The sequence below is a fragment of the Brassica napus genome, chromosome A7 (genome assembly GCF_020379485.1).
Source record: "Brassica napus cultivar Da-Ae chromosome A7, Da-Ae, whole genome shotgun sequence".
Lineage (NCBI taxonomy): Eukaryota > Viridiplantae > Streptophyta > Magnoliopsida > Brassicales > Brassicaceae > Brassica > Brassica napus.
Genome location: NC_063440.1, coordinates 10,085,809 through 10,294,824, shown reverse-complemented (window position 1 = coordinate 10,294,824; position 209,016 = coordinate 10,085,809). Strand labels below are relative to the sequence as shown.

Genomic DNA, 209,016 nt, shown 5'->3' with positions numbered 1-209,016 from the left:
AGAAAAAGAAAATTAGTTGTGTAGAGAGGGTAGAAAGAGATAGAAAGAGAAAAAAACTAAAAGAGGCGATAGATACTTAACAAATTTGATTTTTTTTGTAGTTATTGAGTGCAATTTCTGTAAAAATATATGTTTGCATGTTTTTATATATGTTAATGATTCAAATTCCATATTGTGGTTAAGAGGTTGATTGGTTAGTGTTGTAGCTTTAAGTTTTTTTTTTTGTTTTAAAAATTAGGTTGTAGATATTTTAACTGTGACTTTAATTATTTTAAATTGCTTTATTTTATTTCAAAGGTATACAAAGTATTAAATAAAAGTTTTAGAAAAACTGATTTCAAGAGTTAGTATATTTCCTTTTTAAAAACTTTTTGGTTCTAGATTTATTTTTTCAAACTAAAACATAATTGTTTCTTCAAAGAGCTTTAGAAACAAAAATGGATACAAAGTTTCTACAGTCCTTTCCAATCACATCTCTAAATTGTCACATACAAATTAAGTATAAAAAATGATCCTTTAGCCACTTAAATCTTTGATGTCTTATGTGTAAAACTTCAAGCTTATTAGTATCAATATAATCTATCTTATATATTAAAACAGAAGTCACAACCTTGATTCATGTGTGATTTTTTTAAAAATGGACCTAATGGACCTATTCATAGAAATTCATACTACATTTTAATTCAGACTAATAATAAATAGAATTTTTTAAATATTTTAATCATAATATCTTTTGATATCTTTTCATTTTAAATATAAATATATTTATTTTAAAAATCTAACAAATCTGTTTGAAAAGGTTTTTACAAGATCTTCATTTTCGAAATTATATTTAAATATTTTCACTAATTTCGAAATTAGTTTAAAATATTATTATATATTAATATATTCAGTTATATAAAAAGAAAAATAAAAAAATCTATAATATTTTATTTATTATATAATCATAATCAATCATATTAAAATAAAATTATTATATTGAGCTAAATAAAATTATTATATTGAGCTAAATATAATAAAATTGTATTAAATTTATATATTTATATATTTTATTTTCGTAATTATAAAATATTTATGTTCAAAAATAAAATCTAATATGTTGGTAAGATGGGTTAACATTATCAAACTATATAATACATGTATAAAAATTAACATGTATTTCTATAAAGTTAATAATATAAAATCTTTGTAACTACTTTAATCATAATATATTTTCATTTTAAATATAATATATATTTATATACTATATTTTAAAAATTCTAATAAATATGTGTAAAAATATTTAAACAATAACTTAATGTATTTTAAGTTATCGTTTAGAAATGAAAATAAATAAATTATATCATATTTTATCTATTTTTATAGTCATGATCATGTTAAAATATAATTATTATACTAAAATAAATATGATAAATTATATTCAATTGATAAATTTATAAATTTTATTTTCATAAATATAAACTATTTATTTAAAATATAATATGATGATAGAACGACTTAAAATTAACAAACTATATAATACATGTCTAAAAATTAACATATTTTACACTTTTATATATACAAAATAAGCATAAAAATATTGGTAAAAAGAAATCCAGTTTTGAAATACGGGTCAGAATTTATCCTAAATTAAATACAAAATATTTTTTAAATATATTTTCTCATGAATATATTAATTTGCTTAATAACTAAATGCAAATATAATAAGATAAATATATAATAAGAAGTGGCAAATACATAAGGTTTAAACAATTAATTAATTATAACATGTAAATTATAAAATTATTGATTAACATTTAAGTATATGATTAACATTAAAAATATATACCATTTATATTCTAAAACAATAATTTATTTATAAAAAAGTGAAAACAAACACCCGTGCGGTTGCACGGGTCAAAATCTAGTGAGATGATTAAAAAGCCGCTTTAGTTTGTTTGTTTATCCCGCAAAAGGTTAGTGCTATAATGATTAAAACTCACCTTAATTTGAAAAGAAATAACTGTGAAACAGCTCACCGTTACGTTACGTCTTTAAGCGTCATTGTTAAACATATTTAAGGGATTTAGTTAATTCTAACTCTCAAATTGCAAACTTTATAATTCGATTCTAGTTATGTTTAAGCAATAGTATTACATGTTGTTTGGTTTTATTTGAAAGTGGGTTTATGAAAAACGAAGTACTGCGATGAATGAATCGACGACATCTAATGCTAATAAATACACTATTTTAATCAAAGGCAAGCAAAGCATCTTTCACGCTTGTGAAAACAATAAGACCCCGTCCCTTAAAACTAGTAGTTCATGACGATTTTACATATACCACACCATTAAAACCAAACAAATTAGAGTGTATATTGTATGCATAATGCACATATATGTGAGAATAAGAGCTCATACATCAGAGGTTTAACTGAGACATAAGTAATATATAAAAGGATGATCAATTTAGTTATTTCAATTGCTTTTAAGTTAAAAGTTCATCATAAATCAGAATTTAACATGATATCAGAAGAAAAATTTCCATATTTTTTTATGGTTTAAGAGCGAAAAGAATTTTGATATGAACATATCATATGACAGGTACATTGAGCTCTTAGTGATGTCCATAGAAGTCTCAACATGCTTGGTTGAGTTATCTGATGGAAAAAGTGTGGTTGCTGATCGTGAAGGTAGTGTTATTTTGAACCTTTGACAACAAAAAAATTGATTTTGACATGAATATTTTTTGTTGAAGATTTGAGATGTTATCTTATCTCAGTGTCACAGTTGATTGATGAACAAAGCTGCATTGTATTGTTCACGAAGACATCATGTCTTCTACATGATCTTAGTGTGCAGATGGTGATTGGAACATGTGAAAGAAAAGAAAGACTATACTTTCTTCAAGGTATTAGATATATTCGAAGTGTTAGAAAAGAGGGTAAAGTATAATTACTTGAAGTGGCATAAGAGGATGGATCAAGCCTCCGCAAAGGTAATAAGAAAATTGCATGGTGTTGATAGTGGAATTATTGGTGTATCTGCGTGTGACATATGCTTCTTGGAAGCGAAGCAATGTAGAAGTGAGTTTTCGTTGAGTACAAATAAAAGTAAAGAGTACTTTGAGATGATAAATTGTGATTTATGGAGACCGTATCAAACGCCTAGTTTAAATAGTTTTTCTTATTTTATTACGATTGTGAATGATTATTCTAGAGCTGTTTCGGTGTTTTTCTTTGTGGAGAAAACTCGAATTAAAAGTCTTATAGTAGATTTTTTTTTGCTTTAGTTCAGAGACAATTTAATAAATAAGTGAAGATAGTACGGAGTGATAATGGTAGCAAGTTCCTAAGAATGAGAAAAACTATTACACTACTTAGAATTCCTTCAAACTGAACATGATATCAGAATCCAAACACACTCTCTGCCTAACTGAACTGAAATTGATTCGGCCGATCAAAAGAGGCTCGATCGATCCTAAACCAACTTTGACCTGAATGGTCTGGCGTCTGACTAATTTGAATCCTGGACTGGGATATTGTCGAGATTAATGGTTATAAAAACTATTATTTCGAGGGAGAATATAAGAATATGAGCTCCCAAATCTGAAGTTTAACTGTGACATAAATAATATATAAAAGGTTATTACCAATCCAGTTATCACCAATTTGGTTTAAACCGGAAGTCTACGATAAATCCTAATTTAATAATATACTAGATTTTAACCCGCACGTTCGTGTGAGTATTTTTTCATTTTATAAATATGTTTGATATTATTACAAATATTTTAAATATATAATTTACATTTTAATATTATATTTCTTATTCAGCATTATTAATATACATATAGTGATTTGTTTGATACATTTTACCTTGTTATTAATTTTTATTACTTACTAATATATTTTCGAGTTAGGTATAATAAAATAATAATATGAAATAATCAAATGGATAACCTCTTTCAAAATGTGTTTTTCTTTAATTTATACATTTTGCTATAATACATTTTTAAAATTTATTTATTTATATTATAGAAAATAAATATGTTAAAGATAATTTATATTTACATATTGTGTTTAAGAAAATATACTTTAACATATACTATTTTAATATTTTATGGGATTTATAAGCAAAATACTGTTTTGTTTAAATAATATATCCCGATTATTTTAGTAAGTTTTATACATAGTAGCATCTTCATATTATTTTAGTAAATTTTATTGATATAGGATATTTTTGGATGTTATGATATTAAGTTGTTTTTTATTTTAAATTAAGATTTAAAAATATTAGATTGCCTTAATTTTATAACATATATTGTTTGTTTTTTCGTGTGCATTTCAAAAAGTTATTCTTTATTATGTATGATTTTATCTTTTGTAAAATTTGAAATATTATCATTTTGAGTTTGAATATTTATTTTCAAAATTTATATTTTGTCAAGAAATTTTTGAAAAATTACACTACTATATTTGAGTTTGTAATATTACATGAATTTTGAATTTGTTTTTGTTACTACATTAGTACATTATTTTATGAAAAAATATTTGAATTTTTTTAAATATTTTCTAAAAATCATTCAATAGATTTTCTTATAATTTTTTAAAAATAATAATTAAAAGTTGATTTGTCATTAATATATTAAATGAATTACTAAAATTTCATAGTTTTCTAATAGACACATTTTAAATAGTATATGAACTAAATGTTATTATATACTGTTATTTTTTTGTATATAAACATTTTAAACAATATATTGTTGAGAATTTCAAAATAAAAAAGTATAATATATAGCTGTAGATATAAAGTTAACATATGTTAATAAATTTATTTTTGTATAAAATTATTATATATATTTTACGAATTTTTAACCTATTTTAATGATGAGTAATAATTTATTTAAATAAAATAATTTTAAAAAATAATTGTTTTAATCTATACCATATAGCACTTCTATTTTAATATAATACAGAATATAATTATAAAATTTATAAAATAGTATATAATTTTTATTTTCTTGTTTTATAATAAAATTTTAGTTAAAATTGATTTATAACAATATATTATTAATTACAAAATTAGTTAATATGTTATTTTATAATAATATTTAAATTTTGAAGTAATATTTTGTTAGATTCTTTCTCAACAGATTTGTTATAATTAAAAATATAATTTCAAATTTATAGTTAGTTTATTATTAATGTAAATAATCAAATATGTTATATTAACCAATTCTTTAAGTGGTCCTTCTATGACTTGTTAATAGTTGATAAAAATATGATCATAAATTAATAGTTTAGATTAGGAGTTAAAAGAATCCTTCTTGGTCTTTTCTTCTTTTATTATCGACAGACAAGAGGAATTTTATGCAATTAGATTTAGAGTGTGACCTATTATTTCCTTGTCTGGTTTATAACTAGTAGTACCAAACAGGCACGGGTGGTAGGAAAATAATTGACCGTCAGAAAAAGTTGCCTAATCTAAGTAAGACACGCGGATGTTAGATTTGAATTTTATAGTCTGTTAAAGTATAAAACATGTTTATATAAATCGCAACCCAAATGTGAAAAACAAGCTTGAAAGTTAAATATAATAATGTTGTACATTAAAGAATGTAGTCAGTAAACAAAAGAGTAATGGATAAGAACTTGGCTAGATGCATGTGCCGTCGGGTTATAATCATGTCAACTTAAGTACATCCACGAGACCCTCAAATTCCAAACGGATGGCTACTGAATTTTTTTGATTATGCCAAGATCTTCATCATTAATCTCCATATGCTTTTAATAAATATAATACCGTTTGCATAATTTATTTCTATCACATTTTATATTTGGGCTAAGAAAAAGAATATTCGGTATTATTCTTTTTACTTTTCGTACTGTCAAGTCTTTATTTTACTATCGGATCTCCGTATCGGTTTTATGATCCTGACTCTCCAGCTAGTTCAAACTTCTAAAAATATAAGAGAATTAGTCTGATATAAGTAGATATAATTAGGTATCTTACTTGACCATGTCATCTTATTTATGTTAAACTTCGATCATCTTATACTAAAAAAAAACTTTTGACCATCACATTTTGCTTACAAACACGTTTATAAGTGTGTTTAGTACTTTAGTTTGTCTTGTTATTTTTCTTCACAAACAAATGCTAAAACGTTTTAATGTTATTGGAAAGTGGAAACTGTTAAATAAAATACTACAAAAATGCATTAATGCATTTACGTTTAGAAACAAAATAATGCACTTGGCTGTTATAATACGATAAAAATAATGCATTTGTTCGCGTTGATGTCACCGAAGAAATGTGACCTCTCTCTCTCAATCAATTAGGACCGAACAGCTGGTTCTGTTCGTCTTTTGTCCTAACCTTCATTGTAATATACATACATATTTTGCAGAGATCTTCATAATACCTTTATAAATTTTATTTATTATAAATCCAATCCAATTTCATCAGCCTAAACGAATAGTTGATGAACTCTCAAATTGCAAACTTTGCAAAGAACAAGTTTAATCAACATAATCATAAGTAACCTGAAACTGATCCCAAAAAGATTCTGGAAATTTATTTTTCTGTTCTTTTTTTTTCGTACTACAACAATCAACTTAAGAATTTAAATGAATAAACAAGGAAATAAACGTTCTTTTTTTACATTTTCCTTTTGACTTTCAATAAAGTCGTTAAACTAACAAGACTCGAAAATTTGATAAATCCGGTTAACGAATTTAAGCTTCCAAAAACCCGGTTAATCTGAGGACCGAATTACGAACCCGGCTCAGGTCCCGTCCTTTGAGAGTCCTTCCGTTACCTGTACAAACGGAAAACGCCATTTGACAACCTTCCATCCTCCGTCCAACTATCAGATGCGGCGGAACCATGTTCCTTCCTCCCTCATCGGAATATTCCTCATCATCCGTGTACCGTCGCATCACATTACCCGGTATATTCACCGGTAGCGAAGTCGAGAATGCCTCTGGTAAAGGTAACGGCGCCGTTTTTCTCCGCCTCGGTTTGTTTTTGGAGCTTTCTCGGAAACCAACCGGAAGGTTTTCTTTCTCGTTCATGTCGTCACGCCGGCGAGTCGGGAAGAAACTGTCGGAGAAAATGATATCAGATTCGTCGAATTCTTCTGACATTCCAAGAACGACAAGAACCTTTAGGTTGTGTAATAAGAAACTTTAGTTTTGTTTGGAAAGCTTAGATGAGATTAGATTAGAGAACAGTAAGAATAAGAAAAGAGAGAAGAAGGGTTTATATAGAAGAAAGAAGAAGAGAGGATTAAGCAAAAAAAAAAAAAAGAAGAGAGGAGACGTAGTGATTACTCAAGTTTGATTGTGTCTTGATGTGATGATGTCATCATAACGGCATTGAGTGCGGACCCCGCTTCAATTTCTATATATCTATATATACTACTGTATATGTTTTTCACTTCGATAGAAAATATATTTTCTTTTGTTTTAATTTTCATTCGATTGATCCTCCTTCTTCTTATTTTTTCTAGAGTATTACATTTTACAAATCTTATCCAATGTTGATTTGAGAGCCTTGTGGTCGGTCATTGGATACTTGGTTTGTTAATCATGTGATCAAATATGTTTTATTTTATTTATTCTCATTAGACAAACGATACGTTTCTCTCTCAGGATTTTCAATATTTTGTTTAAACATTATATAGGGTTTTAACAGCTTTTCTTTAAAAAAAAATTCTTTGAGAGAAAAAGAAGTAAAAGCTTATTTTGTAATGAATAGAAAGAGTACCTTTTTTATTTTCATGAGGGTACGTAGGTTCATTGGTTCAAGTCTTTTGAAAGATGTCTATTAATTAGTTTGGGATTTTACCAATATAATTGTTGACAAAAAAGAATCAATAACGTCGCAACCTCAGTGTGATTCCCCGATGTCTCAGTCGCATTTTAACGTCGCGTGGCCGGTTGGGGAGCCAAATTTACCGCCTGCACTTGACAGGTCTGTTCTTCATGTTAGGCAGAGTATTGTTGGGTCCACTATGGGGTTTTGTTGCCAAGAAAGCTTTGGGTTTGGTTCTGCTCAACATCCTCCTCCTTTGGTGTCCTGGAGCCGTTGCCAGTCGCCTCCGTTGAAGCCGCTAGGAGCCACCCTCGGGTGAGTGTTCGGGTGTTCTTCTCTTTGCTTTGCTAATGTTCTTCATGGTTCTGCCATGATACAAGTAGCGTTCTTTGAGTTAAGAGTTTATTTGTTGTCGGTTTGTTCTAATCTCTATTAGCTCCATGAACACCACTTATGGTTGATCTGGTTCTAATTTATGTGTTTTTTAGAGGTTTTTTTAAATTTTTTGCAGTCTCTAAGAAACAGAATTGCTGTCTTCAGGTTCAGCTATGTTGTAACCAAACTTTCATTCTTGAATGATATTTACCATTTAGCAAAAAAAAAAGGAAAAATCAATATAATTAACTTCTGTGAAAGACAGGTAGTACATAATAATTTAGTTGATAAATTTTCATTTTGCACATAAGACTGGATGCTTGCAGGTTCCAGAGGCGGACCTATGTGTACAGTAGGGGTCTCACTTGCACCATATTAAATTATAAAAATTAGATTTTGACCTTAAGAAAATAAATATTTTGGTTAAAGTATTGTTGGCTGACACCCTTAACTTGAGTTCAAACCCATACAAATCATATCTTTTTAAGTGATTTTAACTCTAATAATATTATGACACAGGTTAAAATGCATGCTGGGTCCGCCACTGGCAAGTCCATCCATAGCCCAAACGTTCGAGTCAAAGTGAAATATTTCTCTTACTTTTTCAGTATTTCATTAAATTACTAGATCATATCATCTTCCTCAAAATTTCTTGTTGAATGAATCAAGATATCGACGAAACACACGAACACAAAAAGGTTTACATAACGCTGTGTTAATACAAAAAATGAAAAAAAAAACACTACTTTAATTTCAAACGAACTATAGTAGAGGCCAATAATAAATGACAAAAATAAAAATAAATAAAAGGATATAATAGTATCAATATAAATGACATGGAATTATACTTTTGAAGTGTTTAACTGGAAAAGGAAGCCAGGTGTCTGCGTGTCCAGACAAATCAGTCTCCGTTTCTTGTGCCCTACGCATTGTTTCACATTATTGTATTTCGCTTTCTTTTCTTGTCACTTAAATACTTCAAATTAAGAAAGGCTTAGGAAAAAGCCCAGCCCAAATAGGTTCATTACAATAAAGAATTTCTGAGGATGGATATTTTTTTTTTCGCTAACATTTGGACTGAGGATGGAATTTGCTGACGCATCCGCTTCCTCGTTGAACTTCCTAACCATATGAAAAAAAAGAGATTGAAACAAATGCAGATGCTAGAAGGTGGATATCCTTAACGATTCCCAGTATTTTTTTCTTCAGCGTCTTGTTGTTGATTGCTCCAATGATCGTTAGGTTGTCAGAGTAGATCCTGAGATTCAATATCTCTTGAATCCCTGCCATGCGAAGTCACTCTCTTACCGCTAGAGCTTCAGCTGTCAACGGCGAGGCAACATGATCTTGTATCGACGATCCTTGCTTGATTTTTATTCCCGCTCCATCCAATAGGGTCCAAGCTAGGCCGGCTCTGCGACGATTTGAATCCCACGCTGCATCTGTCTTAAGTATGGGAACTTGAGGATTAGATCGATCTGGTTCACCGGTGTTGACGTTCTTTGAGCTCAGGTTAGCTTGTTGACTTTTCGATTCTTTTGGTTGTGCACTTCCCTATTCTCTTGCTAGACCTACGTTTTTTGTTGATGTGTTCCCAGATAGTGAAGATTTTCCTTCACATACAAGTAGATTGCGGTCCTTCCATAAATACCAACAGATCTAAAGAAAAACGGTGGTTGCTACTCCTGTGGAGAGAAGGCAGATTGATGATCGGAATCGTATCACAACTGTAGCGAAACTATCTGTTGCAGCTGTGTGAATTGCTTCTTTTAGAGGTGTTTTTTACCATACTTTTTTAGAGCACCCGCAATGGGAGTTTTTAAGGAAGAGTCCGTAGAAAAAAAATAATTAAATAATTAGCAGATCCCACCAAAACTTAAGGATTCAATCCTTAAAATCCTTAAATAAGAACTCTTTTTTAGTGACTCCTTGCACTATTTGCGGGTCTCCACGACATGTGGTGACCCGCGATTGGTTTATATATATATTTTTTTTTGAAAAAGAAAAAAAAATAAAACAATACTTAAAAAATCAAAATACACTTTTTTAAGGACTCCTCTATGGGTAACACCATTGCGGATGCTCTTAGCATTTGTATTTCACTATTTCATTATATTTGATATTTCATTATATTGCAATATATTACCCAACATAAATAATAACTGTTTATTATTGTTTTTTTAATGTTTATTAAATTACATAGCGAGCATTCGGACCTCTCCTGACCTTTTGAGCAGTGTCCAGTTTATGTTAATCAAAATACGAAATCACAAAGCTTTTATTTTTTTGGAACATGAAATGACAAAGCTTAATCATCGTTTTGTATCCTTTAGTCCACAGTTTAGTTTATTGAAAAAATATCGGTAATTTTATAATCCATCAGTAAATCCAACTAAGAAGTTATATATTGTAAGTATTAAAAAAAGTTATATATTGTAGCTTTATTTTTTGTTAGAAGTGAATGTTTTTATTATTTGCTACTTTTTTTGTTCCTATTCTACGTGTATCTTTAGTTAATTCCACTTTCCATTTTCCTTTATTGTAACAAAATTAAATTAATTTATAATTTGCACCAAAAAAACAAAACAAATGAACTTAAAGCTTTTTCTCTTAGACACGTTTAGTATAATGTTTAACCAAATGCTATGAGCTCTGTCACTAACTTCACACTACTGATCTTCGGCTTTACAGAACGTTACATGTTCATTTTGTGGAAATATCGAGTTCAAAAGTTTTTTTTTGACTAAATAAAGTATTTTTTTTTTCAAAACTTAAATAAGTTCATAGTTGTTGTCTAAATAAGAACTCAATATATTAGTTGACAAAATACAAATTTCTAGTATTATCTAAGAAATACCTTTTTTTTATCTATTAGACCTCCTGCTTGGCCCTCCTTCAAATTCTATTCCAAGCTCATCTTAATTTTTTTTTGGTCAAAAGATTCCTCATGCAGACTCGAGCATGCTCCTAGATCTTCTAACTTAAGAGCTCATCTCATTGCTAAAAATGTGACTAGAGAGGATAGATGAAAATTACATATTGCATCAAGCTTCTCTTATTGGCTTAAAGATCACTTTCAATGAATGTGGCTATACCACTTGTAAATTTTTGGTGGTTTCATGTATGATTTCTGTTGGTCATTTTCTCTTTGTATCTTTGAACCTTTGTGGTTGCTCAAATTAATATATACTAGATTTGAACCCACACATCCGTGCGGATATATTTTTATTTTTAAAATAATATTTAAAATATAAAATAAGTTATAAAGATATATATTTAATATCAATTTTTATGTATATAAGATTATTTTGAAAATTTTATATTTGTTGAAATTTGTTTTTGATAAAATTGTACAAATCATATATTAACCTAGTATTTTTATTTTTTATTTATAAATACAACATTATATTAATAATTTAGTTTTAAATATTAGTTTTATATGAATTAATACAAAATTTATTAATTTTTTTGGTTTAGAGATTTTATTCTCGAAATGTATGTGTTTGACTAAATTAAATTATTTAATATTATATTTTAAAATATTATTTTATTTAATATATTATATTTAAGTTTGGTGCTTTTATTTATACTACGGAAATCAAACATAAAATGTTACAGCCAATAAAATATTATTTATTGTGTTTATATAAAAATTTAATATGATAATTTAAAAAGAATTGGGCTATACCATTTAATTTCAAAATTAATTAGTGAAATATATATAAAATATGGTCTAGATTAAACATGATAAACAATCAAACGATAATTGCCCAATGGACTCTCTTGTCTTAGAAATATTATTGTTTAGATGTATATTATTTTTATTAAGAAAATATCATATATAAGTAATTGTTTTAGGAAAATATCATATTTCAGTAAATTTAAGCCGTTTAGTTAATTTTCTAATGAAATGTCTAACATAGATTTTTATATTGTAAATAAAAATAGGACCTTAAATTAATAGATTATATATGGTCTAGATTAAACATGATAAACAATTAAACGATGATTGCCTAATGAAAATATATATGTTTTGTCTTAGAAATATTATTGTTTAGATCTATATTGTTTTTGTTAAGAAAATATCATATATGAGTAAATTTAGGATGCTTAGTTAAGTTTCTTATGAATAGTCTAACATAGACTTTTGTACGGTAAATAAAAATAGGACACTAAATTAATAAATTAGATTCTTCGAATGAAAAAGGATTTATTAGGACTGGGGTCTTCAAATTGTTTTTTCAACAATTAAGGGCCTGACTGGTTCAAACGCAGCAGTTGCGGTTGCGGTTGCGGGAGTTTTTGGATGCGGGCGGTTGCAATTTCTAGCGATTTTAAGAGATTTTTACGACTGGTACTGCGGTTAAATATTGTTGTGTTTGCGGGTGACTTATGACTGGTTAACTACCAAATGCGGTAACAGTCAAATAATAAATTAACAATATTTATATTTAATATAATTATAAAAATATCAAAAATCATAAAATTATAATAAATATAAAATTTATATTTAGAAAGTTATAATTTTAATTTTTGAAAATTTATTGAAATTGTTTTTATTATAAAATTTTATAATATTAATTAAAATATAATAGATGTATTTTAATATTTTCATAATTTTAATTTTAAATTTTTTATTAAATATTTTTACTTTTGTATATATATTGTTTAAAAAAAAAAAAAAAAATTTTATTCTGCCGCAACCACCCGCAACCGCAAACGCTAGCTGAAGCCAGAATTTATGAGATTCAGAGCGGTTTGAAACGGTTTAGAGCGATTTGAGTGATTGTTGCAAACCGCCGACAACCGCTACGAACCGCAAAAGCTGCGTTTGCGAGTGGTAGCGGGAAAACCAGTCGCCCCCTAAATGATTTGCGTTGTCTATGTTATGTCGATATCCAGTTTTGTTGGAACAATTTCTAACATATTTTATTTCACTAAATGAATAATAATGTTATGTCCAGTGTTGGTTCCGAGACATTTAAAGTCCAATACTCCCTCCGTTTTTTTATATAAGTCGTTTTGCAGCTATGCACGTAGATTAAGAAAACCATTAATTTCTTATATTTTCTAAACAAAAACATCATTAATTATTTACCTAACCACAATTCAACCAATAGAAAAATAAAAGATATATTACCATTGGTCATACAACATTAATTACTAATAAATTTTACATAGAAAACCGAAAACGACCTATAATTTGGAACAAAAAAATTTCTCTACAACGACTTATATTATAAAACGGAGGGAGTACAAAACTAAAATTTGAGATATCGAATAAGTTACTTCTCTTCAAATGATGCTGCCTCTTGAGAAGTTGTCTAACTAAAAATTTAACATCTAAACATAAGCTAATAAAAATAATTAATTAATCCATATATTTCATCCTCTTAATTTTCAAACCAAATTTATGCATAACAAACTTAATACCCATGAAACATTAAACAACACATAATCTAATCTAAAATATACACTTTTGACATAAAAAAAAGATTATAAGAATAAAAAGAGAAAAATATTTATGATATTCTTTCTCTTTTTTTCACATTTTACTAACCCAAAACACCGAAAAAATGAATATCACAGATTTATTTTTAATTTTTGTTTACGAAACTCAAGCTCAAAAAAGTAACAAAAAATATTGGAAAATCATAACCAAATAATAATATTTAATATATTTTTTAAACAAAAATCAGCTTGGAGGTAAAATGTAACACATAGTACAATAAAAATTTAGTGAAATATATAATTTAATTTGTTTGATGAAAATTTAGTTAGTGAATAATAATTTTGTTAAAATAGATGATATGATCTAGTAATACATAATTTTAAGAATAAATAAAAAAGTTTTTCAAAAGAATAAAAATAATAAACCTCTATTTAAGAAATTACTTTTTCAGAAATTCAGGCTAACAAAAATATAATAAATAAAGTGAAATTTCAAGTGAAACTTTTTCTTCATTTGGTCAACAAACTTAAACTTAAAAAAATTGAATTTTTTTGATGAAAAAACTGAAACAAATAATTAATACAGAATAAAAATAAATATATTTTTAAAAAAGTTAGTAAAACAAAAATACAATGTAAACCAAATAAAACAATCAAAATTATGAAAAAGCATAATATAACCCATCAATACATAATATAGAAATACTAAAATTTAAACAACATATAGGAAATTTTTTATAAAAATAAAATATATGATAATCCGTTCAATTTATTTTTATTTTTCACGTTTCATCAAACCAAGATCAACAAAAAATAAAAATTAGTGAATTTAGCGGATTTCCCCTTTTAATCACTAAACTACATACTTAATTAAGATAAATTTTCCGGTTAAAGCGCAAACTGCTCCTAGTAATAAATAACTTGAAAATAAATTCCAAAATTTTCAGGTTCAACTTTTCTTCAATATTTTTGATCTACTAACTTTTTGTGAAGGTGTATTTCTACAAATAGACCTAATCTAAAAAGTATTTACTGTTTAATTGGTTTATCATTATCATCTTTCTATACATTTTATTAAAAATAATGTAAAAGGAATGTTTGAGATTTATGTTATGTGATTGAGATAGACCCTACTATCTGTTTAACTACATTCCTTATTTTTTTTAAACATTAACAACAATAAAAATAAAAAAAACTTCAAAATTATAAAATATAAGCCCTAAAATGTCAGTCAAAATTGTAGGGCATATTCTATAATAACAATATAGAATAGGGCCTACAATTTGTTTGTAACAATAATTCTTTTGTGAAATTTAATAAATGTGTTTTGAATAAATAAATAAATAAATAAGATTTTTTTTGCGTTCTCAGCCGGTTATTGCTATATGGTTTGAAATTAACCAAAATTTGAAAAAAATAGTTATGATAATGCTCACTAAAAACATCTTCCACTCATTTCTATATTTTATTTTATATTATTTTTTGAAAGAGAAAAACTTTATTATAAAAGCAGTTTGTCTCCAATATATGTCTCTGTAATATTTTTTTATAATTTTAAGAGTAAATATATAGAATTTTTTACCTTTAAATATAGAAGCATAAATAAAATTTTCTATATTTTCTCTTAAATATAGAAGATTTCTGTTATATTAAAAATAGAATGAAATAAAATTCATATCACTAGTAAAATTATTCTATTTAGAAGAAAATATAAAAGTGAGTTGAAGATGATCTAAAATGTTTATAAGCGTCACGGCAAAACTAATAGAGATTTAATTATTAATATTTATTTATTTTGTCGGCTACACATTTCTTTAGACCAAGTTGTAGTCAGACGAGTCGTTCCTCCGTAGAGCACGTCCAGTGGCGGCCTTATTAGGAAGCGGAGGAAGCATACGCTTCCGGCCGTCAGATATTTATCAACAATTTCGGCCATCTTTGTTGCCAAAGTTCACTTTAGGTCTGTTGGAAACATCTCTTCCTTGTTTGCTTAAAGGTGATTAGTTCAATCTTTTAGAGGTGTAGTTTTTACTAGTCTTAGTTTTTTATTTAATTTATACATACCGGCCCAATATTGTTGTTTTACTTCCGGTCCATTACAAACCAGGACCGGTACAGAGCACGTCTATCTGACCGTGTCTGATTTCTATGGATTTAATTAATTATATATCTAAAATTTCAGAATTTATGTCTAAGTAATCTACTCAAGTTTGTTGGTTCTATCTGACAAAGCAATTGTGAAAGATAAGCTTAAAAGTTCAAATATAATAATCTTGTACATGTAACAATGTAGTTATTAAAAAAAAATTTGGGCGCAAATATCTGTTGTGAATAAGAGCATCTCCAAAAAGAAACTTTATTTTGAAGTTTCCAAAACTCTATATTTGAAGTTTAAAGGTGTTCTTCTCCAAAAGCAAAACTTCAAACTCAACTTCAAAACTATTTGTATTTTATAATATGGTCCTTATATTGTAAATAATTAGCAGATATATAAACATATTACAACAATATTAATTAATAAAATATTTTATTAAAATATAAAAATTTAAATAAAAATAAGTTAATTAATATTGAACTTCAAACAAATACCATATTATTCTATAAAATGATTTTCGTAATGCATATATGATCTATTAGTGCATATCAAAGTAAAAATGGCTCTCCTCATTTTTACTTTGTAGATTACAAGCTAAAATTTGTTGAAATCGGGTAATATTGATACTTGTAAATACATTAGATCAGAACAAGAAATTAAAAAAGAAACATAAAATATTGCTAAGAGATTAATTTCTTTTCGATGATATTAATACTCGTGAATATATTCGATATGAACAAGAAAAAATTGTACGAAAAATACATCAAAAACAACAACAACAACCATCTTAAGTTACACAAAAAAAATTTGGACAATATTTGAAAATTTTGAAGTTTCCGGATCAAACTTACCTGACTATTAGTGTTGTTGTAATATTTAAATTTGTGTAATAGTTATGTCTTCATGTAACTTTTTAAAAAAAATTGTTAATTTCGTTTGGATATTATTGTTGTCTAAATCAGTTTAAAATATTTTAAATCTTATTTTAAAGTTTTATTTAATTTTATGTGTAAAATTTAAAATCTGTAAAAAAACTAAAATATTTATGAGATATATATTTTTAAAAGATTAAAACAATAAAGGAGGAAATATTCATGAATCATAAAAGTGGTGTGTGATTGTAGGGACTAAAATGCAAATAAAATATGAAACTTCAAATTTGAAGTTTTGAGTAGTGAAACTTCAAATATAGAGTTTCACTCTTCAAAACTTTAAATTTGAAGTTTTGAAGTTCCTTTTTGGAGAACAAAAAACTTCATATTTGAAGTTATAGAGTGTAGAGATGCTCTAAGTCAGTAAAATAGTGCGTGGATGAAGAACCGGATGCATGTGCCGTCGGCTTATAGTCTACTGAAAATTTTGATTATGCCAAGAACTTAATTATTAATCTCCATATGCTTTTTTCAGTAAGAACTTAATTATGACATAACACTATGGTCTGTAATTGTATTTTTTTTTCTATTAGAAGTAGTCAGTTTTCGAATGATAGATGATGAGTCTCAGCGATTTATTACAAAACCAACATTTTCTTGGATCAATAATGTCACTCTCGAATCGGTTCGATCGACCTTGTCTTTAAAGTGAAGGTAAAGTAAGCAAATTCTATTATAGTTTGCTTAACTTCTTCTCAAGTTTTGATGGTATAGAACAATATAACATGAGCTAAATTACTTAAAAGTGCTACGCAATTTCTTACAATATTTGTATAATTAACCAAAATAATTTGTCATTAACCTAATGATCTCTGTCGTATAACTGCCATACGATTGATGATTTTTTTTTCTCAAGACAAAAGATATTAATATACATAAATTCATCAAATATAACAAACTATTAACTAGCGAAGTAAAACAAATATATATTTGCAGATAAACATGGACCGTCAACGTCTTGATAGATTTTAAAGCAGGAGCACGTTCCTCACTAACCCAGTTTTTACTTTTTTTTTTTTGGGTGGGTGTGGGGGGGAGGGGAGGGGGCTACAACTATATAAACTCCCAACTAACTTTCATTTATTGCAGTTGCAAACTTGCAACTGATTAAACAAAATAATGGCATTAAGAACCAATTAATCTCAACCATTGATTCCTTATAGTAAGACCAATTGGGTGCTTGCACATCGTGAAATCGACAGTGAACGCCAATTGTAAGTAAATGTAAATAGGGATAGCAGTAACTAATTATGAATCAATTACTATAGTTTTATTGGCAAACAAAATAATATTTGAGTAGTAGAACTGGCTAATCAAAGTTAAATCTGGGAGTCTGTGATGACTAGGTTTTCATATAGGATAGATGAGATGTAGAACTAAAATCTCTTACAGTATCGTTTTGACATGAAAATCATGCATTCATGTACACATGGCCGGGTCTAGGTAAAGCTGCATGAAAACATTAGCTCTAGCCCCAAAAATTTTGAAATTTTTTAGATAGAAATAAACTCCCAAATTACGAGAGAGAAAAAATTTCAATTAAAGTTCTTAAAATGTTTATAACTCCTGAAATTTCAGATCTGGCCATGTACAACATTTATTTTTTGAAACTAGCTTCATCTTGGCCACAAAAGATGTTTGTTCTTGTTTTAACGATCTCATCATGCTGTTATATTGAATTTGCTTGGTTCAAAACTCGGTAACATAGCACTTGCATGATATTCAATTTCGTAGCTCTGTGAACCATTTCATCAATGCCAAGTCGAAAAGTGAGCGCTATATAGACGGCTAAATAATTGTGTTCATAGCCCGTAGAGACACCAAAACCATTTTGATTAGTTAACTTTTGTGGATATACATTGCTGTCAGCTTGCAGAAGAGGGAAGTAATTAATCGATCCACAGATCAGACCAAAATTGATTGGACTAAAGTTAAAAAAAAAAACTGATTGGACTCTTTATTGCACTATAATAAGAATGGTCACGTTAATAAATCTTATTACAGTGCGAATGACGTTAACGTATAATTGGTATGGTCACGTTAATAAATATTAGTATTACAATGCGACTGACGTTAACGTATGATGTTTTTTTTTTTTTTTTTGAAAAAAGGGCTATAAGAATTATAATCAGTAATATCTACGTAGAAACAACTAGATGGTGTATTAACGTTAACGTATGATGTTACTGATAACTAAAAAAAGTTTCAAAAATGAATTAACAAAAAGGGTTCAATTCCAGCCCATTCTACATCTTTCGATTATTGGTGGGTTCACAAAAAGTTTGGATTGGTCAAGCATACTTCAGCAATCACCACTCTCCACTGTTATGTCGGCTTTGTGAGCTGTGTCCGCACACCGTAAGTAATATAGTTTTCTTGGGTGGAAAGAGAGGGGAAGATAAGAGCATCTTCAACTCAGTTGCATAATTTACTGTAAAATAAAGTATATTATGCATATTTGGAATGATGAATTTTTTTGTTTGTTCATAACTACATAATTTACTCTATTTTATAGTAAATTATGCAGTTGGGTTAGAAATGATCTAAACTACGCATAATACAGTGATAACTCCTTTTCTTACATTACTATAATTATTTATCTATAGTACATTTTCATATATTGTGACAACATACATAACGCCTTAGAATATATAGATTCGCTGAATAAAATATGAATAAGAATGAAGGATCTAATATCAGTATAAAGAAATCAAAAATTTATTACTTCAAGCTTATAAGTTTACATAGCAAACTGAAATTGATTTAAAATAAATTCATATAAATTAAAAGTATATTTCTCTTATTTCTAAGAGTATACGATCCTGCATGCTAATTATATAGGATGGTCGGGATAAGTCGTATCTACCTATTTGTTGATGTTTTACATTTTCAAAGGCCCAGCTGAACTGCATTTTGAACACAGTTTCGTACACTACTAAGTTTTTGTTACTCGCCTGTCAATTTTCTTCTTATACTGATTTTTATTTATGAAAAATTTCCATGTAGATATCACATGCAAATTTTATGTTCTATTTCTATTACAAAAATCATAAAAATCGACGTAGATAATATATTTTAATACATTTATACATATAAAGTTCTTATTTCTCAAAGCTAGCACACACAAGTATAAACCTATACCTAGTTCTGTACTGTGAGATTTTAGCACTTATGCGTGTGAAACGCCTCTGCCTCTACTGAAGCGGTCAGTCTATTTCCTTGGAAACTCTAGTCGCGCCTGCAGGGCCGTCTAACAGCACGCGCAAGTGGAGCGGTCGAACAGGGCCCCGAAATATAAAAATAAAAAATTTAATGATTTTTCAAAATATATAGATAAATTATGGTAAGAAACTTTAAAATTTTAGATATAATGCTAAATTTAGAATTTATAATTTAAAAAAATCAAACAAAGTTATTAAATTTTAAAATTACGTGATAAAATGTACGATTAATATTTTTTTTGAACAGGGCCTAAAATTAATTCGAGACGGCCCTGGCGCCTGGTTCCGCTACTTTAAAACAATCGCGCGATCAAAATACATTAGGCACCATGTTCTAAACTAAAATTTGAACCAGCGAGTTCAAATATGCATCATATGATCGATTTATGATTGTATATATACTCAGAGGCGTGCCTACAGTGTATTAAAAAAGACATTTGCCTCAGGCCCCCGATTAATATGACTGTTTTTAGGGTTCCAAAAATTTAAAATAATTTCTAGTATAGTGGTTTAGACTTGTTTAAAAAAAAATATTTCTACGAAAATTAATTAATTCATTTTATAAATTTATGTATTTTTTTCTATATGACATAATATAACATATTTACTTTATAAACTTATTCTTTTACAGTATTAGACTTGTGTACTTGGTGAAAATAATATATCATATTAGAAAATTATTTTCATTACGGTTGTAAATAAATTTATTTTTAAAACTAGCTTTAGGCCCCTAAAACTCTTCGCACGGCACTGTATATACTATATATATTACTTATGGCGTACTTCTAAGCACCGGTCCGTTTTGATATACATGTCGAAAAAGTTTTCACAAAGAGTCCACGTGAAATTAATGCCCAAACCTAACTCTACTTACTTACTTTTTCTTCCATTTCTAAAATCGAAATCTAAAAAATAACAGAAATATGATTTATACGTACAGCTACAGACAGTGTTCCAAAAAAAAAAAACGTAAATCTACAGACTCCACCATTTACGCGATTATTATTACAATTTTCTTACAACCGCGTATTTTACCGAAGCTGATCTTCAATAGAATCTGGGCAAGTGCCACATACACAATTTTAATTTTCATTAATTTTTATTAAGACCTGGAATTTCAAATGGTTAATCTTCAATACCACAAGCACTTTTAGTTGAAAACTTTGTTACTTAATATGATGTGTTCCATGTTGTGATATATTGGCTAGTTCCGCCCCTGGCACCATTCATTTGAGTTCTATAACATAAGTAGCAGGTTTAGTGTAGGTAAGAAACTGTTACCCCACGTCGAATTAAACCCAAGCGGGACGTGAAATTTCACATTATGATTTCAATTTCAGTTTGAAAAAATATTCTAATATTAAAACCACCAGACAATAAACATTTTGAATTCAGTTTCAAAACGTTTTGAACTTTTTATAATAATATTATGATAGTCTTTTCAAACACAGTGCGTTAGATCAGAGTTCTCTTGGTAATGTTAGCACATTTTATTTAGTTCATGAAAACCAAGTCCAAGACAAAATTCTACATAATTAAAATTTCAAAGCACAGTTTTCAGAATTAAGCGTTGCAGACAATTTTAAGTGTTTACTTCAAAATCTATTAACCAGACGATAGGATCGATCGTGAAATGAAAATGCATTTCACAGAGTTTCTTTTTTTTGTTTAACCCCATAAAGATGTTTTTAACTATAGTATTATTATTAGACCAAAAACTATAGTATTATTATTATCGTTCCAAAAAAAAACTATAGTATTATTATAAAACCAGTTAAAAAAACTATAATATCATTATATTTGATCCACCGATCTTAAAATAAAGTAACTACAAAATTAATTAACAACAGCTAAGAAAGAAAAATAAATAATATAGCTCTACCCTTCTCGGACTCCATATATAGACTCAAAACTTCTCTGGATTCTCCACATTTCACAACCACCACCACTCCTGGACTTCCCATTTTAGAGAATACACATACTTCACCAATACATTGTGTTATACAATACATAAAAAATCAATTCCCAAGTTTTTTTGTTTGTTTTGGTTGTGATCGATGGAGAGTTACTTGAAGAAATGGTGCTTAGTTTCTATGTTTGTTTTGTATTTGGGTTTAAGGTTTAAGGTAAAAGCAGAGCCTCAAGTTCCATGTTACTTCATCTTTGGTGATTCTTTGGTTGATAATGGAAACAACAATCGTCTTGCCTCTATTGCCCGAGCTGATTATTACCCTTACGGCATTGATTTGGGTCGCCCAACCGGCCGCTTTTCCAACGGAAAAACTACCGTTGACGAGATAGGTATACACCCTTCTTCTTTACAAACTAATAGCTTTTGGTACCAGAAGCTAACATGTTTTTTTTTTTTTGACATTTCCTGTAATATAATGTAGCTGAACTACTTGGATTTGATAACTACATTCCCGCGTATAGTGATGTTAGTGGCGAGCAGATACTTCAAGGAGTCAACTACGCATCTGCAGCTGCTGGAATCAGAGAAGAAACCGGTCAACAGTTGGTAACTGACCAGAACCACATTTTGATAAATCTCTCTGTGTTTCCATTTAGGACAAACGTAATTTTTTTTTGTTTTGTTTTGATTTTGGAATGAAGGGACAAAGGATAACTTTTAGTGGACAAGTTCAAAATTATCTGAACACAGTGTCACAAGTGGTACAGATTCTTGGAGATGAGAATAGTGCAGCTGATTACCTTAGGCAATGCATTTACTCTGTTGGTTTGGGAAGCAATGATTATCTTAATAACTATTTCATGCCTCAATTCTACTCCACTAGCAGACAGTTCACACCAGAACAATATGCTGATGATCTTATCAATCGTTACAGAGACCAGCTCAATGTAAGATTTTTCAATTTTAGTGATTTCCAGTTAGATGAGACTGCGGGATGCAATAAGTCATCTGCTTCTTCTTTTTTTGTCCTTTATCCTCGTCATGGGAGGACCCATTTAATGATCTGATCGTCATAAATGGATGTTTATGAACTTGGTCCAAATCAATATAAAGTTTCAAGTTTTAGCAAAAGATAGACATTAGCTCAAAAAAAAAATTTGAAATAAATTTATGCTATATGAACTTCATTTTTGGTTATAAAGTTTCATATTTAGCTCTTTAAAAGAGATCCATCTAGTTCAGTTCTGACTCCAGATCCACAATATTTCTTTGTGTTTATGAAGGCACTATACAACTATGGAGCTAGAAAGTTTGCACTGGTAGGAGTGGGAGCCATCGGGTGTAGCCCGAACGCCCTTGCAACGGGCAGCCCCGATGGAACAACTTGCGTGGAAAGTATCAACTCGGCCAACAGAATCTTCAACAGCAGGCTTAAGTCTATGGTCCAACAGCTCAACAACGACCACTCTGATGCTAGGTTTACATACATTAATGCTTATGGCGTTTTCCAGGACATAATCGCCAATCCCTCTGCTTATGGTACACATAACTTTTCATGAATATAAATATGATCGTACAATCTATATTTTCTTGTAGTTTATACTCTTAATATAGGTTCGGTCTGTGGATGAATGTTTTCAGGGTTTAGGGTAACGAACGCTGCGTGTTGCGGAGTTGGAAGAAATGGAGGCCAGCTTACATGTCTACCAGGACAAGGCCCGTGTCCGAACCGAGATGAGTACGTGTTTTGGGATGCATTTCATCCAACGGATCATGCGAACACGATCATAGCACAACGATCTTACAATGCGCAATCGTCTGATGACGTTTATCCAATTGATATTTCAGCGTTAGCACGGCTTTAAAAGAAAAGAGAATAGGAGACTTCTCAACCAAGTGTATGTTTTCATGTTTTAAATTCAGTTGTCTGGAAAAAGATTGTGAAGTTATGTGTGTTCCCAAATAATGACAAATATAAGGGGGGATATTGACACAGCTACAATGAAATTGAATCTAGTATGCTTGGAAATATATATAATATCAAATGTTAAGTTTGATCATTTAAGTTTTTAAAACGTCATTGGTTTGAACACCTTACAAGAAAAAGACAATGAAGCAACTACGATCGAGTCCAAATCGGTTGAAAGAACTTAGCAACATTCAGTTATCTGGCATAAACGCACCTCTTTAATTACTTTTGTTTTGGACGGCTTTCATAATACCTTTCAAAGTTTAGTGCTTTAATTATCTTCTCGTAGCAGAATTTTTTTCTTTCAAAATCCAAATTTGTTTATTTTCTTCTATGAGCATGCTTAAATCTCATGATTCCAGCAGCAGGTTTTCGATTTGATCCAATCTCATGTCTTTTTTTTATATTTTGATAAACTGAGATCAAATAGGTTTAACCATTGTAGTTTTGTTTCCTGTTTGAATATCATATGATTCAACAATAGAATATGCATTTTTCAAATCATTTGCTAATTTTTTTATTGTTAAAAGCCCATGATTCTAAAATAGTATCAAAGTCTAGCAAGCCCTAACAGGTATAGGCCATTTCAATCGAGCCGCAATCATCCAACAATGTAAGAAAATGAAATGATCCAACAAAGGTAATAGTGCAAGTACAACGAAAGCGCTACGTAATATATGTTATACCTAACCGGTGCGGTTAAAACAACGAAAGCGTTATATTCTCAACTGAACCCAAAAAATGAAACACATATTCCTCTAAAGAATCCGGTGTTCCAAGCAAAACCGAACATAACAAAATTACCGTATAAATCAGAGCATACGTACAAACGTAGATATTCAGGATCCGATCTAGATTTATTTTACTTTTTAATTAAGTTTTATTTTTACTTTTGTTACTTTTTCTAAATCAAACCAAACTCAAACAAAAGTAAATTTAGCCACAACTTGGTGATCAAATCATGAAATAAAAATGCAAAGTAAAGAACCAAACAAAAACGAATAGTCCAAATGTCCATCCCATTAGAGGTATTGCATTTCACTTCATATAAAATCATGGAAAGTATGTTTATGTAATTCTTCTCATCATATGTAATCTAGTGTGCTGTATTGTACAAAATCAAGCCCGATTAGTTATCAGTCAATGCTTGATTGTGATATCAATCTTAAAACATGAAATTATTTATATATTTTGTTTTTCGTTCATTAATAGACAATGTGTATATGATTAAGACTGATTAAGCTTGAAAGGTTGAATGATTTAAGTCTTCTAGATATATATTAGCTCGGTTTTTTGAATCTATACTATTAAAAGGGAAGAAGTCCTAAAAAATCTACTTATAAAAGGTTGTTGCACCTACTTATTAATATTTTTTTGGTCTTACCCTTATTTTCTCTAACTATACCATATCTATTGAGATAATTTGCTAATGTTGTTTCATTTAATTTTCTAGCGTAACATGTGAAATATTTGGTTTCTTTAAATACAAGTCCTCGTTTATTTTCTAGCATATACAAAATATTATAAATTTAATTTTTTAGAAATATGAATATAAAAGTCTGCAACTTAAAAAATACTAACAAACTTTTTCAAACCTTTAGAATATGAATATACACCTCAAAATATATTGCCAAAAAATTATTATTTCTAATTTTAATAAAATGATTTCTTGAATATAAAAATTAGATGCTGTTTATTTTTCAGATTTGTATTTTAATAAAATATTACAAATATAAAAACGCAAGGAACAAATATCATTATTTTTGTTAAAGTAAAATTTTGTCAAAACATATTTCCGCGCTTTAAAATCGCGGATCAAATAGTTGATTTAGTTTTATATACTATTATAATGTATATCGGAAATTTAATAAAAATTTTAAAAATATTATAAGATTGTTTTGGATCTTTGTCAGGTCAACCGGTGTCGGTTCACGGGTTAATGAGAAGTTTTTGGATTTTGTCAAACTTTGAATATATAAATAGGTTTTCATTAATCCAGTATTTTACTATTTTTAAGTATATTATTTGAATTTTTAAAATTCAGGTATCCGTTTGGTTCTCGGTTATGTTTATTTTTTTTATTCCAGAGATATATGATTTGTTAGGTTATTTATGAAATTCAATTTAATTAATTTTGTTGTTTTTAGTTTGGTATGGTTCGATACGCAGTTCCGGATAAATATGCCCAAACTATATATTATCTATAAAAAATGAATTCAAAAGAATTTATTTGATTTCGAAAACAAACCCGCACTTTTTAAGCGCGGGTCAAAATCTAGTTTAGATTTAATCCAAGACCTATTTAGTTTACCTATTTGTGTTTTGAAAATATCATTTCTGTTATGTTTAAAACCTTGTGACGAAAGCATTCAACGACTAATGATTTAGTATCTAAGTGGCTAGATTTCGTTTCAAGGGGAAAATGGCCATCAGTTATATACTTATATATATTCGTCGCGATTAGTTTCTTGAGTATATCTTTGTAAATGGTCTCTTTCTTATACAGGAGACTAGAAGTCTAGAAGAGTATATAAAAATAGCATTATAAACTCGCAATGTGAACATCTATTACAAAGATTATATAAAAATGTCATTTTAAACTCGCAATGTGAACATCTATTACAAACATTGATGTCCTCGGTCCTCATCCATATCCCTTGATTCATGTCTTCTTTTTCTAGGTATCAACATAGGTCATATAAATATGTTTGGAAACCTCATATTTGATCAAAATAGAACAAATGATATATTGTAGAACAAAGAAAACGCCAATCCGTTTAGAATCGGATCCTAAACGACGTTAACTATCCAATATGAAATTTCCCGACATCTATACCTGAAAATCACCGTATATAGATGAAATAAACGTGTCATTATCTAAAGCGAAGAGGTTCACTACGATCTTAAATGGAAAGGGTTTGAGGGCACATGAAAGCGGCACCGGCCTTGGTCATTTATGTTATACAAAGTCATTGATTTATACACAAATCCACTTTTCATTTATTGCCTAAACCTAATTCTTCACCTGTTTTCTTTTCACCAAATTTCCTCCTTTCTTAATAATTAAAATCTTTATATTTATATTTACTTATATCTATATATATACACTAATACACAGCAAGTGACATCGAAAATACACATTTTATCATGATTTTTTTCTCCTTTGTATTTATATAAAAAATGATTTTAGTTGACGCAATTTGATATCAAATTATGACAGGTTTTGGACTTTGTACGCGGAAATAACTCTACTTCGGAAGCACAAGTGGCTTTGTCAAACCTACGACTTTTTTGTCCTCTCGAATTATGCTGCAAAATATCTTTTAACTTTTATCAGTTCTAAATTGGATAGTCCTACCGGTGTTAAGTTTTCGTTTAATTTATATATTAATGTAATTTTTATGTTTGATCTCTAAAAGTTCCTTGTATTTTGACGATTTATGTATTCCATCCATCCGTGTATTTTCATCTTCAAATTTTATCCTGATTAATAATGTTTTAGGTGACAAATTTCTGAAAGTTTTAAAACGATAACTTTAAACGAAAACCGATATTAGTATAATGGCAAATAGATAGTATTATTAGAGGAAGGAAAGCTGCCATATTGGTATAATAAAATGCTTGATTTCGATATTATAGGAAAAAAAATTCGGTTTTTGTTTCTTCATAGTTTCACACATTTCATAAGAAGTTTCTCACATCTTCTTAAACTCCTTAAATAATGAGGATCATTAATTAGTGTCGTTGCGGTTGTCGGCACATACACAGTTTTCTTTGGTCTTCACTCTTGAAGTATCAAGTAATTAAGATTAAAAACCCTTCATAAGTCCTTAATTTTGAGTAATGAGTGAGAAGAAAAACACAACTTTTTGGACCCACCAATCTTAAAGTGAGTAGCCCTACAAAGTTAAAGCTACCAGAATCAAAATATCAAACATCTATATATATCCACACTACTTCTCTGGACTTCTTCACATCACTACACTTTTCACTTCCAGTATCTTTTTTATACTCAATACACTTTGGTTTTGAAATGGAGAGTTACTCAAGGAAATGGTGTGTAGTGTTTGTGTTGTTGGCTTTAGCGTCCAGTGTAGCAAAAGCACAACAAGTTCCATGTTACTTCATTTTCGGTGATTCTTTGGTTGACAATGGAAACAACAACGGTCTTGTTTCTTTTGCAAGAGCCAATTACTTTCCTTACGGCATCGATTTCGGCGGCCCCACTGGCCGGTTCTCCAACGGAAAAACCACCGTTGACGAGATTGGTACGAGTCCTCTTTTAGAATCTATATATCTTCTCTACATAACACTAAGTAACCAAAGGTTTTGCTAGTTAAATAGTCTACTGTGACTAAATTTTTAATAGTCCTAGTCTAACATGGTTTTAATATTTCTTTGTGATGTAATGAAGCTGAGCTACTTGGATTTAAAGACTACATTCCTGCGTACAATACTGTGAGTGGTCGGCAAATACTCACCGGAGTTAACTACGCATCTGCAGCTGCCGGAATCCGAGAAGAAACCGGTCGACAATTGGTAACTTAACATAAAAAAATACTCTCAACACTTTTCATTCCTAAAACATTAAAACATTTCCAACTATTTTTTTTTGTTTTACTGGAAATGAAGGGACAAAGAATAAGCTTTAGCGGGCAAGTTAGGAACTACCAGACAACGGTACAGCAGGTGGTGAGCGTACTAGGAGGCGAGGCTCAAGCAGCTGATTACCTCAAGAAATGCATTTACTCTGTTGGCATAGGAAGCAACGACTATCTCAACAACTACTTCATGCCTACGTTCTACTCTTCAAGCAGACAATTCACACCAGAACAATTCGCTGATGATCTCATCAGTCGTTACACTACTCAGCTTAATGTACATCTTACTAATATGGCTACGCTATCTATCTCTGCTTTTGTGTCATTAGATACAAGCTTTTTGGCTCTTCTGGATACTTCCTTGTTTCACAAGTTTCCTTTTGGGGTTTGTGTAGGCACTATACAACTATGGGGCTAGAAAGTTTGCATTGATCGGAGTTGGCGCTATCGGTTGTAGTCCGAACGCCCTCTCTCGCAGTCGGGACAGTAAGACTTGCGATGACCGAATCAACTCAGCGAACCAAATCTTTAACAACAAGCTAAGATCTATGGTTGATCAGCTTAACAACAATCATCCTGATGCACGGTTCACTTACATCAATGCCTACGGCATTTTCCAGGACATGATCACAAACCCCTCTAGATTTGGTATATACTTATCACACACAAGAGAGGTTTTTCTTTTCAATGTACTGAACCTGATATCAGTTTTGTTGGGAATGTTTGTTTGTTCCAGGGTTCACAACGACAAACGCAGGATGTTGTGGTATCGGAAGAAATGCTGGTCAGATCACATGTTTACCGGGACAAAGACCATGTGGAAACCGAAATGCGTACGTGTTCTGGGATGCTTTTCACCCGACCGAAGCCGCAAACGTCGTTATCGCAAGGAGATCGTACACCGCACAATCACCTTCAGATGCTTACCCTATTGATATCTCAAGCCTAGCACGGCTTTGAAAGAACATAAGAGAGAATTAGAACTAAAAGAAGTTCCACAAACTAATATGTGATCTTCTCATGTACCATCTTTTCATATAAAAGCAAGCATAACATTATTATATATAACCAGATTTCTATATAAACCGGTTCATAACACATTGTTCAAGGGAACTGCTCGTTACGGTTCATTTCAACAGTCATTATATCAAGTGCGAAACACTTGTCATCTTGTTTCCAGTAATCTGCGCTCTCTTGTGCTTCAGTTCATCGGTCCAAATGTTATACTTGTCATCTCTGAACTTAACCAACTCCGGCCTTAATACTCCTTGCTCCACCCCCTGTGGTGACATCATCAGTTCGGGTGCACCCTTTGGTAACCTGTCACCTACGGAAACACACACAAGAACCAATGATTGTTTAAACCAAACTAAACCGGACAAATTGGAACATAAACCAGCACTCTAAATTTACTGATTCTTATTAATGCTTTGATCGCTTTAAATGATTAATCGTTAACCAGATAACTAATTGTTAACCATACGGTTAATTAGTATACTTCTAACTAATGAAAACGGTTCATCAAAATGTCCGGTCAACCTCAGGCTATCGTGGATAACAAACCGGAGACTTAACCTCATAAGTGAGTGCCAAAGCTTTTGCTCAAGAGCAGATTTTCAAATAACCGGTTTGATATATTATATTAAATTCCTGTAAAATAACAAACTTAATATGTGTTACAAAAAAAAAAAAACAAACTTAATATAAGCTGTTAAAAAGGGTCAAGATCATGTTTTGGAGCTGTTTTTAGTGGTAAAATTTAGAGGTCTAAGAGATGGTTCATCTCGGGTCATGAGATGTTCTCGTCTTCAAAGTAGTGAAATATGTAATGTCGATTTGGATTGGGTAGCAAATCTTTCTAAGTGTTCTTAGGTGATGCTAGATCACATATTGTATGTAGGGTTCAATCTTGTGAGGCTGTAATCTCGTTTGTATGAATTGGTAAATGAAAGTTGATCTTTGAGCAAAAAAAAAGGGCATTCGATGTTGAGTAAAAAAAACAAGTGCCAATGAGAGGTGCATTAGAACGATTAGAATCGTAAACTGCACACTGGAGGAACTCGTTGACTCGGTGGAGGTGGACGTAGTGGTGAGTGATCTCTATGTGCCATGACATGTCGCCACGGTAAATCGCAAGTGTTTTGTTTTACTGGTAACCTCCTCTGCATGATTGTCGCTCCAGCATCAATCAAACATTTCGAAACTGCCACCTGATTTTTGCCACAGCTCGAAACCCTTCTTTATTTTCTTCCATTTTTTTTTTTGTATTTGACTTTGATGGTTATATCATATAAGCCAATTTTAAAAGATTTTTTATTATAAAAATAACAAAAATGATCAAAATAACATTTATTTAAAGATTAAAAAGATCAAGTTACCTTTTTAAAATAGTACATTTAATATAAATAAATATTTACTAAAATTATTATTATTTCAGATTTTAGACCAAAATCTTAATCCGCAAAACTTAAACCCCAACTTCCAAAAAAAATAACTAAACCCTAATTCTTAATTAATTAACCATAAGAATATATGTGTGAAAACTTTAATGGAATTTATTTTGTTTAATTTTCTCTTAGTGTGATATTTTTATGATAATTGTTTTGTGTTATTTTAGGGCATTTCTCTAGGTAATTATTATTTTATGATAATTAATTGATTACTAGACCTTCACCCACCCGACCGGGCGGGTATTTATTTTATTTTTTTAGTTTTGTTAAGTTTATATTAAATGATGTATTTGTAGTATTTAAACATAAATTTATATTGAAATTTAATCTTTGCAGTTATAATAAAAATTAAAATTAAAAATTTAACAAAATATTCTCATATAAATTTTATCCTAATTAAAATAATATAGAGGTGGGTCATAATATTTTTCCATTTTAAAAATCTTAGCATCCCTTAAAAACAAAGAAAATAAATTTATAAATACATAAAATATATAAACATCTTTGGAACTATAATATCTATTAAAATAAATTTGTTAAAAAAAAATAATCTTGCGCTGTTGTTGTTTATTTCTAGAGCTTGACCCGTGACCGTATAAATATTTGCTTTCACTTTAAATTTTTTTTTTGTGCTAATGGTATATATATATTTGTAAATTAAAATGTAATAAATAATTGTTAATATAACATTTTAAAACATAACAATTTTATTTATTACTTTGAATAATTATATTTTGTGATTTTAATTGTTTATTATATCACAATGTGTCATATAAAAAATCCAATATTTATAACTAATTGGACTTATATTATGAAAGCATTATACTAATAATATATGAATAAAGTATTTTATATTTTATTTATATGTTATATAAATTGATTATGATTTGTTATTTTTCATTTTATTATTTATTACTAACAAATATTTAAAATATTTAATATGTTAATATAAAATATATTAGGAAATCTATTTTGGTTAAGATTTGATTAAGGAAAGTTATTATTTAAATTTTTAAAAAGACATTAAATGCTTAAATTTATTATTTAAATTAGGGAAATACAAGCATACTTAAATATATGTTCAATAAATATCTCAACTGCATGCTAATGTAAATAAATGGTAAAATTAAGGGGTATTTTTATTTTGTACTTCTATTTTAATAATATAAATTAAGAATATAAAACTTTTGTTACACGTTCTATACCGATAATACATGCTTATGAAAAGTAAATTTATCATTCTTTGTATTTTGAATAATATATATAGTTAGTTGAGATAATATAATTAGATTTTTTTGTTAAAAAATAGCATGCAATAATCAGATATGATTACTTAATCGAATAGTAGTTAAAGAATATGAAATATACTAAAGGAATATGGAGATTGTAGTAAGTATGATATTATCTTTGGTTAATAGAATTTAACAAAAAAAAAAAATCTTTGGTTAATAGAAATTGAATTTTGACTGTCCTTGATTGTTACGTAAATCTGTTTAGTACAACATTCAAATTTGTATTTTAGCAACATTTTGTTAAGATTATGAAAATAATATTTGTGAGATCACTTTGGTTAATTTTATTCTGTTTTTTTTTTCAGAAAACATGATTCCTATTCCACATAAATGTAATTCATCAAAATCACATGTAAGATTTTGGCAAATTCGAGGACTGTTTAACACAAGTAGAAAGAATGATTCAAATCGATTTGTGATGAATGTGAGGTGTCTTGGTTAATAATTATTATATGGTATAGGTTTAACATCTTATTTTTGTTTGGCCAATTTATTTAAATTGACAATTGATGGAGTTTGTTAAAGTTGTTAAAGCCGGTGGTTTATTTAAGCTGGTATAGACGTAATGTTTGGTAAACAATCTAAATTAATTAAGTGGTTTGATTTAAGTGATAAACATGGTTTATGTCAGTGGCATAAAGAGGTAAATACTGAGAAAAACTCAGGACTAAGTATAAAATGTACTTTCCTTTTAATAGATTAGATGGTAGATGTCATGCATTTACGAAAACTTCATTGAAACACGTCATGAAACATAACAAAATTGTTCGTTACCTCCGGTTGTTGACAAGGAAAAGCGGTTAGTAATGTTTTCTATTCAAAATAACATGGGCACATGTTACTATTATGCTCTTGTTATGATTAGAGGATCCACTTCCACTTGAATTAGTATTGCTGCCATAAATTATATGTGAACAAGAAAACAAATAATCATTTTCTAGAAATCAAAATGGCTTGAATAAAAAAATATTTAAAATGAAAAACTTTGAATAAAAAAATATATTTAAAATTAAGAACATGAATATGCACACAAGATATGCTAACATTTACACATATATTTGCTATTGATTTTCTACCAAAGCCATAATCGAATCAAGTCATTTCCCATGGAATCCCTTATATATTAATTGAAAAATATTACAACATTGTTTTGTAGTCACGTGTCAACATGAGAATGAAATTCAAAATTCTTGGAAAAATAGGTTGGTCCATCTTAACTTATATTATACTTTTTATTAAACTAACTATTAAATTGATAAAGAGTATACAAAATTAATATTTTTCGCACTTTCCTTATATAAAAACTATGTAATTGCCTAATATGATTAACGTATATATGACAATTAATGATGATGAATAATAAATATTTGATAACAATATTTGTATCTTAACTCTTTTTTTGATTAATTTTATAGTATTAAAAGATATTAAACAACCATATTAACCATATAATAAAAAAATTCAATTTTTTTCTTATATGTTATATTTTTAATTTTTAAAACGACTATAAATTACTAAAGCGTTAAATGTCTCACACTAAAATTGTATGATCAATGGTTTAACTTTTTGGTAATAACAAGATACAAATGATTATAAATCGTATAAATATGAAGACTCATTTACTAGACATTCATATTATATATTAATATAGTTTAAAATTAAACTATTTAACATAGAAAAATACTTAAATATGATCATTTCTAAATTTGTATTGAAAAAGTATTGTAACCTTAATATTTTAATATTGAAATTTTGCATTAAAAAATCACAAGAAATTTTATGTTTATCATATGAGTATGAATTCCCGATAATAGATATCTATTCTATTAAAACAGCAGTGTGACCCATTGATAAAATGTTATGTCCAATCTAAAAATATAACTGCATCTAAAATATAAATGTATAACATATAATATAAACATAACCACCTTCCTGTTAAATAAAAAACATAACCACCTTCCATATATGGCAACAAACAACAAATATCGAACTCTGGTATCTAATTATATGGCCAATATACTAACGCAATACTATAACTTATTTAACGAGCGACACATTATGATTATCCTTGAAAGGCTATACTATATAGTTCGTATATATGCATGCAAAAAATATATATGTTAAAAATGAAAAATTTGAAAAGCACGCACAATCTATGAAAACTGTAACAAATAACAAAGTATAAGTTTGGAAGTAAATTTAAGATCACTATTTAAGTTGATATTATTATGGAAGTAATATTTTTAAAACTATATACTTATGAAGAGACCAATTAAAGGAAAAGATTTTACGACAGTCAATACGGGACCTCGCCATCCATCCATGGATGGTGTTCTTCGCTTAATTATTACTCTAGACGGTGAGGATAACCATTTTAGTTTAACGGGTTTAAAGTAGGTTATTCGATTAAAAAATATTTAGTAAATGTGATTTTACTTACACTTAGCGAAAAACATATTAACCCATTTATATATATAACACAATATATTAAAAAATATTTTTTTCAAATATTTTTCAAAACATTTCTTTGGTTTACGGTGCTGGTTGGATTTGATATTGGTTATGGGATTTAAACTTTAAGAACCGTTCGAGTGTATATGTCAGATCTAATAGAGTATGAGACTTTTATTTTCGAGTCGATTCCGAATCAGATGTTTTAGATACAGAATATTCTTGATTAATAATATTAGGTAACTAATAAGAAATATAATATGTTACAAACTTTAGGAATAAAGTGAAAATAATTTATGATATGCATATGGCACAAGTGTATAGTTATGCAACTTGACATATTTAATATAGTTACCGAAATGATATTAAATTAATATTAAACACAAATATGATTACAAAAAATAGCATAAAAATAAATATTAAATTTCTCAAAAGAAAAAACAAACAAAAAATAAACACAAATATGATCACATATGTTGTGTCAAAACCCTAATACATCTTTATTTTTGGGTCTACAATTTGTATCCGGACCTAACGTTTGAATTCAGACTTTTAATTTATTTATAATACTAGGTGTTTTGCCCGCACATGCGGGCATAATTTTCTTACGAATACTTATTAATTTATGTTTAATTAAATTAAAATTATTATTTATGTTTTAAAAAAGTTTAAATCAAACATCAAATTATATATATATGACAAATTTTTTCATTAAAATATACATACTTATTATTCTGTTGAAATTTCAAAAATATTCACATATTTCCTAAACTATTTTGCTTTATTACTATTTAATTATAAATTATTTTATATCTTAGTCTTTTAAAATTTTATTATAAAAAATATTATTTCAATATAACAACACAATATATAATAGTTCTCCTATTTCTTAAAATTCTAATATTATTAATGTAAAATTAAATTATATATAAAAATATATTAAAGGTATGAACGAATGCGAAAAATCATTCATTTTAACTTTGAATTTATGATTAAATAATTTTATAGATAACACCATATAAACTATTTTTATATAATGATAATTATCAACTCAATTATATTCTTTTTAATTTATAAGTAATTATATTAACAAATTTAGTTATTTATTAATGTTAAATAATATTTGATATACTATAATTTATTATTATCTGATAAAAGATAACTACGAAACACATGTCAAAAGACTCAAAACCAACCAAATCTCGGCCAATTGTTTATCATGTTAACTATAATTAAATATATAATGGTTCTTTTTCTTGATCAGCATCATGATTACAATAGAATTCAACATCTTTCTTTCCTTGTTCTTTATTTTTCCTTTTTGTGCTATGAAGATGTAACCAAAAATAGAAAACATAAAACAGTTCATGCTACTAACAAACATAACTTAAGAAGTAGAGGACACAAAGTTGATCAAACTTTTTACCAAAAAAAACGTTGATTAAACGATTAGATAACCTTCATCTTATTGGTTGTATCCTTCTCCTTTTTAACAGAATGCATGAACTATACCTACTGACAAACATAACTTAAGAAAGAGATGACACAAAGTTGATCAAAGTCAAACGATGCTCTTTCAGAAAAAAAAAGTTGATCAAGCGATTAGATGATCACCTATTTAACTTCATCTCTTTGGTCGTATCTTTTTTCTTTCTATTGTCTTCTAATACCTCTTCTTCCTCCATCCTACTTATTATCCAAAATTACAGTCATAAATAAAATTTTAAGTAACCGAAAATAATAAAACCTATAGAAACGCTAAGCGAGATTATTGTCAATATAAAAAAAACCAAAATTAATATATACTAATATAGATATCTATGTTATTATATTATTTTAAAATAATTATATTGAATAAATTTAATCTAAATATTCATTAAGGGTAGAATAGATATTAACCGCTCTAACTTTTAACTTGAGAGTTCGATTCCAAAAATTTACTTCGCAAATAATAGTATAGATTAGCCTCAAATTATTATTTATACACAAATCATAAATCAAAATATTAACCGAGAACAAAATAAATTGGACAAAATCTATCACATATACATGTGCTACACTCACAAACCAAGTTTAAATTAAACATGGGGTAGACCAAGAAGTTATTAACAACTTGAAATCTTAATTTATGCATTGATCAGTTTTAAATATTTAAATACTCCACAAAATATCAATTTAAAACTTATACATACACACACATAAGCGCATCTTATGGTTCAAAGTGCAAACCGATCTAAACCGGAAAATTGAACCCAATTCACCAATATAAATTTTTTGTCTTTCTGTTTAATATTTGATTGTGTTATATGACTAGCTAGTTATAGAAACAGTGTGTATATAGAATTGTTAGAGAGGCATAACCTCGGTGTATCTTCCAGGTGCACCAAAATTTCCCGTACGCTTTGGCTATGTTATTGAGTTCCGGAGCAGCTACATACAACCTGAGGCAATCGCAGCTAAGCCCACAAACCGGACTTAACCTCGTAAGCATGAGAGTGCCAAACCTTTTTCTCATCTTGAGGCAGGTTTCCGTATGACCGGTTTGATCTTATATATTCAATTCCCGTAAAATAATCAACTTAATATAAGCATTCGATATTGAGTAAAAAAAAAAGCAAATATCGATGAAAGGTGTATCTGAACAGTCAGAGGCGTAACCTGCTCAGTGGAGAAACTCGTTGTTATTTTCTTCCAGGATTTTTATGATGATTAATTGATTATGATACATGACACATAAATTCTACAGAAACGTGTCGAGAAACATCGACCATGTGTTGAATCCGACTATAATTTACATCTTTGATTTTATAATAATAAAATTAAAAATCATCTACAAAAAGCAAACGAACCAAAACTTAAAATCAACCGATACAAAACCAAAACAAACTAAAACTGAACCAAACCGAACGGTTCTTGTAAGCAACTGAAACATGTACATGAAGATTCGCTGTGCAAAGAATGCTGTCGGTAAAATTTTCCTGGCCGCCGGAAAAACAAGATCTCATCTAAAAACCTCTCAATAATTTAGCAACGAATACTTCACACGCAACACAATCATACCCTTTTCAACGCCTAGCTTTGCTCCAGTGACAAGCCAATGTCCAGGCAAATCTTGCGGTCCTTTCAACATCTCTGATGAATCAACAATCTTAGCCAACTTCCCTGATTGCCCCGACACGTCCTCTCTCTTCTCCTCGGCCGAACTCGGACCTCCCGGATCGAGTCTTTCCGAGGAAGCAACCGGTGTGTGGTCCCAAACAGACCGTCTTATTGTGCATCCAGGGACTTTAGAGAAGAGTAGTTTCAAATGCAAAACGCTCTTTGTTCCGAAGTTCCAAACACCAAGCTGAGCTCCGGTGACAATATGAACGCCAGAGAGATCGCCTATGTGTGTCTCCGTATATTCTATAGGAGAGGTGCTTACGTGAGAGAAGTTCTTCCATTTGATAGGCTCAAACCAACGGCTATCTTGTTCCTCCGGTCCTTGCCACTTCGGTGCACCTATAGGCACGTGAGAGTCCCAATGTGGCTGCAAGATCTTGGGGAGAGAGACCAAGTGTTGTAGATGGATAGAGAGACGGTTTTGTTTGCTTCCTTCTAAGCTTAGCCTGAGACCCGTAACCGGTTTACGCCCAACCGTTACTTGATCAGCGCTGATGAATAGTTTTGGACCCATTAAGCTGAAGTGAAGAGATTTACACACAGGCTCTTTGCGTTGGAGGTTGCTCTGTTCAGGAGCCCAAGCTCTAGCTATTTGGAAGTCCAAGAAGTATTGTAAATCTTCCATAGGAGGCTTATCTGACAAAAACATCAAGAGTAGTGTCTTTTATGTTTATGAGAATGTTAAAAACAGTTTGATTTTTTTTATAATAGAAACTCACACTCCAAGTAAAGTTCGATGGCACGAGTTAAATGCCGTAGACCAGGCACACCTTCGAGGAGAGAGACTATAGGAGTAAACGTCATGTTGATAATGTCTGGAGCTGCGGGTACTGTCTCAGCCCAACGAGCATGGCTTTGCTCAAGATCGTCACCTCCTCTTCGCCTAAAGATTACTGTAATATCCTACATGAGAGAGCCTTTTCAGGTAAAAATCTCTTATTTAAAATTATGGACTGTGACGTTTTTACTAACCTTGTCTTTGTACTTTAAGGGTTCGGTAATAATAGATTGAGTCTCTGCTTTGTGAAACCTGTGTTCCTCCATGTTGTTGACATAGTTCTCGATTTCAGATACTGGTAAAGGAGAAGTCTGATGCTGTCTGATGTAAACCATGTCTCTTCCACCAATTGTAACCGACGTTACAATATGAGTCCCATAGTTTTCGATAAAGCTGAGTAAACAAGTGGAGACACCATATCAGAATCATGTTAAATGTCATCTACTCAGACCATAAGATATAGAACTGAACATGGCTGGCCCTCAGATTTTGGAACTGTAGGCGATTTAGTATATATTTCAATAAATATTTTTTTAACAAATTTGGAGGCCTATGTCTATGTAATTTTTTTCAAAAAATTAGGAACTAGAAACAACGAATGTTTCATTTGGTTTTTGCCCAAGACCGGCCCTAAAACTGAAGAAAAGAGAGTGTAATAAAACCACTGAGAGAATAAGATAAAGAAAACAGAGTGGACTATACCTAGCTAAGGAAGCAGGATCCCATGAGGAAGGAACGGCTTGTTTGATGTCGTTGCGCAAAAACAAAGTAAGCTTAGCCAGTTTGACTTCATAAAGAGGAATAACGTAGCCAACAAGTGCAAGAGACTTTGTGGAAGCTGCATCTACTTGCCAAGAACCGGTATAATTGAACATGGCGTTAAAGCATCCTAGTGGTATGTTCCCTTTTACACCTGACCTCTCATTAAAGTTTGCTGCCATCTACCAAAAAAGAACAAGAACATATTAACAAACAGTTTCCCTTAGCATCTTAACTTACAAATGCACCAATTGTCCCAGTTCAAAGTCAAAAGTTTCCAAATTTAGAAAAAACCAAAAGGTTAAATACCCTAGGATGGTACGAACAAAAGGAGCTTAATGTCAGTTTCAACAATAGGACAAAGAAGTCACCTGGTGGAAGCTGCAAACAGAGATTCTATCTATGTAAGGTTCGCCTAGTGAGCACTCGATATCAGCGGGGACATTAGGAAGAAGAAACCCATCGGTCAACTCAAGATCTCTGTTTTGTCCTTGTTCGATACGAACAAGTCTTGAACCAGGAGCTCCTTTGCAGTACAGAAGACGAACATCGGATGTGACATCGAAACCACGACCTAAAGCTTGGATCGCGCTGTGAAGCGTCGTCTTCAAAGCTTCGGAGCTCGGTACGGTCGAGTTTCCTCCTTTACGATTCTCCATTTGATACGGTTGACTAATCTTGAAAGACCATGAGAAGAAGAAGAAAGTTTTGAGCATTCGATTTAGCCTCCAGTAATCAAGAAACCGCGTTTGAGATTTTTTGTTTGTTTGTTTTTTCTTTCTTGTGTGTGATTGATATCAAGAAGATTCTTAGTAGGCTGACTTGTCTTTTTCCTTTTGTTGCTAGTTAGATCCTTTCTTCATTACCAGACAGACACATTCTTTGACTTTCTGTATATATTTTCCCTTTTTTCCAGGGTTTCCATTATCATGACTCGTTTTTAAAATTAAGCATATAACATTTTACTAGTAAACAATTTCGAAAAAATTAAATGTCTTTGAAAAGTAAGTTGTATATAGCTGACAAAAAAATTAAATTGTATATTTGTATCTTAATCATTCTCGTATATATACTAATTAAAATAACAATTTTTTTTTTGAAAAGACGTTAAACATATCATGATTTCCATCCAATTTAACATGGACTCCCTCTGTTTCAGAATGTATGATACTTTAAAATATTTTTATTATTTCAAAATGTAAGATGTTTTATCACTATATATTAATATATTTACTGAAATCTGTTTAATCAACTATATTTTATAGCTTTTTTATATAATTTTCATTGAATGATTTTAATTTTATATTCTTAAAAATGATTTTCAAAGAAAAGTAAAATAAAATTGACCACCATTATATTATTCAAGTTTAAGTTGGTTTGAATAATCATATCAGAATAAAATAAACAACAAAACAAAAGATCTGGTTGAACAGTTCTAACTAGTGTTTTGAAATCCGACCCGAACCCGCGGGTGAACCGGTAAATCCGGTGACCCAGAAAAAATTCGGTTTGGATTTTGTGAAAACTCCAATATTTAGAAACCCGCAAAAACCTGCAAAAACCCGGTAAAATCCGGAATCTGGTACAGGTTGAACCATCGGTCGAACCAATAAATAACGTTTACTTTTTTTTTTTTAGTTTTTAATTTTTATATTCCAAGTTTCCAATTAAGAAGTTAGATACTGACAGAAAAAACATAACAATGTTTTTAAACCCGACCCGGACGACTTACCAGATCGATGGGTCACTGGGTCGACCGCGGGTGAACCGCGTGTTAATAAATTAATTAATTTTATTATATAATAATATATCAGCTATGTAAATAAAAATATAGAAACTAAAGTTTAATATTTTTTAAATGTTTTTTAAAACATAAAATAATAGTTTGGATATGTATATATTTTATGTTTAAAAAGTATTTAGAAAACACTTAACTTTAATTTTATATATTTTGTATTTTCATTTGACATATAAAATATCAAAAAATAGTTTAGATTATTTAAATTTTTCTGTAACATAGTAAGAATTATGACATCTAAAAAAATCAAGATATAAAATGCATAAATATTTAAATGTCTAATGTGAATAATAAAGTAAACTTCAAATTCAAAATAAACCAAAAGTAAAAGATCATTGTAATAAATTGTGAATATCAGAAATAAAATAACACCAAATCACATCAACTAATGGTTCTCTCTACCATCGTTTACTTCATTTTCTTCAAGTGCCATAGTGAAATCTTGATCAAAATCTAAAAATCACAAATATAAAACTGAAAAGGGAAAACTTATTTTTTTTTGTCAGCATCTAACTTCTTAATTGAAAACTTAGAATATAAAAAATAATCTAAAAACTTAAAAAATAACGTAAAAGTTATTTATTGGTTCAACCGGTGTTTCAACCGGTATCGTGTTCCGAGTTTTAGTGGGTTTTTACGGGTTTTGTGGATTTTTAAATATTGGGTTTTTCACAAAATCCAAACCAGATTTTTTCTGGATCACCGGATTTACCGGTTCAACCGCGGTTCCGGGTCGGATTTCAAAACACTGGTTCTAACTAAATAATCTGTAATTTCATTCTGTCTCCGAAGAATTTAGGATACCATGAAGTCTAAGAATCTCCTCTTCAGTTCTTTTTTTTTTTTTCAACTCCATTGAGAAAGTTGATCATGCCTAAAGTTCATGTAGCATAACTATCAAGTCTTTGTAATTAGTCCCAAATTTCTCATATTTTCATTTTAATATTATAATTTTTTTAATAAATGTTTCTTTTATCATATATATATTATTTTAAAATAATATAAATATAAACCAAAAATAAAATAAAATATTTTTTTTTATAATAACAATTACATATAATATTTTTAATTTATTAAGAGTGCTTATGTAACTAACTGTAGTATATTGCTGCGGCTGAGGCTGAGCTGCCTCCGTTTGCTACAGCTAAGGATCGTAGGAGGATAAGGTATCAACAGCGTCAAGCGATGGTTAAGCTATGCAATAACTTGGATGCTTCTTCTTCTCACTCTCCAAAAAAATCAAGTCCGGTCTCTGATATTCCAAATGTGGTTCAACGGGAGTCTTCGCCCAATGGGAAGTCTTCCCCTCTTTTGGAAGCCTAAGTGCTTCATCACCACCTTTTTGTCCTTCTTATGAAGTGTTTTTGCTGGAATGTTAGAGGCCTAAATGGCAATACAAGGAAATCGGATGTTCAAAGATGGATGCATAATAATCGCCCAATGTTTGGCGCTTTTTTGGAAACTCATGTGAAGCAAGATATTTTACACTCTTTAATGACTTCTACTCTACCGGGATGGAACTTTGACTCCAACCACAGTCCTCAATCAGAGAATGGACGAATAATTGTGGTTTGGAACCCCTCTCTCTCTGTTGCTATCTACTTCCGCTCGCCGCAGATCATGGTTTGTGGCATATTTGACCCAGCTACCCAGGAGTACCTGACTGTTTGTTTTGTATATGCTTTCAACGAGAGGAGTGACAGGCTTCCTCTATGGGACGCAATTAAACAGATCTCTCGATCATCGATTATCCAGGATTCTCCTATGCTCGTACTAGGTGATTTTAATCAAGTATTGGCGTCATCAGAAGCTTACTCCCTTCATCTTTCTGACCTATCGATCGGAGGTATGACAGATTTTCAAGAATGTTTGCAGCAGAGTGAGATCTTTGACCTAGCCTTCAGAGGATGTTTCTTCACTTGGTCAAACAAAAGCCCTACCAGCCCCAGGACTAGGAAGCTGGACAGAGCTCTTATTAATGAGGCATGGATTGAAAAGTTTCCTAATTCACTAGCAATTTTTGACGCCCCAGGATCTTCAGACCACTCACCTTGCATAGTGCAATTTGGAATTGATCCTCCTCGAAGGACAACCAGATTCACCTTCTTCACTTTTTTCACTTCCCACCCGAACTACAAAGAACTTCTGGAGGCTGCTTGGACTTCTACGGTCTTATCTTCAACACCTTTATTATCCTTTTATCAAAAGCTGAGAGCAGCAAAGATTTGTTGCAAAGGGATAAATAGAGAGGGTTTCAGCAATATTGAAAAGAGAACCAAAGAGGCTTTTGAGAAGCTGCAGGATATTCAATCTCAGGTTTTGACAGATCCCACGCCACAGCTGTTTCAGGTTCAGGCAACTGCCAGAGATTCTTGGCTCCTCCTGGCTGCAGCTGAACAGAACTTTTTCAAACTAAAGTCTAGGGTCAGATGGGAGACAAAAGGAGATCTGAACACGGCTTTTTTTCACAAGTCTGTTAAGGCAAATCTGGCTAGGAATGTCATTCACTTCCTCACTGATGAGAATAATAGAAGGGTGTTTGATGGACAGGAAATGAAGAACATGGTCATTCGATTCTATTCCTATCTTCAAGGGAGATCGAATGTGGCAGTTACTCCTTATGCAGTTGGATATATTCGGGAAATTCACCCTTATCGACACGACTCCTCTCGAACTGATGTTTTGGTGGCAATTCCAACGGATGAGGAGATCAGGGAAATCGTCTTCTCCTTGCCAAAATGCAAAGCTCCAGGACCAGACGGATTCACCTCAGAATTCTTCACCTCGTCTTGGGATCTGGTTGGGAGAGATTTGATTAGCGCAGTGCAGAGCTTTTTTCTTACGTCTTATATGCCAAGACAGACTAACGCAACAGTGATTTCTTTGATTCCTAAGATAGCTGGAGCGTCTGCTCTGACAGATTTCAGGCCAGTCTCATTATGCAATACTGTCTACAAAATTATCTCAAAGACCCTCTCTGCTAGGCTTAAGACTATCACTCAGGATACGGTTCAAAGGAACCAAGTGGGTTTTGTGAAGGGCAGAGTGCTTTGTGAAAATGTTTTACTTGCGTCTGAGCTGGTTGCTGATTTCCACAAGAGGGGAAGAATCACCAAAGGCTGTCTTCAGGTTGATATCTCCAAAGCCTTTGATAGCATTGAATGGGGATTTATTCTCAATATTCTTATTGCCTTCAACCTTCCTCCTGTTTTCATAAGTTGGATTCAGGCTTGCATAACAACACCTTATTACTCTGTTGCGCTGAATGGAGAACTCTCAGGTTTTTTCCCTGGAAAAAAGGGTTTGAGGCAAGGTGATTCAATATCTTCATCTCTATTTGTTATGGCTATGGATATTCTATCCAAGGAGTTGGACATTGCTGTTCGTGAAGGGAAGTTTGGAGCTCACCCGAGTTGCTTAGACCCCTTAGTTACTCATCTGAGCTTCGCTGATGATTTGCTTATTTTCTTCGATGGAACCTCTAACTCCCTTAGAGGTATACTAACGGTGCTTAGAGATTTTCAGAAGAGTACGGGCCTGGCTTTAAACCTCCGTAAAACATGTGTCTTCGTTAATGGAGATAATTCTGAAGCATCTGCTAGTTTGGCTTCTGAGTTTGGCATTACTATGGGTTCTCTCCCGGTAAAATACTTGGGTTTGCCGTTGATACCACACAAGGCTAGGCGAACAGACTATCAGCCTCTTCTGGATAAGATTCGATCTCGGGTTACCTCGTGGCAAGCAAGACATCTATCATTCGCTAGAAGGTTACAACTAATTCAGTCAGTACTCTACAACATCATAGGGTTCTGGGCATCAGCTTTTCCTCTATCCAAAGGCTGTGTGGAGGATCTTGAAAAGATGTTAAACGCTTTCCTTTGGTCTGGGGCGCCAGATTCGGCTAGGGGAGCCAAAGTAGCATGGTCTTCAGTTTGCACCTCGAAAGAGAGTGGAGGATTAGGTCTTCGCCGGATTTCAGGTCTAAATACGGCTTATGGAATTAAGCACGTGTGGAACATTTTTGCGGGATCGGGGTCCTTATGGGTTGCTTGGGTGAAACGTCATTATGTTCCGGATAATCTCTTTTGGACTGTTGATTTCACCTCTGTTGGGAGCTGGATATGGAGATGGCTGATGACGCTGCGGGACTTGACTCGTCCCCTCATCATGTGTCATGTGGTTTCTGGAAGGCAAGCCTCGTTTTGGCATGATATTTGGACTCCTGATGGGCCAATCCTTTCAAGAACCGGACCAACTGGCCCTATGGTTTCGGGTGTTCCCTTGGATGCTTCTGTCTCTTCCATTATAACGAATGGCGCGTGGAACATTTCAGCGAGGAGTAGACACCCAATTCTCCGTTACATTCGTTCAGTACTTCCGGCTCAAGTGCCTGATGTTGATTCCATAGATGAAGACTATTTTCTGTGGCGCAATTCTCCAGCTGACCAACCTACGGACTTCTCTGTTTCTAAGCTCTACAGCACACTAAATCCTGACCCACCTATTGCACAATGGCACAGGGTCGTCTGGTTTAAAAAGCGGATTCCTAGACATGCCTTCATAACCTGGCTCGTCATGAGAGAAAGAATGGTGACTCGAAACAGGTTAATTTCTTGGGGTATGAATGTTCCCTCAACGTGCTTATTGTGTGCCACCTGCGATGAAACTGCACCTCATATTTTCTTCGAATGCGACTACTCTCTCTCTGTATGGAATGGATTAGTCTCCAGATCAAGACTCACTCCCCCTTCAGAACTACAGGCCATTGTTGCTTGGCTCTCTTCTCCCCAACTCACAGGAAAGTTAAAAATCATGATGCATCTAATTTTTCAGGCAACCATCTATCACCTTTGGAAGGAAAGAAACAACAGGTTTCACTCAAACTCAGCTAGGCCCCCAGTTCAAATTATAAAGGACATATCTCTACAGCTGCGCTCAAAGCTTTTTTCATTGGATAGAGAGACAACAAATTTGCGGAGACCTGTTACTCTACAAACTCAACAACAACAACAAACCTTCCTCTCCATTTGGTTCGATAGAGTCCAAGTCTAAAGAGCTGTTACACAAATTCTCCTAAACTACACCTTGCTTCACATCTGTTTTGATTTTATGTAGTTTAATCGTTTGCATCATCTTAGTGGGTCTGTAAAAACTTTTTAAAACTTATTCAGAAATGGTATCTAAAAAAAAAAAAAAAAAAAAAAAAAAAAAAAAAAAAAAAAAAAACTAACTGTAGTAAAAAATAGAACAATATACTTGGATTCACACCTCTATGATAAATAGTTAAATTCACCTCATCTTTTTATAACTAATCAAAGTGTCATGTACAATTACTTAAAAAGAGAAAGTAATTAAATTTTAAAAAATAGCTGAAAAAACAACACTTAGGCCATCATTATCGCAAGGTTTTAAAGAGGATCTTAATGCATTTTTAATGAGGGGTGGAGGGTTCCACCAAAATGTTAAGAATTGGTTTTAGAAAGCCCAAAATAAGAACTGAATTTGTATGGGTTTTTGTACTGTTCGCATGCTCCACCGACACATGCCGGTCCGCGATTGATGTGCCTCTTAAATTTTTTTTTTCAAACAAAAAATATTTTTTTTTTTTAGAAACACTTTCAGGGTTTCAGGGATAATGATGGTCTTAAAGCCGTCTACAAAACCTAAACTATAAAAATTTAAAATCCAAAGTCTGAGAATTAGAGTAAGCCCAAGAAGTATAAATGTGACTTCTTAAATGATATTAGAGAGATACAAAGATTGTTATTCTTGTTAGGGCCAACGAAGTCTTAGTGGAGGTTATTAGTTGTACTATTTTAATGAATTTAGGATTTTTTCTTTGATTTAGAAAATTTTGATAAATACATAGATTTTAAAGTCAAATAAGTAGATTTCAAAATCAATGATATAGATTTCAGAATCAAAATAACTGGATTATCATAAATCAGCCAAATAGTTAAGTAGAGATACCATAATGATAAGATAGTGCCTACAGGTTCTTATATCACTGTTTACATCATTATATACAACTTGTATCTTCGTATGAAAGTGAATTAACCTCCACTTTGTAACTGGCTGCGGCTAACATTGTCCAAATAAACTCTCTATATCAGTTCGTTTATGTCCTGATAATCATAAGTTCAATGATTAAAGATAGACACTGATTAACTGCTTTAAGAAGCAAGATTTAAAACAGGAGCAGCTACGTACAATAATGTAGAGGTCTCTTATTAACACCAGAGGAAGTTGCAACAAAATAGACGCAAGAAGGTACCGAGGAAGACTAATCATTAAACTAATGATAGAGGTCTCTTTTAGGGTTTTAAAGTGTTTGTTTCTTGTGTTAATTTTCTAATGTATAGTAGAGATTATATATAAAACTATGATAGATCGACCACTGCGATAGAAATAGAAAACCTAGGAAAATGTAGAAATTGGACAATTGAAAAAATAGAAAACTTTCAAAAGTGTGATGAGTGCTCAATGTTTTTAATAAATGGAAAAGTTACAAGCACACTACCGTTTAACAAAATAATCATATCTTTGCGAGTGCTTGTTATAATTAACGTATGCAATACATATATACGAAACTTGGTGCCAAAAAGATATTAGGAAAACCAATAATACAGATTTGTCAAAATATCAAAGTTCAACTCAATATTTGCTCCTTTGTATTTTTAACTTAAAATCATTCATAAATCCATTCAAATCTAATTTTAAATCAAATCTTCAAACAAATTATTATTATTGAATAACACCTGATTTTAAAATCTATTTTAAAATCATAAAACCAATAACAATTGATTTGAATATAGATTTTAAAATCATATAACCAATAACAATGAATTTGAATATGGATTTTAAAATCACATAACCAATAACACTAGATTAGACTTGTATTTTCAAATCTATTAAAATATATGAACCAATAACACCCCCTTAGGTTTATGAAGATTTAGGGTTTAACAATCGCGACAATGACCTTTTTTGAACTTTTTTGCATATCTTCGCATCTAAGGGTGTTTAGTGTTCATAAAGCAAGAGAATATACCAAAGATCAATTGCGACAATGACCTTCTGCCGTATAATTATGACGTTTTCCTGTTCTCATCTCTGGAAAAGAACCGGTACAACGGTGACTGCCTCGTCTGGCGTGAAGAAGTCTCTCATCTGGAAGAGGGACATTTCCAGCGTCAAGGCTGCTGATGATCTATCTAAGACTCAAAAGTCAAAGATGTTCGAGAAACTGCTGGATCGTATAGAGAAGGAAGCTTATAGGACAGCTGAAGAGACGTTAAATACGTTTAACAAAGAAGATGGAGTTTCCATCACTCAAGTAGATCTCTTTGGCTGGGCTAAGTTTCTCGACGAGGACGAAAAACACCAACACGCCTACGAGGTCTATGTCGAATTCATCATTAGAGGTTATTATTTTTGTATGGGATTAACTACGGAATGTGAGTGTTTCTGTAGATTCTTGAGTGGGTAAAGAGAAAGAAAATGACATTGCCTCCCTCCGAGCTTGCAATCTTTGTTGCTGATGGCGTCATGGCTGCCAAAATACCGAGGAAGAAGAAGAAGATGATGTTCGAGGAACTTAAGGATGTTAGTGAGACGGGAGGGACAGTAGAAGAAACGTTAAATGCGTTTACTATGAAGGAGGAGGAATATGGAGTTTCCATCACTAAAGCAGACAGATCTCGTTCGCTGGTCAATACTTATCGACCGATATGGAAGACCTGAGATCTCGGTCCAGGTATTGAATTTCAATAGTGTTATCATATATTGAAATTAGAGAGAATTCATCTTTTTCTTTTTGTAGATCTTTGAATGGATGGAGAAAAATGAAGATGAAATTTACTCCCTTCCAGCTTGCAACCTTTGTGGATTTTATTGACAGGGTTCTTGGCATAAGAGCAGCTCAAGACTACTTTGAATCTGTTGACCCAGACTTCGATAAGATGGACTATAAAGCCAAGAACTGGCCTGCTTACGATTTCCTCGCGAGAAGCATGTCGAAAAACTGGATTAAGCGTCCTTGGTGAGTCTTGTCTTAATCTTAATGAATAAATTAAGCAAGGCTTTCATATTTACTCGTAATTCTGAATTGTATATCTTTTATCTTTCAAAATTAATTGCCTAAGTATTTGTAGATTTTTATGAACCAAAATAACTAAGATAAATCCATTTCACTGATAGTTTTTTATTGCTTAGATAAGTGTTCAACCAAAGTGAGAATGACAGTTTAGTTCAGCGAGCACTAGAGACTTTCATAAAATATATACATACATATAGATAATATAACAAACATTCATAGGGATGCATGTAAATTTGAGATAACGTAAGGTTTGTACACATTCTTATTTGGTATAAGATAACTTAGTAGCCTTTCTTCTTTCATAAGAGACAAGGCAGTGCGCTCAGCTTTTCATTATACTGACGAGGAAGAAAACTCTACTGTGGAGTTCAGGATCATGGATTCAGGGTATAATGGGTAGAGATCACAACTAGAAACCGAGGACTTCATTGTCGTTGTTGTTTGATCAGTCAAACCAGACGTGCTCGAGCTACCATGTATATCACTTCCCCTCAGCTTTGAGATGCTCAAGTTGTGATCATACAAACCAGGATCTGACACAACCTGTGTTATTTCTATCTCTCCCTGGAGCATTTGGACAGCCTCTGACATTGCTGGCCTTAAGGAAGGAGATGAGTTTGTGCAAACGAAAGCAACTTTGATCATCCTCACTGCTTCTTTGATGTTGAAATCACCTTCGAGAGTTGGATCTACGATCTCCATTATGTCCCCTGTCTGTTGAAGCGTCAGTGCCTGAAATTTTATGTTGGGTTTCAGTAAACTTGTAGAAACATAAATAGACATATACAACTCTATGCATGAGTTGTGAATGGAATGTGATAAAGAAACAAAAGCTCCATTATTACCCAATTGATTAGGGAGACATGATCAACACTTCCCTTTTGTTTAGTATTACTCTTCCCACTGACAATTTCCATTGCCACAACCCCAAAGCTGTACACGTCTGCTTTTTCAGTTAATTGACCCCATAATGCATATTCTGGAGCCATATATCCACTGCATTATAAGAGAACCCATAATGAAATATTTGTTTTGACATGGTGTAGTTTTTGTTGTTGTTTAAAGTTCTATACTTACATGGTTCCTGCAATTTTGGTGCTAATATGAGTGTGTTCTTCTTCATGGAGCCTGGCCAATCCAAAATCAGATATCTTTGCATTTAGGTCTGCGTCTAGAAGAACATTAGTGGATTTTATGTCACGGTGAACCATCCTGATCATCGATCCTTCGTGAAGAAATTCTAGCCCTTTCGCGATTCCAATGCAGATATTTTGTCTAGCTGCCCAGTCCAGTTTTAAGGAACTCTTTCCTGGAAAGGAAATTGTAGCCAAAAATAATTGATATTACACTACATGTTGGGTACATTTGTATTAGAACCATAACCTGTTTCTAAGGAAAATATGAGTGACTTTCATTTACCAGAGAGTGCTAGAGCAAGGGAGTTATTTTCCATGTACTCATAGACGAGCAGCAGTTGAATCTTCTCTACACAACATCCATAAAGCTTGACAAGGTTTGGATGATTAAGACCTGAGATCATGCCTATCTCGTTCACAAACTCTCGGTTTCCTTGGCATGACTTAGCAGAAAGTTGTTTGACTGCTATGATAGTTCCATCCGAAAGCTCTCCCTGCATTAAGTTTTTCATATCAGAAACCAAAAAAACAGTCACACTCTTTATGTTTGAGAAGAACTTATCCTCTGTTTTGACAATACTTTGAACACAGATCCGAAACCTCCTTCTCCAAGTTTGTTGGCTTCATCAAAATTGTTTGTTGCAGCTTGCAGTTGCCTCCATGCAAAGCAAACCGTTTGCAGACCCTGGGCTCTCAAATCTACGTTTTCATGTTCCAAAGAGAACCATTATTAATGCTATGAGCATTTAGTAATGACTAAGAATGGATTTGTATACTGTGTGAACTCTGCTACCTCTTTCGCTCGTGTTATTGTCTCCTCTACATTTTTTCTGAGCATATAACCCCAAAGCCAAGAGAGTTATTGCTATCACGGAACCCGAAACCCAAATATTAGTGGATAATCAGTGTGATGTTTTTTCTTCTCTACTGCAAATGACACACGAAAAGTGTAAATATATATACATGATGCATTATATATACACCAAGCTACAGAAAAGTATCTTTAAAACAAAGTAGTTTCCTTTTTTCTTTTGAGCTCCACATAGTGGCTCCATACCTGAATTTTTTGAAAAATGAATCATTAGGTGGCAAGAACCAATGTAAGAAGATGAGAGTGATGTATGACCACTTAACAATGAAACAACTGAATGCGAAGTAAGCCACAAAAGCAATACGGAAAAGGATTAAGGTTTTTGAAGAAGAAGGGTACTTACTTTGGTGACACAAGGAGATTGCAGAGATAAGAGGACCATAGTTTCCTCTGCTGGGAATGAGTGTTGTTCCTTTCCCCGCCCAATACAACCGTATCTCTAACATATGATTGGTCACATTAACTTTCTTTTCTTTCACAAAAGGCTTCAGAGTCCCCTTAGCTTCCTTTTTGATATTAAAATCTTTCAAGAACAATTCCCCCTAACAGGAGAGGAAAAAGGAAATAAACTTCAATCTGCCGTGCCTACTTATTGTAAACAATTATTCAGTAAACAAGGACGCTTTACCTGGACAAAGACATCAAATATACGTATGCCTAGACGACTGTAGGGTTCTTCGTCGGAAAACTGAGTCTCCATAAAATGGAGTTTCACATTGTAGGTTCCATTTTTCAAGCAAAATGCATAATAAACAAGAGAGAGAGCAGATCGACGTGCAGTCTTATACAGTTCAGAAGAATCTCTAGATAGTGTAGAAAAGAAGTAGTTATCATTCTCCTGACCATCGTCTTGGAATTCACCTGTGTTACTGATTCCCCAGTTTTTGAAGTGCTGATTTGTTGCGGCTGTGGTTACGTTGTTGTCAGCTTCATACGTGGTTTCATATGAAGAGTTTGTAATGACTATGTTGCCTCCACCACAATTTATATGTAGAAACCCTTGATCTACAATCCATATAATGATTATCACCATTAATTGCAAGAAAGAATTAACAGGCAAAGAAGACATCAGAATAGCTTCATGTTAACTCATCGCACATCATAGCATACTTACAGTCCGTGCAGTTGACTGGACCAGCACATGGAAGAAGCCCAGTTCTGTATGACAAGACACCAGAATAGTTAGGTAGCCCTGTCATCAGCACAAAATATCAAAACAATTATGAAAAGACTAAGTATTAGTACTTACAAGTTTTTCATAAAATGTGAACTCCGGTATGTGTTAATGTTGCTGATTCAACAGAAGGTGAAATATAAAAACTTCAACATGAGCAAATTATTAACATTTATATAAGAGAAGAATATTTTCTATCTTCAAAGATTTCATGTTCATGCCTCTTTTCATGGCAGGTAGATGACCAAGAGAAATTGTTGTAAGAGAGATCACTATGACCAAAACCAAAACAGGAAACCATAAAAAAAATATTAGTCTGCATGACGAAAAATTTCTTAGGTCATGTAGACAAGGGAAAGGTTAAACGTACATATTAGACTCGCTATTGAAAAGACCAGAAGATTCAACATTTCCAGAAAGTCTATTTCCAGTCAAATAGCTGAAAGAATCATGCATGTCAAAAAGATGCAGGGCCGGCTCAATACTGATAGGGGCCCTAGGGCAAAAAAAATTTTTTTACTCTCTAAAATTTATATAAAGATAATGTTTAAAATATTTTTAAAATTTAATCAATAATATTTTATATATTTTGTAATGAAAATAAAACTATATACATATCAAATAATTTTGGACCCTTTTTAATTTTATTTATTATATTTATAATTTTTTTTATATATAAAAATATAAATTTATAAAAAATTGGGCCCCTTATTTATCATTACACGGGGGACACGGGCTCGGACCCGGGGCGGTCGCACCGCTTGTCCCCCCTTGTAAGCCGGCCCTGAAAAGATGGTTACTTGATCATGATACTGAGGTAATCCTGTTGACCAGATCTTTAACATTCTCAATGTCAGATTGGAGCACTTACGTATATTTTGGTGCCGTATCTCCATTCACTTGATCACTTCACCAGTCAACTTGTTAAACGATAAATCACTGCACCAAACGTAATTGTAAAACTATTGTATGTGTGTTCATATATGCATTTATAGATTCCTTGATCATACATTACAGTCTATATATACGCAAATTCCTCTCAGCCGGTAAATGTGCACTGTATGTTTAAACAAGCTAGTTTTTTCTTTTTTCAAAAGGAAACAAACTAGTTCTGACTCGCAAAGTGTTCTCACTTGTGACTAGAAAAAACTTACAGAGTCTTTAGCTCTGTCAATTTCCAGACGGAAGGAGGAATTGGACCAGACAAACCCACATTCCTCAAAATCCTAACACAGGGCCGGAAACTTTAGTTTGAAATTTTCAGATAAAGTCAAGACGAGAAACAAATAATGAAAACTAAATACAGGCTCCTGATGTCTTTGCTGGATAAAATGGGAACGATGTCTATCCCAGTCGTATCACTAATACGCCTGCATATGAATACATTGCGTAAAACATTAGTCTTGTTACAGTTGTACTTTTGCTAATATGTTGAAATTGTTCATTACAGGTCAGTGAGTTTTTCTAGGAGGGCCACTGCTTCAGGAATAGGTCCTTTCAGTCCGCTTGCGTATATATGTCTGGTTAACTTGACACATGTTAGACGGTGCAGACTGGAGAGACACAAACTATAAGAGAAAAAACAATAATTGTGGAATGAAAAGCTTACAGCTTTTTAAGCTGAGACCACTTGCCAATATATTCTGGGATAGTGCCCTGGAAGTTATTGTCACTTACCTACTGCATAATGAAAACACCCAAATGGCTTATAGGATTGTAAAACTTATTGGACTACTTGTAGGTTTTCTTGGACTACTAAGGTTTTCAAAAAAACTTTGTAACTTCAAATATATAGTTTTTTACTATCCATAAAAGAACTTCAAAACTCCAAATTTGAAGTTTCATCTTTTTATTTACATTTTGTCTCTTATAATTAATTACACATCATATTTATGATTCTTAAATATTTTCTCATTTATCGTTTTAATCTTTATAACTTTTGTATATCATAAATATTTCAAATTTATTTTTAAAATTTCAACTTTTGCACATAAAATTAAATAAAATTTTTAAAAATAAGATTTATAATATTTTAAAACTAGAATTAGACAACAACAATATTATAAAAGAAACTTAATAAAAAAAACTTTTTAAAAAGATACATGAAGACATGATTACTGCACAAATTTAAATATTACAACAACACTAATAGTCTAATATGTTCTCCGGAACCTCTAAGATATTGTCCAAAAAAATTCGGTGTAATCGATCGAAGATGGAGCATAGGGAAATAAGTTTATGAAATAATGTGATATTACTTGTACTTTAATATTTAATTATGTATTTCTATTTATAATTTTATATTTTAGTGTAAGAATTTATTAATTATTATTACTGTATTATTTATGTGGTAGTTATTTATAAAAGTTATATGAATTTATATTAATTATGACAAATATAAGGACCATACTGTAAATTACAAATAATTTGAAATTAAATTTGAAGTTTTGTTTTTGGAGAAAGCACCTTGAAACTTTAAATATAAAGTTTTGCAAACTCTAAAATAGATAGTTTTTTTGAAGATGGTCTAAGTCTAATAAAAGATGAGAATTTTCCATTTACAAATTAAGGCAAAAAAAAAAAGCTTTGACATTTCATTTCCAACTTACAAATCCTTAAGGTTTACCAGTCTAGCAAGAGTGCTAGGCAGGCTTCCATTAAATTGATTGGAGCCAAGTTGCCTGCAAAACCCAGTTTTTTTTTTCAATAGATCCAAAGACATTTTGTTGCTTTGAAAAGTAGTTAAGATGCAATTAAGCTTACAAGCCTTTTAGGTTGGTCAAGTTACCAAGCTCATCAGGAATGGTGCCAGAGAACTGGTTGGCTTCTACCGTTCTGAAAATTTTCATCACATTAGGTGTAGCAAAAACTAAAAGGTATATAATAATAAAAACAGAGACTGATGAGACGTACAAAAAAGTCAGATTCTTGAAGTTTTGCAACCCAGTTGGTAAAGTCCCAGACAAATTATTTGCGCAGAGTGAGCTGCAAGAAAAGTCAACCTGTTACTCACATATCAGTACACTAAGAGTATGTATGGAAGGGAGGAAAAAGATCACATGAAGGTGAGGTTTGGCAGTGAAGCCCACTCCATTGGGATTGTCCCGGAGAGGTAGTTCCGACATAATTCACTGCAAGTAAGACCAAAACTCGCTTGTAACTGAAACCTTTCTCTTTACAGCTTTTGTTGAAGCATTTCAAACCCAAGGGGAACCCCAAACCGTACTAAACCGGAGGCATTTCAGATTTGAATTATCATAATTCCGTTTTAATAAGTTTTATCTCACGCCAACATGCATATATGCGTAGTAAAAAGATATAGAAGGTGTCTTTCCTAATATATAACTAACCAGGTTCTAGCAATTTGAAATATCTAACCAAAATCATCGGTTATTTATAAAATTTAGCGCTGTTGCACTCACATCGACTGGAGATATCGAAGCTTGGCCAACTCAGGTGGTAGTTTTCCTGGAAGGCTAAGGGTCTTGAGAACTCTGTTTCGTTAAAATAATTAAAAAAACATATCACGAGGGATAGATCTTGAGAAGACTGAATACATAACAAGTAGTCACACTCACATGTTTGTTATATGACATGCGTTGTTGAAACAAACATCACAAATAATGGTGTTGTTAATCTCTTTTTCCCCAGTTTTCTGATCTATCTTTAGGGTTTTCAACTTGCAAGGGTCACCATAACTTAGGTTTAGTCCCTTCGCACCAAGTGTAGTAGCTATGTTCTCTAGCACATTCACTGCATGCAGTATATAAGCAAGTATAGTTTACAGGTATATAAATATTAGGATTTGGAGCAAGATTTTATAAAGTTAAAGCGTAAATGGAGATTATTCCCATACACTTATCTGGATGGAGATCAGATGAAGCATATGTAGTAGAAATTGCGAAGAAGCTTATGATGATGGTAATTTTGAGAAGAAGAATAGAGAAGACGGTGGACATATTGAAAAATCTTATGTACTGTGTGTTTAGTGATTCTTTGTATGTGTACTTGTTTTGCTACTCACAATGTCATCATCAGAACAAACCCAATAGTTATATATAATGCATGGATATATTTTTAATGTACGCTTATTTAGAATTTTCATAGGGTCGTCGGTGACTAGATAGTAGAGAGCAGGGATAAATATTTGACCAAGTCACTGTAAGTTAATGAATGCGTGACGTTTCTTGTCCCCTTAATTATGTTTGTTGGTTCATCAAGTTAACAGGCTCCACACAAAAATATGGACGTATGCGAAACTGTCCCTAACCCATTGTACTTGAACCACTTAACGATGCTAACATCAGCCGGCCTGGAGATTCAGCTTATGCTTTTCTAAGTTAACTGCAGCAGTGTAGGTCTGTAGAGGGTCACTGGTTTACGTTTCCAATGCATAAAATGTGCATGATATTTTTGGGTTTGGTCACTAATTATATATTTCCTCTATTTTACTAGAAGTGTCACTTTTACATTTCTCATGAAAATTAAAAAAAAAAGGTATAATAGACTAATATATACATTAGGGGTGGGCACTTTACCCGAAATCCGAAGTGGCACCCGAACCCGATCCGAAAAACCCGAACCGAAATCCGAACCGAAATAGAAAAATATCCGAACGGGTATTAAATTAGGAGAGATTGGATATCCGAACCCGAACGGGTAATATCCGAACCCGAATGGATATCCGAAGATAACCGAAGATATATATAATTAACCTTATATTTTTAATTTACATCTTTTATTTTATATAAAATATTTATATTGATACTACACATACTTTAAATTCATATGATATATATACAATTACGTAGAAGATGATTTGCTATGCACTTAAAATACATGTCAAACTTTTTATTTCAACAATTAACAAAAAGTTACATCCAAAATTTAAAAACAATAACCAAATTAATGTCTTTTTAGTATGAAAATGTTATGTTCAAATCTATTAACCATTCAATCTATTAAAAATACAAAAAATAGTTAAGTGAAAGTTATATATTTAAATACAAAAAATTTGAAAAATGAAAATTTTAATTTTTTTTTCAAAATCTAAATATCCGAACCCGATCCGAAATAACCGAAACCGAACTAAAAATACCCGAACCCGACCCGAAGTACAGAAATACCCGAACGGGTTCTACACCTCTATACCGAAATACCCGAAAATCCGAAATACCCGATCCGAACCCGAACGGGTACCCGAACGCCCACCCCTAATATACATATTTAATGTATGATTAATTAAATAAAAATGATTTAAACAAAAATATACTATTAGTTATTTAAAAGATAAAAAGTAGATTTAATGTACAAAATTACATTAGAATTGTAGAATAACACTGATTTAAATAAAAACTAAAGTGACATTTATTATGAAACAAAAGGAGTAAGAAGATAGATAAATTTGTTGTTTGGAGAGTCTCTAATGGATAGTCACATTATAAACTTATTTGTGTTTTCGTTGTCTGATGAAGTGAGTGAAATTCAAGATTACGAAGAGGCAAGCAATGATAATCATAGAAACTATAAAGCATGCACTGGTAGAAAGATTATGTCCAAGAAAAAAAGGAGACATAATTGGGAAGATTTCTCATTCCCTTACTTCTTAAAGTAATAAATTTATAAGACTTATCAAATCTGTACTTTTATTTGCGAATTAATTTTTCATAAACGAACTCTCACACTAAAAAGTTAGAAGGGAAATAAATTCTTCTTTGATACCCTTGATGAATATTTAAATTTGCTAATATATAATTAAGAAGAATTAGTGAGTCATCATTCATAATTAATTACATATTATATAATCTATATTAAAAGAAATTGTTTTTTTTTTGTCGACAATATTACAGACTCATATAGACTCTGTAAACCACACCGGGAGATATTGGTCCATGTGAACGACGAAAGACGGCTGTTTTCTGGCACTGCGTGCTAGACTATCCGCCTTTTTATTTTGCGTCCTTGATACATGTATTATCTCTGAATATGTAAAGCTCTCTTTCAGATTTTTGATGTCTTCCAAATAACTTGCAAAAGCTGGTCATTCTCCTGGTTCTGAAACCATCTTCACCAGTTGAGAACAGTCCGTTGCAAACGTAACCTGAAATTGTCTTAAGTTTCTCATACATTCCATTGCCCATAGTAACGCCTCGAACTCTGCATGCAGAGGGGAAATAGACGCTCTGACATTCCTAGTTCCCATCAGACCCGCAAATCCAATTAAAGTACTGAACCATCCCTGACCAGAGAACTTATCTCCCTCTTTCCATGAACCGTATGTAAAACACCATCTACCTGGGTTCGACGGGGGGGAGCGTAACTTGAGGCTCTGCTCCCATCTTCTGATTCTTCTGCAATTGGGCATCAGCCCAGAGTGTTGATTCCGTCTCGGCCAATTTAAGAGTATCTCTAGGATCTATCTCCAAATTACTAAAAACCTTACTATTTCTTCCTTTCCAAATGTACCAAAGTATCCATGCAAATTGATTATCTTCCATAGGTGGAGCGACTCTCCAGAATAGATGATCCATATTTGTAAATAAAGAAGCTGTCGGAAAAATAGCTTGATTGGTTGGAATCTTTGACAGAGCCCATACCTGAATAGCTGGAGGACATTCAAAAAACACATGGTTAATTGATTCCTCCTCTGCTCCACATCTTGCACAACATATCTCCCCTTGCATCCCTCTTGCCTGCAAATTCTTCTTGACTGCTATACATCCTGAGATCAGTTGCCAAAGAAAGTGTTTCATCTTTGGTGGACATCGAATTTTCCAGCAAAAAGCCTTTAGGGCATCAACCGTAGGACCAATGAAGGGCGGTATTCTCTCCCTATCTGGGTAAATCCTCTCCACTTGGTACCCTGATTTGACCGTGAATTTTTCATTCTTTGTGAAATGCCATCCATCCCTATCTGCCATCTGATGCCTACTCAGAGGAATACTCTCTATAATTTTCACATCCTGTGGGTCCAATAAAGTCCGAAGAACCTGCGAATTCCATCTTCGCGAAGTGGAGTCAATAAGGGAGTCCACTGTCAGGTCTGGAAACAAATTGTGTTGATTTTTATTTGCTGGTCTCGGGCGAGTGGTTGGGAGCCAAGGATCGTTCCATACTGATATAGAAGATCCTGTTCCCACCCTTTTGATTAGTCCTTTGCTTACCAGAGATCTAGTAGAGACAATACTCCTCCAGCCGTATACGGAGAGTATGATCGAACCGGTTCAAGTGGTGAGGCATTCCTAAAATATCTACCCTTAAAAACCCGGGAAAATAACGTGTGTGGCTTTTCTATAAGCCTCCATAACTGTTTACCGAGCATTGCTGTATTGAAATCAGTTATATCCTTAAAACCTAATCCCCCATCTTCCTTGCTAACACATACCTTATCCCAAGATTTCCAATGTAGTCCTTTTGTACTACCTCCAGGGCTCCACCAAAATTTTGCTACCGCACTCGTTAGTTTTTTTGCGGTGGATTTAGGTAAGCGGTAACAAGACATCGTATGATTCGGCAATGCCGTAATCACTGATTTAATAATCACCTCCTTTCCTCCTTTTGTGAAAAATTTAAAAGTCCATCCATTTACCCTATTATTTAAACGATTCTGAACAAAACCAAAAACTTGAACCTTGGAACCGCCAAGATTTTCCGGTAATCCTAAGTGAGATCTCATTCCTCCCAAATTTTGTATTCCCAAAACGTCTCGTAACTCCTGTCTCCTAGCTTCTTCAATTTTATGTCCAAATTGAATTGAGGACTTTTCGAAATTTATCATCTGGCCAGAAACCACCTCGTATTCCTTCAAAATCCTGAGAATAGTAAAACATTCCTCCCTTTGAGCTTTACAGAAAAACAAACTATCATCCGCAAAAAACAGATGGGAAATCGATAGGCATGCTCTGGCAACTTTAATTCCTGTTAACTTCTTTTCAAAGAAATTGATTTTAACAACGTTATCTGTATAAATAAAACGCACAAAGGAGGATGTTGGCCATGGAAGAAACGGAAAGCTCATGAACTACATCAACATCACTCGAATTTTATTTTCTGGAGGTTAACTTTAATATTGTTCAGTGGTTTATTTTGATGAATTATTCTGAGGAAGATGAAGTCTTTAGTGATTGTCTGCGGTTGAGAATTTTGATGGTTATGAAGGCTAAACATTTTTGTATTTCAATTTATAACTTTGTTTATTAATTTATTATATAAATAATCATAAAAAATATAATAACGCCCAAAAAGATAAATCTGTAGGATATTAATCAAGTAAAATGTATGTGATTTTGAAAATTATTATCTTTAAAATAGTATGTATTGTGTGATTATCCAAAAATATTTTCCATCATAAAATTTAAAATTTAACAAAAAAAGATAAATCTGCATAAAATTATTCATTATATAAGTAATATAATAAAACACCCAAAAGAAAATATAAATCTCCACAATATTAATCAAGTAAAAGAAAATTGAATTACAAATAATAAAATAAAATATTCTGTAATTGATAATAATCATCTTGTTAATTTAGCTATATACGAATAGTTAAGTTTCTTTATTATAAAATCAATCATAAATTAATCTATTATTACACCCAAAATAAATTTCTATAAATTTTAATCAAGTTAAAAACAAATTGATACTGAATAACATAAAAGGAAATATTCAATAATTGTGATAAAATTATCTAGAAAATAATATGTATTATGATATTATCCAAAATCTGTTTTCAACTATTTTAAAATTTAGAAATATAAATCTCTATACATATTTTCTGTGCTAAAATATATACTACTATTTGTGAAATAATTCTTCTAAAAATATGCACAACTATATGAGTGTTCTCAAGTTATAATATAATAAAAAAATATTTTAATGAATTTTTTTATTATATAGAATGAACTTGATGTTCAATTAATTAGTATTTTTAACCGCAAGATAATTTTGAATACATATTTATGTACTAATAAATATTTATAAGATGATTATGTTCGCATGTGCGTACACAACACCTAGTACGATTTAATAACTACTATATGTGGATTTTTAAATTTAAAATTAGATAACTATTTGAAAAATGTCATTTTAAAACTAGATTGAATAACTTATAAAATGTCATTTTAGTTTTGATTACATGTGTAAAAGTGTAAAAAAACTTAAAAGTACATAAATTATTGATTCAATTATATCTTGTATTAAATAAAATTTGTTAACAAAAATAAAATTTTCCTTAGGATATACAGATAAAAGCTACTTATATTTTGAATCTAATAAGAAAAAAATAGAAGCGTTGTAGCACAGTGGTAACTACATCCATACTATATCCATGGGACCAAGGTTCCATTTCCAGAAATGCATAATTTTTAAAATTTCTCCAGTTACAAAATGACGTTGTTTTGTTCAATTTAACGGTTGACTAACGCAATGTTAGTCAAGGTAGATTTTATGTACACGGTTTAGAATTCAAGTCTATAATTCAAATAAATTTTTAGCTTAGGTCTTATTTAGCATTTATCTTTTGTTTGGGTATAAAAAGGCACGACGTGAATAGTTGGAGTCGAAAATGACCCCTTTCCCATCAAAATGGTGTAGTAAAACTAAAAGTTATCATAGATAGATAACAAATACATATTTAGGTAGTTGGTAAACTGATACCTATATGTAAATGGAATAACATTTTCCGTTATTACAAACATTTTCGGCTACAGAACTTCTCACATATCCAACTAATTTCTCATATGCAACAAACATTCTGGAAATTATCAGACTTTGTGGCTTCTTTCAGTATTGTCCTACATATATTCTCTCTGAGATCTTGAACATCTTCTACAAGTCTTTGTTGTTGTGCATCAACCATCTGTATTTCGTCTAGTAAAGCTTCATCAATCCATTTAAAAAGATGATTTTCATTTTTTCTAAACCAATAACAAAAAGAAATAGTCAATCCGACTGTAAGTTATAGTTGCATGTAACTTGTCAAACCAACCTGCCCATCAATCTCTCATTAGTAAAATTTTCGGTATAGGTTCTTCTTTGTCTTCAAAACATATATAATTGTACTCTTTCCGCACCAACATCTTGTGGGAACTCCTATGAAGGACACTCTTTCTCTCGTCTTGAGCATGAAAAGTAACTGTCCATCTATTCACCTTCAAAGACGTGACAAAATTAGATCACATCTTTTATGTGGCAAAAAAAATAAATTAATTTCAAGATTTAATATGTTAATAAAATTACATTCATAGTTTGAAATAGTTTTTAAAGCGTTACAGTTTTATTACACCTCATGCGATTTTATAAACAATGGAAGGAATGCACAGTTTCATTTATCTTTCGTCTTTTATCTGGCGCTGAAGTATATAAAATATTTATCCAACCAGCACCAAATTAAACGAATTGTCACTTTTTCCAAATTGATTAAATAATATGGTTACGTCGAAAGAGTCAAAGCAAATAATAAAGACAGAATCACATCAGTCATGTCTATAAAGAAATAGTAATTCATAAAGAAACCAATACACACCACTCATTCTTATACGAAAGAGACCATTTAAAGTCATGTCGCTGTTTTGATAAAAAGAAAAGTCATGTCTCTGTAGTACAAATAAATAATTTACAAACCACTCATTTTTAGGTCATCACCAATCCATAACACTATTTTAATGTTAAAGTTACACTATTTTTAATGTAGTTTTAGCACTAAATATTTTTGGTTCTTAAACTACAACACCAAATCTTACACTAAAAAGAATATTCTCTATGATTAAATTATTAAAAAGATTCTTTGTTTTTAATATTTTAGTAAAATATTTGTTATTTTATGATTAACATATATTAACTAATATTAAAATTGTAATTAAAAAATATTTCTAATTCACTTTGTAAAACATATTTCTAATTCAAATAAGATATATTATATGACAAAATTATATTAAAACATTATTATGAAAAAAAACTCTCAAATATTACTGTGTTTGAATTAAACTTTGTTATGTATTTTAATCTTGTTTTTAATTTGTTTCCATATAAATTAATATTTTATATTAATTTTAAAAAATAAATATGATATATTCCTTATTTTAATTAAAATATCTGATCTAGTTATAAAATAATACTGTAACAGAAATAGTGAAATATAGTTAAACAATATTTTTTGGTCAAATAATATTGAAATAAACAGTTTTCCAAAAAAAAAGGATTTTGCCGTTATTACAGAATTACACCAATATGATGTGATACTGTAGCAAAAAAGAGAATCACTCAAAAATAGCGTTGCTTTTGCTGTGTGATCGGAGAGAAAAATCATCAAATACATCACTATTTTGGCGTGGACTTGGCCTTATACAGTAAAGAACCCATTTAAAGTGCAATAATTGTCAATTAGACTTGTTGACCGACTTTTCAGAGGATTTCAATTAATTTCATCAAAGTAGTTATTGTATAGTATAGCGAATTATATATACAAATGAATTTCTTTTCCAAGTACGCAGAACCGGTCTTGGACAAAGCTTAACGAAAGATTCGCTTTAAACCCCCAAACTTTTTGAAAAATTTATATGCATATAAGCTCCCAAATTTTTTTAAAAAAAAAATTTAGGCCCCCAAATCTTTTAAATCTTTACTAAATGGTTTAAGACCCAAATTCTCAAGGCCGGCCCTACAAGTACAAAACGAAATATATGAACTCTAATTTTACAGCTTAAAACCCCTAGTTTAGAGATGGTCGGAGGCTTTATGCTACAATCATAAGCAGATTCAGAGGATGATGCAATCCACATAATATAACGAGAAGACGACCCAATGACTTGAAGCACAAGTACACTCCAGAGTCTGTGTTGATATGTTTTAACTCAGTTTCCCCATCAAGCATCATCACAAGTTCAGACATGCTTGGCCTTAGAAGTGAAACCATATCCAATATCCATAGTCGATCCTGGCGTTGACTGGGCTCCAAGCTACATTGTTGGCTCATTAACCTGTTAATTTATTACAAAAATGATATCTTAAGAAGATAAGATTGTCACATTAGCAATAGAGCTAGCAATTTTTTGCATAAATAAATGTCTCTGAAATACATAAAATTGTGAATACTACAAGCACATGTTGGATGTGTTCTAGTGAAGGCCAGCTCTACCTTTATCATCCTTTTAGCCTCGTGTCTAAAAAAAATACTCTGCAAAACCCCTTTTTGTTTTCCTTAGTTACATAATTTTAAATCAAATTATTTAAACTGCACTGAAATTTGTCAAAAATTAGGAAGTAATCTTATGATGAATTTTAATCATATACTATAACTTGACCAGTGCACCCGCACGTAATTTATATCACTTTTTATAAGTAAATTTTTTGTGTAAATGAAAATATATATTAATAATTTACACTATTAAAAATTGTTTAATATGACATTTCTAAACATAATATTTTTATTTATGACCTTAGTTATTATTTTTTTTTGTTTTTTGAACTTTCATTTATATCAGACATATTTCTTATCATATACATTTATTGTATTTGATTTGTATTGGACTATTTTTTATGAAAATATGAAAATAGTAATATATTTACAAATTATTTTCTTTTTTAATTATATATTTTCATGTGGAATTATAGATCTGGTGTAGCTAATACCAAATGAATATTTGGATGCTTTATGATTTTGTTATTATATTTTTGTATATATTTAATCGTTTAGTCACAGAAAATGAAGACAAAAAAAATATTTTTCTATAATCGATTACTTAAATATAAAATATATATTCATATTTTTGTTTATGTAGGAACATCCTTTTAGTAAATCTTGCATATGTTTAAATAAATCTGTATTTTTGTGAGTTATATAATATCATTTAGTGGTAAGCTAGATTATAGAAAGTAGTTTTAACTAAAAAAAGAATAACCAGCGAATATTGAAATTAAAAATATATATTGTTGCATAAAAAGATATCAAGTTTTTTTTTGTCATTAACTTAAACAGACTCAAATTGACTCTGTAAACCACACCAGTAGCTCCTCATCCATGTGAACGACAAAAGACGGTTGTTTCCTGGCACTACGTGCTAGACTGTCTGTCTTTAGATTCTTCGTTCGTGATACATAGATGATTTCTGAGCTGAGAAAACTTTCTTTAAGAATCTTGATATCTTCCATATAATTTACAAATGCGGGCCATTATTCTGGTTCCGAAACCATCTTTACCAATTGAGAGCAATACGTTACAAACGTAACTCGAAACTGTCGTAGATCCTCATACATTCCATTGCCCAAAGTAGTGTCTCAACCTCCGAGTGGAGAGGAGAAAGACTAGCCCTGACATTTCTTGCCACCATCAATCCATCAAAACCTTCTAAAGTACTATACCAACCTTGTCCCGGAAAAAAATTCTTTATCCTTCTATGAACCATCTGCATACACCAACGTTTTCGAGATGGTAAGCTCAAGACTTCGAACGATTGTTATACTCTCTGGGTGTGCACCACTTGTGCTTCCACCCAAAGTGTTGACTCAGTTTCCGCAAATTTGAGCGTTTCCCGAGGATCAATATCCAAATTACTGAAAACCTTGTTATTCATTGCTTTCCAAATGTACCATAGAATCCATGCGAAATGGTGGTCTCCATTTTGTGAAGAGAAAACAAGAGGGAAAAATTGTTAGATTTGATGGTATCTTCGAGAGATGCCATACCTGACACGCCGGAAGGCATTCTAAAAACACATGGTTTATTGATTCCTCAGAAGCACCACATCGGGCAAAACATATATCCCCATGTAACCTTCTCGCTTGTAAATTCTTCTTAACTGCTCTACATCCTGATACCAATTGCCATAAAAAATGCTTTATCTTTGGTGGGCACCTTACCTTCCAACCAGATGCTTTCAGTATATCGACCGTGGGCACATACACCACTGGTGTCTGTTTCCTATCTGGATAAATTCGTTCTACCTGATATCCTGATTTAATATATTTACCATTGTTTGTGAAGTGACATCCATCCTTATCCACCATATGAGTCCTACTCAATGGGATACTTTCAATAATTTTTGCATCCTGAGGATCCACTAAAGTCCGAATAACCTGAGAATTCCAAGTTCACGAAGCTAAATCAATTAGGGATTCAACTGTAAGGTCCAGGTAAAAGTTATATGTTGGTTTTTATTTGCTGGTCTCGGACGAGTGATTGGGAGCCAGAGATCGTTCCATATAGAGATAGATGATCCTGATTCCACCCTTTTAATTAGTCCTTTGCTAACCCGAGATCTAGCAGAGATAATACTCCGCCAGCCATATGACGGAGAGTATGATCTAATCGGTTCCATGGGTGAAGCATTCATGTAGTACCGTCATTTAAAAAGTCGAGCGAATAATGTATTTGGTTTCTCAATCAGACGCCATACCTGCTTACCAAGTATAGCCATGTTAAAATCCGTGAGATCTTTAAAACCCATACCTCCTTCCTCCTTATTTATACATAATTTATCTCATGATTTCCAGCGCATACCTTTTGTGGTACCACCTGGACTCCACCAGAATTGTGCTACTGCACTTGTCAATTTCTTTGCCGTTGCCTTTGGTAAACGATAAACATACGCTTGATAAAATCCCATTTTATCCTATCATACGCTTTACTCATATCTGTTTTGATTGCCATATATTTCCTTGACATGTTTAATTGGATTTCAAACCATGAAACATTTCTTGAGCTATTAAAATATTATCGGATATTAACCGTCATGCCACAAATGCCGATTGAGTCTTTGAGATAAGTATAGGGAGACAAGGTTTCAACTTTTGACATAAGACCTTCGAGATAATCTTATACCTACATTACATAGACTGATGGGTCTTAGCTTTGTCATCCTTGTGGGTCTTTCCGTCTTTTGAATCATACAAATGTTGGTAATGTTTAACCTTGAATCCATATCTCCTGAAGCCAAAATAATTATTCACCATCTCTACCAAGTCATTTTTAATTATATACCATGAGTGTTGGAAAAACAGAGTTGTCATGCCATCTGGTCCTAGTGCCTTTGATTCATTTGAGAGGTAATGGATGGTGTAATCTCATTCAGGAAACTATCAAATTCTGATGGTGAAGTGGTACTAAATTGATCCTCGAAATAGTTTACAGCCACTTTCTCAACTCCTTCATCCTCTGTAATCCAATTTTCATCTGCATCGTATAGTCCCACAACCCTATTACGGATACGTCGTTGCTTCGTTAAGGTGTGATAGAATTTTGTATTGAGATCCCCAGATGTGTACCACATATTTTGACTTTTCTGGTGCCAGTAATCCTCTTCATCCTTATATGCGTCTTGTAGTTTCCTCGATACCTCTATAATTTCCTTCTGAGATCAATTGTTATCTGTTTGTACCTCCTCGAGAGCCTTTTGGAGTTCATGAATTTTATCCTTTCCATAAGGAGGGTTGTTTTTTTCTCCATTTAGCAATTTCATGACGACAATTACTAATTTTTGTAACAATATCCTCTGTACAGCCTCATTGGTTCCTGACCAACTTGTAGGAATTGATTCCGTGAGACCTTCCTGCCCAATCCATCTCTTGTCGAACCAAAATTGCCCTCTTTTCCTGGGTACTTTGTCCTCAAGGTGAGCGACTACTGGACGATGATCAGAGGCTACCATCCCTAGATATTATGTGTAAGAACATGGGAAGAGAGTGTGACAATCTTCGTTTGCTAGGGCCCGATTTAAACGACATCTAACTGTCATTGCTCCTTTCCCTTTCCCTTTCCCTCTTCGTCCTTGCCATGAAATTTTATTCCCCCAAGCCGGAAATTCTAATAAACCACTATTTCTTATCATATTATTGAAAGGAATAAAAGAGCCTGCACTCCTCAAAGATTCTCCTTCTTTTTCATGATTACCAGTAATCTCATTTAGATCTTTAATGATAAACCAAGGTTCAGTTATCGACAATACATATCTAGTTAAACGTTCTCATACTTGTTCCCCTAATTTTTGAACCGGGTCTCCATAAACAAAAGTTAAGAAAACTTGTTTTCCCAGAGCCACCGCTTCCACATGCGGCTACTGGAGTTCAAGATTTTAATCTGATAATCATTGTTATAGAATAAAGCTAATCCACCATTCCGTCCATTTGGGTCCACTGTAACCAGATTGTCAAATCCAAAATGATTATTTAAAATAAATTAGTTATAAAATCAATTTAGCTAAGCATGATTTAAATTATATAATAAATGCTAAAAATATGATTAATTAGCAGGTCAATGGCATTAGGTGTAATTAAATAGTTAGTTTAAGGGTTAATTCAAATTTGTACTTTAATTTTAATAGTTTAGACTAGATTTTGATTTGTACGCTCGTGCGGGTATTTTCTTTAACTTTTATATTGTCCAAATTTTATTTTATAAGATTGAATATAATATATATATACATATATATATATATATATTAAAAACTTACCAATATTAAATATTTGTTTGATATGTATTTTTAAACGCACAATTTAAAAAAAGAGATCGACAATAATTCTATTGTGTTTTCAACAGCAATAATACCAGCCAATTATATATATATATTTGTCTTGTAATATTTTCTTTTCAATAGAATAAATAATGTAAATATGCGTAAAATACATTTATAATCAATTTTTTATTTTACATAATAGTTTTCCAGTTGATAATGTTAATTTATGACTTACATGTGTTTAAAAAAACTAATTCTTAGGAGTAAATAGTTAGGTATTGGATTCTATTTTTAAGACAAAATATTTCACATTAATTTAAAACTTTTTTTAATTTATAAAATATTTTAAGATAAAATATTCAACATTAATTTAAAATATTTTAGAGTATATCATATTTGGTTAGTTAAGATTTTATATTATGATTTTGTAATACAACATTTAATTTGCTACTATGGAGTAGTTTTATAATAGGAATATTCATGTTTCAAATATTCTATTAATGATTTTAATTGAAAAATTGACATTATTTTATATATGTGATAGTATATATATGGAAAGAATCTCGTTGTTCATTTTTACTTTAGGTTTTCTAACAGATTAAAGTATCACACGGATATAGATTGTATACAAAAGATTGATTTCTTTTTAGTTAGTTTGATAGCAATAAATTAGGAATGCCTTAATTTGCAATGTCTTTGATATTAGAATATTTTGTGGAGTTAATTTTAAGCTTTAACATTTGATGTTTAAAATAGATTTATGATACAATTATTAATATGTAAAAGACAAAGAAAACTTATTAAAGATGTGTTCATTAAATATATCAGTGGTATTAGAGTGTAAATAACTTGCAAAACTAAGAGGTATTTTTATTTTATACTCTTCTAGATTAGATGAAGATCTACTAAAATCACACAATATTTAGAGGAGGATCTACTAAAATCACACAATATCTAGTCATTCTGTAACTCGACTTTCCTCAGATGATTTTAGGTTGCATAGATTCAATTGGTAATAGTGCTGTACTAAACCATAATCTTTGAAACAAGCAAAGGTTGTTCATTAGTCCATCTTTGCTCTGGTTTCTTGTGATGATGGTGGCCTTGTAATGTGTTTATCGGTATGGATACAATCTATGAGATAGTAACGAGTTTGAAGTCGCAAATACTAGAAATAGGTTATGTTTGTGACACTAGGGTATATTAGACAATCTCTAACCCATACATATTTTTCCTTTATAATTCCCACAAAAATAGAGTAACTCTATTATAGAGTAAGTTTTGCTCCAATGGTTTACTCTATAATAGAGTTAATCAATTTCTCCTCTATAATAGAGTAACTTTGTTATATAGAATAAACCATTGGAGCAAAACTTACTTTATAATAGAATTACTCTATTTCTGTGAGAATTATAAAAAAAAAATAGATATGGGTTGAAGATGCCCTTATATAAGGCCTGGGAAATGGAGGATAAAGAAGTACGATTTTAGGGCACACCGATAAACCCGTGTTTGCTCACAAGTTTCTTAACTCGAGGTCTCCATTTCAGTTGTTGTGACAGAATAATTTTTGCATTTTTCAAGATTGCCATAATACGTTGAAGTTGATATTGGAGATAATTGGCGAAATGAACAATGTAATTCCTCTTGTTCAACAACGGCGTCTGCTCTGTAACGATCACTGGTGAGGTCAGTGATAGTTTCCTCTATTGGTATCTCTTTCCAAGATAAACAAGGTTAGTTAAAGATTATCGATACTTGTAAAAGAGACATTTGTTCCTAATGTTTTTATAATACTGGTGACTATTCTGGAAACAAGATGAATGAATAGGAAAATAACATAGGAATAAAATTGCAGGAATGAAAAAGAATGGTTGTTACATTTCATATTTAACAAGGAATAACTTTGTTCTTTATTTCTCTTATGAATGGTGAATTTTTTTTACGAATGTTAGAAAATGCATTATTCCTCGTCGTTCTTTGGTCACAGTCATACCGATTTGTTTTAGGTTTGTTGTAATGATCATCGAGTTATTCTTTCTTGCATGCCATTTGAGTAAATTCAATGGGGGTAAACTGATTTAAATTATTTCAGAAAATTGTTCAACCAAAGGGAGAAGAAAGAGAGTTTTGTTCAGCGACCACTAGAGACTTTCATAAAAAAGGTATAATCCGGTTTTAGTAAACATTCTTAGAGATACATGTAAATGTATAAGACCACTTACAAGCCTTTCGTCTCTTCATCAGATACAAGGCAATGCACACACAGCTTTTGATGTTAGAGTGACGGGGAAGAAAAGTCTACTGTGGAGTTTAAGATCATGGATTCCGGGTATAATGGGTAAAGATCAGCACCAGAAACAGAGGATTTCATTGTGGTTGCTGTTTGATCAGTCAAACCAGACGTGCTTGAGCTACCATGTGTATCAGTGCCCCTCAGCTTTGAGATGTTCCAGTCATTTCCATATAAACCAGGATCTGACAGAACCTGTGTTATTTCAGTCTCTCCCTCAAGCATTTGCACTGCCTCTGACATTGTTGGCCTTGACAGTGGAGATGAGTTTGTGCAAACAAGAGCAACTTTGATCATCCTCTCTGCTTCTTTTCTGTTGAATTCACCTTCGAGCACTGGATCAATGATATCCATTATGTCCCCTGTTTGTTGCAGCGTCAGCGCCTGACAATTGATATAAAAACGGGTTTTATTAAACTTGTAGCCTCACATCAAAAGAAGTTGAAAAAGATCTTAAATAATATATACGAGAAATATATAAATCTATTTATACCCAATTGGTTTCAGGTAAGAAGTCCTTCTAAATTAATATATTATTATCCCACATCAGAAAATATACATACTCAACTATAAAAATTGTGATTCGGCTAAAGAGAAAGAAATGCTCCAGGGTTACCCAATTTATAAGCCAGATGTGATCAGAACTCTCCGTTTGTTTCATATTACTCTTTCCACTAACAATTTCCATTGCAACAACCCCGAAGCTGAACACGTCTGCCTTCTCGGTTAATTGACCATATAGTGCATATTCCGGAGCCATATATCCACTGCATTGTAAGAGAAGCCATGATTGATATATATATATATATATATTAATGGCTAGAGTGTTGGTTTTGGTTCATAATCTTCTCTTACATAGTCCCTGCGATTCTGGTGCTAATGTGAGTGTGTTCTGCTTCATGCAGCCTAGCCAATCCAAAATCAGATATCTTTGCATTTAGGTCAGCGTCTAGAAGTACATTTGTGGTCTTTATATCGCGGTGAACCATCCTGATCATCGATCCTTGGTGGAGAAAATCAATCCCTCTTGCGATACCAACACAAATATTTTGTCTCGTTGCCCAGTCCAGTTTTAGAGAGCTCTTTCCTGGCAACAAATGTAAAGCAAGAGATATTACAACAACAGTTCACATGAGCTTACATATATGCACACTTGACTTAGGCTCAAAACTTATCTAAAAGCTGAAAGAATTTTATGTACCAGACAGAGCAAGAGCAAGGGAGTTATTTTCCATGTACTCATACACAAGTAACAGTTCATTCTTCTCCACACAGCATCCATAAAGCTTAACAAGGTTTGGATGATTCAGACCTGAGATCATGCCTATCTCATTCACAAACTCGCGGTTTCCTTGGCATGACTTGGAAGAAAGCTGTTTAACTGCTATAATTGTTCCATCGGACAGTTCTCCCTGCATTAAGTTTCTCATATCAATGGCAAAAACCAGACATCCATATTTTATTTTGTATATACATTTGAGAATAACTTGGCATCTATTTTAGCATACTTTGAATACCGATCCGAAACCTCCTTCTCCGAGTTTGTTGGCTTCATCAAAATTGTTTGTAGCAGCTTGGAGTTGCCTCCAAGTAAAGCAAACCGTTTGCAAACCCTGGGCTCTCAGATCTATGTTTTAAAGTTTCAAAAAAAATCATTACTAACTGCTAAAATGAACCAGTTATGTAAATGAAACCAATTCATACAGTGTGAACTATGTTACCTCGTTTTCTTGTGTTCCTATCTCCCCTGCATCTTTTCTGAGCATATAATCCCAAAGCCAAGAGTGTAATTGCTAACAAAGCACCCGTTATCCCAAAAACTAATGGATAACTAGTGTGATGTTTTGTTTTCACCGCTGCAAATGAGACATGAAAATTGTAAATATATATACATCATACATGACGCATCATATAAACGGCAAGCTACAAAAATTTTTTTTTAACAAAGTAATATTTGTTTATGTGTTCGGACCTTCACATCCTGGCCCCAAACCTGAAATTTTGAAAGATAAATATTCTCGTTAGGTGGCAGAAACCAATGTCAATCAAATGAAATTCATAATGTGAAGAAAGACACACAAAAAAAAACAATATGATAAGGAGTATAGTTGTTAAGGACTTGAGATAGAAAAACAAAGTAGGTACTAACTGCTGTGACACAAGGAGATGGCAGAGATAATAGGACCATAATTTCCTCTTGCTGGAATTTGGGTTGTCCCCTTCCCCGCCCAGTACAACCGAATCTCTAACAAATGATTGGTCACATTCACGTTTGCTTCTTTCACAATAGGCTTCCGAGTTCCATTAGCTTCCTCTTTGATATTAAAATCCCTCCAGAACAATTCTCCCTGGCAACAGAGAAAACATAAATAAGAAAATGAACTTAGTTTTTGGTATTTGATTAAAGAAAATAACAACTCACTAATCAGTGAGGCTTTACCTGGACATATATATCAAATATGCGTCTGCCAAGAAGACTGTACGGTTCTTCGTCGGAAAACTGAATCTCCATAAAATGGAGTTTCACATTGTAGGCTCCGTTTTCCATGCAAAACGCATAATAAACTAGAGACTGAGCAGATTGGCGTGCGGATTTATAGAAAGAAGGAAAATCTTCGGATAGTGTAAAAGTAGGTGTAATGAAGTATTTATCCTTAGCCAAGTATCCCGTGCTACTAACTCCCCAGTTTTCATGGTGCTGATTTGTTGCGGCTTTGGTTTCACTATTATCAGCTTGATAAGTTATTTTATGAGAAGAATTTGTAATAACTACGTTGTCTCCACCACAATTTATATGTAGAGACCGTTGATCTACAATCGATAAAAACAGACAGAAAAATATTATGTTATCTAATGCATCTTAGAAATAAGTTTAGCGGCTCAATATGCACTTATTACAGCTGCATTTTATTGGACCAGCACATGGTAGAAGTCCAGTCCTATCAGACAAGAAGATTAGATTATGAGAATAATATTGAGATTCAAAATATTTTTATTTATGTTTGTGAAAGCAATTGATTATTAAGTTTACTTCATTCTTGTTGTTCGATTGTTGGACGATAAAGTAGATAAGTGTACTCACAAATTTTTCTGCAAATATGAGCTCCGGTATGTATTAATGTTACTGATTCAAAAAAAATGATGAGAACATAAGCTTCAACAAAAGTAGTTATAAACAAATGGAGAGAAGATGTATCTCATCTACCACGATTTGATGTTCATACCTTTTATCCGGGCAGCCTGATGGGTATGAGAAATTGTTGTAAGAGAGATCACTTTGAAGATTCACCAAACATACAAAACCAAGAAGATGATTAGCTGACTTATGCGTAAATTTCTCGAGTCAGACAAACAAGTGAAGACCTGAAACGTACATGTAAGATTCATTGTTGAGGAAAGCACCAGATCCAATGTTTCCGGAAAGCATGTTTTCATTCAAATAGCTAAAAGAACATGTTGAAACAATATGTTTTTCGAGGGTAATTCTGTGTTATGATCACATTAAAAGCTCTTCAACTCTTTAAAACTCTTGATCTTAGTTTGTAGTACTTACGTATGTTGGGGTGCTTTTTCTAGCGACTGAACTTCACCACTCAACTTGTTAAATGATAAATCACTGCAGCGAACACCATGTTAAAATTAAATTAATGGACCATTTTTGGTATGCAGTAAAGCGCTGACGTGACGAACTTGCAATTAACCAGGTCAAAATATCAATCAATTGATTACATTTCAACATGCATGAAGAATGCTTTTCCTGACGGAGTGACGGGATATACATACATATCAACCAATCAACTAGATTTCGACAATAATGGCATGATAAGAAATTGTTTGCATTTTTTCCAGAAAAAACACACTCTAATTCAACTAATGGTAAAGACAGGGACAGATGATAAAAATACAAAGCAAATGACTATCTAACATATAGAGATGAAATGGGAAAAACATGTAATAAACTAGAAAAGAAGAAGATATTGCATAGCAAAGTTAGTGGTGTTTGGTTTTGAAGATCAACCATTAGCACATATATTATTTTTGGGTTAGACTTAAAAATTCGTTATCTATTTACTGTGTTATAATTATTATTTTACTTATTTTATTTCTTAGAAATATTTCCGTGGGTCTCTCAATCTAGTTATATCTATACTATTATTTATGAAGTGAATTTGCTTATTTGTCATGTTTTCCATGATTTTAGGCTAACTCATATTTTTAATTTTAATTTAGAGTAGACTAAATAAATTTTTTGATATTTGTAATGAATAATTATATAATTTAGTATTTAACTGATTATAAATTAATATTATAAAAATTATCTCAAAAAATAAATGGAAAACGTTTTTGAAAAAAAACCATAATTCCATCAATTTATTTTATGTTTATCTACATCTTTCTTTCTTATTTGTACATCTTTCTTTCTTATTTGTTAATTTTTATAATTAGTTGTATATATATACACATATAATAATTAGATTTATCACTATACTAAAATATTAAATATAGTCTTATAAAACATAAAAAAATGGTTTGTATTTTTTTGTAAACACAATATATCATGGCATATTTTCTATACTATTATTTGAGAAGTGAATTTGCTTATTAGGCTGAGTCATATTTTTAGTTTTAATTTAGACTAAATATTTTTTTATATCTTCAATGAATAATTTTATAATTTATTATTTAACTGATTATAAATTAATATTATAAAATTATCTAAAAAAATAAATGGAAAACATTTTTGGAAAAAGGATAATTCCATATATTTATTTTGTGTTTATCTATATCTTTCTTTCTTATTTGTTAATTTTTATAGTTAGTAGTATATACACATATAATAGTTAGATTTATCATTATACTAAAATATTAAAAATTATTTTATACAAGATAAAAATGTTTGTATTTGTTTGTAAACGCAATATATTATCATGGCATATTTTTAAAAATTATTAAATTTACTTTAGTATTAAAATAGTAAAAAAGGTATATAAGCAATAAGAATAAATTTGATTTATATTTGTTTGTTAATGTGATTTTTCGTGGTATTTTATTTTAATTATTATTATTTGGTTGCAAGAACATGTATTTGATATTTAAGTTGAAAAATTTAATATTCATTTGTTTTTATTTTATAAATATTTTTTTATTGGGAATGAAATTATTTAAAAAAAAAACATTTTCAAAATATCTGCTTCCAAACGAGAATATATTCAAAATATTAATTTTTATTTACAACAATAACTTATATTTATAAAAAAAATTAAAATTAATTACATTACATATTGTTTTGTTGATGGTATGTTCGAGGGTTTATTCAGTTATTATTGTACACATATCAACAGTTTTATTTACTTTGATTAATATAATATGTAAAGTTGGGTTATGTTTAACATTCTTGTGCTTTGATTTATTTTGAGATTTTGTAGGTTTTGGTAATTTTAAGAATTTGGTTTAATAACATCACTTTATATTAACAATTATATATTTGTTTATTTGATTAGATAATTGTTTATAAATTAATATAATAAAAATTGATTAAAGATAACATCATATTTTAAAATAAAAAACAATAATAGTGTTATTCTAAAATAATGTTTTTAAATCAATGAAATTTCAAAATTAAGAAATTGAAATATTCATAAAATATTATAAATTAAAAATTTTATTTACATTTTTTATCTTAACTAATAGTAAAATATTAATAAGTTTCTATAAAGAAATTATGCCCGCATGTGCGGACACAACACCTAGTTATTATATATTTGTAACAATAAGATTGAAAAAAAAAGATTCCCAAATTTTACCTATTTTATATCTCTCTCACAAAAAAATACCATATAAGCTAGCTACTTTTGATAAGTTAAAAACTTGCAAGTTCTTAGCACATCACAAAAAAAAAGAACTTACAGAGTCTTTAGGACTGGCATAGACCAGATGTAAGAAGGGATTTGACCAGACAAACTCAAATTCCTCAAAATCCTGAACAGGGACAGATACTTAAGTTTTAGAGTTATAATAAAAATTAAAAAAGCAAATATCAAGATGAAAAGTGGAAAGATAAATTACAGGGTTTCCATAGATTTGCTTGATATATATGGAAAGGAGCTTATCCCAGTCATATCACTAATTCTCCTGCATATGATGAATTCATCACTTATAAAACACCAGTCTCATTTCAATGGTCGTTTTACTAATCCATTGAAGGTAGTTAATTACATATCAGTAAGATTTTCTAAGCGTGTCAGTGCATCAGGAATAGGTCCTTTCAGTCCGCTCGCATATAGATGTCTGTTGTTCGTAACTGACAAAGGTTAGCCGGTGCAGAAACACAACCTTGAAGTGCAAATTGTGCAATTGCAATTATTGGTGAAAGACAATCTTACATTTTTTTAAGCCAAGGCCAGTCGCCAATGAAGCTTGGGATGATGCCACTAAATTTATTGTCACTTATCCGACTGCATAATGAAGACAAAACTCATTTAGACCATAATTAACTCCAGTCTCTTAATTTTATTGGATTTTAAGTGAAAAAAATTAAGAACTCTCTCTTAAATAAAAGATATAAGAGCCGTTTCTTAACCAAAAAATGTAAAAAATAAAAATAAAAATAAAAAAATGTCAAATCATGAATTAATAACCCCGACTAAGAGATTGAGGTTAATCATGCCCTCAAAGCCTCGTAAAAGTTATCTCCTAGGAATGCTCTCTAGGTTTTCTTGGGCGTTTTTCATCCTGAGTGTAAAATCAACCAAACATGCATCCTAGAAGAAACAAAGCATATAAAGAGTCGAGAAAATATTCAACAAGAAAGCTTTGAACTCAAACAGCTTTCAGTTGAATATAGGTGTGCCCATAAAATAATTTATTTCTAAAGCTTACAGTAAAATATGACCCTTTCGTCACGACTCACGACCTTCACGAATTTAATAGTTTTCAATTAACATTTTGTTGAAAAGTAAATTTGATTTTGGATCAAACGTATTTGGACTAATAATCCAATAGCAATGTATTGACAATTTGTCTAAAAAATCATCCACCTCTTTAATAAAAAAAAGCAAAGTATTTGTATAGAGTTGTTTAAATAACCCGAATAAAATAATTTATATACTATCTTATTGATATTTTAGAATAAAATATTAACAGAGCTTATAAAATATTAACAGAGCTTATAAATATCTTTCTTCAATTTTATTTGTAATCAAATTGCTACAAAAATTTTAAAAATAAAAAAACTATCTTATTGATATTTAATTTCTTGTCTTTTTTCTTCGTCCAAACACTTACACATCTTTTCCATCACTACTAAGTTTTCATTTCCAACACATTTCCACTTCAAAGGCAATTTTCTATAACAAAAGAAAACTTACAAATCCTGAAGGTTCACCAGTTTAGCTAGAGTAGTAGGCAGACTGCCTGTAAATTGATTCGACGCAAGGTTCCTGCAGTATCCAGTTTCAAAAAAAAAAAAAAAAAATTACAGTTCCCTCTTCCCATAAAACTAAATATTTTTGTAATTTTGGAAAATGGTTAAATTGCAAAAAAAAAGATCTTACAATCTTTTTAGGGTGGTCAAGTTACCAATCTCATCAGGAATCGGGCCAGAGAACTGGTTCGCTTCAACCCCTCTGAAATTTTAGTCAGATTACTCTAGTATCAGATTAGTGATTAAAAGATAGATACCTACATGGATGGAAAAAATTACAGACGCACAGGACTTTTAGATTCTTGAAGTTTTGTAAACCAGTTGGTAAAGGCCCAGATAGATTATTTGCGCAGACCGAGCTGAGAGAAAAGTCAAAATTAGTTGCAAATCATGAATATGACGCATTGAGATATAGAGGACATAAGAGAGAGCTAACATTAAAGTGAGGTATGGCATTGAAGCCCACTCCATTGGGATAGACCCCGAAAGGCAGTTCCGGCACAAGTCACTGCAAATAAAAGCAAGAAGTCACTATAAACTTTTCTCATAGCTTGAACCTCACTCTTCGGAGAAAACACCAACGAGGAGGTCCTGAAAATTGAAACCTCTCAAACTAATAGTACTTGATTTGGTTATATAAATGATTTATGGAAAAACTCACATTTCTTGGAAATACGGAAGTTTTACCAATTCTGGTGGAAGTTTCCCGGGAAGACTGAGGGTCTTAAGCGTTCTGATATTCACACGAATCATTGTTTTATGGACCGAAATAATAAAATAAGACTCGTACTGTAGAAGAACAGAACTCACAAACGTGTAATATGGCATGTATTGTTGACACTACAATCACAAGCAATGCTGTTCTCACTCCCTGGATCTTGAGCAACATCAATTTTTAAATTTTTTAATTCGCAAGGGTCTCCATAGCCTAGGTTCAATTTTGTGATTCCAAGGGTAGAAGCTATCTCTTCAAGCGCTTTTACTGTATAATACTCAAAAGATAATATAATGATTATTTATTAAAATATACGGATTATGACACTGAATTTACGAAGACGTTTATAAAATGCTGATTTTTCTCATACATTCATCTGGATGAAGAAGAGCTGGTGAAGCCGCCCATGTTTTTACAGCTGTGAGGAAGCTTGTGGTGATGGTGAAGAACAAAATAAATCTTGAAAAGACGATCGACATACAGATATCAATTACATATAGTGATTCTTTGCATGTGTAGTTTTGTGGTAAATCACAATGTTATCAACAGAAAGCTATTCAATAGTTCCTTATATAATATACGGAAAAATGTGGTTGATATTTTTTCTTTTAGGGGTTTTTGGGTCGTCAGGAGACTAGATAATAGATATATATACTGACAAAAAGTAAACAACAGTGTTGTTAACCTCTAACTTATAATATTGGGTAGCGTGGTCCATGAATGCTTAATGTTGCATGTCTTCTTATGCATGTCTCCTCTAAGTTATTTATGTGGTCTGTGGACGAAGTTGGTCTATTCTTGCAGTAGTTTCATTTAGATTTTATGCATGCGTACTATAGAACTGTAGAATAATTTCTTTCTAAAATGGTCTTCTTTGTGTTTTATTAAGCAAAGTGTTTTTAATAAAAATAAAACTTTACCGCCAAATAACAAATTGTTAAAACGTCACCGTTACATCTGCTCCAACAATCATATCAATCAACATTGATTGATTAACTAAACTACGGAGGAACTATTGTAGAATCATACATACTTGGGAAACTTTTTGGGTAATCTGGGTGATTTGGATGAGTAGGGTATTTTTGTTATTTGAAGCGTTAGCTCTATAACAATATATGTGTGTTATGTGATAAAACAATATGTATGTATTTCTATATAATGAAGAATATAACATTGATAATGTATAATTAAACAGATAACAATTGTTTCACATACCTTCCGGCTATATAACTCCAAAATTTTCAAGCGCAAGTTGCATTGATGGATCTTGCTTATATGTCATGTCAGCCACAGCTTGGAGATTAGATAATGGCACCAATCTATACTATTTTAGAAATCCTCTATATATTAATAGAGAAATAATTTTAGAAACTAATTTTTAATTTGTAAGTTATTTACAAACATGCAATTTTATTTAGGTGTCACAACCATGTATAGGCTCTCTCACATCACTTTACTAACAAACCATTAATTACTAGACTAATTACAAGAAATGTCATTGGACATACCAATTATTAACAGTAACTATACAAATCATTCATTTTAATATAAGATGATATAACTATGAGCATCATTCATTTTTGTTTAATACTCATATGCCCGAGATTTAAAAATATGACATGTACGATTAACAAACGTTTTTCATATCAATTTGTATGAGGCTCGAGATTCTTCAATGTTTGCAAACTTATCTACAAAACACAGGCCATCGTTGATGTTCATATGAGTTTATCATTTTAAAATTCTAAGGGTCCATACGTACATCCTATTAAGGAAAGGAGTCTATTATGCATTACTTGCATATCACGTGTGTATCAATTCATTGTGATTACTCTTGATTCTGTTTCCATTCTTACACATACGCTCTCTGTATAAATATGTACATTGTATGATCAATACAAATCATCCTTTACACTCTATATGGTATCAGAGCAGGTTTAATTTAACCTAGCCGTCAACCCTTATTTTCTTTTCTTCTTCATACATCTCTCGATCTTCTCCTCCCTTAACATGTCCACATCAAACAATAGCTCGGCTAATCCTGCTGTTACCTCTGCTATCGACGTGATTCCGCTTAACTCCTCCGCTCTTCTCAACATCAACATGAGAAACATTGTCAAACTCACGGCGACCAACTACCTTGTCTGGAGCCGTCAAGTTCATGCGCTTCTGGATGGATATGAGTTAGCCTCGCATCTTGATGAGTCTACACCACAACCAGAACCGACGATCACCGTTGATGACGTCACCTCACCAAATCCTGCATTCACCCTTTGGAAAAGACAGGACAAGCTCATCTTCAGTGCTCTCCTTGGAGCTCTTTCTCCCACAATCCAGCCGCTTGTCTCTCTTGCGGCCACAGCTGCGAATGTCTGGCTCACGCTAGCCTCTACATATGCCAAGCCCACCCGAGGTCATATCAAGCAACTGCTACAGCAGTTAAAGAACTGGACCAAAGACACCAAGACCATTGATGAATATGTGCAAGGTCTCACATCCAGATTTGATCAATTGGCGCTGCTTGGAAAGATTCTTGATCATGAAGACAAGCTTGATTACGTGCTTCAGGGGCTACCAGAGGATTACAAATCAGTTATTGAGCAAACTGAAGGCCGTGATTCACCTCCCTCTCTCACTGAACTTCATGAGAAGCTCATAAATCATGAAGCTAAGCTTGTGACAGCTGCACCTGCAGTCTCGCTTCCCATCTCTGCGAACTACACCAGTGCCTCACGCTACCAACAAAAACACCACAAGCGCTCCTCTGCACCGCAGCCGAACTACAACAACAACAATAACAATCAGCAACAATTTTCAAAGGGCTATCAAGGGAGATGCCAAATCTGTGGGATCCAAGGACACTCAGCGAAACAATGCAATCAGCTGCAGAAGTTTCAACAAAACAATCAGCAAGGTCTCTTGCCTACTCCTACGTTTCCTCCAGCAGCATGGAACCCACGTGCAAACCTCACTCTTGCATCTGGCTCTCATCCGTGGGTCATGGACTCCGGAGCAACTCACCACATCACCTCTGACTTGAACAACCTTGCCCTTCATCAACCGTACACTGGCGGTGAAGAAGTTCTCATCGGTGATGGCAGTGGGCTTCCTATTTCACATACGGGTTCAACATCTCTGTCCTCCTACTCACGCCCTCTTACTCTTTCTAATGTTCTTCATGTTCCTACTATACATAAGAACCTTGTATCTGTGTATCGTTTGTGCAACAACAACAAAGTCTCAGTAGAATTCTTTCCCTCTTATTTTCAGGTGAAAGATCTGAGCTCGGGGGTCCGGTTACTCCAAGGTCATACCAATAAGGAGTTGTATGAATGGCCGATCGTGAATGCTGCACCAGCCTCCTATTTCGCCACACCCACAGTCAAAAGCACTTTCTCTGATTGGCATTCAAGACTTGGCCATCCTTCTCCCTCTATCCTTAAAACTATCTTATCTTCTTTTTCATTACCGCTTTCAGATTCTGTTTCAAATTCATACTCTTGTGTTGATTGCCTTTCTAATAAAAGTCATAAGCTTTCTTTTTCTCACACTTCAATCACTTCCACACGACCACTTGAATATGTGTTTACAGACTTATGGACCTCACCTGTTGTCTCAGTCGACAAATACAAACACTGCCTTATTCTTGTTGATCACTTTACCCGTTATACATGGTTTTATCCTCTTCAACTCAAATCTCATGTCAAAGAAACTTTTATTCGTTTCAAAGCTCTTACTGAGAATAAGTTCCAAACAAAACTAGGAACTCTGTTTTCAGACAATGGTGGTGAATTCATTGCCTTAAGAGACTTCCTCTCAGCTTCTGGAATCACTCACCTTACCTCTCCTCCTCATACTCCTGAACACAATGGTCTGTCTGAAAGAAAACACAGACATATTGTTGAAACAGGTCTCTCTCTTCTTCATCATGCTAAAATCCCAAACACCTTCTGGTCTTATGCTTTCTCTACTGCAGTTTATCTCATAAACAGAATGCCCACACCTGTTCTATCCCTTAACTCGCCATACTTTCTTCTTTTCAGAAACCAACCCAACTACACTAAGCTTAAAATATTTGGCTGCCAATGTTTCCCATGGCTTCGTCCATATCGGACTCACAAACTCCAAACTCGCTCCACACCTTGTGTGTTTCTTGGTTACTCATTAACCCAAAGTGCCTATCTCTGCTTTGATCCCTCCACAAATCGTCTCTTTGTTTCACGTCATGTGCGTTTTGATGAACATACCTTTCTATTCCCATCTTTGTCTGCTCCAATACCTACTGCTGCAGCATCATCAACTACCTGGACTACACCAGTCACAGTAGTCAACTCTCCTCTCACATCGCCATCATCTTCAACACAATCGGCACCCCTGAGCACTGGTCTTTCGCCTACAAATGATGAGGTAATTTCTTCTCCTACTACTATGTTGCCTACGGTCTCACAGGAGACGGTACAACCATTGTCTCCAAGGACAGGAACCCCGGTGGCTACTTCAACTCATCAACAACAGCTCTCACCGTCTGCCACTTCTCCGAGCTCTCGCAGTGCATCAGTCAACAACGACAACACTACTACGAACAGCTCTTCTCAAACCTCTCAACCGCCACCGGCACAAATTGTTCCTGAAGCTGCGCCCAATCAACATGCGATGACCACTCGTGCTAAAAAGGGGATATCAAAACCCAACATCAAATACGCTAACAATGCTCAACTTCAGCGACAGACTCACTTCATTCCAACGACAATTGCTCAGGCTCTAGCTGATCCACGTTGGCGAAAGGCAGTAACTGACGAGTTCAACTCTGTTATACAGAATGGGACTTATTCATTGGTTCCACCCACGTTGAATCAGAACACTGTGAGCTGTCGTTGGATTTTTACTATAAAATATAATCCTGATGGGTCTGTGCGCAGGTATAAGGCGCGACTGGTTGCTCGTGGTTACACGCAGGTTCCTGGTGTTGACTATACTGAAACCTTCAGTCCTGTGATCAAGTCAACCACCATACGCCTTGTGCTTAACATTGCTGTCAGCCTATCTTGGCCAATCAAACAACTAGATGTGAACAACGCTTTTCTACAAGGAACTCTTACTGAAGAAGTGTACACCACACAACCTCCTGGCTTTGTCGATGCAGATCATTCTCATCATGTCTGTCGCTTACACAAAGCGTTGTATGGTCTGAAGCAAGCGCCTCGCGCCTGGTACCAAGAACTCAGCAATCATCTTCTCAAGTCTGGTTTTACCAACTCTCTTGCTGATACGTCCTTATTTATTCTCCGACGTCAGAATAGTCTTATTTATATTTTGGTGTATGTTGATGACATTATTGTCACTGGGAATGATCAGGCTCTTTTGGATCAGACATTGCAGTTACTTGCAACTCGGTTCTCATTCAAGGATCCAGAAGATTTGAATTATTTTCTTGGCATTGAGGCTTGCAGAACCTCATCGGGAATGCATCTCACACAACGACGTTATATCTTGGATCTTCTACACAAGTGTAAAATGTCGGATGCAAAGCCTGTGACGACACCCATGGCTACCACGCCTAAGCTCACCGCTCAATCAGGAACTCGTCTAGCCGATCCATCAGAATATCGGTCAACAGTTGGTAGTCTTCAATATCTTGCTTTCACACGACCTGACATCTCATATGCAGTTAACCGACTCTCTCAGTATATGCATCAGCCGACTTCCGAGCACTGGCAAGCCGCTAAGCGTGTGCTACGTTACCTTGCAGGCACCGCATCTCATGGTCTGTTTTTCAGTCGCAACAATCCCTCCTCTCTACATGCTTTCTCAGATGCAGATTGGGCTGGTGATTCTGATGATTTTGTTTCAACGAATGCCTATATCATCTATCTTGGCAAACATCCAATTTCTTGGTCCTCGAAGAAGCAGAAGGGAGTTGCACGCTCCTCTACCGAAGCAGAGTACCGCTCTGTTGCTAACACTTCCCCTGAGATAATATGGATTTGTTCGCTCCTTGTTGAACTTGGCATCAAGATTCCAGCCCCACCAGTGATCTATTGTGACAATGTGGGAGCTACTTATTTATGCGCCAATCCTATCTTTCATTCAAGAATGAAGCATTTGGCATTGGATTATCACTTCATCAGGAATCAGATTACTTCTGGCTCACTTCGGGTTGTCCATGTTTCCACTAAAGATCAACTAGCTGATGCCCTTACCAAGCCACTATCACGATCACCGTTCAAGACACAGTCCGACAAGATTGGTGTTGCACAAGCACCTCCATCTTGAGGGGGGATATTAAGGAAAGGAGTCTATTATGCATTACTTGCATATCACGTGTGTATCAATTCATTGTGATTACTCTTGATTCTGTTTCCATTCTTACACATACGCTCTCTGTATAAATATGTACATTGTATGATCAATACAAATCATCCTTTACACTCTATACATCCTCACAATGCACATTTCCATAATGTTTGCAATGAATGTTGAGATATCTGCAAAACCGCAAAACACAATTATTCATTTAGCATTTTATCTTTATTGTGTCCATATAAATTTAAGTTTTTTACCTTATATGTTCTTAGAGTACACATATGAACATTCTAATAACTCATATGATTTCAACATTGTTAACATGTGCTAATGAGATGGTTTGAAAAAATAATTTTAAAATATCTACAGTTCATCTTATTTACCTAACCGGTCAAAAATAGTCAGGTGGAAAGAATTTTTAGTTGACAGTAATCAATATTCAATTCTAAGAGTGTATATTACAAATGTTATTTGCAAGGACAATTGAAATCTTTGTCAGTTAACCTAATTTCTAATAAATTACAATTATTAGTATAAATGGAAATGATACATTACTTTCGCTAAGATTTCCACAAATTACAAGACCTTAATTATTGGTCAAACTTTGATTTTGTATATAGTTTTATCCATATTTGCTAATAATAATTTAGTGCTTGCCATTTTTCAAAGGGTAGAGTGAATTTAGGATAAAAAATCTGTGAAATGATTATAGAATATTTGTAGCATAATAAAGGTGATACCTAAACGTAGGCCTGTTCAATCCAGACTCCGGTACATTTTGGTTTATTTTTATGGTTTTTCAGTATTTCGGCTTTTCGGTATTTTGTTTATGAAAATTAACTACCATATTGGAACCATATCTAATTTTGTTTGATTCAGTTTTATACAAAAAAACATAACTATATTTATCTTTTATAACAAATTTTAGAGTATATGAGTAGAAATCAGATTTATTAAAACATAAATATATATTCCTTAATTAGCCTAACTTTTAAAAATAATGTTTTATGTTTTATTTAAATATTAAAATAGGAGTAAGAAAATTATAATATCATAATATTATTATATAATTATATTTTAACCAAGGAGTTATGAATAAAAATAAAAATAAAAATATATTAAAGTATATTTATATTTTTTTTTACTCTGCATAAGGTGCATATCTCCACCTAATGGTATATTATGTTTTTAATTAAATATTCCATTTTAATTTAATGACCGTTGACTACATACATAGCAAAACAAATGATAGTCCCTTTTAAAATTTTCTTTCGAGGATTCACGTTGCCTGACTGCACTATCCCAAACTGTCTGGTGTAAATCCTCTATATATTATTTGAGAAGCATTGCAACATTTTTTGTATCCACGTGTCATCACTAAAATGATTCTTAAAATCTTTAGAGAAATAGGTTGGTCCATCTAAATATATAATAAGCTTTTTATTAAACAACAATAAATACATTATTAATGTGCTTCATTATTTCCTTAAATAAGATTACGGAATTGTCTAATGTGGCTAAAGTATATATGACAATTGATGATTTTGAATAATAAAGATTTGATAAAAATAAGTGTGTATTATAATTATATTTTTTAAATTTTAAGCTATTAAAATAAATTAAACAATCATAGTAACCATATAATAAAAATTAAAAAAATTATTTATATATTATCTTTCGAATTTTTAAAAAGAGTATAAATTACTAAAACTGTTAAAAGTTTCACATTCAAATTTTGTGATCTATGATTTAAAACTTTTGTTATGACATGATACAAATAATTAAAAAATAATATAAGTTGAAAGTCTCATTTAATAAGTATCAAAAATAAAAGATATATAAATATATGTATCATTTTAAATTAAAAATGCCATATGAAAATATATAAATATCTTAATTTTGAAATTTACTTTGAACATTTTTTTGATAAAAAATTTGAAAAAATATTGACAACTTATTTTTTTAAATATTATAAATTACTTAAACCATTAATCCCAAAGTGAAAATTTTGTTATCACTAATTTAGACTTTTTGCTATAATAGATACAAATGATAAAAAAAAAGATATGAGCAAAAAGCATCATCTAATAAATATTAATATTAAAATATACCATATATATGTTACTATCATTTAAATTTAATTATATTTCATATCAAATAGAAATTTTTTTTTTTCGATTTATAAAATTTATTTATATGTTCGCACCAATTTAATTATATAAGTAGTAGATAATGATTTTTTAATTATTCAATATATATTTATTATTCCATGATATGTTATAAATATATAATATATAAAATAATTTATATATATAATGTTCATTTCGTGAAAGGCGCGGATCTTAACCTAGTGTATTACTAAACCTTTAGTTAAACTACTATACCAAGTAGATTTCCACAAATGATGGTCTATTTATGAATCTAATTAACCGACATAATATGAGTTATAGAAAATAAAAAAAAAGAAAAAAAAGTTTATGAATGTGACTCGTGTAAAAGTAACATAAAAAGTTTATGTATTTCCTTTGATGAGTTATGCGTCAGTTGAAGCTGTATACAGAGTTACATGTTTATCACTTTCATGGTACCACTTTTCATTTTTACCACCACTAATGAGATATTTTCAAAAATACCTTCTTTATTAAGTGGCAAAAGACTTTTATGCTCTTGTTATTTATATATATAATAAATCATTATTTAAATAAAATAAAAAATAAAAATAAAAAAATAAAAAATAAAAAATAAAAAATAAAAAATAAAAAAATAAAAAATAAAAAAATAAAAAAATAAAAAAATAAAAAAAATAAAAATAAAAATAAAATAAAATAAAATAAAAAAAAATAAAATAAAATAATTTTTTTTTATATTTTCGAATTATACTTTTTCAAATTTGAACTTTTTTATAATTTTTTTTTTTGAACTTCTTTTTTCAAAATTTTTTTTATTTTTTTTATTTTTTTTTCAAATTTCTTTTTGAAAAACGAAAATTATGTTTGAAACTATTTTTTAAAATTTTTTATATATTTTTTAAGTATATATATTTATTAGAATCATAAATTTCACATTTCAAAAACCCTACCCCACCCCTCAACTCTAAACCCTAAGTCTAGATTAGTTAACCCTAAGAGTATAATTATATTTTACCCTTCATTAAAAGTGAGGTTAAAAGTTGTTAGTGTAAACATGAAAAGTGGTACTATAAATGTGGTATTTGTGGCAATTTCCCTTTTTTCTTCAAAAATCTGACATGCATAACGTGTGAAGAAATTTTTTATATCTTTACTCGTCCCGTCAAATTTTTTGGGTAACCTCCGATACCGCGAGCTTTATTATTTATAATAAAAATAAATATTATATATAGAAATATATATTTTAGAAATTAATATAAATAATATATTTATAACCAAGAATATAATATTTATATATTTTACAAAAATATATATTTTTAATAAAAAAATATTTTATAAAAATATAGATTAGCGTGTACCCACAATTCAAACTTGTCTGACACCGGTTCTCTTTAAAATAAACTCAACCTGCACCAACCCCACTTAGATCATCTTCAAAAGATAGTTTATAACTTCAAATATCAATTTTTTTCTCTCTAAAAAGAAACTTCAAAAGAAACTATTTAAAATATTTTAACGACAAAACATCTTTTCAAAAATTACATGAACACATAACTATTACCCAAATTTAAAAATTACAACACTAGTAGTCATGTAAATTTGATCCAGAACCTCCAAAATCTCCAAAATTTTTGCTTTCCAAAAAGAAACTTCAAAAGAAACTATTTAAAATATTTTAACAACAAAAAATCTTTTAAAAATTACATGAACACATAATTATTACCCAAATTTAAATATTACAACACTAGTAGTCATGTAAATTTGTCCAGAACCTCCAAAATCTTCAAAAAATTTCCAAACAAATTTTATGTAACCGAAGATGGTTATTGTTTTGATGTCTATTTTGTATGATTCTTTTCTATCAGATCAAATGTATTCACTGAGTTTTAATATCATTAATAGAAGTTAAGTCTTTTAGCAATATTTATTTTATTTTCTTATTTTCTTGTTCAGATCTAATGTATTTATAAGTTTAAGATCACCTGATTTTAACAATTTTTAGTTTGTGATCTAAAAATTAAAAATAATGAGAGTCATTTTTATTTTGAAATACACTAGTTGATCATATATGCATTACCAAAATAGTTTTATGGAATAATATGGTATTTTTCTTGAAGTTTAATAATAATTATGTTATTTCTATTTAAGATTTGTATTTTAATATAACATTTTATTAGTTAATACTGTTGTAATATTTTTATATATGTGGTTTGTTATTTACAAAACTTGTATAAATTTAAATTATGACAAATATAATGACTATAAGATAAAATAATGATTTCGAGCCTTTAGAAAAATGATTTCGAACCTTTAGAAAAATTAATGGACTGATCGTTGGAACAGGATGGAACCCACGGACCGAGAGAATGGGCGTGGGTGGTCCATTAGCCGTAGATAGTCGGAGCGTTATAATATCAATGCTTTACAAACTAGCCAAGAGGCTATCTTAAATCAAAGATTTCCACGAAGCTAACCTAACAACAACGTAAATCTCATTATAAACATGAAATTCAAAACTATAATCAAGCCCAACAAATAATAATATTGTACATAATGTTTTTGAGACGTGGATAAGGATCGTGGAGACGAAAATCATCAAAATGCACTACCAGTACCTCCACAATTCCCGACATGCTTGGTCTTAATGACCAACTAGATTCTAAAAGGCGGGTATATTTTGTTTTAATTTTTTTTAGAAATTTAATTTTGATATTTGTGTTTTTTTTTTGTAATCATATTTATTGATAAATCTTAATCAAAGTCTATTTTATAAAATAATAGCAATTTAAAAGTTATCCAGTATACACTCGGTTAATCATATTCTTGATCCGTGGATATAATGTTGGTTTGTAATTTTTTGGGGTTTTATGTTACTGTAAATATGAACATTTTCTGTAATTTTTTCTTTAATTTATATACAGTTATATAACGTAGGATTATCCTAAAGTAGTGGTTAATGTATATTTACAGAAAAGCCGTAGGGATAAGGGGTTACATAACCAAATTTCAAAAATGAGCTGAAAATAATAGATTTGATACTTCGAATGTTCTTGTTTGTTAAATAAATACTCAGAATTTAAAAATAGATATGGGCCATATTATTACTTAACAAATAGGAGTAAAAAAAGAAAAAAATATATTTACCTTTTTGAATACAGAAAAGTATATACGTGATATTATTTTTTTGGTTAAGCACTAAAGTTTCCACAATTATGGAGTATATATATATATATTTTTTTACGACGTCTATTTTCTAAGATCAAGTGATAGTCGGGTCTGAGTCGTTCCGAAGAGACGCTTTGTCCAGCTGGATCTGTTCTGTATGGAAAAAAAGAGTACCGCTACATTTCGCCTCCTTAACGAGAGAATCTACACGCAAATTTCTAGTCCTGGGTATGCGGGTGATGCTGAGCTTCGAGAAACCGTCTCTAAGAAGTTGGAAAGAAACGAGCTCGGAGGCAAAGGCCGGCCAGTCGGTAGGGTTTGCAATCCTGTCCACCAGGTCGGAACAGTCCGTCTCCATTTGAACCGCGGTGCAATGTAACTCGCGTAAACAAGACTTCCCCATAAAAGTCCTTCCATTTCTGCATGAAGGGCTGATAGGCTTTTCCGGCATCCTTGTAATCCAAATCTTTTGATTGAGTGAAATATATATATATCACGTTTTATATTTAGACGCAGTTTGACGATTCCACATAGTATTTAGAAGGTGGTTATTTAGATGCAATTACAAAATAATTATTACACTAAACATATATCAATATTTAAAATGTGGTTATGATTATTTAGATTCAGTTATAAAATAATTAGTTAGACTAAACATATATCAATAGATCATGCTTCTAATTTAATAGTGCGGGATAAAATAATTAGTTAGACTAAACATGTATCAATAGATTCAGTTATTAACATTTTTACAATTATTTTTTGTTAATTTGTAAGGATTTTATCTATTTAAAATATTTTGTATTTAAATCAGCAGTTTTAAATCCAATTCGGACCCGCGGTCGTACTGGTAAACCCAGTGATTTGGTATGTAATCCAGTTTTTTAAGAAATACAATTAATTAAAAACTTGATAAAATCCGCAAAAATCGCTAAAACGAAAGACTACATGTTGAACCGATGAGTAACTGATATGAAATATAATTTTATTTTAACTGTTACTTTAAAATTTTAAAGTTTTCAATGTTTGAATTAGATATTCAAATAATTATTAATTTTAATATTATTGTATTTTTTTTGTTATATGCCAGCTCCAACTTGCTAAAAAAATTGTGTAAATTATATTTTTATGTGAAATGAAATTTTTTAGAACTTTATAATATTTTTAAACATGGGTTTTTATTTTATTTTTAATACTAATATATTTATAATTATATATTAAAATTAATTAAACCACTAACCTAACTATAGTTCATCCACGGTCAATCCAATAATTCATTTAGCGAACGGTTCAATGTCAATATTATGTTTAAAACATTAATTAAACTACTGACCGTATATAGTTTATTTCCATTAGTTTTTGTAGTGAAAATAATATTATTGAAAGTATTGTATCAATATTATTGTTTGCAAACGACATAATTTCTATTTATTGGACTTCACACGTTTTGTAACTAAAGGTAAAGGTAGTCGGCAGTTTTTTATATATTGAAAGTAGTGGATTCCTAATATTTTGGATTACAAAATATGCAACCAGTTTAGGGTGATGATTGTTTACATGGTTTTGAGATTTTAGTTTTTGGTTTTTAGATTTTGGTTTTTAGTTTTTAGATTTTGGTTTTTAGATTTTGGTTTTTGATTTTGCTGTAGATTTTAGATTTTCTAAAAATTTGAATGGAAACATTAGATTTTGGTTTTTGTTTTTTAAAGTAAAATAGATTATTAAAATTATTTATTTTGAAAACCATGAAAATGCAAATGTTATCATTATCACTAAAAATAAACTAACTTATTTTAAACTTTTATTTCAAATATATATTATAAAACAAAAACTAATAGATAAATTTTAAATTAAATACATTTAATTTTATATCTTGAGAAAAATATACAATTAGTTAATCTTTAAAACAAACTATTAAATTTAAGTTGTATTTAAAAAATATGGTCAAACTTAATTTATGCAACTTAAATATTACAACATAAATAGTAATAACTGAATTTTCAATTTACATGTCTAAAGTGTTGATTAATAACTTGGACTATTATTCATTTATTTTTTGCTATTAATTAGTTTCAGTTATGTCACTATCTATTAAATAAAACTGTAATAAAGCAAAAATAAAATAAAAAAGTCATCGTACATCATCTTTACAAAACTGAAAAATGATAGATTTTGGTTTTTGTGTACAAATGAGTAGTTTTTCCAAAAAATAGTTTCCCTAAATTTTAGGGAATCTATTTTTTCAAAATCTTGATTGGTTAATAAAGTGGTTTTTGAAAAACAAAAACCAAAAACTATTTTAGAATCTGCAAACAATCAACCTTTAGAAGTAGTTTTTCTTTAGTTACGGCTATAAAATTTAATTTATTTTAAAATAGGTCCAATGGCTCCTTAAAAAAAGAATGAATAGTTGGACTAAACCTATATCAATTGGTCATATTTCTAATTTAATAGTATTTGATGTAATGTTTGTTTGTCCATTTGTTATCCACTTGATTCATCCAAATAATTCATCTAAATATTGTTCGGGACTTCTTGTATTTCTATCTAGATAGTTTATATAGATAGATGATCTAAATGAATTTTTGTCTGTTTGCTTATCTTCATTTTTTTCTAGATAAATCTAATAAACAAATAAATTTATAGTCCTCATTTTAATTTAATAGTCGCTTTTTGCTAAGTTCTTTTACCTATTTTCCCTTTTGTTCATTAAGTATTTTGTCTCTTCTCGTTTTTTTTTGTTTCCATAAATAGTTTTCCTTTTTGATTACTCATTTTTCTTTGGGAAAATTGGCAAAATATGACACTCTCAACTCCGATTTGTCTCAATAAGATTTTGTCTAAGATTTTTGTTGTTTTAATAATTTAATTACTATTAATACAATTATAACCTTAGATTAATCAAATTTTAACTTAATTAATACTAGGTGATTTTCCCATGCTCATGCACGGATATAAATATTTTTAAAGTAAATATATTATAATAATTGATTGCTACTTACTTTTAATTTTAAAATAATTTATAATTTATATGCATCATTTATATTAATAATATTGTGTTACTTTAATTATACATATGATTTTATATATGTTATATCTAATCGATTTTGTTTTTTTTTTTTCATTCAATTTAGTTATCATTTGGGTAAATTGGACTGCGTCTATGAATTCAACCATAATATTTTTATTCTATATATTTAAATTTTGGTTAATTTCTTATTTTCATTTAGGTGGTTGTTGTCTTAGATATGTGAATATATTTTATGAAGTATAACTTAAGATATATTGTGCTTAGAATGAAATAAAAAAATAAACTAAAGTGTCTCATTCCAAATTATATAAATTAATATAACGAAATGATAATATTCTGAAATCTCATGCATATATATAAATTTTTCAAAATAACTAAATTGTAACAGTTGGTGATTATTCTGTAGACAATTAAACATATATCAGTTTATGTTACTTAATTATTTTATGTAATCATCTAAGAAAATATATAGATATATAAACATATTTTTATTATTTTGAATTTTTTTTTGTATTGTTTAAAATTTTGTTTTAAAAGAAATAATATTTCTTTTTCTAATATCAAGATTATCTGTGTAAATTGTTTTTAATGAAATTACATTATATATAAATTTATAATTTTCATCTAAGAAAATATAGATATACTGAAAGTATTTTATTACTTCAAAATTATATTTTATGTTATTTAAAAATAGTTTTTAAATGTAATATTACTATTTTGTGAACTTTTTTTTTATGAAATCATATTATATATACATATATTTTTCATTTTTCAATTCTTCTTTTTTTTAACTTTATAAAAAAATTCCTTTTTTATTATATGTGTAAATTGTTTGGAAATTTTTTAAAAGGAAACTAAATAAAATAAATAAATAATAGTATTTTAAATGTAAATTAATTCATTAAGGGTAAAATAGAAAAAATGGAACATAGTTAACTTAAATCTTTCATTCTCTTCTAGCGTCTTCTCAGCCAAGAGCTTGTTCCTCTCTTCAATGGCGATTTGTTCTTCTTCTTCGAACGGTTAAATCCGTCTGTCTCTATTCTATATTTATGCTTAGTTGTTCATATGCAGTAAACTGTTATTAGATGTCCCACATCGTTTAATGATGTGATCTTTGGGCAATATATATATGTATGGGCAATCCTCCACTCTTGAGCTAGCTTTTGGGTGTGAGTTAGGCCTATCACTAATATGGTATCAGAGCCCATAGTTAAGCCCAGCAGATGATTTCCCATATAAATAGTTAACTCACACCCAAAAGCTAGCTCAAGAGTGGAGGATTGCCCATACATATATATATTGCCCAAAGATCACATCATTAAACGATGTGGTACATCTAATACCCCTCTCGAGATGTGGATGGGAAACGGTCCAATCGGAAACAGCCCAAGTCCAACATCTCGGAAATACCACAGCAAGATGGGCCATTTTTATAGGCTACATAGGTAGACAACTATTTATATGGAAAATCATCTGCTGGGCTTAACTTGGCTCTGATACCATATTAGTGATAGGCCTAACTCACACCCAAAAGCTAGCTCAAGAGTGGAGGATTCCCCATACATATATATATTGCCCAAAGATCACATCATTAAGCGATGTGGGACATCTAATAACTGTCTAGCAAATCTGAACAGAATTTGCCATGTTTGCATCCGCTACAAAGTTTCTACAGAAGCTCTAGAGCAATATATTATGCTCGGTATGGTTTAAGTGTTTCAGTGTCAATGATTTGTACATTAGTGATACACTTTTTGTTGAGTTTGTCAATTTGATTCTGATATTTTTCAATGAATCAAGTTGTATTCTTTTCTTTGCTTGTCAGTGTTTTAGTTCAAGTCTTGGGTGAAAACGTTTCCGCGGAAAATCTACTCAAGGTATTGAAGTTTATCAGAAACTAGTTGGATCGGTTTATGGATGGTGTATGTTTCTTTTCAATAATTTCAAAGATACAGAACCATGAGCGCGAGAGACTTTGTGGTCCTCCATGGTTAAAAATATGATATGCATTAATGATCCAACGTCTGACATCACTGTTTCTGATATTAAATAAGACAGTGCAGGGGATCTTCTTAGTTGTTCATATGCGGTACTTGACAAGGTTAGTAGTATTCCAAACAATCTTTTTTCTTCTCTTTACAGACAAAAATTAGTATAACATTTTTCTCTCTTGTTTGCTGCAGACAAACTCTATTGACGGAACAGTTCCAGAAGAAGTTATGTTTCAGAGTAAGGTGAAAAAGCTACAACAGGAGCAGTTCAAGCCAGCAGAGCAAGTTTCAATTTCATCACAAGAGATGCTGCAGTACATCGTCTTGGAGTGAAACATGATCTTACATGAGCGATCTATTGTACCAGCAAGACCTCTAAAACAGCTTTGCCTTCCATTTTTTTCTTTTGTGCACCAACAGCTTTGCCTTCCAAATGCACGTTTCTTCACTTTTTTTTTTCGTGATCCATATTATCATCATTACTTCCCGAACAAACAAAATGTTACCAAGTAATCAATTAGTTGTATCTTGTAAGCTTTCGTTTCCTTGTTCATGATCCAACTTTTGTAACCGTCACAAAAATGAGCAAGTAATTCTCAATGTACATGAAATGGTTTTGTTCAACTGAAACTTCAAGTTTTTTCAGCTTGATTAAAAAGCTTCTTAAGAACTCAAGTTTGTAATTCTATGAACGCTTTTATATGTCAACCACGAAGCTCCACTAGCCACAACAACTACATCACGAATGAACCACACCTTTCTTTCTTGGTCAACCATGAAACTCCACTTGTCACTGCAACAAGATATCCATATACCGAATTTGAGAGAAACACAAACGAAGAGAAAAAGATCGTGGGAAGAGGAGGAGGAAAATAACGTGGAAAAAATATTCTCAAATATATTTTGAGAGATTTAAGGTAGATTTAGTTTAGATTTAGGAAACTTCTTTAACCGAATATGGAAGTGTACATATTTTCACGATTTATCTAGAATATGTACAATTCCTAAGCATAACACCGTATAGTTGGTGAGAGATGTATTCTTCATGTAGGCGTCATATAAGGTAAAAGGCAGAACAAGTTATGTCACGTAATATAACTGACATATATCATTGAGTTGTGGCTATATATCGTTATCAAGCTGTAGGTATACCGAATACATCTTTCTTGATTATAACGTAACCGATTCTATCTTTGCTAGAATATATAAGAAAGGGTAGTTTACGGTATATACCCAAGATATATCTATGTTTAAAACTTAGAATCATACATATAAACTAGGTAGATTACCAGAATGAGTATTCTAACTGTAGGTAGAAGATAAAATAAAATATGATTCCAATTTTTTTTAAAAGTTTAAACATATATATTATCATATTTATGTTTCCAACACTTTTCATATTTTTTTACATTTTTAAAATTTAATTTACTATTTTTTCCATTAAAGAAGAGTAAAACATGTCCAAAATTGCCAACAGTACGAGAAGTCTTATTGTGACAAACAAAAGTTCAAAGTGTCTCATTTTTCCAATTCTCCATTTTTCTTTTCTGGCTTTCTTTATTGGGTTTTTTAGTAATTAAACTCCACAACTAAAGATGAATCGTAAATAAACCCCTCAACAAAAAATTTGACGAAAAAACCCTCAATTTTAATGCGGTTAACATTTGTCACCCTCCTTCATGGTATTTAAGACGGAGGGTGACAAACATTAACGGAATTAAAGTTGAGGGTTTCTTTTGTCAAATTTTTAGTGGATGATTTATTTTGCAATCTATCTTTAGTTGAGAGGTTTTATTACTAAATACCATTAAATATTTTAAAATCTTTATTATAACTTATGCATAATTTAAAACTCTTACAATCGATTTATAAGCCTTTAAAAATAGTTTATAAATTATTATACATTACTTTATCAATTTTATAACCAATTTATAAAGTTTTATAAATATTTTAATACTTTTATAAATGATTAATAATAATTTTATAAGATTAAAGATATGGTTGTTCGCCATAATACAAAACCTGAAGTAAATCAATTAAAAAAGAAAAATAAATCAGAGATATTGTTTTATTTATTAATATGGTAGGAATATAATGTATTGGTTCAGAAATCAAAGAGAAAAATAATAATCCTGCATTATTTCCACGGAAGAAGGAAGAAAGTATGGCCCGAAATCCAGAAATTGTGTAGAGAGAAGAAGAAGGCCGGCGCGATACTTTAAGCAGGAATTGTCAATTATGGTGCCGGCCTTCTTCTCCTCTTTGTACGATTTCCAGACTTCGAATCATATTTTTTTCTTGCTTTCGAAAAATAATGCATGATTATTTTTCTTCTCACTACAAGAAAACGTATCTTTACCGAGGAAGTTTAACGAGGAAAAATAATCCTCGTAAAAAAACGTTGATTTTGCGAGGAAAGTACGTTGAGAAAGAAAAGCATCGTTATTTCGTCGTAAGTTAACGACAAAAAATATTCGTCGTAAAGACGATGTAAATTGACGTGGCTTTTACGAGGAAATAGTTTTTCCTCGTAAAATCCACGTAAATTTCGCGAGTGCTTTACGACGAAATATTTTACGTGTACTTAACGAGGAAATTTTGAATCCACCAACTTGGTAGGTGGCTCACGTTTTTTTTTTGGCCATACAATTAATTTTCGTCGTAATTTCATAGTAAAATTACAACTACCAGATTCGAAATTTTCTATAAATATGGGTATGTTTCAAATCTCTCTAGATGTGTTGAAAAGGGTCAAAAGTTCTCTGGGATGAAGAGTCATGATTGTCATGTCTTTATGCAACGACTACTGCCCTTTGCATTTGCGGAGCTACTTCCAACAAACGTACATGAAGCACTTGCAGGTTCGTAGTGTTTTATATCACAATAATTTTATAACGGTCTAGTTTGCAAAATAATATACGACTAACAATGTGTTTAATTGTTTTTGGAATATAAAAGGCATTGGAGCATTTTTCAGGGATCTGAGCACACGCACTCTTAAAGAAGAAGTTGTAGAACAGCTTCAGGAGAACATTCCCATCTTATTGTGCAACTTGGAGAAGATATTTCCTCCTGGATTTTTTGACGTCATGGAGCATCTAGCTGTCCACCTCCCATATGAAGCATTGCTTCGTGGACCTGTACATTACGGATGGATGTATCAGTATGAGCGAGCCATGAAATATTTGAAGGGAAAAGCAAAGAACCTCGCCAAAGTTGAAGGTTCTATAATTGCTGGAAGTTTGACGGAAGAAGTTTGACGGAAGAGATTATTGAAGTCGAATTTCCAGGGATACTGAAGCTGAAATGCGTCATCTTCAAATGTGAATGGTTCGACCCCGTCGTCAACAGAGGTGTTCGGTCTAACAAATTTGGTGTAGTTGATGTCAACGGTGGACGTCGGTACAACAAATTCGAGCCTTTCATCTTAGCTTCACAAGCAGACCAAGTTAGCTTCCTTCCATACCCTCGGATGAGAGATTCGGGTATAAATTGGTTAGCAGTGATCAAAGTTACACCTCGAGGACGAATCATCAGTGGAGAAGAACCACCATTGCAAGAAGAACAGATAAATGAAGTCGAGGAACCTGAACAAGAAGTTGATGACATCCTTCTCATTGATCCGCATAATCACGAATACGAAGATCTTACCGATGATGCCACAGACGAAGCTGTAGAAGACGAGTTTAATGAAAATGATGATATTTCTAGTGATGACGAGAATGTCGATGTATCCGATTGATGTATTTGATTTTGTGTAGTTTGTTTTATGAATAAGGTAATGTGAGAGTTTGTTTTATGAATAAGGTAATGTGGGAGTTTGTTTTATGAATAAGAAATTGTGGGAGTTTGTTTTATAAATAAGTAAATGTGGGAATTGTGGTTTGGAATGAAAATAAAGATGGGGTTTGGAATATATGAAGTAGAAGATAAGGAATATGGGTTTTGGGGTTTGGGGTTTCGGATTTTAGGGAATTAAAGGTACTGCTCGTTAATTCCTCGTAACCTGACGTCGAATGTACGACGTAATCCTCGTTTATTCCACGTAGGACAGAATCGTCGTAAAGACCTCGTAATGTAAATTGACGTAAATGCCACGTAAAGTAAATGACGAAGGAGGAACTCGTTTATTCCACGTAGGAAAGAATCGTCGTAAACACCTCGTAAGGTAAATTGACGTAAATACCACGTAAAGTAAATGACGAAGAAGGCACTCTTTAATTCCACGTAGGATGATTTCGTCGTAAACACCTCGTAAGGCCACGAGGACTTTACGACGAAATTAAAAAAGCGGGGCACGCTAATTCCACGTAAGCCAAAATCGTCGTAAAAGAGTCGTAAACTAACGACGATATTACGACGAAAATATTAAAAATACTAAAAAAAAGAAGAGAAGAAAGATGCTTGAATCACATTTGGCGAGACTTACGTAAGTCTCGACCACATGAGTTCCAAATATCTTCTTCTCTTCTTTTTTTTTCCAAATTTTCTAAATTGGTGAAAAGCGGGACTTGCTACTTCCTCATAGTATAAAAACTAGAAAAAAAGAAAAAAAGAAAGATACTGGAATTATATGTGGCGAGACTTAAGTCTCACCCACATAAATTCTAATATCTTCTTTTCTTCTTTTTTTTTTCAAATATTTCTAATTTGAAAAGTATTTTGGTGAGGAGTGTGATTTGAGATAGGGTGTGTTTTGTGAGTTTGTGTGTGTGGTTTGAGAAGGAAAGTTGTGGGTATTTATAGAAAATAAAGGCTCGCTAATTCCTCGTAACTGGTTAACTCGTTAATTCCACGTAACCCTTTTCGTCGTAAAAACGTCGTTAACGAAAACGCGGGCCTTTGTATTTCGTCGCTATTTCGTCGTAACTGAAAACGCGGGCCTCTGTAATTCCTCGTAAGTTTACGAGGAATTTACGAGGACAAGTAATCTTATATATATCCCGAGCGAGCTCGCTCCGTCTTTCCTCTCTACTTCCTCTCCACTTCCTCCCTAATTCGTAGCAATGGTAAGTCTCTCTAATTCCTCTCTAGTTTGATTAGTTTAGGATAGATTAGGTGGTTAGTATAGGGAATTTAGATAGGTTTACGGATCTTATGTTATTTAGTGTTGATTAGGTGGATAATGTTGGGAAGTATATGTTCACGAAAATTTAAAAAATTAAATTTTTTTCTCAGGTTCGAAAAGGTAGACTTACTGCCCATTACAGAGAGATGTTTGGTGAGCCGGGTAGTCGTTTAGACCCGTCGTCTTCTTCAGCTCCCGGTTCTTCGGGTCAGGAGACTGTCCCCGAGACTCAGTACACTCAGAGAGTCATTGGATCTCCTTCTTCTAGTGCACCATCGGTTCTTCACGTGCCTCCCCAGATGCCTCCTCCTCCTCCTGTGCCTCCTACGATGCCGGCACCTCCGATGCCCGCGGGCGAGATTCATCCCGATTTGATGGTGCCTCCGAGTGCTCCTTACTCGCAGTACACCGTAGAGGACATTCTCCGTCTGCCAGGCAGAGAAGGTTTACCAGTCATCGACCCCGACCGACCGGACGGAACTTTATGGTATGTTTCATTATTTTTTTATTCTTTTTAAATTCTTTTATAACTTTAAAAAATAATTTATATTTTAAATTTGTATTTTTCAGGTGGGGGATTGACGGATGTCTTGCATCGGACGTAACCGATACGATAAAAGGTTACTTCTCCATGGCACATCCGAACTGGAAAATGACGCCCCACTACGTCAGAAAGACGTGGTTCAAAATTTACGCTGTAAGTTCTATTAATTAAATATATATCTTTAAATTTTTTTATTATTTATATATATATTTTTTTCTAAAAAACTAATTATAAATTATTTTTTCCAACAGCAAAAATATAATTGGGCCTTGGGGATCACTGAGAGGGTGAGAAAGAAGTTTGAAGCGAAGGCGAAAGTTCGCTTGTTGGACACGGTCTCCAACTGGAAGGGTGACTGGATCGTGAAGGGGTATGAGCGTGGCAAACCCGCTGAGCTCACCACGGATGTCTGGGATGGCCTCATCCGATATTGGCGTCTTCCTGATTCCATTAGAATCGCCCAGTCTTGCTCTAACTCCCGTAACACAGTCGATGAGCACGGGAACGGGCCGATGCTTCACACTACGGGCCAAAAACCCCACGCCGGTGTCCGTTTGGAAATGGTAATTAAAAATTTAATTATATTAAATTTTAGTATATTTTTATATATATTCTAATTAACAACTTTCTTAAATGTTTTTTTAGGCCAAAGAGACGGGAGAATTCCCGTCTCTTATGCAACTTTACGAGAGGACCCACAAGAACAAGGCGGGCCGATTTATAGATGGCAAGTCCGAGCAAATCTACAACGATTTGGCTGCTCGGGTTGAAGAACGCCAGACCCAGCTGACCCAACAGTCCACCGATGGATTACCCGTCACCTTATCCACACCTGAAGTGGATAAGCTTTACGAGGAGGTAAATTTTCTAAAATTTTAATTTTTTTAAATATTCATTTAATTTAACTTTAAATTTTTACTAACAAAATTTATTTTTTGTTTTTAAGGTTGTCCCTAAAAAAAAGGGACGGACGTTGGGGATTGGTTCCGTCAACGATGTTCCGAGAGCGACATCGTCTTATGTTCAGCGACGGGATGAGGAAGTCTCTCAGCTGCGTAGGGAGTCCGAAGAGCTGCGTAGAGAGTCTACTCAGCTGCGTATAGAGTCTACTCAGCTCCGATCTCGTATGGGTGGACTCGAGGGCTTCTTGGACGTTGTAGCGGCCACAAATCCGGAATGGGCGACTTTGTTGAGGACCATGCGACAACAAAATCCTATCCCAGGCCAGTCACCGACCGACGACTCACATGCCGAGGCGGATGTTCAGGCGAGGAGTGATGAATTCTACGAGGCGATTAATTAACGACCACCCTTAGTTCTTTTTAATTTCGGTTATTGTATTATGAATTCAAAACTTATTTCTATATAAAATATTTTGGTTTTGATTTTTTTAGAATTTTAATTTTATTAATAATTTAAATTATATTTATAATTATATTTATAATTATAATTTTTTATATTTCTATAAAATAATGAAACGAAGTAAATTCGTAGCTAATTTTGCGGCTTCTTTACGTGGAAGCTTAACGTGGTTTTTACGAGGAAACATTTACATGGAAATAACGTGGAAATCTATCAAGGTTTTTACGTTTTCTTTACGTGGAAAGCTCTCAAGGTATTTACGTTAATTTTACGAGTATTTATTTACGTGGGTTTTACGAGGAAAGCTTTTCGTGGTATTTACGAGGAAACTTAGCGACGTCCTTACGTGGAATCTTTACGTGGTCTTTACGACGAAATATCCTCCTTCGCTTTTACGACGAAATTATTTCCTCGCTAACTTACGACGAATTAGCGAGGATATATGCGTTACGACAAACGTATAACGACGAAACGCGTTTCCTCGCTAATTCGTCGTAACACTGCTTTTACGACGAAGTAACGAGGAAAACTGCCCTCGTAAAACTTGTGTTTTCTTGTAGTGTCTTATTTATTTTTGAACCAATACATTATTCTCCTACCATATTAATAAACAAAACAATATCTTTGATTTACTTTCCTTGTTTTATTTATTTACTTCATGTTTTTTTGTAATATGGCGAACAACCATATCTTTAATCTTATAAAATCATTATTAAACCTTATTAATCATTTATAAAAGTATTAAAATATTTGTAAAGCTTTATAAATCGGTTATAAAAACTGATAAAGTAATGTATAAGAATTTATAAATTATTTTTAACTACTTATAAATTGATTGTAAGAGTTTTAAATAATGCATAAGTGGATAATAAAGATTTTTAAGTATTTAATGGCATTTAGTAATAAAACCCCTCAACTAAAGATGAATTGAAAAATAACCTCTCAACTAAAAATTCGACGAAAAAAACCCTCAATTTTTAATTTCATTAACGTCTATCATCCTCAATCTAAAATACCGTGATGGAGGGTGACAAACGTTAACGAAATTAAAGTTGAGGGTTTTTTCGTTGAAATTTTAGTCGGGGTTTATTTACGATTCATCTTTAGTTGAGTGGTTTAATTACTAAAACCATCCTTTATTTTGTTGTGGCAATTGACAGTTTTTGTGATGTAGATTTCTGTGACTTATTCTGTGATGCAGCCTTTGTTGAACTCAAAATTTGCTACATCAACAATAATGCGGTAGTAAACCTAAATCTTTGAAAGAAGCTAAGGTAGTTCATGAGGGCATCGATGCTCTGGTTTCACCTGATAATCTTAGCCCTCTTGATGCACTGAGAGATGGATACAATCTGAGACAAGAGTTTGAAATACGAAATATTAGAAACGGGTTATGTTCCTGACATGGGTATTATACTGAAGCCATGGAAAAGGAGGATAAAGAACGGGCACACTGATAAACACTCGAGGCCTCGATCATCGGTCGTTGTGATGAGTAATTTTTTGCATTTTTCAAGATGGCCACAATGCGTTGAACCAGAGATAACAGGCAGTGAACAGAAAAAGCGAGATGAACCAATGTACCATTTCATCCAATAAAGAAAGTTAGTATCAAAACTTAAAACTATTGTTTTTAAAGTGTTTATATAAACAAATAGTTTTAGATTCGGTTAAAAAAGATCATTGAGTTTGTCTTTTTTTTTTGTGTCTTTTGCATGCCATTCAAATATATTCAATGGAGAAAAAAAAAGAGAATTTAGTTCAGCGAGCACTAGAGAGTTTCATAAGACGATATTATTCCATTTAAAAAACATTCACAAAGATCCATGACAATATAAGGTTTCAGACATCTTTACTGATATAAGACAACTTACAAGCCTTTTGTCTCTCATAAGAGACAAGGCAATGCACACAGCGATTGATGTTAGAATGCTGAGGAAGAAAAGTTTTGTGTGGAGTTTAAAAGCATGGACTCGGGGTATAATGGGTAGAGATCAGTACTAGAAACAGAGGATTTCATTGTCGTTTCTGTTTGATCAGTCAAACCAGAAGTGCTCGAGCTACCATGTGTATCAGTGCCCCTCAGTTTTGATATGCTAAAGTTGTGTTCATATAAACCAGGATCTGACAGAACCTGTGTTATTTCGATCTTTCCCTCTAGCATTTGCACAACCTCTGACATTGTTGGCCTTAACAATGGAGACGAGTTTGTGCAAACGAGAGAAACTTTGATCATCCTCTCCGCTTCTTTTCTGTTGAAATCACCTTCGAGCACTGGATCAATGATATCCATTATGTCTCCTGTTTGTTGCAGCTTCCGTGCCTGAGATTTGATGTAAAAACGGTTTCAGTAAACTTATAGTGACAGAAATATACAGTCAATACTAAAATTGTGATTCAGTTGGGACAAAGAGTAAGGAAAACTCAACGCTTACCCATTTGATAAGCCAGACGTGATCAGCACTTCCCTTTTGTTTCGTATTACTCTTTCCACTAACAATTTCCATTGCCACAACCCCGAAGCTGAACACGTCTGCCTTCTCGGTTAGTTCACCATATAATGCATATTCTGGAGCCATATATCCACTGCATTATAAGAGAAACCAATAATGAAATTTTTCTTTTGACATGGTGCAGTTTTTGTTGTTGTTTAATGTTCTATACTTACATGGTTCCTGCAATTTTGGTGCTAATGTGTGTGTGTTCTTCTTCATGAAGCCTAGCCAATCCAAAGTCAGATATCTTTGCATTTAGGTCGGCGTCTAGAAGGACATTAGTGGTTTTTATGTCACGGTGAACCATCCTAATCATCGAACCTTCATGGAGGAATTCAAGCCCTCTTGCTATTCCTACACAAATTCTTTGTCTAGCCGCCCAGTCCAAATTTGGAGCACTCTCTCCTGGAATTAGAATATTAAACCAAAAGAAAATTACAATTGTTTACATGTGGTAACATATATGTATTTTCAATGAAATAATGAGTGACTATTATTTACCATTAAGAGCAAGAGCAAGGGAGTTATTTTCCATGTACTCATACACAAGCAACAACTGATTCTTCTCGACACAACATCCATAAAGCTTGACAAGGTTTGGATGATTAAGACCTGAGATCATCCCTATCTCATTGACAAACTCGCGGTTTCCTTGGCATGATTTGGCAGAAAGCTGTTTAACTGCTATGATAGTTCCATCTGACAGTTCTCCCTGCATTAAGTTTCTCATATCAATGGCAAAAAAAAAAACAGGAAACAACCCTTTTTTTTTATGTATGTTTGATAAGAACATGGCATTTGTCTTTGCATACTTTGAATACGGATCCGAAACCTCCTTCTCCAAGTTTTTTGGCTTCATCAAAATTGTTTGTTGCAGCTTGCAGTTGCCTCCATGTAAAGCAAACAGTTTGCAGTCCCTGGGCTCTCAAATCTATGTTTTCAAGTTCCCAAAGAAAAATCATTGCTAATGGCTAAAATGAACCAGTTATGTAAATGGAACCAATTCATACAATGTGAACTATCTTACCTCGTTCTCTTGTGTTCTTGTCTCCCCTGCATCTTTTCTGAGCATATAATCCCAAAGCCAGGAACATAACTGCTAACAAGGCACCCGTTATCCCGAAAATTAGTGGATAATAAGTGCGATGTTTTGTTTTCTCCGCTGCAAATGAAACATAAAAATTGTAAATATATATACTACGTGACGCATCATACAAGTACCAAGCTACATAAATTTTCTAAGAAAGTAATAATTTTTTTCTTTTTGTACCTCCACATCCTGGCCCCAAACCTGAAATTTTGAAAGATGAATATTCTCATGAGGTGACAGGAACCAATACTAGTAAGATGAAAGTAGCTACTTGATAGTGAAGAAATACACAAAAACAATAAGATAAGGAGTTTCATGGGTACTAACTCCTGTGACACAAGGAGATCGCAGAAATAATAGGACCATAGTTCCCTCTTTGGGGAATGAGAGTTGTCCCCTTTCCCGCCCAATACAACCGAATCTCTAAGAAATGATTAGCTACATTTACGTTAGCTTCTTTCACAATAGGCTTTCGAGTTCCATTAGCCTCCTCTTTGACGTTAAAATCCCTCTTGAACAATTCTCCCTAACAATAGAGAAAACGGATATCAGCAAGTAAACTTCAAGAAATGATCAGTTACTCACTAAACAGTGCCCTTTTACCTGAAGATAGATATCAAATATGCGTCTGCCGAGTCGACTGTAAGGTTCTTCGTTGGAAAACTGAATCTCCATAAAATGGAGTTTCACATTGTAGACTCCATTTTCCAAGCAAAACGCATAATAAACCAGAGATTGAGCAGATTGACGTGCGGACTTATAGAAAGCAGGAGAATTCTCGGGTAATGCAAATGTAGGTGTAATGATGTATATATCATTCGGCAAGTAACCTGTGCTACTTACTCCCCAGTTTTCAAAGTGCTGATTTGTTGCGGCTTTGGTTTCATTGTTATCAGCTTGATAAGTGATTTTATGAGAAGAGTTTGTAATAACTACGTTGTCTCCACCACAATTTATATGTAGAGACCGTTGATCTACAATTGAACGATTATCACCATCATCAGAAGTATTAGAGACAGATCCTTTGTCCATCATAGTATTAGAGACAGAATAAATATAAATATAAGAATGAAAATGTGTTTTTTGCATGAACAAAATATGAACATGAGGTTTTTGCATGAACAAAATATATTTTTTCCAGAAAAGAGAATCATGATACATTCTTGAATATTGGTGGACCGACCAAAATAGCATTATTTGATGGGACCCATGTTAGGGGTGGGCGTAATGTAAATCTACGAGATATTAAAGGTATATGTTGTCTGCTCCATTTTATCTAGAAAGACTTTTATTATTTGATTTGCTTTTCCACTATACCAGATATCGGGTAAAATCTATATTTATTTATATATTTGATTCTATCTGTTAAAGTTAAATATTTTAATTGGGTACTTGATTGTTTCTAATAAATTCTTGCAAAAAAATAGTTAATCTGTGAATCAAAATACTGTAAAACTGGTATAGATCAAAAATTAATTATATATATCAGACTGAAGCGAATATCAGTTTTAAAAAAGTTTTGTATTTTTGATTTGTTTTGTTTTGAAAAGATATTATATATTAATATTTGTTTTGATTAATAAAATTATGAGTATCCAAATTTTTGAACATAACGTGATAAAAAAAACTTATAATCGAAACGTACTCGTGATCATAAAAATTTATGAATATTTTGCATACCCTACCCATGATCATTAAGAAAGGAAAAGTAGTCTTGTCAGAGCTTCGATCCTAATGCATTATTCATAAACCTTAAGAAACTAAACCACCTGATCTGAAAGAATACAGTAAATTTGGCCCCAAAATGTTATATAAAACCATTAGCCCCAATCTAGTGCTTCATCAGCTTATGGCCACAACTGGCTCTGATTAGAGATGCCATGTTATCTAATGCATCTTGGAAATGAGTTCAACGGATAATTATTTACAATATCTCCAATGTACTTTTCTATTTAAAAATAAAATAAAAGAGCTTTTAAATAGAGAATTCTTCTGCAATGTATGCTTCTAAAAATAAATGATTGCTGATTCTTATTTCAATTATAGATGAAGTTATTTTTCCATCCATATTTAGTTGAAAAATAACAATTATTATTTTAAATTAAATATAATAAGTTAGTAAAGAATGTCCTCTATAAAACATTTAGAGACAAATATATAGATGTGGTAGAGTTGCTCTTACAGTTGCACTTTATTGGACTAGCACATGGTAGAAGTCCAGTTCTGTTAGAAAAGAAAATGAGATTATAAGAAAAGTATTGAGGCATCTCAACGGCAGGAGATATTCAAATCATTTTTTGTTCTGTATGTAAAAGCAAGAGATTACTAAGTTTAGTCAGTTCTTTTTTTTTCTTTTTTTTTTAGTTTAGTCAATTCTTGTTGTTCGATTGTTGGACGATAAAGTAAAAGAGTGCACTTACAAATTTTTCTGCAAATATGAGCTCCGGTATGAATTAATGTTAATACTGATTCAACAGAAAATAGAACATAAACTTCAACAAAAGTAGGTTATAAGCGAAAGTAGATTATGTATCTAACACAAAATTCATGTTCATACCTCTTGTCCGGGCAGCTAGATGGGTATGAGAAATTGTTATAAGAGAGGTCACTTTGAAGATTTAAACAAATATACAAATCCAAGAAGATGATCAGCTGACACAAACACAAATTTCTCTGAGTCATACAAAACAAGTGAAGGCCTTAAACTTACATGTAAGATTCATTGTTGAGGAAAGCACCAGATCCAACGTTTCCAGAAAGCATGTTATCATTCAAATAGCTAAAAGAACATGTCGAAACAATATATTATTCGAGGGTGATTCTGAGGTATGATCATATGAAAAGGTCTTCAACTCTTTAAAAGTCCTGGTCCTAATCAGTGACAGATCTAGAAACGTTTTTAGTTGGAGGCACAATTCTAAAAGTAACCAAAAAAAAAATTCTGAAGCGGAGGCACTTTTTATGTTGGTTCATTAAATTAGGAACAATTTAATCAAACCAAAAAAAAAAAATGGGGAGGGGTGCGGGCACATGACCCTTTGCCAAAGACGTACGTCTGTCCCTGGTCCCAGTTTGTAATACTTACGTATATTTGGGTACTTTTCCTTGTAAGTCAACTTCACCACTCAACTTGTTGAATGATACATCACTGCAGCAAACAACATGTTATAAATTGTAATTAACCAGCCCAAGATGTCATCAGTTGATTTTTCAACATGTTATGTATAAAAAATACTTTTCCAAAAAGATCCAGTCAGCCAATCAATTAGATTTTGACAATAATGACATCATGTTAAAGTTTGCTTGCTCAGTAATTCAACTAATGGTTAAGAAAACGACAGATGATGAAAAGACGCAGAAAATACCAATATGCATATAACTGTACAATTTCCATGACTGAACCTGAACGCATCCAGTCATGTCAATCAGTTGATTTTTCAACATGTAATATATAAAAAACACTTTTCCAGACGGGATCGAGACATCATAATATCAACCAATCAATTAGATTTCGACAATAATAACATCATGTTAAAATTTGCTTGCTCAGTAATTCAACTAATGGTTAAGAAAACGACAGATGATGGAAAGACGCAGAAAATACCAATATGCATATAACTGTACAATCTCCATAACTGAACCTGAACGCATCCAGTCATGTCAATCAGTTGATTTTTTCAACATGTAATATATAAAAAACACTTTTCCAAACGGGATCGAGACATCATAATATCAACCAATCAATTAGATTTCGACAATAATAACATATTGTTAAAATTTGGTTTCTCACTAATTCCAATGGTTAAGATAAATACAGATTATGAGAAGACACAGAAAATGACTATATAATAAGAAATAGAGAAGAAATGTAGGAATAACAGCGTACATTATGTTTGCTTTTTTCTCTCTACGATGCATTTCAAATGATCATTACCCATGAGCCCGGGACTATCTATAACGGTACACTCCGTAACTCTATGCATAAAACTGTACAATATCAATGAATGTACACACCCAGTCAGATGCAAATCTTTTTGTTTTTTGAACCACAGTCATATGCAAACTTCTCAGCAGAAAAAAAAAAAGTGAAACATATACAAGCTAGTTTGATAAAGTTTTAAACTTACAAGTTCGTCACATGCATCACAAAAAATAACTTACAGAGTCTTTAGGACTGGCATGGACCAGACGAAAGAAGGGATTTGACCAGACAAACTCAAATTCCTCAAAATCCTGAACAAGGACAAAGACTCAAGTTTGTGAGTTACAATAAACTCAAATAACAAGATGAGAGGTAGAAAATTATTACAGGGTGTTCATAGATTTGCTGGATATATTTGGAAAGGAGTTTATCCCAGTCATATCACTAATTCTCCTGCATATGATATGATGAACACATCACTTAAAACACCAGTCTTATTTCAGTGGTAGTTTTGTTAATCTTTTGAAGGTAGAAATTACAGATCAATAAGATTTTCTAGGCGGGCAAGTGCATCAGGAATAGGTCCTTTCAGTCCGCTTGCAAATAGATGTCTGTTGATCATAAACCCAATGAACGACACATGCAGGTTAGCCGGTGCAGAAACGCACACTTTAAGAGCAACTACAGTTATTGGTTAAAGACAAGCTTACATTTTCTCAAGCCGAGACCAGTCGCCTATGAAGCGCGGGATGATCCCAATAAATTTATTGTCACTTATCCGACTGCGTATGAAGACAAAACTAGTTTAGAGATCTGTTAAAGTTTTTTTGGGTAAAATGTTAAGTCAGCTTTGTTAAAATTATCTTCTTAAATATTTTATAGGTTTTCTTGAGCATTTCTTCCTCAGTGTGAAATCAAGTCATAACCAAACTATTCATCCTACGAAAAAGACAAAGCATATACTATTTTGCAAACAAAAACAAACAAAACCTATAAGAGTTTTGACTAGTAATAATGCAAAATCTCAGAATTACAAAAAATAAAATTAAGTTGAATATTACTAATTTCAAATTTCCATGATAAAGATTGCTAAATATTTTTTGTACATTTGGATCAATTTTCTGGAATAGCGAAATATAACTTATACTATAAAACGGGTTTTCATTATAAATATTAATGCCAAACCATTACAAAAAAAAAAGCTACGTGGGGTTATTGGTTCTAGTAGTTTAGTAAATTTAGAAATACATTTTGGATTTAGAAATTTTGATAAATTCATTGATTTTAAAGTCAAACAAACAGATTATACAGATTTCAAAATCAAAATAAGTGGATTATTATAAATATACAGTCAACTGGATTTTCAATAAGTTCAGATTTGTAACAAAATATAGTTTTTTTTAAAACTACAAAATTTGTTTATGTCAAAACGTGTTTATGTCAAATTTTCTCTTTTTATGTGTTTTTCCTTTTAACATATATATATTTTTTAACTCGCGTAGCAAGCTATCATATCTTTGTTAACTAGTGCTTGTTTATAGTAGGTTAGATGAACATGTTCAACACCGTCAACACGTATGACTTGGGGCAAAAAAGATACTGAGAACATCAATAATACAAATCTATCGAAATATCAACATCCAACTCAATATTTGTTACATGTTTATAAAAATAATAATCTCTTACTATAATTATTTAACATATTTTCAATATTTACATATTAAATTTTTAAGCTATTAAAAATCAAATCATAGTGTAATTTCATTTATTACATATTTATTTATAATTTTAAAAATTATTTGTACTAATTTAAAATTTAAATTATTAGCATCATTGTTTTTATTTATATTCCATTTTTTAATTAGTAAAATATTTTCAGAATCACGTATTTGTACGGAGCTTACCAGTAGAAGCTTTAGATATAAGTTCAAAGAAATATGTTCAACAAGAAAGCTTTGAACTCAAAGCTTACGGCAAAATATGTCCCTTTCCTCATGAACTTGTACAAATTTACTAATATTTAAGTAATTAAAGATGAGCATTTCCGGTTACAAAGACGAAAAAACCTATATTTTGTTGTTTTTGAAATTTTGTATCGACAAGTACAGAAAAAAAACTTACAATTCCTTGAGATTCACCAGTTTGGAAAGAGTGGTAGGCAGGGTACTTGTAAATTGATTCGACCCAAGTTGCCTGCGATATCCAGTTTCAGAAAGCATCTAAACTATAGCTTCTTATTCCAATAAAACCAAAAGATTATTGTAATTTTGGATAATGGTTAAGATGGAAATGGGTCTTACAATCCTGTTAGGCTAATCAAGTTACCAAGCTCAGCAGGAATAGGACCAGAGAACTGGTTCGCTTCAACACCTCTGAAAATTTGGTCACATTACTGTAATATCAGACTTGTGACTAAAATGATCCCTACATGTATGGGAACAAAATAGAGACGTACAGGAATTCCAGCTTCTTGAAATTTTGTAAACCAGTTGGTAAAGGCCCAGAAAGATTATTCGCGCAGACCGAGCTGAGTAAAAAGTCAAAGTTAGTCACAAATCATGAGAGAGAGAGAGAGAGAGAGAGAGAGAGAGAGAGAGAGAGAGAGAGAGAGAGAGAGAGAGAGAGAGAGAGAGAGAGAGAGAGAGAGAGAGAGAGAGAGAGAGAGAGAGAGAGAGAGAGAGAGAGAGAGAGAGAGAGCTAACATGGAAATGAGTTCTGGCATTGAAGCCCACTCCATCGGGATTGATCCCGAAAGGTAATTTCGGCACAAGTCTCTGCAAAGAAGAGCAAAAACTCGCTATAAACTTTTTTTTATAGCTAGAACCAAATGTTCTTATAATAATAATAAAAAGAACTAACGAGGATGCCTTGCAAACTGAAACCTCAGACTAAAAATTGAATTAGTAAAACTTACATTGATCGGAGATACTGAAGTTTGACCAACTCTGGTGGAACTTTTCCCGGAAGACCGAGGGTCTTGAGCGTTCTGATAGCCACACAAATCATTGGTTTAATGGAAAAAACGAACAAAAGACGTACGGTTGAAAAATAAGACTCACAAATCTGTAATATGGCATGTATTGTTGCGACTACAATCACAAACAATGATGTTCTCACTCGTTGGATCCTGAGCAACATCAATCTTTAGTCTTTTTAAATCGCAAGGGTCTCCATTGCCTAGGTTCAGTTTCGTAATTCCAAGTGTAGAAGCTATCTCTTCAAGCGCTTTTACTGCATAATACTCAAAAAGAAAAATTATTGACTATATAAAATACATATATATGGATTGGAAATGCTGATTTTTCTCATACATTCATCTGGGTGAAGAAGAGCTGGTGAAGCCACTGGTGTTATTTGAGCTGCGAGGAAGCTTGTGGCTATGGTGAATAACAAAATGAAACTTGAGAATACTATCGACATATCCATATTAAATTATTAAGTATGTATGTGTATTTTTGGTTATTCCCGGTGTTATCATTACATAGGGATACAATAGTTCCTTTTATAGTAAACGGAAAAGTATGGTTGCTATATTTCTTTTTACGAGTTTCTGGGTCGTCGGAGACTGACTAATAGAGATATATAGGGTCAAAAATTAATTAATAATGTTAACTTCCAAGTTATAATTAATAGTAACAGACAAGTTATTGAATGCTTGATATTGCATGTCTCCTAGTATGTTTTGTTGATTAATTTAGTAGCTCATAGACGCTGCGGTCTATGGACGCAGTTGACCTTCTTTTTTTCCAACAAAAGCTCGATCTGGTGTATGCGAGCAAAGTGATCAATCGATCCAACTTTCTGATCGATCGAGATCTAATCCCAGGTAAGTTGTCCGACCAAAAAAACATAATTTTTTTTTCTTTATTTCTTTTATGCATTTTTCTTGATTTATATTTATACCGAGACAGTGTAAAATAAATTTAGGCGAGGGTTTTTGTGGTTACTGATGTGTTTAATCGTTCTGTTTTCTTTTTTCTTGAGTCAGTTGTTTTATTGAGTTAAAGCTAGTCGGGAACTATGAGTTTTCCTTGGAACAAACCATATAAATGACGCCTTAGTGACCATTCGTTTAGTTATTTCTATATTTCTTTTTCAAAAAAAAAAGTAAAATAAAAACCAATTTTCAATCCAGTGATCAAGAAAAAAACATTTTTTAATACACATATCTTAATAACTTTCTAACTAAACTCTATCTTTACATAACTAACTAAAAGCTAACAGATCAACCAAAATTTGATTTCTCCTTAGGCAAAGGCAGAGGACATTTTTGTCCAAAACACATTTTAGATTCCCTAATAGTGTGCCTCTAGCACATTGTGTCTTAGAATTTCAAAAAAGACAAAAAATATCCTAAAGAGAAATTAACTCAGGATAGTTGATGACAAAAAAAAAAATCTTTAAGGATATATGATAATTTTACAAACATTTGTTCTACTCATATGAGGTAGGCATTCTTACAGCTTTTGATATTACACTGACGAGGAAGGAAACTCTACTGTGGAGTTTGAGATCACAGATTCTGGGTATAGATCAGAACCAGAAACAGAGAATTTCATTGTCATTGTTGTTTGATCTGTCACACCAGACATGCTCGAGCTTCCATGTGTATCATTGTCCTTCAGCTTTGACATGCTCCAGTCATCTCCATACAAACCAGGATCTGCCATAACCTGTGCTATTTCGATCACTCCCTCTAGCATTTGCACAACCTCTGACATGGTTGGCCGTAAGGAAGGAGACGAATTTGTGCAAACAAGGGCAACATTGATCATCCTCACGGCTTCTTTGCTGTTGAAATCACCTTCCAACGTTGGATCTACAATCTCAAGTATGTCCCCTTTTTGTTGCAACATCAAAGCCTGATATTTGATGTCAAAGAGCATGTTTCACAAGACTTATAATGGGAAACAAAAGAAGAAAAGCTAACAAAAAGTTACCCAGTTGATAAGGGAGACGTGATCAGCACTTCCCCTCGGTGTAGTATTACTCTTTCCACTGACAATTTCCATTGCCACAACCCCGAAGCTGTACACATCTGCTTTCTCTGTTAGTTGACCCCATAGTACATATTCAGGAGCCATATATCCCCTGCATCACAAGAGAAACCCATACTAAGCTAATTTTGGTAGGGTATGGTGCAACTTTTTGTTTTGTTATATGTTCTATACTTACATGGTTCCTGCAATTTTGGTGGTAATTTGAGTGTGTTCTTCTTCACGGAGCCTAGCCAATCCAAAGTCAGATATCTTTGCATTAAGGTTGCCATCTAGAAGCACATTAGTGGTTTTAATGTCACGGTGAACCATCTTGATCATCGATCCTTCATGGAGGAACTCGAGCCCTCTTGCAATTCCCACAGATATTTTTTTCCTTGCTGCCCAATCCAATTTTGGGGAGCTCTTTTCTGAAAATGTTGGTTAGCCAAAGAGAAATGACGTTGTTATTAAATACGTCTATTTGAATTAGATTCAAAACATAAAGAAGAGCTGAATATTTTTATTTACCAGACAGCACAAGAGCAAGGGAGTTATTTTCCATGTACTCATACACAAGCAGCAGTTGATTCTTTTCAACACAACATCCATAAAGTTTGACAAGATTTGGATGATTAAGACCTGAGATCATGCCTATCTCATTGACAAATTCGCGGTTTCCTTGTCTTGACTTGGAAGAAAGCTGCTTGACTGCTACGATAGTTCCATCCGTAAGCTCTCCCTGAATTAAGTTTCTCATATGAGAAAAAGGACAGCCATGTTTTCTCAAGTATATACAAATGAGAAGAAGTTATATCTTAGAATACTTTGAATACAGATCCAAAACCTCCTTCTCCAAGTTTGTTGGCTTGATCAAAATTGTTTGTTGCAGCTTGCAGTTGCCTCCATGTAAACCAAACCGTTTGCAGACACTGGGCTCTCAAATCTATTGAGACCAGGTCCACAGAGAAAATTATCAGTATTGTTATGAGTAAATATAAAGAAGGGATTCATATATTTTGGGAACTTTGATACCTCTTTCTCTCATATTTGTGTCGCCTCTGCATCTTTTCTGAGCATATAATCCCAAAGCCAATAGAATTATCGCTACCAAGGCACCCGTTACCCCAAAAATTAGTGGATAATAAGTATACTTTGTTTTCTCCACTGCAAATGAGACATTAAAAGTGTTAATGCATGTATACACCAATTTACAGAAAGATGTTTGTCACAAAGTATTTTTTTAAAACCTCCGCAATTTTTCTCCAGACCTGAAAATTTTAAACAAGGATATTATTGCAACAAGTAAGTGAAGGCGAGCACGAAAATGCAACAAATAACGGGGAAAAAATAGTCTTATATATATATTTGTTCAAGCAGAGACTTGGCATAGGTGAAGTATTCTTACTATGACACAAGGAGATTGCAGAGATAAGAGGACCATAGTTTCCTCTTTTGGGAAAGAGTACTGTCCCTTTCCCTGCCCAATACAGCCGAATCTCTAACGTATGGTCGGTCACATTAACAGCTTTTGCCACTTTCACAACAGGCTTCAGAGTTCCATTAGCTTCCTCTTTTATGTTAAAATCCCTCAAGAACAATTCTCCCTACAAGGTGAAAGAATGGACAAAAGGAAAATAACTTTAATCTTCCATGCATGAGACTGAACATAACAATTATTCTGTAATACTTAGCGGCGCTTTACCTGAACATAGACGTCAAATATGCGTCTACCAAGACGACTGTTTAGTTCTTCGTCTAAAAACTGGATCTCCACAAAATGGAGTTTCACATTGTAAGCTCCATTTTCCAAGCAAAACGCATAATAAACCAGAGAGAGAGGAGATCGACGTGCGGTTTTATAGAGATCAGGATAATCTCCTGATGGTGTTAAATTAGTTGAAATTATGTAGGTGTCATCATGACTTGTATCATCGGTAAAGTCACCCGTATTGCTGATTCCCCAGTTTTCTAGGTGGTGATTTGTTGCGGCACCAGTTGTACTGTTATCAGCTTGATAAGTGATTTTACCTGAGGAGGTTTTAATCTGTACATTTCCTCCGCCACAATTTATATGCAATGATCGTTGATCTAAGATCAACAATGAGTATCACCATTAGAAAGAGTAGATGTTTACAGCTTTGTATATATAACGAGAGGGATTTAACAAAGTACACTATGACTATGTCGAATCCATGTTAGAGATAAGTTAACATTGCTCAATATGTACTTACATTTGCTGCAGTTTGTTGGACCAGCACATGGAAGAAGCCTATGACAATAAGATCATAACATTTAGTCTTCTAACTAACATAGCTAAAGCGAGAGTTAAAATATGACTAAATTTATATCCTATAGTGGCGTGCTGGCCATAACCTTTTATTCGTATTGTAAAGCAAGAGATTACTAAGTTTAATCCATTTGTGCTATAAGATAAAGGAAAAGACTGTACTTACAAACTGTTTTGCAAATATGAGCTTCGGTATGTATTGATGTTACTGATTGAAGAGAAAAATATGACATGAGAAGGTTATCAAACTTTTGATTGTAGATGTTCCATTTCATGTCCATACCTCTTGTCCCGACAGCTCGATGACCAAGAGAAATTGTTATAAGAGAGATCACTGTAGAAAACCGAGAAGTATATTAGTTGGGAGATGATGGCAATTTCTCAAGCTATACAATCAGTGGAAACGTACATAACAGATTTGCTGTGGAGGTAAACAGAAGCAGATTCAACGTTTCCGGAAAGCATGTTGTTAGTCAGATAGCTGAAAGAATAGCGGTCAGTCTCAATCTCTGATTAAAATACTCAAATCCTGGATTGTAATTACTTACGTATGTGGTGGTGCTTGTTGTACTTCTTGAAGTTCACCAGTCAACTTGTTAAACGATAAATCGCTGCGGTAAACAACTTAAATATAAATATTAATTCTTTGGTATGCACATAATATTCTTAGATACCCTATGTTTGTATAAATAGGACTGTAAATAATATTTTTTTTATCCTTTCATACTAGCATACAATTCTCACATGCAGTCTATGTTTTATGTGGTTACTCATGAGTTTGTGACGATCTCTAATCGTACAAGTGCTATAGTCTAGTGAATTTAATTATTTAATCATATAAATGTACAATGTCAAGTGCATTCGCAATGCGCAGTAGGTACAGATTTCTAAGATTCAAACTTGTAAAGTGTTTACACATATCATTTAAAAGAACTTACAGTCTATTTAGCTTAGACATATTCCAGATGTACGAGGGGACTGAACCAGACAAACCCACATTCCTCAAAATTCTGGAACAGGAACAGAGACATCAGTTTGAAAGTTTCTGATGAAGGCAGAAGAAACCATAAGCTTCAGTAGAAAAATAAATACAGGGTTGCGATAACTTTGCTGGATATATTTGGAAAGAAGTTTATCCCAGTCGTATCACTAATTCTCCTGCATATGAATGTGTATAATCGTTTAAAATATTATCCTGTTTCAGTTGCCGTTTTAAAATATATATAGTTAAGGTAGTCAATTACAGATCAACAAGATTTTCTAGGCGGGCCACTGCTTCAGGAAGAGGTCCTTTAAGTCCACTCGCATGTAGAAATCTGCTGAGCAAAATTGATAAACAGAAACGACAAGAGAAATAAATAAAAAATAGCAATTAAGTGAAAAGCTTACGTACAGCTTTTGAAGCCGAGACCAGGTGCCAATATATCCTGGAATGGTTCCATTAAAGTTATTGTCACTTATCCAACTGCAAAATAAAAACAAACTACTTTAGAGCTTCGAAATAACTATGTTTATAGGTTTGCTGAACAATCTTTGCACACACTTAACTACACATGTTACAAAGTAATAAAGCATGTATAAAGTGCTCAGCTAGAAAGCTTTAAAACACGTTTCAGTTCAATCTGGTGATTATAAAACAACCTTATTTTTCAAAAGAATTCTGTAAAATGTCTCTAAACTCTGTGAAATTTACTGCTTTTTATGTCAGTAAGGATTAGTGTATTCGATTTAAACAGAGAGGCAAAAAGCTTATGAAAAGCATTCATTTCAAAGGACAGCAAGAACTTACAATTCCTCAAGGTTTACTAGTCTAGCGAGAGTGACAGGCAAGCGTCCAATAAATTTATTAGATGCAAGATGCCTGCACCAGTTTCAAAGAACACCAACATGGTACATTTTTCCATTAAACAAAAGATTTTCTGATGAAAAATATCAAAACTGGTCGGAAGCAAGATGCCTGCAAAGCCAAAGATTGTCTTACAATTTTGTTAGGTTGGTTAAATTACCAAGCTCATCAGGAATTGTACCGGAGAACTGGTTTCCTTCAATTCCTCTGAAAATTTGATCACATTACTGTAATAGTAGGTCAAGTCAAAAAGGCATAGAAGTGGGAAACAGTTCAGACACGACGTACAGGATTTTCAGATTCTTGAAGTTTTGCAACCAAGTTGGTAAAGGCCCAGACAAATTATTGGCGGAGAGCTTACTGCGAGAAATTTCAAAGTTACTCGTAAATCACGAAGATGAAGCATTGGAGAAAGAGAGAACTAACATCGAAGTGATATATGGCATTGAAGCCCACTCCACTGGGATTGTGCCCGAAAGGTAGTTTCGAACCAGGGTTCTGCAAAGAAGAGAACAAACTCGCATGAAATTTCAAAACCACCTCTACAATATACAATGGTACCTCGTCTAAAATGTATTGCTAAATCAACAACAGTAGATAAGCCCAACCAATTTGTCTTGCAGTTGTAAAAGTAAACTGAGGTTGATTGTTTGCAGTTTTTCGACTAGTTTTTAGTTTTTGTTTTTCAAAAAACTATTTTTTAGCCAATCAAAATTTTTGAGAAATTGATTCCTATAAGTTACGAAACTAGTTTTTAAAATAACTACCTCTTTCTAAACAAAAACCAAAATCTAAGTTTTTCAAGTTTTTTGCTTCAGGTTGATTGTTTTTCTTTTTATTACAAATATTATTATTTAATAATACTAAGCCTTGTAGTTTTTAGTATTGTACCATTATTCCTAATGATGTGTGTCTACTATTCAGGTGATGATTGTTTCCTTGGTTTTTAGATTTTAGTTTCTAGTTTCTAGTTTTTGAATTTTGGTTTTTGGTTTTTAGATTATAGTTTTTAGTTTTTGGTTTTTGATTTTGCAGTAGATTTTAGTTTTTTGAAAAACATGAATGGTTGTTTTAGATTTTGGTTTTTAGTTTTTGGTTTTTGATTTGAAAATTAATAAAATGAAAATATTATTAATTGTAAAATATTTATTCTGCAAAAGTTAAATATAAAATACTATTATAACAAATACACATAAATATAAAATACTATTATAGAAAATTTTGAAAATCTATACTTAGTAAATTTTATAAAAATGGGAAATATTCCTAATCTTATTTGATACTATGTAAAATTTAAAAGAATAGGAGTTACATTTTGTAAGTATGAAATAGAAAAAAAAATTACTAGTTCTAGTCCTAGTTAATATTAAGTAAAACCAAAAGGAATACAAAATATAACTTATAGGCATCAAATAGTAAACTAAAAAATATTAATTTCTCTAAAAAAAAATTATTAACAATATATATTATATATATAATTTTTTGTAATGGTTAGCTTCAAATAAATAAATTTATATCATTTATAATTTTCATAATTTATCTGAATAACTTTTTATTTACATCAGTTCATTGACAGATGTATGTTCCAAAGATATAGCTAGAAAAAATGCCTTAACTATATGTGCTCAGGGTTGGATTAGAAACATTAGCTATATGTACGTTACATCAAAATACCCTACGGTATTTTTTGTTGGTTAATTTTCAAATGTACTTTTTTCTCTCATGTACAACATGCTTTTTATTTATTTTAAACTACAAAGAATGAAACGTTTGACCATGTTTATCATAATTTTTGTTCTCATATATGTTTAGTTATAATTTATATTTGATTATTTAAATCTTATTAAATTTGGTTTGTTTATAATATGTTTTTAAAGCATACGAAAAAGTAAAACACTTTTATAAAGAATAAAATTTTAAACTCACTTTAAATTTCAAAACAAAAAAATGAAACTATTTTTTTAATGAAAAATCACATGTATTAAAAAGATAGAAGTAACGACAAATTATTTTTTGAAAAGTCCAAAAAAACCCGAAAAGCCCTAAAGCCCTATAAGGGCCGGGCTGGGCTTTGAATTTTAGGCCCAAAATATTTTCGGACCGGGCCGGGCTCAAATATTTACAGGCTTAGCAGGTTTGGGCCGGGCCAGCCCGAATTGACACCCCTAAAAGTTAAACAATATTTACAGCCAAGTGCCACTGAGAATTAAATTAATCTTACATTAAAAATGATTGTCTTTTCTGCATATTCATTGTTTTCCTAAAATAACTCAAACGAACTACAAAGAAGGAAAAACATTATTAATAACTCAAACGAACTACATTGTTTTCTTAAATGTGATTTCCACGACTATAATAAAGGAACTACATCAATTTAGAATCCAGGATATTAAAACAATCACAAAATCTTTGATTTTACTCTTATAATAAATGAACAAGCATAAAATCTTAAATAAACATTTACGCCTACACTTGCGGAACAAGCACAATATCTTATCACGTCTTTTACATTTTGTTTTTACTTTTCCAAATTACTTCACTAATTTTATTTATCATTATAATTCGATTTCATTTATTTTACGTATTAACCATAATAATTTCATGTGTCTAAATGTAATTACTCCATTAGGGACTAGAAGTCAAACCGGTTAACAAATTATTTTTATTTGTTTACTAAATCATTTAGACACAGTCATTCATGTATTCGTTCAGATACATATCGGTTTTTATGGATATCAAGTTTTTTGATTTAAAGTTAAACTATGTTCGGATATTATAAATTTTCGAACAAAGTTCAAGTTGGATTCTTCCGGATCCGGGTAAGTTTGTAGGCACCTAAAAATATCTAAATAACCTATATGTTATAAGAATATCACTAAACAATTTATAAAAAGTAAAAACCAAACCCGCACGGGTCAAGCTCTTGTATATTATTATAAGAACAATAGAATATCCGTCTCTTATATATATATATTACATCTTTCAAAGAGAGTTGCATCTTAAACAATTCTTCCAACAGATGGATAGTTTAGGTAACCATGTTTGCTTCTATTGAGTTCATTACTTGCACCATAACAAATACTGCTGTGTTTGCTTCGGTTCAGATCATTAACCGCAACATAACACATTCGCAGAGAGAGTTTTCATCATAAAAAACATATAAAACAGCCTCACATTTTATTATTTACATTAATAATAAACCAACTATAAACATGATTTTTTTTAAAATTATAAAAAAAATCTGTTGAGAAAGAATCTAACAAAATCTTATTTAAAATTTTAAATATTTGTATAAAATAATATATTAATTAATTCCATAATTACTAATATAATATTATTATAAATCAATGTTAACTAGAATTTTATTATCAAACAAGAAAATAAAATTCTATACTATTTTTAATAAATTCTATATTTATATTCTGTATTATATAAAATAGAAGTTCTATATGAATTAAACATGACAAAATTATATTAAAAAGGTAAATTAAAATTTTAATTTTTTTACTGTTTCATTTATTGTTTCAACTCAGTTTACAAGTAAAAAAATATTATTTTTTGTACCATTCTAAAAACCATTGTTTTGTTTAAATTTTTAGATTTCAATTCAAATTACATATTCCAAGTAAAAATGTTTACAAGTAAAAAAGATTATTTTTGTACCATTCTAAAAACCATTGTTAACATCAAATTTAAAGTATTTTTAAATATTAAAGATATTAAAGTATTAAATTTAAAGTATTTTTAAACATCAAAGATATTAAAAATTAAATTTAAAGTAATTTTAAATATAATTTTACAAGTAAAAAAGATTAGTTTTTGTACCATTCTAAAAACCATTGTTTTGTTTAAAATTTTAGATTTCAATTCAAATTACATTTTCCAAGAAAAAAAGATTATTTAACTATTTTTGATTTTTTCTACCAAATTAGGAATTTGGCTAAAATTAATAAAAGATACAATTAACTTTTAAATATAGAATAAAATAAAATAGAACATTTATAATAGACTATGAATAACAAAAAAAAAAGCATTATAGCAGTAAATTTAAAGTTTTTATATCACATATGGATTAAATGATATAGTAAAAGTTTTATAAAAAATTAAAGAATCACAAATAAAATAGTTTATTCAAATTTATATCCAATTAAAAGGTATATGAATATTTTACAAAATATAATCAACTTTATATATGTTTGTATCGATTCAACCAATATCAGATTACGGGTAATGATGAGTTTTGAATGTTTAATGAGTTTTATCAGTTTTTACTTATCAGGTTTAATTAAATTCAAACCAGTTATGTACGGATCAACGGATTTACGGGTTTGACATGGGTCTGGATTAATAACAAAACACTTCTAAAAACTATTAACAACCATATGAATCTATTCTAAATTAAGTTATCCCAAAATCTGTCAAGTAAATCTTATGTGTCACCAACTCAGCAACTCTAACTCTTATAAAATATATACGAAGGATAATTGCCGTAATAACATAAGAGTATGCATAAAAATCTCAAATAAAAGAACTGATAAATTATATAATTTTAAACAAAAAATCATTTTTTCTTTTATATAATACAATTTTGTAACTTAATAATTTACATCAAAACCAAAACATTAATTTATATCTAACATTTTATTACATAAAAAACCGTGCTGAAGCGCGGGTCAAAATCTAGTTAGATTATTAAAATTCACATGATATAGGGGATGATTGGTAGTTGCTGTAGGTGCTGTCCACAGCCCTATTTATTTCTACAACACCAAATTCAGAGCAATCAAGCTTTAACTTTTTTTTGGAACCACAGCTCTTAAAATAACATACAGCTGTACAAATGCTCTGCAAAGCCAAATATCCAAAGTAATTTTTTAGTGCTTTCCATAAAATTTTACAGCAATAAAATCTAAAGCCACATCAAAAAGTCTACAGATTTTTTTCTACAGCAAAAAATTTAAAGCTACAGCCATTACCAATCGGATCCATATATGCTAGATGGAAGAAAATATATAAATCAAACAAATATTATTTTCTAATCATGACAAAAATAATATTTTGAAAAAAATGCGTTTAGATTTTAGATTAAGGACCTGGCTGGTTGAAACGCAACGGTTACTGGAGTTTGCGGTTGTATATAGTTGCGGATTATTTATTAAGTAGTTTGTAGAAATTAGTGCATTTACAGAATATTTGTGACTAGGTGATTATGAGATATTGCAATGGTTTGATGATAAATTATTAATATTAACACATTAACATTATAAAATTGTAAAACATATGATTATGATAAATATAATGTAAATAATAATGATATTATGTTTCTTTATTTTTAAAATATAGATAAAAGATATAATTTCAATAAAATTTGTTTTGAATATTTTTTGGTTAGAAATTTTAAAAAATATTTTGTTTTGTTTATATATATATATATATATATCTTTATATATGTATATTTATTAAGGTCTAAAAATTATAGTGAATATTTTTGGTTTAAGTTTTTATAAAATAAATTATGATACTGTGAGTGAATTTAAATTTATTTAATATATATATAAATATTATTTATTTTTTTTAATTTTCTAAATTTAGTTTAAATTTTAAATATTTTTTGAAAATGTTTTATATATTTTTTATTCACCCGCAGCCTCAAATGCTAGCGGCAATCAACTTTTGATTTTAAGAAGTTTGAAAAAGTTTGATGCAATTTATATAATTTTGTATGATTGTTGTAAATCTCTAAGATCCGCACAAAATATGTGTGTTTTGGATGGTAGCGGGAAACAGTCAGAACCTAAGAGTAGCCATTAAATTATCTAAAGTTATTTTAGAAACTGCAATTTTTTTCACTAATTTTGGTGCAAAAACTGCAATGGAGAAATCCAAATAAGCAAATAGAAATTAGATGTTAGAAGTTAATTTAGATTATCAAACAATTTGGAAAACCAATGTTTTTGATAAAAAAAATTATTCAAAAGAATTATATACGGAATTTATTAGTTAAATTTTTATAAGAACCAAAGTCAGATCGACAAGCAAAATTGGGATTTGGAAAGCTGAGTGATTTTTTTTTTGTTTAAAAATTATCCTCTGCATAAAAAGTTTACGAACCATAGTTTTCAAAACCAACGACATCGATTAATCTTTTTTAGCAAAAAAAAAAACGACGTCTATTAAGCTTCAATTATTTAACTAATTTCCAAACTTACATATTCTGGAGATACTGAAGCTTGGCCAACTCAGGCGGAAGTTTCCCTGAAAGACTTATGGACATGAGAATTCTGTGATTGTTCAACCAAATAAGAATAATTAGTACAGAAGAGAATAAATATTCGATAAGAGAAAACAAAAGATTAAGACTCACAGTTCTGTAATATGACATGTCATGTTATTGTTGAAGCTACAATCACAAGCAATGGTATTTTTCATCTCATCGGAAACAAAACCAATATTTAGAGTTCTAGAAAAGCAAGGATCGCCATCGCTTAGATTCAGTCTCTTTATTCCAAGTGTAGTAGCTATTTCCCCAAGTGCATTCACTGCACAAATTACCGAGTAAACATGGAAAAGTTGTTGATGTTTGACCTTTGATATTAAAAGAACTAAGCTTTTGATTTAATACATTCATCTGGATGGAGAGCTTGCGAAGTGGATGCTGTCAGAATCGCCAAGAAGGTTGTGATGATGGTGAAGAAGAACAGAAAGAGAGTCGAGAAGAAGATCCACATTGTTAATGAAGATTTTTGTATGTGTACTTGATTGGTCACAATATTATCATCAAGAAGATATTAAATAAGTATTTTTTTTTTTTGAAACACTAATATTAAATAAGTATCATAATGAAAATTGCAGGGATATTATTTATTTTTATGGTCTTCTTTGGTAGTTGAATATACATAGTAGTGATATACATATTTTATGGATGTTATCTCTACTTCTTATGGTCTTCTTGGATCATTGGATGGTAAATAGTAACGATACGTATTTTATGGGATAATTATCTTCTCTTTTTTTTTTGTAAAAGGGCTTTGGGATAATTATCTTCTTTATTGTCTTCTAGGGTCTTGGATAGTATACATACTTTATGCATATTTAGTTATTTACTACGTTTATGGTCTTCTTATATATTTGACCAAAAAAGTATTGTCAAACTAGCAGTTTGTGCAAGTTGCATTGGTGGACAGTTACACGATAGTTAATGCTTGATGTTTCTTGTCCTTTTATTTGTTTATAAACCCTGCCCTACGGAAGTAAATGTGTGAATTTATATAAATATTTTCAATTTTAATAAGTATTTGAAAATATAAATTTAATTTTAGTTGAAGCTAGCGTAAATTTTAATATTTATTTTGTTATTCTTTTAAAAAATCCTAAGTATATATCACATTAAAAGATTTCCACGAAAATAAGTCGTTTTGCAATTTTAAATTTTTGTTCCACGTTAATTACAATACTAAGTTTAAATATTTGTAAACTGTGATTACTAGTCTAAATAATACATAAAACTAACATGGCTTATTTATTCATTTATATGTTTCTATTGAATTTATTAGTAATTTCATTTTTATATTTTCTCTAAGGGAATAACCAAGTCACTGTAATAAAAACATCTCGAATTATGTAAACATCATGAAAATTGGCAAGGTCTCCATAACTTATGTTCAGTCTTTAAAAAAAAAAGCTTATGTTCAATCTTTTGGTACTATTTGTAATACTAATGGCTATTTTGTTCAGCGCACTCACTGCAATAGTATAACAAACAATATCAATTATATGAGTACCAAATTTGTGACTTTATAAAGTTTAGAAAATGGCGATTCTTCTCATAAATTATATATAGTGATTCTTGGTTAATCATAATGTTATCATCACCAAGCCATTAAATAGATACATTTTATATAATAACATAGGAAAAAGGTTGTTGCTATACTTTAGAACTTTCATTAGATGTTCTTTTTAAAACGCTCCCCTTTGTTCTAATTTTTTTTTTTTTTGAATTATACAGAGGTATCCTGACCCCACAGAAGTGATCCAGACTAGTCACGTGTTGCCACGTGTCGGTCCTCTGTCCCTGGCGATGCCGAAATGTTAATTCCCCAGTGGCCGGGATTCGAACCCAGGTGACGGTACTCACAGCTGTAAGCCCTTTACCACTAGAACTAGAAGCCCCGGTTACCCTTTGTTCTTATTTATCAAAATATTTTTGTAAACATTAAATTTGATCATGTTATCAGCAAAGTTAAAATATCTTACTGATACCTTTGATTAGTTAAAGATTTTTTTTTGTGTAAGTGTTAAATTTTATACAAAACTCTATACAGAGATAACCGGCAGTATAAAGAAAAAGTAAACTAAACAACAAAAAAAAAAGAAACAAGCAACTACAAGTGCTAACATACATTGAACTAAGACATGGTTGACTAGAAAATGAAAGCAGAAACTAGACCAAGGATACATTTCCGAAAGAGAAAGAACTTTTGAGAATACATGAGACCACGCCTTGGTAGAAATCGGCTTGGCCGCAATGCTTTTCCAATTGATTGGTTCTGTCTCGCGCAGCTTTGATCCTATTAGCTGGATTAGTTAAGATTTTATTAAAATCAAAATGAAATTTTTGATTAGTCCATCTATTGTTTCTGGTTGATTAAAAGCCTGAATTAGCTGAAATGTGCAACATACAAATATATAATCTACAGAACGAATATATAATTTAAATTATTTTTCATCTTACGTCTGTAGAGGTGAAATAGGTATCAGTCCGACCAAAACAAAATAATGAAGTGTTGGGACATCTATAATGGAAATGGTCTGTTGAAATATTTTGACATTTGTTTTGAAAGATTCTCTGCTTAATGTAATTGGTGTCTTGTGCTCGATAATGTTACGTCTCACTTTTTCCAAATTAATCGAAGAATGTGAATACGTAGAAAGAGTCAAGAGAGATAACACAAATCACATCATGTCCCTATGGTCTGTCTAACTCTAAAGAAACCACTCACTTTAATTTAACACCACTTGTACATTCTTGTACAAAAAAATGTTTAACCATAAAGTCCTGTCCCTGGTAAAAGAAAACTCAATAAACACAATGCCTATTAGTCAAGTAGGAGGACTTTTCGTATTTCGATTTATTCTCCTGTATTAGCTTTATCAAGCGAATTAAATACAATATGAAACCCTTTTCTAGTACCGCACGAATGATATGAATCCTAATTTGGCACTTCTCTCGAGACTAATTGCGACACCCGTCACCTCCTATCTGAAAGACAGCGTGTCACCTCCGACGCGTCATCATACAACAATATGACATCCGTCTCCTTCTCACTAAGGACGACGGACCACCAATAATATCCCATAATATAAAAGCCCATAAACCCAGTAACGCTCACCCAAGCCCAAATAAAATCCGAAAGAAAAGTCCAGTAGCACCAAGTCCGTCAAAATATCACATACTTATTTGTCTCACCTGAAAAGGGGAAGAGTGAGGGGTGAGCGACAGGGGAATCGCTCAGTAAGGTATGGGATGCTACCCCGTAGTTCATGGACCCGGACATAGCACTCCGAATAAATATAAATTAATTATAATGCATGTCAAACACGGTATCTAAAGTACCCAAGCAACAAACAATGGTCCTAGCGAGGTGCACACTCGCCGCCCACTAACAGGCCAAAAACATAACACAGCTCGAGATAGTGCTCGGACACCGCCCGTGGACGATTTATCAATACTTCCAGGCTACAGCTCAACCGGTCGACTAAAGTTGGCGATAACCTCATACAATCCGGCATACAGAAGTCCGTCTCTGTATCCGTCTCCACACAAAAACAATCCTAGCTAAGATTTTACATTTAAGTGAAGCAATCAATATTGAATCATCTAGCCCCCTAGTTCCGGTTTATGCAAAGAACCTAATAACTAAACAAGCAATGACAGACTCGATTTCAAGCAGACGGAACACATTAGAAATAAATTATATTTATTCGAGGTCCTAAGCCGTGTACGAGAAGTTCGGGAATAGACCCTCACCTTAGCAATTAGGAGAAGTAATGTCTATGAACTCCAGCTGCTCAAATAGCTTCCATATCTGAAATCAGATCGAAATTCTGAGTCAGAACGCCTTTCGAAGGGTCAAAAACGGAACTGGTCAAGGTTTGCGGAAAAGTCAACCCGCTGGTCAAAGGTCAACCCGGTCAACTCTTGACCAGAAATCGATATGACATAACCGACCGGTTTACCTTAACCGAACCGAAATTAATTTAAACCGGTCAAACAACCGGTTTACCGAGTCAACCGAGTTGACTCGCTGAGTTGACTCGGCCGAGTTGACCGAGTCACCGGCGCGTCACCAGTATCGGTCACCGGCCGCGACGGCGGAGGGCGGCGGCGTCTTACCGGAAAGTTGACCGACGGCGACGGCGGAGGCGATATCCGGCGGCGGTGCGTCGAGTCCACGCGCTAGGTCGTTGTAACTTCTGAAAGCGCGTACGGCTTCGTCTGAGCTCCAATTGCGGCGTGGTCGGTGTCTACGGCTTCGTCCCGACGAGAGGAACACGATGATGGTCTTGCATGCGAGCGATTCTCAACGGTTAGGGAGATATAGCCGATTTACTGAACGGACGAAAACAAAGCTTAAGAGGCGGCGGTTTCCGGCGATTCTAATCTGCGGTTGACGGTGATGACGAGCTTGACGATTTCCTGGCGTGTGGTGGCTCCGGCGATCTCTGGTGGCAACATGCATTGGTTTTTATCTTTCTTTCTCTCTCTCTCTCTCTCTCTCTCTCTCTCATTTCTTCTTCTCTCTGACTTCTGATTTTTATTTGGCCTAAATAACCCAATATACATGGAAACGTTGGATATTAGGTAGTTATGCATATTTTTTATTAATTGGCGAACCGTGTCGTCGGAGTGGTGCTAAAGTCGGTTATGTCCTCCGTATTACATGTGCAATATAGGGTTAGTAGGTGCAGAGTGAAACAGGGAAGTGTCGCAACATCAAGTGACAGGGAAGATGTGTCAGACTGAACGAAGTTGACTTTTGCCACATTCTTATGGTGTAAAATTGGTTTCACATTTGTGGTAGTAAGAAAAGCAACGTATGTGGCCATGAAGAATCGAGATATTTTGTTTCATCTTGTGGTGTTAAGTACATAAACTTTTGTGGCATAATACAAGTTGACCGAAATTAATTAGTTTGCAAAGACATCTAATCGGAATATTTAGTCGATAATGATTTATTACATCTGTATTTATAATTTTCTATCCGGTTTCAAACGTTCTACCAGTAACATAAATTTTCTCATATTACATTGCAGTGCCACAGTTAGGATAATATAATTCAACTCCAAAGATTTTTATAAAACTAATGTTTTAGGCTGGTAACGATTACAGCAATAACGAGCACGAAGAAACAAGTCATAAAAATAAAATAGCGTAGGAGGGAATCGCCGTGGTCACAATGAATATGAGGTTTGACCACTTCAGGATGGAGTGTGTTTGACACGATTTCTACATCCGTATGTTGGGGGTGGTTTGTGTGGTTTGTAATAGTAGTTTGTAGACTGCTGATTTCAGATCTGAGGAGACGTATTTCATCACGAGCTTCTAATAAACTCCGGTGTTGCCATCCATAAGGGTCATCTATATCAGCCCAAACCAAAAACCCATGAGCTTTGCAGCGATAGAAGTATCTGCCAGGGTTGTCGTCGGTCCACGCCTTAGTCAACGATGTCCGCCTTCTGCAGTGACAAAAAGGGCCTTCCTTCGGTAAAGCCGCACGATTGGTCGCCGATGAGCTATGGCTGGAAGACATATCTCTATTGGATTTGTTGTGGAAATTGGAATTGGTGAATGTGTGAGTTAAAGGGAAGAGGTGCTATATAAATCATAAAGAGTATAAGCAATGAGAACCGAACAAATTTTTTATAGATATCACCGCAGTTGCGACACGTGCAACATATTGAGAATAGACCTGTTTAATAAAAGCACATTCAGATTAAGCTTAAACCGGATTGAACGATTATCAAATGGGGGACTAATAATTTATATAAAATGTTGGTCGTTTATATGAAGTGGGTCAGGTATATTACCTTCATTAGATATGAAGTCCTTAAATTAAAATGGAAAGAGATTTGTATAATGAGAAGTTAAATCATAACCGGAAATTAACATAGTTAGGAAGAGATAATGATGTGATTTTCAAATTAAAAATGGAATATAATTAGTATATAGGTTGTCAGGAAATGATGAGCACTACGACTAGCTAGCCTGCTCGCATTAAATGCTGAAGATATTATCTGGATTAACCTTCTACATATATGTGTAAGTATCTCCGGTTATGTGGAGGAGAATTCGCTATAAATACATGCTTCCTCTATAAGATTTATCACAACTAAAAAACAAATACTCCGGCTCCAAAGTGAAAAGGAAGATCAAGTCGAAAAGAAAGCCAGAAGCTCAAGTCTTACAGGGACCACCCAAAAAGGTAAATTCTGGTTTTATATATAAAATCGTAGATTTCCTTTCTTGTTATAAACGGGACCACAATATTAGGTCATCTTTACAAATCTATACGAATTAAACATTATAGGACTGTACGATATACTACTATATTTAATGTTCGACTCTTTGATGTTATATATTAGTATGTGGGTTTCCTGATTTGTTAAATGTACTTACTCTATACGTTTACGCAGATGGGTCGTCTTGTTCGTGTTTTACGGGGTGAGTGGTCAAAATCTGAGGAAGGATTTTGGAGGTTCGACGGTGATCCTGGAGATATGGAACAGTACGTTCTTGTCAAGCAAAACGAACCAATAAATTCCTTGATCGGCCTAGTACGCGAGGAATTTATGCTTACCCCACATACGCCGTTGTTATTGACTTATCAGCTTCCGCCATGGATGCTCATGCCTGACGGCCCTAGAGCCGCTCCATTGAACATTGTATGTTCTGGTGACGTTGAAATGATGATGAGTGTCCATGAGTGGACAAGTGAAGTCAATCTGTGTGTCACGTACGGTGCAGAAGCCGTCGCAAGATATGGTTTCCTCTGCAGGACTCCTTTCAGGTTCGGACAGAGGTCTTACCTAGGCCACGGAGTAAGCGAGGAGCAGAACCTGGCGGCTATCAATGGTTAGTTGGGGTTTATAAAAATATGACGAATGCCCCTATGTTTATATAATACTCAATTTAATTACTTAGGCATACATGCAAATCTAATGCTTATAATATGTATACAGGACTAATAGGGAGGGATCCTTTCGTATGCAGCGAGACAGTTATGCGAGAGATATTCAGGGAGGATGAGATGGTCATCTTATATCGAGTATCTTTTGAGGTTGAAAAGGCCCGTAGAAGCCTCGATTTGAATGCACACCCACCATCGGAGGAAGTGGTAGTTGATATGAGTATGAGTGATGATGGGGTTGTCCCGGAGGTGGGAAGACGTGGAAATGCGCAGCAGCATATAGGGCGTAGTAATGAAATGGAAGGTATGTAGAGCTATGCTAAATGTGTTATATCCGGATAAAATGGTATAATAATCAGTGCACTATAACCGGATGTATTATAAAGTTGAATACTTAATAACTGCAAACTATGTGCGAACAGGGTTAGAGACCGCTAGGATCGGATCTCCAGTGGGTCCTCTTAACCCATCTCCTAGTATATTTCGTCAGGCATTCGCAGATGATGGTTTCCCTAGAGAGCATCAGACCTATATACCTAATTGGGGAGAGGTTGGAGTTGGTCCTGGGTACTGGGAAAACATGCTAGGTGAAGGTTACGTTTTGCCAAGCTCAAGTGGTATGAATGTCCGTGCAAATGTCAATGTTAACAGCGTCGGCGAAGGTCTGAATATTTCGGTGGCATCTCCACCGGCGAGACCCACATATATTGTTGATATTGAAGGATCTTCAACAGGTTCTTCATCTGATGCAGCGGTTAACAAAAATGCAGGTATTGTTGCATAAGAGTATGGTTGTAAATAGTTGGAAGAACATGTATTGTTAAAATATATACCACTTTGCAAATAGTATGTATTACCGGCTTTATTCCGTAACAACGGTTATATAAAGAAATATCCCGATATTTATAATAAACATAGATGACACAACCGAGTCCTTTTCCATTTGTTTGTAGGTCTGGCACCAAGGGAGTGTGGTGTGAGGGATACAAACGAAATGCCAAACGTGCATATAATCGACGAGGACCCTTTACCTGCATATGGTCGGGCTGAGCCAGAGAATATGGTTTACGAGGTGCCCGTCATCAACGTTGTTGAAGATGACACTTCTCGCATCGACATCGAAGATACAAGCTCTGAAATCGCCGGAGGGAATGGTGGGTTTGAACCTTTGCCCTAAAGAAAATGAACTAGAGTCGTGAACTTTTTGTGTGAAATATTTGGTTATGTTTGTTTGTTGTGGTTAATCGGCGGGGGCGAAAATTTTTTGGAAGTAATATGTAATCTGGCTTTAAACCAGCGGAACTTAGAATGTATAATTATGGAAGCAATATATATAATGTGAAATATTTGCATCTAAATATTTTGACTCGGTTTTTTAAATTACAATTTTATAAGAACAAAGTCGTTTGTAGAAACAAATATGTAGAACTGTTAGGAATCTGTATATATAATGTTAAATATTTGCATCTATATATTTTGACTCAGTTTGATAAATTATGATTTTTTAAAAACTCAATCATTCCTAACGGTTCTTCAACTCAATCACATTGTAGGAAACCGTAAGGACTCAAACCTTAATCCTGAACCAAACGTCTTATTTGCCGGGATGGTGTTTAAGAATAGAGAAGAATTCAAGCAGCATATGGCAATGTATGCCATTAAGAACAAGTTTAGGTTTAGGAATAGCCGATCATGTCCAGAGGGAATGGTGCTTAGGTGTTTCAGCAGGACGTGCAACTGGCGAGTATATGCTGCACTTATCAAAAACACGCAACTATATGAGATACGCACAGTGGAACTCAGGCATACCTGCTCGATTGATGACAGATCCGGATACCAGACACAAGCAACGCACACTGTTATAGGCGGCATAATGAAAGCACAGTTTGCTGTACGAGGAGCAGGCCCGAGACCTAATGAGATCATGCAGGCCATGCGGGGTAACCATGACGTCAACATTTCCTATTGGAAAGCTTGGAGGTCGCGTGAGTTTTCTTTTGATTATGCTAAAGGAACTTGTGGCGCATCGTACAACCTCCTTCCTGCTTATCTTGAGAAGCTGATCCATTCAAATCCGGGCACAATCACAGCAATGCATACAGAGTACGCTGAAGGGATAGGCCACAAATTCAAATACTTGTTCCTTGCTTTGTCTGCCTGCGTAGAAGGATACAAGTCAATGAGGAAGGTGGTGATTGTGGATGGTACGCATTTGAGAGGTAAATATGCCGGATGTTTATTGACAGCATCAGCTCAAGGTGGTAATTATCAAGTGTTTCCCATAGCGGTAGCAGTGGTGGATGGTGAGAACGACAAAGCTTGGGAATGGTTTTTAAAAAACCTTACACAGTTTATTCCTAACGAGGAGGAGGTTGTCTTTGTTTCTGATAGACATCCTTCAATTTACTACGCAATTGCAAAGGTAATACCCGAAATAACCTAGAAATACGAAGGTTTACGTATATAACCGGTTATATATACAAATCGGCTTATGTACAAACTTTGTTATAAACTGAAACAGACATTTTGGATCGTATTCAGGTTTATCCTCTTGGAAAGCATTGCGCTTGTATCCTCCACCTAAAGAGGAATATCCGGACACACTTCAAAGACAAGCACCTTGGATATCTCGTTGGGAAAGCAGCACGGGCTTACCGTCTTTCGGAGTTCTACAAGACATTCACCGAGATAAAAAGGGTAAATGCAGCGTGTGCTGACTACCTAATTGGAATTGGGTTCGAGCACTGGGCAAGGTCGCATTTCACAGGGGACCGCTACAACGTTATGACAAGTAACGTTGCGGAGACGTGGAACTCAGTTCTCCGTGAAGCTAGAGAATTTCCTATTTTGTCGCTGGTGGAGTACATAAGATCAAAGCTGATGCACTGGTTTTCATTAAGAAGACAGATAAAGGCAACAGGAAGCAGCATATTAACACCTCGGGTCGTGGAGATAATGACGGCTAATTTTGAAAACAGTGGAGGGTTTAGTGTCAGCTTGGTCGAGACCGGAGAGTATGAGGTTAAGGAAAGAGATGGAGATATGTATCATGTCAGTCTGAACACTAAAACATGCACATGCTACGAGTTTCAAACGCTTATGATTCCATGCACACACGCTATCGCTGCAGCGACAAGGTACAAGGTCCCGGTAGAAACTTTGGCTTGTGAATATTATAGTTTGGCTTACTACAGGGAAGCTTACTCTATCCCCATAAATCCGGTTGTCGAAATTGAGAATGTGGAGACCCTGGCAAGCGACGCTTCAGACAACGTCGTCAAAATCCATCCTCCATCAACCAGAAGGCCCCCCGGACGGCCCAGAAAAAGCAGGATACAATCTCGTGGGGAATATGAGGTACGACGTTTATATATGTTGTTGTTATATCGTACATATTAAGCTAAATCAGAGCAATTGGGTTGTTCAGGGCGGAGGAAAGAGAAACACTAAGTGTGGTAGATGCAAGGGCTTAGGTCACAACCGAGCTACTTGCAAAATGCCGATATAACAAAGACAAGTGATGTTGGGTGGGGATTTGAGTACCTCGGATGATGAAGGTGTATGCATGACTAGGTGGGTCTGTTACTGGGCAGATTGAATAAGAAGTTCTTAATGTATAATATTAACCAGTTAAGGGTTGAGGAGTGGGTAAGTTAATGCCCGAGGTTGTATATAGAATGAAACTAAAATAAAAAATCCCCATCTTTGTTTGTATTAAATGTTATATTATGAAGTTTGTTGCTTTACTGGTCGTCTCTATCCGGTTGCAAACAATGTTGACAGTGAAAAACGAATATCCGGTTATGTTGTTATTTTTCTACCAACGAAATTTCTATGTTTATATAAGTTATAGACTTCTAACATAAGAAGCTTTATATTTTAAAAAAAATAAACGAAAGCAAGATTTAGATCTGAATCCTATTACATTGGAAAGATACATAGTGAGAAAACCTAATAATAATAAGGGAACGATATGTTTATTAACGCTTTAATATGAACATCCGTATCTGAGATAGTATAGGACAAAAGCTTAAAAACGGTATTTGAAACTGTAATAGTTAACCGGTTACAATGTTATATTGGCCGGTAAATTTTGATATCCGGTAATGTCATTTCCAATGTAACTTACAATATGACAATGTTTACTAAAATGTTGCATAATGCTTCGAAGTCTAATATTGCGTATTACATTTGAAAGATTTGAAATGCCAAGAACTAGTAACAAGAGTTCTGTTTAAAAATATAATTACATCATCCAGTGCCACAGAAATTTTTTAAAGATTTGTTGGTAACGTCACAAATTTGTGTTCATTTACAGACTGATACAGATAAAATAATACATGTAAGGCTACCGTTTACCAATTAAATCGTTGAGATTGTGAGAGCGGGAACACGCATTACTACCAATGCCAAAGTTTTCGCTATGATTATACATAGAGAAAAATCTGGAATTGATAGAAATACGTGCTCCCGTTGACACAATGCCATCGACTATAAAGATAAAGAACGGAAGTATCAGGTTTTAGTCACAAAAAATTACGGCCAAGCCAGTGCGCTACCGAAGACGAAAGAAAACACTTCTCTTCAACACAGTTTCAGTGTGATCCGCATGGTTCCTATAAAGAGAGGAGAAATTACTGTTCGAAAATATGTTCAGAATGTATCATAATCGTAAATTTCGCTATTTAAATAAATGGAGGATAAGTCAATGATATAAAACAAAAATTGATAAGCACTTGTATTATCTTATCAGATCAACGAACAGTGTTGGTGACTCCAAAAAAATATAAGCATGGGTGACAGTTACAAGAAAATTGCCGATAAAATACATCTTCTCCTTACGAAGAAGATGTGCAACTCCTTGGCGTAGAGATAACATTTGAGGGAACGTATGTATTTATAGATAGAAGAAGTTATGAAGATAACATACATTATTCATGTGTATGCGTAGGGTTACTTGTGTATTGTGGTCTCATTTATGGAGCATTAATATGGTAGCTATGTGATGCCATAGGAGGAACATATATTTGAAAGACCATGTGCGGTCAGTTAATGCTTGGCCTTTAGGTTAATTTTTCGGAGGTGGGAAAGGGCAAATTGTGACGATACGTATGAGGAAAAATTATTTACAAGTTGGTTGGGAGATATGGGAATTAAATGGTAACACAAATAAATGGGGTAGGTATGTGTATTAAATAAGAAAATATTAATTCTTGGTTACCCAACGACTTGGGTAGGTACGAGTGTTCAAAAGGAAAACATGAAATCTTCCTTCATGAAATTGAAAAGCGGTATTAGGATATCCAGATATTTTATGCACAAAGCCGGATAGTCATCATATCAGTTTTTATAGATAGTGCAATGAAAGAAACGATGTTTGAAAGTCAACATGGAAAGTCTAAAAAGATTCAGAACAATGTATGGGTAAGTGAACGATACAAATAACCAGCAGAGAAGCAGAGCATAGATAGTACCAAAAGTAACAAATGAGACAAGAGTCAGAGGTCTCGGTTATGCCAAGTCCTTCTACAGCTTCTCGTGTAGTTCATACAACATCACAGCAACACGGTGAGCTTCTTCCGTGAGAAGAGTAGGAGTGATACACCTGCAAGATTCAAGGCCAAATATTGCATGGGTCTGCATAAGCAAGATTGAGGTTAGGGCGGAGTGTGATGGGTTGGTGTTTTGAGCAACGACTTTGGGTCTTTCTATCACCACCCCATGATAAGCAGTAGTGTTCGAAATCCGCCCGGTACGCTTCAGAAGAGAGGGGATCATCTCCGCAAAAGGGCGCAGCTGTGTAGCAATTTGAGAGTCGGAGCGGATCGATATATTGCAATCAAGGACAGTTAGCTTCCATGCGGTGCAGTCAAAACATACACCTACCCACTGTTTATTGCCTAAATCAAATGGAAAGTAGTAATGGGTCACTGCTGCTCCCGTTGGGTTGTCCTTTCGAAGAAGCTCAAAAAGTCTTTTCGGGAAAGGATATGCATCAGGAGTTTTCGAACGGCTGAACTTTGGAAAATGCTTGAACAACAATGCAACATATCTGGTGTCAAGAAACTCTGGAATCCGCCCAAGGCTCGAATGTTGCTGCATGTTGCATGTGGCGCGAACAAAGCGCACCAATATGTCAACAACCTGATTAAGAGATCCAAAAACAATTAATTTTATATGCAGCTTTGATTCCGTAAGGATAATCCAATAACTGCGAATGTCAAGTATACCCTAGCTGGCAATGAACGGGTGAGCTCAACAATTCCTGTGATGTCCTTCGAAGTGACCGCCAGGCCGGCAATATTGATAACACTATTAGTATTGGACAACATAAATAGCCAACATCAGTATATGTTATCCGGTTTTTTTAAACAAATTATATAAGACTTAAAAAAGTTGTTACAGGGGTAACTTACAATGGGGTGCTTATCTTCTCCGCGAGATTAGAGAATTTGGACATAACCACAGCAGGGTCGGAGTAATCACAAAAAGGGGGTTGGGCAGCACGAGCACGGCTTAGTATATCAGCTCCACAGTGGTAGTCTTTCACAAGACCAGCTGGAACAATCTTAGGGCGCTTGCTTTTCCGGCATAACAGAGGAGCGAATGGGTCAGGGGATGGAACGTCATAGGTGTGTTCATCAACATGTTCATCGCCATGGTCAGCGACAGTGTCAAATATTAGATCGCATGCCGGCCCAGACAGAGGTGGGTTCTCTGGTTGCGTCAGCCCAAGAGAGAAAGATGGTTCCTGAATATTGCGGATGCCAAAACTCAGCCCTCCATCCTATATGTATCGAGTTATTAGGCAAATAACTTAACAGGAAATACAGAGTAATATAACTTACCGCAGTTTTGGAAGCATTATTGGTCTGACCAGTGACTGATACAGTGGGCCGATCGAGATATTGCCCATCTGTCTGACATCCAACAGGCTGCAGGGAAGTCTCGTGAAAAATCTCTCCGGTTTGGCCCTGCAATGGTGAGGTAGGGAATGGATATAGGATAACAAAATACATGTTCAATACTAACCATAATGAACAAAATATGGAATGTCTAAGGCAAAGCATGTAATTCGACTACCAACTATAATAATTGATTCCCGTTAACAGTGTGCTGTGTGTATGGCCATTAGATATCCGGTTAACTATAGAAAGATTAAGACATCTTACATGAGATAAAACGGAAGCTTGAGAAGGATGGGCATCCAAATTACAAACAACCTCCTGTACATATTTATATGGTAAATTAAATTATCTTTCAATGGAGAATTGAATGCATGAATCATACCGATTCTTTGGTTGCTTCCTTTGTGTGACTATTGGCGGATAAAGTGGTGTCTTGGCCGGGAGAATTTTGCGTTTGCAAAACGAAAGGCAACCGTGAAGCAGCAGGACAAGTCCTCCCATCTGAGCCCTGCAACAAAAGGCAAGGAAGATTATCAAAAAAAGAGGGAGAGAAATTTTTATAATTCTCACGTGGGTTTGCAATGAATATACGTGCACTTAAGTATATCCGGTTTTTTAAATGGCCAAACAAATACGTAACCGATTTTAGAGCATAATTACCGGATATACGTATATTCATTACTAATGCAACAGGTAGAAAGTGAATGGACGTATTGAACAAGTTTGTTTGAAAACTAACTGGACAAACTGATGCATTCCGTGGGGGCGTGGAGTATTGACTGAGACTCCCAATAACTTGAGCAATAATGGCATCGTTTGGGTCAGGGTGGGGCTGGACGATATCTACCTTACGTTGCACATGGTTAGTAGTGTCAACGTCGGGCTGTGTCGGTTGTGTTGGGGCGTTAGCACTGTTGTGTATCTGCATTACAGAGCGGATAACTTCGTCTTTGAAGTTGTTAAGCAGATTTTGAATTGAAAACATGACAGTGGTGTCAAAGGAGGCAAATTTTGACGCAGTATTTTCAGCCATAGAAACAGCTTTGGCCACATTCGCTTCAACTCTTTCAACCTCAGGTTTGAGCATAGACAGAACAATGGCTGCAATACGCTTATCCTCGACTGTCTCTGTGTTAGTCTGAGTTTTCGTTTTCCTCTTCTGCTTTCCCCCAGCTCTCCCTAGCTCACGCATTCTTTCAACATCCAGTTTAGTAGCACCACCTTTGAACATCTCAGCAGTAAAGGGGTGACTCTGCGCTATTAGTTTCAGAAGATTCTCAACTTTGACGTCTAAGACCTCGTCAGCCCAAACAAGATTGGCCGGAATTAAGGGCCGATCCGGGTCTTCTGGGATTATGCTTCTCACTATAACCTGGAGGAATCATATAACAAATAAACATTAGCATCAGTTCGCAGCTGAAATAAAAAGCATGTATCTATATTAATGTCAAGGACCGATGAGAGGAGACATACATTAGTCTTTTTGTCTATTTCACGTGCATGACCAGGGCTTAATGTCTTCTTTTTGGTCTTCTTGTGGGTGAAATCATCATCGTCATCACAGCTATCGGATTCAGAAGATGAGCAGGTTTCCAAAACAACTGCGGTTAGATCCGGTACAGCCTCTACCATAACCAGCTGGAGTGCCAATGCAAATCCTTTAACTGCTATAGTATTCTGCGATAGGGATACCTCATCCCTCTGCTTAATACTCCCCATAAGCATTTCAAACGCAAGTCGCCCCCAGGGAAACGAATAGAACTCCTCAAGATCTACCATGGCCTCTGCATGTTCTTTAATCATCTTCATCTTCAGATTCGTAGCGAGTAGAACAGAAGACACAATTGCAAGACATGCAAGCTTAATCCTTACTTCTTTCTCTGTAACCGTTTTTCTTCTAAGCATTTTCAAGGCCGTTGAAACGCGAAGATCCTCCGATTTGCCAAATAACTCTGGCCAATAGGGTTTGACGTTTTTGTTCTTCTTCGACCTTACGACAGAGCTTTTAGGATATTCACCGCAGTTGAGACCGGTTACAATGGCGAACTCTCGAAGAGAAAACCTAATCGGTTTACCAGCAAACCGGAACCAGGCTTCGTGTTTTTTTTTCCACTTTTAATTGTCTAGATAAGATGTACCTAGTAAATCTTCCAGAAAAGCCGGGTTTCTCGGCGATGTCAACAATCTTGCCAAAGGGAGACTTGCGTAGTGTCTGAATCTCGTCTTCTTCGAGGGAATTAAGAATGTGATTAATTGCCCTGGAGGATTGATATGTAAGAACCCTAACTCCAACCGGTTCTTCACCGGCGGCAAACATCATATCCGGTATGGGAGGCACTGCATCTGTAACATCATCTTCTGGAAGATCGACGAGGCGACATGAGACCATTTCTGAAAAAAACTGCAGAGGTTTTGGAGAAAAATGAACAGTCTTACGGAGGTTATGAAAATGTTTGAGGGTTTCGTAGAAGTTGGGAGAAGATATTTGAAAATTAAATATTAAATTTAGTTATTTTTTGGGTTTTGTAAATGTAACTGAGAACATTATTACGAACAGAAGCGTGCTTGACTAAACCGACAACATGTCAATCTAACTGACCGATATGCAGCAATAGGGATAACAATGGTATTTTTATTTTCCCGGTTCATTCAAAAGTCGAAATGTCTACTTACCTAAATAACTGGCATATGATAGTCATCTAGTGCAATTACTCTTTTTATTTTCTTGTTGCAAAAGGAGAAATCAATGTGAAAGGTGGGTATTTATAGGAAAATAATTGTCTTACAGGTAAATGCATATGACTTAACTGGCTAACAAACTCCGAGACCAGGATCGGGTCGTTACACTAATGTCTCCCTACAACAAGAACCACAGTGTGAAGATTATGAAGGTTGAATAGCTAAAGAGCATACGCTGATCCGGAAGATAACGTAATCGCCACAGTGGATGGCTTGATGCGCAAGTCTCTATGAACTCTAGGGTAGGAGTCTCGGAGATGATATGTTATAAAAGCATCTTTCACTTCTCTACTTTCAAGATTCTTTGCCCGAAATTAAGCCAAACCAAAGTGTAGCTACAAATGGAGGCAAGCCTCCGGCCTGATTAGAAAGCTTTGATTCATTTGACAAATCAATAATCTAAGAGCAATTTTAATGGAAGTTTTTCACTACGTTACATGGAATTGGAAGCGGATACACAGAAACACGAAAACACATTATTAGAAAACTTTAGGAAGTGGGGTATGTGTTAGAGTCGTATATATAAATATATATATATTAAACTCCAAAATTAATATATTTATAATAAAATATTGTAAATAGTAAAATCCAGTAGAAAATTCATATACTACAAATCAAATACAATAAATATGTATAATTGCAAAGAACAAATATAATAATATATGTAAATCTTATGTATATTTATATTGCTTTGAAACTGAAAAAAATAAAGCACGACAATCAGTTGATTCATGCACAACAATCTATACTATTATTTGCAAAGTAAATTTTTGGAAGAGAAAAAGACTAGGATAGCACCAAACCAAGTTTTTGTTCCCAAAGTAGCACTCAAGGTTCAAAGTCACAAAAATAGGTTTCATTAAAGAGGTAAATATACACTTATACCCCTTGGGTTAATTAATCCAAACCTTAGGGTTTAGAGTTAAGGGGTGGAGTTTTGGAATTAGGGTTTAAAATTTTATAAAAAATAAATACTAAAATAAAAATAAAAATTTTCAAAATAGTTTCAAAAAGTATTTTTAAATTATAAAAAGAAAATTTGAAAAAAAAAATAAAAAAAATTTTGAAAAAAAATTTCAAAAAAAAAATTATAAAAATTTCGAATCTGAAAACATATAATCTGAAACTATAAAAAAATTTCTTTTATTTATTTTTATTTTATTTTATTTATTTTATTTATTTTTGTTTGTTTATTTAATTTTAAACCAAGGGTATTAGAGATATTTTACGCTTTAATGAATGTCATTTTTGTGACTTTCTCCTTCTAGTGCTATTTTTGAGACATAAACTTCAAAAGGTGCTATTATTGACAATTGCCCTTTTTGGAATCCAGCTCTCACGTTAAAAGTTAGAATTGTTAATATCGTTTATACCCTTAATGAATAAAATGTATAAATAAATTAAAAAATAAAAACAAAATTTTAATTTATTTGATTAGATAATTGATTAAAATTAATAATAGTAAGAATTATCTAAAATCTGAAAATATAATTAAAAAAAGAGATAATTTCTATATATATTGTATTGCTATCTGAAAAAGTCTTTTAGTAAAAAGTTAAAAACATAATTATATAACTAAATATTAATCATATAAAATTCTTAATTATATAGTTAAAAATAGAATATTGAACCATCCAAAATCTAAAAATATAATTAAAAAAAAAAGATAATTTCTATATATATATTATATTGTTATCTGAAAAAGTCTTTTAGTAAAAAGTTAAAAAAATATAAATTATATAATTAAAAATAGAATACTAAGTTATTTTAAGATTTATTTTAGTATAATGAATATATTGTACAAAAAATTTTTCAAAAATTTATGAAAATGTTTAAGCCCGCATCGCGGGCAAAACCCCTAGTTGAATAGTACAAACAACATAAAACATAACGAATAAGTGAACAAAACGTATTACAATTAGATCATTATTCAGAAACACAGAGTTGTAATGAATTTGTTTCTTTTTTTCTTTTTTAATTTTCAGCTCAAGTGTTATTGATGAATTAGGATTTTAATAAAGTGAGTCATGGAAGCTTCATTAGTCTAGTAGTTTGACCAATGATTCATTAATGTTTTTAGACTATGAGTTTTAGGTTTTAATTCTCAGAAAAGACATAATAATGCAAATTAATTGTAGAATCGTTTGTAATATTTTTTTTTAGAATTTGTAATAGCATAATATATCCAGCGTTTATCTAAGTTGGACCGGAACCAATTAAACTTTGCAAGCCCATAAAAATAATGTTCCATCTTCTTTCCACATTAATAATACAGTCGCCGTCATGCTTCCGATCTACGATCAAAACGCTTCCACCTACGAACCCTGCGTTTCCATCACGCTTCCAAACAACACAATTCTGGAAACGCGATTCCGAGCCATTCTGCTTCCTCTTCGGACCTCCACGGGCGATTCCATGTAACGTACATTTCTCACCACGAAGTTCTCAATCCAAATATTATATAAATATATATATATATATATAAAAGAATTAGTGTTTTCTTTACAAAAATTAGTATTTAATTATGGATATTTAAAATTATGGGAAACTCACACCAAAGTATATTTAGATATATAAGCCTATTAATTTATAATATTTATATTTTCTAATTTTGAGAATCTTTGGTTAAATACCCATGCTCTAAGCTGCATCTGATTTTGAAAAGAGATTGTTTTGGAGTCTTTAAAGCTTCCAAGAAAATGCTTAACAAAGTTCACCACGTTTAATTGTGTGTGGACATGTTTCACAATTGTGGTCGAGTTTCAGAATTTTTCATCATAGACTCGAAGCTCTGTTTACACTACGGTCTAGATAAAATAAAACAATGGCCTGTGGACTAAGAGGGTACAGGTCGTAAGCAGATTCACAAGTGACAAGACAAAGGAATTGACACGAGGTAATCTGAAGGTAGGGACGATGTCCCAATCTCTGATGATCGCTTAAACCTCAGTTCATCTCCATACACTCCAGGGTCTGAGATTATCTGTTCTATCTCTGTCTCACCTTCAAGCATCTTCACAACTTCCGACATGGTTGGTCTTAAGGTCGGAGACTTGTTGGAACATAGAAGCGATACCTTTATCATTCTCTCTGCCTCCATCACATCATACAATCCTTCAAGCTTCGGATCCAGAATCTCTGAGAAAGCTCCTTTCTTCTGTAAAACAAACGCCTGAAATTGAAAAATCAAGAACCTTGTTAAGCACGCAACGCAGATCCTTGTGGGGGAAGTATTGGTTCAGTACCCAATCGAGAAGACCAATGCAACATTCGTTATCTGGTGTGTAATTAGCATTGCTCTTTCCACTAACAATCTCCATGGCCACCACACCGAAGCTGTAAACGTCTGCCTTTTCTGTTAAGTGACCCCTCATTACATATTCAGGAGCCATGTAGCCTCTGCAACCAAAACAACATTTTAACATGATACTGAAAAACATTATCAAATGTTGGATTCATGTGTATGACTGACTACAAAACTGACATTGTTCCAGCAACTTTGGTGGTAATGTGGCTCTTCTCGTCTTCATGAAGCCTAGCCAACCCGAAATCCGAAATCTTTGAGTTCAGATCCTTGTCTAGGAGTACATTTGTCCCTTTTATGTCTCGGTGAATGATCTTAACTGCTGAATCTTCGTGAAGAAAAGCAAGCCCTCTCGCGATTCCTACGCATATTTTGTGTCTTGTTCCCCATTCTAGTTTTAGACCGCTTCTTCCTGCACACAACAGTTACAAGAAAACAGTCAACTTCAAGACAGGAGAAGCTAAGCATCCAGCAACAAGATTTGTTTCATAGTCAGAACTTTACCAAATAATGCATCAGCAAGACAATTGTTCTCCAAGTACTCATAGACAAGAAGAAGCTGATTATTCTCACAACAGCATCCATAGAGCTTCACAAGATTTGGATGCTGCAGGCAGGCGATCATACCTATCTCGTTTACAAACTCCTTGTTACCTTGACATGATTTTGAAGATAGCTTCTTTACCGCTATCAAAGTTCCATCTGGTAATCTCCCCTGTATTGTCAAATTACTGGCATTAACTTGGTACTCACGTCTTTTTTAGTACATTGGCATTTCTAGAACTTAAAAACACTTTTGTTACCTTATATACAGATCCAAAGCCGCCTTCTCCAATCTTGTTTAATGGATCAAAATTGTCAGTTGCAACTTTTAGTTGCTTCAAACTGAAGGAACCTGTTATCATTTTAAATCTATTAGCTCTTTCTTTTACAAATACACCAACAACAGAACTTTAACTGATATTACCTCTCTTTCCTGAATCTTCATTTCTAACACATTTCTTCCAGTAGAATGCGCCGACAATCAAGAAAGCAAGAGAGAGTATCAGGGTTGTTATGACGAGAATGAGAGGATATATTCTTGGTTTGTGTGCTTTTCTGACTAGAAGAGGATGATGTACTTGAGCTGAAGATATACACAAGAAAAATAATGGGAGAAATATTGATCCATATTCATATATAAATTTTGCCTAAAATAGGATTAAACGACTGAACATTTCTTTTTCTTACCGCCACATTCAGATTCAGAACCTGAGAAAACAAGAACAAGAAATGAATCAAGATGCAAGCTCATGATGCTACTTTATACCAAAGAACTTCTACTTACTGGGACAGACTGAGATTGCAGATATGAGAGAGCCATAATGCCCTCTTTTTGGAATGATCGTTGTGCCTTTCCCTGCCCAGTAAAGCCGTATCTCTAAAGTGTTATCAGTCACGGTTGTGTTCACTTCTTTTATAACTTCCTTGTGAGTTCCATTAGCCTCTTCTCTTATGTTGAAATCCTCCCAAATCAACTTACCCTGAATAAACAACAAAGAATTAGCCAAAGACGTTAACAAGACTTCTTGGGAAATCCGCAGCTAAAAGATGTATATGTACCTGAACGTAAATGTTAAAGAAGCGTTTCGCTAGTCTAACATATGGTTCCTCATCTGAGAATTGAATCTCCGCAAAATGGAGTTTTACATTGTAGCTTCCATTTTCAAAACAAAAAGCAAAGTAGGCCAGACTCAGGGGAGAAAGTCGAGCTGTCTGGTATAGCTCAGGGTATTTTGCTGATACTACAGAATCTGAGAAAACTGTGTATGTATCTTCAGTTATTATATCATCCATAAAGTCACCAGTATTGCTGAATCCCCATTTTTTTCCATGATAGTTCATAGCTGAACCGGTTAGTCCAGAGTTATCACCCTCGTATAAGAACCTTCCTCGAGAGTTTTCGATAGTTACATTAGGTCCCCCGCAGTTTATATGAAGGGATCTACTATCTGTAAAAAATTAGATTTCTTTTAAGATCATACTCAACCTAAAAACAACTTGAAAATGGAAGCAAAACAAAAGACAAACAAAAACAACACTTACAATTTTTACACTGGTTTATGGCAGAACATGGAAGAAGTCTGGTTCTGTATTAAGAACAATGAGTTAATAACAGTATGCATTGTGTTCCAAAAAAAAAAAGAGTTAATAACAGTATGCATTGTGAAATTGGTTAGATTGGTCAAAAATGTTCTTACAGACTGTTTCGTGAACTTGAGCTCTCATATGTGTTTACATTCCTGCATCAAAACATAATAGTCATCAAGCTTTCAGAAAGTCTAAAAAGAAAAATAAACAGTAGCTTTTAAAAAAAAAAAGAAACAATAGTTAGGATAACAATAGAAGAACATACGTCCTCTCTCTGCAGCTTGGAGACCATGTGAAGTTATTATACGAAAGATCACTGTCCATTGCAAAAGCCAAAATAAAAGCAAGAAATTATAGCCTATTAAGGTTGAGATATTTTTTTTACATGAAAGTGACACTGGCCATACATATTGGTGCTTGCAGTAAGGAAAGGTCCTGATTCAACTTTTCCTGACAACATATTTCCAGCCAAATATCTAAAAAAAACTGAAACCATGAGATGAGTTCTAAAACTTTTCTTCATACTCCAACATGCTCTAATCATTTAATACTAATGGGACATACGTATATTTTGGTGCGGTTGCATCTGCTGGTATTTCTCCAGTCAGTCTATTAAACGAAAGATCCCTACCCGAAAAAGAAAGAAAAGTATCATTGTCGAAAGATTGGATGGTATTACACAAAATGCCGAGTGATATACATTAAACTTACAGAGTCATGAGATAGGGAAGATCCCAGATAGTGGTTGGGATAGGTCCGGTTAAGTTCATATTTCTGAGAACCCTATAAAATTAACAGAATCAGTCTTGAGCCTTAAACAAGATTTGCTTGAGCAGAGACATTAATAGTTGTAAGACATTGCATACAAATATTTCAGGTTCTTGGTAGTTATATGAGGAAATTGTCCCAATGTTGTGTCACTGATCCTCCTACATAGACAAAAAAATGAAAATAATGGATACAGTTTATATTTGAGAAGACCAATATGCTTCTGTATCTTCGTCCTTGGATGTATTGAGAGAGGATTACTTACAGGTCGAACAAATTCTCTAGTTGAAAGATGGAGTCTGGAATAGGTTCTGTTAGGCCAGTTGCATAGAGTTCTCTGATTAAAAATAGGCACAATCAGATAACATTGACACTGATTGAAATGCTTCAAGCTTTCAAAAAATTTGGCTTACAATCTTTGAAGTTTAGCTAAGGTCCCCATTAACTCCGGAATGGATCCATTAAGGCGATTATCGCTGAAACGGCTGCAAACAATAGAATGAAAAAGTGTCAGACACAATAATTATATAGAACAGAGTTAAGAGACCATCTTGTAATGAAAAGTAAACTGATAATTACAGATTTGTCAGATTTTTTAGTCTTGCTATTGTCTTGGGTATGCCTCCAACTAGTTGGTTAGAAGAGAGTACTCTGGGAGAATCAGCAAAAAGCAAAAGCAGTATTATTTTGTCTAGTCTGTAATCTTGAATAACTGATCTAGAGATTGGTTAAAAGCATTTTTTTTTCTTACAATCCTTCTAGGTTAACTAGGTTCCCAAGTTCTATAGGGATAGTTCCAGAAAATTGATTTGCTTCAAGATCTCTGAAAAACATGCATACGAAAAACAAAATTAGTTTCCAATTTTCCAGAATGATGAAACTTCATATCTAATCATACAATTTAGTGAGGTTAATAAACTTCCCCAGGCCTTTAGGAATGCCTCCTGATAGGCGATTGGCACAAACAGTGCTACAAAGGTAAATTCAGGAAAATTTAGAAGCATTTCTCACTTCCTTCACAAGAAATTCGAGATAGAAGACTTACATAGATGTGAGGTAAGGCAGTGAGGCCCATTCCATAGGGATTGAGCCATTAAGGTAATTCCGGCACAAGTCACTACACAAACACAGCAAAAATGCTCCGGTTTTGTCAACTTAAACATTGAAAGCAGAGGAAACTAAACACAAAGATCCCTCCTCACATTAATTCAAGATACTGGAGCTTTGAGAGTTCTGGTGGAAGTCTACCCGGAAGACTGAATGTCTTAATGATACTGCACGTGAAGTAACATTAGTTATATAGATCCCAAAACAATAGAAACAAACGTCTAGTTTCTTACAAGTGTGTGATATGACAAGTGTTGTTGTTGTTGAAACGACAGTCACATCTGATTGTGCTGTTCTGACCTTCCTTGAGGACATATTGAGTTATCACCAGAGTCTTTGTGAGACATGGATCTTCACTTAGGTTCAGGTGCTTAACACCAAGCGTCGATGCAATATCCTTAAGGGCTTCCACTGGTAAAGACAAACAAATCATAAAGAAAACAAAATTTAGTTCAAATTCACGATGATTAGCCAATTTTGTTTGGCGACATTACATATAGATGCAATAAAAACCATTCAACCTTCATCTGGGTGCAGCGAAGGAGAAGCAGTGACTGTAGTACAGACCAAGTAGATAAGAGTAAGAACAGAGAGAAGAGAACTAAAAAGGCATCTTTGCGACATGACCATAAGTTTGTAAGTTGCAGACAAGGAAGATTATGTCCAAGTGATCTACAACGCCGCCGTGCCTTGTGTTCCGTAAAATAAAACTTTTTCCTCAGGCCCCACTAAAAATAATTCTTGTAGGAGCCCCTTATCATGTAAGTCCCTTTCGGTAAATGGTGATCCTCTTATATAAAGTTTTACTTTTCTTTTATTGATAGAGGTATATGGGCGAAAGTTCAACTAATCTCTCAAGAGAAAATACCAACGAATAGCCTGGTCTCGAATTTCCATAGGAATAGTCAGGCCTCGAATTTCCAAATGAACCGTAAAGCATGGTTCCATATCATCTGGCCATTCAAATGGCAACTTAGTTCATGGCTGACGGGCTTACCCATTATTCCAAATTTCTCTTTTATCATCAGCCTACCACCGTTTGGTTATAAAGTTTTATGTTTCAAATTACTAATAAAATTGTCATCTATATTATTAAAATTGAAATACCTTTTAAAATTGTTTAAAAATATTGCTAGCAATATAATAAGAATTGTCTAGAAACATAAATACAAGTATTTAAAAAAGAAGTATAGTGTCATTTTATTAATTTTATTAATATAATTACTTTAGTTATCTTTCCATATTTAGCTCAGTTTAACAATTTCATTATTTATATTACCTTAACAATACATCACATCATTAATTATATTACCATTATAATAATAGTGCAAATTTTTATTTATTAGTTAATCAATATTAACTTTACGCCAATTATAAAATCAAAAATGTAAAATAACTGGGTTTTGCATATGGTTAAACATTCGGTTTAGTTTGTATTACTAAAACTTTTTTATTTATTTTAGTTTCAATCGGTGAAAAATTATGTAGCCTAAGACATGTTTTGTGAATAAAATAATAACTTAAATCAAAATAATAAAAATATTTTACATTTATTGTCACTTAATTTTTTACTCCATATAATTATTATACTAAATTAAGTTTTTTTTTCTATTTCACTTAATTTAGTCAAACACATAGAAAAAAATCATTTTTATTAGTTTATAAAATCAGTAAGGCATGAACACGGCTATCCATTTAGGTACGAGGTGTTCTTTTCGGATATCGTCTTTTTCACATCAAGCTCCGCTTGAATATTATAAATTTATGTGTGGGTTTTGAGTTGGGTCCTTCTCGGTCTGGAAGAGTTTGATTCTGATGTATATGAACCTAAGAATATCTAAATAACAAATATATCTGAAACGGGTTCGGATATTTGTACCAAAAATAACTATACCCGATTCGATGTAGGTCTTTTGGATTCAATTAGTTATATTATGACATATATAAAATATATAATATTAATAATAAAAAAACAAATATCATTGTGTAAAAATGTAATAACCAATATCCGAGCGGATACGTGTCAGATATTGAGCTATGGATGGAGACCTTTCCACCGTTATATTGAACCCATATTTTAACACAAGATATAACATTGAGTTAGCTTTCAAATGCCACCGGTTAGAGGTCAATCAGCATCCTATAGCAGAAATTATGCCCTTTTTATTGAAGAGTGGTAAGTGTGCCTTGTGAGAAGAAGCTGTCAAGAAGATGAAGGACTGTCGATCGACAGTGTACCCTTGCCATCGGTCGACGGTGATACCAGAATATGGTCTGAGCATATTTTATGACCAACTGAAGCTCAGAAGCAACCATAAATTACCAGAATACCCTTGGACGATCTAAAATCCTATTTATGTGTTTTCTAAGCCATTGTTGACGGGTACGCTTTATTTTTATTCATAGTCTTAGGTTAGGAGAGAAAGGAGGAACTTCTTCAGAGTTCTCTTGAAACTCCATTGGTTTTAGTTTTATTTATATTTTATGTTATTCATCTATTCATCTATGATTTTTGTGACAAACATCATGCATAAGTAGATCCACCTGCTAGGTTTAGGAATTTCTAGGGTTTTGAATGAACTTCTGAATTATATGATTGTTAGTATATCTTAAGATCTCTACATCAGGCTAGCTTCTAATACTAGGATCTAGAGTAGTTGGAAAACCACGAGAGTGTGACTAATTGTTTGAGCCTAGAATCATAGGACAATTGAAAGGCACGAGAGTGCAATCAATTAACAGAACCTGAATCCTGTTGGATTAGATACCTAGGCACATACTAGCGTTGGTCTAGGAATCTAGTTGAACACAATCGATCAGATCGATAACGCTTGCCTAAGGCAGCGTCGATCGACGTTCATACCATAGCATCGATCGATGCTTATACCGTAGCATCATTCGACGCTCATACCATAGCATCGATCGATGCTCGATCCGTGTTAACATGCGAGTGCTGAGACACTGAACTTAGTCAATAGATTACACTCACAGTGAGAGTTGGTTATCTTTTGCATTAGATATCGAGTTCTAGAATCAATCCTTAGCATCAATGTATTAGAGTTCTAATAACCTGAATGAAACCCTAAGTCTAGTAACCATCCTTTCATTAAACAAACTCTAACAACTACCTTGTTCGCCTTGCAGTTTATTATATTTACTACTTTAATACCTATTAGCCTAGCTAAATCGTATAACTATTTAGATCTATTGTGTGCTCCAGCTCCTTGTGGATTCGATCCCTAAGTACTACAATTGAACTTCTTATTTGAGAAGTAATTCACTCCTTAGGGTAATTTGAGTGATATCAATAAACAAAAGTGGTCATTTGATTTATAAGAGCACGCCAGTTTATTACATAATAATAATTGATTTCTTATTTATTTAATATATAATTATTATTTTATTATTTCATAATATGTAGAAAAACAAAAATAAGTAATAAATATAAAATATTTATTCTGCAGAAGGCCCAGATCTTAAACATTTTCTAGATCTCAGGCCAAAAAAAAATGAGAATAAACTCAAAAATCAATATTTATATCGAGCAATAACCAAAATAAAAAAAAAAACGACCCAAAAATGAGAAAAATATTGAAGATAGATAGGATTGACACATAAACGTAAACTTTTCATAACCATAATTAACTTTTAAATTGTTAAATCATGATATGAAACCGAGCTGACATAGTTTCATTGTAACCAAATAGCAGGCCTGAAATTTGTCGGCCTAATTGTTAGTTTCTTATGCGATAAGTGATTGTTTGACCTAAAATATTTTTAAAAATAAAATCATCTCATCATGAAACAAATTATGTAATTAAGAAGAAAAATTTTAAATTGTTTAAGGGCCAAAAATATTAATTCGATCAAGAATATAAATTTTATTTTTCCATACGATATCATTTAAATAATTTTTATACGATATTTAATATTATTTTTAAATAATAATTTTCAAATAAATTTTCCTAGTATGACAATTAAAAAAGGCGTCCTTACCGAACTCCAAGCAAAAAACACTCGATTTCGTATGTTCTATGATCTGTAACAAATAACAATACTAGAATGTTCTTAATCTTACTAAAGTGGATATTCTTAGATTAAATATATCTTCCTCTCTCTCTCTCAATATATGATGTTCGATTATATATATATATGATGTTTAAAGAAACTTCTATTGGTTTTACAAATTAAACTTTTTATATATATCAGTATAAATTTATTTTATCGAGAACTGTGTAACCAATTGTGTTTTTACAAATTTTATTTATAGAGTAAATTAATTTTAAATTATTTTTTAGTGATATTTGTGGAAAATGTAGAATTTTTGACATTTGGGTACGAAATGGAAAGAGAATATGTTGGAGAAAAAAAAAGTAAAATTCTTTTTTCTTTGTGTGAATGTAGAGGCTGCAAAAGCATAACTGAGAAATATCACTCATCGTTTCATAACTTTTTGAGTGTTAAATATCCACATGATAACCTTCAAGTTGTAATAATATATGATAAGTTGGATCAAATGATGATATACGCTTAATCTCAAAAATTTAAATGTATATACTCTTCCATTTATATCTAATTTATTTTATTACTAGGTGACCAGCCCGCACCCTGTGCAGGCATAAGAACATGACCGGTTCGCACTCTGTGTTCTCTCTCGGTCCGCACCTCACGAGAGGGAACACAGTAACGTCAGTATAAAGAGGCAGATATTATGTGTATGTATAATTGCAACGTCACAAAATATTTTGTGTGTTTACGAAGATACTTTCATTCAAAAAATAGAATAAATAGTGTATAGTTTTAGAAGTAACAGATTTTATATTATCATTAATTAGAATTGTATTGTATATGTGTCGTAATTTTTTATTTTAAGTGAATAATATTATTTTTCCATAAATAATAAACAAACATTTATGTAGACATATTAAAGAAAATATTATAAAAATCAAAATATTATCCATAAATAATATAAATTATGAAGTACATTTCTCGATAAAGTAGATGTCGGCGAATTTATTCTGTTAATTGATGTACAATTATGGTTTTATCAACGAATTTATTCTATTAATTGATGTACAATTGTGGTTTTAATTGATGTACAATTGTGGTTTTATCAACGAATTTATTCTGTAAATAATAAACAAACATTTCTCGATAAACATTCAGGTCCAATCAACGAATTTATTCTGTTAATTGATGTACAATTATATTGCATAAAAGTACCTCGTCATAGAGTTCAGCAGCAGAATGACGCACAATTTGTTGAGCATTAGCATCAACCAAAGAAAATTAGCCTCACCGCTATCGTCATTGACATGGGCAATTAATTTGAACCTGTACAAAAATATTAATAAACGTCACAGACTATTTCAATGACGATTTACCCAACTCATCTATTTGTATATCTAACCCGCTCAATACCTGGAAGTGACATCACTGTGTTCTTTGTCACACGTATTGCAGAAGAACAAGGGCCGGCCATCAGCATCAACATTGGTTGTAGGCATCACTTTTTTGTTGTGGTATTTGCAACTTAAATATTGCCAGCCACATTCAGTATCAATTGTTGATATAGTCCCCAGAGTGACAAAAGTGCCAACCTATTCGTCAATAACAATATGTTAAAAGCATTGATAACACATGGAGTATACGCATGTGTAAAAAAATTGAGATCAAAGAGTGTAGTCTATATACCAGGGTACTGTCAATGATCTCTCTGATGGTTAGCCTCTCATTAAGAACAAAAAACCTGGCACGAATAGAAGTAGCGGTACCAACAGACTATTGGCTACTATCGTTGTTTGTAAGAGCAAGTGAATCATCAGGGGGACTGCCATCACAAATAATCACACATAATTTAAAAATCCGTCGGTGAAAATGAGGTGATAAAATTAAAATAAACATCTATATGTATTGAACTCCTCCATAGGTCTGGAACGTAAGACGCATGACACGTACCTTGATTTGAACTCCTCAATAAAATCAAGTGTTGGGTTGAGCAGAATATGGGTTGAATTATACCCGCTAGATATGGAGTAAGCACCTACAAAGTATATTGATCTTATTAATATGTTATGCTCGCAATCATTTTACACAAATTGAAACAATATTATATACTTTTTCACTCTTTAACAGAACAAAATCTGATAACACAAATAATCATGGTCGACATGTTACTCCTACTGTAATCGTATACTTGTTTAGCATAACAACCCCACAGAGTACACATCATCTTTACATTACTGTATAATATAAACTTAAGTTAAATACAGTTAATAGACGTTTAGCTAGCAAAGTATAACTAAGATTAAAAACAAAGTCTTACTTTGCGTCACGCAGCTCAACCAAGAGCCTCATGTTGTCTTTTCCTTTTATTATTTTGTTTCCAGAAACCCGAAGTTAATTATTTGGCCAACAACATCAACATAAAAAAAAGTGTCAAATCAGAAACAAGTAACTACAAAGTGAAAGAGTCTTTAACTGCGTAAGAAACTAACTCACCAACCAAACAGCTATGATCCAGATTTCCACCAAGAATATCAGAGAAGTCCGCGAAATACTTTTTGGGAACTGCACTTGCAAAATCATCAGCTTTTCCAATAAAATTTGTTGGAAAGAAGCCAATTTTGTAAGGATGTGGCGTTGTACGGTATTCACCAGTTGCATAGTACACTTTGAACAACTGGAGGACAATCGCATCTCCCTCGCGTAGCTTGTCATCGAAGTTTTTGATGAGTTGTTCACCAACTGAAGCATGAATTCTTGTCCCCTGGTCACAAAAATGATAAGAGTTTTAGTCACGCAGAACAAGTATATAAACGATGTTTCCAAATAAATCCATGTTGTGTGATGTATACTTACTTTTTTATCAACAACCACCATTTCAATAGTGTTTCCTGATTCTTTGTTATAGTTTCTCCACAAGCGAACAATCCTAACTTCAATACGGACGTATCTTTACGGGGTTTTAATTCTCTCACATAAGAAACAATATTTTTTTTGGCTCGCACGCACCATTGCCATTGTTCTTGTTAGAGCTGAATGTTTGTATTTTAACCATTCGGGTTTCTCATATATATATTAAGGCAATTTATTTATCATATTAATGACCCCTAATAAAGATTGAAATCGTTTAAAGAAAGATTTTAATTGTGTATTGTCATAAATTGATTTGCATATGATATGATTTTAACTTGCGCAAGTAATTGATTGGAATAATAAGGAAAGTTATTAATATGCAAATTAGTTTACAATCTTGCGCAAGTTATCTAATTATATAGGCTTAACATCTATCGACAATATATTAGGCCTTTTGTAAATAGGCTATTCACATTATTTCCCATAATTAAACTAAAAGCAAACTTGAAAATCTGAAAACCAACAGACCGGAAACCGCAAGGAATGAAACTGACTGACTAAATTAGTAATGTGAACCTCTAAATCGAATGGCAATTAGCGATGCAACAGACTATCGGAATTAGTAATGTGAAGCTCTAAATCGTGCTAATGAAACAAAAAACCAAACTTGAAAATCTCAAGAGAAGACTGTCTAAATGCTTGTTGAGTTATTAAGGAGAAGATAATCTTACAGTCCTGATTCAGAGACTGAAGTCGAATGCAAGTTTCTTGTAAATGTCAGTTGTCTCTTCTTGTTCCATCAGTAGACAGTCCGCGTAACACATCTCTGGCCGTGGCAATTGTCTTGTTTAAGAGAATCAAGACCTCAAAAGCAAGAAGGTTAATCAGTCAATTAGATACAAAGATTCTAAATGTTAATAAGCAGATAGTAGTTTATAGCTTAACATATGTCGAATCCAATCAGAGAAATCAAACAATCTTTGTATCATAGCTTAAAAGTCGAATCCAATCAGAGAAACTAAAAAAATCTTCGCCAATTAGCTTAAAAGTCGAATTCAATCAGAGAAACCAAAAAAACCGTAAATTCTGAGAGTATCGATAAACTACACCTCGTCTGGTTATCGTCGATGTTCGCGATGGATATGATTAAAGTAGCAGAGTAGGGAGAAGCAAACTCATCTGGTCGGACTGTCTTCATTGGATCGAAACCATATAGAACTTCCATTGATACGCGATTGAAAAAAAAAATTCATGACATACGACGGTGTTTTAGTAAACGCGGAGGAGAGTGAAAAAAATAAATGAAAAAGAAAAATTCAAAAAAAACAGCCAATAGAATTATAACGTTTTTCATGAGAAGCTTTATATGAGTGCCACCTCAACAGAAATCACTAAAGTGACTTCTCTTTTAATGTATAGGAAGATTAAGTTTACTCAAAACAATTATGAGAAGACCCATAAACCCTTATTGAATCTATCTATTTACTAACTATACTATCCCGTTGATAAATGTACCTAAGTTAGATATACCAAATTATATCTAATTTAAATGTATATACTCTTCCATGTATATCTAATATACCAAATTGTTTTGAGTGTTAAATATCCACATGATAACCTTCAAGTTGTAATAATATATGATAAGTTGGATCAAATGATGATATACGCTTAATCTCAAAAATTTAAATGTATATACTCTTCCATTTATATCTAATTTATTTTATTATTAAGTTTACTCAAAACAATTATGAGAAGACCCATAAACCTTTATTGAATCTATCTATTTACTAACTATACTATCTAGGTCGGATATGAAAACAAATCTTAAAACAAATCTATCTAGGTATACCAAGTTGTACTTCCATCAATTAAGATTTAAAATTTAAAATTTTAATTTTGGAAGAAATGTAGGGAAAAAATGAAAATCTAATAATTCACTAAGAGTATAGACTATTTAAAATTAAGTGAGATATGATAGATTATATTTTTTCATTCAGAGAATTTGAGAATATGGTCCTCATAAGTTGCTAGAAATAGAAAAAAAATTTAAAATTTAAAGGCTTCAAAAGTATGACTGGGAATATAACTTTTATTAAATTTTGGGTTTTGATTTTTCTACAACACTTTATTCCCAACTAATCCAGCTTCAGTATCCACAATTTTATCACATGTGATTTAGTTATTGTGTCAGACATGTTTTATAACTATGATCGAGTTTCCGAGTGGTTCACTATAGATTCGAAGCTATGGTCTAGAAAAAACAGTGGACTCTGGACTAAGAGGGTACAGGTCGTAAGCAGATTCACAAGACGAAGGAATTGACACGAGGTAGTCAGAAGGTAAAGATGATGTACCAATCTCTGAAAATCTCTTAAATCTTAGTTCATCTCCGTACACTCCAGGATCTGCGATGATCTGTTCTATCTCTGTTTCGCCTTCAAGCATCTTCACAACTTCCGACATGGTCGGTCTTAAGGTCGGAGACTTGTTGGAACATAGAAGCGATACCTTTATCATTCTCTCTGCCTCCATCACATCGAATACTCCTTCAAGCTTCGGATCCAGAATCTCTGAGAAAGCTCCTTTCTTCTGTAAAACAAACGCCTGAAATTGAAAAAAATCAAGAACCTTGTTAAGCACGCAACGCAGATACTTGTGGGGGAAGTATTGGTTGAGTACCCAATCGAGAAGACCAACGCAACATTCGTTATCTGGTGTGTAATTGGCATTGCTCTTTCCGCTAACGATCTCCATTGCCACCACACCGAAGCTGTAAACGTCTGCCTTTTCTGTTAGGTGACCCCTCATTGCATATTCAGGAGCCATGTAGCCTCTGTAACCAAAACAACATTTTAACATGACATTCAAAGACATTCTCAAATGTTGGATTCATTTGTATAAGACCGACATTGTTCCTGCAACTCTGGTGGTAATGTGGCTCTTCTCGTCTTCATGAAGCCTAGCCAACCCAAAATCCGAAATCTTTGAGTTCAGATCCTTGTCTAGCAGTACATTTGTCCCTTTGATGTCTCTGTGAATGATCTTAACAGCTGAATCTTCATGAAGAAAAGCAAGCCCTCTCGCGATTCCTAAGCATATTTTGTGTCTTGTTCCCCATTCTAGTTTCAAACCGCTTCTTCCTGCATGCACCAGTTACAAGAAAACAATCATTTCAAGACAGGCGAAGAATGCAAAAAAAAAAAAAAAAAATCATTGGTCTCTAATAGATTTATTCATAGTCAAAACATTACCAAATAATGCATCAGCAAGACAGTTGTTCTCCAAGTACTCATAGACAAGAAGAAGCTGATTATTCTCACAACAGCATCCATAAAGCTTCACAAGATTTGGATGCTGCAGGCAAGCGATCATACCGATCTCATTTATAAACTCTTTGTTACCTTGACGTGATTTTGACGATAGCTTCTTTACCGCGATCAGTGTTCCATCGGGTAACCTTCCCTGTATTGCCAAATTACTCGCACGTGTCAGCCTTTACATATTCCGATTTAAAGAATAAAATCTCCGTGTACCAAGGGTGATTTATGCTACCACTAGGCCACCATCACCTTGGTGAAATTTGATACTTCTTGAACTTAAAAACACTTTGTACCTTATAAACAGATCCAAAGCCGCCTTCTCCAATCTTGTTTAATGGATCAAAATTGTCAGTTGCAACTTTTAGTTGCTTCAAACTGAAGGAACCTGTTGTCATTTAGATCTTTTAGCTCTTTCTTTTAAAAATACACCAACAACAGAACTTTAACTGATATTACCTCTCTTTCCTGAATCTGCATTTCTAACACATTTCTTCCAGTAGAATGCGCCGACAATCAAGAAAGCAAGAGAGAGTATCAAGGCTGTTATGACGAGAATGAGAGGATATATTCTTGATTTGTGTTCTTTTGTAACTGGAGGAGTCTTCACTTCAACTGAAGATGGAGAGAAGAAAATAATGAGAGAAATATTGATCCATATTATTTCCTAAATATAGCTGAAAATAGGATTAATAAGACTTGGCGTTTCTTTTTCTTACCGCCACATTCAGATTCAGAACCTGGGAAAACAAGAACAAGAAACGAATCAAGATGCAAGCTCATGATGTTACTTTATACCAAAGAACTTCTACTTACTGGGACAGACTGAGATTGCAGATATGAGAGAGCCATAGTTCCCTCTTTTAGGAATGATGGTTGTGCCTTTCCCTGCCCAGTAAAGCCGTATCTCTAAAGTGTTATCAGTCACGGTCGTGTTCACTTCTTTTATAACTTCCTTGTGAGTTCCATTAGCCTCTTCTCTTATGTTGAAATCCTCCCAAATCAACTTCCCCTAAACAGATAACAAAAGAATTAGCCAAAGATGCTGAAAAATTCTTCTTGAGGAATCCGCAGCTAAAAGATGTAAATGTACCTGAACGTAAATGTTAAAGAAGCGTTTGGCTAGCCTAGCATATGGTTCCTCATCTGAGAATTGAATCTCCGCAAAATGGAGTTTCACATTGTAGCTTCCATTTTCAAAACAAAAAGCAAAGTAGGCCAGACTCAGGGGAGAACGTCGAGCTGTCTGATAAAGTTCAGGATATTTTGCTGACACAGGAGATTCTGATGAAATTGAGTATGCATCTTCTGGTAGTTTATCATCCATAAAGTCACCAGTATTGCTGAATCCCCAGTTTTTCCCATGATTGTTTGTAGCTGAACCGGTTAGTCCATAGTTACCCTCATATAAAATGCTTCCTCGAGAGTTTTCGATAGTTACATCAGGTCCTCCACAGTTTATATGAAGCGATTTAATATCTGCATATAGTGAATTTCTTTCAAAACCATACTCAAACTCAAAAAAATAACAATAGAAAAACAGAAACAGAAACAACACTTACAACTTAGACACTGGCTTATGGCGGAACATGGAAGAAGGCTGGTTCTGTATCAAGAAAGTTGAGTTAATAAGAACGTGCACAGTGACCTTTGATTGATAAGAGTGCTCAAAAATGTTCTTACAGGCGATTTTTTGACCGCGAGCTCTCATATGTGTTTACATTGCTGCATCAAAACATTATTTTCTTCAAGCTTTCAGAACGTTGTAAGAAAAAAAAAACAGTAGTTATGATAACAATAGCGGAACATACTCCCTCTCTCTGCAGCTTGGAGACCAAGTAAAGTTATTATAGGAAAGATCACTGTCCATTGCAGACGCCAAAAAAAAGTAAGAGATTAGCCTCATAAGGTTGATATATTGTTTGAAATAGAAAGTGATATTGGCCATACATATTGGTGCTTGCAGTAAGGAAAGGTCCTGATTCAATTTTTCCTGACAACTTATTTCCAGTCAAATATCTGAAAACGAAAAATGGAGTTCATAAAATTTTACTTCATACTCTAAAATGCTCTAATCATTCAACACTATGTGGCATACGTAAATTTTGCCGCCGCTGCATCTGCTGGTATTTCTCCTGTCAGTCTATTAAAGGAAAGATCGCTGCAGGGGAAAGGAAAAACAAAAAGCATCATAGTCAAAAAAAAAATTAGATGGTATTTCAAAAAATGCAGAGTGATATCTTATTATATATACATTAAACTTACAGAGTCATGAGATTGGGAAGACCCCATATAGTTGTTGGAATAGGTCCTGTTAAGTTCAAGTTTCTGAGGACCCTGAAAAAATTAACAGAATCAATCATGCGTCATTAACACATGTATTATAAACAGGATCTTGTCTGCACCACAGACATAAATACATATGAGATATACTGCATACAAATATTTTAGGTTCTTGCTAATTATATGAGGAAATTGTCGCAATCCAGCAGTTGTGTCACTGATCCTCCTGCATAGAATTAAATTAATGGATATATGTGTCTATAATATGCAATCTTCTTGGATGTATTGCGAGAATATTGCTTACAGATCAACCAAATTCTCTAGACGAAAAATGGAGTCTGGAATAGGTTCTCTAAGGCCACTTGCGTAGAGTTCTCTGATTAAAGATAGTCACAAGTCAAAAAAATTGAAGCTGATCGTAAAGCTTCAAGCTGTGAAAAACTCTACTGCGTGATTTCTTGGCTTACAATCTTTTAAGTTTAGATAAGTTGCCTATAAACTCTGGGATTGATCCGTTAAGGTGATTATCGCTAAAACGGCTGCAGACAATAACAATGAAACAATGTAATACATAATGGTTATACAATTGAACAGATTAAAAACAGGCTATCTTATAATGGAAAAGAAAGCTGATATTACAGATTTGTCAGATTTTTTAGTCTTCCTAATGTCTCGGGTACGCTCCCAACTAATTGGTTAGAAGAGAGTACTCTGGAAGAATCAGCAAATCAAAACCAAGATTATTTGTTCATGTTTTAAAGAAACACCTTAATCATGATAAGGTGATTTTAAAGTGTGATTAACATATTCTTGCTTACAATCCTTCTAGGTTAACCAGGTTCCCAAGTTCCTCAGGGATAATTCCAGAGAATTGGTTGGCTTCCAGAATTCTGAAGTCATTGAAACAAACAAACAAACAAAAAAAGCTTTATTTTTGAATTTTCCAAAAGGATGAAATAATATATGTAATCACATGAGATGGCCAAAAAAAAACTGTAAAACATACAATTGGGTGAGGTTAATAAACTTCCCCAGTCCTTTGGGAATGTCTCCTGATAATCGATTCGCACAAACAGAGCTACAATGATAAATTCAGGTAAATTTAGAAGCATTTCTCACTTCCTTTACAAGAAACTCGAGATAAAAGACTTACATAGATGTGAGGTAAGGCAGTGAGGCCCATTCCATAGGTATTGAGCCATGAAGATAATTAAGGCATAAGTCACTGCACAAACAAGAAAAATAAGTTCCATTTTCTATAATGTTTTGTCAACTAAAACATTGAAAACACAGGAAACTGAACACAAAGATCCCTCCTCACATCGATTCAAGATACTGAAGCTTTGAGAGTTCTGGTGGAAGTCGACCCGGAAGACTGAATGTCTTAAGGATACTGCACATGAAGTAAAGTTAGATGGAGCTCAAAACCAGAGAAACTAACAGGAAAGAAACGTCTAGTTCTTACAAGTGTGTGATATGACAAGTTTTGTTGTTGTTGAAATGACAGTCACATCTGATTGTGCTGTTATGTCCTTCCTTGAGGACATCTTGAGTTATGACCAGAGTCTTTGTGAGACATGGATCTTCACTTAGGTTCAGGTGCTTGACACCGAGTGTGGATGCAATATCCTTAAGGGCTTTTACTGGAAAAGACAAACAAATTATAGAGACAAAATCGTGCTTTAGTTCAAATTCACAAAGATAAGCCATGCTTGTCTGTATATATATGCATCGAAAGTTAAAATCATAATAAACCTTCATCTGGGTGCAGAGAAGGAGAAGAAGCAGAGACTGTATAGACCAAGCAAATGAAAATAAGAACAGTGAAAAGAGAGCTAAAATGGCGGCTTTGCGACATGATCATGAGCTTTTAAGCTGAAGACATGGAAGATTTATCTTCAAGTGATCTACATATGACTTCAAAACACTACATATATATACTACTAATCAGTAACCCTTCTTAAATACCAATATTTATATAAAAATGTGAGATATATATGTCTGTATTAAAAATTGTGAAAGATGTGAAGTGTCTTGAGAATGTAATTTGACTAAGCTGAGATTAAGAGTCTACACATGGGGTCTGATTGCTTTTTAAAGCGAGAGATATGTGTTTCTTAATTACAATCCAGCCTCTCTGAATTTATTTATACACAATATATGAAGGAAAAACTTTACAAAGAAGATTATTCACCCATTCTGTTGCATTTTATAGTTGTCTAGTTTTATAACTACTAGAACAAAAGTACTACTGAGATTTCATGATCCTCAAAGCATTATTAATATCACCACCCTCAACAGCACCTTACATAAACGATGAGCCCCATTTTGTAGGTTGTGGCTTGTTTTGTTAACCAATGAAAAGTGGAGGGGTTGATCAGTTGTGCATCAATGAGACTGATTGAACTCTACATGAAATTTCATATGTTTAACACTTGAACTAGTTGATTATTTTGTTCAATTGTTAATCAACCTTCTTGATAGTTTACTTGTATTTTCCTTTCGATCCATGAACTAGTTGGAATAAAAATGAGTTTACTCCACTTTAGTTTCATCGGTTCTCTGTCAGTATTTTTATAATTTTATGCAATAGGGTACTAAAGTACTATACTAACTTGAGTCAATTTGGTCCTTTTCTAGGTAAGTCAAATCATCCATTTAAGCAGAGTATTTCATACAATAGTACAATAGATAAAGCGCATGCTTAAAGATTACATTTTAAGAAAAGGAATTAAGAATCATTATTTGTGACAGATCATTTCAGAAATCCAGCCTATCAAGTGATTTTTTCTAGTCTTAATAATAGTAAACTGAATGTTCTTAGATTAAAGATATAAGAGTATCCCCATTAGTAAATCCGGGCACATCCCCATTAGTAAATCCGGGCACGGAATCTTAGATTAGCCTCTTTTTTTTATTTTTCTTTCTTTTCGTAATTTTAAAAAATAAAAAATAAAAAAAACCAATCAGGACTGCCAAGTGTCAGTGGGGCACGCAAATAATGTTGAACCCGTATCATACCAGCGAGCTCATGAGAGACAGTATAATCAAAACACTGGAGCCCGCAAATAATCATAATAATATATTTTTTTTTGGATTCCATGAGGATTTCGGGTATGAACCCTTGATGGACATGCTCTAAGAGCATATTTAATGGAAGGTTCTTAGAGTGGAATTCTTAGCGGAATATAACAAACCGTCTCTTATCTTTTAATTAAAAAAACTAATTAAGAACCGACTCTTAAATAAAATATTTAAGAGCCAGTTCTTAATTAGTTTTTTAGTTAAAAGGTAAAAGATGGTTTTTTATATTCTGCTAAGAACTTCATTCTAAGAATCTCCATTAAACATGCTCTAACAGCTTATCTTTTATTTAGTATTTTTTTTTAAATTCTTGTATTTAATGTCTTCAAGTGTATAACTGGGAAAACTGGTTCCGTTTGTGCATGTTTTTTTTTTTCTAAAGAAAGGAAGATCTGGTTCCGTTTGTGCATGTTAAGAGTCAGAAGCGAGCCTTTCGGTCTTGTTCAGACATTTTTCAAAGTGGTTCCGTTTGTGACAAGATATGCATGAAATAAAAGGCTTTAAAGAAAAGAACATCCCCACTGCTTGCTTAAAGATAACTAGGATCGAACCCGCGCACCAGCGCGGATGTTATATTGATTTGCAATGATATAACATGTGTAGTTATTTATGTTTTGTATCAGTATGTTTCAATTTGCTTAAACGGATTCGTTTACGTTTCTATAAGGTTGATTCATTCAAATTTTGTATTATTGTTTCATATATTATAAGATAGAAACATAACTTTTATAGATCATAGTGTAACTATTGGGCTGGAGATATTAGGTAACTAAACGATAAATATCTTTTGTGAGTTAGGTAATGAGATTTGTATGACGTGATTTGTGTAACAAATATCAAATCTAATCATTTCAAAATGTATTACGTGATTTTATGATAGTTAGGGAATAAAGATCTTAGGATGATTAACTAATGTTGTTTTACCTTATACAATCAAAAAAAATTAAATATAATAATTTTAAAGGTTAGGATTTCAGAACATTTAATTATGCCTTAGTATATTATATAATATGCGGTATTAGTAATTAAATTATATCCAAAATGTTTTCACAAACTAAATAAATATTTTAATGGAATTTTTTTATTTTAATATACGTAAAACATGTATATGTGTTTATAGATAAGATGTATATGATTAATTGCACTGGGTTTTGATCTAAGATAATGTGTTCAATCAATTGTGTTCTTCACATATTTTTATTATGTTGTTGTGATGAACATGGTGGCTAGGTAGAGGATAAATGATTTCGACGTGTATGATAATTTTTTGAACTATCTTATTTTTTTCTAATCTATCTTTTTGATGGTATGAGAAAAACACTGTATATCGATATACTATCATTTTATAATCTATATTTTTGACCACGAATGTACAAGTTTAAAACATCGGTGAATAAGATTATTGTAAATATTTTTTAAATATGTTATGTTATCAAATGGTTAGTAAATGGAAGACATAATAAAATTTTAATTAGATGGTCGAAGTAAACTTTTAAATAGTAGATAAGAATGGTATTTCTCTTTTAATAGAAAAGACGATAGAACAACTAGCGGAGTTTCGACAAGGGGCAGATGTAGATGTTCCAGGGCTGTACGACGCATCCATGTCGTTTGAATCAGATCTTCCTTTCTTTAGAAATATCGTATGAAAATGGCGGAAAACTTCGTACGTCAAAAGTTTATAAGCATTACAACTGATGTAGAGTTGCGTGTAATACTTCTTACACTATTGTAACTTTTAAACTTATTTAAAAAATAAACTTTTCGCTACAACCCGTTTGGAAATCAAAAATCTCAATATTATATACTTTATAAAATTATTTTTTTTATTAAAATTGAAATAAAACATGTTTAATTAATTTTACTATAACTGTCAAACAAAATACAAAATATTTTACAATTAGCTTTTATATTTTAAAACAATAAGATACTTAATTAAATAATATATAGAATAGGGAAATACCCTAGGATAGCACTAAAAAAATTTATGTCACAAATATAGATTTTAAGGAACAAAATGACCAAAATATTTCATTAAAAAGGTAAATATACACTTATATCCCTAGAGTTAACTAATCTAAACCTTAGTGTTTAGAGTTAAAGGGTGGGATTTGGGATTGAGATTTAAAATTTTATAAAATAAAAATAAATATTAAAATTTGAAAATAAAAATTTGAATAGTTTCAAAAAGTATTTTCGAATTACAAAAAGAAATTTTGAAAACAAATAAAAAAAATTTTCGAAAATTGTTTTTAAAAATAAAGAATTTATAAAAAAGTTCGGATTTGAAAACATATAATCTAAAACTATATAATAAAAAAAAATTATTTTTTTAAAATTTTTATTTTTTTTTATATATCTTGGGTATGAGGGTCATTTTACCTATTAAATGAAAGATTTTGGTCTTTTTCTTCCCTGTAGTCTATTTTTGTGATCAAAACTTGAAAATAGTCTATTTAAGCGAATTGCCCTATAACATATGTTTATGGAAAATATATAACAAATATTTTTTTATTAATTAAATATATTTTACTTTGACAAAATATAATATTACTTTTATAAAATATTCAGAGGAGAGAACAAATGTTCATTTCATTTTGTAAGAAATTTAAGTTGCACTAATAAAAATGTTACTAAAGGGCCTAATTTCATATTACAAAAAAAGTTAATGGGCAATTGTCAATAATAGCACTTTTTGAGTTTTTGTCTCAAAAATAGTATTAGAAGGAGAAAGTCACAAAAATGACATTCATTAAAGGGTAAAATATCCATAATACCCTTGGTTTAAAATTAAATAAACAAACAGAAATAAATAAAAATAAATCAAATAAAAATAAAAAAAAATGAAAATTTTTTTTTTTTATAGTTTCAGATTATATGTTTTCATATTCGAAATTTTTTATAATTTTTTTCTGAAATTGTTTTTTTTGAATTTTTTTTTATTTTTTCAGATTTTTTTATATTTCAAAAATACTTTTTGAAACTGTTTTTAAATTTTTATTTTAAATTTTTTAGTATTTATTTTTTATTTTATAAAATTTTAAACTTTAATTCCAAAACTCCACCCCTTAACTCTAAACTCTATGGTTTGGATTAATTAACCCAAATTGTATAAATGTATATTTACCTTTTTAATGAAACATATTTTTGTGACTTTGAGCTTTGAATGCTAGTTTGGAAACAAAAACTTGGTTTGGTGCTATATTAGTGTTTTTCTCAAAGTTAATTTGCCCTCCAAAGCAGGAGTCATTTTACTTCAATTGTAATCCCATGTAAAGCTCTGAACCTCTATATTAATAAATACACTTTTTCCTTAACATTCTGTTTTCTCGTTTACATATTGCTGTCCATTAAGAGAACACAAGGAAACAAAACTGTTATTTTGCTAAAAATAACGGTAAGAGCGCCTCTAACCACAACCTGAATAAACTAAACTATACCAAATCAAGTGCCTGTCAGTTCCAAGGCCAATGGCATGGAAGTTAGAATCTTTCAAGCTTTATATACAAATCAACCAATATTTCTCCAAGTTTCCATCTGAGCGAGCTGCTTGAAGAAAAACAAACCCTGAATCCTTCTCACTTGTTCTAAACTCTGGTTTCTAGGTAATGGCGTGCCATGGATTTCTTGCGACACCGACCCCGAGATCACATGGAAGGACCAAATGTTTGGCTGCAGCTGGCTCCATATTCACATCCCTCAACACGTCTATCTTCACATTCCACAACCGCCTCTTGCGTTGCATTTCCAGGTTTTTCCGTCCTTCCACCACAGCTACCGCAACTCCTAGCCGTCTAGTAACCAAGAAACAAGGCTACAAAAAGCTCGAGAAACACGAGCATCATCAGAGAAAACGTAACGACAAGAAAAGAACCATCGTTCTTGATCTTGATGAAACATTGGTGCACTCATCGATGGAACCACCAGCCCGAGTTAACGTCGATTTCATGGTGAGGATAAATATGCAAGGAACGGTTATACCGATGTTTGTGGTGAAACGACCAGGAGTTACCGAGTTTCTTGAACGGATCGGTAAGAACTACCGAGTGGCGGTTTTTACAGCCGGGGTGCCGGAATATGCTTCACAGGTTTTGGATAAACTTGACAAGAACCGCGTGATCTCACAGAGGTTATATCGAGACTCGTGCACAGAAATGAACGGGAGATATGCTAAAGACTTATCTCTGGTGGCGAGGACAGACTTCGGGAGTGTTTTGTTGGATCCAGCTTGAAAGTAGCTTGAAGAAGAAGCTACCTAATCCTATCTAGTTATGGATATCTATTAGGATTAGGAAAATATGAATTTGTGTTAATCCTATTAAGATTAGGAGTTAGATAGTCATATATATATTGAGGCATATTGAGATGCATATGTGTGACTTTTGATATTGTGATTTGTGAGTTGTGAGTTTGATTAATAAGAGAAGGACTTCTTATTGAAAGCTTTGATTGTGTGCTTCTATATTTTGGTATCAGAGCCTTATATAAAACCATCCGATTAAATCATCCGACTGTGATACTACGACAGCAACCATGGCAGAAAGCAAAGAAGACGTACCCGGAGTGATCAACAAAGAGAACGGCCCTGCCTCCATTAAATTTCCTATGCTAACTTCTTCAAATTACACTGTATGGGCCATGAGAATGAAGATAGCTCTTAAGGTTAGTGAGGTCTGGGAAACAATAGATCCTGGAGCTAAAGATGAGAAGAAAAATAATATGGCAATCGCGTTTCTGTTCCAATCCATACCAGAAGCTCTAATTTTACAAGTTGGGGAGATTGATACAGCAAAAGGAGTATGGGATGCAATAAAATCAAGACATGTTGGGGCTGAAAGAGTAAGAGAAGCTAGACTACAAACTCTAATGGCTGAATTTGATAGAATTAAGATGAAAGATGATGACACTATCGATATGTTTGCTGGAAAATTATCTGAGATATCATCAAAATCAGCATCATTGGGAGAGATCCTAGAAGAACCAAAACTTGTAAAGAAATTTCTTAAAAGTTTGCCAAGGAATAAATATATCCAGATTGTTGCTTCCCTCGAGCAAGTCCTTGACCTGAACACTACAAGTTTCGAAGACATAGTAGGCAGGTTAAAGGCCTATGAAGAAAGAGTATGCGCGGAGGAAGAAGAAAAACTTGATGATCAAGAAAAATTAATGTATGCGGCTAACTCAGGATCAAACTATGAAGGTTACAACAACAATTATGGAAACAATCGTGGTAGAGGACGTGGTGGACGGTCATCATGGAGAGGACGAGGTCGCGGTCGTTCCAGTAACTTTGAGAGACAGAGAGAGGCGTACAAACAAGGACAGGGACAGAACAGAGACATCTCTCATATTACATGTTTCAAGTGCGATAAACTTGGTCATTACGCATCAGAATGTCCAGACAAGGAGTTGAAACTCCAAGAAGCCATTGAGAAGAAGGAAGATGATACACATGAGGCTGATGAATTGATGATGAATGAAGTAGTATATCTAAATGAAAGGAAAGTAAATCCAAAGAGTTTTGAGACTAACCTGGAGAACACGTGGTATCTCGACAATGGCGCAAGCAATCACATGAGTGGGAACCGACTATTCTTTCAAGACCTTGATGAAAGCATTACTGGCCAAGTAAGATTTGGAGATGACTCGCGGATCAATATAGTAGGAAGAGGCTCCATACGTTTTACATTCCGAGGTGGAGAGAAGAAAATCCTTCACAACGTATATTACATACCAAACTTAAAGAGTAATATCGTTAGTTTAGGACAAGCGACTGAGGCTGGCTGTGAAGTTTGTATGCGAGACAATACTCTCTCGTTGTTTGATCGATCAGGAGAGTTGATGTTGAAGACTACAAGATCAAGCAACCGTCTCTACAAAGTGACCTTACACGCTGAACAGGTCCGTTGTCTGCAAGTAATAACCAGTGTCTCGTCTACGTGGCACGCACGTCTCGGACATGTCAACATAGAGTCGATGAAGCTAATGATCAACAAGGAACTGGTCCTAGGTATTCCCAAGCTGAGCATCGACAAAGAGACCTGTACGACGTGCCTACGCGGGAAACAAGCTCGATCTTCATTCCCAAAATCAACGACATATCGAGCTTCAAAACCTCTAGAACTCGTCCATGGTGATCTATGCGGACCGATCACACCGTCTACACCGGCCAAGAAGCGTTATGTGTTTGTTCTTATCGACGACTACTCACGCTATATGTGGACAGTGCTGCTAAAGGAGAAAAGTGAATCATTTGAGAAATTCAAAAATTTCAGGAAGATTGTTACGCAAGAAACTCAGACAGAAATCAAAACTTTCAGAACGGATAGAGGGGGAGAGTTCACATCACATGAGTTTCAACATTACTGTGATAAACATGGCATCAACAGACATTTAACGGCACCCTATTCACCTCAACAGAATGGAGTGGTTGAAAGGCGAAACCGAACTCTCTTGGAGATGACAAGAAGTATCTTGAAACACATGAATCTACCAAACTATCTATGGGGAGAAGCTGTAAGACATGCTACCTACCTGATCAACAGGGTAGCAACGAGGTCTTTGGACGGAAAAACACCATACGAAGTGCTTAAATCACGGAAGCCAAACCTCAGCCATCTTAGAGTATTCGGATGCGTCTGCTATGCGAGGACTGATACGATAGGAAGAAAGAAACTTGATGACAGGTCGAGAGCACTAGTACACCTCGGAACTGAACCTGGAACCAAGGCTTACCGGCTTCTTGATACCACAAGCAAGCGTATAGTGGTCAGTCGTGACGTTTGTTTCTTGGAAGAGAAAGAATGGAACTGGGATAAGACGGTAAACGATGAAACAGAGGAGTTCTCTGTGATGATAAAGGGATCGAACGATGAGCCGAGTGAAGCTGGTGAAGCTACGAACGAGATCCCAGCTACCGGAGAAGCTTATTCTGATAAAAGTAATGAAGAAGAAGATGGTGAAGACGTGCAGCCACAGTTGCGAAGATCAACGAGATCAACTACAACACCAACCTATCTTAATGACTATATACTACTTGCGGAAACAGAGTGTGAGCAGTTACTAATGATGATCAATGAAGAGCCATGGGATTTTACAGAAGCTAAGGAATTGGAAGTCTGGATCGATGCGTGCAAAGATGAAATAGCTTCTATTGAAGCAAACCACACATGGGACCTGGTTGAAGTGCCGTCTGGAGTAAAACCTATAGGCCTTAAGTGGGTTTTCAAGATAAAACGTAACGCTGATGGAAGTGTCATCAAATACAAGGCACGGTTGGTGGCTAAAGGGTATGTTCAGAAGCATGGTATAGACTATGACGAAGTCTTTGCGCCAGTAGCACGAATTGAAACCATACGTTTGATCATTGCACTTGCAGCTGCAAGGAATTGGGAGGTTCATCATCTTGATGTGAAAACAGCCTTTCTTCATGGAGATTTAAAAGAAGAAGTGTTTGTTACACAACCCGAAGGATTTGTTATTGCAGGAAGGGAGAAGATGGTTTATAAGTTAAAGAAGGCACTTTATGGCCTAAAACAAGCACCAAGGGCATGGAATGCAAAACTCAATACTATCCTGCGCGGTTTGAATTTTCTTAAGTGTTCAAAGGAGCCCTCTCTATACAGGAAGGAAGAAAAGCGAGGATTATTGATTATTGTGGTCTATGTTGATGATTTATTAGTAACAGGGTCATCACTTGCGATGATATTAGAATTTAAAAAGGAGATGTCAAAGAACTTTGAGATGAGTGACCTTGGAAGATTGACATACTATTTGGGAATAGAGGTGAAGCAATGTGAAGGATACATAGTTTTGAGTCAAGAGAAGTATGCAATGAAAATACTTGAGGAAACCAGTATGAGTTCGTGTAACTTGACTCACATACCGATGGATATAAATGTGAGTTTGTCCAAGTCCTCTAAGGAGAAGAATGTCGATGAAAAGAAATACAGAAGGAACATTGGATGCTTGAGATATTTGTTGCATACACGTCCCGATCTTTCTTATTCAGTGGGAGTTCTCAGCAGGTACATGGCAGAGCCCAAGGAGTCTCATGCTGCAGCTCTGAAACAAGTTTTGAGGTACTTGCGTGGAACTTGTTCTCTAGGGCTTCGTTTTGAAGCCAGCAAGAACGTAAAGCTAATAGGCTATAGTGATGCCTCGCATAACCTCGACGCTGATGATGGAAAGAGCACCACTGGTCATGTGTTCTATCTTGGTGAGAGCCCTATAACCTGGTGCTCACAGAAACAAGAGATTGTCGCGTTATCATCGTGTGAAGCTGAGTTTATGGCTGCTACGGAAGCTGCAAAACAAGCAATTTGGCTTCAAGAATTGTTTAGTGAAGTTATGGGTGAAGACTGCAAACGGGTGACAATAAAAGTGGATAATAAATCTGCAATTGCGTTGACAAAAAATCCGGTGTTTCATGGGCGAAGCAAACATATACACAGGAGATTCCACTTCATAAGAGAATGCGTTGAAAATGATCAAGTAGAAGTTGAACATGTTCCAGGAACTGAGCAACGAGCTGACATACTTACCAAGTCGCTTGGTAGAACAAAGTTTGTCGAGATGAGGACTCTAGTTGGCGTTCATGACGTGTGCGAGAGTGAGTTCAAGCTTAGGCGGGAGAATGTTGGATCCAGCTTGAAAGTAGCTTGAAGAAGAAGCTACCTAATCCTATCTAGTTATGGATATCTATTAGGATTAGGAAAATATGAATTTGTGTTAATCCTATTAAGATTAGGAGTTAGATAGTCATATATATATTGAGGCATATTGAGATGCATATGTGTGACTTTTGATATTGTGATTTGTGAGTTGTGAGTTTGATTAATAAGAGAAGGACTTCTTATTGAAAGCTTTGATTGTGTGCTTCTATATGTTTTGCTAGTTGATGATAACCCTTTCTCTTACTCGTTGCAGCCGGATAATGGAGTTCACATTAAGCCTTTTGTGGATGACATGGAAGATCAAGAACTGATGAAACTTGCAGAGTTTTTTGATGGTTGTTATCAGTACGAAGATTTAAGGGATGCAGCATCAGGACTTCTATCCAACAGACTGATTTGATGCACATCTGGCTTTTATTTGCATGTTCTTATTTCAGTTTAGTTTTTGGATGATTTCTTTCTTTTTGTTGATTTTCTTTTCGTATTAGTATTTCTTTGCGTTGAAAAAAGGACTCTTCCTTTTTCAGCGTTTCTACAATTATAAAATGTGAGTGGAAAGTGTATTATAAACCAAGGAAGAAAAAAAAAAGGTTTTGGACTATCAGATTATTAATGACAAGAAATGATAAAAACACCTTACGTGTAAAGAGATTGATCTGATGCAGTATGATCTTAAGGGGCTATGTCCCCCCCCCCCCCACAGACTCAACCTTCAACGTCAGATATCGAGTTACAAGAACATGAAAATATAATACTATAAGAAAGTAGTTTTGCTAGTGCCTTAACTGGTTTTGAAACATCTACTTTGGTGGATAAATTCAAAGAAAATAAGAGCAATAACCCAAGAATTGACTGCAAGAGAAGGACTCGGATCAAGTTAAACGCTGAGAATATTAACTTAATGTGCTTGAGACATTTCACTGAGAAGTTTGATAAGCTTGATGACTTGGAAGATGAGTTATCAAATGAAGTAGTGTAGAGTAGCTGGGTTAGGCCAGTTTTCTTAAGGAGATTGCATAGATTGGTCTTTGAGATTGATTTTGGTGAGAGATTGTGAGAGAATCTATACCTAAACTCTATCTCAGTCACCCTTGAAGCTATGACCTGGCTACGCTTCAGGTAGTGTTCAATATGATTAATATAAAATTATAAATATTGGCTTTACAGTCTTTTGGACTCGACAGTAAAGAAGAATAGTTTCACTAAATGCCTAAACCATTATACTTCATAAAAAATATCAATAAGTCTATTCATATTGGATAAACCCGTTCTAAATATTTTTAATTGTTAGAGATTAAGTTAAAACTTGAAAAAACTTTCTTTAGAAACAAATTTGTAACAGGTTTTATAGTTTATCTAGTTCACCAGGCCACACCAAAGGCATAGTAGCAACAATAGCAGCAGCAATATACTTGAACTGTAATTCCATATTATCTCTAAACCTATAATCTTATAACGTATCTCTTGCTGGTTAATGTTGTATGTACATTATTGTCCATGAGTACATGAAACAGCACAGCTACTGTATGTTGTAAATGTCCAAACCGAAACTTTCTAATATTAGGAATCTGCTCTACTTCACCTCTAACTTCCCATAAACAAACTAAACTAAACCAAAGGTATTATCACTTCAATTCTAGATTATGGTATAAAAGTTAGCGGAAGATAAATTCAGAAACATCTTACCCACTACCAAGCTTTCCATCTGAAGGGCTGCAAGCTTGTTTTCCTCGTTGTGTAATCAAGCAGCCGGGAGAAATCAATGGCAACTGAAAGGATCATCGAAAACAAACCAGAAAGCCACAAACACCAAAAGAAAAATGACCCATTCATGTCCATCTTGACGTTCCATTGTCGCCTTCTACGTTGTGTATCCAGGTGCTTTACGGCCACCACCACCACCAGCTATCCAGCCACAAGACATGATGGCTATACAAAATTAACAAAACATACCAACACGAAAAGGACAATCATCCTCGATCTTGATGAAACCTTGGTTCATTCCACGACACAAATGCCTGGAGTTAAATACGATTTCATGGTAATGGTAAAAATGGAAAGTGAGATTATGCCAATCTTTGTGGTAAAACGTCCCGGGGTGACTGAGTTCTTGGAAAGACTAGGGGAAACCTACAATGTAGCAGTTTTCACAGCTGGTCTGGAAGACTATGCTTCACAGGTTTTGGACAAGCTAGACAAGAAGGGTGTGATCTCACAGCGGCTATATCGAGACTCGTGCACGGAACTGAATGGAAGATATGTTAAAGACTTGTCTCTGGTAGTGGGGAAAGACCTTGGAAGTGCTTTGATTGTTGATGACAATCCGTCTGCTTACTCATTACATCCAGAGAATGGAGTACCTATAAAGGCTTTTGTAGATGACCTCAAAGATCAAGAACTTTTGAAGCTGCTGGAGTTCCTTGAAATTTGTTACGTGTATGAGGATATGAGGGATGCAGTACAGGATCTGCTGCCAAACCGGCTGATGTAATGTGCATATATCTTTATTTCCTGATATGTTTTATTTGTTTAGGAGATGGGGAGGGAGAGATAGTATTAGGAATTTTCATTTTCTTGTTCTTTTTGCATTGAAAAAGGATGTTTACTTCTTCAATGTTGCACCTACATATGTGGGGAGCTTTTACTGAAAGCAAAATACCAAAAAAAGAAGACAAAAACACTCTTGTACAAGTAGACATTTGTGGAATAAGAAAAGGGTTTTAGTTTTAGTATATAATTTCTCAAATGCCTTATGATATGCACAAAGAAACTTCACAAAAAGAGATGTTATTGTTTCTGTTTTTGTGTTTAAGCATTTCTTCAGCCTTTACAAGTTTTTTTTTAGCTCTGCTCCAAAATCCAAAAACTAGCAGTGACGCGAAAAAACAATTCCAAAACGCAATGTAAATGCCATTAGAACAACGAAGCCATATCCTTTGCTAAGACAAACACAGTACAGCCTTACAGGGAAAGAAAAGACAAAATACCAAGTTACCAATTAGTTAACCGTTTGAATACTTTCGCCGAAGGCTTTAACTGTTTTTTTTTTTTGTGGTTTTGTTTTCGTTTACATTTTTAACACTATGTTATAAAAGAAAACACCAACATTGCTTTAGTTTTGGAAACAATCAATCCCTGAGTTTTCTATTAATAGAAAGATGAGAGAAAGTAAAGTACTAGGTCCTTCCACAATCGACAAAGCATACACACTTTTGACCATATCGGTAACAATGTTCCAAGGTTAATAAGCCTACAGTGTGATCGCATATTCATCAGAGCCTATACGAAAGAAACATCTTTCCAATAGATAGATATAAGGATCAAGATGACAAGATCCAGTATAGTCCAAAATTTGTGATACCCAATTCAGTTAAAACAACAACGTAAACGTCATATCTCTCTATTATCTTCCACCAAAGCTCCACAAGAACTACAACCTACTTAGATCAAATCTGTTAAATCTTATAGCTAACAGCGGAAGACTTGACTTGGAAGTCGCAAGGCTTCGGCTTTACTGAAGCACAAGTCGTCGAGAGCTTCACTACGACACCACCTGCATCTAGGGAAACCCGAACACTGAGACCTGGTCCGCATCTCGCAGCAGAGCTTTCTAATAGTCTTGTTCAGCTTCGGATTTGTCCGGATCTCCAACGGCTCGCGGTTCAGAACACGAACTTCAGGTTCAGAAGACGACGAAAGCGATGGACATAGTAAAACGAGGCTGAAGATAATGACTAAAGACGAGAAGCTTGAGCTAAATGCCGACATTGTCACCAAAAAAAAAAGAGCTTTGTTTTTTGTTCGATATTTTTGGAAAGTTTCTTCTTTTTCTTTGTTTACTCTTTTTTTTTCCTTTTTTTTTGTTTGGCCTACCAAACTACATCGTATAGCCACGCGTGTGGGCGCAAGTTAGCGGTATCCTTTAATAAATGAAGTCACTTTGTGAGTCTACAAAATCAATGCGAAACTTATCGAAATCATTTAGATGCATTGGGCTTTTTAACGTTTGGTTTCCGAAAGAATATTTCCACCAAATTGATCTATGTGAAGATAATGTGATACAATGAGCCTTGCTTCTCATAGAGTCATAGGTTTGTTATCTGTGTTTGATTCTGCATTCTAAGTGCATAGTTCGTGAAACATGATCCTCGCCACTTTTGTAGCAAGCACATGATGATGCTACAGTAGAAAAAACACTGGAATCATGTTGTGAATATTATATAAGTAAGAAAGTGCTTAAGAGCATGTTTATTGCTAACAACCTTTAGTGTTGCTTAAGTGGTTGTTAATGAATTTTTAAATATTAAAATTTAGCTAAGAGATAATTTTAAGAAACACTTAATTGTAGGGGTTTATTGGTAGTTGCTTAACTTAAGGTGCTTAACAATAAAAAAATATTAAATTTATTTTTAAACATAAATTTTTTTAATACTTAAAATTTATTAATTAAATAAACATAGTTAAACATAACATTTGAAACATAAATTTTAAAATACAATAATAAAAGCATGGAAACAAAGATTACTAAAACAAACGAGACATCGAAACTCAGTTTGTATCTTAATCACTTCCAAATTTACGCCATATATGCTCAACCAAATCATGTTTCAGTTGTTGATGTGCTTGTCTATCACGAATTCTTGTTCGAACACCCATCTGATTGGCGATATTTGTAGGGATATCTGTTGAATATGTGAGATCGACGTGTGAACTTCCGCTTCCTTCTCCTTGTTGAAAATCAGAAACATCGTATAGACTGTAGCTATCTCGTTCATTTTCTACTACCATATTATGGAGTATGATACATGCTCTCATAATCTTTCCAATCTTGTCTTTATCCCAAGAAAGTGCCGGATTTTTTACAATGGCAAATCGAGCTTGTAAGACTCCGAAAGCACGTTCGACATCTTTTCGGGCAGCTTCTTGATGTTGAGCAAATAAAACTGCTTTAGGCCCTTGTGGAAGTGGAATGGATTGGATAAAAGTTGCCCATTTCGGATAAATACCATCGGTGAGATAGTAAGCCAAATGATACTCTCTTTCGTTGACCGAAAAATTCACTTGCGGAGCTTGACCATTTATTATATCATCAAAAACAGGTGAGCGATCAAGAACATTGATATCATTTAAGGTACCTGGCGGTCCAAAAAACGCATGCCATATCCAAAGATCATATGAAACCACCGCCTCTAAAACGATAGTCGGTTTTCCAGAACCACGAGAATATTGCCCTTTCCAAGCGGTGGGACAATTCTTCCACTCCCAATGCATACAATCGATGCTTCCTATCATCCCGGGAAATCCACGAAGCTCTCCAATATGAAGTAGACGTTGAAGATCATCTTCTGTTGGTTTTCTTAGGTACTGATCGCCGAACAAATCTATTATTGCTTCCACAAAATTTTCCACACATTGTCGAGTAGTCGTTGCACCCAGTCGGAGATATTCGTCGACTGCATCAAGCGCAGAACCATATGCCAACACACGAATAGCTGCTGTACACTTCTGAAGTGTAGAGAGACCAAGCCTTCCAAGACCGTCCTTCTTCTGACGAAAGAATGGAACTTCATTTGAGAGACGATCAACAATATGCATAAAAAATGGTTTGTTCATTCGAAATCGTCGTCGGAATAGATTTTTTGGATACGTTGGCGCGTCACTAAAATAATCATTCCATAATCGGAGATGACCTTCTTCACGGTTTCTTTCGATAAAAACTCTTTTCTTTCTTGTCTTCTTTTCGCCTTCTTGACCACCCAAATTCTGAAATGCTTCATCGAATGCGTCATCGAAAGTTTGATCAAAAAATTGATCGAAAGTTTCATCCATTGACTCCTCGAAATTGTTATGAGAAGAAGATGCCATGGGATGAAAATGAATTTTTATAAGTTGACAGAATGTGTCAATGAATTATACAAAAACAAGATCAGCTAAGCATTTGTTAAGCAACAACATGAACATCAATATCATAGAACAAGATCAATTAAGAACAACAACAACAAGAACGATCACATTAATCCGGTTACAGAACAACAGCAAATAAGAACAACAACAACTAAGCAAAACATAACAAGAACATCATCCGCTTACAAAAAGAAATAGAACAACAACAACTAAGCAAAACATAGCAAGAGAACAAGCCAACTAGAGTCAGAAGAATTTGTTGATGAGATTTTTCTTGAGGACTTCCTCGTACTCAGCCAAAGGTTCATTTTTCCCAATAAGACTCTCAAGCATTCTCATCTTAGACAAGCGTTCTTTAGCTTCCAAATCTTTCTGTTTGATTGTCCACATATTCTCAAACTTAAGCAGAGTCTTATCATCAACAGCCGTCTGCTTCCCACTCGCCTTGGAGGCTTTAACACCTGGTGGACGCTTCTTAGAATCGGCTTGAGATGTTGATGTATCTGCACCATCAGCGTCACATCTTCTTTTTTTAGAGGTTCCTTCGTTCTTAGCAGATGAAAGCTCACACCACTTCTGATCGTTCCTCAACTCCTTCCAAGCATGTTCAAGGAGGAATTTCTTCTTGTGGTTGTTGTAGAAGATGTGGTGGGCTTGTTTGAGAACATCATTGTCGTTTTGACCACTTGTTTTCTCTCTGGTCGCAGCTTCAAATGCTCCACAAAATTTACAAACCAGATCATTGATCTTCTGCCAACGATTCTTACAGTGACGTGCCTCCCTCTTCTCACTGCCCGCATTCTGAGGACTAGCATTGTAGTACGCAGCAATTCTTGTCCAGAATGTATTAGACCTTTGCTCATTCCCTACTACTGCATCTTTGCTGGTGTTTAACCATGAGCTGATTAGCAGCACATCGTCTCCTGGCGACCACGCTCTTCTTTCTTTACGAGGGCCTTGAGTTTCTGCACCAAAGTTTGAATCCTCGGTTGCTTGATTGCCATAGAAGGGAACTTGCGGTGAAGTCTCAGTGCCAAAGGCAGGATTTTGTTGACTGCTAAGCAGATCAACAAAGTTGTTTGTTGCAGTAAACGGATTAAAATCCATGGATGAGTTTAAAGACTAGAGAAATAAGAGATAAGAGATAAGAGAAATAACAGGGGAAGGAAAGAGTTTTAAAGAAGGAAGAGAGAGTAGAGAAGTAAAGGATAGCATTCAACACTCAAAACAACTAACCACAACCAGATTCGAGTTGACATGTTTCTACCGTGAATTAATTACCATTTCACAACAACAATCTATGACAAAGCAGTCATTTATTATCGACAAATCAATTCATTATCAAAGCCTAAGCCAGTCATTTAACTCTCTGTCTCAACCATAACCAATCCTAATTTATTACACGGGTTCAATGCTCCACCCTAAGCCAGTCATTTAACATTTACCTACCTAATTCAACCCTAAAGCTTTCATTGGCTCTAAAAGAAGATAAACATTTACCTGTTTATTACACGGGTTCAATGCTCCACCATATGCACTCCTCTGCTTTGAAGATCCTTCCTCGTTTGCCTCTTGATCCACGCAGCTCAACAGATACACAAACAGAAGCAAATAACAAATGAGAAACGACAATCAAGGCCAACGAGACCACAGTCCTAAAAACGTTCACTTTATATCATAAACGACCAACGAATGGAACACAAAGTTCTTTAAAAAACGTTCAATCCATTTCGAAAACAAACACAAGAGACAAAGACATATATTTATCAATCTGAAGATATATGTTTTACCTGTTTTGCGGTTGTCTTCTTTAACCAACCTTCATGTCTGTTGATATCTTAAGAAACACAAACAGAGACAAACAAAAATTAATCACTAGTAACCGAGACAACAAACAAATCAAATAACAATGAAGGATTCAGACATAAAAAGAATGATACAAACGTTTACCTATCGATTTGATTTCCTCGCAGTCAGCCGAGGAGATCCACCAAGTGAGAGAACAGAGGTGGAGTCTTCATCGTCGGGGGAAGATCACGAGACAGAGGCTGGCTCTTCATCGACGGGGGAAGAACACGACAGAAACGGGGAGTCATCGAGGAGAGAAAGAGAGAAGCGGAGTCCTCGAGATTTCACCACAACGAGGCGGAGTCATCGACGGAGAGAATCGTGAAACGTGGAGCCGCCGAGAGAGAGAAAGAGAGAAGTGGAGCCGTCGACTTTAACGGAAAACGACGCGGATACCTCGAAGATTCAATCGACAAACACGGAGTCGTCGAGGGAGAGAAAGAGACCTGCGGAGTCATCGAGGGAAAGTGGAAACAGAGTCGTCGAGGGAGAAAGAGAAAGACGCGTACAATGACACGTGTCCCATAACATACGGCGCTTGTGGAGCTTAATTAAGCATCGCCTCCTTGCTTAATACATTATTTTCTTTTTTTTTTAATCCGAAAAACATTAAACACCCCCTCTAAGCACTTGCGATAAACGTGCTCTTATATGGATTTAAGCTCTTGAAGATTCTTTCAAAGTTATTAGATATTAAAAAAACTCGAATAATCTAGACAAATCATACAAGTAATACTAATAGAAAGACATAACTAGTCCGAAAAATTAACAAAAAGACAGACATGTGAAATCAGACAAAGGTGTTAGTTTCCTACGTGGATTTTAATTACTTTGCACCGAGGATTATTACATTTCCATGCAAAATTTTGGGAAACTAGTAATGATATTAGATTCGAATAAATGATTTTTCACTGTAACTTTTTTGGGTACGTAATACATTGTAAATTCTTGTCATATATGTACTTAATACATATACATACACTGAGTTTTTTGACAAAAAAAAACACATACATATCTGCTTGTATCTACTACATGATTTTGTAAATCGTCCTTTAGATGAAAAGCTTATCCATTAGTTTGTTTTAGCTGCTATCTCTTGTAACCTAGAGCCGGTGTTATTTCGGAGGATCGGAATCGCTGTTTGTTCAGATCCTCTTTTTTGTTTTGTGAAATGAAATAATGTTTAAAAAATAAAAAAAATTCTGCAATATAGTTCTCATAAGTGCACTGACTCCGACAATCTATTGAAATCTTGGCTTTAAGACACCATAAGAAACTATCTATTCTTTATATGTTCTATTGGCTAATTCGATCGATTTCAGTAAGAATTCATTTAGTGCTAAAGGTTATATTAGGTATCAAATTGTCTAATCTGAATTTGAAATGTCTTTTGAATAATGCGAAGAATAACCATATTGTCTATTATTATACTACTATGTTAATTGTATATGCCAAAATGTATATACCAAAATTCAAATCCAGACTATTCAAATAATAGCAGTTTTATTTCAGCAGGAATCAAACAAAAGACATATAATTAACTTTTATCATTAGGCTGCGACTAGTTAGTTAAAAAGTTTATTTGGTTCACGAAATAAGAAAGTTATTAAAAGATTCAAGAACTTAGATCCGAGAGCTAGGCGGAGAAGCACGAGAGCTAAGAGAAGATGGTGGGATTCACTCTGAGCTTTGAATATGCTTCTACTAGTGCTATGGTAACTAATATCAAAAGTTAAAATTTTATAAATATTTAAATGTTTAATAATTGTTGGTGTAAAATATATTAATTTTGGTTAAGAGAATGATGACCGTTTTGTTAAGCAAAAAAAATAATAATTTTTTATTTGTTTGATGTATCTTAACAAAAATTAATCAACTAAACTTAAGTTTATGAGAATGTTATACTTTTACATATATTTAAATATTTAAAATACTTAAATATAGTAATTGATATATATATATAGGTGATTAATTTTTGTTAAGCTATATGCTGCTATTTTGTTAAGTTAATAAATACATCTACAATTTTATTAGTTTTTTTATATTTAATCAAAATAAATTAAATAAACTTAGTTTTATTAGAATGTTTTATTTTAAAATATATCAAACGAAAAAAATAAAAGGGAACATTGTCAAATATGACTCAAACTTGATTTTGAATACGAAATTGTACCCCAAATTCAATCAAATGCAAAAGTAACCTAAAAGACTAATGAAATTACAACAACCTCTTTACGACCAAACAAAAAACTTGTATTGAATTTTACCATTATAACCCTCCACGTGAGAAGACTGACAAAGAAGTCTTCTGATAAAAATCTTTAAAATAATTTAAAAATCTTATAAAAAATATTTTTGATGGAAAAAAAAATTGAAATCATGTAATAATAAACATTTCTAAATGATGTAAATTTAGTTTTACTAAAATTGAATTATTTTCAACATAGATGAGTGAATGTAGAATAACTCATGATAGTCCTTGGTCAAGGTTTGGTAACATGTGTTATAGTATTGCTGGTATTTTTAGGATTAGATTTTGAAATCTTATTTTTTTAAAGTTTAACATATATGTGTTTAGTGACTATCTAATAACTTGATTTAAATACTTTCAAAGTATCTTAAAAGTTTAAAGACGTGTTTTTTTCTTAGTTATTTGATTATAGGGTCTGTAAGACTCAGAAAAGACTTCCCAAGAAATTTTCTAACATAAAGTCTTCTGACATATCCCGCCTAAATTTTAGTAGAATTTAGGGTTACCACTTAAATTTTAGAAGTTCTGCCTAAATTGAAGTCTTCCAGAAGTTTTATAGGGGAAGTCTTCTCATGTATTAGATCTTAAAAGTAGTTAATAAATTTGGGCCGTAGTAATCTTTAGTTTAATAAAAGTAAGGCCATTAGGTTTCTGTTAGGGTTTTTTTTTCCAGGAAAAACACAAATTGTTGTCGTAACAAAAAAGATGATTTGTTTCTATCAAAACAGAGTAAATATTCAAAGTGATTTGCTATTCATTTAAAATGCATGTTAAGCTTCTTGTTTCATTCATTAACAAAAGTTGAATTCAAATTATCAAAAAAAAAACTAAATTAGTATTTTTCTATTTTCAAAATTTTGTTGCCAAACTTGATAAACGTTCAACCTATTAAAATTTTAAATAATCAGCTAAGTTACCTGTAATTTTTTAAGTATAAGCAGTAAGAGTGATGAATAATTTGATTATTTTTTTCAAAATCTAAAATATTCAGAACCCAATCCAAAATAACTGAACCCACTAAAAATACCCGAACCAATATCTAAAAATACCTAAACGGATTCTAAACGCCTATACCGAAGTACCCCAAAATCCAAAATACTCAATCAGAACTCCAACAGGTATCCAAACGCCCATGCCTAAAAACATTATGGTCCTCCATATACTATTTTAATTAAAATAATTGAAATTATTTAAAATTTTAATTTAATTTTTTATAACTTTCAAGTTTAACTTTTTAACTTAAATTTATGAATAAATATGCAATTTTATTTTGTGATGTATATCGTTTATGTTTGTTGAAAATAATTTTAAATATAACTGCCAAACTGTATTTATATTTCTAGGTCTTAGCCCGTATGACTGAAACCGTTATAATATTCTTTTTAAATATATATATATATATATATATATTTGATACTATTAAATTAATTTATATTTTTAATATTATAAAACTGAATATGATGATATATTTCCACCTTTGATTTGATATGCTCTATTTTATAATAAATTTATTATAAATTTGATTTGATATGTTTGTTTAGCATATTTGTATTTGATTAATATTTTGTTTCTTATTTAATAGAATAATTATAAAATATGCATGCAGATTTGTATGTAGTGGTGATAACTTTCAAAAATTTAATCCAAGAGATCCTACTTGTCTAGCTATGGCGGTGACGTGATTCGATTATAAAATGCAAATCTGCATGCATGTTTTATGTGTTTTAAAATATTTGTAACATAATGACATGTTTGATCATATTAATTTTGTATGTTTTTAAATAACATGAATTTTGGAGATGAAATTTTCGAAAATGAGATATTTTTATTCATAGAAAACTAATTTAAAAATGTTATTAATAATTTTTACTTCTATAAATTAAAGCTTATAACTTTAAGAAACTATTAAATTTATAATATATTAGTCTTATTTTTCATTAAAAATATATGTTCATATATCATTATTATTCATTACCTAATAAATACTAATATCATTATATATCTTATATTAACTAATAACTTTTTTAATTTAATGAGATTAAATTGCTTATAATGTGCTGTTATCGGATGCTATTAATACCCACTTTTCAGAAGAAAAAAAAGTCAAAAAATTGGTTATAATGTATTTTTATAATTTGCGGTTTGATCAAATGATTATCTTATGAGTAATGGGGGCAGTGAAATGTTATCTAGTAATTTTGTTTTCTTCTTAACCCATTTGTATTTTTTTTTACGTCAAACGGCTGATATATTACTCAAACTTGAAGTGGTCTAGGGAATCAGATCGGAATAGAAAAACCAATCATTTTAGATTATTACAAAATTTATGGATTCAATTAATTATGGGCCATAAAATCTTTCGAAATATTTCAAAATGCCTAAAAGGTCTAATAATAAAAACTTCTGAAAGTTAGTGTCTCGGATTTTTTTAATATAAATCACATTTGATAAGGTTAATGCATTTTCATAATCATATCTCATAAATTTAAGATTTGTTAACATATATTTGAACATAGAAAATCCCAAAAACAATTGATAGTTAAGATTTTACAAACGAATATTTTTGTTTGCAAAATATTTTTTTTGTTTCCTTTTACTATTCACATTTTCTATATAATTATAATTTGAAGGAAATAAATTTACATAATCAAATGTGTTGCGATTTATTGGGATTGTTGTTAAAACTGGTGGAGAAAAATTCTATCACATATTTAATTTCTAAATTATTTCTTTTGTGGATATATTAAGAATATATTCTAAAATAATAACTTATGAACAAATGTGTTAACATAAATATTATAAAAAAATTACACATATATATATGATGCATATTTTGATGGGGTTGGTATATATTTAATGTTTCAAGAACATTAAATATGGTTTAAGAGGCATTTTACTTACCCAGTTTTAGTGGTTATGGACAATATAAAAAGAGAAATACTTTGGTTCACCCCCTATGGTGAACCTCTAGGTTCACCAACCAATAGTGATTGAGTATTTGAAATTTGATATCTTTTAAAAAAGGAAATAAAATTGAATATCCAAATTAGATTATATCTTTAAAATAAAATAATAAAAATACATAAAAATAGTTACAAAAAATAAATAAATAAATATTGTTAAATCTTCAGCAAAATATTAAACCCTATACCCTAAATCCTAAACCCTAAACATTAAACCTTAAACTTTGGATAAACTCTAAACGTTGGAAAATCTTAAACCCTAAATCATACACTAAAAACTAAATTTTAATAACACTAAACCCTAAATCCTAATCACTAAACCCTAAACCCTTGGGTAAACTATGAACCCTTGGGTAAACTCTGAACCCTTGAATAAATCATAAACTCTAGGGTTTAATTTTAAATATTTTTGATTTAGAGTTTATGATTTATCCAAGGGTTCAGGCTTTATCCAAGGGTTTAGGGTTTAGTGATTAGGGTTTAGGGTTTAGTGTTATTAAGATTTAGTTTTGATGTATGATTTAGGGTTTAAAATTTTCCAATGGTTTACGGTTTATCCAAGATTTAAGGTTTATAATTTAGGGTTTGGAGTTTAGAATTTAGGGTATAGGATTTAGTATTTTGCTAACATTTTAACAATATTTATTTATTTATTTTTTGTAACTATATTTATGTATTTTTATTATTTTATTTTAAAAATTTATATCATATTTGGAAATTCAATTTTATTTCCTTTTTTAAAAGATATCAAATATCAAATACTCAACCACTATTGGTTGGTAGGTTCACCTAGGGGGTGAACCCAAGAATTTCTCATATAAAAAAACTGAATGGTTTTGATTTTTTTGTAGAAAACTGAATGGTTTTTATTTTATTGTTATGATTCTCGATTTTCAAAGTGATATCTCACTCTGTGGTTCGTATTAACTGTATTCAAAATATGTTCTATGCTATGCAAACTAACTTTAATAAATTGTTATGATACAGATACGCAAAACTAAAGTATAGCTAACCTGTCCGTAATGTACTAACATATACCGTCATATATTATGCAAAAATTTAATCAATGAAATAAATATAACCTGCATCAATTCAACCATCACCATAAGTTCAACATGGTCTTCAACAATGGAATGTCTAATCATTCAACCATCACCATGGAATGTCTAATCATTCAACCATTCAACATATAACGTTCACGTTGTAAACTGATATATATATCGATTTCAATTAGACCAGAATTAGTTAATGATTTATACGGTTCAAATCAAATAAAACAAAAACGTACAAACCAGAAGCAAAGTAATAAACCTCAGTTAAGCGGATTCGTCAGCCGTCTCCTAACACCCATAGCCGCAATCTTTCAAGCTACCTCCCTCCAGCCAGCGTTGTGATTCATTCTCAGCTCGTTCTCAATCGGTCACTCCGGCGGCGATAGCTTACGAAAGCGTTGGGTTGTGGAATCCACCGATCGGAAACCACAACCACGACGGAGCAAGAAACTACCCAACTTCGCAAAACTCTGATTTAGCCTTCTCCTCGACTTCTCGCCGTCCTCAACAGAATCCTCACATGAGAATAAGAAAAATAAGATCAAACCCGCCTCTGCAACATGTCTAACTTCACCTCAACCAATTCACCTCACCTCACCTCACCTCACCATGGTCGTAAAAGAAGAGCAAAGGGAGAGCGAGCGAGCCAAAACACCACACCAAACTCGATCTATGATGGTTAAGATATGCTTTAGTGATTTGATTGAAAAGGATAGAGAAATAAGGTAATATTGTTGGAGAGGAGAACCTTTTTATCGATGAAAGAGAGAGATAATAGGGCAAATATATATTTTGTTGGAATAAAAGGAAAAACAGAATTTAATAAAAATCATAGCTTTAAAATATTTCAGTGGCATGGCTCTGTAAATACTGTTGAAACAGGAGGGCACCTCAAAAAAGAGCCTTCTGTTTTAATAGTATTGATGTGGTGAATCTTTTTATTGCTTAATATTTGAACATCAAATTGCAACTACTTTTATGTATTTCAACAATAACAATTATTTGAGCCTTTTTTCAGGAAAAAAACCAATAACAATTATTTGTATTATGCTGGCCACAAATATAAAAATATTATTACTCTTTTACAATTAATTTTTGTCTAACGTTCTTTTCTCAAACATATACACTACACAAAATAAACGTTTATACAATACACTAAAAACTCAATAGTTTAACCGAAAAACAAACAGATAACTATCAAGAAAAATTCATACAACTCCAAAAGAACAATTCCACCACATAATATGGTCTACATTATTACAACTCAGTTCCAAATGCACCAATAACAAACACGTCACATACTTTCTACAAAACCAAAAAACAAATAACCAGTGCCGTCCCAAACAATTTGGTGGCCTGAAGCATTTTTTTCAAATGTAACCCTAATAAATTTTTATTTGTTAAAAACACATCTTCTAGTTCCCATTCAGTCTCTTTTGTGACATATAGTAAATCGTAAATATTTTTATCAACTTCAACTTTAAAAAACAAATTCTGCAGAAGCAACCTAAACTGGAATTGCTAACATATATTTTTTTGAAAAAGAATTGCTAACATATTTGATAAACAATCCATGAGTTATAATAAAATCTCCCATTACTTTCATAGAGTTCAATATTTCAGCAACTCTTTTAACTTCTGCTTGTAGTGCCATTTTTAGAAGTTCGATTTCCGAACATAAATAATTTCATAAATACCACCCGCCAACAACCATTGTTATTCTAAAATTCAATTCAAAAGCACTTTATAACTAATTATTAATCAACTTGTTAACAAGATTTAAGATTTTTCCATACTAAGTAAAGAAATAAAAAAGAAGATTGAATTTTTTAAAAAAATATGAAGGAAGAAATAAAGAAGAAGATTTGTTAACAAGTATTCGTGGTTTTGTATCAAGCTAAATAAAATAAAAAGTACTGTACATAAAATAGAAGATGTGGCCTAATTTTTTTTAAAAAAAATTGTGGCCTAAAGCTAATGCTTTAGCTGCCTTATAAGAGGCACGGGCCTGCAAATAACATATGTGAATAGCACAAACGGCAAACAATCCACGCCTAGCAAACGCATGCATTTACATGTTTTTTCCTTTTGGAACATCAACTTTACTTTATGTTTTTTTTTGTCGTCTACCCATCTAAACTAAATCAAGTGGAGAACAGACGAGCTGATTCTCTGAAGAGCATCTCCATCTGTCCGGGTCTGATCTATATGGAAAAAGCATAAAAAGCATAGCTTTACTTTATGTTTAAGTTCAACTATATTTAATTTGGTATAAATCAGCTATTTATTCTATTTTTATTGAATCGATCAATGAATACCACTTACACTCCTGTCACTAACTACTATCAAATGGATCAAAAAACAATTGTGAATTCATTAGAGAATAAAACATATGAACCCGTCGCGTATCACCAGAATACCACTATTATATTAAAAAAGAAGCATTTTTAAGGATTAACTTTAAAAATGTAAATTAATAACAAAATTGCCAATATACTTAGATGTCATCAATCATATGCTCTCTCGTAACACATAACTAACAAACCAACTATTTCTAGATTATTTACAATAAATGTCATTTGTCATACCAATTATTAACAACTAACTTATACATGGTATTAATATAAGGGGATGTAATCATAGGAATCATTTCTTTTTATTATATTAGAAATAATAACTGTAATTTATTAGAAATTTTCATTTGACCGTAGTTAAGGTATTATTTCCATATAGGACTAACATAATTAATAAATATGGAGATTTGATTTATAGAATATTCTTGGTCTAGTTGTGATACCTAAACCCTTATTAGTCAATGCACTATTTATTAGCTTCTTAAAACATTTGTAATAATGCACAACTAGGTTAAGACGGTACCCTTTTTTTTTGACTAAATTTGATGCATTAAAATAAAAGTAACCAAGGTTTACAATTGTTCGATAATAACATCTTACAATTGAGAAAACATATATCTGAAACAGATATATGAGAAATTATAGAAGAAGTTACAAAGTAACTTAGCAGTTGGTTAAGATGGGAGTTTTCCAATGCATGCACGGAGCATGATGACATAAACCTGAGATTTAGAGGCGTTTAAAATGGAGGTCTATGATCTCTTTGACCGCCACGACCGCCACGGCCTCTATTTTTTCTTCCTCCTACTAAAGTCCACTGCATTTCTTGAACTTTTTGTGTTGGTTTAATTGGTCGACCTCCTCGAGTCCTTTGAGAAGGATCTCCCATTTCAAACCCTGAAAACTCTGAATGTAATGCAGCAAAATGGCTACCAAAGACACCTCCTTCAACATTCTCAGTCACTAAATCTGAAGAAGTAGAAGAGAAAGTTACCAAAGCAGGAGATGAGCCATGAGATGGGGTATGGATTTAAGACGGTACCTTACACAGAATGAACATTAGATTTATAAATATTTTATGTATTATATGTTTTTACATATTATAAAATAATAAATATATATTAAATGATTAAAATCAGTAATTATTACATATATAATTAAATTGGTGCGAATTAAGGTGATACCTAAACCCTTAGTCAATTCACTATTTATTAGCTTCTTAAATCATTTGTAATAATGCACAACTAGGTTAAAACTGCATCTTGCGCATAATGAACATTAGATATATAAATTATTTTATGACGACTTATATGTTTTTACATATTATGAAATAATAAATATATATTAAATAATTAAAAAAATCAGTAAATATTACATATATAATTAAAGTGGTGCGAACATATAAATAAATATGTAAGAAGTCTTCCTTTGTAAATTTTGGTTTACATTTGTATTTGTAAAATTCTCAATTATACCAGCAAAGGCTTCTAGAGAAGCATTTTCTGATGAGTATGTTAGTTTTGCAATTAACCGAAGGTTTGCACATATTTGATTTTTCTAAAAAAAACTTATGGAAAAATCTTTTAGGAGTAAACTTCTATCGAAGTCTTTTTACCTTCATATGAAGTCTTCGAAATATCGTAAGAAGCTACGAAGGTTAGTTTTGTAGTTGATCATGTTGGACTTTTTAAGAAAAAACTTCTAGAAAAGTCTTCGACTCGAAAAATTATATAAAAGTCTGCTTTCAAAATTAGAGGTTTGACCAGAATTTCAAAATAAAACTAAAGAAAAATTCTGAAGAAGTCTTTCACCAGAGCAAAAAGACTTCTCAAGGTCTTCTAATTAATATTAAATGTTTAATTTCTTATTCATTTTCTTAAACTTAATCTTCAAGCAATGGCTTTTTCTATGCGACTATTGTATAGAATAATAGACGTAAAAGGATTAGTTGACTTACCTAGAAAAGGACCAAATTGACTCAGTGTCTGTATAGTACTTTAGTACTCTATTGCATAAAATTATAAAATACTGACAGAGAACCAAAGAAATCAAAGTGGAGTAAATAAATTTTTATTCCAACTAGTTCTTGGATCGAAGGGAAAATGCAAGTCAACTATCAAGAAGGTTGATTAATAATTTGAACAGAATAACCAACTAGTTCAAGTGCTAAACCTATGAAACTTCATGTAAAATTCTGTCAGTCTTATTGATGCACAACTGATCAACCCCTCCAGTTTTCATTTGTTACTAAAACAAGCCACCGCTCCCAAATTGGGACTCAACAACAACAAAAGTAGAATCGGTTATGTAAGTTTCTGTTGAGACTGGTGACAATAATGCTTTGAGAATCATGAAATCTCACTAGTAGTTATAAAAGTAGAATATTAAAAATGCAATAGAATGGGTGAATAATCCTCATTGTAAAGTTTTTCCTTCATATTGTATATAAATAAATTCAGAGAGGCTGGGTTGTAATTAAGAAATACATCTCTCCCGATTTAAAAAGCAATCAGACCCCACGTGTAGACTCTTAATCTCAGGTTAGCCAAATTACATTCTCAAGACACTTCACATCTTGCACAATTTTTAATATAGACAGATATATCTAACATTTTTATATAAATATTGATATTTAGGAAGGGTTACTGATTAGTACTATTTAGATGTAGTGTTTTGAAGTCATATGTAGATCACTTGAACATAAATCTTCCATGTCTTCAGCTAACAAGCTCATGATGATGTCGCAAAGCCGCCATTTTAGCTCTCTTCTCACCGTTCTTATTTTTATTTGCTTGGTCTGTACAGTCTCTGCTTCTCCTTCTCTGCACCCAGATGAAGGTTTATTAATTGTTTTAACTTTCAATGCATTTATATATATGTCGCCAGACAAATATGGCTTATCTTTGTGAATTTGAACTAAAGCATGATTTTGTCTCTAATATGTTTGTCTTTTCCAGTGAAAGCCCTCAAGGATATTGCATCCACACTCGGTGTCAAGCACCTGAACCTAAGTGAAGATCCATGTCTCACAAAGACTCTGGTGATAACTCAAGATGTCCTCAAAGAAGGACATAACAGCACAATCAGATGTGACTGTCATTTTAACAACAACAAAACTTGTCATATCACACACTTGTAAGAAACTGGACGTTTGTTTCTCTGGTTTTGGGATCCATATAACTAATGTTATTTCATGTGCAGTATCCTTAAGAAATTCAGTCTTCCGGGTAGACTTCCACCAGAACTCTCAAAACTTCATTATCTTGAATCGATGTGAGGAGGGATCTTTGTGTTCAGTTTCCTCTGTTTTGGTTGACAAAACATTATAGAAAATGGAACTTATTTTTCTTGTTTGTGCAGTGACTTATGCCTTAATTATCTTTACGGCTCAATTCCTATGGAATGGGCCTCACTGCCTTACCTCACATCTATGTAAGTCTTTTATCTCGAGTTTCTTGTGAAGGAAGTGAGACTTCTAAATTTACCTGAATTTATCTTTGTAGCTCTGTTTGTGCGAATCAATTATCAGGAGACATTCCCAAAGGACTGGGGAAGTTTATTAACCTCACCCAATTGTATGTTTTACAGTTTTTTTTTGGGTCAGCTCATGTGATTACATATATTATTTCATCCTTTTGGAAAATTCGTAAATAATGCTTTTTTTGTTTGTTTGTTTGTTTCAATGACTTCAGAATTCTGGAAGCCAACCAATTCTCTGGAATTATCCCTAAGGAACTTGGGAACCTGGTTAACTTAGAAGGATTGTAAGCAAGAATATTTTAATCACCTATTCATGATTAGAGATTAGGATGTTTCTTTAAAACATGAACAACTAATTTTGTTTTTGATTTGCTGATTCTCCCAGAGCACTCTCTTCTAATCAATTAGTTGGAAGCGTACCCGAGACATTAGGAAGACTAAAAAATCTGAAAAATCTGTAAAATCAGCTTTCTTTTCATTATAAGATAGCCTGTTAAACTGTTCAACTGTATAACCATTATGTATTTACATTTTTTCATTGTATTGTCTGCAGCCGTTTTAGCGATAATCAGCTTAACGGATCCATCCCACAGTTTATAGGAGACTTATCTAAACTTAAAAGACTGTAAGCCAAGAAATTATGTATTAGGGTTTAACAGCTAGAAGCATTACAATCAGTTTCAAAGTTTTTTTTGACTTGTGCCTATTTTTAACCAGAGAACTCTATGCCAGTGGCCTTAGAGAACCTATTCCAGACTCCATTTTCCGTCTAGAAAATTTGATAGACCTGTAAGCAATACTGTCCCAATACATCCAAGATTGTATAGCACATAAACATGATATTCTTTATCTAAACTGTATCCACTAATTTTTTTTATACAGGAGGATCAGTGACACAACTGCTGGATTGGGACAGTTTCCAAATATAATTAGCAAGAACCTGAAATATTTGTATGCAGTGTATCTCATATGTATTTATGTCTGCGGTCCAGACATGATCCTGTTTACAATACATGTGTTCAGGACTCATGATTGATTCTGTTAATTTTTTCAGGGTTCTCAGAAACTTGAACTTAACAGGACCTATCCCAACAACTATCTGGGATCTTCCTTCCCAATCTCATGGCTTTGTAAGTTTCATGTATATATAATAAGATATCTTTTGTAGGTCTCATTTTTTGAAACACCATCCAATTTTTTTCCTGTTCCGGGCAGCGATCTTTCCTTTAATAGACTGACTGGAGAAATACCAGCCAATGCAGTTGCGCCGAAATATACGTATGTCACATAGTGTTGAATGATTAGAGAGCATTTTAGATTATGAAGTAAAGTTTTATGAACTCTATTTTTTTGTTTTCAGATATTTGGCTGGAAATTTGTTGTCAGGAAAAATTGAATCAGGACCTTTCCTTACTGCAAGCACCAATATGTATGGCCAGTGTCACTTCATGTAAAAAAAATATCTCAACCTTAATAGGCTATAATCTCTTGCTTTTATTTTGGCGTTTTCAATGGACAGTGATCTTTCTTATAATAACTTCACATGGTCTCCAAGCTGCAGAGAGAAGACGTATGTTCTTCTTTCTATTATTATCCTAACTACTGTTTTTTTGTTCTTAGAACTTTCTGAAAGTTTGATGACAATACTGTCCTGATGCAGGAATGTAAACACATACGAAAGCTCGCAGTCAAGAAACAGACTGTAAGAACATTTTTGACTACTCTTATGAATCACAGGTCGCTGTGCACACTTTTGTTAACTCAATTTTCTTGATACAGAACCAGACTGCTTCCATGTTCTGCCATAAGCCAGTGTCAAAATTGTAAGTGTCGTATTTTGTAAGTCAATTGTTTTGCTTCCATTTACAAGTTTTTTTTTTGAATTTGAGTATGGTTTTGAAAGAAATTCATTTTGTGCAGATAGTAAATCGCTTCATATAAACTGTGGAGGACCTGATGTAACTATCGAAAACTCTCGAGGAAGGTTTTTATATGAGGGTGATAACTATGGACTAACCGGTTCAGCTATGAACTATCATGGGAAAAACTGGGGATTCAGCAATACTGGTGACTTTATGGATGATGCAATAACAGAAGATGCATACTCAATTTCATCAGAATCTGCAAAATATCCTGAGCTATACCAGACAGCTCAACGTTCTCCCCTGAGTCTGGCTTACTTTGCGTTTTGTTTTGAAAATGGAAGCTACAATGTGAAACTCCATTTTGCGGAGATTCAATTCTCAGATGAGGAACCATATGCTAGGCTAGCCAAACGCTTCTTTAACATTTACGTTCAGGTACATTTACATCTTTTAGCTGCGGATTCCTCAAGAAGAATTTTTCAGCATCTTTGGCTAATTCTTTTGTTATCTGTTTAGGGGAAGTTGATTTGGGAGGATTTCAACATAAGAGAAGAGGCTAATGGAACTCACAAGGAAGTTATAAAAGAAGTGAACACGACCGTGACTGATAACACTTTAGAGATACGGCTTTACTGGGCAGGGAAAGGCACAACCATCATTCCTAAAAGAGGGAACTATGGCTCTCTCATATCTGCAATCTCAGTCTGTCCCAGTAAGTAGAAGTTCTTTGGTATAAAGTAACATCAAGTTTCTTATGAACTTTAATCTTGATTCCTTTTCTTGTTCTTGTTTTCTCAGGTTCTGAATCTGAATGTGGCGGTAAGAAGAAGAAACGTCAAGTCTTATTAATCCTATTTTCAGCTACATTTATGTAAGAATATTGATCGATATCTCTCTCATTATTTTGCTTCTCTCCATCTTCAGTTGAAGTGACGACTTCTCCAGTCACAAAAGAACACAAACCAAGAACGTATCCTCTCATTCTCGGAATAGCAGCCTTGATACTTTCTCTGGTTTTCATGATTTTCGGCGCCTTCTACTGGAAGAAATGTGTTAGAAATGCAGATGCAGGAAAGAGAGGTAATATGAGTTGACGTTATATTGGTGATTTGTTTGTGAAAAAAAAGAGCTAAAAGATCTAAATGACAACAGGTTCCTTCAGTTTGAAGCAACTAAAAGTTGCAACTGACAATTTTGATCCATTAAACAAGATTGGAGAAGGCGGCTTTGGATCTGTATATAAGGTAACAAAAGTGTTTTTAAGTTCTAGAAATGCCAATGTACTAAAAAAGACGTGAGAACCAAGTTAATGCCAGTAATTTGACAATACAGGGGAGATTACCAGATGGAACATTGATAGCGGTAAAGAAGCTATCTTCAAAATCATGTCAAGGTAACAAGGAGTTTGTAAACGAGATAGGTATGATCGCCTGCCTGCAGCATCCAAATCTTGTGAAGCTCTATGGATGCTGTTGTGAGAATAATCAGCTTCTTCTTGTCTATGAGTACTTGGAGAACAATTGTCTTGCTGATGCATTATTTGGTAAAGTTCTGACTATGAAACAAATCTTGTTGCTGGATGCTTAGCTTCTCCTGTCTTGAAGTTGACTGTTTTCTTGTAACTGTTGTGTGCAGGAAGAAGCGGTCTAAAACTAGAATGGGGAACAAGACACAAAATATGCGTAGGAATCGCGAGAGGGCTTGCTTTTCTTCATGAAGATTCAGCTGTTAAGATCATTCACAGAGACATCAAAGGGACAAATGTACTGCTAGACAAGGATCTGAACTCAAAGATTTCGGATTTCGGGTTGGCTAGGCTTCATGAAGACGAGAAGAGCCACATTACCACCAGAGTTGCAGGAACAATGTCAGTCTTATACAAATGAATCCAACATTTGATAATGTTTTTGAATGTCCTGTTAAAGTTATGTTTTGGTTACAGAGGCTACATGGCTCCTGAATATGCAATGAGGGGTTACCTAACAGAAAAGGCAGATGTTTACAGCTTCGGTGTGGTGGCCATGGAGATCGTTAGCGGAAAGAGCAATGCCAATTACACACCAGATAACGAATGTTGCGTTGGTCTTCTCGATTGGGTACTCAACCAATACTTCCCCCACAAGTATCTGCGTTGCGTGCTTAACAAGGTTCTTTATTTTTCAATTTCAGGCGTTTGTTTTACAGAAGAAAGGAGCCTTCTCTGAGATTCTGGATCCGAAGCTTGAGGGAGTGTTCGGTGGGATGGAGGCAGAGAGAATGATAAAGGTGTCGCTTCTATGTTCCAACAAGTCTCCGACCTTAAGACCAACCATGTCGGAAGTTGTGAAGATGCTTGAAGGCGAAACAGAGATAGAACAAATCATCTCAGACCCTGGAGTGTATGGAGATGAACTAAGGTTTAAGCAATCGTCAGAGATCGTGACAATTCCTTCGTCTTGTGAATCTGCTTACGACCTGTACCCTTTTAGTCCAGAGTCCATTGCTGTCTCTAGACAGTAGTTTAAACAGAGCTTCGAATCTACGATGAACCACTCAGACACAATCACTGAATCACACTTGGTAAGATTGTGGATACTGACACTTGATTAGTTGGGAATAAAGTGTTGTCGAAAAATCAAAACCCAAAAGATAGTAAAACTTTTGTATTCACAACCGGTCAACTTCTCCAGTTTTCAAATGTTGATAAACAAGCCAAGAATCGGTTAAATCATCTATGTGCAAACATCTAACATAGTTTCGCCAAGATTACTACTCTACCATGCAAGTTAGGAGAAGTAACTATTATGTTGGATCATGTATTTGACTTCTACGTACGTGGTAAACTATATAAATATTTTAACCAAAAAAAAACTATATAAATATGTGCTGATATCTCTATTTGTATAGTTTCTGCACAAGTTGACTTTTGTGTCTTTGTAGAATTTTTGGGTGAGAATTGATAAATATAATATCTACGGTCAAAGAAATAAGGTGGTAAATTTAGAAATGGCCTATTTAGGCCACAACCCACAATGTCTATAATCGAGCAAGTAATTAGGTGATCATGCACGAATGATATGTATTTTCATAATCGGATATCGAAGGGTGTTGAATTTACTTTCATGTCCAAGAGAAGTGAGAGGGTTGTCAGAAGACGAATCTAGTGGCAGATTTTAGTTAATTGTACTATATGATGTAATTGCCAGAGAGTGACAGATTGTGACTGAGTGGAGTTTACATAGGTACTATTTAGTAGAGGTTTAGGCTAGACAAGAATTATATGTTTACTATTGTTCCGTTCAATCTACTTGTTCCGTTCAATCTACTTGTTCCGCTAGATCCGCAACGATTGATCCGCTTTTTCCATTCGGAACCTATGGCTGAGAATATAATTGATGGAAGAACTGCATTGTGTGTATCATCCACTATACTCTTACCATTCAGCAAAAATATGATCAATTTATGTGTAAAAAGTGGCTCGATCACTTTTTTAAAAAACGTTTTTTTTTTGTTCTTGTTTTAAGAACCACAAGTGGTTCATTTCATCAACTCCCATTTAGGAGTAGTTCAAATTTATCCACTAATAATAAATACAATAATATTGTTTAGTAATTCATATATATATGCAACTTATTTTAACTATTAATTTCTAGACTTAGCTTTATTATATACACAGGATCATTATATTTCATTATATTATTTTGGCTATATATATATATATATATATCTTATTATTTAAAATAATATTTTTGATAATGTAATATTTACTTTGATTTTTTTTTAAATATTTTTAAGTTGGTGAGTTGGTTAATATTAAGTTACTGTATTCTACTTATTCATATCATATATAATTTATAGTTTATTAAATCTTATAGTATAAAATAAATAGCCTGTACATATTTATCTTAAAATTAATTAATTTATAAAAAAATACAAAAAAATATTAATTTAAACCTTATATAAATTATCATAAATTTGTACAATATTTTGAACCGTTTTTTATCCACTTTCATCCTTCAGCCTATGTTTTGAACCGCTAGATCCGCTTGATCAACTTTTATTTCGCTCGATCTGTTGGATCCACTTTTTTTGCTCGATCTGCAATGCTTGATCCGTTTGTTCCTTTAGAGTTTATTTTAAGTAATATAATTACTTAACAATTCTCTACTATAGTCTTTTATATTAATAATAGGTACAATGACTAATTATATATATATATATATATATATATATATCTAATCTATTAATTTAGGGTTCTATTTTTATCTACCATTAGCAAGTCATAGTAGAACCATCTAAAGAAATAGTTAATATGATATTTTGATTATTTACATTAATAATAAACCAACTATAAATTTGAATTTTATTTTTTAATTATAACAAAATCTGTTGAGAAAGAATCTAACAAAATCTTACTTAAAATTTAAATATTTTTATAAAATAACATATTAATTAATTTCGTAATTACTAATATAATATTGTTATAAATCAATGTTGACTAAACTTTTATTATAAAAAAGAAAATAAAAATTATATACTATTTTTAATAAATTATATAATTAGATTATGTATTATATAAAAATTGAAGTTATATAAGAATTAAACATGATAAAATTATATTAAATAGGTAAATTAACAAATTTTATTTTTTTAAATTGTTTTATTTAAATAAATTATCACTCATCATTAATGTTTTTAAACAAAAATAAATTTATTAAGATATGTTAAACTTTTATATCTACAACTATATATTATTTTTTATTTATTTTGAAACTCTCGACAATATATTTTTTAAAACTTTTATATACAAAGATATAATATTATATAATAACCTTTAATTCATATACTATTTTAAAATATGTTATTAGAAAACTATGAAATTTTAGTAGTTCAAATCAAATTTTAATTATAATTTTTTCTTAATTATAAAAAAATCTGTTGAGAAAATTTAGAAAATCTCACCAAAATTTTAAATATTTTTTATTATAAAATAATGTATTAATGTAGTAACAAAATACATTCAAAATGTAATATTCCAAACTCAAATATAGTACTGTAATTTTTCAAAGTTTACTTGACAAAATATAAATTTTAAAAATAAATATTCAAACTCAAAATGGTAATATTTGAAATTTTACAAAATATTAAATCACAGATAATAAAGAATAATTTTTGAAATGCACCACGGAAAAAAACAAACTATATATATCGTAAAAATTAAAGCAATCGAATATTTTGAAAATATAATTAAAAAAAAAACTTAATATCATAGCATACAAAAAATATCTTATATCAATAAAATTTAGTAAAATAATATGATATATGCTACTATGTATAAAATTTTCTAAAATAATAGGGCTATAATATTTAAACATATTTTTTTTACTTAAATTCTGTAAAATACTAAAATAATAAATGTTAAAGTATATTTTTTAAACCGAGCATGCAAATATAAATTATCTTGAACTTATTTATTTTCTATAATATAAATTTAAATTTTTTAAAAATGTATTATAACAAAATGTATAAATTAAAGAAAAACATATTTTGAAAGAGATTTTCTATGTGATTATTTGATATTGTTATTTTATTGTATCTAACTCAAAAATATATTAGTATGAAATAAGCATTAATAACAAAGTAAAATGTATTAAAAATCACTATATATGAATAATGCTGAATAAAAAATATAAAAAATAATATTATTGAGTTACATAATATATAATTCTAAAATAAAATTTTATATTTAAAACATTTTTAATAATATCTAATGCATTTATAAAATGAAAAAAATATCCGCACGAACGTGCGGGTTAAAATCTAGTATATATATATTTTAAACAGTTTCTATTATATTTTGAATAAGAAATTATATATTTATTGCATTTAGAAAATTATTTTTAAAACAACTATTTTAATTATATTATGAAAAAACTAAATTATTAATTTATATATAAATTATATTAAATGTGTACAGTATTTTGAACTGTTTTTTATCCACTTTCACCATCATACATATATTTGAACTGCAAGATCCGTTAGATTCACACTTGATCCACTAGATCTGCTAGAACTACTTTTGTTTCACTCGATCCACTTTCTCCATTTGAAACCGTACAAAAGTAGCTGTAATCATTAATTGGATATCGAAATACAAAACCTTGTATCCGAGAGTATTCATCTTTCGGTCGAGTTAAAAATGTTGCCTGTAAGATCAATTAATGACGTGTCAAAGTTCCAAGAAACATTGCATAAAGTATGTGATTATAACTCCTCGAAGAACGTAACATACATTCAACAACAATGGAATGTCAACAAACATAATACGATTGATAACATAAGGGAGATTTAGTTTTTGAGCATGAAAACTATTAAACCAGTTATAGAGAAAATCCCAATTCAAGAAATTACAAGACATTCCCTAATAATTTCCAATTCCTCGCGAACAATCTGAGAAGAATCTTTGAGTAGAGGTGCGGATTGATGATGTTAAAAAGTAATCTTGCCTTTTCGAAACACGGATCAAAATCGAATCTCAATGTAAATTATATAAAACCATTTTCAATACTATTGTTTATCCATACCTGAAATTAATCATTATTTCTAACATATTTTTCTAAATTTAAAGTTGTACTACAAAATTAATCAATAAAAACAATTTTTGAAAAGAAAGAAGAAAAATTACGTTTGATCATTTTGCTAAACATTATAATTTAAAGTTATAAATAACATTCTATTTAATCAAAACACATAACCTTCTTCAATACTTTTAAAAATAATCAACCAAAAATATACCGGTCCTTTGAAAGAGCGGGTCAAAATGTATTATCATATAAAACATGAAAATTTAAAAGTTATCGGTGCTTTATGGAAACTAATGAGCCCAAAAAAAAACAGTCGATAAAGTTTATAAGCAAAACACACAAAATTAATACAAATGCCACCGCAATATAATTACCCACCATCTAAGCATCCACTTCCTACTCCCAAATCAGATCAATTTCATAAAACAAATAAGTAATCACAAAAGTAATCAAACACCAACACATCCATCACGGGAGCTTTAATATCTACATACGCAAAAATCCAAGAAGCAAAAACTAACAACACTTAAAAACACTACAAGATACAATAAAACTAGAACATCCGCTCGAAGCTTCTCTTTTTGCAATGATAATACACAATTATATAGTAACATAGTACAAGTTTTTGCAATGGTCACAAGAATTATATTGTGCAACAATATGTACATCAAAACACACAAAAATTAACATATAAAGCTATTCTCTACAGATATTTAAGAACATATTTTAATCAACAAAACACCCGTCACAAAACAACTACATGCAATACTGCATTTTGCTGTAATTAACAATTCACAACACTCACATAGCACAGACTTTCAAACATACAAAAATAAGTTATCATCCAAGATAAAACACCCAAAAATCTTCCACATTACACAATTGTCAAATCAAAGAATCCCTAAACACAACACATCCGAAAACACAAAAGGACATACACACTAATCAACTAACAGAAGTCCACGATATATTTACAAGCAAACAATAACCCGCACGAAGCGCGAACAAACCATTAATAATAAATAAAATCAGTTTCGGAGGAAATACGGTAGCGTGCAAAAGGATTAGTAAGGTAATTGTTACAAGACTTAAGCTCTATGGGTGTAGTGTCTCATACAGTGTCAGGCTAGGCGCAACTCTACCATAGGGGATTTCCTGAATTTACAAAATTCAAACAGTGATCTTAAAGTGTCACTCCATTGTTATATTTTCTCTATAGAAATCATAAGTTTGTGGTTAAATATGCAAAACGTATAAAACATAATAGCATCTCCAAACGAACTCTATATTTAACTGTAAATAAAATTTGGACTAAAAATGTTTTAACCGTACTTAATTTTTATTTCATTTATTTTATAGATAGAGTCATTATTCTTTTTTGGAAAAAAAATAGGGCAATTGCAGTAGATATACACGAAATTAAAATTATTTAGGTGGTCGGATATGCACTGTTCTAATTTATAAAAATTCCAAAAGTATCCCTATAATGTAGTTACGGGACTTCTGATTGACCTATCGCTACAGTTACCCTATACAACCTATCTGTCGCTGTAATAATGATCCTATAGCTGTCTACATCACGCCATTGATATTATCAGCTGAAAAAAAAATATTTGGACGCATTATTAACGTATTCGAAACTAAAATCAGGGAAACACAAAATTTTAGAGCGGAAGCTACGAAGTGAGTTTTTTGTGGGCAAGCTGTTTCGCTGCTCGTCGAAGAAATGGTGTCTGCTCGGCTGGTTGATTGTCCTGATATACCAGAAGAAACAGAGATGCAGCCAAATCCAGATATGATGTTTGCAGCCGGTGAGGAACCAATTGGGGTTCGTGTTCTTAGCTATCAATCATCTAGTGCTTTAAAACAGATTTTTAATGCGTTAGACGAAGGAGAATTAGATATTATAAGGAGGTCTTCTTTTGGAAAGTTGATAGAGATTGCCGACAAACCAGTTTTTTCTGGTAGATTCGCTCGTTATATGTTGTCAAGGCAGCTGAAAACGAAGAAGAAGCACGAAGCGTGGTTTCGATTTGCTGGTAAACCGGTCCGGTTTTCACTTCTCGAATTTGCTATTGTGACGGGCCTACCATGTGGTCAATTTCCCCCGAAGTCAAAGATGATGCTAAAGGAAACAATAACTGAGCAACCTTATTGGCCGTCGTTATTCGGAAAAGTTGACACGGTGACCGTCTCTTCCGTCATCAAGATGCTGTACCGGAAAACAGTAAAGGACACGGAGATCCGGATCAAATATGCATGTTTGGCGCTGCTTGAATCTGTTTTGCTGCCAACAAGCTTAAAGATGAAGATATCAAGAGATCATGTTGAAGCTATAAAAGATCTTGATGCGTTTTTTGCCTATCCTTGGGGGAGAGTAGCATTTGACATGCTTATGGGGAGTATCAAAGAGAGAGATGAGATAGCTTTGTCGCAAAACACGATTGCTATAAAAGGATTTGTTCTTGCATTACAGCTTGTTATGGTAGAAGCAGTACCGGCGTTGACAGATGTTGTGCAAGATACGTGTTCATCATCCGAATCAGATAGTGAAGATGTGGATGGACATGGCCGTGATATTTTCTGTAAGAAACAGACTCTGAACCCTGCACACGCACGCAATGTAGATAAGAGAATTGATGTAAGTTATTCTTTTCTGACAAATATTGTGCTATTTATACATTTATATTTTCAAACGCCAAGATGACATAGAGCGTCGTTTTTCTTGTATTTAATATAGCACACGCATTTGCATGTTTAGCTTCTCGTAAATAGCGTCTTGGTTGAAGATCCGGTCGGGCGAATAAACGCGGGAAATTTGGTTTATTCAGACGAAGAACATGATGCGCGAGTTGAAAGCATGTTAGTGCGCATTAGCCGTAGCCATCGTTTCAATAATTCTGATTTTCCCTCTGGCCTTAAAAAGAGTGATGTTGATCGTATGCGAGAAGTGGTTAAATCAACTACAAAGCCAAAGAGAGCTAAGAAGTTCCAGTCTAATGTGCAAGACAGTGAGACCAGTTATATCGTTCAGGTTGTGCTAGAGAAAATTAAAGCTGAGGTTGCTTCAATGGAAAGAAACATCAAAGTGGCGACTTCTGGAGTAGAAGCAATAGAACAGAAAGTTGGTGTCTACGTTGAAACATTATTAGAAAAGTTTAAGGAAGAAATGCTCACATTTGTCACTGAAAAGGTTTGTACTCTCTGGAAAGAGCACGTAGGTTCTTTGAGTGGAGCAGGAACCATTCCAACGTCTCCACGAAAGAAGTATCAGTTCCTGCGAGTCATTCAAGTCCGGTTGCTGATGTCAATGCCATGACTATACAAAACGTGCTGCGAGATATTAGTCAGTACTCTACTCCTCCAAGATCCAATCGGATGAGCGAAGTAAGAATTATGTGTTTATATTTTATTGTAAGCTTTCACAGGTCTATCATAATTATTATTTTTACCAAATTTATGTGTACATGTATATATTACTATCAGGCTGGGAATCTCACTCCAAGTAATAAAGCTCATGCTGGATCTGGATATGTTTGCGTCACACGGGTACTTCAGTCATGTGCACAGTCAGCTATCAGCGAAAATCGTTCTAGGCAAACTCCTTCCATCAACGTTTGGTGAGTCAGTTTCTTCATTGTCAAAAATTTACATTATACATTAAATCTGTAAAGCCATGAGGTTGATGTTATAAATAATTTGTTGTTACTGTTATCAACCCAAAGGAAGGTCGTAAAAGGCAGCCACAATGCTTGATGGATGAACCTTCGTTCTCGCTTGGACTAACACAGAAAGCGTTTATTCCGGTTGAAATTCCTATATTGCCGACAAACCAGGTTCATCATCAGGAACCTATAGCCGACATTAATGTTGGTGACAACAATGAAGAAGGCCAATCATCATGGAGAAGTAAGAGGCAGAAGACGGTTCCATCAGGTCTCGTTTGTGATTATCAATGTGCTCCGCATGTACTTGCTCGTCTTAGGGAATCTCAGAGGTGCATATTTGTTATACAAGATATATCTGAACAGACAAGAAAGTATGCAAAACTGGTTACCAAATTGCAAGGGAAATTGTAAGTTTATCATCTTGGGTGTAGCTTTCCATAATGTATTTGGTTCCCTTGACGTGTGTGTTTATTATGTACTTCATTGTTCTTGTTAGTGTGTTCAACATCTTGGGATTGGCAGTATCTGCAAAGGAACTACTACTAATTGTGGATCGACCTCGTACATACTCTGCTAAGGTATGTGGGAATTAAGACAACATTTACACATACAACTATTCGCCTGGGTCAGTTGCTAACTGCTTGAAAATTTGTTTCAGGTTTTTGATATTCTAATTCGAGTTCTACGTTCGGTTATGTCTCCATTGCTGCCTCCTCAAGGTTCTCGGAGTGCTGCATTTCTAGACACCAAATTTGTCCCTTCTATTATGAGGACCTTTCCAAAGTTTCTCAAGTCGAAAAATAAAGAAGGTTTACCTATTTCCTAAAGGGCTTACTGGGATTTTCCCTTCAAAAGAAGCTCCGATGCTCCATCCAACAAGGTATTACTTTCCATTGAATGTTGCGAACAAACATTGGATAGGAATCCGTTTTGATGCTGGTAGTGGGAGTATTATCATCCTTGATTGCAATTTGGCATTGCACAAGGATGCCACACTGGAAAAAATTATAAAACCAGTCGTGCAGATGTTGCCTTATCTTGCTAGATATGCATGTCAACCTTTGGGAGCAGAGCCTGTGATTCAGTGTTATGATGTTGCTAGGCCAAAGTCAGTAGCTCAGAGTAAAGTTCCTGTTGACTCTGGGTTGATGGCTTTGTTGATGATGGTGTATCACGCCCTCTATGGCCTCGATGCGTGTAAGACAATAACTCGAGAATTGCTTGAAGAGGAAGGGAAGAGTGCAGCAATATTGGCGTATGAGTTCAAGGAGAAGTTGTAGATCATATTAGCTGTTGATGTGTCTTTGAAATAAATGATCAAACTAACTTTGAGTGAGTGTAACATGTTCGACTTTGACTGAGCAGATTGTTATATGATCTGTTTTAGCTATTTCACCTTGTTTTGAACTTATTTGGATTTGAATCGTATTTGTTTGAATTATCTTATGAATAGCTTTCCATTTGTTATCTGCTTATGTATCACGTTGGGAGTTTAAAGTGCCTTTAGGTTGGATATATATATGGTTTCAACATTATTTGTTTTGTTCATTATTTAAAACCGGCTTACAAACGTTCTAATATGTTTTCCTTATATGTGTAACTTTTGTCGTTTAGACATTTATGTATAAAATAATAAGAAATTTGTATATAACGCATGCTGCAAATACATGTCGGTTAGGTATATTATTAGTTTACAATAGAATTGTGAATGTAAAGTGAAATGATGGGTCAGGTTGAACATTATAATCAAATAATGCATGCGTATTGAAAATAGTATGCCTTGTCATATCTTTGCTTTATACACTTGTAAATTTGGCTTCAGTCTTTTATGAATCGAATCTCATCATCATATCTATCGTAGAGTAGCCAGCTATGAAGTTGACATTTTGTCAAATTTTAAATATTTTAGCTTATCTTTTTGTAGATGTATGTGTTCCTCTATAAATTCTCTAGATGCATTAAGTTATTGTCAATTCACATAGGGTTATTACGTAGACGTCGACTATTTCTAACAAAGTTAGTTATCATATTTGTTATAATGTGACATTTATAGGTGAATACTAATTCAATTTCATTTATCAGATGACAACACCTCAGCGTGTCTGTTTGTTTCATGGAGCTTGGCGTCGTAACGAAGATGGCCATTGGAATTTTCAGAGGAAGCCTAGTGACCTTGGGTATACGGTTATGGTGAAGCCGACTGAGACGGTTGAAGGTTTGCCGCAGCTTGTCCGTGAACGTTATAACTTGCAACCTGAGACACCATTGGTGATGGCTTACCACCCACCTGATTGGTTGCTTGAACCCCTGGGAACTCGCACTCCCCCAATATATCTGACGACAACTTCCCAAGTTGAAACGATGATGCATATCCGTTCATGGTTTTCGGAACTGACGCTCTGCGTTTCTTCAGGTCCTGAAGATGTTGCTCATTTCCAGTTCTTAAGCAATACCACATTCACCATAGGAGGTGCTACGTTTGTTTTCAAAGGTTTGTCAGGAGATTTTTATAGTATACATATAGTATATCCAGAATTTTATATACAAGTAACACTTTTGATTAACATGGCGTGGTAGGTCTTAATGACAAAGAACTTGTCGCAAGCAAAGAGATTCTGGAGGAGATATTCAATGACCAAGAACGGGTGACGATATATAGGTCTCATCTTGAAATTGAAAAGGCTAAAGAAGAGGAAAGAGTTACCGGTGGTTCAGCCAGTGTTTCATCCACTCCAAGTGTTGGAGAAGGTTTGGTCTTATACTTAGTTAAATAAAAAAAATAAGTTCGGAGTGCTAAATTGCTAACTTGTGTTAGTAATTTTGTTAGCTTCTACATCTTCGCCATCTGGATCGCGAGAGTAAGAGAGGGGGTATGAACATGCGGACGCCAACTATGTGATATTAAGGCGTCATCGAGTTCGACTTTTGATGTATTCAACTGTCTTTGATGTGTTTTGCTAAATAAATGCAGTGTGTTGTGTGTTGATTCGAAGGTTTGTTGGACGGTGATCTGTTCCTTGGTTTGTATAATAAAATTTTCATGTGTGTTATTTCTAAAACTTTTTCATAACCATGTGCAATGTAATCGGATAATGGATGTTAATGTAGTTGCTTCAATCTTGTTTTATTGGTTAACTTTTATATTAATAATCACTTACTTTCTTATGCTTTTCGTATGTTTTACGTAACTGGATATATGGATTAACGATAGTATTGAGGTCTAAGTTATGATATCTTTATAACATGTATAATATAGTTCAATGTTATTTTCGATTAACTTCCATTTCCCGTTATGGTAG

General features: G+C 32.8%; 15 protein-coding genes, 2 long non-coding RNA genes and 3 pseudogenes across 18 annotated transcripts; 10 read left to right on the top strand and 10 right to left on the bottom strand.

The window, feature by feature from the left end:
* Positions 1–6,527: 6,527 nt before the first annotated feature.
* LOC106435234 lies at positions 6,528–7,266 on the bottom strand. The gene has a single exon (XM_013876101.3). The coding sequence runs from the start codon at positions 7,121–7,123 to the stop codon at positions 6,713–6,715; it is 411 nt and encodes a 136-aa protein (XP_013731555.1). The 5' UTR covers positions 7,124–7,266; the 3' UTR covers positions 6,528–6,712.
* Positions 7,267–8,598: 1,332 nt separating this feature from the next.
* LOC106435235 lies at positions 8,599–10,164 on the top strand. Its single transcript, XR_001286961.3, has 2 exons — positions 8,599–9,680; positions 9,767–10,164. It is a non-coding gene; the product is annotated as an uncharacterized LOC106435235 (long non-coding RNA).
* An 11,504-nt stretch (positions 10,165–21,668) lies between these two features.
* LOC106435241 (GDSL esterase/lipase At1g29660) lies at positions 21,669–23,839 on the top strand. The gene is made up of 5 exons (XM_013876106.3): positions 21,669–22,168; positions 22,261–22,385; positions 22,481–22,726; positions 23,063–23,318; positions 23,421–23,839. Exons 1-5 carry the CDS (start codon positions 21,925–21,927, stop codon positions 23,642–23,644), a joined length of 1,095 nt encoding a protein of 364 aa, XP_013731560.1. The 5' UTR covers positions 21,669–21,924; the 3' UTR covers positions 23,645–23,839.
* Positions 23,840–27,712: 3,873 nt separating this feature from the next.
* LOC106435242 (GDSL esterase/lipase At1g29670-like) lies at positions 27,713–29,412 on the top strand. Its single transcript, XM_013876107.3, has 5 exons — positions 27,713–28,016; positions 28,163–28,287; positions 28,381–28,626; positions 28,745–28,997; positions 29,086–29,412. The coding sequence occupies exons 1-5, from the start codon at positions 27,782–27,784 to the stop codon at positions 29,307–29,309; spliced, it is 1,083 nt and encodes a 360-aa protein (XP_013731561.2). The 5' UTR covers positions 27,713–27,781; the 3' UTR covers positions 29,310–29,412.
* Positions 29,413–37,329: 7,917 nt separating this feature from the next.
* LOC106435231 (MACPF domain-containing protein CAD1-like) lies at positions 37,330–40,142 on the bottom strand. Its single transcript, XM_013876098.3, has 5 exons — positions 39,613–40,142; positions 39,185–39,423; positions 38,677–38,875; positions 38,424–38,607; positions 37,330–38,340 (listed from the first exon to the last, which is right to left on the bottom strand). Exons 1-5 carry the CDS (start codon positions 39,955–39,957, stop codon positions 37,559–37,561), a joined length of 1,749 nt encoding a protein of 582 aa, XP_013731552.2. The 5' UTR covers positions 39,958–40,142; the 3' UTR covers positions 37,330–37,558.
* A 9,141-nt stretch (positions 40,143–49,283) lies between these two features.
* On the bottom strand, positions 49,284–56,613 carry LOC106435240 (annotated as a pseudogene).
* A 14,278-nt stretch (positions 56,614–70,891) lies between these two features.
* On the bottom strand, positions 70,892–79,822 carry LOC106435239 (probable LRR receptor-like serine/threonine-protein kinase At1g29720). Of its 2 annotated transcripts, XM_013876105.3 has the most exons (25): positions 79,565–79,822; positions 79,290–79,461; positions 79,141–79,212; positions 78,916–78,987; positions 78,767–78,838; positions 78,610–78,681; positions 78,424–78,495; positions 77,440–77,511; positions 77,273–77,344; positions 77,123–77,188; positions 76,964–77,035; positions 74,610–74,672; positions 74,431–74,499; positions 74,281–74,331; positions 74,139–74,180; positions 73,955–73,995; positions 73,497–73,867; positions 73,206–73,404; positions 73,029–73,049; positions 72,778–72,912; positions 72,565–72,683; positions 72,258–72,468; positions 71,912–72,143; positions 71,673–71,823; positions 70,892–71,440 (listed from the first exon to the last, which is right to left on the bottom strand). In XM_013876105.3, exons 1-25 carry the CDS (start codon positions 79,671–79,673, stop codon positions 71,042–71,044), a joined length of 3,027 nt encoding a protein of 1,008 aa, XP_013731559.1. In that variant the 5' UTR covers positions 79,674–79,822; the 3' UTR covers positions 70,892–71,041. The 2 variants fall into 2 exon arrangements, with proteins under 2 accessions (XP_013731559.1, XP_048592577.1); XM_048736620.1 differs by lacking the exon at positions 79,565–79,822 and having other exon boundaries at positions 79,167–79,212.
* A 15,588-nt stretch (positions 79,823–95,410) lies between these two features.
* LOC125576470 lies at positions 95,411–96,491 on the top strand. The gene is made up of 2 exons (XR_007314833.1): positions 95,411–95,926; positions 96,009–96,491. It is a non-coding gene; the product is annotated as an uncharacterized LOC125576470 (long non-coding RNA).
* An 8,078-nt stretch (positions 96,492–104,569) lies between these two features.
* On the bottom strand, positions 104,570–113,824 carry LOC106435237 (probable LRR receptor-like serine/threonine-protein kinase At1g29720). The gene is made up of 25 exons (XM_013876103.3): positions 113,609–113,824; positions 113,357–113,528; positions 113,212–113,283; positions 113,000–113,071; positions 112,753–112,824; positions 112,598–112,669; positions 112,419–112,490; positions 111,008–111,079; positions 110,837–110,908; positions 110,685–110,750; positions 110,537–110,608; positions 109,461–109,523; positions 109,086–109,154; positions 108,933–108,983; positions 108,796–108,840; positions 108,558–108,598; positions 106,979–107,349; positions 106,703–106,901; positions 106,556–106,576; positions 106,313–106,447; positions 106,098–106,216; positions 105,787–105,997; positions 105,459–105,690; positions 105,226–105,376; positions 104,570–105,113 (listed from the first exon to the last, which is right to left on the bottom strand). The coding sequence occupies exons 1-25, from the start codon at positions 113,721–113,723 to the stop codon at positions 104,715–104,717; spliced, it is 3,036 nt and encodes a 1,011-aa protein (XP_013731557.3). The 5' UTR covers positions 113,724–113,824; the 3' UTR covers positions 104,570–104,714.
* Positions 113,825–114,679: 855 nt separating this feature from the next.
* LOC106435238 (probable LRR receptor-like serine/threonine-protein kinase At1g29720) lies at positions 114,680–126,259 on the bottom strand. The gene is made up of 25 exons (XM_048736619.1): positions 126,032–126,259; positions 125,774–125,948; positions 125,619–125,690; positions 119,836–119,907; positions 119,698–119,769; positions 119,545–119,616; positions 119,353–119,424; positions 118,957–119,028; positions 118,808–118,879; positions 118,656–118,721; positions 118,502–118,573; positions 118,112–118,174; positions 117,973–118,044; positions 117,847–117,897; positions 117,730–117,771; positions 117,508–117,545; positions 116,979–117,364; positions 116,682–116,880; positions 116,524–116,544; positions 116,309–116,440; positions 116,101–116,219; positions 115,805–116,015; positions 115,473–115,704; positions 115,238–115,388; positions 114,680–115,159 (listed from the first exon to the last, which is right to left on the bottom strand). Exons 1-25 carry the CDS (start codon positions 126,135–126,137, stop codon positions 114,770–114,772), a joined length of 3,030 nt encoding a protein of 1,009 aa, XP_048592576.1. The 5' UTR covers positions 126,138–126,259; the 3' UTR covers positions 114,680–114,769.
* Positions 126,260–130,991: 4,732 nt separating this feature from the next.
* On the top strand, positions 130,992–134,032 carry LOC111212884. Its single transcript, XM_022714507.2, has 5 exons — positions 130,992–131,891; positions 132,103–132,541; positions 132,649–132,900; positions 133,019–133,366; positions 133,550–134,032. Exons 2-5 carry the CDS (start codon positions 132,103–132,105, stop codon positions 133,771–133,773), a joined length of 1,263 nt encoding a protein of 420 aa, XP_022570228.2. The 5' UTR covers positions 130,992–131,891; the 3' UTR covers positions 133,774–134,032.
* A 170-nt stretch (positions 134,033–134,202) lies between these two features.
* On the top strand, positions 134,203–136,104 carry LOC111209969. Its single transcript, XM_048735492.1, has 4 exons — positions 134,203–134,800; positions 134,843–135,018; positions 135,138–135,953; positions 136,024–136,104. Exons 1-4 carry the CDS (start codon positions 134,203–134,205, stop codon positions 136,102–136,104), a joined length of 1,671 nt encoding a protein of 556 aa, XP_048591449.1.
* Positions 136,105–138,122: 2,018 nt separating this feature from the next.
* On the bottom strand, positions 138,123–141,893 carry LOC106404065. Its single transcript, XM_022689338.2, has 8 exons — positions 141,643–141,893; positions 140,978–141,566; positions 140,244–140,876; positions 139,887–140,012; positions 139,445–139,570; positions 139,013–139,383; positions 138,827–138,908; positions 138,123–138,740 (listed from the first exon to the last, which is right to left on the bottom strand). The coding sequence occupies exons 1-8, from the start codon at positions 141,891–141,893 to the stop codon at positions 138,123–138,125; spliced, it is 2,796 nt and encodes a 931-aa protein (XP_022545059.2).
* A 3,037-nt stretch (positions 141,894–144,930) lies between these two features.
* LOC106406224 lies at positions 144,931–150,319 on the bottom strand (annotated as a pseudogene).
* Positions 150,320–158,591: 8,272 nt separating this feature from the next.
* On the bottom strand, positions 158,592–163,868 carry LOC106406225 (annotated as a pseudogene).
* A 4,834-nt stretch (positions 163,869–168,702) lies between these two features.
* Positions 168,703–169,326, top strand: LOC106406346 (probable C-terminal domain small phosphatase). Its single transcript, XM_013846981.3, has one exon. It carries the CDS (start codon positions 168,703–168,705, stop codon positions 169,324–169,326), a length of 624 nt encoding a protein of 207 aa, XP_013702435.2.
* A 5,773-nt stretch (positions 169,327–175,099) lies between these two features.
* Positions 175,100–177,698, top strand: LOC106405585 (probable C-terminal domain small phosphatase). The gene has a single exon (XM_048736621.1). It carries the CDS (start codon positions 175,532–175,534, stop codon positions 176,258–176,260), a length of 729 nt encoding a protein of 242 aa, XP_048592578.1. The 5' UTR covers positions 175,100–175,531; the 3' UTR covers positions 176,261–177,698.
* Positions 177,699–179,919: 2,221 nt separating this feature from the next.
* LOC106404064 (glutathione S-transferase T3-like) lies at positions 179,920–181,769 on the bottom strand. The gene is made up of 3 exons (XM_013844821.2): positions 181,678–181,769; positions 181,174–181,258; positions 179,920–180,795 (listed from the first exon to the last, which is right to left on the bottom strand). Exons 1-3 carry the CDS (start codon positions 181,767–181,769, stop codon positions 179,920–179,922), a joined length of 1,053 nt encoding a protein of 350 aa, XP_013700275.2.
* Positions 181,770–192,840: 11,071 nt separating this feature from the next.
* On the top strand, positions 192,841–198,334 carry LOC106402997 (probable LRR receptor-like serine/threonine-protein kinase At1g29720). Its single transcript, XM_013843823.3, has 25 exons — positions 192,841–192,979; positions 193,099–193,276; positions 193,343–193,414; positions 193,502–193,573; positions 193,645–193,716; positions 193,834–193,905; positions 194,007–194,078; positions 194,175–194,246; positions 194,339–194,410; positions 194,504–194,572; positions 194,676–194,762; positions 194,837–194,899; positions 194,982–195,050; positions 195,141–195,191; positions 195,282–195,323; positions 195,401–195,444; positions 195,542–195,921; positions 196,003–196,198; positions 196,285–196,305; positions 196,411–196,566; positions 196,639–196,730; positions 196,819–197,029; positions 197,122–197,353; positions 197,429–197,582; positions 197,656–198,334. The coding sequence occupies exons 1-25, from the start codon at positions 192,853–192,855 to the stop codon at positions 197,983–197,985; spliced, it is 3,006 nt and encodes a 1,001-aa protein (XP_013699277.1). The 5' UTR covers positions 192,841–192,852; the 3' UTR covers positions 197,986–198,334.
* Positions 198,335–203,775: 5,441 nt separating this feature from the next.
* LOC106393471 lies at positions 203,776–206,997 on the top strand. Its single transcript, XM_022689337.1, has 7 exons — positions 203,776–204,690; positions 204,811–205,242; positions 205,536–205,664; positions 205,775–206,124; positions 206,214–206,295; positions 206,376–206,526; positions 206,639–206,997. The coding sequence occupies exons 1-7, from the start codon at positions 203,776–203,778 to the stop codon at positions 206,995–206,997; spliced, it is 2,418 nt and encodes an 805-aa protein (XP_022545058.1).
* The last annotated feature ends 2,019 nt before the right edge of the window (positions 206,998–209,016 follow it).

Excerpts from the sequence above, each read along its gene's own strand:
- LOC106435234 (XM_013876101.3), bottom strand. The coding sequence starts at position 7,123 with ATGTCAGAAGAATTCGACGAATCTGATATCATTTTCTCCGACAGTTTC.
- LOC106435241 (XM_013876106.3), top strand. The coding sequence starts at position 21,925 with ATGGAGAGTTACTTGAAGAAATGGTGCTTAGTTTCTATGTTTGTTTTG. Across the intron at positions 22,169-22,260 it reads AACTACCGTTGACGAGATAG|CTGAACTACTTGGATTTGAT; the intron begins GTATACACCCTT and ends AATATAATGTAG. Across the intron at positions 22,386-22,480 it reads AAGAAACCGGTCAACAGTTG|GGACAAAGGATAACTTTTAG; the intron begins GTAACTGACCAG and ends TTTGGAATGAAG.
- LOC106435242 (XM_013876107.3), top strand. The coding sequence starts at position 27,782 with ATGGAGAGTTACTCAAGGAAATGGTGTGTAGTGTTTGTGTTGTTGGCT. Across the intron at positions 28,017-28,162 it reads AACCACCGTTGACGAGATTG|CTGAGCTACTTGGATTTAAA; the intron begins GTACGAGTCCTC and ends GATGTAATGAAG. Across the intron at positions 28,627-28,744 it reads GTTACACTACTCAGCTTAAT|GCACTATACAACTATGGGGC; the intron begins GTACATCTTACT and ends GGGTTTGTGTAG.
- LOC106435231 (XM_013876098.3), bottom strand. The coding sequence starts at position 39,957 with ATGCTCAAAACTTTCTTCTTCTTCTCATGGTCTTTCAAGATTAGTCAA. Across the intron at positions 38,876-39,184 it reads GATCCTGCTTCCTTAGCTAG|CTTTATCGAAAACTATGGGA; the intron begins GTATAGTCCACT and ends TTGTTTACTCAG. Across the intron at positions 38,608-38,676 it reads CCTTAAAGTACAAAGACAAG|GATATTACAGTAATCTTTAG; the intron begins GTTAGTAAAAAC and ends TCTCTCATGTAG.
- LOC106435239 (XM_013876105.3), bottom strand. The coding sequence starts at position 79,673 with ATGTCGATCGTCTTTTCAAGATTTATTTTGTTCTTCACCATCACCACA. Across the intron at positions 77,345-77,439 it reads TGGCCTTGGCTTAAAAAAAT|ACATCTATATGCGAGCGGAC; the intron begins GTAAGATTGTCT and ends TACGAACAACAG. Across the intron at positions 71,824-71,911 it reads ACCAGAATCGCAGGGACTAT|TGGATATATGGCTCCGGAAT; the intron begins GTAAGAGAAGAT and ends CTTACAATGCAG.
- LOC106435237 (XM_013876103.3), bottom strand. The coding sequence starts at position 113,723 with ATGGATATGTCGATAGTATTCTCAAGTTTCATTTTGTTATTCACCATA. Across the intron at positions 113,529-113,608 it reads TCTTCTTCACCCAGATGAAT|TAAAAGCGCTTGAAGAGATA; the intron begins GTATGAGAAAAA and ends AGTATTATGCAG. Across the intron at positions 105,998-106,097 it reads GTTTCGGATCCGTATTCAAA|GGAGAACTGTCAGATGGAAC; the intron begins GTATGCAAAGAC and ends AACTTAATGCAG.
- LOC106435238 (XM_048736619.1), bottom strand. The coding sequence starts at position 126,137 with ATGTGGATCTTCTTCTCGACTCTCTTTCTGTTCTTCTTCACCATCATC. Across the intron at positions 119,617-119,697 it reads TTCAAGAATCTGAAAATCCT|AGGAATTGAAGGAAACCAGT; the intron begins GTACGTCGTGTC and ends TCAAATTTTCAG. Across the intron at positions 117,898-117,972 it reads CTCCACAGCAAATCTGTTAT|TGATCTCTCTTATAACAATT; the intron begins GTACGTTTCCAC and ends GGTTTTCTACAG.
- LOC111212884 (XM_022714507.2), top strand. The coding sequence starts at position 132,103 with ATGGGTCGTCTTGTTCGTGTTTTACGGGGTGAGTGGTCAAAATCTGAG. Across the intron at positions 132,901-133,018 it reads GCGTAGTAATGAAATGGAAG|GGTTAGAGACCGCTAGGATC; the intron begins GTATGTAGAGCT and ends ATGTGCGAACAG. Across the intron at positions 133,367-133,549 it reads AGCGGTTAACAAAAATGCAG|GTCTGGCACCAAGGGAGTGT; the intron begins GTATTGTTGCAT and ends ATTTGTTTGTAG.
- LOC111209969 (XM_048735492.1), top strand. The coding sequence starts at position 134,203 with ATGGTGTTTAAGAATAGAGAAGAATTCAAGCAGCATATGGCAATGTAT. Across the intron at positions 135,019-135,137 it reads TTTACTACGCAATTGCAAAG|GTTTATCCTCTTGGAAAGCA; the intron begins GTAATACCCGAA and ends GATCGTATTCAG. Across the intron at positions 135,954-136,023 it reads AATCTCGTGGGGAATATGAG|GGCGGAGGAAAGAGAAACAC; the intron begins GTACGACGTTTA and ends TGGGTTGTTCAG.
- LOC106404065 (XM_022689338.2), bottom strand. The coding sequence starts at position 141,893 with ATGGTCTCATGTCGCCTCGTCGATCTTCCAGAAGATGATGTTACAGAT. Across the intron at positions 141,567-141,642 it reads TTTTCTGGAAGATTTACTAG|GTTTTCTCTTCGAGAGTTCG; the intron begins GTACATCTTATC and ends TAAACCGATTAG. Across the intron at positions 139,384-139,444 it reads ATAATGCTTCCAAAACTGCG|GATGGAGGGCTGAGTTTTGG; the intron begins GTAAGTTATATT and ends CGATACATATAG.
- LOC106406346 (XM_013846981.3), top strand. The coding sequence starts at position 168,703 with ATGGCGTGCCATGGATTTCTTGCGACACCGACCCCGAGATCACATGGA.
- LOC106405585 (XM_048736621.1), top strand. The coding sequence starts at position 175,532 with ATGGCAACTGAAAGGATCATCGAAAACAAACCAGAAAGCCACAAACAC.
- LOC106404064 (XM_013844821.2), bottom strand. The coding sequence starts at position 181,769 with ATGACTCCCCGTTTCTGTCGTGTTCTTCCCCCGTCGATGAAGAGCCAG. Across the intron at positions 181,259-181,677 it reads ACGATGAAGACTCCACCTCT|CTGCGTGGATCAAGAGGCAA; the intron begins GTTCTCTCACTT and ends GTATCTGTTGAG. Across the intron at positions 180,796-181,173 it reads TGAACCCGTGTAATAAACAG|TCTTTAAACTCATCCATGGA; the intron begins GTAAATGTTTAT and ends TTATTTCTCTAG.
- LOC106402997 (XM_013843823.3), top strand. The coding sequence starts at position 192,853 with ATGTCTTCAGCTAACAAGCTCATGATGATGTCGCAAAGCCGCCATTTT. Across the intron at positions 194,079-194,174 it reads CTAAAAAATCTGAAAAATCT|CCGTTTTAGCGATAATCAGC; the intron begins GTAAAATCAGCT and ends TATTGTCTGCAG. Across the intron at positions 194,247-194,338 it reads TTATCTAAACTTAAAAGACT|AGAACTCTATGCCAGTGGCC; the intron begins GTAAGCCAAGAA and ends ATTTTTAACCAG.
- LOC106393471 (XM_022689337.1), top strand. The coding sequence starts at position 203,776 with ATGGTGTCTGCTCGGCTGGTTGATTGTCCTGATATACCAGAAGAAACA. Across the intron at positions 204,691-204,810 it reads ATGTAGATAAGAGAATTGAT|CTTCTCGTAAATAGCGTCTT; the intron begins GTAAGTTATTCT and ends TTGCATGTTTAG. Across the intron at positions 205,665-205,774 it reads GGCAAACTCCTTCCATCAAC|GAAGGTCGTAAAAGGCAGCC; the intron begins GTTTGGTGAGTC and ends ATCAACCCAAAG.